This window comes from Mercenaria mercenaria, chromosome 10 (genome assembly GCF_021730395.1).
Source record: "Mercenaria mercenaria strain notata chromosome 10, MADL_Memer_1, whole genome shotgun sequence".
NCBI lineage: Eukaryota > Metazoa > Mollusca > Bivalvia > Venerida > Veneridae > Mercenaria > Mercenaria mercenaria.
In genome coordinates, this window is record NC_069370.1 from 8,148,317 (window position 1) to 8,404,509 (window position 256,193).

Consider the following 256,193-nt stretch of genomic DNA (forward strand, 5'->3'; position numbering starts at 1 on the left):
TCAATGATTTTTCAAAAATGTGTTCGAACACTAGAATATAAAACCGCCGAATAGGTTAAGATATATGGATGCGTTGATTTGAACTATTGTTCCTACTGCAAGCATATAAACTATCCATCAAAGATCAAAGTCACCTTGTTAAATGAAGATAAAACGCTGAATGTTCACTGTAATAGTATATATAGAAAGCAAGGGCACGAATCGAACAGGAAAAGCCATCCATAAAACACTCCACATGGCAAATATATACACATGCACACAGACTGTAGTACAAAATGAATCACTCATTTTTCGGTTACATGGTTATTTTGGTATATTTCTAGCGTAAGATGGTGTCAGTTCATAGCACTAACTAGCATCAGTTCGTGCTAAGATATTTAACTAGTCTTCATGATATGTTTCTGTTTTCATGAAATCCTCCATTATTAACGTCAAAACTTTCTTCATTTTCGCGAAATTTTTCAAGAAACTAATAGCTAAGTGGTGGCAGTTTTATGCCATCATATTAACGTGATAAAATTCGTGTTGCTTGTTATCTAAAAAGCGAATATGTCCAGAGAATTCCGATTGTCCAATAACTGCTAACACGAATCTGTTCATGTCAAACACTTAACACTTAATTATGCAGTGTCATGAATGTTAACTAGATAAGATTCGTATTGCTAGTTATGTAAAAAGCGATTATGTCCAGAGTATTTCGATTGTCCAGTAACTGCTTACACGAATTATAGTTATGTAAAAACGAATGTTTGAAGAAAAAAATAACCGTTAACTGTTGGAAGTTCTGGACACTCTTGCGACTATTACTTTTGATAAGATATTTATCTTACTGGAAAACAAATTGCAAACATTAACTAGATAACCAGATAATTTTCTCGATATTTATCTATAGCTGACGCAAATCTGTTCGCGAACCTTAACAGCTTATCTTACGGCAGAAATATGCCACCATACATGGTTTAAATATGGTTCATTAACATTTAACTGCTTAACAAAAGAAAACGAAAACAGATTTGCACCGCGCCTCCACACCTTTTGATTACCGAATTATAAAGATTATTTTACGAGATAAAACTGAAAATTGATCTGAAATATATACTACACATTAATATTATATCTTAAAATTAAAATTACAAAACGTTATTTTGTGATAACCAGAAATTATCATAAATATACAAGTATATTATGCGGGAAAAATGAAGATACTATACCAGTTGTAATGATTAATGTACATGTAACAGAATACATAAAAAAAACATGACACAAGACGAACAGGAATAGTCACCCATATAATCTCCACACGGAAAATATATACACGTGCGCATAGAATGTCGTGTAAAATAAATCACATATTTTTTTGTTAAGATAATATTTATGGATCTTTAACACACAACCCCTGAACAAAAGAAAACGCGAAGTAAAGTCGCAGGAGATAATAATAATACATTTGCACTGCGTCTTTACACCTTTTGATTACCGAATTATAAAGATTAAATAATGAAATAAAACTGAATATTGATCTGAAATATATACTACATATTGATATTCATATCTTAAACCGTTATTTAAGAAATATTCTAACATGGCTCAAATTGATTTCCAGTTAAACAAAGAAGAAAATCAAACGCAATATATCCTGCGATAAACAACGGTTGACGCACGGACCGGTTAGAGAGCATTATAACGTCAATTTTGACGTCATGTAGTCGCCTGACGTCCGATACATTACTCCTCGCGTAAATGAATTCAAGCATAATATCTATTGAAATATATCAACGTGCATGTCAGAATGAAAACAATCAAGGCCTTCTTGTGCGCGAAGGCCTTGATTATTTGTTAAATATATCTCATCCAGTGATTTGTCGTTGAATAAATCATTGTTTGGAGTTCAGATGCGACAGAATTATATCACGAGGGCGCAGCCCGAGTGATATAATAATACGCATCTGAACGACAAACAATGATTTAGTCAAGAGCAAATCACTGGATGAGATATAGTATTTCAATTCCAACACGTTAAGGTGGAATGCGCCTAATTTGAAGTTATCAGGTTACGTTTCGAAATTCAGCATATTCCTCATAGACAGCGGATTTTACTTTTTGATATTTCTGTAACTTTTTTCTCTGCAAACCTTCAAAAACGACCATTAACGTCCATTTTTGATGAACCGCGATTTCACGTCCGTAAGACGATTTTTGTAAATCGTTCTGTTCATTCTACAAAAATCGATTTGCTTGCTAATCATCATATTTTAATTTAAAAATGTCTTTAAAATGGTGTATAATTTGTGGAGATCATTTTAACGTAAACGTCGATATTTACGTTAAAATGACGTCAGAGTGACAAATATGACGTTGAGTTTCGAATAAAAGTTTTATTTCAATCTTGTCTCATGTAAAATCCAAACGATAGAATTTGAGGAAAAACTAACATGATGATGAAAATTTTATTTTCTATCGATTGAAGAAATAAAATTATGGGGTCACCGAATTCATTTTCGCGTAAAATTACATTACGCTACCCCTACCCCCAAATCACAAGATAGCGCAATTGAGTATTTTTTCCAGTATATCCTCTTTTCTTCCATAAATCTACTATTTTATTTTTCTAAGTACAATTAAATCATAATACCTTTTAAAATTCTGCTATCTTCGGCGAAATCATTTCAGTGTAGAACTCAGATTTTAATGTTTAGATTATATTCAATTATTCAGAAAATGCGACAAAATCAACACCGCATAACCGTTGCCCTGAATTACATTACTCTATCCCTGTCCCAGATTTTAAAAAAATAATGAGTAATTCAATGGATTTTCTTATGTCTTGGGATAAAGACAAACACATTTTGAGTTCTTTACAACTGTGCAATAATTTCATTTGACATTTCTGAGATTGAAATGATTTATTTCGCAAGTTAATGGTAATACATGAACAGTCCTGTATCGATGCACATTTACAAAAATAAATAAGAAAACGATAGAATATAATCAAAATCTTTTAATTGAATTATCTCAACCTTTTAATTTTAACAATTACCTGTACAGAATTCCATCACAAGCCGCTATTTCCGTTACATATTATCTAAGCGTAAAACTGGATACATAAAGAAATGAAATGAGACAAACAAATAGAATGCAACTTTAGAAAATTTAAGGTAATTTATATCACCATGTTTGAATAAACTTTATTAATTTATTTAACTTTACTACAAATTTTACGCTTGGGAAATATTTCGATTGTTTGGAGAGCAGTCGGACACCCCGATTTCGAATAAAGTGCATCCTCTGTGAATACCTCAGGGGAAACAGAGTATATTTGTTATACGGAGGCTGTTGCTCTGAAAAGGTTAATTTATTTAGTAACTTGGCTAGAAAAGAAACACCATCCTTTGCTAAGAGGTTTTAGCTCTCCAGATAAGTGTGTAAAGAAGGTTATCATTGTATTCAGAGACACGTAATAGAAACATATTCCATATGTAATTCTTTTTTCCTAACAGTAGAAACCTAGCAAACACCACAAATATGGGTAAACATTCTACTAAAACTGATAAATTTTCCAGGGAAAAAAATGTTTGTTTTGGGTTTAGCGCTGTTTTCTATGTTACGGCGAGAAATAACCTAGCCAGTGTTTCTGGATTCTGTATTCTCAACAAGTTACTTCCGACTTCACCACATAAATCAGAGTTGGAGGACGAATGATTTCTGACACGTGCTTCCTATCAAGTCGTCATGCCCTGCCCGGGGATCGAACTCACGATTCATAGATCTGCGCTCCTTCTATTGAACTCAGCGGGTGGGGTAAAAAAAAAGTAAGAAAGTAGCGGTTGTGACTGAGACTCTCTGTAATTCAACAGCGGTTGATTGTTAAACATGTGTAATTCTATGTTGCCATTATCTATATGTGCGACTCAAGAATCGTAACTTTGTACGGAGGACTGGAGGCTCAAACTTGCAAACCCTGCTTTCGTATTTACGAGATATTGGGATTTGTACGGGCACGTGTATGTGTAAGGCTTCGCTTTATATTTTAATAAGGTGTCTTAGATGTCCAAATTCAGAATGTAACGATTTTCAACATTCATCGGAAGTTTATAAGGATACACTAACACGTATATGTAACCTAGGGATAGTATCTCTTATATCATGATTACGGAAATTATAGAAGTTATGATTTATTTCAAATAGCGCCTGTGGTATAAAATATCAAAATAATAAAAAATAAACTATGACCTTTAAAACCGAATTCTGCCGTCGTATATATGAACATTTGCGTAGAGCAGGTTATTTACCGGGCAAGCCCGTGGCAACTAAACTTATCGTCATCTTATGGGATTTGCGTGCGTGCGTATGTGCATGCGTGCGTGCTTTCGTGCGTGCTTAGGGAGTGTTAGGGATAATAAAAAGAAAAACAAGATTCAAACAACGTTTACAACCGTGACGGGGCGGCTAAGTCAATGGTCATTGAAATAACAAACTTTAAAATATTTGAACTTGTATAATATTGAACTATGATATTTTACAATAATATTGTTTCAAGTATGAAAACTCCGAACTATATACACAATTGCATATATGCATATTTTTTTTCATTTTAGCAGTGCGTATGATGCGTATTACAACGGAAAACTTATTTATTAGTATTTTGAATAAGAAAAAGATGAGAAAAAAAATCATTATTATAAAGAAATATATTTAAGGTGGAATGCGCCTAATTTGAAGTTGTTAGGTTCCGTTTCGAAATTTTGTTTAATATAAAATTCAGCATATTCCTCATAGAATGCGTATTTTACTTTTTTGATATTTCTGCAACTTTTTTCTCTACAAACCTTCAAACACGACTATTGACGTCCAATTTTGATGAACCATAATTTCACGTCCGTCAGACTGTTTTCTTAAATCGTTCTGTTCAGTCAACAAGTATCGATTTGTTTGTTTCTCATCATATTTTCATTTAAAAATGTCTTTGAAATGGTGTATAATTTGTGGAGATCATTTTAACGTTGAAGCCGATATTTACGTTAAAGTGACGTCAGAGCGACAAATATGACGTTTAGTTTTGAATAAAAAGTTTGCATTAATCTTGTCTCATGTAAAATCCAAACAATAGACTTTGACAAAAAACTAACATGATCATAAAATCTTTATTTTCTGTCGATTGAAGGGAAAAAAATGTGGGGTAAAATTTTCGCGTAAAATTACGTTACGCTACCCCTACCCCCAAATAACAACATAGCTTAGTTTGGCTGTCTTTCCGATATATCTCTTTTCAAATCTTAGCATTTTACATTCTCATTCATCAGTTGTTCACTACAGGCGGGAAACGAATCATGGAACGTGAGAAAGAGAGTTTTCCTTTCAAAAGATGTCCTTATAACTGTAAAATTGGCGACTTCATTGAGAAATGGTTTAAATGCAGAATGTATTACATACGCCAATACGACAACTTTGCTTAAAATACTGATCATGTTAATTTTGAAAGTCGCTTTAAATATACTTTCTACATGATAAAGCTTTTTTTTTTCAAATATTTCTTATTCAAAGTACCAATAAACACGTTTTCCGTTGTAAAACACTGCTTACATGAAGAATATTTGCATATGCAGTTGTGTTTATTGTTCGGAGTTTTCACACTTGAAACACAAACAGAAAGCATCATTATTGTACAATATCATTGATCAATATCATACAACAGATTCAAATATTCTAAAGGTTGTGATTTCAGACGTATGACCCTTGACTCAACCGCCCCTCCAAGGGAGTAAATGTTGTTTTATCTTGTTTTTCTTAATATTATCCCTAACCCTCCCTAAGTACGCACACACGCACGCACGCACATTCCGAGGTCTTACATTTTTACTATTTCGTTTCTTACTTCACCACCCTAGTAACGTCTGACCATAAGATAAGTTGCCATGGGCTTGCCCGGTTAATTACCCGCTCCACGCATACGTTCGCATAATTTGATGGCGGAATTTGGTTTTTACGGGTCAGAGTTAATTTTTCATTATTTTGAAATTTTATACCACAGACGCTATTGGAAATAAATCATAACTTCTACAAGTTCAGTATTCATGATATAAGAGAGGTTTCGTTGAGTTACAGCGAGTGTTAGCCACAACCGCTGCTTTCTTTCTTTCTTTCTTTCTTTTACCCCATCCGCTTAGCTCAGTAGGAGCGCAGATCTATGGATCGCGAGTTCGGTCCCCGGGTAGGGCATGACGATTTGATAGAAGGCACGTGTCCGAAATCATTCGTCCTCCACCTCTGATTTATGTGGTGAAGACAGAAGTTATTTGTTGGGAATACAGAATCCAGGAACACTGGTTAGGTTAGCTGCCCACAGTAACGTAGAAAAACAGAGCTAAAAAAAAATCTTTCTTTTTTTATGTCATGGAATGTTTTCTTTACTCGTATTTCTTATGTTTCTAATATTAGGAAACAGTATTATGTACGGAATATGTTTCTATTATGTGTCTATGAATACAAGGATAACATTTGTACACACATCTCCGGAGAGCTGAAACCTCTTTGCAAAGGATGGTCCTTTTCAGAGCAACAGCCTCCTTACAACAAATATACTGTTTTCCCGCGGTGATTCACTTTATTCGAAATCAGTGCATGTGTCCGACTACTCTCCAAACAATCGAAATATTTCCAAAACGTAAAATTTGTAATAAAGTTAGATAAAATAATGTTTACTCGAACATGATGTTATAATTACATAAAGGCTTTTTAAATTTTAAAAAGTTGTATTAGCACTTTTTTCCGAGTTATGTGTTATGTTAAAATGAATATTTCTCATTTTCACCTACGTTTTACTTTTTTCGTACTGTGTCGAGGTTGGCCAGATTCTGTTTACCCCAGTATTATTTTCTGAAGACTGGTTGTTGTTCGAATCTGTTTCATTAAGAATACACCTATATTAACTAATAAGATATTTATGGCATATATTTATAATGTAGGCCTATATTTGTTTGCCTCAGTTCTATTAGATGCATAGAATTCTTTATGTAACAATCTTTTACGCAAAGATAATACGTCACGGAAATAGCGGCATGTGATGGAATTCTATACTGGTACTTGTTAACATTAAAAGGTTGAGATAATTCAAATAAAGGGTTTTCACTATATTCTGTTGGGTATTTTTTTTTTCAATTTATTTTTATAAATGTTAACAATTTAATGTGCATCGAAACATGAGTTTTCATGTATTATCATTAACTTGCGAGATAAATCATTTCACTTGTAACGTTGAATGAAATCATTAATAGTTGTAAAGGCCTCTTTTGATTAAATTCTGCTTAAATAGGTTAAAGATGAGTTTGTCTTGATCACGAGAATCAGAAAATCTATTTTATTACGCATTTTATATCTGGGGTAATGTAATTCAGCGCAAAGGGTAACGTGGTGTTGATTTTGTCGCATTCTCATATATCAAATATAATATAAACATTAAAACCTGAGTTCTACACAGAAATTATTTCGCTAATGTAACAGAGTTTTAAAGGCTATTTTGATTTAATTTTACTAGGAAAAATAAAATAGTAGAGTTTATCCTTAAAGGAGGAGATACATGAAAAAATACCCAATTGCGCTATCTTGTGATTTGGGGGTAGGGGTAGCGTAACGTAATATTACGCGAAAATGAATTCGGTGACCCCATAATTTTATTCCTTCAATCGACAGAAAATAAAGTTTTCATGATCATGTTAGTTTTTTGTCAAATTCTATCGTTTGGGTTTTACATGAGACAAAATTAACGCAAACTTTTTATTCAAAACTAAACGTCATATTTGTCGCTCTAACGTCACTTTAACGTAAATATCGACTTCAACGTTAAAATGATCTCCACAAATTATACACCATTTCAAAGACATTTTTAAATGAAATTATGATGAGAAACAAGTAAATCGATACTTGTTGACTGAACAGAACGATTTAAGAAAACAGTCTGACGGACATGAAATCATGGTTCATCAAAAATGGACGTCAATGGTCGTGTTTGAAGGTTTGTAGAGAAAAAAGTTACAGAAATATCAAAAAAGTAAAATACGCATTCTATGAGGAATATGCTGAATTTTATATTAAACAAAATTTCGAAACGGAACCCAAGAACTTCAAATTAGGCGCATTCCACCTTAACAAGGATTTTTAAGTACATCCTTGACGACATTCATTAAATATTTGCCCGTTTTCAATCGGTTTCTTTTCTAGCGCGCCGCTATGCCGTTTGACGCCATGACGTAATAACTGTGACGTCAGAACAGTGATTTGTTGTATTATAATTCCCTGTTTTCTGCCTTCTTTGTTTAATAAGAAAATGAATCGGATCGTGTTAGAATTTGTAATAACCAAAAATCACCTTCTCTATACAACTGAATTTATATGGAAAAATTAAGATGCTGTATTAAGTCTCCCGTACTTAAACCCATTGCTGTTACATTTCCCGATGCTTCTGGATTTTTCCGATGGGGTTGTACAGATAGACACATCTTAGTATTTGCATACTATAAATAATAAATTATCTGTTATCAGGATATTTTCTAAAACTGTTCCATAGATAAGTTCATGATGTTTTCATGGGGTCTTATCGTAGTGCTGATTACGAGATTTTTTCTTTGATAAGGACTGGGAGTGCATGATTTCAACGATGATTCACAAGAATGATTGTTTAAAAAACACTCTAAAGTATACTTTGATCTCGTAGAAATATACATGACCAATAGTTACAATATTTATCATGCAATAACGGGCAATTTTTATTGCAAATTAAGCTGTCCTCTTCAAACTTTGAAACATTAAATCTTACACAAAACAAACAAGAAATATTTACAAAAATTCTCTTAATACGTTTAGAATACATTGCACACTCGATGACACTGATCCATTGTTACGAACCATTATAGTAAAATTAGTTTTACTATGTGATGACGAAATAGTTTCATGAACGGTCAATATATGCAACAAATCCTTTAAGTGTAAAAACATGTATATGACTACATGTATTTCAATTTCAAAGTTTCGCTAATTATGTAAATACAGTTTTGAGAGATATTCAAATAGCTTACTCTTCCAGACATACTTATGTTTCATCATAAGTGAGAAAAAAAATCGTTTCCGTTTTGTTGTTGTTTTTTTTTCAGAATATGTATAAGCGCATTTAAATACATGAATTATTTTTGTAAAATTCATTGCCGTTTATCCCTAAGTATAGCATATTCCTGACTGAATTGATGAAATTAGCAAGATCGGTATCTGAACACTTTTTATTTTTAAATTACACAAATCAATTTGAGTGCAACAGAACGATTTGATCTTGTTTTTGCTTCTGCGCTGCAAACCGAATTCTAAAATTTTCATTATTCGGAGGCTAAAATAAAAAAAGAATGAAACTATACATACACAATGATAATATCACAATATCCGATACGTATTTCAACTTTTCTGGATTTGACAACTTATCAGTGTGTATTCATTTCAACAAGTATATTATTATAATTGATACAAGAATATTTTTGCGAAGAAAAAAAAATACAATTGCGGTGCATCAGTAAAGTGTCCATCTTTAAATAGCATCTTAAATGTAAAAGGTGTAATAGAATATGCGCAAGAGTCTCTGATCATGCATTATCGTCTTGAAAAGGTAATTAAATGCTAAAACAATTGCTAATTTAAAGTGCGCAATATAGGCGTTAAGGCATAACAAAATGTTACAGTTTTGACATGGCAAAAAATCATGATAGCCAGATATGACATGCGATCTATTTAATTTGCAGGAAAAAATGACTCGATGAAGTAATCAATTGATAATGCGCGGAATGATTTTCATATTAAGCATTTTTTACATTCTTACATTTTACATTTAATTTTCATTAAATTTAAATACAATTCTATACGCAATTTTCAAAATGTATAATTTGCCAAATCTTACCTCAGTCACAAAATGTCTTTTGTTTCACGAAAATTCGCAGAATAAACACAATTTCTTTAATGTCTACAAATGAAAATTTATCGCTATTTAAGCTTCGAGTTAGTAAATCACCACGCATTAAACTGACAGCTTTCGGCGTAATTTCGGACGCAAATTCGGTTACAGTGCAGTTCAACGTACTGTACCATTTCAAAACGAGCTTCGTAATGAATAGATATTTCGGTAGACACAATGGTGTTATGTAAGAAATGAAGATAACGAATGTATTTGATAATTCTTGCATCACTATAAGTACGCATACTGGCCATTTATGCTTTCTAAAATGGCAGCTGGTCCATAAAAGAATGCATATTAACAGAATGGCATAACAAACCGGTAATCACAGACCCTCCGAAATAGTCTTGCGTGTAAGGAGTTCGGGACATTTTAAAAACGAAATGATAATCATGGCGATTTTGCGGAGACCTAAATGCATAAAAACCAATATTATAATTATGTTTTCCAATAATATATTAGTAAACATCAGCATCCGGTGATTGCTTCTCATGTAATAACAGGAACACCAAAACCATGATGCGCAGCTGTACGAAAAATGCTTTTCAAAGGATATTTCCTTAATTTGGCTAACATTTTACACTTTAATGAATGAAACTGCTTCAGACGGATGAGTCATTCATTTCTAAAAACACACAAAGGTAATTCAGGTACAATTTTTACTACGAGGAAATCATCGCCGAGCAGACGACTATCTATTAAAATGAACGTCCAACGGTTATCTCATACTGAACCCCTTTATAGATTATAACAAAAAGATTTTAGAATAGAAATCGAACTTTAAATCTGTTGATGTTTTTGTTTTCAATTTGCAGGAGACCCATTATTGATGAAAATAAACTGATAAAAGATTTCATGACCTGCTATGAATGAACGATTTCAGCTGATCAAATATTTTATATTTACACAGCTCACAGCAAAAAACATTAGTTAACTTATATTTCATTTATCTGCATCACGTCATTTGATTTATATTGAAATGCCGTCAATCGGCCCTGTCTGTGATCCGGCTGACGTGCAATATGGTCCGTTTATAAAATACAACCTGAACTTAGTCGGACACCTATAAAGATTTATCAGCCAGTATTAAAAACTTTGCACGTACACAGCGACAGTTTTGTAGCTGTCAAAGTTGCAAACTCGATTCCATATAGGTGTGTGCTATTTGCTCTGTACCGACGCTTTTGATGAAACTTATTACTAAATTAGTTTTAGATCTGACCAACTTCTAACAATCAAGAAACGCATGTGTACAATGTAATATCATATGTGACGCACATTTGCGGGATGATCTCCCGAGTCTCATACATTATGACTGAGTGTATCATTCTTTTATCATCCTGGCTTAAAAGTATTACTTGTTCCTAGATAATGCATTTTGCTTTGTTCGTCACTGCTAACATAAATAAGGTCACCTTGCGATTTGATTGCCTCAGCATAATTCTGATTACAGACAAACCTTCTGGATATAAACCGACCTGATGTAAAAGGCAAACAAGATTATTACATATATAATATTGATCGATTTCATCGAATTTCTTACACTTTTTTTTTAATTTGATTGTCCTAGTTAACGTTCTTTTATCAAGAACTTTATAATGGCATGGCAAGGCTGTTTGAAACGCTTCAGTTCAAGACTTCGGTGAAACTTTAGTTGAAACTTGTTTGATTACTTTTGTTTTGTTTCTTCGTTAATGGTCTGCTTGAGCCATCAGAACTGGACCAAGAGCATGTTAAGAATCTAGGTCAATTATGTTCCTATTTTTAAAGGGTCCTAATTACTGCAGTAAGTATTCTCTTTTTTAATAAACGATGTTAATAAAGTAATAAAGGTAGTACATCAAGTATATGTTAGTTGCCTTACCTATAGCCGAAGCGAGAACGGCCTCTGCATGGTCAGCGTCAGAATCATTTCTTGGCGGTATGGAGGGTACCGGTGGGAATCGTTTCTCTAACAGTTGCTTCAGGTACGAGTGTTCTGGCAGGGCCTTCAGTTCAGCTACGTACAGAACAATGAATTATTATAAACGTTACCATAAATATTAATAAATAATCAAAACTGCATAGGACAGATCCTGTAAACAAGGCAAGTAACTGGAAGCATTACTGGAACGTCATACTTGCGTGACGTCGGATTACTCTATGTTCGTTAACGTTGATATTTTATATGATCAAAAGAGTTTTGAAACGATTGAGTACTCATTATTTTGTCTTGCTCTTATGCAAATAGAGGTTTAGTTATTATCATAACGTCATTGCCATTTAGTAAATGTGTAATAAAATGATTTCGTACTGGCGTTGTTATTTGTCTGAAGATGGGCGTATTGGACAAAGACCCAGGACAATGAACCAGTAAAATTGCCAGGGTACAAATAATAAACGCAATGTGAAATAATTTGATTAATGATCATCAAAGTATTCAACCCAGCCCTCCCCCCTCCCCCGCCACACTTTTACCAGTCAAAGGGCTTGATTCACGTATTGGTACTTTTTTTATATCTTGTATTGACCTTGATGTTTTCCATACTGACCCTGATTTTCTCATATTGGCTAAGTTCAGTTTGGCAATAGCCTGATTCTATATTGTGTTTCAAAATTAAAACTAATTCAAATAAAAGTGTAAAAATGGGATTGCTGATTACCTTGTTCTTCAAGCAGTTTCTCTTCCAGATACTTTGCTGCGAATTCTAACAAATTCGTTGGGTTTTCTCTCACAATTACTCGTCCTAGACGCTCCAACAGTAGCTGAAACTTTGCCGGCAACTTCCGTCTCCAGTACTGCCGTTCAGCCGAGGACATATTGTCAGCATCTACACCAAATCTGTAAGAAAAAGGAAATACGTAATACAAATTGAAGTGTGTTTGTTTGTATATTGATGTATTTTTACTCCATCATATCTTTAAAAATTGCCAATATACGACATAGAAAAATAAAAATTTTTAAGCAATTTCATAGGTCAAAGTTCTTTCGGCATTGCAGTTATACCCTAGCAAAATATAAAAAATGTAAACTATTTCAACATTATAAGTATGCAGCATCTATTATGTGCATGCAAAACTACTTTTATTTGTACAAATAACATAGCCGATTACTTCAAAGAAATAAAAAGTAATTAAAATAAGACTAAAATATAGTATTTATATCCTTTCCGCACCTGTAATAAAACGTATTAACGCCTAATGGCCCTTTCACGCTTCCGTAGAATCAACATTTATTTTGAAATTATTTCTGAAATGTTTAAGTCTGCAGCTCTCAAATACGGAAATATCTTACATCCGGCATATACTGACACTTTCAGACAACATCACCTTTTGAACGATTTGACGAAGTTCCAAAAATCTCCATATACTCTTGCTCCGTTACGGACCCCTGTAGGATTTGTGTTTATTCCGAGTTCAAATATTTTTCGTACATGAAAAGTTGACATGTCGTGCTAAAGCCCAGGTATTTTCAAATCGTTACAAAGTGCTGAAAATTAACTCTTCATTAGCAAAAAAAAAGAAAAAAAAAAGAAAGAAGAAGTTCACGCGTATACAAATAGACAGGGCGACCACTGCGCATGACCCCTGGCTATCGACCAATGCACAATTCAAATGCGACTTTCGTTTTCAAGTTTCTCCGTAACGGAGCAAGGGTTGACTCATTGTCACAGGGGGAAAAAATTCAAAATGACTTTTCGACTTTTCTGTGTCATTTTTTTGGTCTCAGAAAACATTATTATTGTAATAAATTTAAGTGTATACATGGCTCATGGACCCATACTGTATTCTAGATACATTACTTCCACCTGTGTCGCCGAGCAGATAAAACGCTTATGTAACTTGGATCTTTAAACATTTCTTTCGCCTGAATTACAAATATTTGTGCAAAGTGTATTCCAGATTCGGAAGTGGAAGGTGCAAAGGACATATTTTAAGTTTCCGAGTTATATAAGTTCAGTTGTGTGAACAATTTATTGTTTCGGAATATTGTGGAAGACGACCATTTTTTTTGCATAAAACCAGAAATTTTTCCGATTCTACGTCTATCCGAAAAAAAAAAACAGCAGCCTATTTCTTCACTAGGGGCATGGCTTCCTTGCAGTTGTTCTTGTGCAACCAATTTAGCCTACTCTAATATATAGAGGGCAGTTTTATTGTTTCGGTCATTTAAAGTTTAATGGTATGCCATTTTCTCGTTATTGTTATTCCAGTACCAGTCAATAATAGAATATTAGTTTCAAAAGTGTTTTTTTTTTCTACAGTTTGATGCTTCATTTAAATGTTCATCATTCTAATTCTATCTTATATTATAATAAGATAATCAGTTTTAATCTATTTTTGTGTGTAATATTATAGAAGGCCACATTGAAATTTAAGATATTTATTATGTTCTAACACTGTTACATATCTTTATGTGTAACCTTCTTTAAATAAAGTTATTATTATTGTTATTATATTCAACATTTTAGCTTAAAAATCCCCAAGAAAAAACGTTATTGCCATTAAATTTGACGTCGTCACGTAATGGCATCATTAGAACTGGCATATGTCGTGATATAAATTGCCCATGAATTTAAGTTTAAGCTAAAACAGTACAAACAGCAAAACCCGTGACAGACCCGTGACAAAAATATATTTTCCGTGATGACATCGTCACGGTCGTCACGGCCGTCACGGGTTTTAGTAGATCTGAAGCGGACGCTCTACCACTATGCTATCGAGGTGATTGAAACGAAACTTGTGACCATTTGTATTAGCTCTCACATACTATGACTTTTTTTGGAGAAAAGTTCTTTTACATAACATTAACAACACGTATAGATTTGCGCTTGCAAACAAAAAAAAATACAGTAAGATATAATTACTACTTCCATTAAGAAGAAAAATATTACCACAGTTGTTTTAAATAAGCAGATTATGTGACAAATTTCTCAGTTTTGCATATATCTTAATGTGAAATTTGCCTTTTATTCCTTTTCAGTTGCATAAAAATTAGAAACGCTTAATAGCTACAGGTGCAAATTTTCCAAAGGCTCAGATCAATAAGAAAGGCGAAATTATGAGAAAGAGGCATATTACAGTGATTTTTTTGCCCTTTTGGGAAAAGGTCCGGTACCGGAAAAATTGGGGAAAATAGCGTGTTTTTTACTTAGATTAGGAATTTTTATAGTTATTAAAATAATAACATTTAATATGCTTCTTCCTTTAATTCCATGTAAATAGCATCAAACAAACTGTTTAAATGGGTAAATCATGGTGAATGTCAATGTAAGTAAGTTTTCCTTCTGCAATCATCAAAATGCAAACTTAATTTGGTCATTTTGGGAATTTTTGGATGATAATTGGGAAAAAAGATTGCATTTTTCAATTGGGAAAAGGTCCTTTTAGGGGTACTTTATAAAGAAGGGAAAAAATCGCTGTATTATGCAAGTGTAGAACCCAATCCAGTGCTTTCATATCGATAGCGTTGTTTTTATTTTCAATACTATTTGTCATGATTTGAAATTTAAGATAGCATTGAGCCTACATGTTGGCTTACCTTTCGGCATATTGTTTATTTCAACCGGTTACATACTAACATAGATCTACATATTTATAGTCATCTGCAAAAATAAACAGGAGTTCTATGATAGAAAGCTGGAGATTGCTGTTGTAGCTAACAAATAAAATGGATGCAAGATCTATCAGCTAAAACTGATTTTACTTGTAGATTCTACTGGATACGGTCCTGTCTACTTCATAGAATTAATTTTTAAAGTGATCCTGTGAATTTCACAACTAAAAATATTACAAATGCTTACCTAAATGTGTATAGTCAAGGTTTTCTTCCTTTTTTCTCAAACAATTTGAAAACTTGTTTACCTTGTTGCGATGTAACAGACCGTGAAGTCTAGGATGTGACGTCATAGTAGAACACTTATTTTCCGATTAAAAAATAAAATGTTAAAATATTGACAACAAATAGTAAAATATTGTCAGTATTTTCAGTATATATGTTACAGATATGAAGTCTGTATGAAAGAGTAGAATTATTACATTTTCATAAAATACTTTAGCTTTATTTACTCCGTGCCTGCAAGCAGGAAGTAAAAACAAATCTAAACATGAGCGGTGTTTATTTGTGTGTTTAGCAGAGATTTTTGATGTCATTTTAAATACCCGGTAATTTTCAACCATTCTTCCGTGAACAAAATTGTTCATCTTTGGTGTTCAATTAAATTTTATGTCTTAATTTTTGGTAGAACTTGATTAACTCGATGCTGTCAAGGACTTGCATAGTGCAAAAGTGTGGGTGGGGTAAAATGATATATAAATTAGATGCTACCTGGGATGAGGAAACGCAGGGATCGAATTTAACTTTTTTTCCCACTAGCAAAAAATTCTTTTGCTAGTGCCATTTTTTTCCACTAGCAAAATGATGGGTTCCACTGGCAATTATTTAAAAGCTGTTCAAGTGTTGAATTTATTAAGTTGTTTTGTTGTTGTTTGGTTTCATATAAAAGTTTACTGTTCGACATGCGGGGGACTTTTGAAAGTACGATACGAACCAAAGTACTCAATGATTCTTTGGACTTTTGGCTGGACGTTGAAGTTTTAAGTTTTTCTAAGGTCACTGCCCCTAGTGTTGCTAGCATTTTCGGTCTCCGCGGGCCTTTTTGCACCAAGAAACGTGTTGTTTTCCTCTCCATTTCCGCAGAACTTTGCAAATTACAGACCAAAATGAAACCATAGACGCTTACTTAGATATCCGATAATTACTTTTGTATAAAGCGACAAGCGTCTACAAGTAGTCACGTGATTATCAGTAAATTAACTGCCCCAAAGGAGTTTTTAAAGAGAAAAGGACAGTTTGAGCGTATTCCCCAATTTTCGAACGTGATCGCGAAAATATTCACTGCCATGATTTTCTACTCGCATTTTTTTATTCTTACTCGAATTTCGCGAGTTAGCGACTGCTAAATTCGATCCCTGAAACCTCATACCTAATACAAGATTTAGCTTAGCAAAAGGTTTTTTCTAGCGCAAATGTAATTTTGTGTCGTTTAAGAAATATGTTAGTGTTTTAGCGTAATTTTTTGTTTAGGCAGTGGTTAGGATTACGGTACCGTAATCCTAGCCTCCGAGTCTAGGATTACCTAAGTTCCATATTTCTAGACAACCCTAATAGGATAGGCTAGGATAACAGAAGTATTTAAGAGGCATCAAATATATTTTAGGACATGTATAAATTAAGTTGTAAACATAGTTACATACTTTTTCCACTTAAAATAGCGATTTTCATGCCTGTCATACTATTTTGTGTTATCGATCCATTATTTTGGGTTAGATAATATATATAATGGTGGCGACTACAGGCCCATTTTTTTACAATTTCCATAAAAAAATATCGTTTTTGTTTTGTTATTTAAATAGTGTTGTAATTTTATTTTTTGTTAGGAGTATGTTATTATTTCATAATAATGATTTTGCATATTTTTCTTTCATTTTCATTGTTTCCCCTCTATTTTTTCTTTTCTCTTTTTTATTTATTTTTTCTTTCTTTCTTTTTTATTGATTTTTTCCTTCTTTTTTGGTGTCTCTCTTTTTTTAAACATTTGACTACAGACTTTTAACAGCTGTTACTCTGTTTCTACACCCGGTAGCGAGTACTGCCATTAATATATCGTTAACCCTAAACGGCGGATCATTAACACGACAGGCATGGAAAAGTCGCTATTTTAAGTGAAAAAAGTAAGTTTACAACATCATTTATGCATGTACTTCCGTATTTCTAGACAACCCTATGAGGATAGGCTAGGATTACGGAAGTATTTAAGAGGCATCAAATATATATTACTTTAATTATGTTCATTTACAAGAATCTTTATTTTACATTGGATAAAGTATATCAAAAAACATTAGCTCATGAGCTGTTCCTCGAAAATTTGACCGCAATATTACAAACTTCTGGATTCTGTGCAGAAGTAGCCCTTCCTGGATGTTTTCATCATAACATGCTTATCACACACATGTTGTATTTTGGTGGGAAAATCATCTACCCAGTGTAGGACTGGAACCTACGACCCCCTGCTTGCAAGTCAGGTGCTCTACCAACTGAGCTAACCGGGCTCCTGGTTAACCAGAGGCCTCGAAATACTACACTAGTCCTCACTTTAATTTTGAAGGCTTAAACCTTATCGTTGAATCATAGAGCCAGGCATCAACTGTTTAGCTTCCAACAGAGTATAGCCTCAGCAAATACGGCCTGCTCTATATAACCGGCCACGTAGCCTTCCTTTTAAGTGGCATTGCAGAGCGGGGCATCAGTTGTTCAGTTTCCAACAGAATATAGCCCCTGCAAACCGCATGCTCTACAATGTACATAAACTGGCCACTGTAGCCCGCACTTTCCAATTTTCCTCGTTGCCAATGTTGTATTTTGGTGAGAAAACCATCTGCCCAGTGTAAGACTCGAACCTACAACCCCCTGCTTGGAAGTCAGGTGCTCTACCAACTGAGTTATAAACCGGGCTCTTGGTTAACCAGAGGCCTCAAATCACTACACACATGATGAGCACCTGCATAATATAATTTACTAAGCGATCCAAATTCAAAACAAAGTTACATATTATTTCTTTTAAACCTTGCAGGATGATTTAGAAACTAATTTTACACCCCCTTGGTGAGTCCTGGTCCCCTAGTGACCTTGACCTTGAAGAAATTAGCATTTTTTAGGTTTTTTTAGCCTTTGAAAATTCAAAAAACTGACCATTTCTCAAAAACTTTTCAGTATATTGCTTTTAAACCTTGTAGGGATACTATAGGATGGTTCAGAAACTCATTTTACATACATAGTGAGTCCTGACCCCCTAGTGACCTTGACCTGGAAGAAATTAGCATTTTTTAGAATTTTTTATAAGGCGTTAGAAAATTCACAAAAATGACAATTTCTCAAGAACTGTTACATATATTGCTTTGAAACCTTGTAGGATAGTTCAGAAACTAGTTTTATGCCCCCCATGGTGAGGTTTGGTCCCCTTGTGAACTTGACCTTGAAGAAATCAGCCTTTGAATTCAAAAAATTACAATTTAAAAAAAAATTTTTTTACAGATATAGCTCTGAAACTTTAGATGATGGTTTTAAAACTCATTTTGCACCTATTTCATGAGTCAAAGCTCCTGTGGGTGAGGCACTCTCAGGCAGTGGCCTTGTTGAATATATATTCGGCTATATTCCCAATGCCAAAAAGTATGTATTTTTCACAGAATGAGTGCAAAAATTCCCAATCTACATTCTGAAAAAATTTCATCAAAATTGCACAAACACTGATTTAATATGGACAATTTTGTAATGGAAGTACATGTATGTTAAAGAGTTTGAACAATGTAGAACTAGTGTATGAGTAAAGTGCTTAAACACATCCTTACTTTATCTTATGGGACTAAATATTTCCCAATTTGGAAGATTTATGCGTCAAAATTCCCAATTTTGGGGGGTATAGGCTATGTTCCCAAATTAGTAAGAAAAAGCACTGACAGGTGACCATCGATGATGATGACATTAAAATTTGTATTAGCAAAACACAAAAGATACATTCAAAGTAGGTTAGCGGAGCAAACAATGAATACATATTGTTATATTGTTGCAGAACTTTTGTAAAATTGCGAAGCAAAGTATAACAGCTACCATTTGGGAAATTTTAAGTTCTGTTTCTTTGTTGTTTTTTTTTTTTAGCTTGACTATACGAAGTATATGGAGAGCTATCCTACTCACACCGGTGTCGGATATTCCGCCCGCTTAGCTCAGTAGGTAGAGCGTTGGTCTACGGATTGTGAGGTTGTCTCCGTGACTATTTGATAAAAGACATTGTGAAATCATTCGTCCTCCACCTCGCATAATTCATGTGAGGAAGTTAGCCGTTACTTGTGATAACAGGCTGGTACAGAATCCAGGAAAATTGGTTAGGTTAACTGCCTGCCGTTACATGACTGAAATACTGTTGAAAAACAGCGTTAAACCCAAAACAAACAAACAAACACCCCGGCGTTGGCGTCTTTCCGCGTCCCCGCCTTGGTTAAAGTTTTTTTACACTCTCTTTTTCTCCTTATCTCTGTAATTACTGGATGGATTTGCTTTAAACTTAAAATAATTATTTCTCATCATCACCCACATCATATGGCACAAGGGCCACAACTCTCACACCAATATTTCATGAATTATCCCCCTTTTTACTTAGAATTCCAGGTTAAAGTTTTGATGCACTTTCACTCTATCTCAGTTATTCTTAAATGGATTTGATTCAAACTGAAAGTAGTTGTTCCACATCATATGCCACAAGGCCCATAACTCTTGTAACAATATTTAATGAATTATCCCCCTTTTACTTAGAATTTCAGGTTAAAGTTTTGATGCTTTTTCACTATATCTCAGTTGTTACTAAATGGATTTGTTTGAAACTTAAAATAGTTGTTCAACATCATCACTCACATCATATGACACAAGGGCCATAACTCTTGCACCAGAATTTCATGAATTATCCCCCCTTTTTACTTAGAATTTCACGTAAAAAATTTAATACACTTTCACTCTATCTCAGTTATTACTAAATGGATTTGATTCAAACTTAATTAAAACAGTTGTTCCACCTTATCACCCACATCATATGACACAAGGTGCATAACTCTGGCACCAATTTTTCATGAATTATGCCCCTTTTACTTAGAATTTAAGGTAAATTTTGATGTATTTTCACTACCATATATCTCAGTTATTACATAATGGATTTGATTCAAACTTGAAGTAGTTGTTCCACATCATCACCCACATCATATGACACAAGGTGCATAACTCTTGCACCAGTTATGCCCCCTTTTTGCTTAGAATTATACTTACATAGTGTTTTGATACACTTTATCTTTACCTCTCTTATTACTTAATATTTTTGACACGGGCTCAAGCTATTGTGCAATATCTTCATCCACCATTGGAGTCATTAACACACTCCAGTGACAGCTCCAGTTTCCTCAGATGTGCCAAGTTTCACTGTCTAGCAACGAAATAGTCAAGCGTGCTGTCTCCTGTGACAGCTCTTTTTTCTTTATCTTTTAAAAGTATTTTTTTGCATTGGAAGGGCCTCCATTAACTGGAGGTAACTTTATACTAGGAAAAAAAGTCCTGGGAATATACAGTAGATCTAAACATTTTCCAATCCATGCTCATTTCCGAGATTTTTTAAATTACAGTCGTGGATTGATTTTGGCAAATTCCAATGAAAAATTGCCACAAGCAAGCAGACATTGTTGGTGAAAAATAACTCTAGTCATAGAAAATAAGTTAAAAATTGCTGTTTTATAAATAAGTAACTTTTATTTTTAGCTCACCTGTCACAAAGTGACAAGGTGAGCTTTTGTGATCGTGCGGCGTCCGTCGTCGTCCATGCGTCCGTAAACTTTTGCTTGTGACCACTCTAGAGGTCACATTTTTTGTGGGATCTTTATGAAAGTTGGTCAGAATGTTCATCTTGATGATATCGAAGTTCGAAACTGGGTCACGTGCCGTCAAAAACTAGGTCAGTAGGTCTAAAAATAGAAAAACCTTGTGACCTCTCTAGAGGCCATGTATTTCACAAGATCTTCATGAAAATTGGTCAGAGCGTTCACCTTGATGATGTCTAGGTCAAGTTCGAAACTGGGTCACGTGCCTTCAAAAACTAGGTCAGTAGATCTAAAAATAGAAAAACCTTGTGACCTCTCTACAGGCCATATATTACACAAGATCTTCATGAAAATTGGTCAGAATGTTCACCTTGATGATATCTAGGTCAAGTTCGAAAGTGGGTCAGGTGCCATCAAAAACTAGGTCAGTAGCTCAAATAATAGAAAAACCTTGTGACCTCTCTAGAGGCCATATTTTTCATGGGATCTGTATGAAAATTGGTCTGAATGTTCATCTTGATGATATCTAGGTCAGGTTCGAAAGTGGGTCATGTGCCATCAAAAACTAGGTCAGTAGGTCAAATAATAGAAAAACCTTGTGACCTCTCTAAAGGCAATATTTTTCATGGGATCTGTATGAAAGTTGGTCTGAATGTTCATCTTGATGATATCTAGTCCAAATTCGAAACAGGGTCATGTGCGGTCAAAAACTAGGTCAGTAGGTCTAAAAATAGGAAAACCTTGTGACTTCTCTAGAGGCCATACTTGTGAATGGATCTCCATAAAAATTGGTCAGAATGTTCATCTTGATGATATCTAGGTCAAGTTCAAAAGTGGGTCACGTGCCGTCAAAAAGTAGGTCAGTAGGTCAAATAATGAAAAAACGTTGTGACCTCTCTAGAGGCCATATTTTTCATGGGATCTGTATGAAAGTTGGTCTGAATGTTTATCTTGATGATATCTAGGTCAAGTTTGAAACTGGGTCAACTGCGATCAAAAACTAGGTCAGTAGGTCTTAAAATAGAAAAACCTTGTGACCTCTCTAGAGGCCATACCCTTGAATGGATCTTCATGAAAATTGGTCAGAATGTTCACCTTGATGATATCTAGGTCAAGTTTGAAACTGGGTCATGTGCCTTCAAAAACTAGGTCAGTAGGTCAAATAATAAAAAAACCTTGTGACCTCTCTAGAGGCCATACTTTTCATGGGATCTGTATGAAAGTTGGTCTGAGTGTTCATCTTGAAGATTTCTAGGTCAGTTTTGAAACTGGGTCAACTGCGGTCAAAAACTAGGTCAGTAGGTCTAAAATTAGAAAAACTTTTGACCTCTCTAGAGGCCATATTTTTCAATGGATCTTCATGAAAATTGATCTGAATGTTCACCTTGATGATATCTAGGTCAGTTTCGAAACTGGGTCACGTGCGGTCAAAAACTAGGCCAGTAGATATAAAAATAGAAAAACCTTGTGACCTCTCTAGAGGCCATATTTTTCATGAGATCTTCATGAAAATTAGTGAGAATGTTCACCTTGATGATATCTAGGTAAAGTTCAAAACAGGGTCACGTACCTTCGAAAACTAGGTCAATAGGTCAAGTAATAGAAAAACCTTGTGACCTCTAGAGACCATATTTTTCAATGGATCTTCATGAAAATTGGTCAGAATTTTTATCTTGATAATATCTAGGTCAAGTTCAAAACTGGGTCACATGAGCTCAAAAACTAGGTCACTATGTCAAATAATAGAAAAAACGACGTCATACTCAAAACTGGGTCATGTGGGAACAGGTGAGCAATTCAGGACCATCATGGTCCTCTTGTTAAAAAAAGTTGCACCTGTTGCCTTGTATATAAAATCTCCCTGGTAATGTAGAATTTTTCCATCTGATAAAGATTGATGGTTCATCATCATTATCAACTCACTCAGAAGAGTATTTAAGTGATGTGCCCATTTGCACACCCATTCCTCAACCATTGAAGTCATATGACCTAAATAATTGTGTAGAGTGACATTGACAAGTAGCCCAACAAAATAAACAAATACATTATTGATTTAAAGACACAGTATTCTTTTGTATTTCCATACATGCTTTTTGCATGAAGAAAATTAGAAATAACAAGTATCTAGTTACAAATTGACAGTGACATAATAAGGCCAAGATAATGTGTTTATTGTGAGCTCAACTTCTCGAAGAAAATGTAGAGCTATTGCACTCGCCGTCGGCATTGGTTAAAGTTTTTGATAAAGTCAAATATCTCTGTTACTATCAAAGCTATCGACTTGAAACTTAAAATACTTATTTACTATCAAAGTCTACACCAGGAGAAACAATCCCCATAACTCTGATTTGAATTTTGACAGAATTATGCCCCTTTTTATCTTAGAATTTTTGGTTAAAGTTTTTGATAAAGTCAAATATCTCTGTTACTATCAAAGCTATTGACTTGAAACTTAAAATACTTATTTACTATCAAAGTCTATACCAGGAGAAACAATCTCCATAACTCTGATTTGATTTTGACAGAATTATGCCCCTTTTTAACTTAGAAATTTTGTTAAAATTTTTGGTAAAGTCAGATATCTCTGTTACTATTAAAGCTTTTGACTTGAAACTCAAAACAGTTATTTACTATCAAAATCTACGCCAGGAGACACAATTCCTATAACTCTCGTTTGAATTTTGACAGAATTATGCCCCTTTTTAACTTAGAATTTTTAGTTAAAGTTTTTGATAAAGTCAAATATCTCTGTTACTATCAAAGCTTTTGACTTGAAACTTAAAATACTTATTTACCATCAAAGTCTACACCAGGAGAAACAATCCCAATAACTCTGATTTGAATTTTGACAGAATAATGCCCCTTTTAACTTGGATTTTTTTGTTAAATTTTTTGATAAAGTCAAATATCTCTGTTACTATTAAAGCTTTTGACTTGAAACTCAAAATGGTTATTTACTATCAAAGTCTACACACAGAGATACAGTTCTCATAACTATAATTTGAATTTTAACAGAGGTATGCCCCTTTTTAACTTGAATTTTTTTTTACTGGCAAAGCTCAAATTCAGAGTCAAGCACTGAGAAAAGTCGAGCGCGCTGTCCTATGGACAGCTCTTGTCTAAATATACTATCAAATCAATGTAGTACACTGTAGTATGCACAGTACTTGATGTATTAAGGTGAGTTTCGACCACACTTAGTTTCTACAGTGCAAGATAGTTATTATTCTATGTTTATAAAACTTTACTGAAAGTTAATATTCTATGTTTATAAAACTATACTGAAAAGAGAACAACTGGATAAGTTTGAAGTTCTGAAAACACATTAATTCAGGGATGGCCTAAACTGTCCACCTGTCATCTTGTAGAATAGCTGTATTATACCAGTATTATCAGCATGATTCGCACGAAGTTCATGTTGGAGGAAAAAGTAGGTCACTAGGTCGTGGTGGGTCTTTAAAAAGAAAAGGGAAAAATCTTGTGTTGATTGAGCATATAGTATTCCTTTAACCTAGTTTCACTTTTACATCATATTAATCTATAGTAATCTGGTAATCTGACTTTCACTTTGATCCTGTACTGATACTGTTATCATTTGTTTGACAATTAACATTATGTCAGGTTTGTTTATATTTAAGTGCAGAAATCAAACTTGTGCACTCTTTTAGAGAAGGTAAATGTTTGCAAATATCTTACTTTAGCATTTGTTTTACACAAAAAAAGGGTGACAGAGTACTAAGTACAAAATGAATCATTAGTTGACATTTCAGCTGATAGTAACATTTGTTTTCGTTAATCAAGAATGTGTGTGCAGTATATTTATAGTGTTGATACCATTTTAGCATGGTAATTTGGATTAGTTTTTGTTAAAGTCATTGATTAGTAATCCTGAATGACACAGGTCTGAATGTCGTTTTCTTCTTGAGTACTTGAACACAACTCATCACATACCAAGGGTTAATTGGAAATGAATTTTGTCAAAATGTTACAGGGAAAGTTGAAATTGATAAACCTAACTCAAGCTTTTTGGGTGGTCTTAAATTATTTTTTTCTGATTTAGTCAGTGAAATACTTTAGCTTAAATGTTATAGTTATTGTAAAATCATTTAATCTTTAGCCTGCTGGCGGCAAGTGATTAGGACAGATGCCTTTGCGACCAATGCACATCCATGCAGGCTGATATGGTCTTCACTGTTCGCTTATTCAGTCAGTAAATTTTCACTGAACACCCCTTCGAATAATAAATGGTATTGCCAAAATTGAAAGATGGACCAGTCCATTTTAGAAATTTAGCAGGGTAAGGGTTAATTTCATGGGAATACAATTTCATGGTTTTGCTAAAAATGGCTATTTCGTTTGGATAAAAATTTATTGGTTCTGATAGAAACAGATTTACTTGTATTATTAAAAATACATTAAAAGTTTAACCTTAAAATATTTCTTTTTTTATTCCAGGCAGAGATGTCGTCAACAGATTTGGTTTTGATTGACAGGTCAGACCTCACTTACCTGCTCATATCCTGTTTCACCTGGTCCACACTGTACTTCATACTCTGTATTCTCAATCCAAAACGCAGCTATGAGTGGCACATACGGACGGTCACTCTGATACATGCAACATTAGTTACAATATTAGGTGCATACGGTGCTATAGTTCTGGGACCATGGCCATTTACTCATGCAGGTAGGTTAAAGATTTCTTTGAGGGAATTATTTCATAAGAATTGTAAATCTGTTAACAAAAAATTATTATTGCTGATGACTTCTTTCAGCAGTGCACACTTCAGAATTTAATAGGTTCATCAGGCCTAAATACTATTCCCTATACATTCTGTATAAAATGGACCTGTTGTATAGCTGGCATACAAAGCTAGACCCATTTCAGAGTACAAGATGTTACTTCATTTTGATCCTAAAACACATAAAATGAAGGGAAAATTAGGAATCGTTTATCTTCTAAGGGATATTTTTCCTGTCACATTTCCTAACTTCAAAATCATATCAGTCTTTCTGCTATGACCTGATACTGCTACTCCTATTAAAAAGTGAGTTTAACTTCACCAGACAACCTTCTCACAATAATTCTACAAAAAAAAGTGTTCAGCTAGCTGACTGGCATTATATGGCTCCAGCACTAGTTCCTTTAGTATAGTTTGGCCTGTGATATTCAATTTCTTAGAATTGCAATATTTTTTTGGAGTGGATAATCATGGAAAAGGACTAAATCTTTTTGTGCTTGAGTGAATAGTCACTGAGTGGGACTAGCCCTTACTGTAATGGAGTGGCTTGAGTCATACAGCAGGACTAGTCGTACTGTACTGGAGTGGATAGTCACTGAGTGGGACTAGCCCTTACTGTAGTGGAGTGGCTTGAGTCACACAGCAGGACTAGTCGTACTGTACCTGAGTGGATAGTAAAGGAGAGGGACTATATTTTACTGTAAAATGGCTTTATCTGCTAGTAATTATCTGTTTTGATTTGACAGAGTTGTGGTACGGTAGTTCATATACGGAAAACCTTTTGTAAATAATGTCTCTTGTTTAACTGTATTTCAGGTGGCTACAGCACTCCATATCAACATTTTGTGATCACCATATCACTTGCTTACTTCTTACTTGATCTCTCATGGTGTCTGTACTTCAGGACAGAAGGTATACATAAATTTGTTATAAATCTTACTGCCTGATTTGCACCTGTTAAAATAAACTTCATGGCTGTGTTTAATTGTAAAATGTTGGCCTGCTGACTTACAGATTGCAGGGCCATGTGTTCGGTCCCCAGTCAAGGCATATGATTTTCATAATGATTTGATAAAAGTATGTCTGAAATCACTAGACCTCCACCTTCATGTTGAAAAGTTTGCAGTTACTTGCAGATGAGAGGTTAGTACTGGTACATAGTGTTGGTTAACTACCTGCCATTACATGACTGAAATACTGTTAAAAATGGCGCTTAACCCAAAACACAAACCAGCTTAGATTTCAGCTGATCTACCGTCAATAATTTTACACTGTGTGCTGGTTTATGATAAGCTTTAGGAATCAATGATACATGATTATAGTTTTTGTCATCCATGAAAAACAGTGAAGAATTTTAATACATTATTAATCCTACATCATTTTTAATCAGACTCAAACACAAAGAAAACTCTTAAAAGTTGGTTTCTTTTTGCATGTCATATAGGAAAAATGCATAATAGTCATTAATTTATTATATAAGACAATAAAAGAAATTTGAACCTATGAATAAAGCTTTTCTATCTTTAGCATTACTAATCCAATACCATTAAATGTTATAGAACGTTTGAAAGACACCAAGTATTTTTGAAAGATGTTGATTTGCCAATATTTATTGTTTCATTTGTGCACAGAATAGCAATTACAATATTATATTGTGTTTTCAGGCCCAGTAATGTTGGTCCATCACACAATGAGTATTGCAGGACTCGGTGTATGTTTCGTGTTGAAGTACTACGGAATAGAGATGATAACTACTTTATTTGGGTCAGAGATCACCAATCCATTGTTGCAGTCACGTTGGTTTCTCAGGGAAACAAGTAACTATGATACTCTACTTGGTGACGTTGTAGATATAGCTTTCATGGGCTTGTTCGGATTTTTTCGGATAATCCTCGGAACTATACTGTTGTATTCATACTTCGGACAAGAGGGTACAGATTGGCTGGGTAAACTGGCCGGTTGTCTTATTTATAGTATGGGGTGGGTATTCTGGGTAAGTATAGTGCAGTACGGAATTAAGAAGTACAAAAGGAAGTATGGTAAATCAAAATCTAGGTCAAAAGTGACTAATAATAATATAGATTTGAATGGTAAGGAAAACAGCAAGCTCAAATCAAATGTTGGTGTTGAACCTTTGAATGGACATGTTTTGAGAAAAGAGAATGGTTCAGTTTTGAATGGGGATTTACACAGAAGACATGTAAACGGAGACATTAAAGGAGCAGAGAGTGTGACACAGAATGGTTCAAGTTGAAAGTTGAACGGCTAGCTCTGACAGTGTTCACTGTGATCATGTAACTCTTGTGCACTTTGAATTTGTATGTTTTATCTCATATGTTTGATATTATATTTATAATTTGATAAATGTAGCTAGATATTTCTTAATATAACAGCATGCATTCCATTTACTTGGCTTCAGCCAGTGTCTTTGCTTAAAAAACAGTTTGGAAACCAGTCTCAGAAGGACAGCATCTAATTGGCTGTTTCAGAAAACAGTTTTGAAATTGACCAATGACAATGTTGCATTTTGAGACTGGTCCACAAATTCAGTTCTGTAACTCTGGAATGGAATGATACCTGTTCTGTTATTCATCCCACCTGCATGATAGTTTTGTATTTTAATTGGAACATGACAATGTTAATATAAGACAATCATGATAGCCATTTAGTATATCTTAAGTTATTACAATGATTGTTGGATAATTGAAAGATTTTATTTTAACCAGTTCATGAAGGCATGTAATATAATTTCCTTAAATTTTTTATTTATTTAAAGGCGATCGCTACAGTTCCTGTATATGAGATGGGCAAAAAAGTGACTTTTTCCACATGATTTAGGGAGAAATCGAGGAATTTAAGGAGAAGATTCGGCATAGTGTTTAGTTTTGCTATATATCCACTTTCTATGGGTCTAGTGATAATTTAAGGAAATTGAATATTGCATTATTATTATCATGAATTTCAAAATAAAGCAAAAAATCAGCTATGGAAAAAGTCGCCTTTAAATTTTTATCCGAAATTTACACGTCCGAAACTCGTAAATTTATCACGTGCACGATCGAAACGCCGTGAAAATTTTCATAAATGTTTCGATTCTCATGTTTAATAATACCCGATCCTTGCATCAACTTGTTCAGATTTATACATTTAATTGATTTATTAATCTTTTCGAAAATAATACCAAACTTGTAGATATTGGCGATCTTTTTACAATATTTTGTATGCCAGTTCAGATGTTCGCGGAATCATTTTTTATCCACAGCGCCTGGGCAATTCATTTACAGAAATTGGCCATATTTGAAATAAATTTTGAAGCAATTTATAATAAAATCAAGAAATAATATACAATTGATGCATAAGATCATGCACTCGTTAAGTTTATCGGCTTTTTACACGCTGATTGAAAATTTTCAAAATGTCGGCAGCTTACATATTACTGATTAACTACAGTGGGATATTAACGCTACGATTGGTTGAAGTTTGACAGGCGAGTAGGCGGGGATGACCTTGGATTTATCGGTAACTTAATCTAGTATATTACGATGTGTGTGCATCAAGTTTTACAACTTTAAGTAAACAGATTACAGCACTCAGAAAAACTGGAGGCGATAATTAGGCGAAGTGGCCGACTTCACAGCGACGATATCACCCAAATCGCCCTGTAAGTAATACCTGGAAACAAAGATATGCAATCGAAGTCATAGGTCACCAGTATTGAAAAAGAGTTATCTGCCATTGAAAACAACATTTATGGGGGAAATAGTAGCAAACGCCTTTAATACTGTGCTTATCAGTATTTTGGCCTAATACATTTATTGAGTTGCATCCAGTATTCCCTTCATTACTAATATAAAACAGAGCTCAATCAAATGAAAAATCAGTACAACTGTAACATTTTTTTGACAGTATTTCATAAAATTTAATCTAGATTGCTTCAAGTAGACATATCACAATATGCATTCTGTGAAAAGTGTATCATGTGACTTGAATACGTAGATATTGCCTGCTGGAGGGGAAGTGATTCTGCCTTTGGGACCAGTGCACTGTTCGCTGTTCAGTCAGTTAATTTTCAGTGAACACCCCTTTGAATGATAAGTGGTACTGCCCAAATTGAATGATGGACCAGTCCATTAAAGAAATTTAGGGTTAATTAAGTTTATGACAGAGATCCTTATTCAGGAAAACAAAGATTAGATACTGGTATTTATTTGAGCAAATATTTGTTTTCTGTGATAACTGTAACACTTTACTAAGACCTTCTAAAGTTAAATTGTCATTTCAATGGGACTGTGCTTTTGTATGTTTTGTTATGATTTTGAATGTTTTTTTGTCCGAAACAGTTACAAAATATGGGAGAATGATATTTTATCCATCTGCAAGGTTATTTGTAAAACAAAAGTTGTATTGGCTATTAATTTTAGTTACTTATAACAATTGCATTGTACACTTGTCTTTGTATATCTTTTATCATTGTTTATGCAGTTCCAAATAATATCTCATTTTCATTATTGAATTGATTTATGAATATTATGTGCATGCATAAAATATGCAAAATTAAGAACAAATTGAAAAAAAAAATGTTAGACTCTTAATTGTTTCATTAACATGTTATGTTTGTAAATTTTATGTCATTCGAAAACCCAGGAAAACACCAAAATTAATCCTTTTGATTCCAACGGAACATATAACTGACAACTAAGGTGAACATTTCCTTTTAAAAGTTAAGAAATTGAAAAAATTATGTCATATGACCTTTTTTGGCCAGTAAGACGCAACATAGACTAGTAATATGTCTGCTATTTTGATATTTACCTTAAATTATCTATTGGCATATATGTGATAAAACATTTGTTTTCAACTTTGTAGGTACTGTTATATATGCAGTCTGTTTGTTCAGTTTCATTTCTTTTCTTTTTATATCTAAATTGTTACTTGAACAGCATTATGGTCAAAGGGGCCCGAGTGGTACCTTGAATATATTTTCCTTACTTGATTATTTACTTGATTATTTTACACTGCAATTTTCATATTATATTACTTCCTAAAAGAAAAATTGAAATAAGAAGATGATGCAGACAAAGTTTCAATTGAAACACTACATATTTGCATATGAAATATTTTTCATTTCTCTGTAATGACGGTCATTTCCATTTATCAACAGTTCGAATGTGTACCATATGCAGAGATTTTATTTCAGCTCCGAATTACATGTAGTTACACTGACCACTAAGGCAGAGTAGTTTTAACATCACTGCAGCTTGGTCCTCCAATCCTCTTTGGAGTTATGGCCCTTGAATCGCAAAAATTGATAGTGTCTGCTCCTATCTTGTGTAGTTTTTATCCAATGTTCACCAGACTTGATCACCATTTTTATGGGCATACCGTAATATCTCCGCCAAGTTGATAACTAGTCTGTTCGTTTCGTAGGCTCTGGAGTTATGGTCTTTGAATTACTAAAAAATTGCGGAAAAAAACTTTTGCTGTAATTTTACTAACCAACATTGGTGAGTAAACATCTTTAAGTGAAAGTGAAGTAGATAAAAGAGTTAAATCACAATTCAATTAACTATTTGTTGGCTGTGAAAGAAATTGGTTTTCAAAATAATTATTTTTATTATTATTATTATTATTATTATACCAGATTTATATAGCATCCTTTTTTATTAGCTCACCTGAGCAATGCTCAGGTGAGTTTTTCTGGTCGCTCGATGTCCGGCGTCTGTCGTCCGGCGTCTGTCGTCTGTCGTCTGTCGTCTGTCGTCCGTCGTCTGTCAACATTTAGCTTGTGTATGCGATAGAGGCTGTATTTTTCAATTAATCTTCATGAATATTGGTCAGAATGATAACCTTGATGAAATCTAGGCCGAGTTCGAAAATGGGTCATCTCGGGTCAAAAACTAGGTCACTAGGTCAAATCAAAGAAAAACCTTGTGTATGCGATAGAGGCTGTATTTTTCATTTAATCTTCATGAATATTGGTCAGAATGATAACTTTGATGAAATCTAGGCCGAGTTCGAAAATGGGTCATCTCGGGTCAAAAACTAGGTCACTAGGTCAAATCAAAGAAAAACCTTGTGTATGCGACAGAGGCGGTATTTTTCAATTAATCTTCATGAATATTGGTCAGAATGATAACCTTGATGAAATCTAAGCCGAGTTCGAAAATGGGTCATCTCGGGTCAAAAACTAGGTCACTAGGTCAAATCAAAGAAAAACCTTGTGTATGCGATAGAGGCTGTATTTTTCAATTCTTCTTCATGAATGTTGGTCAGAATGATAACCTTGATGAAATCTAGGCCGAGTTCGAAAATGGGTCATCTTGGGTCAAAAACTAGGTCACTAGGTCAAATCAAAGAAAAACCTTGTGTATGCGATAGAGGCTGTATTTTTCAATTGATCTTCATGAATTTTGGTCAGAATGATTGCCTTGATAAAATCTAGACCGAGTTCGAAAATGGGTCATCTTGGATCAAAAACTAGGTCACTAGGTCAAATCAAAGAAAAACCTTGTGTATGCGATAGAGGCGGTATTTTTCAATTGATCTTCATGAATTTTGGTCAGAATGATTACCTTGATGAAATCTAGGCCGAGTTCGAAAATGGGTCATCTGGGGTCAAAAACTAGGTCACTAGGTCATATCACGTAAAAACCTTGTGTATGCGATAGAGGCTGTATTTTTCAATTGATCTTCATGAATTTTGGTCAGAATGATTACCTTGATGAAATTTAGACCAAGTTCGAAAATGGGTCATCTCGGGTCAAAAACTAGGTCACTAGGTCAAATCAAAGAAAAACCTTGTGTATGCAATAGAGGCTGTATTTTTCAACTGATCTTCATGAAATTTAGCCAGAATGATTACCTTGATGAAATCTAGGCCGAGTTCGAAAATGGGTCATCTGGGGTAAAAAACTAGGTCACTAGGTCAAATCGAAGAAAAACATTGTGTATGCAATAGAGGATGTATTTTTCAATTGATCTTCATGAAATTTGGTCAGAGTGATTGCCTTGATGAAGTCTAGGTCGATTTTGAATATGGGTTATCTGAGGTCAAAAACTAGGTCACTAGGTCAAATTAAAGAAAAATCTTGTGTATGCGATAGAGACTGTTTTTTTCAATTGATTTTTATGAAATTTGGTCAGGTTGATTGCCTTAATGAAATCTAGGTCGAATTTGAATATGGGTCATCTGAGGTCAAAAACTAGGTCACTTGGTCAAATCAAAGAAAAAACTTCTGTATGTGATAGAGGCTGTATTTTTCAGTTGATCTTCATGAATTCTGGTCAGAATGATTGCCTTGATAAAATCTAGGTCGAGTTTGAACATGGGTCATCTAGGGTCAAAAACTAGGTCATGTCTAAGAAAATGCTTGTTTTATCGCAAGAGACCAATTTTTTGGTCCAATCTTAATGAAAATTGGTCAGAATATTTGTTTCCATGAAATCACTAGGTCAAACATGTTTTACACTGTTATGGAGTGTTTCTTAGGTGAGCGACCTAGGGCCATCTTGGCCCTCTTGTTTATGATAAACACGTTCAAAGGCGTTTTACATATAGCAAACACAGCCACACAGGGCGTGAAATTCATCCTCAACTAGTACAGACACTAACAGCCTAGCTTTTTGCGAATAGACAGTCTGGTTCTTTATCGTGCCCATTGTATAGCACCGATACACATGAAGCCATCTTTCCTGGGAAGAACCAGTACAGGCCTCTTAGTTTGGTGGGAGACACTCAATAGCATCTCAGAAATTTCCAGTGCCTGGACTGGGATTTGAACCCCGGACCTCTGGATTAACAGTCAAGCATGTTACCACCGGTCCACCTATAAAATAAGAATGAAGGTAAAAACATTAAGATACAGCAATGTAATGAATACACATAGAAAAACTATAAACTTAGAGGTAGTGAACCTGTTATGACATTTGCCAATTTACATATTCTCCGTATGCAGTTTCATCATTTTCCATTTTTTATGCAAAGTTGTACGAAAGAAGCTGAATTGCATAACAGGATTACGTAATTACGCAGAAATTGCAAAGTGCGCTACCTTAAAATGTTTCTGTTTGAGGCACAAAATTTAGCATAATACATTGCAGTACACTCACAGCACATTTCAAAACATACTCTGTTCCATTGACTTTTTGGGGTGCACAGTTTTGCTTCTTGCAGGAACATGTTTTGTAAGAGCAGGGTTATGTAAAACAGGGTCTGTGGCTGTATTAAACACTATTCAGTATGTTTCATGTACAACTGGTTGTTTCGTTCAGATGTCCACATTTTGATGTCGTAGTATTGCATGTTTTATGATGCTAAAATTGTTTAGGACTGTCTCATGTACATTTTTCAATGTCAGTTGAAAAGGGTTAGTGAATATATATTTAGTCTTAAGTAAGTTTACATAAATTCTTCCCATGCTCATATAGTGTAAAAGCACATATTTTCGCTGGGTCAAAATTTCGTGAATTTGAAATTTTGAGTATGTTCGCGAGGTTTAATATTCGTGAAATTGTTAAAATGGTATCCTACTTTAATTTGAATTATACTAATGGTAAATATTTATGCAAGGATTAATTTTCGCGAGATGCAGGGCCTCGCGAATATAGGGAAAATTAAACCCATCGCGAAAATTTCTGCTTTTACAGTATATGGAATGTTAATTCAGAATCATATGTTGTGGAGTGCCATAAAACATATTTAACTTACTTAACAGAGATGCATGTAATTCTGTTTCTTTTTTAAATGAGTAAGACATACAGATATAATGTCTGTGTGATATGTTCCAAAGATTACAATTTATGCTTGGGTAGATTTCCTACAAATTTATATCAGTTCACCCAATATGGCTTTAAAAAATTTTTAAATTATAATTGAATTTGGAATTTTTGATGTAAGATGTACGTCTAAAATCTTACTGTGTAACAACCATATGACTTTGGAGCAAAGAGCACTTCTACACATTTTATGACCTGTCCTGAGTGCTGTTGAAGGTGTGCCACTTTAAAGGGACTAACCCAAACATTTTAGGCGAAAAAATAATTTCTCTCAAAAATCCATGAAAAGTCGGTACTCTGAAAGTGACTAGTGGTACAAACTTTTTGAAGATTTTTGCAAGATGTTCTTATAAATAACCAAAAATATTGTGCAGAAGGTAGTAAACTGTTTTTGAAATACTGCAGAAAATATACATTCTTCTTGCATTTTTACGTATGTTTAAATGTTATTTTTACCCACATTATCATTTTTCAATGTCATATATACATTCCATGCCAAACTTGGTGGAAATAAACATATTGAAAAATTCCACCCAAACTGTGGGCAAGTAGCTTTAAAGTTTTTAAGTATATGGAAAAGTAAAGTCCCTTATGGATGTCTGACATACACATAACATATCAAACATCGTGGCATATTATAGAAAAGGAATTATCCATACGTTTGTTACAATAAATTCTAAAAATCGATAATACTGACAGCATCTAAAATTATATATTAGTATCACTTCAGATAACAGTATTTTGTCAAGTTCAAGTAAATTTCTGCTATTTTACAACATTTTGTACTTCTGACTAACCTTGTAGATAAATTTTAGCTCAACTCTCTTAACCTTTAGCCTGCTGGCGGCAAATATTTCTGCCTTTACGACCAGTGCAGACCAAGATCAGCCTGCATTCAGTTAGTAAATATTTGGTGAACACCCCTTTGAATAATGAATGGTACTGCCCGAATTGAATCATGGACCAGTCCATTTTAGAAATTTAGCAGGGTAAAGGTTAAGAATAATGGGAGCTATGCTTCTCATCCAGGCGGCAGCATCACACCTTGATAAAAGTTTTGAGTGCTTGTTCATATTTCTGTAACCATTGCAGTTGTTGGATTGAAAGTTTAAAAAGGGATCCTGGTCATCAGATCTGTTGAAAAATGAAGTTGGATGACACCTGGTTGATTTTAATGTAAATTATGGCCCTTTTTCAACTTGGAAAAATTTGGTTAAAGATTTGCAAGCAGCTATCAACCGTATGTCAGTAACTGCTACATGTATCAGAATGAAACTTCACACTGTTTCCCAGTCATCAAACCTATTGAAATTACCAAGTTCTATAATTCTTGGTTTGATTTAATGTAACTTATGTCCCTGTTTCGACTTGAAGGGGTGTATGTTATTTACTATCAAGCTGCATCTCAGTAATATCTGCATGTATCAATCTGGAACTTCACACAAGAAATCCTTCGCATCAAAGTTACTTAGATATCCAAATTGTCAAAGTCTTAGTTGAAATGCAATCAGATTATGAACCTTATTTTACTTAAACCTTTTTTAAAAAAAATTTGCATGCTAGTTGTATTCACTGTCATAATGAAATTTCAAAATAAATTAAAACAGCTCAGCTACGTTATGTCTTGTCTGACTTTGATGAAAGTCTTTGACTAAAAAATTGTCAGATAGTCGAGCACACGCTGTTTTATGGACAGCTCTTGTTCTACATATTGTATGCACCACACAAGTGTTTTTATGTCTGCAGGGAGTGTGGGCAGGTCTTTCTTACTTTTCTATCTAGTGTTTAAAAGATCAATAGCCTGACATCTATTTTGATTTTCTGATACTCTTGGAAAGAAAATAACTAATTTTTTATAAAAAGCTATTGTAAAAATGTGTACAGGTATAAGGACTAATTTTTTTGTGCATTTACATTGTGTATAAAACACAGTGTCCTCTCACAACTCATACAAGAATCACTAGCCCTGTTCACAAATTTGCAAGAAGTCCCAATGTGAATGCAAAAAAAAATCAACTTTTAACTTTAGATATATGTTAGTGTTAGCTTTAAATATGATTTTTTCAAGTTATCTTTATGTGCAAAAGTTGATGAAAATGCTCATATTTTGCAATTTTATATTCTTGTAAATTTATAGTCATGCAATATGCAAGTATTACTTAAACAAAAATTATGCTGATTTTTATAATATATGTCTGAATTTGATATATTTTTAATGGTCAAATTGTTGTTAATCTTTCCAGATGTATGATTTTATTAATTTATATATTTTATAAATTTTAATTTATTTCACTTTTCCAAATAAATTGATTGTGTATCTTGTACTTTGTTTTGTTATATTGTCCTATAAAAGAATACTCGCCCACTTTTAGTGGAAACGAGACTACACTTTTAGTGGAAACGAGACTAAGCTATCCAAATTCTGTCGACGGCGTCAGCAATTAGGAATAACTCAAAAACCATTACATATATTTCTTTTAAGTCTCGTAGGATGTAAGAAACTATTTTTACACCCCCATGATGAGTCCTGACCCCCTAGTGACCTTGACCTTGAAGAAATTAGCAATTTTAGCTCAACTGTCACGTAGCGACAAGGTGAGCTTTTGTGATCGCCCGTCGTCCAAAATTTCTTGTGAACACGATAGAGACCACTTTATGCATTGGCATAATATCTTGGTTCCTTCCGAAAACTGGTCAGATCCCCTCATGGGTTCATAAGTTATGGTCCCTTAAAGGGCCAAAATTTGCTATTTTGGCATTTGCAGCCATATAGAGACTTCATTTATGGTTTGATTTGATACAAACTTGCAAAATATCTTTAACAACAATACATCTTGATTCCATGATGAATCCATCATATCCAATCATAGGTTCTGGAGTTAAGGTCCCTGACTGACCCCGGAAAGATCCAAAATTTGTTAATTTTTACAACTTAAGTCACAATAAGATCTGGGTTCCTTTCGAAAACCGGCTAGATTCCATCATGAGTTCTAGAGTTACTGCCCCTGAAAGGGCCAAATTTTTCTATTTTGGCACTTTCAGCCAGTAGAGATTTCATCTCTTGGCCAAGTTCAAAACTGGGTCATGTGGGGTCAAAAACAGGTCACCAGGCCAAATCAAAGGAAATGCTTGTTAACACTATTGAGGCCACATTTATGACCCTATCTTCATGAAACTTGGTCAGAATGTTTGTCTTGATGATTCCTATGCCAAATTTAAAACTGGGTCATATGGAGTCAAAAACAAGATCCCTGGTCAAATCAAAGTAAAAGCTTGTTAATACTCTTGAGGCCACATTTATTACCCTATCTCTATGACACATAATGTTTATCTTGATGATTCCGAGGCCAAGTTCGAAACTGGGTCACCACTCAAAGGAAAAGCTTGTTAACCCTTGTTAACCCTTTCCATGCTAAATTTCTATAATGAACTTTTCCATCTTCCAATTTAGACAGTACCATTAACTGTAAAATGGGTGCTTACCAAAAAGGTACTGACTGAATGGCGAACAGTGCAGATGTGCAGGCTGATCGTGATCTACACTGGTTACAAAGGTAGAGCCAGTCGTGTCTAGCATGGTAAGGGTTAACACTCTAGAGGCCACTTTTATGACCCTATCTTCATGAAACTTAGTCAGAATGTTTATCTTGATGATTACAAGGCCAAGTTTAACAAGTCAGTGATATAGGGTCATCTTGACCCTCTTGTTTAGATTTTTTGTCGCCTTTGAAAATTCACAAAAATTACAAATTCTCAAAAAGTGTTAAATATATTGCTCTGAAACCTTGTAGGATGGTTCAAAAACTCATTTTACATAGTGAGCCCTGGTCCCCTAGTGATCTTGACCTCGAAGAAATTAGCATTTTTTTTTTAGATTTTTTGCCGCCTTTAAAAATTCACAAAAATTACAATTGCTCAAAGACCGTTACATATATTGCTTTGAAACCTTGTAGGATGGTTCAAAAAGCTAATTTTACACCATGGTGAGTCCAGGCCCCCTAGTGACCTTGACTTTGACCTTGAAGAAATTAGCTTTTTTTTAAGATTTTCTTTTACGCCTTTGAAAATTCACAAAAATAACAATTTCTCAAAACCTGTTAAAATATAATGTGAGTATAAAATCCCCTAGCATGAGTTCAATTGCCCTTTGGCGAGAAACTTTCTGGTGGTGGCCTGGTTTGTTAAGTTTCAGACCTCGGGAGGTGAGGGGAGGGGGGGTGGGTATTTTATAGGCAAAATTACAGATTTCCTCTGGACTACAGACAGCCGGTAGAGCGCCTTCGAGTGCAGGAGATTGAGTGTACGCTTCCTGACCATGTCATACCAAAGACGTGAAAAATTGTACAAGTAGCTTCAAAGATTGGTGCTCAGCATTAAGTAGATTGTTCTAGGACTGGTCAACTCGTTGTTAGTATATTGTGGTTGGGTGGGGTATCACACCACATGTCTATGGCGTGATATTCCGGTGAATGAAAGAGAGGGGGAGAGGGAGAGACAGCTTTTTATTCATTTTTTCTTCTGCATTACTGTTCCTGCTGTAAGTCGGTGCTAATCTATGTAGGAGTTGAATACATAAGGTTCAGAACAAATCAATCTTTGACTTCTTTGTACCTTTGCGTCCCCTTAAAGGTTTCCCATCATGTTGATTGTGGACGCATTGGTCGTGAGGGCTAAGACGCTTACCTACGGAGGTGAAGGCCCCTGGTTCGAATCCTGGCTACTCCCATTGCGGTGTGTCCTTGGGCAAGGCACTTTATCACGATTGCCTCAGTCGACCCAGCTGTAAATGGGTACCTGCAAATTGCTGGGGGTGAGGTATAATTGGTTTTAACTGTTCTTAATATAGGGTCGCAGAAAAGCTCTATAGAGCTTGTGTTAATTGTTTCACCAAGCGACGGTAAATAAAACTTACCTTTACCTTTACCTTTATCATAACGCTCCCCCAAAATCCCTCGTGTCTTCATTCCAACTACTTCGGTAGTTGGCTGAAATTGCTCAGACTGCCACAGTAATCACCACTGATGTGTAAGTGAACAAAGAGAATGGAGTTTTTGAAGAACTGTAATTCCTTAGAAATCTATATCGGCAACAGATAGGATTTTTATGGGATATCCATGCTAAGTAGACACATCAGTTACTAATCACTGGTACCTAATTGGGTTTAATCTTTACCATTGTGAGTTTCTGGTAGGTGCATGAGCACATGTTTTACATGCCGAGGTGAACAAAGAGGTGGCTGAGTGGTTATGGTCACTTGCTCATCCATCCAGCTGGCTTACGGAAGGGCGGTGGTTTTACCCATGTGTCACAAAAAAAGGGTCAAACACTTTCTATCTGTATAAACAAATCGAGTTAAATGAATATATAAATATATAAACTTGATTTGTGAAACCATTCCAAGCCATATCAAAATTATCATCATAAACATCTTTCAATCATTGATCTCCTCACTCCAGAATAATATACTCGCGATTGAGTTTAAATGTTGTACGTGCGAAGCTGAAAGTGATTATTATTCTATGTTGAGGCAGGCTGTTCCAAACGACAACTGTGACAGAGGATATGAGAATCCAGACAACATATCTCTATTTGAATGTATACATCACGAAAAAAACTTATAATAAATCACTAGCAGCAAAACTATTTTAGAGGTACAAAAATCCATTGGCGCACGTGTTGGTTTGCTTAGGTCGACACTCAAAGTATTTCTGTGTGCGAGCTTTATCCTTGAATTATTTCACTCTAACTTCTTTCTGAACAATCCCCATGGAAGATTTTCTCATCCACCTAACTAGACAATCACGCCATTATCATCCGCTGTCTTACAGGCTAATCTCTGCAACTACAAATGCTCCTTTCCCCCCAGGACTATAGTCCTATGGAATAATCTTCCACCTGACATTCCCTTTCTTCCAGTCCTTGAGCAGTTCAATGCCGCTGTTTGCAACATTGAACACATTTCACCATAACCTTGCTTTTCACCCCTGTTTTTATCTTTTAAATCACCAACAAAATTTCCTCTCATTTCCCTTTTATTTTTGCCCGATTTCCTTTTATTTTCTGCTAACAATCTTTGTGGCTTGACGCACACGAAAGTGCCTACGTCCCTGTAAAGGGTTAGACAGTAACGGAAGATAAATAGAGAGAACAAGTATTGCATGTTTCAGTACAACTAACGTTGTTCTAGTATATTCCACATTATGTTAAGAAAAGATCTAATGCCGAATTCAGTCACTAGCCCTAATTGTCACACATCTAAGCTTTTATTCTTCAGAGGATTCGGCGTTGTTATTGTTCTCTCGTCTTATTGGTTCCTATCGCAACTAATGACAGCCTGGTTTTCCCGCCAGTATTGAGGATATCACGTGATTATTGATGTTCTGCACGTGAATAGTGTTCTATAACTATATAAATAATTAATGTTTCCCGAATTTTCACTCATGGAAAGTAATCATTATACTTGTAGAAAATCTATGTATGATTTTTTTCTACTTTTTAAAGAGAGATAAAAGTACTACAGGATCTAGATGCCCCCTTTTGCATGACGAGATAAAATAAAAAAAAGTGGACACCTGTCTGCAAAAATAGTACGGGTACAAACAGGTTTTAGATATAGAGGGAGTCGCTTGTGTAAAAGAAAAAAATAATCTTAGTTTTCCTTTCCAAACTAATTAAAAAGCGATGTCAAACTCTGTAGGGCCTCTAGTTGGAGCTGTGGACCAGGGAACTAGTAGCTCAAGATTTCTGGTAATAAAAGCACAGAACAAGCATATCTAATATATCGACCATTGTCAGAGTAAGGATATCCTTTGACATGGAGTATTTCGGATAGCATTTAGTTTGGATAAACAAACAAATTGTGATTTATGAATGTTTCATAGGGTAAATCCGGGGAGAAAATACTTTCTCTACAGAGGATTTTATTTTTATGCCCCCGGCATCTATTGTTGTGGGAGACATATAGTGATTGTCCTGTCCGTTCGTCTGTCTGTCCATACGAGGTTAACCAAAAGGGACCATTTTGCCTAGCATCAATACCCCTTACTAGAATGACTTGATACTAATGCAGATGTAACCTGTGACCATTCCTCATCTTCAGACATCACCTGACCTCAGTTTGACCTTGACCTTGAACTTGACCTCGTTTTGGACTTTGGTTGCTTTGTATCGACAAGGATGCCACCGGGGGCATCAAGCGTTTATTGAACGCAGCTCCTTGTTTTATCTGTTACCCAACACGGGATTACATTAGTCCAACTGATTTGACGCGATTCTAGGAAATATTGAGATAATATTTTGGCAGTGGCTACGATTACGGTATCGTAATAATAGGTTCCGAAGTTCCGTATTCCTCAACAATCCTATGAGGATAGGCTAGGATTACGGATGTATTTAAGAGGCATCATATGTATGTTAGGCCATGCATAAATGATGTTGTAATTTTGTTCTATCATACTTCACTTAAAAGAGCAGGGTTTTTTTTCAAATGCCTGCCCTACTATTTCGTTTTATCAATCAGCCATTTTGGGTTAGTATAATCTTAAACGATATATTAATGGCGGCGCGCAGAAATAGTATAGAAATTATCCAGCTGGCTTACGGAAGGTCTGTGGTTCTAACCAGGTGCCCGCTCGGGAAAGTCGCCATATGACCTATAATTGTGTCGGTGCAACGTAAAACCCAACAAAATAAAATAAATTGATGGTCAAAGTTTCATTTTAAAAAATATTCAGTACTTTTAATTTTGCTTGTCATTTGACTTTTCCGCGAAGAAACAGGCGAAATCAACACCTGTATTCATACATTTTTCTTTCCAAAACCGTACTAAATATATATTATTTTTTTTTGAAAATTGGCGAAATCAACATCCGTATATGTTTTTTTTTCTTTATTTCGTTTTCGATATTTAAGTGAAAAAAGTAAGTTCACAACATCATTTCATGTCTTTACATATATTTGATGCCTCTTTAAAAACTTCTATAATCCTAGCCTATCCTCAAAGGAATGTCTAGGAATACAGAACTTCCGTAATCCTAGAATCATAGGCTAGGATTACGGTACCGTAATCGTAGCCACTGCCTAATTTTTTCATATTGGCAATATCCCCACTCGCGTCAAACACTCGAAAGACCAAAATAGTTGAAGCAATTTCCAATGAAATTTTCATCGCTGCCGACGCTTTACATGCTATAGGTTTAAATGCCAATTATTTCACGAATTGGCCATAAATTCAAATAAAACTTACATGTATCGAAAGGGAATTCAATTCCTCACTGATTTATGTAAAAATTATCAAATAATATCCAAAATTACGAATTTTCTGGTGATTTAAACCTATGTATGTACTGTACACGATTAACGTTTATCGACTGTCTACACGCCAATATGCGCAAGCGATAAAACCAATAACTTTACATGACTGTGTACTGTGATTTATCTTCCATTATTTTGGTCCTTCAAAGTTTTGACGTTTAGATTGCCCGTCACAAATATAAAACAATCGAACGTCGAATTATGTTGACTAGGATTACATAAGAGAAACAATGGATTATGGACTGGATAAATGAAATGATTTGCACACACTTTAAAACAGGAAAAACAGGGGGAAGTGAATTCAGACCTGTAGGTGAAAGTAAAGAATGTCAGACGGTTTGACCCCTTGACATTTTGACCCCTTAAATTTTTTTACCAAAGATGACACCTTGACCCCTTAGTGACACTTTGACCCCTATTTTCAGTGACACCTTGACCCCTACATTTTTTTATTTGACACTTTGACCCCTTAGATTTTTTTGTGGCTAGGGGTATATTTTTCTGCAGTTTAATTTCTTAATGTGCATGCAAGTCATTGATAAAAGCTGTAAATGGACAAGTTCTAGGCTATGAGTAGGTTACAAAGTATGGTTTTAAATTATGAGTGTTGGTTTACTCGTGTTGGTATTATTAACAATGATGTTTCACAAACGTTTGCAGGTATCTAAGCAATTATTTAGATGAAATTACTAATCATGTTAGTAATTAGATATAAATAAATTCATTTATTAATTGAAATAAAAAATAACTCTCTGTTCGAAACTTCTCATTTACTGGTATTCTACTTTATTTTTATAAATAAATACAAGTAACGCTAAACTATGTACATGGAACAGAAAACATAAATATAAAACATTATACAAAAGACAGAAGACTGTAAAACATACAAATCAAACAAAAGACAACAAAGACACAAATAAGAAAAATACATCACTTAAAACATAAAATACATTGAATAAATACACTTTGTACACTATTTACATGAAATAGACAACATAAATATATAAACATTATACAAAAGACAGAAGACTGTAAAACATACAAATCAAACAAAAGACAACAAAGACACAGATAAGAAAAATACATCACTTAAAACATAAAATACATTGAATAAATACACTTTGTACACTATTTACATGAAATAGACAACACAACATAAATATATAAACATTATACAAAAGACAGAAGACTGTAAAACATACAAATCAAACAGAAGACAACAAAGACACAAATAAGAAAAATACATCACATAAAATATAATACACTTTGTACACTATTTACTTGATACTGGTCAGTCACTGGCACTGTTTTTTCAATTTAATTGAGGATTTACATACGGCCATAGATCTCACCAACCTGGGCAAGAAAGTCTTTGCACACAATGTCATGGTCATCGTATTTGTCCCAAAGATCGCCAATACGATTGTCCATTGACACATACACTTGGCGGTGGTTCCTTATCACTGCCTGTTGAGACACAAGAGCAACAGTGATTGATACCAACTTTCTTTCCTGATGAAGAAGTGGAACTAGCACGTAGAATGGCAGCGTGCTGCGTCCAGCTTTCTGGTTGAGGCGCCGGTGCCAACCCTCACAGTCGTTGTTTGTGCATACAGGCTGCTTGTAGACACTCCACTCATCGACCGTCCACACACTTGAGCACAACCACTGGTCCCAGACGTATTGGAAAAGATCCCGCACTGGCTGCGAGCTGGTCATGGCCCGGTCCCTCAGACGTTGGAACGCTCTCTCGATGTCCCGACCCGGTAGAAAAGGAAGAGCAAGTAGCTTGCTTATCAGCTGATGAACGGTTGTCCTGTCCTGGTAAGTTTTGGCGAGACCATGCTCCTTCACATGACGAATGATGGACTGAGCCCAGTGGAAAGCACACCCATGTAGAGATGTACCTGGGAAGACCTCCCGAAGAGCCTGCCACAAACCTGAAATTGATCAGATAAATTAGACATAACACACAATACATATGTTTACGTTTAAACCATTTTCATTGTAAACCAACACTTTTAATACATTAATAGATTTACTTATATAACTCTTTATTGTTCAGTATCTATATATTGTATTGGCATTAAAAAGTTGAAAGAATATTCTTAACGGATGCCTGATTCAATAAAGTCTTCAGTTATTTAACTATTCAGATATAATGTAAATTATACATAAACTGTAATAATCACTCACGGTTCTGTATGTGAAGTGATGTTTGGGGCATCTCCACGAGTGACGTCAAACGGTTCTTCATCAACCGATTCGTTGGTGGTACTGTCGGCGACTGGTTCAGCAGAAAAGTCTGCAGAAGTACCCATACTCAGACTCAGATTGAAGGCCCCCGGTGGAGTGGCATCGCTGCTTTTCTGCTTACATAGGTGACAAGTAAACGCTAGCTCCTGACCAAGTCGATTTGCTCTGCGGTACTGAACTCTGGTGATTTCTGTAACAATCAAAGAACTGAAATATGTTTGTTTGCAACTTGCTAGTTTAATTTAACCTTAGTGCTGACCAAAACTCGGATATTATTTCTAATATATTTGATATGTGAATATAAATTAATTAATTCATTTATAATTTTTAGACAAAACAGTAAAAACATTCGTATATAATTATTTCTTACTACTATTATTTTACACTACAACTAACACACAAATCAGAGTCACTGTCACTGTCCGACATTATCACAATATTATAAATCACAATAATCACACTCACAGATAATATATTCCAATAACATACAAAGTTGTAAGAATAACATATTTAGTAAAATTTTGCAATTTATCATAAAACTTAGTTACTCAGTTTTTCTATGGGACCAATTGAAACCTTTTTAACAATTGAGTTATATTCTGAGAAACAATAAAAAACCAATGAAATAACTTCTTACATAAGAAAGTTAATTTTACGATATCAAACATCAAAGTGATTTAATTAATCATAATGATATATAATATTCAATTAGCAAATTAAGGGACACCAACAATTAAGAAAGAATTGATCAATGGGATTATCTTATAATTACTTGCAAATTAGCCCACTTACATAAAGTTGAAATCAAATGATTTCTTTGATTCAAAGTCATTCTATATTTTAATACAGCATTTATACTTACCATTATATCATTATCGCTTTTTTACATATTCTTTGATGTGTCTTTTGATGTCAAAATCTTCAAATAATGTGATTAAAACTGTATTATTTTCTGATGTCTGTTCCTTTTAAAACACTAAAATAATGTTAAATATTTGAGCCAGAATATCTGTCAATATTCAACAAAAACTATAAAAGCTAACAATAAACACTGCACATTGACATATAACATGTAAATTTTTCACTTAACCAGGCAAATAAAAAAATATTATTAGGGGTCAAAGTGTCACTATGAAAAAATTGAAAATAGGGGACAAAGTGTCAAGGGGTCAAGGTGTCATCTTATTTTATTAGGGGTCAAAATGTCAAGGGGTCAAAACGTCTTGCTACCAAAGTAAAAGCTCAGAAACCTGCCCTGGTAGTAAAAACACTGACATGTTATTTTTGATATAATATTATGTACATTTAATGTATTTGTTTGGTTATCATTGGAATTTTCTTCTGAGAAAGTGGGGAAAAACATACTATTTTATGAGGGCCCTGCCAGCAAAAATCATCACATACGATATATTCAAATTCAAATGCATTCTATTCATGTCACATGTCTACAGTGTGATATTTCAGTGATGCAGCAATATAAAGATGGTCATTGTGCACACAGCCACCAGTAGACACTGTCGTTCATATGACTGAAAAATTGTTGAAAAAAAAGCTGAACCCTGTCTACATCAATACAAAACTAAGAATCTGTCAATGACTGACCATCTGAAACATTTATCATATATATACATGTCGATGGGTCAGTGCAACACGGTCGTAACTCATTTTTTGAAAACTTTACAGGAGAAGCAAAAAACATTTTTGTATTCAAATGATGTAATGAAAAACAATACAATCTATATTATTTTTATCAAATAACAATAATAACTACAATACTATGGGAAAAAATGTCAAAAAAATGTTCACTGAGGAGTTATTTGAAAGTTTTCCAGTTACGACCATGTTGCGCTGAAATGTGTGGAAATTTTGTCAAAAACTTAGTGCAACAAGGTCGTAACTAAATGAGATAACAAATAATTTATTGGAGATAATTCATAACAGAGATGTTTATTCAAAAGTCTATTAATTCAATATTTTTAAGCATATCCATTTATCTTTTTCTGTACTTTCATTGACTTGTTTTACTTGCAAAAATGTCAAAAAAAAATCATATAATATGTAGAAATAAAAATGTACTACTACAAAAACACATTTTAAATTATTAAAAGTATTTTACAGTAAAAAGACAATAAGAGCTTGACTTGGTCCAAGATATTTGCATATTTTACTGAATGTAGGCTCTGAGAGTTTTAATATTCAAAGTTATTTCAGTATTTTACAGTAAATGGACATAATATAACAGCTTGACTGATCAAAGGTACATGAATATTTTACTGAATATAGGCACTGGGAGCCTTTATGGTCAAACTTATTTCATTATTTTACAGTAAATGGACAATAGAAGCTTGACTGGTCCAAAATATTTACATATTTTACTGAATATAGGCTCTGAGAGCTTTTATGGTCAAAGTTATTTCAGTATTTTACAGTAAATGGACAAAAAGTGCTTGACTGGTCCAAGGTACTTGAATATTTTACAGTATGTAGACACTGAGTGTCTTTAAAGTACAAGATATTTGCATATTTTACAGAATATAGGCATTATGAGCCTTTAAGGTCTAAGGTATTTGAATATGTCTGTGTTTAGTTATTAGATTTTCAACAAGAAATATGCACCGGTTCTGCAGCATGAATAACGCATGCCCCAGGAGCAAAATACTATTCTGCAAATAAACATGTGCATGCTTCTTGATACAAGTCTAAATGTCTTTTTATTACATAAAAATCTACACTTAAACAATTATCAATGGTATAAATTTGTTCTTTAGCTTGAGTAAAACTGAAAATGTTATAATTAAAGAACATGATAAACACAACAACACAGTCACATGAAACTAACATAAAAAATGATGCCATACACCTGATGTAAAATTTGAAAGTCAGTATGGTCTGTTCCTGGAAAATTTTGTAGAATATGTATGAAGTGGCAGCCTCTGATGCATATTTTTTGTCTAAATTTTCAGGTATTAAGAGGGTCCCCTCTTCCTATTAGGTTGGTCAGGGGGGTCTCCCTCTGGAATATAGGTATAAAATAGAAGCCTCTAGTGCCTTTTTGGGTCACAACTTTGAGGTACATGATGGGATACCTCCCTCCTGTTAAGGGGGTCAGGTGGTTCTCTCCCTGGATTTTCTTTTTTAATATAGGTATGAAATGGTGGCCTCAGGTGCAATTGGGTTTAAATGTAAAGGTATAGAAGGGGTTCAGAGGGTTTCCCCCCTAGAAATATTTTAAACATAGTTATGAAATATTGGCTTCTTGTGCATTTTTGGGTCTGAATTTTGAGGTACAAGAGGTTAGCCCTCCCTACTGTTAGTAAGACTAAAGTGAGGAGAGAGGGGAAGGGCTCTCCCCTGGAAATTTCTGTTATTTAGGTATGAAATGGTTGCCTCTTGTGCATTTCTGGGCCTAAATTTCGAAGTACAGGAGGGGATAACGCCTTCCTGTTTGGTATAATACCTCCTTCCTATTTGGGGAGGGGGAATGTGTCTCCTCTGGAAGTTTTTGAAAATTAGGTATGAAACTAGAGCTGCTTTTGAGAAAAGCACATGTCTCCCACAGCTGCCAAGTCATCACAATAGTAGTACGAGATCGGACGAGAAATGTTCAAGCGTAAACCCTTCTCCCTATATATTCTTAATTCCCAATCAGACTTCCAGTTCTTTGATTATCAAAAACAACCCAATCAGACTTTCAGAGCTTTGATACAACCTAATCAGACTTCCAGAACTTTGATTATCAAATACAATGCAATCAGACTTTCAGTGCTTTGTTTATCAAAAACCAATGTTTCAAGGGCCATACTTCCAAAGTGCCTGGGTTGATTTGGCTAGTTATCAAACTTGGATGAGGACTTACTGGCAAACACATTTTTTCAAGTTTGGGGAAAATTGGATAACTGTTCGACTTAAAGAGTGTGGACAAGATCTGTGATAGACGGATGGATGGACAGACAGGAGTTAATCAATATGTCTCCCACCACACAGTGGTGTGGGAGACATAATAATGGCCTCTAGTGCATTTGCATCGGTCTATATGTTTAGGTATAGAGGGGATACTTCCCTCCTGTTATGGCCTGCATTTCCCCTCCTGGAAATTTTGAAATGCAGGCATGAAATGGTGGCCTCTGGTGCAGTTTTGGGTCTATATATTGAGAAAAGATTATTTTGTTTGCATGCAACTTCGATGAGTTTAAGTCAGTGTGGGGTGGGGGATATAGGGGGAGCATGGGCTCTCTTGGCCATGGCCCTTGATCAGCCAGGCCTTTATGTTGGTGTTTTGCAACATAAAAATCAAGTAAATCATTCATTAAATTTAAATGTAAAATTATTAATGCTGATCATTTATGTTTTAGTGGTTTAACAACTTATACAAATATTCGATATACCTAACAAAATCTTCTGTATATCCAAATAAAACTTATCGGAATACGAGCTTTACAAGCAGAAGTCATGCTTCACTTATAGCACAGAAAAATTTCCACCTTTAATAATACCATTTTGTATTTTGCACAATTCATGGAAATATACATACAAAAGGAAAAATGTTCATTGTTATCCTTTCACAGTTTTACATGAAACTTGCATAAAGGAAAGTTTATTTAAAAATTACAAGTATAAAAAGCATAGCTGTCAAGGCTCCACAAAGGCCACGAGTGTGATCAGGGTTCAAAGGGAAGGTTTTCCCTCATGGGGGTCTAGAGGGCGATACTCCCTAAAAGCCGGAAACGCCCTCACACGGAAAATATAGATTTTTAACACAAAATATATCTAGTTTTGAATAGTCTCCCTCCGTGTTTACTTTTTGTGACGTTTATTCATGCGGTAGAAATAACACGTTGCACTGGTGAATGTAAAAGCTGTATTATACGGTATGGAAACACCGTGTCAATGTCTCCTCGCATGTTTGATTCAGTATTATTATAAATTTTCTACGAAAAAAAAAACAATTGATTTCTTTCTTTCTTTAAAATGCGTGGGACCTTGAATAGAAGGCATGTGAGTGTGATCTAGGGCCGAAATGCATGTGTCTTGACAGGTTTGAAAAAGGTGCATTTTTTCCTCTTAAAATTAAGTCAAGACATTATGAATAGGGCTTCTGATGCTAAAAACATGTTGGTCAATAAATTCTTAACATCACTTTGCATTGATAAGATATGAAATATGGTAATAATATTAATTTTGTAGTATAAATACCATTTCTAAGTTGTTTAAAAACTAAAATCATCCTTATTTATCATTTAACTATTGTAATATGTTACTCTTTGTGAGTTACAACCATGTTGCACAGAAATTTCAAAGTGAAATAGCATACTAACTCTGTGCAACAAAGACGTATGTTGAGTTACAACCATGTTGCACTGACTGAAAGTGTCTTCCTGAGATACAACCTTTTGACAATTTTACTTTTTTCACTTTAATTTTAAGAATGTGATTTAGATATTTTAACAAGTGATGTATTTCTGTTAAATAAGGCAAATTATGTAAAAAAGTGTATTTGGTAAAAAAATCAAGTTACGACCATGTTGCACTGACCCATCGATGTATATAACCTGAACATAAATATACACACATTCTCTTAGAACTGCTGCGCTGTATTTTATTAAGGCTTGCATTTCTTGTTCTGTCATTTTCAACCAAAAATTATAATATCCACTTGCCAACGATGCCCATTGAATATGTCTTTCAATTCCCGTTTTGATCAATAAGATTTTAAACATTGGAAAATTGGACAGTTTGGCTCCTGAAATGATCATGGCTATGTAAATGTTCAGAGTAAATAGACATTCAAAAGCTTCTCCAAATAAAATACAAGCACATAATATGTAGGTACCAACAAATATCAATAGTTCATAGTTCATACCTTGCATATCTCTACTTAATTTAATTTACTTTGTTTCAATTTTTTTTCAATGGGTCAGCATTTCATTAGAGTTACTCATTTGTTTTTGGACCAAAACAACTGAACCGTCTGATTATCACAAAATAAAGCAAAATAGTAAACGGTAAGTGAATAAATTGAGTACAATGACAATTTTTAGCCCTGCATGAAATCTACAAAGTTCTGTATATGACTTTTTGCCCATGTAAATTTCTGTTAAGTATTTTATAGCTATTTTTCATTCTTTCAGATCTTTTCAAGTAAGAATGCAGAACTTGTCACCTACCATCAGACAGAGATTCAACAGAAATGTCCTAAGGAAGGGTAGGTCTATCATATATTTGTATTATGTGTATGTTGTGGTATTGTTACAAAAACAGATTTGTCAATGCATGCAACAGTCTAAAAGCTGGTCAGTCACTACAGTCAAGGAACTGTGTGTGTGTTTCTTAATTACATAATATGTATTATACCTTTTTTTTCATAATATGAAATTTGGGTCTAGTATACCTTTAATAGGTTATTTAAACAAATATAAATAGTATTGTCTTATTGTTTTTTTTAAAGATTTTTAGCTCAGCAAACTGGTAAACAGTGTCAAACATTTTTTCCAAAAATATAAAATGGCAAGATAATTACATTTTTTTTGTACTTCGTGTCTTAAATATATAGATATACAAAACAATCAAGTACCAAAATGTGAATATTGATCCCTTTCTTATGAATATGATTTTGTATATTAAATAATTATATATCTTAATAACAGATGGGTAGAGGAGGATCCTATAGAGATTCTGGAATCAGTGAAGACATGTATAGCTAAAGCTGTGGACAATCTGAAAGCCCTCAATATCAGCCACCAGGATATCAAATGTAACTATACCTAGACATATACTGTTAACATTTCTCAAATCTTCTGTCAAGGCTTAGTGTTTATATTTTACAGAAGCAAGTGCTTGTTTATTCATTTGGATGATTGACAGACATCGTGGCTGTGTCACATTTGTCATAATGTTGTCTATGCACAATATATGTTGTTCCTGTAAGCAATTTTTATGCCCCAAAGGGAGGCATATTAGTTTTCAGCTGTCCGTCCGTTCGTCACAACGTTAACTTTTTGCTTAAAGGCAACGTTAACTTTTTGCATGAAGGCACTTTACTTGCGAACCACTGCACCCAGGACCTTCAAACTTTACATGCTAATAGTACTTATCGAGTACACGACCCCTATTGACTTTGGGGTCCCCAAGTCAAAGGTCAAGGCGCTGCGGGGGCATTTGTCACCATTAGTGACAGCTCTTGTTTGCTTAATAGTACAGCTACTAAAACTACTTCACCAAATGCTTTCAGACTCCTCACAAGTCATTGGCATCATGTGATGACCTTACCTGACAAGTTACATAACTCTAGCTTTAATTTTGTCAAAATTATGCCCGTTTTAATACAGAAATTTTATGAAAGTTTTGCATGTTGTCATATATCTCACAAACTATGTGAGTTAATGCTTTCAAACTCATTTTAATATTCCAATAATATAAGATGATCTCATGCAGCAGGTTTCATAACTACATTTTGTCAAAACTGTGCTCCTTTTTAACATAAAAACTAGGTGAAAGTTCTACATGTTTCTTAAACAGTACTGGTTTCCAAGTAGTTTATGGACCCAAATCACTATTTTTTGCCAATAACATTCAAACAAAACATTTTAGAAACATGAAATGTTCACAGAAACAACCTAGTTTCTTCATTTCCACCATGCAGTCTTCATATTACGCCTACATTCATAGCATGAATGTAGATGAGGCCTCAAAAGGAGTAGTTAATTCCATTATCTCAGTTACAGTACTCCAAGTAGTTTACCAGACCTTTCATTTTAACAGTTGTAATCTTTCTGTAAAAGCAAACATTTACCATTTTGTTATATAGATTCAAAATTAAAACATAATTCTAAACCAGTACTTGAACAAACACCATCTTTGGGGCTGTAAGATGACCTCAGATGTCAGGAAATCTTTTCTATGTAAGATAGTTCTTTGTGGAAGGGTTTTAAGTAGTTGAGCTCTTGTAAAGTAAACAGGCAGAGCCTAAAGTACCAGTATTTCTGAAAGTTGTTAATGCAGATAACTTTGTGGAAAATATATTAAAGGCAAATGATTATAAACTAGTAAAACATTCTCTGTGATTGTCCTGAAAAGTCAGTGGATTAAAAAATTCTATTTGTTAGGTGCATATTCTTACAAAATATGTTCATTTAATAATAAATGCATTTTTATGAGTTTTAAAAATTCATTTGTTGTGTTTAGGTATTGGTATAACCAACCAAAGGGAGACAACTGTAGTTTGGGATAAAGTAACAGGAGAGCCATTACACAATGCTATTGGTAAGATTTTCTGCAGAGAGATAGGACATTAATTTGTACATAATATAGGATACTAACAGTGCTAGAATAGTCCTGCATTGTAACATTTTATATTAAGTATTTAATTTTTACTGACATAATTTTTTGTATACTTTAATATTTCAAATATTTAGGTCATTACCAAACTTGTTTGATTACATTGTGTAAAATTTGGATAAAACATATTTAAATTAATTATCATCACAGAATTTAGCATTTTGTGTTCGTAATTGTATGTGGCACCATAAGCAAGTGTTCTGTCTTCATACTATTTCCTATACAGAATTTGCATATTTTCAGTGTGGTTGGACCTGAGAACATCATCAACTGTGGAGAAACTTATTGCTAAAACACCACAGAAAAGTAAAGATCATCTCAGGGTAAGTTCCAAATGAAAAGAAAAAAGACCAGTAAGGTTAGAAGCAGTTAGGTTTTGTTTGGGTTGAAGTCATACCGGCAGATTAGTTCAGGGGCTACAGGTAAATTTAACAGCCTGCCCGCTTAGCTCAATAGGGAGTGTACAGATCTACTGATCTTGAGGTCATGAGTTCTAGTCCCTGGCGAGGCATATATTCTCTGTGGCGATCTGATAAAAGACATTGTGTCTGATTTCATTTGTTCTCCACCTCTGATTCATGTGGGGAAGTTGGCAGTTACTTGCTGAGATAAGTTCATACTGGTGCAGAATCCAGGAACACTGGTTAGGTTAACTCACAGCTTGCCATTTACATAAATGAAGAACTGTTGGGAAAAGGCATTAACCCCAAACAAGCAGGTAGATTTAACAACCTCCTGAAAAATTGCTGGCTGGCATGCTCATAATATATGAGAAAGTTGGATCTGGTAATGGCTTAAACATGTAACCATGTAAGGCATGTGGTTAGACAGTCCCTGGCCATTTGCCATGAAGGCCTTTATATGAAGGAAGAACATACAATTTTGTAAAATTCCATATCAAAAGAAAAAAAGCAAAGATTTAATAAACTTTTTTACATATTTTTTATGAAGAGTAAAAGTGATGCCCAGTATCAGTCATTAATTAATTACTGATGATCTGTTTCAGCCTTTATGTGGCTTACCAATAACTACGTACTTCAGTGCCGTGAAGCTGCGCTGGTTGCTAGACAATTGTCCCAAGGTTGCTAAGGCAGCAGCAGAGGGGAGGTGCTTGTTTGGAACTGTTGATTCCTGGTTACTATGGGTAAGAACATGTTCTGTTTCAGTTAGTTATCTCCACTTTGAAGACTAGTTTAAATAAGGTAGCTTACTCACTGAATATTGTTGCATGTTACTGTAAATAACATTTAATTAAAGAAGAAACAAAACCAGGTTTGCTGTTTATTGTACCCCCCGACAACAAAGTTGTAAGGGGGGTGTATACTGGTTTCAGGTTGTCTGTCTGTCCGTCTGTCTGTCTGTCTGTCCGTCTGGCCGTCTGTCTGTAGACGCAATCTTGTGCGCACCATCTCTCCTTATCCCCTTGACAGAATTTAATGAAACTTCACACAAATGATCAGTACCAACAGTAGTTGTGCATGGGGCATGTTAGGTTCTTTTAGAAAAAAAAATTTGCAGAGTTATGGGACTTTGTTTTTTTGTTACTATACTATATACATAGACACAATCTTGTGCACACCATCTCTCCTCATCCCCTTGACACAATTTAATGAAACTTCACACAAGTGATCAGTACCAACAGTAGTTGTGCATGGGGCATGTTAGGTTCTTTTAGAAAAAAAATTTGCAGAGTTATGGGACTTTGTTTTTTTGTTACTATACTATATACATAGACACAATCTTGTGCACACCATCTCTCCTCATCCCCTTGACACAATTTAATGAAACTTCACACAAGTGATCAGTAACAACAGTAGTTGTGCATGGGGCATGTAAGGTTCTTTCAGAAAAAAAATTTGCAGAGTTGTGGGACTTTGTTTTTTTTGTTACTATACTATATACATAGACACAATCTTGTGCGCACCATCTCTCCTCATCCCCTTGACACAATTTAATGAAACTTCACACAAGTGATCAGTAACAACAGTAGTTGTGCATGGGGCATGTTAGGTTCTTTCAGCTACAAAAATTGCAGAGTTATGGGACTTTGTTTCTTGTTAACATACTATTTACATACAGTTTGCATATGCAATCTTGTGCGTGCCTAATCTACCAAACCCTTACACACAATTTCATGAAACTTCACACAAGTGATCAGTACCAACCCTAGTTGTGCATGGTGCATGTTACATTCTTTTAGATAAATATTCTGCATAGTTATGGGACTTTGTTTTTTGTTACTATACTGTATACATACAGTCTATATACATACAGTCCACATAATTATGCAATCTTGTGTGCGTCAAATTGCAATGTACTGTGTTAGTGCATGCGGGGGGTACATTCATCACCTTTAGTGATAGCTTTAGTTTGATATGAAATGAAAAAAGGACCAAGTCTCTGACTCACAAATACACAGTGATATTGTATGTGGTATTGCTTATTCCAGTAATTATTGTACATTGTATTATGTGTGATTAATACATTTCAAAGTACAGAATTAAAATGGTGTCAATTCAGAGTTTGTGAACATTAAAAACCATGTTTGAATCAAATAAGGCAGAATGAAATTAACAGTTACTCACTTATTAATAGCTTCACTATTTCATGTAGAATCATGTGCCTGTAGTTCTCAGAGTAAGTGTCACCTGTACTGTCTGACTGTGTCCGTATTTCTGATTAGTAATTTGCCATTCAGATGAGACAAAATTATTTACTGCCTACAGGATTCGTACTAAAAAAAATCCATGTAGAATTGAACACTAGAATAAATTAATTTAGAAATTTTGAAATAGTGACAACATTTTAAAACTACTGTAGAACATGACTGGAGGAAAAGAGGGAGGTCAACATATCACCGATGTAACCAACGCAAGTCGTACCATGTTGATGAATATTCAAGATCTCAAATGGGACGACAAACTTTGCCAGTGAGTATCTTGTGTGATATAGGAAACTGTCATAGGTTTGTTGTTCAAAGCACAGGCACCTGAGGCTGTATCTGTTAATATATGCACTGTCAGATCCCACCCACCTGCATATATTATATTATATTGATTAAGCTTCAAACACCTGTGTTCAAACAAGGTGTAGATATAGTTAGTCAGTCTCTATTGTGGCACAATATAATCTCTTGTCCATTGGATATCCAGACTAAGTCTTGTTGTCTGAAACCCAACAAATTTTGGTTGTTTCCCTCCATTGTACTGGAGTTTAATGTGTAGCACAAACTGAAGTTAGCTTTCATTGAAGATCGTTTGTCTCTGGACTATTGAACATTGAATTTCATGGTAGTTTTACAGTCTTGCTTTAAGAATATTTAATGGGATAACGAAATCTGGTCATGGGATTTCTGAAACCATATAGCTTCCGATGTTTATCAATTTTCAATTTTGTTTCAGATTTTTTGAGATCAGCAAGGACATGTTACCTGAGATAAGAAGTTCTGCTGAAACATACGGAAACCTTGTTGATGGACCATTGAAAGGACTACCTATATCAGGGGTAAATTTACTGAGAAATTATTAATATTCTTACAGGATTAAGTTTTGAAGATTTGGTGGTTTTATTAGTCTATGAAATTAAAATTCCATTGAACAAATAAAATTTCCCATTCATTTTATTTTCAAAACTTGAAATCCTTGAATTCTTATCATTGCAAAATTGCCATTCTGGTAGACACCACGAATTTCATGCCCAAGAAATAAATAATTACACAGTATTATGTATCATATACACCCATAACATTTTTTGGGGGGCCACCAAGGCTGAGCGATTAAGGTCATCAGATCACTTGCCACTCACCAGTGTGAGTTTGATACCCTGCATTGGATCTAGAATTCTTTCATATATATGAGGAAGCTGTCCAGTTAACTTGCAGAAGGTCACTCTGTGGTTCTATAAAGGTGCCCGAAACAATTTTTAGAGGGTGAAAAATCCATTATAATGTATATTGTGTGTGACTTAAAACCCCACATAAGAAGTGTTTACACCTTAGTTGTGTTGGATAATTTCACTTTACAGCACTGTTCCCAAAAAGTTGATTCAAGTGTGATCTTGCTATACATAATTGAGCTGTGCATGCATTGCTTGAAAATCCATTGAATCATTTTAATATGTTTCATTATATGATTTCAGCAAACTGGTCTGCCTTTGTAATATGTTCTTTTTTCAATATTGTGCCAGGCTTATAGAGCTTTTGATTCTCATAATAACTTCTTCTACACACAAATCTTGGATCTGCCTAAGGGCTATGAAGACGAAGTTCACTAATATATACATTTTTATATTTGAATAAATCTGTTTATCTGTATTTGTGTATGTTTATTGTATGTTCACAGATTCTAGGGGACCAGCAAGCAGCTCTAGTTGGACAGCTGTGTTTCAAGCCAGGACAGGCCAAAAACACGTAAAATTTATTGTCAAATTTCTTTTTCGTATGATTTAGTTATTTTCCCTGCTTTACAGCAAAGTGTACAGCTACAGAACAAATTGTGCCCAAACTCTGTACCAGTGTTCTGAATTATCAGTAATCCTGTAGGACAGATTTCATTTCTCTATCTTTCAGAAGGTTCTCCGTGACGGAGTGGTTAAAGTCACTGACTTCAAATCCCTTGCCCCTCACCGATCTGGGTTAGAGCCTCGCTTGGGGTGTAGATTTCTTTATGTGAGGAAGCCATCCAGCTGACTTTTGTGAGGTTGGTGGTTCTACCCAGGTGCCTGTCCATGATGAAACAATGCCTTCAGGGGCACATAGGGTCTTCCTAAAAGCTGGAATATTGCCTTATGAGGTATAATTGTGTCAGTGTGATGTTAAACCCAACAAAAACAGAAAAAAACAACATCTTTTATACTTCTGCATCATTAAATGACCTCATGATGCCTCTTTTTTTGTACCTTTGGTACAGCTTTTGACATTTAAAGCTTTTAATTTTGAGTATCTTTTTATTCAAGCATTTGTTTAAGAGATGGGCACAGTCATACAAAAGATAAAGATTTGCATGAAGTTCTAGATAAAGTTATTTTACTGAATGAATAATATTTTCTCCACAGATATGGTACAGGCTGCTTTCTGTTGATGAACACAGGCAATGAGGTACACATCTCCATTCAGAGTATATCAGATAATAATCGCATTTTCCTCAATATTCACTAACAGGGTGACTTGCATATTAAAAAACAACAGATGTTAATATGAAGTACTGTAATGCCAAAATAGAGAACTAGCTGTGAAGTATTAATTCATAGCTGTCCAAGTATGACAGCTGAAATAAATATTCAAAGTACAGTATTCTATAATGTGATTATTTTCAGAATGAAAGAATTTACAACCAAAGAAAGAAATTTAATGTACCATGTTGACATGTCAAGTATTCTGCAGCTGTTGTGCTTATCCCAGACCACAGTGTGAAATTTTGTTAAACTACTTGGGTTTGTGCTCCTTGATGATTGACTAAAGACAAAATGTCCAAAGTCAATGATTCCTCAGTGCTGATCTTGTCAGCAAATTTACACTTGCAGAGAACAAGTCCGTACTGATACAGATTTTGGGAACACTGATTTACTGATTGTCATGGCTAAAATACTGTTAAAGGATGTTTAACCCATATTAAACTAATATTTCCATTATACTTTGGCATATAGAAATACATGTGTATTGAATATTTCTGGTTTTCAGCTTGTTCATTCTAATCATGGCTTGTTGACAACTGTTGGGTATCAGCTGGGACCAAAGAAGCCTGTTGTATATGCTCTAGAGGTATGTCATATATTTGTTCTATGTTGACAACTGTTGGGTATCAGCTGGGACCAAAGAAGCCTGTTGTATATGCTCTAGAGGTATGTCATATATGTGTTCTATGTTGACAACTGTTGGGTATCAGCTGGGACCACAGAAGCCTGTTGTATATGCTCTAGAGGTATGTCATATATTTGTTCTATGTTGACAACTGTTGGGTATCAGCTGGGACCACAGAAGCCTGTTGTATATGCTCTAGAGGTATGTCATATATTTGTTCTATGTTGACAACTGTTGGGTATCAGCTGGGACCACAGAAGCCTGTTTTATATGCTCTAGAGGTATGTCATATATTTGTTCTATGTTGACAACTGTTGGGTATCAGCTGGGACCACAGAAGCCTGTTGTATATGCTCTAGAGGTATGTCATATATTTGTTCTACGTTGACAACTGTTGGGTATCAGCTGGGACCACAGAAGCCTGTTGTATATGCTCTAGAGGTATGTCATATATTTGTTCTACGTTGACAACTGTTGGGTATCAGCTGGGACCACAGAAGCCTGTTGTATATGCTCTAGAGGTATGTCATATATTTGTTCTACGTTGACAACTGTTGGGTATCAGCTGAGACCACAGAAGCCTGTTGTATATGCTCTAGAGGTATGTCATATATTTGTTCTACGTTGACAACTGTTGGGTATCAGCTGGGACCACAGAAGCCTGTTGTATATGCTCTAGAGGTATGTCATATATTTGTTCTACGTTGACAACTGTTGGGTATCAGCTGGGACCACAGAAGCCTGTTGTATATGCTCTAGAGGTATGTCATATATTTGTTCTACGTTGACAACTGTTGGGTATCAGCTGGGACCACAGAAGCCTGTTGTATATGCTCTAGAGGTATGTCATATATTGTTCTACGTTGACAACTGTTGGGTATCAGCTGGGACCAAAGAAACCTGTTGTATATGCTCTAGAGGTATGTCATATATTTGTTCTATGTTGACAACTGTTGGGTATCAGCTGAGACCAAAGAAGCCTGTTGTATATGCTCTAGAGGTATGTCATATATTTGTTCTATGTTGACAACTGTTGGGTATCAGCTGGGACCAAAGAAACCTGTTGTATATGCTCTAGAGGTATGTCATATATTTGTTCTATGTTGACAACTGTTGGGTATCAGCTGAGACCAAAGAAGCCTGTTGTATATGCTCTAGAGGTATGTCATATATTTGTTCTATGTTGACAACTGTTGGGTATCAGCTGGGACCAAAGAAGCCTGTTGTATATGCTCTAGAGGTATGTCATATATTTGTTCTATGTTGACAACTGTTGGGTATCAGCTGGGACCAAAGAAACCTGTTGTATATGCTCTAGAGGTATGTCATATATTTGTTCTATGTTGACAACTGTTGGGTATCAGCTGGGACCACAGAAACCTGTTGTATATGCTCTAGAAGTATGTCATATATTTGTTCTATGTTGACAACTGTTGGGTATCAGCTGGGACCACAGAAGCCTGTTGTATATGCTCTAGAGGTATATCATATATTTGTTCTATGTTGACAACTGTTGGGTATCAGCTGGGACCAAAGAAACCTGTTGTATATGCTCTAGAGGTATGTCATATATTTTTTCTATGTTGACAACTGTTGGGTATCAGCTGGGACCAAAGAAACCTGTTGTATATGCTAGAGGTATGTCATATATTTGTTCTATGTTGACAACTGTTGGGTATCAGCTGGGACCACAGAAGCCTGTTGTATATGCTCTAGAGGTATGTCATATATTTGTTCTATGTTGACAACTGTTGGGTATCAGCTGGGACCAAAGAAACCTGTTGTATATGCTCTAGAGGTATGTCATATATTTTTTCTATGTTGACAACTGTTGGGTATCAGCTGGGACCAAAGAAACCTGTTGTATATGCTAGAGGTATGTCATATATTTGTTCTATGTTGACAACTGTTGGGTATCAGCTGGGACCAAAGAAGCCTGTTGTATATGCTCTAGAGGTATGTCATATATTTGTTCTATGTTGACAACTGTTGGGTATCAGCTGGGACCACAGAAGCCTGTTGTATATGCTCTAGAGGTATGTCATATATTTGTTCTATGTTGACAACTGTTGGGTATCAGCTGGGACCAAAGAAACCTGTTGTATATGCTCTAGAGGTATGTCATATATTTGTTCTATGTTGACAACTGTTGGGTATCAGCTGGGACCAAAGAAGCCTGTTGTATATGCTCTAGAGGTATGTCATATATTTGTTCTATGTTGACAACTGTTGGGTATCAGCTGGGACCAAAGAAGCCTGTTGTATATGCTCTAGAGGTATGTCATATATTTGTTCTATGTTGACAACTGTTGGGTATCAGCTGGGACCAAAGAAACCTGTTGTATATGCTCTAGAGGTATGTCATATATTTGTTCTATGTTAAGCTGGTAATAGCACTCTTCTTTCAGAATAATCTTTCACTGTTTGTAGGTGCAGATGGAAATGCCTGACTATGAAGTATCTGTTTTGGTGGTGATTTGATTCCACACCTTCAATAATTTTAGGTTAAACCAATTTATTTTAGCTTGATGGTGAGGATATGGGGACTCCGTGGCCGAGTGGTAAAATTGCCCTTTACTGATGTTGGTTTGAACTTTTCATGGGTGTATGATTCTTCATGTAAGGAAGCCATCCAGCTGGCTTATGAAAGGCTGGTGGTTCTACCCAGGCACAGATCCATGCATGAATCAATGCCCAGAGTAGCACCTGGGGTCTTCCCGCACCATCAGAAGCCAGGAAAAGTTGATTGACATATGTTCTATATTGTATCAGTGTGACTCTTAACGAAAACCAAGCAAAAAACAGCTAGTGATGACTTCGTTTTCTTGCATACCATATAACACAAATAGAAAAAGAAAATTGAGCTGCACCATGAGAAAACCAACAAAATGCATTTGCGACCAGCATGGATCCAGACCAGCCTGCACATCGGCACAGTCTGGTCAGGATCCATGCTGTTCGCTAACGGTTTCTCTAATTGCACTAAGTTTTGAAAGCGAACAGCATGGATCCTGACCAGACTGTGCGGATGCGCAGGCTGGTCTGGAACCATGCTGGTTGCAAATGCACTATGTTGGTTTTCTCATGGTGTGGCTCAAATAAAATAAAAGGAACAACTGTCTTTTAAGCGCTACACAAATTTACAAATTCATTCTTATATGTTGTCTGTTACAATGTTGTTTATAGCAAAATTGTCGTCTTACACCCTAAGTTGTAAAAACAATTTCAGCCAGCACCTCTGGAAGACACCAAAAACTCCTGGCCTATATGCAAGAAAACATAAAACAGAGAGCATATGAGTGTGATGAGGTATTGTAGGAGCAGTGTGAACAGTTTCTAGGAGCAGAACGTCAAGAGCTGACCACAAAAAAAGTGCTTTTGTGTTGAATGAACAATCTAGATTTTGAATATTTTGATAGCACTCTGAATTTAAGGTGAAATTAATTTCAGTTTGGAGATTTCTTTGCAGTAATTCTTTTCTGAGACTGGTAGTATGTTATGTGTTATCAAATAAAGAGATTTTTGTTGTGTATATTTTTAACAGGGTGCTATTGCCATTGCGGGAGCATGTGTACGCTGGTTAAGAGATAACCTCGGTATAATACAGACCTCACAAGAGATAGGTAAGCTTTCAAACAAGGCATGCAGACATGTTTTGTAATGCCAGAAAAGTGGTCTTTCATGACAGGCAGTCTTTATTCACAGGTTAAAAATGTATATAGCACATCTGTATAAAAAAAAAAAGAAAAAAATTGACACGGTATTGTCTATACTTGATCAGTAGCGTGCACCAAGATTTTGTTAGGGTCGATTTCTCTTCAATACAACATGAGCTACAGCATTTAAACTTTGTACACTTATTCATCATTATTAGCTAAATAAGTAGAATGTCCCTTGATGTGTTATGTGTTTACCTTGTCTGGACAACTGCTGCGTTACCACCAGCACGAATTACATCAAACTTCACAGAAACAGTATTTGTCAAGCCTAGTTTAACATATGGGCATATTCAGGTTTGATGCTTTTCGGCAGAACACATAAAATTTTATAGTGTTTTAGCCATTTTTCTTATATATTAGGGCAGATTTCCACTAAACCTCACAGGAGTGATCAGTGCCAACTCTGATTATGCGTATTATTGGCTAGTTCTGGTTCAGTGATTTTAAGGAGGTAGGATACCTTGTTACAAGGGTAAATTCAAATTAGTTGAACCGCAGCATGTTTTTGTATTTCGTGTAATATGAAGTTTTAACTGCTACAATCTCAATTTCGTTTGTCTCTGTCCCTTCAAGTTCAATTTTTATCCAGGTTTGAAGAACATGACCCTCCAAAGGTATTTCATATTGAAAGAAGAAGGAAAATACGGATATTTAACACTTTTCAGTGTATTTTAGTTTCATTGATATCCGTAGAAGTCTGCATAATTGATAATTTTACTGGTATGCACGTTATCTTTCTAATATAAGCCTAAAATGTATATGTCGCGGGGCTCGTGTTTCCATGGTAACGCATTTTCTCTCATTTTTAAACAACTATGTATAAAAATAGGGGTTTTCGACGGCTTCAGTGCCATTCTGTTAATGACCAACATGAAATATTTGGGTAATATTATTAGCAAAATACCAAGCACTCTACATGGTACCCTATTTTTCTTAAATTTTAAAGTAACCATGGCAACAGAGATGTTTAAAATAGCTTATATCTTGCTGTTAGTCGTAATTTCTTTAAAAAAAATATTTATTAAGATTATCTTTCTAGTTGATGTAGCTTTAAAACATATTATTTCTAACGTAGGTTACATTTTCGTGTTATTTGCATTTATTCAAACAAATTTCACAGCTTAGAATACGTACAGCAGTACCCATCGTCTGCTACTTTTCATGGAAAAATCGTTCAGCGTGCTGCTATTATTCTCATGGATATTGTTGAAATGAAAATAAAAAGCCGAATCTGTGTTTCTTAAATAGACCAGTGTCAACGCTTTTGAATTTTACATTTAGATACATAGGTCACGGGCTTCGTTTCCATGGTAACATCAATTCAATTCAAGAAACCACAATTTTCTACTGAAATTTGAACAATTTTAGATCTTAGTTTTAGTATGTAAGTAGCAAATTATAAATGGAACCTGAAAAATAGGTATTACAAATCAAACTGCTAGGCTTTTTATTTGAAAATGGCCGTAACAAGTAACCTTTCACCCAACTATATTCCAAATAACATTGGTTGCCATCATCCATTTTCTTACATTCCGCATAACATTTCAATATAACTACATAAAAGAAGCAAAATATTGATTATTATTCAGAGCAAAAGACTCATAAAAAATATTTCAGCAAATAATGGTTATTTGAAAATAGTTAAAATAAAGAAAATGTACAGAATTACGTACTTTCAAGATAAAAGCTATTAATTTTGCGCGGTAACTGACACGTAACGTCATGACGTCAATGACGTCATTTTAAGGCAACATTGTTTTGAAGCGTTTCTGCGGCAATTTATTCATTATTTCTGCATTATTAAACCATAAAGCATCAGATCGAAGACAAATTCATGATTTGTTTTCAGAAGAATTAATATACAAACACATTTAGTTTGTCGTAAACGTCGTCGTAAATCGTCACATTAGCTTCCGGTTGGACATGCGCACATACAAATATGAAGGTAACCTACCTCCTTAAGCTGCTTTATGGACCTTAATTTGTCAAATTTTGATATTTTGGCAACTTCTTTTACAACAGTGGGCAGAATTTCACCAAACCTTACATGACGTGTCAGTGCCAAGTCTAGTTATGCATATCTTTGGCATGTTCCATTTCAGTGATTTTCAGTAGAGTTATGGCCCTTGATTTGTTGTATTTTACAATGTTTTACACTACTTGCTTAATTTCATCAAACCCCACAAGTGATTAGCGTGAGGTGTAGTTGTGCATATCATTGTCGTGTTCTTATTAAATTATTTTCAGTGGAGTCTTGACCCTCGATTTGTCAAATTCTTTTATCTGTGTTACTTCTCTGATATCACTGGTTGAAATTCCACCAAACTTCTCTGGAACTCAACTTCCAAGCCTAATTGTATGTCTAGTTGTAATGTTATGGTTCAGTGATTTTCTCTGGAGTGTTTGCCCATAACTTTTCACATTTTACAATTTTTGCTTGGTAAGTGGTGAGAGACATTTGCTTTTGGTGAAAAACAGTTTCTTGTTTAATTTATCAATGCTATCTTTATTTGCTTCCAGAGAAGCTAGCAGAGAAAGTGGACAGCACACATGGTTGTTACTTTGTGCCTGCATTTTCAGGACTTTTCTGTCCGTACTGGCAAAATGATGCCAGAGGGTTAGTATGATTTGTTAGAGTCATTAACAATAAGTCACTGAATGTGCATCCATGACACGTTCCTTACTTGAGTATAAAATAAAATAAAAAAAAGTTCCACAAATCTGTCTGTAAATTTTCTAGATTTAGAAAACCTTACTTTTAGATGTCGTTCTATAAATGTGAAGGGGACATGTTGGTATATTGTCAGTTATGATTCCCTCACAACTACAAAGACCCTTATGAAGATTGCAATAAACAAAAAAGCTCTATTTCTGAATTGAAATGAATTGCTTTATAAGATTAAGACTGGAAAGTACAGCATTATTGAACAAACTAATAATGAGCCGTGCCATGGGAAAACCAACATAGTGGGTTTGTGACCAGCATGGATCCAGACCAGCCTGCACATCCGCACAGTCTGGCCAGGATCCATGCTGTTCGCTAACAGTTTCTCCAATTACAATAGGCTTTAAAAGCGAACAGCATGGATCCTGACCAAACTGCATTGATGCGCAGACTGGTCTGGATCCATGCTGGTCGCAAACCCACTATGTTGGTTTTCCCATGTTTTTGATGACGGAGCTAGCCTTTTTTCATTGGTTGGTAATTTTAACAACATGCCTTTTACAAGTAACATTTGGTTTACAAAAATTTCCATCATTCTACAACAAGCGTTTATCTCGGACGACTATATAAACAGATTCATAATGTTTCTATAACTTTGCTTTTCAGTATAATCTGTGGTTTGTCACAATTCACAACAAAGGAACATATTGCCAGAGCAGCACTTGAGGCAGTCTGCTTTCAAACTAGAGAGGTATTACGTTGTTATACAGGATGTAGGACCAAAACCCCCACTTTAAACAAAATACCCCTTGCTTAGTTTGACGTAGGTGGACAAAGTCCCTAGTTGATTTTAGAATTAAAAAAAAAACAACAACAGAAATCACAAAATAACAAAATGAAATTTTTAAAGCGACAGTCAGTTTTTAGCTCACTTGTCACAAAGTGACAGTGTGAGCTTTTGTGATCACGCAGCGTCCATCGTCCGTGCGTGCGTGCGTCCGTCCGTAAACTTTTGCTTGTGACCACTCTAGAGGTCACATTTTTCATGGGATCTTTATGAAAGTTGGTCTGAATGTTCATCTTGATGATATCTAGGTAAAGTTCGAAACTGGGTCACGTCCAAAACTAGGTCAGTAGGTCTAAAAATAGAAAAACCTTTTGATCTCTCTAGAGGCCATACTTTTCAATGGATCTTCATGAAAGTTAGTCAGAATGTTCACCTTGATGATATCTAGTTCAAGTTTGAAACTGGGTCACGTGCCATCAAAAACTAGGTCAGTAGAGGCCATACTTTTGAATGGATCTTCATGAAAATTGGTCAGAATGTTTATCTTGATGATATCTAGGTCAGGTTTGAAACTGGGTCAACTGCCATCAATAACTAGGTCAGTAGGTCAAATAATAAAAAAACCTTGTGACCTCTCTAGAGGCCATATTTTTTTCATGGGATCTGTATGAAAGTTGGTCTGAATGTTCATCCTGATGATATCTAGGTCAAGTTTGAAACTGGGTCAACTGCGATCAAAAACTAGGTCAGTAGGTCTAAAAATAGAAAAACCTTTTGACCTCTCTAGAGGCCATATTTTTCAATGGATTTTCATGAAAATTGGTCTGAATGTTCACCTTGATGATATCTAGGTAAAATTCGAAACTGGGTCACGTGCGGTCAAAAACTATGTCAGTAGGGATAAAAATAGAAAAACCTTGTGACCTCTCTAGAGGCCATACTTTTCATGAGATCTTCACGAAAATTGGTGAGAATGTACACCTTGATGATATCTAGGTCAGGTTCAAAACTGGGTCACGTGCCTTCAAAAACTAGGTCATTAGGTCAAATAATAGAAAAACCTTGTGACCTCTCTAGAGGCCATATTTTTCAATGGATCTTCATGAAAATTGGTCAGAATTTTTATCTTGATGAATCTAGATAATGTTCAAAACTGGGTCACATGAGCTCATAAATTAGGTCACTATGTCAAATAATAGAAAAAATGACGTCATACGTTTTTGCCCATAGTCTACTACATGGTTCAGTTTAGTTTAGTAAAATTATTTTTCTTACACTGATCCAGAAATAACATTTACCTCATGTGTTGATAATGCTCGGGGATAATAGCTGGCATTCTGTTATTCAGGTAGGAAGCGTGGAAATAATGGTTGTTTGATTTTCACTTTCAGAGGATTTTAACTTTTAATCCAGGTTACACTTCTGACTCTACCCTTCAGGCTTCTGAGCTCATTAGATGATTATTTCATTTGTTAAATATATTTAGAACTGATGTATGTCTTATAATATTTTAAGAACTGTGTGTGTGTTTGGGTTTAACGTCTTTTTCAACAATTTTCAGTCATATAAATGACGGTGTCTGCTTGTAGCAGTGAGCACAATGCCCAACTTCATAGTGCTGCCTCACTGGAATATCATGCCGTAGACACATGGCATGATACCCCACCCAGTCACATTATACTGCCTCTGGGCTGACCAGTCCTAGCACTATCCTCTTAATGCTGAGCGCCAAGCGAGGAAGCTACTAGTACCATTTTTTATACGCCCGAAGGGATGTATTATGTTATGACGCTGGTGTCCGTCTGTCCGTCCGTCTGTCCGTTAGCAATTTCATGTCCGCTCTGTAACTCTTGAACCCCTTGAAGGATTTCAAGGAAACTTTACACAAATGTTCACCACACCGAGACGATGTGCAGAGCGCATGTTCCGGATGACTCGCTTCAAGGTCAAGGTCACACTTAAGGGTCAACGGTCATATATGACTTTGCTTTTTGTATATTGCTCTGCATTGCAGTGCTCTTGTTTTTATTTGGCAGATCTCTTTTTTGTACTTACAATAATTTTTTTTTTAGGGAAAAACCGAGACCACTTTTCTGTGGTACAACATGGATGGTACCTCCAATTTTAAGGTGTATTTTTACATACCTGTACCTGATAAGGATTTTTTTGTAGACTTTGAATATTTTTTTTGTGGACTTAGATTTGTTTTTTGAAGTTTTCCTTTTGTTGTTCCAGTCCTTTGGGGCTACAACAGTCAAGTTCTTAAGATTTTGCTCCCATCCTATGATGTAAGTCTTCGGGCGTATATTGCCCCACTTGGCGGCGCTCTTGTTACGTCTTTGGTATGACGTGGCCGGGGATCGAACCCAAGACCTCCCGCTCTCAAAGCGGATGCTCTACCTCTAGGCTACTGAGGCAGTTACTATTTTAAGAACATTACTGACGCTACTACTGTAAAAGCACATATTTTCGCTGGGTCAGAATTTGTGAATTTGAAATTTTGAGTATGTTCGCGAGGTTTAATATTAGCGAAATTGTAAAAATGGTATCCTACTAGATTTAGAATTATACTAATGGTGAATATTTACAAGAGGATTAATATTCGTGAGATGTAGGAAGAATATAGTGAAAATAAAACCCTACCAAAAATTCCTGGTTCTACAGTATAAACAAGGACAGGTTAAGAATAGAAAAACATTACATTCTGGGTGTTTGTGTAGGTTTTTTTAGGAAAAAAAGCCCCCAATCCATTTGCAAATTTTTGATCTTTGGAAAGAAATAAACACGAGCAGTAACAGATTGAAAATGTTCAAATTAATTTTAGTTTTGATATTTAAGATTCAGTGGCTTATAGGAACTACCAACTGGGAAAAAATATACTCTGTTTGTTCGGATATTATTTTTGAAATTGGGGAAAATATCATTTTCACATTGCTGGTAATATCTGGTTACTTGACTTATATTGAAAGAATTATCTAAGAATTATCCTTATTAGTTGATGTCCAGACAACTGATATGATATTTTTGATTTCAGTGAAGCAAGTCTGCGTTAGTATATATAATAATATCAAAGAATATAATTGAGCCGTGCCATGGGAAAACCAACATAGTGGGTTTGCGACCAGCATGGATCCAGACCAGCCTGCGCATCCGCGCAGTCTGGTCAGGATCCATGCTGTTCGCTTTTAAAGCCTACTGGAACTGGAGAAACTGTTAGCGAACAGCATGGATCCTGACCAGACTGCGCGGATGCGCAGGCTGGTCTGGATCCATGCTGGTCGCAAACCCACTATGTTTGTTTTCTCATGGCATGGCTCATATGTATAAAAGGACTTGTTTTTAAAAATCGGTAGAACTGTTTTGATATAAAGTCACAGTGTCAAGTGTTACACATTTTGTATGTCACAGTGTCTAACCGGTATATTACAGTTGCTGGAAGCTATGAACCAAGACAGTGGTATACCTCTCAAGTCTATCCAGGTAGATGGTGGAATGACGGCCAACAATCTCCTCATGCAGATACAGGCAGATCTTATGGGGATAAATGTTGGTAGGTCAGATTGCATATCCCTGAGAATCTTATACTATAGATAAGAAGCTATCTCAGTTTCTGATTTGTGCCTAACCACTGATTTTACATTGTTTGCAAAATCAGTAAAAGTTGCCAGTATATTAAACAATGTTAGTGCACAAGAATTTTTGAGTAATAATTGAACTTGTTCTGCATCCCATTTTCTTATATACGTATCTGGCACTTATGATATATTAAGGAAATTGCACTTTCCAGAATGCCCATTGCAATAAAGTTCAAAATATTTTTTTCATTAAGATATTTGCAGAGTGGCCAATACAAATTTTCTTCATTTCTTCTTGACAATCTATCTAGGTCTCTTGACAATATGTCTAGAAAATAAAAAATTGATCCATTTTCTGTATGCTGCTTGAGAGTAAGTGTAAAATGAATCAAACTTTGCTGATACAGCAGCCTTAAAGACACAGCCCGTCTGCCTACATTATGAGAATTAACTAGTGTTTAATACATGTGTCTGTGGATCAGTACTGCCTGTTGAAAGTGTATTGATATCTTGAACCAAACCCAACTTTTATATTTTCAGTTCGTCCATCAATGCCGGAGACGACAGCTCTAGGAGCAGCGATGGCAGCAGGACATGCTGTTGGAGTTTGGAACCTGGAGAATGAGGACACAAAGGTCACAACTGATGCGTTTGTATCGTCTATCACCGAGGCGGACAGGGATGATAGGTTTGCAAGATGGAAGGACGCAGTGAAGCGTTCTATGCACTGGGTGCCCTCTAGTAAACAAGAAGGTAGGCTTAACACTTTTACTTCACTTAGAACTTATTTACTTTCAGTTTTTCATCAGTTGTATTGGTCAGAAAGGTAAAGTATCTAGATGAATATTAGATCTTAATATTACTTGAGTATTTTATACATAACACTGTCTACTGGTCAGCAAATTTCTAATTTACATTTACAGTTACAAGTGAAGGCTGTTTTTCAAAAATTAAAAAAAAATTGATGTTAAGTTGGAGGCATCTCCCTTTGAACCCTGGTCAAGTGTGTATGTTTGACAGGCTTCGAACCGGAGTGTTCAGGTTAAAGTTTAATCTACCAAATCCGTAACAGGATTTTTCTTAATAAATTTCGGCTTCATTTCACAAGATCCATATAATTATAGGATATACATTGTTCTAAAGGCCATAATGCTGGTAGTATGATTTTGTTAATTTTAAAAATAATAATGTCAGTTTAATGGCTAAAAATGTGAACATTATTTGTTATATTTACTTATTATATATGTTTTTATTGCAAGCATAGGCAGACGAACGACGTTGTTGGATGGACTGGCTGGAGGGTTTTATATGCTAGGCAGCCTGACATTATTGTTACTTGCCAAATCTATGCAACAAAGATGATGATATCTACATTTAGGTGCCATATTGTTCAAATTTTGCTAGTCTATTAGTGACAACAGTTTGTATTGACATGTGCACACACTGTTCACACCTAGGAGCTACAAGACAGAGCTTGGAGAACAGAGTTCCTACCAGAACAAAAAATAGTTCATGGACTATCTTTCAGTTCATATCTGAGGATACTATGAAATAATCATTATCCTCGGAGGATTAATTTTTATGGATTTCAGGGTTTTAATAATCCACAGAAACAAATCCCACCGGCGACCAAACAGAATTCCCATTTATTTAGTCTTCCAAAGTTGAAAAACCACAAATTTATGTCCACACGAAACAGCCTTCTTAGCCAGCATCATGAAATTGTATGCCCACCAAATTAAATGATTTCTCTAGAAAGCATGGAGAACAGCATACTTGTCTTATCTAAAAATAATTTACGGATGAAATTTTAGTACATATTACATAATCGGGGTTATTTATCTGAGTACAATTATTGATGTATATTTGTGGGGAATCCCATGTTTTTTTTCAGTCTTATAAATATTTTATTGTTTTGTAATTTGAATATGTTTTACTATAATGCATACTTTTTAAAGACAATGAAATAAACACATACTCGTATGAACAGATAGTTTATAGAGAATACAGAATGAAATTTTAGCCTTAAAATATGGCTACTTATTACACATATCTGTGATTATGATATATATTGTGTTAAATACCATGATATTTCCTGTGATTTTTATGTTGTCATTGCTCATTGATCAAATTTTGAAATATTTAGTTGTGCCAAGTTTTGATTGTTGATAATATTTAAGAAATAATAAGTTCCCAAACGTGGTTTGTCGTAGAATAACCCGAGTTTTGAGTTCTTATGCGTAAGAATATATCATGAAGGCTGTAGGTCTGAGTGATATATTGTTTCGCATAAGAACGAAAAACTCGGATTATTCTACGATAAATCACGCTTGGGAACTTATTATTTCGATTCTAACATGAAGTACTAGTATCAACAGTGTTAGAAAAAATGATTACTACTTTTTACGAATGTGCTACGCACCTGGATTGGATGACGTCATTGCATGCAAGTGGTTTATTGCAGAATAACCAAAGATAGATTTTGCTCTACATGTATATAGGTTATTCGCAGGTCGTGTTAGAATTTGTTTGAATTCTGTTTTCTGTCTCAAGATAAACAGTTGAACTCCTCTCAACCAGATTACAGAATAAAAAAGAAAAACTTACATCGAGAAGCTTTCCTGTTTTCTGTTAACATGCAAGGTATAAAAACGCCCACCTGGGATGATTTGAAGCCTACGGTTTGATAGTCCAGCACCTGACCACTGTACTTCAGAATCACTGCTATCCCTTGAAATGTGTCAGCATAAATGGGTCTAAATCATGTACCTGAAATATGCATTTGGGTTGTATATTCTTGCTTCTGCTTCACATTTCTTACATGTTTATGCTTCCATGCTTTAATTAATGATGAAACCCGGGGATGCATATTATTTTGCTCATGTCAGTTTGTCCATAGACCATTTGGTTTCTTATCAGTTGGGTCTACAGTAAGCAATTGTTATATGGCCAACATTTGACCTTTGCTAATATCAGGGTCGAAGGTCAAGGTCACAGTGGCTGGGACAACTGAAGAAAACTTTGTCATATGGCCATCAAACTCCCTAGGATGATTCCCTATGGTCAGTAGATGACTTCTTGTATTTTAGGGGTCAGAAAGTCAAAGGTCAAGGTCACAGTGACAAGAGAAACAAAAAAGCCACACCTAGTTACCTTTGACAGGCTATCATAGGTGCATATAAACAGCTGTTTTTAGTATAGTATGTAACATTTAAAAGGGTCTTTTTTAATATGTGATTGTGTTTAAACTTGTTCAGAAGATTCTTTATCTCTTAGATATTTATTTATTTATTTATTTGGGTTTTACAGCGCACCAACACAGTATAGATTATATGGCGCCAAACAGGACTACAAATTTTGGTTCCATATCTCATTTACATCGAAATTAAAACATGAGGTATGGAATCAAAATTTGCATACCTGCTGGAATCACAGAGTTACTGCAAAACCAAGTGTTAAGACCCTTTTAGTCACCTCTTACGATCATGCAAGGGTAAGGCAGTGGTTCCAATTCTTTTCATACACAGATCGTCCCAGAACCATATGGGGTTATCTCTTAAATATAAAAAGTTAACAGTGTTTATAGTGCAGACAATATGGTCAGTTTTTAGTAAGTTTTGTGTTCCATCTAGTTATTTTACTTTGAAAGGCATTTACAATGTACCAGTATATTACCATGTGTATAAATTTTGCTTTTCTGACTCTTAAATTCTTGCCAATCTTCAGGTTTTATAAAATATGTCAAAATGATAATACAGTCAAACTTGATTTGCTCGAAATCAGATAATTGGAACTACGCTAACTATGCTCTTTGCTTGAACTCAACGTCAGGTCCCAAAAATCCCAATGTTGTATATTGATCAATGGCTTAAACTACTGACAATTTGAACAAATTTTGCTGGTCCCATCGTGGTAATGTGAACAAAGTTTGACTGTATAATAGAAAAACTAGAAAGATTAATTAGTATCAAGTCACTATCATTTAGGATTTTGTAATAAGTCTTTTAGTTGCTTATTAGCTCACCTGAGCACAAAGTGCTCAAAGGTGAGCATTTGTGTTCGCCCTGTGTCCTTCGTCGTCCGTCAGTCGTCCGTCCGTCGTCGTCAACAATTTGACTGTTAACACTCTAGAGGTCACAATTTTGGTCCAATCTTAATGAAACTTGGTCAGAATGTTACCCTCAATAAAATCTTGGATGAGTTCGATATTGGGTCAACTAGGTTTAAAAACTAGGTCACCAGGTCAAATCAAAGGAAAAGCTTGTTAACACTCTAAAGGTCACAATTTTGGCCCAATCTTAACGAAACTTGGTCAGAATGTTACCCTCAATAAAATCTTGGATGAGTTAGATATTGGGTCATCTGGGTTTAAAAACTAGGTCACCAGATCAAATCAAAGGAAAAGCTTGTTAACACTCTAGAGGTCACAATTTTGGCCCAATCTTAATGAAACTTAGTCAGAATGTTACCTTAAGTAAAATCTTGGATGAGTTCGATATTGGGTCATCTGGGTCAAAAACTAGGTCACCAGGCCAAATCAAAGGAAAAGCTTGTTAACACTGTAGAGGCCACATTTATGACTGTATCTTCATGAAACTTGGTTAGAATGTTAATCTTGATGATCTATAGGTCTGTTTTGAATCTGGGTCATGTAAGATCAAAACCTAGGTCACCAGGTCAAATCAAAGGAAAAGCTAGTTAACACAGTAGAGGCCACATTTATGACCATATCTTAATGAAACTTGGTCAGAATGTTAATCTTGATGATCTTTAGGTTAATAGGTCAGGTGAGCGATACAGGGCCTTCATGGCCCTCTTATTTTTTATTTTTTATGCAAATTTAGTTTTTGTACCCCCCGACAACAAAGTTGTAAGGGGGGGTATACTGGTTTCAGGTTGTCTGTCTGTCCGTCTGTCTGTCTGTCCGTCTGTCCGTAGACGCAATCTTGTGCGCACCATCTCTCCTTATCCCCTTGACAGAATTTAATGAAACTTCACACAAGTGATCAGTACCAACAGTAGTTGTGCATGGGGCATGTTAGGTTCTTTTAGAAAAAAAAATTGCAGAGTTATGGGACTTTGTTTTTTTGATACTATACTATATACATAGACACAATCTTGTGCGCACCATCTCTCCTCATCCCCTTGACACAATTTAATGAAACTTCACACAAGTGATCAGTACCAACAGTAGTTGTGCATGGGGCATGTCAGGTTCTTTTAGAAAAAAAAATTGCAGAGTTATGGGACTTTGTTTTTTTGTTACTATACTATATACATAGACACAATCTTGTGCGCACCATCTCTCCTCATCCCCTTGACACAATTTAATGAAACTTCACACAAGTGATCAGTAACAACAGTAGTTGTGCATGGGGCATGTTAGGTTCTTTCAGAAATTTTTTTTACAGAGTTATGGGACTTTGTTTTTTTGTTACTATACTATATACATAGACACAATCTTGTGCGCACCATCTCTCCTCATCCTCTTGACACAATTTAATGAAACTTCACACAAGTGATCAGTAACAACAGTAGTTGTGCATGGGGCATGTTAGGTTCTTTCAGCGACAAAAATTGCAGAGTTATGGGACTTTGTTTCTTGTTAACATACTACATGTACATACAGTCTGCATATGCAATCTTGTGCGTGCCTAATCTACCAAACCCTTGCACACAATTTAATGAAACTTCACACAAGTGATCAGTACCAACCCTAGTTGTGCATGGTGCATGTTACATTCTTTTAGATAAATATTCTGCATAGTTATGGGACTTTGTTTTTTGTTACTATACTGTATACATACAGTCTATATACATACAGTCCACATAATTATGCAATCTTGTGTGCATCAAATTGCAATGTACTGTGTCAGTGCATGCGGGGGGTACATTCATCACCTTTAGTGATAGCTCTAGTTAAGTTTGTATTTGATGAAAGCTAGTCTGTTTCCTGTAACTGTTTAGTCAATTATTTATGTAAAAACAACTTGGTTGTGATTACATTTCTGAAACTACAGTTCAGTTAAACTCCTTAGAAAGTTTTATTGATGCTTAGGACCAAAGACTTGGTTTTGAGGAAGGTTATGGGACAGCATTGATTCTTAGACTAACCCTAATGTTTGATTTTGATGAAAAAAAACTTGTTTCTTTTGAAAAGTTATTTTTGTCTTGTGTAAAAATCTTATTCCATTAACTTTTTATGGGGATCATCTGGTTGAGTTTATAGGAAGTGGGTGCCAGTGTAATATCAGTTTGAAAAAAGTAAACCGATTTTGTATTGACAATATAAAAAAGAATTTTACCCTGTCTACAATTTGTGTAACTTTCATTTAGGTAGCTGACAAAGTATTCCGTCCTTTATACCAGTCTGTCCATCAGTTTGTTGGCCTGTCCAGAGAATTGGAATCCTGTGATAATGTGAATACTTGACAAGAATTTTTAATAGCTTACAGTGATTTTCTTGTTTTATCAAGTTGACATTGTCTTTGATAATTACTGTTATTTTATTTTTAAGACTGTGTACAATGATTGAGTAGGTAAATCTCAGAATGACTATATAAGCATAATATGTTTACTTTTAATTGAATGAATTTACATATATTGTTATATAAAGATGGCACAAATTGGATAAACTAAGTCTGAGAACTGCATCTTGTTCTGTCCAGTAATATGTCATATTTACAGTGTACCTTTGCTCTTGACCGCTATACAATATACTGTGGTCTTCTCAAGTTCAATAAGATGTGCTATGGTATTCTCAAATACAGTTTGATGTGGTCCTACAATACACGGTTTTCTACTTGACCTTCATACAATGTACTGTGGTGTTTTCAAATTCTGTACAATGAACTGTGGTCTTCTCAAATTCAATAAAATGTTCTGTAGTGATCTTGAATTCTGTACAAAGTACTGTGGTATTCTCAATTTCAGTACAATGTACTGTGGTCTTCTCAAATTCTATACAATATACTGTGGTCTTCTCAAATTCCATACAGTGTACTATGGTCTCCACACAATGTACTGTGGTCTTAAATTCCACACAATGTACTATGGTCTTCTCACATTCCACACAATGTACTATGGTCTTCTCAAATTCTATACAATATACTGTGGTCTTCTCAAATTCCATACAGTGTACTATGGTCTCCACACAATGTACTATGGTCTTAAATTCCACACAATGTACTATGGTCTTCTCACATTCCACACAATATACTATGATCTTCTCAATTTCTGTACAATGTACTATGATCTTCTCAATTTCTGTACAATGTACTATGGTCTTCTCAAATTCTGTACAATGTACTATGGTCTTCTCAAATTCTGTACAATGTACTATGATCTTCTCAATTTCTGTACAATGTACTATGGTCTTCTCAAATTCGGTACAATGTACTATGGTCTTCTCAAATTCCACACAATGTACTATGGTCTTCTCAAATTCTGTACAATATACTATGTTCTTCTCAAAATTCGGTACAATGTACTGTGGTCTTCTCAAATTTGGTACAGTGTACTGTGGTCTTCTCAAATTCAGTACAATGTACTATGGTCTTCTCAATTTCTGTACAATGTACTATGATCTTCTCAATTTCTGTACAATGTACTATGATCTCCTCAATTTCTGTACAATGTACTATGGTCTTCTCAATTTCTGTACAGTGTACTATGGTCTTCTCAATTCTGGTACAATGTACTATGGTCTTCTCAATTTCTGTACAATGTACTATGGTCTTCTCAAATTCGGTACAATATACTGTGGTCTTCTTAAAATACAATGTACTGAGTTCTTCTCACCAGTGTTGTCTTCAGAACATGTGTATGTCAGAAGCATGATATCTTAAACTGTTGTTGACTATTGTATATTGTTGATTAGTCTATAATGCTGTGAACTATACTAGTAAACAGATATAAAAGTTTGTAAAGATATATAATAGTTGTATTGCTATCTATTTTTGTAATTTTTAAAGATTTTAAACCTGTTTATTTGTAATTATTTTATAGACAGCATTGGATAATAAATAATTTTAAACACTTTTTTCTTTTCTGTTTTTTTTTAACCATTAGCCTGCTGGCGGCAAATGATTCTGCCTTTGCGACCAGTGCAGACCAAGATCAGCCTGCACATAATAAGTGGTATGGCCCAAGTTGAATGATGGACCAGTCCATTTTAGAAATTTAGCAGGGTAAAGGTTTAAAGCCATTTGTTACATGAACCTGAAAAACATCATTGAAAATAAACGGGTTTTTCTGGCAGTTATTAAGCTTAGAACAATGGTTACCAGCTATGAAATCATTTAATTTCATGGGCACGAAATTTAGTGGTTTTGATTAAAATGTCTATCTCATGGGGATATGAATTCTTGGATTTCAACTTTTGCACGTAAATTAAAAGCATTCTTTATTCATTGGAAATTAGTTTCATGGATTGAATAAACCAGGAAATCCACGAAATTTAGTCCCCCAAGAATATTGTTGATTTTACAGTACACTCTGTCTAGCTTAAGTTGTTATGGACCATTATCAGCAGAAGATTGCCAAAGAGATATCCGTCTGAAAAAACATTATAGCTTCTTTTTTAAGTGTGTAATTAGGTGTTGATATACATGTGGAATCATTAATATTTGTGACCGACTAATTTGTGGATGTTTTAGTTCAGTCAATCCACGAAATTTAATCCCAACGAATAAATATAGGAAGCTTTTGTATCGAGAAATATGCACGAGTTCGTCCGCTAAAAAACGAGTGCATATTTCCTGAAGCAAAGATAATAACCTTTTTATCACATACGTACTAATAATCTTTGATAATGTGGCAGTTGAGTCCAATAAGTCCAGGGGTGTTCAAAGATAATCCGTCACAGATCTATTGTAAAGCAATTATTGGATTTACCTGTATTGGAAAATAAACAATGTCGATTGTATTGAGGTCAACTGCCACATTCTCAAAGTTTATTAGTATCTACGCGTATAAATGTAATGTAAATATTATGAGCTTGTTCAATAGCCTGAATAAGATTGAGAATACTGAATTAAATAAAAGAATTAATGCAACATTACAACATATATTAAATTACGTCACGCACCCGATATGAAATTCAGGCATTCCGTGTATGGAAAATATTGACGTTTCCGGTACCAGTGTAACTTGACGGGGAATAGAAACGACTATGTAATAAGCTAATTTTTTGTGATCAAAGTCTGAAATCTATGAATTCATATCACCATGAAAGAGCCGCTTAGAGCAAAACCACAGAATTTATTGTCCACGAAATAAAATGAGTTTACAGTATGTAAATAGGAGATGAAGAATGTCTCTTCTTTTGAACTTCCTCTTGCTATCTTTGCTTATTTTCGTTTGTATGTACCTTTCTTTTATCACTTATCTTTAACTTGCTGTCGCATTTGACCTAATATCTTTTGTGTTGAAAATATGGGAAGGTTTGGCGGGAAACTGTTGACCGAATACATTGTTAACCTTTAGCCTGCTCTGTCTTTGCGACCAGTGCAGACCAAGATCAGCCTGCACATCCGTGCAGTCTGATCATGGTCTGCACTGTTCGCTGTTCAGTCTGTTAATTTTCAGTGAACACCCCTTCGAATAATTAATGGTATTGTCCAAATTGAATGATGGACCAGTTCATTATAGAAATTTAGCAGGGAAGGGTTAAGAGCAAAAACGTAGAGTACTCTTTCTGTAGTTATTCTGTTAAGGTAAACAAAGCGTAATGAGCGGGAATTTCAAAATCAAGTTGCATCCTTAATCACATGTTTAAATAATATTCTAACATGATTCGATTTGATTTCCAATTAAGGACGTATGCTAGAATTTGGTGCGAAAATATTCCCAATAACAGAATTTCTTCAAACTTTGGATATTGAAAGACAATCATCTAAGAAACAAAAAATGCAATAAAAATCATAGGTTAAAGAAATTCTGTTATTGGGAAAATTTTCGCCCATCTCATATACAGGGAATTCTAGCGTACGCCTTTAAACAAAAAAGGAATTCAAGCTCTGTATATTCTGCGATAAACAACGATTGACGCGCGGACCGGTAAGAGAGCATTATGACGTCAATTATGACGTCAAATTGCCGCATGCCGCCTGATACATTACTCATCGGGAATATGAAGTCCAGGGCCATAATATTTATTAAAATATGTCAATGAGCATGTCAGAATGAAAACAATCAAGGCCTTCTTGTGATTTATCGTCTAATTTACCACGGTTCATCGTTCAGATGCTTCAGTATTTAACCACTCGGGTTAACGCCCTCGTGGTTCAATCCCTACGCATCTGAAACTCTGAACCGTGGTAAATTAGCCGCTGAACCACTCGAAGGCCTTTTGATTATTTTGTTATTTTTTTTTTTTTTTTTTTTTTATTTTTTTTTTTTTTTTCGCTAAAGCGGATCTTCACCCGCTGTACACTTATTCAAATGGTCCATGCACACTTTTTTACGCAAATAGGTCCCGACAAACCAAGGCCACAGTGACATGAAGACTAACGTGCATTTTGAGCAATAACTCGAAAACGAGCGTGCCTTCGGACTGCCAAACTTCTTAGTATTATTTGTCTGTGTTCAGTAGATAATCCCTCTGTTGTGGGGGTCATGGGGTAACGCTCACCTTTAAGTACTTTCTTTTGAAAATACAGAGATATGTTTTATAAAAAATTCGAACATATATGTGACGCAGCTCTGTAGTTGCATATCGTACTACCCAAACTAATAATACCAAGATATTTATTATGACTTATTTCTGACCAAATGATGGTGTTTCTTGTAAATTAGTTGATTTAAACTTTATTCATTACTTTATTTATTAAATTTAAATTTAAAAGTGTCATATTGGTCAGTAGATCCTGTTTCTAGGATCTAATGTATTCATCGTGGCCGGGCCAAGCGTATTGTATTGACAGATCTTAGATTATAAATTTTATGGTCATGTGCCTTAATCAGAGTACGCAGAAATTAAATTATGGTAATTTATCTAAAGGGTCGTACTGTTGCCAACCGAATCACGCATGTATGAATGGACAGTATCACCATCACGGACACGTGCGATGTAAGACATAAGTATTTGAATTTACATGGTGCTTTAATCAATGTAGCGGGATTGTAATCAGTGCATTAGAAATTAAAAGAAAATTGACAAGATTTATTTGGACTATGATGTTGTAGGTTTTTTTTATACGCACTTGTAAAATGTTTCAATAATGAAATGGAATAACATTGTGAAAAAATCTCGCCAAAGCAAGCGTTGAAATGTTTCCTACATTTTTCGAAATCTAATGGCTATAATTTTTGGCCAATGTAGTACTAAACGTAACTGCCTTTCAAAGACTTACTATGCGATTACCAATTCGATAGCAGTATTTCTAGTGCGTGCCGTTTTACGCCACCAACGATGTTTTTATCTCTTAATTAGATGTAATTAACAGTGGGACAGATGCACCTGAGTTTCATACATGGACTGGGAGAATCGCCAACTCATAATTACACCTGTGTACTTATGGGCCAACTTTTAGGTTTTAATATTTTTTTTCATGTTTTACCTTTATTAAAAATAATAAAGTAACAAAGGAAAGAATACTATACAAACTATTTTAATCTAATTCGTATTGCCCGTCAGTCATGACCTGGCATCATGAATATTCCGTATAGTTTTCGTAAATAACTTTTCGGTGATCCGAACCTACAACACCGATATCAAACTATTGAAAATGCCAATTATTACCATCATGGTATCCTGCCGCCCCCCCCCGCGTTTAGCCACTAAACCGCGGGTAGTGTGTTCGAGTCATCTGTCTGACATTTTTTTTTTCTATCTTATATATTTCAGTCCAACGCCGGAAAAAGTGTCCCACTTCTCATGGTTTATCAACGAAAAACTCTTCTATGTGTGACTTCTTTATGTACTTAAAAACGGTTCTACACAAACTGTCGTTTGATTCTTCAGGCCGGACAAACATTCAAAAAATATATAACTCTAGCTACAAATCACGCACAACTGACAAGGAATTTATTTTATATTTCATCGTAAAAAGCATTTAAACCGCAAATTCTCATGTGTGTCCATAACATAACGTTGTCAGTAATTAAGTTTTAACCGCAATTTGACAAAGAAAATGCACCACACCGCCCGTGCAATGACTCCGGCCGACCTTAAAACAGACTGTACTCCCTAGGAATCACTACCACACACAGTTCCTCGCAAAGCTTACTGATGTTATTGATCCGTGTGTGTTACGTTGATGCCAAAGATAAGGACTGTGCACAAAAAGGGGAATGGTGTTGGGCTGATACACAGCTGTGCAGATATTGTCTATAATGTACCTAATCAATATTTTTCAAATTTCATAAGAACTCTATGTTTTATCATAGCTGCTGGTCATTTTCAACCACAGCGTATTGCCATTCCTACATACATTCATACACATGTCTACTTTGATTTGTTTGCATACCTCCTGTTTATTAAAAGCTGTGCAATGACACATTCTCTGAATCGATTTGGTAAACTTGATAGATCTATCCGCTTGTCATTCAGTTGAAGAAATACATCAATTCAATGCAGAAAAAAAAAAAAATATTGCTTTCTGATCTGCTAATAACCTACTATCAAAAACCCTATCACTCTTCTTGTAATGGAAATGTTTTCCCTCTCCTCCGTTTACAATACTTTTGTTGGGACTTTAAAACATTTCAGATCAGAACTCTATCCTCTATAAAACGACTACATTTCTAAAGAAACACTTGCATAGATCTACATATGTTGTTTTACACCGACAAACATCCGTCCCCACACATTCACATTCCAACTAATGACTGCTATTAATTTATATTACTTGACTGTATATATCAAGACAACCACGCATGTAAGAGAAGCTGTCTTTGTTATTGATCCACTGTTAGCAGATAGCGATATCAACGCGCTAGGGGAGGAAACCGCTACAGCGCAACTGACTTATCGTAGTATTTGCACACTTCCTTCCCCTGATAAGTGAGGAAAATTTCTCAGTATGCATGTATATTTCTGACTGAGAATTACACATCCAGGTGCATCAGGCAGATAGATCACTTTGCAGGCAGGGATGCGCCCTATATGTCTACCACAAGCAGCTTTTTTTAAAACCCCAAAACACTTGCCTATCCACTTTTTGCAGGGTTCACAACGTCATCACCCACCTCCCCCCCCCCCCCCCCCCTCCCCCACCCCCCCGCATCCCCGCACACCACACACCCCACACACAACAAAACCGAATTATTTTTCGTTTCCACTTGAGCCTTCTTTTGCTTTTGCCATTATGAGTCCACCAGGCTACCCAATACCCTCTAACAAGCTAAGGACAAAATAAAATATGTATATATTCTGGATCGTGCTAAGAACAAAAAAGTATGTATATATTCTGGGACCAAAAACGGTCTTTAATTGTAGATCTATACCGCGAGTCTATATACTCCACTTGAGATATACAGTATAGTCACCTAACGCATTTCGTAAAGAATTTGGTATGTGGGGATCAAGCACTTACCAAATTCTTTACGAAATGCCAAAGTTTCGCCAAAGCATGTTCCCAGACTCTCAAATGTCCTGATGTCAGCATTTTTTTTCCTAAAAGAGTGACTCCTTGCATAGTTTCCGCCCCATCATTACATTTTTCCACATGTGTTATATGGTATGGCACATGTCAATATTTTGCCCGCCGGGGGTCGGCGGAGCATAACGGGACTTTTGCAGACGGACCATTCCCTGACGGCGGGAGTCCCTTTGACCAAACATTTGATTGTACAACCAGGCTCTAGGGTGGATATAAGACAAAAACGGGTTGTCTCTGGGGTTGGGATTTAGACAACAAAATCATTTTTGAAATGTCCCCTTCCCCTGGGTCCCCCGCCGCCCCACGGACGGGCAAAATATTGACAGATGCATTAGTATACAGTACGGCAAGGAAAGCTTTGGTCCCGCCCAATAATTACATTATTCGCACATGTGTTACGAGGAAAGCGGAAAATGTCCAAAATCACGCTTGTATAGGCCTAAATATATATATGCGACAGGGAGCACACCTGAGTTCGCCCCAGCCTGGCTTCGCCCCAATTTGGCTTCGCCCCAATTTGGCTCCGCCGATGAACGGAACGACGCCCACTGAATATATTTTAATGATGGCATCACCTCTAGGTCCACTTGTTGGAGCTGTGGATCAAGGAACAAGTAGTACACGATTTTTAGTAAACTGCATTTCTTTATTTGCATTTTCTTCCGTTTCTTAAGATGAGCCCATCAATTATAACGGACCAATCTACAAATCCATGTGTTCGGCTACGTTTCGTTTAGACATCTTAACTTTAACAAACATAATATATCACCTTGAAAAAACTTTGATTATATTTTATCAGAGTTTACGATACATGTTGTCACAAACTGTGCGCGCCTTTTAACTTCTTGGCTTATTCCCGGGTACAAACCGGGCTTGATCCTTCGGTCAATAGGGCCTATTTATCCGGTGTTTACCTGAACAGGGTCACGTGCGTCACGGGGACGTACAATTGTATATGGACGTGTACTTTAGACAGTTTGTTTGAGAACAAAACAAGAGACAAAACATTACCAGGTCAGCCTAAATTTTCTTTCAGGACACAAAAAAACAAAAAAAGCAGATTCTAGTTTTGTGTTAAACTTTACCTATCGAGACGTTTGGTTTCGATTGGCGAAAAATACGCGAACTCAACGTGAACTCCGCCAATGAATACTTGTACCACTATCCGGAAAATCAGTTTGATATTCTCCATTTGTCCATAATGAATGTTGATAAAAAGCCAATTGTCCATACAAATTAAATTATCAATTCGTATTTTGCTACCTTTTTTCCAAATGTAAATAGGTTTCACATTATAATAATAAAAATCAGGGATTGCCTATTAAATTTTGCTTTAATTTTGACCATGTTCTTTACACTTTAAATTGACCTTCCGACGACAAAACTTGCAGCAACTACGTTTGCTCAGGCATTGCATGCAGTAAAATGACACACCCCTCTAAAATACGAATAGAACATGCGGTACCTGCGGCCATTGTTAAAGAAATATATCAAACTTGTAGAGGGAATGCAAGGTTTTCATTGTTGTAAGATTCGGCTAATTTTTTAATGCCGCTGTTACCTACTGTTACGGTTTACCAAAAAGAAATGATTGCATACTTCTATCAGTGCCTTACCAAAATTCAAACAAAAAAAAAAAAAATTAGATGGTACCGAACGTCCTTACGTGTAATTGTGTATAGTTAAGTTACTGCCCACGAAGTTTGTTGACCAGCAGTAGTGCAATAAAGCCACACCTGGGCGGGATATCTATAAAGGAGTTCGCCATGTAATATACGCAATAGAAGAGCCTGGACCGATTCAGCGGATAAACCGTTATCATCTATAATATAAAAACAAGGAACAACTTTCATAGTAGCAATATGTTAAATAGAAGACCAAGATATGTATTTATTTTATTCTAGATTTTTGGTAGCAAGAATGCCGAGGTTGTTACTATCACCACGCTGAAAATAGCGCGCAAAAGCCCGCACGACGGGTAAGTCATCGGTACCCAGGAATTACATCCCAAAAATACGGAAAAAGTGGGTGTCAGTTATGTAGACCGACAAGTGGTGCAAGTACTGTAGTTGCTCGTATTGTAGCGCAACGTGGTGCCCGGTTTCTGTAGCCGGAAAAGTGGTGCAGTCTGTGTGCTAGTCATTGCTAGCCGCAAAATGGTGCAGTTTGTCAAGCCGCACGTGGTGCAACAGTATGTAGCCGAAAGTGTGCACAGTATTCTCGCCCCAAAAACAGTGGTACCTGTTTCGTTTAAAATTTCAAAATTATTGTCAGAAATCGCTGAAAATCCTAAATTGTTTTCAAATGACTATGAGTTCCCGTTTTGTCTTGTGATGACAGTCCGAGGCCTAATTCACAGATTGACCCTCTCTTCCCAAGACAAATGAAACAGCATTTTTGACACCGGACCATCAATCCCTGTTGTGACCAGTGGGGCGGGCCCTGGGTGGCCTCTATTGTTTGTCTGTCGTTTTTTACCACTCTTTAACATTAAACTTGGCATCCCTCATCACCCCAGACGAGTCCATATTTGCAAATTATCGGGACTTTCTTGTCCGGAATTTTGTGTTAATTGTCCACTATTTTGGCTTGGGCCAACTCCTCAAGCATTTTCCGGTGTGGCCTGGTCAGTATAGTTGATCTCACTTCTCGTTTTTAAGTGTAGATGTCTTCTAGTTAAAGAATGTCATTTGTTTACCATCCGACAGTGCCGGTACAGTAAAAGGGCGTACACCGAGACATACTTTTTGTATAACAGTTCACTGGTTACATTTATTTCAGTACTCAGAGCACTAATTTTTGTGACTACAGGTGGGTGGCGCAAGATCCTATGGATATTATGTCAATCAGTGAAGCCAAGTCTAGCAAACGCTGTGGACACATTTGACGGCCCTCAATATAACCATCGGATATCAAATGGTAAATCATTATCGCAATCTTCTTTGCCATTGCAACTCGGTTTCAACATGTAACTAAGTGGCTTATATCTGTAATCTACAGTGACTATAACACTTTTCTCTCGAATTCCAAGGGATCGGTGTTTTAGTTTGTCTACCTCTCACCGCACAATACGACTTAATTATGCTATGAGTTTTTTTATGGGGCCGGACCGTTTAAAAACTCGTCGACATAGCCGGATTTTATTATATACGGAGGTTCCGCTGTAAATACTTGGAAACGAAACTTTCGCTGCCAACTTCATAATCATCTTAAGTTAACGATGAAGAGTTTTCAACAAGTTCAGGAATAAGAAATTACCAAACATATTTCAAATGAAATTTAAAAGGCTAAAAGCTTGCTGTCAGGTTTTAACCCCTTTATTGTCTGTGATAGAATTTCCTTTAAATGGATTTCATAGTTCCCATTGTTAAGTCAGCTTGGTATAACACTTTCCTAAAATTTTTACCGAGAAATTCGTGATGCGTAATTCTAGAGTTTTAAAGCTAGCAAATCTCGACCGCTTCTTTATTCTTTCAAGGCTTCGGCTCCAACTCCAAGGGCGACAAACCTATTATTGGGACAGTTTTACGGGACAGCCATTTTACAAATGCTAATTGGTAGGTTATGTAATTTACAGTTGTGCTTGCACTGTAAATGCCACAAATTTATAATCCGTTTTGCCGGCTGCAATGCATAAATTGATCGTTTTGTAGCTGCAACTTCATCGACTACGTCCTAGGTCTGCTCCTCACTAGCAAATGCAAGGAATTTTGTCATAGTTTTGCTTGGTGCAAATGCACGAATTTTGTCATAGTTTTGATTGCTGCAAATGCCTACAATTCTTGTGTAGTTTTTGCTAGCTCAAATGCATCAAATTATGTGATAGTTTTGCTAGCTGCAAATGCATAAATTACGTGATAGTTTTGCTTGCTGCAAATGCATAAATTACGTGATAGTTTAGCTAGCTGCAAATGCATAAATTACGTAATTGTTTTGCTAGCTGCAAATGCTACAATACGTACCTAGTTTTGCTTGCTGCAAATGATAAAACTATTCATAGTATGTCCTAGCTCTAAATGCAACAATTATGTAATCATTTGCCTCTGCCAATGCTTAAATTATTCCCATGTTATGTAGCTGCAAAAGCATCACTTATTTGTTCATATTTGCTTTGCTTCAATGCATAATTATGTTATGTTTTGCTTGCTTCAAATGGATGACTTATGCAAATAGCTGTGCTTGCTCCACATGCTTAAGTTATCGGATAGTTTTGCTACTGAAATGATATTATGAGTAGTTTTCGTAGTGCATCTGCATACCTTAGTAATAGTTTTGCTTGCTGCCCCTGCATACCATTCCTTCACCGTTTTCTGGCTGCCCCCCTGCATAATCGTCTCATCGTTTGTTGTTGCCCATGCACAATTGTAAACCGTTTTGCTGGCAAACCAATGCTTAGTTATGTGATAGTTATGCTTTCTGCAAATGCATACATTATGTCATAGTTTTGCTTGCCATAACAGGCATTAAGTCTTTCATAGTTTTGCTCGCTGCACACTACCTGCCATTCAAGTCTACCTTGCTTGCTGCACATGCATGAATCATTTAGTCGTTTTGCTTGCTGCAAAAGCTGAATTATGTAGTAGTTTTGCTTGTGCCAGATGCCTACCATATGTAATAGTTGTGCTGTTGCAACTGCATAAAAATTATGTAAATGTTTTGCTAGCTGCAGATGTATAAATTTTTCCTAGTTTTGCTTATCTGCAACTGCATCGCAATTATTGCTCGGTTTGTTTGTTGCAAATGCATAACTTATTTACTCGTTTTGCTTGCTGCCAATGCATAGATTCTTTGATAGTTTTGCTGCTGCAAAAGCCTAATTCATGTAGTAATTTTGCTTTCTGCAAATGCAATTCTTTGTGTAATAGTTTTGCTTTGCCTGCAAAATGTAGATTCTTTGATAGTATGGTTGCCTGCAAATGCAAAATTCATGTACTTAACTTTTGCTTTCTGCAAATGCATTCTTTGTGTACTCGTTTTGCTTGCTGTCTTCAATGTCATTACTTATGTTCATTGTTTTGACTTGCTGCACAATGCCTACATTATGTAATAGTTTTGGTATTGCTGCAAATGCCTAACTTGTGTAATTGTTTTGCATGCAGCACATGAATACGTTCTGTAATAGATTTGGTTGTGCCAATGCATAACAATTATGTACTTGTTTTGCTTGCAGCCACAAGCTAAATTATGTAACGTTTTCATAACTGCCACTACTGTCATATTTCCATTTAAAATGTCACCCTTCCCCCCCCCCCCCACCATGCCCCCCACATAGCTTCTGCCATAAGATGTCTCCCTTATAAGTAAACTGTTTGCCGATTCGGCGGGTGACTCTTGGACTCCTTAACCTTTCTTACTCATTGAATTTTGGGCCGACTAAGATCTAGCGGCACGCTCAGAGAAGGTAGACTGACAAAAAACACAAAACCCAAAGCCATGCTGCTCTAGGGTAAGCTGTGATTTTATTTTTTATTCTTCACCTCTAACTGCCATGACACTATCTTAGATCGCGCCATCGTTCTTATTCTCCAGAACTACTGTATCGACCACTGAATCCGTCATTTCTAGGAGTTAGATGGGCAGGGAATTATTTCACCGCGGAAGAACCCGAGTGTCTGGATACTACCCATCTAAAAACAATTGTCTTTTATATAAGAGGAGATATTTTGTTAGTATTTTTAACTTCAATAAAATTTACGTTCCTAAGTACTCGTGTGAATGTACGTGCGAGGCTTACGAGCTCCTGTGATTTTAGGTACAAGCTGTTGTGTTTTTAGGTACGAGCTCCTGTGATTGTACGTATGAGTATCCTATGAATGCACATAAGATAGGAATTGTCACGGCACTATCATACGCATTTCCGCTATTTTAAACGCTTAAATCTTTTGACCTGGTTGGATTCCAGCCATTTTGTGGCGCCCCGCTATCTACTGACTTCAGTGCTGTACATTTAAGCTGGTTGCAAGACAACTGTCCCGACTATGTCAAGGCTGTTGCTGATGGGAGATGTCTGTTTGGTAATGTCGACTCATGGTTACTTTGGGTAAGATATGTGTACAAGTTATGCAGGAGCAGTATTGTTTTATGTTGACATGAAAACTTAAGCTATTTTGGTTCAAAACTACAACGTGGAACAAATATTCGTGGGTCATACACCTGGTCCACTGACAGCTCTTGTTTCTATACAAGTCAACTGGGGCCTTCGTAAACAATAACAGGGTGTCATTTTCTCTTAATTTGATCGCAGGTATTTCACTTGATGGTCAGAAACTCGTTCACTGGTACAACCCTCGGATGCCTTTGCCTTTCTGTACCCAAGTTCCCTAGTAATGTTCACAATATGTTTCCACGACTGCAATCGACTCTTTAGTCTGACAAAAGTTGATAGATTGTCACTAGTTCCTGGTAAGAGCCCTTTACTTCGAAACCAGTTAATTGTGAATGACAGGGGGTTGAGCGTAGGGAATTATGTTTACTAAATTAGGGTATTTGGCAGAAATTTCTTTTGATATCGCGTCAACAATACTTGAAATTTACGTGCCAACATCATCTTTATATCCTTAAAAAACCCTTTATTATGTACAGACGTGTATATTAATGGAAAGTCCTCGTTCTTTAGCATTTAGATAAATTTAGTTTGCACTGCCTTGTACAATGATATTTATCTGATAAGACTTTTCAAGTATTGTGACAACTTTGTACATTTTACAGAATTACCACAGGAGGAAAGGAAGGTGGTAAACAATATCACAGATGATCAAATGCCCGCAAGACATTGATTGATGAATATCCATGCCGGGAAATGGGACGATACAACTTTGTCAGTAACGTTCAATTAATATTTTGCCTTTTACGTTTTTGCTCCCGAGGTTGCATTGATATTTTACTTTTGTTTGTTAACGAGACTTTAGTTCGACCCGTACCGTTGCAGGTAATCTAATACTTGCAAGCAAAGTGTCAGGCATGCTTTCAATGCCAACCACTTAATACCGTGCCTTTTCCTCAGAGTACAAATCATGGTAGTTTGTTCACAGCTAAAAGGACTACCTCAAGTGCGTGTATTGCGGTTGGCTTGTTGCCCTTTTAGACCAGTCAATGAACCATGTAGAACTAACTTAGCCAGAAGGCCCCTCTAGTTCTACATGACAAAGCCTGTTTATTTAAATTGTCTTGCCTGTACAACGATTGCTGAAAATGAAATAATATGAAGATGATATCTTACCTTTACAAGTATTAGCCCCCACCCGGGCTAACTTATACGTAACCAGTTATCTAAAAACATATTCACTTTTCTGTTCTAAGAATTTTGGCGTTGACTAAAACATGTTACGCACTTCGCAGCTCCTTCGGACGTGTCTGGCCCCCATGTTGATTGTCTCTGACAAGGAGTACCTCATATCAAGGGGTGAGTTTTTATTTTTGTGTGCTATGACATAGGTACCTCACGTACTGGTTAAATAAAGAGGTGGTATTCCTTTCACAAGCCACCATTACAGGGGCCTGCTGCTCTAACTTTCGGAACATAGTTGGTACTTCCCAAGCCTAGGAGCGTTCCCGATTAAAAACAACATTGCATGGGAGCAGGCGGCATCACTTCTTTAAGTGGTTACTTAAGTAAACAGTTTTGTACTGTACATTTACTTTTAGAAATAGAATCCATAAGAAAATAGTGTAGTAAATTCAGAAAAAGATATTGTAATAGTTATTAAAATATGGCAAAACTCATCTAGATTGTCATTTAGGCGTAAAAAAATTGTTTGTTTCGGTATCCCGACCTACCAAAACTTTGGCCGACCTAAATGTTTGTATGGCCTTAGGAGGATATTTATTCACTTTTTAACCCACACTGCACTATTTATGCTTTAAACGTGGTCCATGGATTGTTAGAAACTCACTTACTGATGGCACTAAAGCATAACCCCCGTCTTCTAATCAACCCACAAATAATTTCCGAACAGTCTCTACCTACATGTTTTGAGCATGTTACCGGAAGCAAAGAACGTTTTTTAGGCCTTACAGATATCTCAGTGCTTATTATTGCAGGAATTAGATTGCTAAACAATACTGAAACAATTATCAGTTATATAATTATATAATACAATACAGATACTAGGGGATCAGCAGGCTGCAATGATAGGGCATTCACATTTCAAACCCGGGCAGACAAAGATAACGTAAGTTTTCAGGCAGGTTGTCAATCCCAAAAGCTCCCACATTTGAAGTGATGTTGCTCAAATGATACAACTTGGGTTGTACAAGTCATGTATAAATTGATTTGGAAATACCTCTTTTTGTAAGGGCATACAGTTTGTAGAGCCTTTTAAAACTTCACTTTTAAGAAATATCTTACTCTGACATAAAATTAAACATAGAATACTACTTTAAAACCTTCACACACACGTCTTTTAGTGGCCATTGGCTGCGCCCATGATACACGGCGCTCGAAATGGATCAGTGCCGTCATTATTTGTATCCTATCCTATCCTATCCTATCTCATATTATATTATCTTAGTCTTTTCGTCCCTGTATATCCCGTGTTATGCTTAGGGTTCCACCTAAAACCACACGCGTTAGTATTGTTATATATTCTATTCCTATTCCTAACACGGTTGTAGCCCTATTTGGACTAGGTTTTCTTTTTCGATTATGGTACGCTTTGTGTCTCTCTATGACACATCGGCCAACAGGATCGTCTTATAAGCTTAAAATGATTATTTAAAAATATCTCTTTAAATGGTCTTGACAACATTGTTTTGCTCCATGATTGTCTTCTCTTGGTAGATTTTCTCTGAATATTTTACCCGTCAAATACCTTGCACAATTCGGTACTTTTCTGTATGGAGCTGTTCTAATCTAAACCGGACACCGCTATTTTATTATTACTTTTTTTTTGTTTTGTTGTGTTTAACGTCACGCCAGCACAACTCCTAGGGTCATATGAAACCTTTCCAGCTTATCCCTGTGAGAAGACTCTGGTGTTATTACATATATCCCACCGGACTTCCATAAGCCAGCTCCGATGCTTCCTTCATGAAGCATTCAATGCCCAGAGCGAGGCTCGAACCCCCATTGATAAGGGGCAAGTGATTCAAAGTCAGCGGCCTATACCACTCGGCACGGAGGTCCCGATATTTTACTATTGTATGCCGTATCTGTTACAACCCACATACTCATCGTGCCCGTTGAGCAGATCGATAATCTATAAACATGTTGGTCAATTAATATTGAAATGGACGAACAATGTTATATAGGACTGATTACTTTGCCATGCTTCCCTGCTGATATGTACCCTACCTGCGTTGGACATATGTTTCCCGTAGTCTCACTGAGATATGCCCACTTAGTAGACTTCCTTTTATAATAAAATCTATTTTTGAAGAAATTGGTATTTATTCAGGTGGTCATTTCTAAATCCGGCTTGCTGAATGTTGGCATATCATTAGGACCTGGCAAACACCGTTGTCTATTGTCTAGCGGTTAAGCACATTGATACCTATCCCTTTTCAAGACCAACCAGTACATGTCGTATTTGTTCTAGGTCAATACGTTTCAGAATAATAGAACCGAATACTCGTTAATACCTGCTGTCGAGGCCAATCAATTTAAGGATTCCGCCAGGAGCCTTTAGCAATAAATGTTCACGCATGGATAACCCAGTAGGAAATGGATTTTTGTTTTTAGTTGGGGGGTGGGGTGTAGGCCACTTATGTGGGGGGGGAACCACTTGTCGGGGGCTAGACGGACGGTATCAAGCAACCTAAGAAAAATACTTTGTGGGTGGACCGAGGGTGGGGAGCTTATTGATACTAATTAAACCACCCGACATCCCACCATCTTTATATTTAGAGGGTATGTAATCGTCAGAGCATACCCCCCTTCTATTCAAGGCCAACCACACACTGTTTTTTTCTTGTGTTTGTTGACTTTTGCCCCCCCCCCCCCCCCCCCCCCCCCCCACCCCCCCCTTCTAAAAAAATAGGTTTTAACATATTTCATTCATTCCTTATTTCAACATTGTCTTGTATCTTGCCATTCCATTAAGTTATTTCAACAGTATCTGGTACCTTTTCTTATCCACTCTTACAGGGAGCCAGTTTGACAGCCGGATCATGTATACGTTGGTTGAGGGATAACCTTGGTATTATACAGACTTTCACAGGGCAAATAGGTCATGAGCTCTCCCAAAAGTAGTTTTACGCTGTGATTTATGTTCTCAATAGGTGCGTTTTTATGGCCTCCTCCGTGACTCTGCGTTATAGCTGTGAAGACATTCACCTAAATCTTTTGTCTCAATTCATGTTTACGATTCAAACGGTGATTCAACTGCAGCCACCATATCCCAAGTCGATACAGTTGTTTTTAAATATTTTTATAATCGTTATTTTTTAATTGGGGCTGTATCTCTTTGTTGTGCTAGATAAAATCTTTGATATATATCAGAGAGTGGCGAGGAGGTCGATGGTACTCCTGGCAGCTTCCTTTGTGCCCGCGTTTTCTGGTCTGTACTGTCCGTACTTTCAAAATGATGCCCGAGGGTAAGTATACACGTTCTTCTTCTTTGTATGATATGGTAATTACATCATTATCTCATGTGAACAAACTCAATATAGTGTGACTATTCCGCTTAAGCCGTTAGTAAAGGCTTGAGGAATGTTGCTCGCTTCATTACTTGACATGTACAGGAATGATCAAAACCAAATCTGCCATTATTTTGCATGGTTGCGTTTAGGTTATTCACTGCATTCTTAAAGTGAGGGGTTTGCATATGTCAATATTTCTCCTAAACGGACTCGATCAAACTGACGCTGCTATTATTTTGCTTTGTGGAACTTCTTTCTTATAAAACTCATTTCTTTCCCTATCTCACTTAATTTGCACTTAGATATATGCTGAAATGTTTCTAAAATCTGTTCACAGTATTGTGCAGCCATTTGTAAAAACATCTGGCCGTTATGATATGTATTACTTACATGCGAACATAAATTGGTAACGCTTTTGTATGTTATTTCAGCATTATATGCGGTCTCTCTCAGCATACAAGAAAGGAACATATTGCCAGGGCTGCCCTGGAAGCAATCTGCTTTCAGACCAGAGAGGTTAATAAATAAATATCACTTCCTATGTACATTCGATTAATTTTTTGTTGTTTGCAGTCCCATAGAGGGCTTTAAAGTTTTGACATGAAATTACCAAATATTCTAATATGAAATGCAAATGTTTATTTTTATTCGTCAATACTCTTCAAATGTAAATATGAGTAGAATGCAATTTTCGTATGCATATTACCGGGTATTCTCTCATAAAAGAAATTCTAAGATGTTATGTCATTGTAGGTTGTAGATGCTGCAAATGAAGACAGTGGCATGACTCTGAAGTCTGTACAGGTGGATGGAGGAATGACAGCTGACAAACTTCTTTAATGCAGACTACGAGCTGGCCTCAATAGGACACAACTGTTGGTAGGTTTTTTTTTGCTGTTTTCCCGAAAATGGTCCGCACCTGAGGGAATGCCAGTTTTCAAACTTAAAAAGTAAAATTAAATATTAGTCTGGCAAGGACTATTTCATATTGAATTATTTTTTCCTTATAACAACGCAATTGGTCAAAACTTTAAATCCTTCCCTTTACCAAGACTGTACTAACGACACAGCCAATTTTTGCATGGGTTTATAACTGTTAGGTCTTTGATCCCTTGTATTTAGCAGGTATATAATCTGTCAATTTATGGAGCTCCCATTGAAACAACATAACAGTGTTCTGTTTTAGACAGGACACCAAAGCAAGGAAAGCTACAGGCGCTCAGGTGCGGCAATGGCTGGCCGGTTATGCATCGGTGTTTGGGCTATCGACACAAGACAACAGGCCAGAATGACACAGACGTGGTCACACCTTCCATTCTGAGAAGGAACGGGAAAGGAAGATTGCGCCGCGTGGAACGCAAGCTTGAAGCAACGATGCATGGGATGCACCTCCGGTGCACAAGATGGTAGATCCATTTAAGAAAATGACAGAAGATGTGTTCCTAGTCACAGAATGAGAAAGGGTCAACATCGCGGAACTATTACACCTTTTTTTTTCTCTTTCTACAGTCTCCATTCGTTCTTCTATGACCTCCCCCCCGGTCCTCCCTCACGAACGTTGGTGCTCTTCCACCTACCTTCTGCGTTCTAGCCCTAGTACACCTGTATACTGACCGCTCTTGGGTCACTTTCTTGTAATTCGATCTTATAAATTACAACCATGTTACAGTGTCCAAGGTACTGATCACTGACATACAGACGGCAAAGCAAGGCCTGAAATATTTACCCATATCATAATGAATCATTTTCAATTTCTTCTAAGTGGCCGGCACGCTTAAGTTTAGAACCATGAAATTGTTCATTCACTTAAGATCAGTATGTCTGCTCCTTTATCATGGTATTATCTAGGGCTGTTCTTCCAAAATTTTTTTCTTGTTTCCTCAATACCTCGCAATGTCGCTTCTTGATAGTGCAGGCCATTTAGAGCGGCCGTTGTAGAGCACCCTACTATCACTTCAGTCATTTACCTGACCATATATCTCATTCTCTTTCCTATCCAGATTTCTTTTATACCCACTTCCTTTAGTAAGTTAGTCGCATAAGCAGGACGCGGGATTCCACCCTTGTATACACCAAATGGTCCAGGCATTCCCTATATTGGCTCAACCCCGATACATGCCCGCTCACCACAGTCATACCGGATGAACACCATCTCCTAACACCTAACGATGAACCACACCTTAGCGGTCATGTACACCATCTAAGCTACTGCGTGAAATCGTCAACACATTTATTATTCCCCCCCCCACCCCCCCCCCCCCCTGTTGTCCCCCCCCCCCGCCCCCGCCCCCCCCCCCCCCCCCCCCCCCCCCCACCCCTGGCCCCCCCCCACCCCCCAACACAAAGCTCGGATTGCGAAAACACCGTACGAACAATGGCCTGCCATGTCACCCCCCCCCGCCCACCGTAAGTTAGGATTTTGGCCATGCTGAAAGTTTTCTGGTTCAGTCGTACGAAATTTGCTTACCACGTTAACCATTGACCTTTTATGGGTGCCACTCTGTGATCTTTTAGAGTGTTACAGGTCATGATATACACCTCTTGTTAGATCAGTATCTCCGCATATCAATGAACCCGGATAGTTATCCGAACGCATCTTGCCTTGGCAGATATTATTACACCTTTCTTTGGAAAATCCTTTGCCAACTCTCTTGCCTTGCCAGTAGATGCATCGGACCCTATCTTTTGGACCCTGTCTTTGACATATCTCTTGCCTTGACTGTTATGGATCTCCACCTTTTTTTGGGCTAAGGCCGTTGCCCTATATCTTTGCATTGCACGTGATGACTTTCACTTTCTAGTGGAAACACAGGGACTTGACCAATCGCTTGCCTTAAAAAGTGATGATTTCACCTTTCTGTGGAAAAGACTTTGACAATTTAAATCTTATGCCTTTTACCCGAGATGCTCAACACCATACATAATGGCCTCTAGTTTAATATGACTCTTCACATGCTTTGGAAAGCTCGTGCCACATCTAACCTTTGAGCACCTTTATCGTGCCCTCTTTTAGCATTTGCACGAATTGTTATACTTTCTGTCGACCATCGCGACCTATCCTGCAGCTGACAGCGGTGATTGCCACCCTTTCTTTGCGCCATGTGTGATATCTTGCACTGCCCGTGAAGGTGCTACAACTGTAGGCAGACATGCGTATACAGGTGTTTGGTAATACTCTTGTGTAGTTGAGGTTGTAAAACGTTTTTTCGGTTTTGGACGTAACCATGGTATTCATCGGTCATTATCAACGATCTACATATTCATGCTTGGTTCGGGCCTGAAAACCTTTTTTTTGAAAGGTTAATACTTTTACCGCTTAAATATTTACTGCTTTAGCTTAGATATTAATTTGTTTTGTTATGTTGCGCCTTACATGTTTCCATTTGACCAAACCCTGTTATGAATACCTCGCCCATTCTTGGTAACCCGTCCCTTTTGTGTTTCATGTCGGCTCTTTATATGTTTATCCTCTTTCAAGATATCAAAATACCTTGGCGGACATGTTCTGCCAGTAACAAAATACAATATCCATACTGTGTTCACATGTATGTGTACCAACTGTACTCACAAGATGAATCCGCATAATAAATCTGTCAGCCACGTCAGTCCAGAACTAAGGCGGCGCTGATCTCATATGTTAGAAAGACATCTATTCGCTACCACCAATATCAACGTCGGCTACATTGCCAGCATTCTTATACACGTGGCCAGTCTATGTCTTGCCAGTTTCTTTCATAGAACGCTGCAAAATAATATTTTTAATTCATCCCTAAAATAGTTGTCATAGAAACAAGGACACATGGCAAACAGGAATACTCAAACTGCATTCCGCATTGAAAAAAAAAAAAGAACAACTGCAATAATTAAAGCAGTGATAATACAATTTACGCTGATAATATGAATTCACCTGCGTCGAGAATGAAACGCACAACAAGATTTTAATTTTTTATATCTGATTTGTTTTAATTCTTTCTATGGTTGTTAAACCTACTCAGTACCTTGTTTTCTCTTTTAACCTCTGTGCGTCAGCGACCTTTTTTATTCTAATGCTGTTCCTATCCATGTTGGAAACATTTAAACATTTCATCTTTAAATTAGTCCATTTTTTATATATATATTTTATAGTCACAAGGTTTTTATTTACTCGGCAATATTTCTATTTTAACCCATGGCCAGATAATTCCTCCACGGGCCTTTCTTTTTCTCTAATATTATAATAAATCCGAAGGTTTATTGATATAACACATTGTCTTTTAAATGCTAAACTATTTTTGTTATGATTTTGTTTCTATTCCTACCCTCATGACCATATGCTTGCTCTACTACCTTGTCTTTTGTCCAACCAGGGTTACCGGCATCTCCAATGGAATAAATTTATGGCTTTCATGTTTTTGTTTCTTTTAACTTTCAGTATCTTAAACAGCAACTCATTTGTAGTTTATAGAATCAAAATGTCAATGTACTGCGCAGCTTCCCCTTACGACGTTTGGTAAGTGTGTCACTGTCCGGCGCATTCGGCTCATTAGCTATCAAGCGGGACCCGACGACCAGCCCACCTTGGAGCATTCGTCAGCTGGAGGCCAAGCATGCACCCCGTGTACCGTCCCACCCATTGCCCGAACCCACCTAGGCCATCGCGCACCCGGTGACTTATCTTCCCCTCGTGGAAAATTCTTTCCTATTTCTCAATAGCTTTTTATACTATTTTCAGTCTGCTGAAAATGGTAAAAAATCGACTGGGTTCTTATTCTTTATCTGAATTGAATCACTTACCACTTCCAATGCACTGTATAAGCTGGTGGGTTGCAAATGATTTGAAAAAATCCACTTGAAAGTTTAAGGGCTACCTTTACCGAGTGACTAAGTTCACTGAATTTGAATCGCATAACCTTCACCGAAGTAGGCTGTTGTTATAGAATTCTTCTTCAGAAGAACCTACATAGCTCGCTTACGAAGGGTCGGTGGTTCTTCCTGGTGTCCGCACGTATTTGAAAAAACATTCATCGAATTTAAACCAGCGAATGTTTGTTGTTTTGTTTTGACTGTTTAAGGACCACAGTCCATTCCTGTTGCGAACTCGTTCATTTCGTTACTTGAAGTGGTAGTAACGACACCGTTAGTAAAAATTCTTACCGAATCCGCTGTAATGTCATTTTGCTTGTATAAAACATTAGTATTGAAGTGTACTATTATATAACAGTTCAGCGTAATTAAAGTCTTACAAACGCCAGGCAAAGTGAAAAGTATGTGCTGTATATAAGGTTTTTATTCACATCTTCTTAACAGTACCAGAACTGTTTTTCGCTAAATTCCGAAGAGCACCTAAGAATTAAATGTAATGGGCCTGGAATATACTAGATTCGGTTTGTATGAATCCGTTCAGCAGTGCTAAATGAAAGGTGCAATATTTCTCGCTATCCCGCCCCTGCACCTCCTACACCGGTTTAAGTGTAATTCCATTCTTCCAAACATCAGAAATAACGAGAGCTATCACTAAAGGCGAAAATACCCTCAGGCGCCTCTTTGATACAGGTAAAGTAAACTGTGTTGTTGTAATGACCATTGACCTTCACGTGGCCATGACCTTGGATATGGTCTGCGCATATTTAGTCAATGAGGTCTACAACTGATGCTAATTATATGATACGGTATGGTAACGAAAATACGGAGCGAACACAAATTAAAGGTATTTTATCTTTTACCTTTAAGTGTGATTTTGACCTTGTGTCTAATGACCTACGCTGTGCGTTCTGCATTGAGATTTACAATTGATGCTAATGTTAAGAAATTTTAGACGATAAGGAGCTAACACGAATTTATACTGTCTGTTATTTGCCCTAAGTTTGGCTCGTCTAGTCCTAATGGTCCAATTGTGCCCCCCCCCCCCCCCCCCCCCATTATCACCCTATCGTATGGGCGGGCATAATATTGCTGCTATTTATAACAAATTCATTCTGTCGTGATAATTCCGTCGTCTTAAGGAGGTAAAAGATGCTACCTTTTGACAATCTTTCAAGTTTAGAAATGAAGTTAATCTACTTGACCTTCGACCTTCGGGTGTTACCTTGATGATAGGCCTATAATAAGAAGGATGAGGCAGGCTATAAATAGAATTTTATATGCACTTTGACCTTTACTATTTGCAAAATTTCTTTAGGCGTATTAAGCTGGAATGAGCCTTAGGATGAGTCACTCATTCGAACTCAATTCAACTCCAAACTTTAAGAAAGATATCAAATAACACAATTAAAATCACAACATTTGCATTTATGCATGCACAGAAGTGACAGACAATTTACGAGTGAAACACAAATAGCCGGTACACCTTATTTTTGTCATAATAACAATCCCTTTAAATTTATATGATCAATTGCAATGTACAAAAAGAATTGTTATAACTTCAGAGCACTTTGTAACACCATACGATGTCGTCTTCATCCATGTAAAATCTTGGCCAAATCTCTCCATTTGCCTTCAGTTTCTAGCTGATCCATTAAAGGTTCTAGAAACTTGTATACCTCCGAATTTTGTACAAGAACATGCCGAGTGCACAGAGCAATACGGTCACCTGAAAAAGCCATGCGAACAAGTTGGAAAAAGAAAAAGCCGCTACAAAAAGTATGTTAATACAGAGTCACAATCTTTTACGTTATCACGCAAAACAGCACCTAGGTTAGATCATGCTTATTTATGGCTACTGAGAGAAAAAGATCTACAATAATTAATTAAAATGTGGACTTTTTGATCACTGATAATTCATCAAATTTTGTAAAGATATAACAGTTGTATTAGGTCTATTTTTGTATTGTTTAAGAATTTTAACCAGTTTATTTGTAATTATTTTATAGACAGCATTGGATAATAAATTATTTAAAACACTTGTTGTTTTCTTTTTCTTTTTTTTAAAAAGGCAATTTTGTTTCCTTTGTTACATGAACCACCAGAACAATTCATTGAAAATAAATTGGTTCTTCGAATAATTATTAATCCCAACAAATGAATACAGTTCCATTTTATTTTGTGTTCAAAGTTTGAAATCCATACTATGAAATTTCGTGTCCACAAAATAAAATGAGTTTACAGTACTAAGTTTGAAGAGATGATAAATGTTTCTTCATGCTATCTTTGCTTAATTTGGTTTACATTAACTCTCGCTTTGTATTGCTTACCATTGAACTGCAATGACATTTGACCAATATACCTTTTGTTGAAAATATGTTATGTTTTGGTGGGAGGTTACGTTGACAGTATATTGTTATGAGCAGAAACATAAAGTACTCGTTTTTAGTTATTCTGTTAATTATGCCCACTTTCGAAGAAGAGAGAGCATCTGTTTTGCTCATATCAGTCAGCAGGTTAAAATTAGTCTGTCTGTTGGTCAGTAGACCATATTGTTTTTGATCAATAAATACAGAATAACTGGGCTTACAATGGTCAGGATTATTGTCAGTGGCCGGTAGATGGACCATATCTTGTTCCAAATATGTATGTCAAATGTCAATGTTACAAAGACCTTAAACTTAAAGAGAAAATGTTTACCTATCATGAAGTGGATTACTCTGTCTGCCTGTGGTCTGTAGTATAATCATGGAGGTCAGTAGATTAGTGTTACAGTGACCTTTAGACGGAAAATAATTACTGAACAATTGAGTGCTTGAGCCAAGGGCTGTCCTATTGCAAAGGATGACCGTTGACGGCTAATGCTTTTGGAACAAACGATCGGATCAGGCCAAGTACTTCCTTTACTCACCCACGTTTCAGAGTTTAATAATGGTATTACAACTCGAGAAACGTTTAGACCCACAGCCATCAAATGACATAAGATGCCTTATTGTTTTTGGGGTCGGTATGTTAAATTAATATCATTAAATTAATGTCAAAGACAGTTAACATTTAGCACTGTGAATGTGGTGACCCAAAATCAGTAGAGCTTTACATGCTGGAATGCCCAATTATCGAGAATCACAGACAGATAATGAGAAAACATTTGCATCTCAGAACTGGTATACGTGGCCTGGATCTGAAAATTTGAGGCTAGATCTACTTAAATACCTCGGAGTGACCTTTGATAAACGGCTAACTGGACGCCCCACATTAGTCAAGCCGCTGGGGACAGGCCCGTAGGAAGCTTGCCATGATGCGGCAATAGGCTGGTAACAAACGTGGGGAGCAAATGAGTAATACTCCAAGGACAGTATCCTCGAGGAACAGTGCGACCCCATTTGCTTATAGCTCAACTGCCTGGTCCACTACTGCCCAAACTACCGCAGGCTTTAGACAGGTCCAGAACCAAGCATTGCGGATCTGACAGGTGCTACAAAGTCTACACCAATTCCTTCATGGGAAGTAACAGGCACACAAACCGTTACAAGACAGAAACGAGACCTGCAAAGGTTCTGCTTCAAGCAGAGAAGTTAGGTCTTTTCAAGACCATCCCATGAAAGCCAACAGATGGCTACACATGAATGCTCGAAACGTAGTAGCTTCGTAATGAGGCAAAGAACTCAACAGAGAGTTCAAAACTGAGCTGAGATACCAACGACCCTCTAGGTAGTGAAGACATTATAAACCCACTAGCGATGATCTGTCTCGTGACCTTGCGCCTATATGTTCCTCGTCGTGAAACGCGGGTAACAAGAGGATGAAGACCTTCGGAAGAGCCTCACACTTGCTATGATCACTGACGACTCTCCTCCGGATCATGGCCTCGGGTCTATACAGACGGATCAAGCCTCATGCGCCGTCAAAAGATGGAGGAGCAGGGGTTTTTCATTCCATACCGTTGGAAGAGCGAAACCCTACATGCAGCACAGGACAAACATGCAAGCAATTACAAGGCCGAGACTGGAAAGCCACTCATGAAGGCCGTCTCAAGGTTGAAGAGTCTTGGCAGAAGGAAAGCTCTCAGTCGTCTTTTCACAGATGGCTCTGTCTGTCATAGGAAGTTTGATCAACCCAAAAGCTCCGCAGTAGCCAGGAGGAATGCGGGCCGAGTATAACCTGCAACGTAGCACTTCGTGGATTCCATCCCATTGTGGCTTGCAGGCAATGATGAGGCAGACACACTGGCTAAGCTAGGAGCTAAGTCAGAACAAACCAACAGAACCTGTGAGTTACAAGGAGAAAGTCACCATCATCAAGAGCACTAACGAGGACCAACGGATGGAGGGAAGATGCTTTCATCTCCTTGATCGGTCTGAAAAGTGATGACGGTCAGGCTTCCACTAAGAGCACAACATGCTTCCATGCTACATGTACAAGAATTACAGATGACCTCTCGCACCTTGTCCGTGTGGTGAGAAGATCAGATGCGGAGCATATACTTCACAGATGGTAAAAGATGCCCCGGGAGCGAGTGCGCCTTGGCCGATGATACTCAATCCACCAAAAATGTATGGAGGCATTGAAGGATCTGCGGCAAACCACAAGTTTCATCGAGGCTACTGGTCTGACAGTGTAGTCGTGCAAACGATAAGAGAAGATGATCTACTTACACTGGCTCATGGAATCATGAAAGACATAAGACCCGTTACACCAGACGAATTACCCAGTTATTGAAGGTCAAAGAGCTTCGTTACGATCCGTTCTGGCGCTAAACCCCCCCCAGACTCCACATTAATACTTACTGTACAACGTCTTCAAACATGCCTGAGAATCGAAGATCACTAAAGCTTAACGACAAACTGCACCGAATTTCACAGGTTTGACTTACCTGCCGAGACGAAGCGCGAATCACACTCAGCTCTCCTACACACGCATACGCTCACTCTAACCCAATCATTCGTGCGCCGCCGGCTCTGCGTCTCCGCCCTCCGCTCTCTGACACAGATCTCAGCCAGGCCAAACGCCCCACTTAAAACAAATGGGCACAACCTTTAGGTCCACTTGATGGAGCTGTGGATCAAGGAAACAGTAGGTCCTCGCGGATTTTGGTAAAATTGCACTTTCTTAATTGCATTTTCTTACGATTAAACATGAGCAGATTTTAAAAACAAGAGATTGTTCTCTAAATTCAGGTTTTGGATACGTTTCGTTTGACATATTTATGACATTAAATAACTCAAAAACACTATTATAGCCTTGAATATTTGTTTCATTTTCGATCAAGAGTTACGTGCATGAAGTCAACAACTGATATGATAGCTTTAAACTAAATAGGTCACATAACTTTTTCTCTTTAAAAATAGATTGAATGGCATGGACGTAGCGGGGTTGTAAAATGCACTGTATAGAAAGTGTGTGCAAAACCTGTGTCAAACCTAACCGTTTGTCTGTGAAAATTGAGTATATAACTTAGCTGCACTTTTATGTTCGTTTAATAGCGTTAACATTTCACCTATAGACACATTCGTTTACTATTGTGAAATTTTCACAATAGTTTGATGTAGATAGGAAAATACGAAGAAATTGAGAGGTAGCAGTGAATAGGCCTGCTTGTAAAATATACGGAAATACAGTTTGATATCTTCATTTGTCCGTATGAATTACCCATTTGTAAATCAATATATATATATATATATATATATATATATATATATATATCATTTCGTATTTAGCTACATTTTCAAAATTTGGTAAATGTTTTATAATAAAAAATTACGCGATTGCGCTATTAATTGTTGCTTTTGTTTGACCATAAGTCCTCGGTCAAGTTTGATAACTAGCCAAATCGGCCCAGGCACTTTCGAATTATGGCCCTTGAATTACTGATCGGAACTACTCGTCTAAACCATCCCTACTGATCGGAATTACCCATCTAAACCATCCAGACAAACATTACTGATAGGAACCACTCATCCAAACCATCCAGAACTCCAAGACATTACTGATCAGAACCATTCACCCAAACCACCCAAACCACATAAATCACAGTTGTGAGAGACATGCGCTTTTCTCAAAAGCAGCTCTAGTTTTGAAATGTTATTGGCATGGAAAGCGTTTGTAGAATATTTCGCGTCCAGACATCAAACTTGAGAAAAATACATCAATCTTGTGGAAGAAAAATGCAAGTTTTTTCATTGTGGTAGATTAGGCAATTTTCTTTATATTATGTCCGATGTATAAACGTACTGTTACTGTTGCTGTAACAAAAAAAAAATGATTGAAACTTCTCTCAGTGACCTCCACTTTCCAAAACAAACAAATAAATATTAAAAACATAAGTGGGTAACGAAGTAGGCACTACCTAAGTATGACTTTAAGTTACTTTAGTTTATCCGACTGCAATTAGTTTTGACCGTTAATCAGCAATTTAATCGGTAAGTGTTTAACGTGTCACAAGGAACGATTTTTTTTCACATTTTTTCTAAACCTTTAGCCCAATTGTGCTAGAAATATGTTTTTAGGTTAATATGTGCCAGATCAAATAAATAAAATCTAAAATATACCGAACATGTAAGCTAACGTGCTCATATTGAGCTGTCGTATATGATGTATAAGAACAAGCTGGGGAGTATTATAAAGAAATGTGATATACTTTCAGGAAATTGGTGTAATATGAAGCTCGTATATTCGCTGTGGCAGAGTATATGATCGATGGGACAGTAAAATATTATAATATTAGATTGAAAATTTCCGAGTGTTCGCTTTTAATATGTAATTATTGTGAAATACTTATTACAATATTCTGTCATGGCGTTCGTGTCAATTTATCCTCAGTTTATATACTAGGAAGTATGGCTAACCTTTAGACGGATTGTTATATTATATCATCATAAAAATAGCGATCAGGTGACCGACGGCATATAATAGAACACGAGAAACGTGATAATTCTTGTTTCGTTTTCTGTCTACATTGTATCAAAGATGAAGAAACTGAGCAGCAGACGAAAACTACTGACCACAGTGTGTAGAATGTGTTATACATCAACATTTGGACTTTTTGTATTCACAATTTTGAATGACTATAGCAGTGGTAAGATAAAAATTTGTATTCATAGATTCTAAATATATACATGTTCTCTTTTATACGTTATAAGACGTATAGTGTATAACAAACAAGAACACATACTGAATGGTTGAATATAAAAAAATATGTCTCATTTTTTTCGATTTGAGTCTTTATATTAAACTTCTGAAAGCATGACTTTTCTTACTAAATAGGCAATGACTAAGTATCAATCTTTGGTGTAGAGGTTCGAATCTATTTTGTAGCTACATGTGACAGCTTAATGAGTAAGTTCAAAGTAATGGCAAAATGTGGAAAACACACCTGCTGGTTACTATATAACACTCGAATAACTTCTCTGAAAAGTCAGGTACACGATCATAAAGAAAGTTTCAATGCAAACTCCAGACACCTGCACGCGATATCTGAGGAATTATCGTGCGTATATATATTGGTGTTGCATTTTGAACAGATAATGTTCACTAAAGCATAGTAAAATTTCTTTTTGTACGCGCGAGATTAGCAATATCTAACTACGACCTACAATTTTTCTAGGAAGACTATCCTATAATGCTTTGTAGACAAACAATATGAAATACTTATCAAAGAATTCTCTCAAAGTTGAGAGTGTAGATGAAAAACATTGCGATCAGGAAGCGAGAATAGTAAATTTTTATAACATGAACAGGTAATACATAATAAAATATTTACATTGTATTGAACATACATAAGCATTCCAGCCTTTACTGCCTTTTTTTATACATATATATTTTATTGATATGCCTCGTTCAAGGAACTCGTAAAAAAACTCTCTGAACAGCTGTAGAAGTTAATGTTTATTTAACGCTCGTGTTTGAAATGTTTCCAACTCAGTTTGTGCAGAAGCGATTTTATATCGGCTCCCACTACATGTAATCCAAGAGGTAATTTGCAGAAACTAGCATGTTAATTCACGTTTACATGAGAAAATTGTAAATATGGCTGTGTAATAAATACAACAAGAAAACAACGTATGCAGTATCGCATGACTTACGGTCAATAATTCATAGCCTATGTAAAAAAAAATTCCTTCTGGTAAAACTGCACATTGATACTAAAATGTGAAGAATGCGAATTCATATCACATCTTAAATCTACATCGGTCACAAAATGCATAAGAAATGTGATATGAGTGATTCTGTGCTATGAAAAATAAGATCCCACTCTTTATATATGTGACGGAAAGGATCCTATTCTATACATCTGTGACGGCAAAGATACTATACTTCACATCTGTGACGGAAAAGATCCTATTTTTCACATTAATGACAGGAAAATATCCTATTTTTCACATCTGTGATGGAAAGGATCCTTTTCTTCACATCTGTGACGTAAAGGATCCTATTGTTCATATCTGTGACGTAAAGGATTCTGTGACGAAAAGGATCCTATTGTTCATATCTGTGACGTAAAGGATCCTTTTGTTCACATCTATGACGTAAAGGATCCTATTGTTCATATCTGTGACGTAAGGACCTCATTCCTCACATCTGTAACGGAAAGGGTCCTAATCGTCACATGTGTGATGCAAAGGAGTCCATTATTCATATCTGTGAGATAAAGGATCCTGTACTTCACTTTTGTGAAATAAAAGATCCTGTTCTTTACATCTGTGACATAAAGGGCCCTATTTGTCTCATGCGTGACGAATGTGATTTGGAAAAAATATAGTCCTACACAGCTGTTTTCAAACAATTTTGGTAGAGGGCCACGCATGGAACACTTCTATTACCGATTTCTTCTACACAGTGATTCTCTTTCTGGCAATAAACCGGTGTTGCCTACACTTAAATCCGCTACTGAAAATGTGCCTGGTTCACGACTGTATACTCTCGGAATTAATCTTCCATAACAGGTCTCACAGTCTGTCTATGACCAAGATTATGTGTGGCCTGGTGGCCTGGTGGCCTAGTGGTAACGCGTTTGATTGTCAATCAAGAGGTCAGTGGTTCAAATCTTGGTCTAGGGACTGGAAATTTCTGAGATACTCTTGAGTGTCCCAAACCTCAACCAGAGGCCTGTGCTTGGTCTTCTCAGGAAAGATGGCTTCGTGTGTATCAGTCCTACTCAACCACCGGGCATTTTAAAGAACCAAACTGTCTATGAACAAAGAGCTGGGCTAAGTATTCTGCACATTTTGTATCTAAAACTTGTTCTATCTCTTTTATGGGGGCATTCCCTCGCTCTGACTGCTCTCTGTCTGTTATGGATGAAAATGAATTCAACTCCCTTTGCATGTAGAGCGCCTTTTGGATGTTTCTTGAACGTGTTTGTCATGAAAAGGGTGTTGTATAAATCTATTGTCTTCAAATAGATAACTTTAAAAAATCAAGACTTTTTATTAAAACAATTATAAATGCACTTTACAGCAACTAACGGAACTGCAACAGTCAATCAAGGAAATATAACGCATATTGAATACCTCAATAGGAGCACGTGGTTGTCTGGATTCAACGACTGCAAGAACGTGTACAATTTAACAATGGCTTCAGTGGACGACATTAATGATATAGAGAAAAGAGGTTACAATGTCACATTTGATCAGCCAGTGTGGACATATGCGTTTGAAGTAACAATTAAGAGTACAGGTACATTTTTATTTGTTTATGCTATAAACGGTGTTGTATTTAGTTAGAATTAAGACAAGGTTTGTAATAATACATAAAAGAGTAAAGAAAGTAGGTCTTTTTAAAAAATCTATATTTTGTCGCGAGAGCATTTAAACATTTTTATGACAATTGTTGTAGCGTACACAAACACAACACGAACACGACACGAGTCTATACATTTTTGATGTTTATTTGCACAATGGAATATTTCGTACATACTTTCATAATTTATTTCGTAACTTCTTAAGCCTTAACAAATGTCATATCTAAAGCCTAACTTAATATCCGCGAGACCCATTCCTAGGTCTAAGTCCTTCCGGACTCGTAAGCCCTTCTGACCACTTCTGCTATCTAAATATCTGTAGCTCTATTATATAGCTACATCATAACATCAGTTATATTTATTGTCTGACAATTTGACGTACAAAACGTGAGGATATGATATAATAAATAATTACATAAATGCACCAACAATATATCAACTTGACAGGTGTGTAGCTGGTTTACAAACAATAAAATAATCTTTCATTATTTTACATTGTCTTGCTATCTGTATACAGAAATATGCCAACCTAAGTTACTGTTCCAGCAATCAGATGAAGTGATTCATATCCGTCCCTGGACATTTGTTATAGATTGTTAATAAAACTAGTATGTTTGCAATCGGTGTCTGTCAAAAAATATTCTATTCTGTCCGTTTCGGTTTTGTTCCGTAAGTCCTGAAAAGACTTGTTATAGGACTCCCAACAGTTTTTCTAAAGTATTTACTACCGTTTTAGATACTAACGTTTGTGTATTTTTTGTTCTTTCAGGACAAACATTCCGTATAAAAAGTAATAATGTTTCCAAATATGCTCATCCTTACACATGTAGCAGAGCAGGCGGCGAATCTGGTAAGTTATAGTAACAAACATAAAGTAGAAAACATAAAGATAGCTTCGATTTCCAAAACATATTACAGTTTCTATTGAGAAAAGGAACAAAATTTCAACGTATTAAAAATAAATTGGTTCTGAAGTTTTTTTACTATGCTATAAAAACATCGGGTATATTCATATTTTATTAACAAAAATATATACATCTGTATATACGGATACGACTAAAGGAATGAAATACTACACAGTTAAATTTAAATCATATGTATACATGAAATGCAAGATCAAACAAAATCCGTTCTAGCTTTGTATGAAATAGATCTTACAGGTCGCAAAAGTTGCTCTGCCAATGGAATTGCTCCATTTCTTTCAAATCTTGCCATTCTGTTTCACATACAGTTGTCACATCAGCTGTATGTATTAAGTTTAATTGTTAAATGTTACGATTTAATATTTAATAGACTCCACCCAATAACATTGTACCAGTACCTGGGACTAACTGTAAGTAAAGGTCATAAGTTGAATAAAGCAGTTTTAAGATATTAATTTCGAGCGAGCGTCAGCAAAGTGAGAAATCAATATCTTAAATCAATATCTTAAAACTGCTGTATTCTTACAGTTAGCCCCGCCCAGTGTATTAAATTTAATACATACGGTTGATGTAACAACTGTATGTGAAGCAGCATAGCACGATTTGAACGAAATGGAGTAATTCCTTGGCAGAGCAACTTGTGCGACCTGTAAGATGGTTATAAGTTGAATACAGCAGTTGTAAGATATTATTTTCTCGCTTCGCTAACGCTCGCTCTAAATCAATACCTTAAAACTGCCGTATTCAATTTATAAGAAATTCATAGTTTAGGTCAAACAAAATAAGTTCTTGGTTGAAGTCTTATTGTTCATCTTTTAAGCATTACTATCAATAAAACATATTTTATGTCCTTTAGCAACAGACTGTTGCTCATCTTTCATAGACGGACAACGTATTTGCAAACAGAAATACAACATGTCCTTGGCTCTACCCGAGATACATCCACAGACACTCAGTATTTCTGCACAGCGTATATATACCAATACTACAAGGTGGGCCAACCTTACAAATGAAAGTGAATTCGTACATGGTAAATATATTTATATATATATATATATATATATATATATATATATATTATATATATATTATATATATATATATATATATATATATATATATATATATATTTTATATATATATATATATATATATACTTATTTAACACGGTAAAAAGATAAAAAGTAAGCTGCTGTATACCATATTCATGTGACTACCAAATGCCATTTCATTTGACTACCGTAACATTTAAATTGTAAACTAGGATCAGTTGTTTATTGCTTCATTATAATGTGCAAAGCACATTGTCCAACTCAATAAGTCCAAGATCAAGGTCACATTTAGAGATCAAAAGTCAAATAACTTAACTTTGTGTCTGCTCCATATCTTTGTATCCACTGGAAGGATTTATCAGTTGTTAACCTCATCAAGACAACATGCAGAGTGCACAACACAGCTCACTAGGTCTAAGGTCAATGTCACACTTAGAGGTCAAAGGTCAAGATCACATCTTTTTGCATTTCCAGTATCAAAGTGGTGCCTGTGGGTGTTAATATCATTAGTGATAGCTCTAGTCATCCTTTTTCTTGCCTGGATTAATTGTACAAAGAGCTGCTTCTTTTCTGCAGTTGAAAAGACTGTCTTGTCATTTAATGACTCTTCATTTAGCCATTCTTAATGCTGTTAAATGTTACCTTTTTATTGTGTATTATAGTGGTACAAAGTTGGCAACATCAAGTGGGGATACTACTGTGAAGATATGGGACTTCTCAAAGGCAGAATGTGTACATACGTTCACAGATCATACCCATGCTGGTAATATATGTTCATACATAAATTAACATGATTTTCAATTAATAACCAATAAATATCAAATACCTTGATAGTTGCTTTAGATAGATTTTTCCTTTTAGTGTAGACTACATTCCAAAAAAAGTTACTTTCTGGGGAAAATGATAAAACCAGATCTTTGCTGTCATGCATTTTTAAGACATCATGATGTCATTTCTGTTTACGGATGTTTGTTTCCCACGCTATGTTTAAATATGCTTCTATAAGAAAGAGTGATAAAAAGAAAGTTTTGCTTTATTTATTCTATAATTTGTAAAATATGGGGATATCCAACTGAGCCATGTTTCCACCAAAACAGTTACCCTCAAATCTGATATTCCCGTCAGATTATGATAATATTATTATACCTTTAGTTTACTATTACTATTACTACTTCAGTATGGTGTGTGAATTGGCACTCAGGTGGCGACTTCCTGGCCAGTTGTTCTATGGACAATACAGCTAAGATTTGGGATCTGAACAGTGTGAGATGTCGGTACACGTTACGTGGTCACACAGACTCAGTGAACAGTATAGAGTTCTTACCTTTCTCAAACACACTTCTTACATGCTCTGCTGATAAAACTCTCTCACTGTGGGATGCTAGAACAGTAAGTTTGTTGGGGTTTTTTTTTAGCTTTTACTTAAACCTTAGTTTTTGAGATCTTGTTATTACGGTATTGTGTGTTTGAAATATATGTTTATTACATGTTTTTCAGCCAATTATTGAAATATTAAAGTGAAATATATCTGGTAAAATTTGTCAAAACATGAAATAGAAAGAAAATTTGTTTGTTTTTACATGTAGGATCAAAATACCTTTCACTAGTGAACACCATATCTTACATTTTCAGTCGTGGCTATGCCACTTGTGAAAATATTGAATCTGGTGTTCACTTGTGAAAGGTATTTTGAGCTTACACTGAAACAAACAAATATCTGGTATATATTTTTAAAGCATAAATGCATATAAATATGCAAAATACATGTATGTATGATTAAAAATTACAAGAGCTTTGCATGATATCAAAATAAAGACAGAGATATTTATTTTGTATTGTCCTTTATGAATTATAATCACTGTAATTTCTGTTCTTATTTTTTCAGGGGCTGTGTGCGCAATCTTTCTATGGTCATCTGCATTCTGTCAATTTTGCTACATTTAACTTGAAGGTTTGTATTCATGAAAGTTTTATACTGGACTGAATTCTGAGAAAAAAGGATATTTAATGTAAAAAATTTACAAATATTTAAAGGTTTTCTCCTGCATGTAAACCTATAGACATCAGATACGTAAACTGAATTTGGAAAATAAGTTTAAAACATGTAAAGTTGCTTTAATCTTCACATTTTACAGGATGGATCGGAAAATGCAAGTAGCAAAAAGTCACATTTATATTGTCACAGAGCTTGTCTTTGCTTTCTTTCACTGAAAAGACAATTTTTATTTCGACAGCCTTTTGTTTTTTTAAGGAAATTAAGTTGTTTTCAAGAGGAAGACTTTATGATACAATATGTAGTTGATATTTGAGCCGTGCCATGACAAAACCAACGTAGTGGGTTTGCGACCAGCATGGATCCAGACCAGCCTGCGCATCCGCGCAGTCTGGTCAGGCTCCATGCTGTTCGCTTTTAAAGCCTATTGGAATTTGAGAAACTGTTAGCGAACAGCATGGATCCTGACCAGACTGCGCGGATGCGCAGGCTGGTCTGGATCCATGCTGGTCGCATACCCACTATGTTGGTTTTCCCATGGCACGGCTCATTTAAGTTGTCAGAACTCATCAGCAATGCTTTAAGAAAGCTGAACAAAACTCCTCCCAATCAAAACCCCTGCTGCTGATATTTCACATTAAAGCGTAACTGGTACACATTTCACATAAAAAACACAATTTAGCAAAGAATTTATGATAATACACATACATTTCTGTAACAACTGTTTATAAACTTTAATGTACAGTTACGATTTTTGAAAATATCACAGTGTAAAAAAAAAAATAAGGAAAATTTATTGGAGGTGTTTGGTCCACTTATTCAAAATTCAGCAGGACGGATTTTGTCTGTGATGGGTTTTGTTCTACACTCGTGCTTTAATGTATGTATTTAAAAGACACTTGTCACTTTTCAATACATTTTGTTTAGAAGAAAGTCCGTATTTAGTTCTATACACTGAAGAAGAGATGGATATATTGTACTTTCCAGGATTGCATTTCATGTGATTGGTCAACATTTTTTGGAAATATTTAACTCTTTTGAATACTTTGTTAATTAATCCCACGCCACGAGTAGGAATGGTCTCCGTCCATCCGTAACACTTCGTGTCCACTCCATATTTCTTAAACCCCTTGAAGGATTTTCATGAAACTTTGGTCAAATGATCACCTCATCAAGACGATGTGCAGAACCCATGAGTCAGCCATGCTAGCTCAAGGTCAAGGTCACAACTTAGGGTTAAAGTTTTGAGCCTTCCATTTTGTGTTCGCTCTGTATCTCCTAAACCCCTTTAAGGATTTACTTCAAACTTGGGTCAAATGATCACCTCATCAGGACGATGTGCAGAATTGATGAGTCAGCCATGTTGGCTCAAGGTCAGTGTCACAACTCTGAGGTCAAAGGTTTGAGCCTTCCATTTTGTGTCTGCTCTGTATCTCCTAATCCCCTTGAAGGATTCATATGAAACTTAGGTCAAATGATCACCTCATCAAGGCAATATGCAGAACGCATGAGTCAGCCATGTTGGCTCAAGGTCAAGGTCACAACTCGGAGGTCAAAGGTTTGAGCCTTCCATTTTGTGTCCGCTCTGTACCTCCTAATCCCCTTGAAGGATTCATATGAAACTTGGGTCAAATGATCACCTCATCAAGGCAATATGCTGATTGTATGAGTCAGCCATGTTGGCTCAAGGTCAAGGTCACAACCTCAAGGTCAAAGGTTTTAGCCTTCCATTTCGTGTCCGCTCTATATCTCCTAAATCCCTTGAAGGAATTTGATAAAACTTAGGTCAAATAATCACCTCATCAAGACAATGTACAGAACTTATGAGTCAGCCATGCCGGCTCAAGGTCAAGGTCACAGCTTAGGGTCAAAGGTTTGAGCCTTCCATTTTATGTCCACTCTGTATCTCCTAAACCCTTTGAAGGATTTTCATCAAACTTGGGTCAAATGGTCACCTCATCAAGAACTCATGAGTCAGCCATGTCAACTCAAGGTCACGGTCACAACTCAAGGTCAAAGGTTTGAGCTATGTATCTCCTAAACCCCTTGAAGGGTTTTTAATGAAACTTGGGTCAAATGATCACCTCATCAAGATGATTTGCAGAATTCATGAGTCAGCCATGTCAGTTCAAGGTCAAGGTCACAGCTGAAGGTCTAAGGTTTACCCTTCCACTATCCATAACAATGGCGGGGGACTTAGCTGTCTTTCAGACTGCCTTGTTTATGATAAAAATGGAGAAAAAACGAGGAAAACACAGCCGAACACTGGAATGATGATAACATTTTTTAATAAAAAATTGTCGAAACATTGTATTTAGATGTAGAAATCATTCTCCAGACATTGGCTTCTGAAATTAATAGACCTTATAATCAGTGAGGATTTCAAAATTGTCTGATTGCATGTTTACAGACTTAAAAGATTCTCAGAAATAGTGTTAACTTTGTTAAACAGGTCTGTGCCCAAATAATGGATGTCAAAGTTCTAGCTTTCAGCCTTTGCGTGGAATACTCACTTTGGCATATTTTTAGACTTAATTTTTTTTTTAATTGTAGCAAGATCAGATTTTATTCTATTGATAACAACAGACTGGTAGTTTTTGTCCCTGTTTAAAGTTTCGTGCTTGTGTTTACATGTGTTCGCTTTTAAGATTGTGTTTTATGTCATGATGTCTACAGAAATGTTTATTTTATATGGTAATTTGAATATTAATAAATTCTGTGTATTTCAGGGAGATACAGTTGCGTCATGTGACTCATATGGTACAGTGAAACTCTGGGATGTTAGACAAGGTGCTCCAATGGTCAGTGTAGACTGTGGACCTCATCCTGCCAATAGAGTGGCTTTTGATCCAGCAGGTACGTTGTTCTTATAATACCCCTTGATACAAAGTATATGGGGCTGTATTTGAGCCGGACATGCCAGACTGTCTGCCAGTCCATAACCAGATTATGGAGGCAAGACAGTTTGATCGATTTTCAAATAACTACACGTTTCATGTTCACCATCATGATGATATCATGTAAATCGGGTATGACCCAGTTCACTACACCCAAGGTCAAGGTCACATTTGGTCAAATAGTTTTACTTCGCGTCCACTTCTAAACCACTAGAAGGTTTTTAACAACTAGTGTCAATTATAAACCAGTGCAGAGCATATAACCCAGACCTATAGGTCCAAGGTGAAGGTCACAATGGGTGGTCAAATTTCAAATAGCTTTATTTCAGGCTGGCTAATTGATTTTCAAATAACTACACAAAAATGTTCACAATAATAATGTATCAAGAATCATGCATGACCCAGGTCACAAGGTCCAATGTCAAGGTAACAGTAAGAGGTCAAAGGTCAGATAGCTTTATCTTGTGTCTGCTTCACATCTTATAATAGTATAGCACTGGAAGTATTTTCATAAAACTAGTTTTAGTTGTTGACCTCAATAAGACAACATGATGAGTGCACAGACCAGGTCACAAGGTTCAAAGTCAAGGTCATACTTGAAAGTCAAAGGTTATAATCACAATATTTTATCTTATTGTATCAAACAGGCATCTGGAGGTATTAAGATATCGGACCAGTTATGACAAGTCGGTAATATCGGTACAATTACATATTCTTTGTTATGCAGTTTGGCATTGATTAAACGTAAATGTAGTATTATAAACACATAACCTTCTGTGAAAGCCAGAGAATGCCTAAATAAGGAGATGTCACAAAAGGATAATGTTTGACTTGCCAGTTGTTACTATAGGCCCATTATTTTAACCACTTTCAGTGATAGCTCAAGTTTAAATGATAAGTCAGTCACAAGATACAGGCTTACATATAGTCATGGATAGCCATATCCAACAAGAGCAAAGTGATTCAGTACTTTAATAAATATATTTTCTTGTTTTTATTTGAATTTCTTTATTTGTATTTTTTCTTGAATGATCGCCTGTATATACATCATCATTGATTGGCATATACAAACGTGCTTCTGTGTACACAACCTTTTTGAAAGCAAATTCAGTCATTTAAGGCAATGCCATCTTATTTATACATTTACTTTTTTCACCAACAGGTCAGGTGCTGGCTGTTGCAAGCAATGATAGTACCATCAAAATGTATGAAGTTGCAAATGGAAGGGTAAGATTATAACATGTTTCCATTATATTATTTCACATCAGTTTGTATTTTCATGGAGCTTTTACATCAGTAATTATAACACATTTGAATACCTAACAATTCTACTACTCAAAAACTATATTATTACATTAAGTATCAAAGCATAAACTTTTTATGGATCAGATATTGAGAAATTTATTAGAAATTATACTATGTGGTTTTTCAAAAAATTGCATGTCCAGATTTTTTGTCATGCTAGTTGTTTAAAAGGAAATGCAGCTTACTGTTCTAAAATTCTAGGGTTTTAAATCTAAAAGTTAAGAGACTAAATTTGTTTCATTCCATTATTTAGAAACTTTTTGTGAAAGTAACTTCATAGCTAATGAACAGCCCAGTAAATTCTCAACAGTATAAATTGACTATAAAGAAACATGTGGCGAGTTGAATAATTTGAGTTTCTAAGTCTCAATCTAGATTTCAGACTTAAAACTGAGAAATGCATGCCCTTATCTTGTATTATAGCTGTCATAGATATTATAATGAAATGTAATGTAAGACATGAGTAACTGTGTGTTTTCAGATATCTTCATTGGTTGGACACGAGGATGCTGTACAGTGTTTGATATTTGATAGGACTGGAGAATACATGGTGTCCGGGGGTAGTGACTGCACTATCAGAATATGGTCTTAAATTGGTCGTCATGGACACTGAACTGTTAAATTGTTTACTCAGACAAGATTCATCAGTGTGTTTTACCAGCAGTGTTTAATATTCGTATGGTACCAAGATTGGTGATTTTAAAGTGTAAATGTTATGGAAAAACGGATTCAAGTTGACTGATACAGACTTAAATACATTTCTGTTAACAATGTTACTGGTATACATGTTTCATTTTTACACAAATTTTCTCTTTATTTATATGATAACTGTGATAAATTCTGTATTATGTTTCTGAAATATACTGCCATCATCTAGTGTTCCTTTTTGCATTCATTTTGAAGTTGGTCTTTATATATTGGCAAGTCATATTCCAGGCGATAAGGTACAAAATTTATTCTGCATACTTGTAAAGAAATCTAAACGGTCAAAGTATCAATACCTTTCTGTGAAGATTTCTCACCAACTCAAGCAGAGCATTTACTTTACAGATCAAGAACAAAATATGTATGTATGTAAATATTTTGAGCTTATATGCTCTGGTGAGGTATTGTGATTGTCCTATGTCTGCTAGGCATTGTCCTTTGCTTTGAAACAATTTTTTAACTGATTTAAATCAAACTTTACAGGAATATTCCTAAAATTTCGTCCAGAGCTGTAGTTGACATGGCATGGCGTCATAAAAGAAAAACAATTAAGTCTGTGTCTAAAACCATTTGCTAAATTTCTGAATAATTTCAAGGTAATCTCTCTTCAGTGATTCTCTGCCAAGTTTATTCAAGCTGTTGTGAATGGGTTAAAAAACATGTAAACTAGGAGCCGGACTGGTTTTCCTTTCAAGTTAAACAAAAATCGTAAGGGAAGGAAGTGCTGGCCAGATTTCAAAATTTATTGCAGGATCGTTCCTTAGGTGACCCTCTGTCAAGATTGATGAGCAAAGAAGACAGCTAAACACACTAATGGAAGCTGAGCAGACGAGTAAAACTAGGCAGGAGGAAGCTTTTATGACCAACCCTTTTATGTTCATAAATTCTCCAAGTCAGTCTCGAAGAGAAAGGTTGGAAACTACAGGCAGAGCATTATGTAGCAGATCCACACTTGCGTTTTGACAAGAGAAGCTTTTGATGATCACCCAAGATTAGAACCTGAAGCGCCTGCAGCTACACTAGATCTGTTGGAGGTTAAGGAGCAAGAACTGTCTCCACCCAAGAACTTAATGGAGTACCTTACAATGGTAACAAGATGTGCCCTAACTTGCTGCACAGATTTTGGCTGCTACTGGAGGATATCTAGAGGAAGTGCCAGATTGTTGGCAAGAAGCAGAGAGAATAATTGCTTCCAAAGAGGACACCACATACATGTATCTAGTTCAGGACGACGTCTTGCTGATCGTGGACTCAAAAATCTTCTTTGCAGTCCTTGCAAAACAACTGATTATCTACCTTACTGCAAACCATTACGTAGATTTGTTTTCGACAAGGCCAAGAGAAAAATTCGTGGACCACAACAGCACCTGAGAGGCTGACCTAACAGTAATAGCCAAGCAAAACGGATACTTTCAGCACTAGAAGAGGCACTAACTTAGCTAAATCGGCGATACATGACCATTTTGTGTCGATTCACCGTAAAACCCAACTCACTAACTTAGCTAAAACGAAGTTCAAACAGGAGGGAAGTCATAGAATCCTTGTCATCAAGAAAGGATGGGCTACGAAGAAATCCAGCGTTCAGGTACAAGGAGAAGACATGCCCTCTGTTATAGATGGTCCAATCAAGTGTCTTGGCAAGTGGACTGATGATAGATCTCAAAAATCTCGTGCAATTTCAGTGCATTCTTCAGTTATTTTTTCTAGTCTCAGTGAGAACCAAATGCATTATATACAGCCTATGGGAATGGTTGCGAACGCTTTAATCAAGCTTAAAGTTATTAAGAACACTCTGGTCCATAACCGACAAAGCAATGAAATTTTTCTGCAAAAACGACTACTACATGTATGTCCAAAATCTCGCACGAAATTTCATTGCTTTCATTCAGTGTTTTCAATGCTCATTATTTCAGTTGGAAACCGAATGCATTGTAGTCGGCATACAAGAGTGTTTGCAGACGCTTTAGTTAAGCCTGGATATATTCAAGTATAGCTTTAAGCGGAATACATCGAAATTTCTCTGAAAAACGACTATGTCCATAATCTTACAATTAGGAAAGTCAGCACTTCAAACACCAACTACAAGTGAGGCAGCTGACCAAGCTAAACTAGTAGGAAAGTTCTAGGAATATCTCTCCAGAATTAGTACTAGGTGTTGTTATATTTTCTGATCCTTTTGGATAACAGAAAACATTCATTTTACTGTGACAGAATTTTGCTAAAGCCGGAGAGGTGTTACACATTTTATTACCTCTTGTGGACAGACTCGATCAAACCGAGTCTGCTGTTGTTAGGTTGCGTTCTATACTTACAAAGGATCTTTTTCACATCTTTTTCACAATGGGATCCTACCAAAACTGACGTAGCCTGTTATGCTTCGCGAGTAGGTGACATCAACAACGGAAAGCATTGAGTGAACCATCATTATATATGCTGCGCCGCTGGCTCGGGACTCCACTTACTTTAAGCAGCTCTGGACTCTGGCAGGACTATCCAGCTGCAGCTCCGTTTCTCATCAGTTGTTGAGGAGTTCAATGTAGCAATGGCAAGGTTGTAATTTATACTCGAGGAATCTCCAAAGATCACTGAATCGGACATTCTTGCATAAAAACTACTTTTTTACTGGATCCGCCCATGTATTAACGGGAGAAAAATCGTGTGCAAACAAGGCAATTCACGTGCTGTTAATACCCGATTTTTATTTTTGAAATGCTTTCCCAGGGACGTATATGTAATTCTGCGCAGATTGACATCTGGTATCTGCGTCTTTTTTCTTTCATAAAAACCTCTTCTTGAAGGATTAAAGATGCAATCTAAACCATAGAATGTTTTACTGTATCAGTAACTAACGCCAAATGCGCTGCCCCCAACATTATTCGTACTCGTTTCTTCCCTTGTTTACACCCCTTTTAGAATTCTGCGTCAATTCAGATTTTGTAAACAACCGTGAATGTTAAAGAATCGCGTGTTTACCTGTGCGATTCTTTGTTTTTAGGTATCATATTTATGATTTTGGTAAGTATCTGTCAGTATGTTTTTATGTAATTTCTCGAAGAATTTATATAAACAGCTTGGAAACTTGACACTACGTTCGCACTCATCCGTACTCCAACTGCGTGTCCGTACTCAATATAACTCGAATGTAAAGTTATTATTCTTGAAATTGTGATCGAGTCCACCAAATTGTGAAATGATATGAACAATTATTGGTACTTTTATGTTTGTAATAATGAGAGATAAAAAAATCGCTTAAAAACCTTCAGGATGTGCTTTTGATAGTGTTGTTTATTTCCGGGCCCTGGATACGGATATTTAAAACATGTTTACCGTTTCCAAGAACAACTGGAATGGTAAATAAAAAATGTACCGGAATCGTCAAGTCATCACATATGAAAACAATACATAAATCGCCGTGAAATATATTTTTATGCAAGAATAGCGACAATACACGTTTGTTTTGTGTATTAACGTCTGCAGAAGCCCTTGGGATATGTTTGTGACCTCGACCTTCGGTCTCGGTCACAAACAATCCCGCGGGCTTCTGCAGACGTTAATACACAAAAAACGTCTATTATCCCAACAGTAAGCACTGACACGTAAATCAGAAGGAAATGGTCAACGAGCAAGGCAGTTTCTCAAAACTAAGACGACTTCTGCCCGAATATTTTGTTGTTACCGCATTTGGACGCCAAGGGCTGAAAAACACCAGAAAGCAGCTGTGGAGCTCAGCTGATTGCAGAGAGCGAGAGAGTGAGAGAGAGAGATTGCACAAGGAGATATGCTTGTTAGTAGAAGAGAGAGAGAGAGAGATTGCACAAGAGGAGATATGCTTGTTAGTAGAAGATGACTGGAGAAAGAAAGCAGTGGCCACTGTGCCTAGGATGATTAGACAAGACAGGAAGCTGACATAGTCAGATGTCTGTCATTGTTATATACCTTACTATAAATTCAGTGGATTCGTAATACTTCGACATCCGTTTTAATACGAACCACTTTACCTCTGATTTCTATGACCAGTTGCCATCGTCAGAAAATCTTCACAGATGATGGTGCCTACAAGATGATCTCCAACTCTGTGACAAGATAGGAACGTATACTGTCCGCATAATAGGCGTCCTATAAAGTCTGCTACAGAATGGAGACACGACGGTGTTCTGCGTGGTTTTGCTGACGCTTTGGGACGCGAGCGAAACGTGCGAGAGTAGACAGAAACAGAAACCATATTTACAAACGAGCATTAGTTGGGACATCAGTACTTTATGATTCGAGCCAGTGGGAGATGTCCGTGAATTTCTGAAAGAAACTAGTCTTCTAGTCAGATAATACTGAGACTAGACATCATCATTACGGTACAAAAAAAGGCGAACACTTGGCAATGATCCAAGTTAACATTTTCCTTTGAATCTCGTTGGGATATGGTATATAAGAGGAAGATAGCCGAGTATTCCGAGCTTCAAGAGAAGTTCAGAGAGCATTGGCGGCTCGAAATAAATTGATACAAATTTTCATTTATTAAGGTTGTTCAAATTATTTTGATAGTTATTCTGATTCGTTCAAAACGTAGCTGCCAGAGGATGTGTGGTAACCTTTCCGTATAATACTCGTACTAGTATATAGCGGAATTTAAAAAAAAAAGTTGTCTCGTCAGAAACGACTAGCTCTGTTTAAAGAGAATCACAGAATTTTTATGTTCCCCGACATATAGTTGCTACCTTATATTGTTATGATAAAGCTTTATTTAAGAAATGAATGTTTTTTTTTTCGGTGTTCATGCGAAATGAACGACAGAATAGGATCGACAAATCCATTAATCACGCGATCTGTCGTTCGTTTCGCATGAACACCGAAATAAATAGCTTCATTTGTTATATTTACATTATATTTCCTTTCCATTTGTAAACAAGATGATATTATAAATTGCACATATTTTGTGGCATTTAACATTAAAATCAGCTTCCGGGCCATTCTGTTCACCAGACGGAACAACTGCGACGTCATCCAAGGAACGTTATCGCTGACTGTACGCAGACGTCGTCAAACAGCGGCCTGTTATCACTAAGCAGCGTTGACGTAACTTTCGCGCCTTTCCTTTTTGCTGTTCCTACGAAACGAACTTCATAATTTTCAATGGAAGGCGAATCTAAATTTTTAGATTTAAGAAAAGAAATGAAATGATTTTTTTCGGTGTTCATGCGAAATGAACGTCAGAATAGGATCGGCAAATCCATGAATCGCGATTCATGTTTAATTTGCCGATCCTATTCTGTCGTTCGTTTCGCATGAACACCGAAAAAAATAGCTTCATTTGTTATATTTACATTATATTTCCTTTCCATTTGTAAACAAGATGATATTATAAATTACACATATTTTGTGGCATTTAACATTAAAATCAGCTTCCGGGCCATTCTGTTCACCAGACGGAACAACTGCGACGTCATCCAAGGAACGTTATCGCTGACTGTACGCAGACGTCGTCAAACAGCGGCCTGTTATCACTAAGCAGCGTTGACGTAACTTTCGCGCCTTTCCTTTTTGCTGTTCATACGGAACGAACTTCATAATTTTCAATGGAAGGCGAATCTAAATATTTAGATTTAAGAAAAGAAATGAAATGATTTTTTTCGGTGTTCATGCGAAATGAACGACAGAATAGAATCGACAAATCCATGAATCGCGATTCATGTTTAATTTGCCGATCCTATTCTGTCGTTCGTTTCGCATGAACACCGAAAAAAATAGCTTCATTTGTTATATTTACATTATATTTCCTTTCCATTTGTAAACAAGATGATATTATAAATTACACATATTTTGTGGCATTTAACATTAAAATCAACTTCCCGGTCATTCTGTTCAACACACGGAATAACTGCGACGTCATCTAAGGGACGTTCTCCCTTACTATACGCGGACGTCGTCAAAACAGCGGTCGGTTATCACTTAGCAGCGATGACGGAAATTTCGCGCCTTCCCTTTTGCTGTTCATACGAAATGAACGTCATAATTTTCAATGGAAAAGAATATGGCGAATGTAAATATTTTAGCAATGAGCTCTTCATCCATACAACATTTACATACTAGTATTACATCAAGTTCATCAAACATGAAAACATTTATGTCCACATGTCCGTCAGTTATTTATCAATTAACGTTTACAGTTTTTAAAAGTTTTGGCCCAATCTTAAAAGAATTTTCAGTATAAAGTGAATTTGAACACACACTGGCAGAACGCGAATGTACCAAGCCCAGTTTAGGAGTTTTTGGCGCGTTGAATTTTACAGAAGGCTGCATATTGTCCGGATAACTCCTAAAATTTCCAGACTTGCAGAAATACATTTTATGTCCCTTTGAAGTGAAACTTGTTCATATTACCAGCAAAGGGGTCCGACACGTGTGGGTCACCTTATTATGGCATAATAAATAGTCCTAAGGCACTGGGGGCAAAAACATTGGTCAATAGATATATAACTGTGACCAGGGAAATTGCTCTCTATGGGCCCTTCAACTACCTCACTCAACAAAAAACCCCAAATTTTTAAGTTAAGACTTCAGTTCAGTTTTCCGTAGAAAGTGTCGGCTGCGCAGAAAGATGCGCATAAAAAACTATAGGAATTCCCTTTAAGTGATTGGCATATACACAACGTATTCATTTGTTTAAAGCGTGGATCATCGTAAGTAATAAGGCCAAAAAATATTTGTTTCGGGTAACCCGATCCTACCTAGCTAAACCCGCCGATCCTAGCGTTTTATTTCACGATTCTGTCAGTATAACCATGAATATATTTAACTAATTCAGTGTTTTAGCTTCAAAATGATACAAAAAATCAAAACGATTATAATTTAGACCGTCGCAATTTTATCTAAAAATAGCAGGTCGTCCCATTTAAACACGTGACGCGCTGTTGTATTACCGCCGCCATTTTGAAAATTTTCAATCGGCGTGTAAAAAGCAAGTAAGGCAGACATAAACCTCCTTCAGCATGAACGTATGCATCAATCATATGTTATTTCTTGATCTTCTTATAAAGTACTTCAAAATTTAATTCGAATACGGTCGATTGCGAATGAAAACCGATTCTGCGGATGGTTTGAAACGTCGTACAAAATATTGTGAAAAGATCGGCAATATCTACAAGTTTGGTATTGTTTTCGAAAAAAAAATATACAATTACATAAAACAGGCGCCAATAAAAATGAACAAAAGATAAAAAGATATCGCATTTACACCTAATACAAACTGTTAATCCTTAGCGATGACCCCAGGTAATTATGCATTGCAGTTTTCTTGTTAATTGGACATCTTTTGACATTCATCTGACACATTGACGCCTGTTGCAAACTGTTAATCCGTAACGATTGCCCCTGCCAATTATGCATTGCTATTTTCTTGTTAATTGGACACCTTTTGATACTCGATAAACAAACATGACATGGTTTTATTCTGTAGAATTAGCATGCTCATATTGCCCAAAATCAATGATACTTATTTTGAAAAAAAAAATACAAAAATTTACGAATATTCGAATTTGATTTTCATATTCGAATATTCGACCGATTTCCGAATATTCGAATATTCGAATATTCGTTCGCATCCCTATTTTTAACACGTTTCGTTGCATCCATTGTTTCTCTCTGTGAATTTCAGGGCTATGCATTGCCACTCATGAAAACACACAACTTTAATCCATGCCTTAAACGATGTTCCTTTTGTCAAGCTTTGTATGTCACAATAACGAATAAATTTCGATCCATTTACACGCGTTCGTACACACGGAATGCATCAGTAAAATGACTCTTGAACGCAAATTGTCAGTAAAAAATTGCTACAGTCCGATAAACAAACATATTTACTAACACTCACCACTAATGTTATATTTATATTTCACTTAACACAGACGAAAATCAGTTCCAAGTAAATTTTAAAAATATTTCCCCCACCATCCTCCATCTTTACTGGCGCGTGCTATTTGACAGAACGGGTGATGTAACAAGTGATTTTAAAGCGTTTAGCCAATCAAATCATTTGTTACATCATCGGTTCTGTCAGTTGCACGGGACATGGAAAATGGAGTAAGTTGGCGAAAATGTTTTAAAATTTACTTGGAACTGATTTTTGTCTATGTTAAGTGAAACAGAAACATTTCAACAGTGGTGAGTGTTAGTAAAATATGTTTGTTTATCGATCTGTAGCAATTACTCGCCGATAATTTGAATTAAAGATTCATTTTACTGATGCATTCTGTGTGTCCGTGCATTCCTTTTGATTGATCTTGATTTTGATTTTTTTTTACCTTCTTGTCCTAAAGTGCAGCGATAACAGGTGAGCAATAAAGGGCCATTTTGGCACTCTTGTTTCACGTTGACGTCATTTTCTTTTGAACTATCCGTTTTTGGACCGTAATGCGTTACGCTTAGCCACAGAACGCGCATATATAAAAAGGTGTTTTAACAGCACGTGAGCGCGAATCTCTGTTAACGCACGTTTTCTCTCCTGTTAAAACACCCCTGAAAAGTGACAGGAACAGCAGTTTTATGTTAGAATGTGTATTCTAGCATAAAACTGCTGTTATTGTCACTTTTCGGGGGTGTTTTAACAGGAGAGAAAACGTGTGTTAACAGAGAGATTCTCGCGCTCACGTGCTGTTATAACACCTTTTTACATATGCGCGTTCCGTGGCAAAGCGTAAACGTCATTCGACCTCAAAACGGATAATTCAAAACAAAATGACGTCAACGTAAAAAACAACTCAGACATTCCCGCGCATTTCATGGAAATTTAATGACGTTGAGGTAGGATGTATTCATTTATTAGTATTTTTTCCGCGTTTTATGCTAGAATAGCGTTAGCGCATGTTCATTTCGTGTTATAACGTCTGCAGAATCCCTCGGGATACGTTGGTACCCTCGCCCTACGGGCTCGGGCACCAACCAATCCCTCGGGATTCTGCAGACGTTATAACACGAAAAAACATGCGTTATCCCTACATTTGAGTGGGAATAACAGGATATTGACAAACGTTCTCGTGCTCACGTGCTGTTACATCTTTTTACATATTCTCTTCCTTGGCAACGGGTAAACGAATTACGGCCATATAAAGGATAATTCAAAAAGAAATGACGCCAGCGTCATCGGATAACGTCAATGTTCCCGTGTATTTAACATTACGTAATATTTATCTTTTTACACGCTGGTATAGCGTTAACACATATTTGTTTCATGTAAAAGCATCTACAGGGTCACTCGTGATACGTTGGCACCCACGCCCTAACAATCTCGTATTATATCAGTCAATCCCTTGGCTTTCTTCAGATGTTGCTGTGTTTACCCTTTATCATAGACCAAGTAAATCCAGCCAACATAATCTTGTCATACAGTCGAACTGTAATTACACTGGTGTTATACTAAAATTATTTTATGTAATGGCGTTAGTTCGCTCTAACAACGTCAAACATGTGCAATACTAAATGATTCTTTCACTGGCTGTAGGTGCAGATGGGAATTTCCGGCCTCGAGGGTAACTGTTTAGGCAGTAACGAGGCTCTAGCCGAGTTACCGCGTAAACAGTTACCCGAGAGCCGGATATTCCCATCTGCAGCTAAAACCAGTGATATAATCTTTTTCTTGCATACCATATTCAAGAAATAATAATAATGATAAAATCAATCGAACGGCTTTCTTTTTAGAACTATTTCTTATAGCAGCGTATTTAAACAAAGCGCCGTAAACATGAAAGACGTCATGACGTTACAACACAAATAACGGTGTTAAGTTCCGGGTTTGTTTTATCAGTTGCAGCGTAACTTTATGGATTTTTGATAAATAACGTCTTTTTAATCGAGAGATATACTACCAGGAACAAGAAGGAACTGCCAAGGTGTTGGATTTTTATTCCATTTTATTTAAAAAATAAAGTATAAATTACTACATAAATCTTCTACATATATGTAGTTCGTAATACGTCATTTATAGCACGTGAGTAATCTTACACCCCGGGGTGCAAGATGGATTTTTCCAGCACCAGTAAAAGTACCGGAAATCCCCGTCTGGTCGCAAGAAAATATCTATCCGTCACTGCAAAGGATGACAACAAACATTTTTACGTGGTAAGACGACGGAACAGTTTTGGAGGAGAAATGCAAAAGTAAAGTATTGTGTATTTTGCGACAAAACATCTGTTAACGAGCAGACCGGTGAGGGGATATTATGACATCAGTTACTAGTATTAAGTCAGTTAGTCGCATGGCGTTCCGTTCATTTCTACTAGGGTGAGTAAATTCAGATATTTTTTAAAATCCTGTTTTAATGAGCATGAAAGAATGAATGGCCTTCTTGTGGTTTACCGTCCGATTCACCACAGTTCGTGTTCTTTATCTTAAATGTTAAACCACGAGGGATTTGCTACGCATATGAGCTCCGATTCGTGGTAAATTACATGATAAACAACTCAAAAGCATTGATTATTCGTTGACATTATACTGCATTCAAAAGAACTTCGAGGGAGGCAATATTTCCAGAAAAAAAATGAAAATATATAAAATTTCTAAAACAAGAGATCACAGAGTGATCTTGGCGCCCACCAATGTGCCATTTTTGTGTGTTCCAAATTTCAAGACTTATTGACTAGCTCAAGGTCAAATTTCATTTCCGTACACAACACTGTGCATATGGTCTAAATTCGAAAGCTGTAGCTTGAGAAATGTGAAAGTAGGTCACTAGGTCAATTTCAAAGACAAAGTTCTTTGTACACAAAACTATGCATGTGCATCAAGTTTGAAGACTGTAGTTTGAGAAATTTAAAAGTAGGTCACTAGGTCAATCTTAAGGTCAAAGTTTATTTCGGTATACGAAACTATGCATGTAGTCCAAATTTGAAGGCTGTAGCTTGAGAAATGTGAAAGTAGGTCACTAGGTCAAAATCAAGGTCAAATTTCACTTCAGAACACAAATCTATGCATGTGGTCTAAATTTGAAGCTTGTACCTTCTAAAATGTGAAAGTAGGTCAAAGTTTGTTTCGGTACACAATCCTATTCATGTGGTCTAAATTTGAAGCCTATAGCTACAGAAATGAGAAGGTAGGTCAGTAGGTCAATCTTAAGGTCAAAGTTCATTTCGGTACACAAAACTACGCAAGTGGTCCAAATTTGAAGGCTGTAGCTTGAGAAATATGAAGGTAGGTCACTAGGTCAAAATCAAGGTCAAATTTTATTTCGGAATACAAAACTATGCATGTGGTCCAAATTTGAAGACTGTACCTTCAAAAATGTGAAAGTAGGTCACTAGGTCAATGTAAAGGTCAAAGTTTGTTTCGGTACACAAAACCATACATGTAGTCCAAATTTGAAGGCTGTAGCTTGAGAAATGTGAAAGTAGGTCACTAGGTCAAAATCAAGGTCAAATTTTATTTCGGAACACAGAACTATGCATGTGGTCCAAATTTGAAGCCTGTACCTTCAAAAATGTGAAAGTAGGTCACTAGGTCAATGTAAAGGTCAAAGTTTGTTTCGGTACATAAAACCATGCATGTGGTCCAAATTTGAAGGCTGTAGCTTGAGAAATGTGAAAGTAGGTCACTGGGTCAAAGTCAAGGTCAAATTTTATTTCGGAACACAAAATTATGCATGTGGTCTAAATTTGAAGCCTGTACCTTCAAAAATGTGAAAGTAGGTCACTAGGTCAAAGTCAAGGTCAAAATTTATTTCAGTGCACGAAACTATGCATGTGGTCCAAATTTGAAGGTTGTAGGTACAGAAATGTGAAAGTAGGTCACTAGGTCAAAATCAAGGTTCATCTTGCCACTCAAAACCATACATGTAGTCCAAATTTGAATGTTGTAGGTTATTGACAAGTTTTTAAAAGCTTTTCCCTATATAAGTCTATATGAACCATGTGACCCCCAGGGCGGGGCCATATTTGACCCTAGGGGGATAATTTTAACAAACTTGGTAGGGAACTACTAGACGATGCTACGTTACAAATATCAAAGGTTTTGGACAAGAAGGTTTTCAAAGTTTTTCCCTATATAAGTCTATGTAAACCATGTGACCCCCGGGGCGATGCCATATTTGACCCTAGGGGGATAATTTGAACAATCTTAGTAGAAGACCACTAGATGATTTCACATACAAAATATCAAAGCCCTAGGCCCTGTGGTTTTGGACAAGAGGTTTTTCAAAGTTTTTCCCTATACAAGTCTATATAAACCCTGTGACCCCCGGGGCGGGGCCATATTAGACCCCAGGGAAATAATTTGAATCATCTTGGTAGAGGACCACTAGATGATGCTTCATACCGAATATCAAAGCCCTAGGCTCTGTGGTTTTGGGCAAGAAGATTTTCAAAGTTTTTCCCTATATAAATCTATGTAAATTATAGAAATAAACAAAGGGCCATAACTTACTTGAAAATTGTTGAACCAGTCTGATTTTCAGAGGGACACAACTAGGGTACCAATACATCATTCTGACAAAGTTTGGTCAAAATCCCCCTGGTAGTTTCTGAGAAGATGCGATAACGAGAAATTGTTAACGGAAGGACGGACGGACGGAATGACGGAAGGACGACGGACCACGGACGCAGAGTGATTTGAATAGCCCACCATCTGATGATGGTGGGCTAATAATGTTTTCGTTTTTACATGGGAAATACATTCTTTTTTGGCCATGAAATTGGCATTATCGAAGCCATTTTCAAAGTTCAAAAAAAGACAACATTGTTGTATAACGGACGGGGATTTCCGGGTTATAAGATGACAGTCATGCTGTTCATGACGTATAGCGAACTACATCAGTTGCGTGCAGTTTTTTATTATATTTTACGTAAAGCCTGATTCTGGTAGTAGGTGCAGATGGGAATATCTGGCTCTCGGATAACTGTTTACGTGGTTACTCGACAGAGCCTTGTTACCGCCTAAACAGTTACCCTTGAGCCGGATATGCCGATCTGCACCTACAACCAGTGTAAGAATCTTATATTCTGTCACCCTCGGAGACCTTTAGAATGATGTACTTTTTATGTCTGGATCCTGCACAGTAAAGCCGCAATTCTGGAAGAAATACTCAGAAACACAATGAGGGTCTTTCTTTTAGCCGGTTCGGTTAGCTCAGGTAGAGCACGATTCTTGATGTTAGGTTGGAATCATAAGCGGGACGTATCTATTCTTTAAGGTCATCGGGTCCAAGTTTATTCATCTCCCATCCGTGGTTCTTCTCAGGAAGTTGTTAGTTACTTGAGAAGAAATAGGCTCATGATGGTAATCCTGGAGCACTTGTTAGGGAAACTGACCATAGCACTTCACGGGCGCTAAACCGATCATGTAACATATTCAAGTATGAAAGTAAATTTTATCACAGTTTATTGAATGTTACAGTTTTAAAGAATATAAATACATTATATGTCTTATTCATTTACATATGATTCATATTCTATTTAGGAATAGTAAGAATACTTCACATATCAAAACGAAATTTGGAAAACTGGTATGTTTTAAGCATTGCTTATACAAATAACGAACAAAACATGTGCAAGTATACAAGTGCATAGAAAAATTATGCTTATTAACGATATAAAAACGGCCTATAAAACTAATACTTAAACGGTTGCCATGAATTCAAATGGAGTTCAAAAAAGAAAATCTCCTCCAATTCCATTTATAATTCTAAACAAATCCCCTAGCGTCCATCATTAAATGTCCTACATTAAAATAAGTTTTACAGTATCATAAAAATTTAAATATATTCATATAGAATTTACTCCGCGGCAGCGCCTTTTTGTTCTGTCTCTGCATTTAGTTCCTGTTGCTGTGCATCTGCCTCTACTGATTCTTTCTGTTGTTGATCGGCTATCTGTTGGTTATCACTTGGCTCACTATTTTCAGCTGTCTCTGCATTAGGTTCTGTAGTCTGCTGAGAGGAATCTGGACCAGTCTCCGTTCCTGTAACAGACGCTGGTTCGGTCTCTGCCTCCTGTTTCTCTGTTTCTGCTTGGGCCGCATCGGTTTCAGTCGGGGCCTCTTCAGTTTCTTGAGAGCCCTCGGTGTCTGCCTTTGTTGTTTCTGATTGTTGCTCTACATTTGATGATTCTTCAGCCGTCTGATCTGCAGTTTCTGACGGTTGTTCTGCTTCTGCTGGCTGTTCAGTAGATACGGATTGTTGCTCTCCTTGTGCTGTTTCTTCTACTGACTGTTCACCACTCTCTGGTTTCGATGCTGATTCTTCTGTTGGCTCTTCTGTCTTTTCTGGTTGCTGTGTTGATTCTTCTGCTGGCTGTTCAGCAATTTCAGGGTGTTGCGCTGATTTGTTTGCAGTTAATGGCCTGTATGTAGATTCTTCTGCTGGCTTTTCTATACTTTCTGTCACTTGTGCCGGTTCTTCTGTGGGCTGTTCTACAGTTTCTGGCTGAGATGATTCTTCTGCGGGTTGCTCTGCAGTTTCTGGTTGTGCTGATTCTTCTGTGGGCGGCTCTGCAGTTTCTGATTGTGCTGATTCTTCTGCGGGTTGTTCTTCAGTTTCTTGTTGTGCTGATTCCTCTGCGTGTTGTTCTACAGCTTCTTCTTTTTCTGCAGAGTCTTCTGTCTGCTGTTCAGCGATTTCCGGTTGTGCTAATTCTTCTGTCGGCTGTTCAGAAACATCAGGTTGTGCGTCTTCTGCATGTGGTTCTGTAGTTGCCTGTTGTTCTGATTCTTCTGCTGGTTGTTCTGCAGCTTCTTCTGGTTGCTTTCCTGATTCGTCTGGCTGTTCCGCTGCATCTGGTTGAGGTGCTGATTCTTCTGCTGGTTGTTCTGCAGCTTCTGGTTGTTGTGCTGGTTGTTCTGCAGCTTCTGGTTGCTGTGCTGGTTCTTCTGCTGGTTGCTCTGCAGCTTCTGGTTGCTGTGCTGGTTCCTCTGCTTGCTGTTCTGCAGCTTCTGGTTGCTGCACTGGTTCTTCTGCTGGCTGCTCTGCAGCTTCTGACTGCTGTGCTGATGCTTCTGCTGGCTGTTCAGCAGCTTCTGGTTGCTGTGCTGGTTCTTCTGCTGGCTTTTCAGCAGCTTCTGGTTGCTGTGCTGGTTCTTCTGCTGGCTGTTCAGCAACTTCTGCTGGCTGTTCCGCAGCTTCATGTTGCTGTGCTTGTTCTTCTGTCGGCTGTTCCGCAGCTTCTGGCTGCTGTGCTAGTTCTTCTGCTGGCTGTTCTGCAGCTTCCGGCTGCTGTGCTGGTTCTTCAGCTGGTTGTTCTGTAGTTTCTGCTTGTTGTACTGATTCTTCTGTTTGGTCTGTGGTTTCTAATGGTTGTGCTTGTTCTTCCGTTGGCTGCTCTGTGCTCTCTGGTTGTGTTGCTTCTACTGCTGGCCGTTCTTCCGTTTCTGGTGGTTGCTCTGATTCGTCAGCTGGCTGTTCTGTTTCTTCTGGTTCTTTAACTGATTGTTCTACAGGCTGTACTATGACTTCCGGTACTTGTTCCGCATGCCGAGATTCTTCAGATTCTGCACTTTCTTGATTCTCTTGTTCCTGTTGTGGTGATTCGTCTGGTGCAGCAGACTCTACTTGTTTGCTTTCTTCGGCAGACTCAGTTGTTGCATGTAACTGTGTCGATGGAATTTCAGATACGCACTGTTCTTCTGATATGTTTTGAGCAGTTTGGGTGTCACTTTCATCAACAATTTGTGTTTGATCAGCAGTTTCTTTCTCGGCAGCTTCAACAGTTTCTTGTGTCAACTGTTGGTCATCTGCTGCAGTTTCGGCAGTTGGTTCCTCTTTCTGTTCAGTCTCACTGACTTGTGCTTCCGTTACCTTTTCTGTGTGCGTTTCCGTTTCGTCATTAGCAGTTTGTATAACTTCTGATAAGACAACTTTAGGCTCATTTTCACTCGTTGCCGAGTCAAGGGCAATTTCTACCGCCTCTACAGCAATGGGTGTGTCTGATCTATTAGCATCTCCTTCTACCTTTGGCTGTTCAGCTTCTTGCTGTTCCATGACTTGAGTATGTGTTTGTAGATCAGGAACTGCACTATCTGACTGACCCTGGCGTTGAGGCTCTTCGTCCTTCTCTTTGACTGATAAACTCGGAGCGCTAAGTGTGGGCTCGTCTGTTGTCTTTCCAGCTGGTTCAGCTATGTCAGTGGCGCTCTTTGATTCCTCGGGAGGTGGAGCTGAAAATAGAAGAAAGGTAACAGTTGGTTAAACACTTAAAATGTGAAAATCTCTAGTTTTCAGCAGATACTGCACCATAAATCTTTTATGTTTCATGAAATAAAATCTTTTTTTTTCCCAAATATTTGCAGGTCGTGAAACATCGCGATTTCTAGGTGAATCATTTTGAGTGTCTGAAATTATCTTAAACAAACAAATACATACTTTTAAAATCAATTTATTTACATTTTGTCAAAATATTTTAAACATTTGATTATTTTTCACAACAAGACAGAATTTTCAGATTTATGTAAGTGTAAATAAAATAGACATTTTCTGACTAAATATTTTTAGAAAAACGTTTTTTTTACGAATTTTGCGGATAGAGTCAGTTAGGTTAGAAGTAGAAGTTTATTTTTATTACGTTGCGCAAATAAAAAAAAACTAGTTTCTAAAACTTGATAACTGTCCTAACATATTGTTGCTGTAACCTAATCGTAGTTAAACGGAATAGTAAAACAGGAACCTTTGTTGAAACCAAACTAATTAGACATCGTTTACAAGCAATCCTCTTAACCCTTACCCTGTTAAATTTCTATAATGAACTTTTCCATCTCCCAATTTGGATCATACCATTAACTATAAAAAGGGGGGCTTACCAAAAAAGAAGATACTGGCTGAATAGCGAACAGTGCAGATCATGATCAGACTGCATTGATGTGCAGGCTGATCATGATCTACATTGGTCGCAAAGGCAGAATCAATCGTGTCCAGCATGGTATACCGTTAGGGGATAAAGGACGGTAAAACATTTTTTTATTATATAGTTCCGACAGGAATTTCACCCGGTGTAACGAGCCATGCAGTTTTGTTGAATTAACCTCAAATATGGTTAAAAACTATAAAACGTGTAAAAATGCCGTACAAATGCGTGCAGTTTAGATACACAAAATTTAACATTTCATATATTTTCTAGAACAGTAGAAATGGATAAATAATTAAATTTTCATCATTAAATGATGGAACTGTTTCAATGGGGTTATGAATGAAAACAGAATGTGTAATGCCTAACATTTCTTTGTGCAGAATTACAAGATGAGTGGTAATTACATTCGCTATAACACTCGAGCATAATTATATACTAGTCGTACGTCGCACGCTATTTTGCACAAATGCGTAACGTCATTTTGACGTCAGTTTGACGTACAAATTACTAAATGAGAAAAAAATAGCAAAAATGCGTTGTGATAAATCTGCATATTCTTTAATGGTATCGTAATTTACAGTTATTGCTTTGAACACATTGTTATTGTTATTTATCTTTTTTTGTTATTTATGTTTTTATCATTAATTATTACCGCCCGTTTCTTCAAATTAAATATATATGCATTTTAAACTACAATTAATTTTATCATGTTGTACCGTGTTGATCGCAAACATAAATATCAACTTCCGGACGTTAACAAACCTAGCATCAACAGTGATCAGGATGATTATAACCGACAAAGAGGCAGTGCTGTCGCACGAAAATATTTGGAAAAAAATATATATATTCATTAAACCGTAAAGCAGTTGATATTAGAATTTTTTTTATAAATTTAAGAATATAACAGGTCCTGTGGATTTAAAACTTTTTTCATGCTAAATTCAGTTTTGTACTCTGACTTTTGTTTAAAACAACATCAAAAATTTAATTTTTAACACGACCAACAAATAACCCTACAAATAGAAGAAAATCAGACAACGGTTATTTTGCGATAATCCTGTGCGTGCAGTGGCGTCATCCGATCCAGGTGTGTAGCACAGTGTAACACTGTTAATACTAGCATGTCTTGTTAGAATCGAAATAACAAATTCGCAAGTGTGATTTGTCATAGGATAACCCGATTTTTTCTTTCTTATGCGAAACAATATATCACTCAGTATGAGCTGTGCCATGAGAAAACCAGCATAGTGCGTTTGCAACCAGCATGGATCCAGACCAGCCTGCACCTCCGCTTAGTCTGGTCGAGATCCATACTCTTCGCTTTCAAAGCCTATTGGAATTAGAGAAACTGTTAGCGAACAGAATGGATCCTGATGCGCAGGCTGGTCTGGATTCATGCTGGTTGCACCGCACTATGTTTGTTTTTCTCGTGGCGCGGCTCATATATTCTTATGCATAAGAAATCAAAAGACGTGTTAGCCTACGTTAAACAACGATTGGGAAGCTATTATTTCATAAAGAAATTATTTAGGCCCTATAACTAGTTCTCAGCCAGCTTAAGTACCGTTTAAATAACACCTTTTTTATTCACATCACGTGCGACACTACAAATGAAAAATGTTTCGTGCTCAAAATGCAATAAAATGTTAAAAAAAAGTTTAATAATCTCAGTGCTTTGGACAAACTTACATAGATCTATAGACATTGTGTGCACTATCATAATAAATTAATAAATAACGGCGTTATCGATTAAATTTTGTTTATTGTCTTTATTAAGGTAGCAAGGTACACTTAGATGCGAAAAGTTTGGGCACGGACGGTCTTACATGTAGCGCGTCGCAATACTGCACTTCCCCTCTGAGCAAAATTTGGGTGGCTATTTTATAAATTGCGTGCATGTTTTGTGCTTATAATTAATGGCAAGATCGGGATTCTCATACAAGAATAAAAAAGTTATCAAAGCGAAAGGTTTACATCATCCATGAAAAATAGCGTGCCAAAATCATCAATTTTGCACCTTTTGAACAGTCTACAATGATCCCGCTGCAAGAACACTGTCCAATTTTATTGCATTTCTTAATTTAATAGTCCTTACTGAACGTCAGGACATAAACGGAATGGGGACCCATCCAGCTCGTTTTTTCGGAAAATAACGAAAATGTTCCTGAGTATCAATCAACAAGCACAGAACCCTTCCGTGAATTGAATTTTTCCGCGAAATGGTGTCTCATTGATCATACAAAGCTACCAGCAGTTAGTTTTCCAACTGACATCAGAATTTTACATGTATCGGCTGTATAAATTTTCTAAAGAATTAATAATCATTATCTCTCACCTTAATTTACAGACATCCAAAATCACGATGTTCTCTTTATAACAAATATTGACGGGGGCCAAAATTCGAAAGTGTAACCTGCTACCTTAAAGACCGTGTACTATAAGCAGGAAAAAAACATAGTTCGGTATCTAAGTTTGATGATTTCTTTATATCTATTCAAAATACATGTAAAGCATCAAAATGTCAGATGAGCTTTTTATATTTTATATTTGTGCGGAAAACCTTGAAACTTTACATCCGATGCTAGTCACAGTTCTGCATCTAGCGTTCACGTTTCTGTTCAAGTGGCCGTTTTTTTTTCTTTTGGCGGTACCACTCTCGCCTCTCCGCAATGCTCAGACAAGGGTGGGGTGGGGGATGAGGGGAGGGGGTATCACACTTCATTTGTGTAAATATCAATAAGATAGAGTAATCATTGACAAAATTCATAACATTTGTATATCAACTACGTATAGATACTGACCGACATAATCTCTAGTAAGACAGACAGATAAACGGACATACTGAAGAAACAAATCTTTCAGGCTGACTAAATGAGTGATCGAGTAAATAATTACCAACTGGTCATGAATTCGTGCATACTCATCGGCTATTCGACTGCCAAAAGACACGCGGATGGATTGAATGGTCGACTGAATTTTGCGTTTCATTATTTGTTATGTATATTCATTCATACCTATTATTATTACTGCAGTAAATAATACACAATTTGCACATTTATTCGGGAAAAATAGAGCGAAAAAAACGAAACACTAAAAATTGTACGGCTATAGTTAAAATTCGGACACTAAGCTGAACTTTTTCGAATTTTATATTAGCAAACGAAATATACAACAATGGAATGATATATAAAGATAAGTATGTCAAAACATACATTAATCTAGGTTATATGCTTATGAAAGAAATTTAATATACAATTTAGTTGCTTCAGGTCCTTTTTGATACAGGTTCTAGTTTTTCACTCCGTTATAGACCTGTTTCCAAAAAGACATTTATGAATATGCTTTAAGAAAACGAAAAAGAAAAAATGGTGTTGATAAGTTTGCAGTGGAATACAAGTCAACTGAAGATAAGAACCCTCATATTGCCGCATTTCAGAAAGCGATCCGCAGAATAAACACCGTACTTTCGTTTTTGGGGTAATAAAAAATTAAAAAGAAAAAAAACAATAATGAAAGGTATCCTTTTTTCCGGGATTACGCGCAAATGCGCTAAAATGAAAAAAAAAACTCCATTTATTAGAGATCTTTACGACTACGCTACACTGCGGAAGCATATTTTTGACCGAATTACTGCTGTATAACATCAAAAAACCAGCAAAATGACCTACGCGAGGGAGCAGTTATTGTGTGACTATGTGAGTGAGGGACTGCGGACGAAGCAGATTTCTTTTCATTTGAAATTTATCAATTAAGACTCCATGACTGTGCCTAATGATTTTTATTCTTTTTGTGTGCTCATTAGAACATAAAAGTATATTTTCCCCTCTTTGATTTATCATATTAGAAAAGTATCCAAGAGTGACTGTTCTACTTTTGAAAGCTGTATAATTATGATACATATATGCATATTCGTATATGATATGATAAAATCATGTAAAATCGACTCCGAGCAAACATGCAAAATGAAATTGTCCTAACTTAAATGTAGATAAAAAGTATTACTTTTATTTATTTAAACTTCGTAGGCTAACTGATCGCCTTAATTTTATCACGGTATTACAATTCCTCGAATGTAATCCATTCATATAGACCTGTAAATTACCACTTACAACACTGTTTTTATGAAAAACTAAACGGGAAACGGAACATTTGATTCAGTTCATAGTTCATAGATGGTAGGTCTGTAGGAATATGTAATATAAATTCGTTGAGAAAGTAATTTAAGAATACTTCCATTTTCGTGGCACATCAAATAAAATGACGCTTGCCATGCAATTTTCTCTTTCTTTATAGATCCAGTACAATTTTCTTACAGAACATTATTTTTTTTTTTGGACTGGACCTTAGATTTAAATGTAAAAGTGATTTGTTCAAATTATCATAGATGAGACGTTCATACTTTAAGTTTACTTCTAGGCACAATGTTCAGAATAAATTATTTCGAAGATACTGAAAATATAGGAGAAAGATAATAAAGATCTATAATATGCGTCACAAATTTGTAAAATGAACCAAATACTTTAAAGTTATTTAATGGAAATCGAGCTAATAAAATTATCAAAAACGTTGCGTTTTTATGTACAGCAAAGTGAAATTATACGACGTAACGTTATGCAATCTAATATTTGCAGCTTTACTGTAAACGATGTAATTTTTTCACATAATGATGGTTCATGAAAGTTTTATACTAACAAGATAAGTCAGATATCTTTAGAAAGTTCATACAATGCACTTTTAGCCATCTATAAAGATCAATGCCAACTTCCAATAATAACTCGCATAAAATGGGGAAACTCACTTTTGAAATGGACTTTTTGACGTAACATTTTCAGTATGTGAGTTTTTAAAATATACCGTAGTCGTTTAATACTTGTTATTGATTATTGATTTAAACATGTACATAATTATTAATGTATGCATTTTATGATAGTATAAGTTTTGGTATTTTTTCCGATAAATTATTACGGTATAATTGAATAAATACGCACCAGGATGACGAGCGTAACGCTTGTAGGAAAAGCCGTCAAGGTTTTGTTAAAGCGAATAAATACGGAAATGACGTGAAATAAAGGCATTGAATGATGCGCGGCAAAATTCATTGTCGTCTGCTGGTTATTTTGTCCAGATATCTTTAAAATTGACAGATTTATCGTCGAAAAACCGACTGACGTACTAACATCTTGTTACGCGTAACGTTACATTTTTCGTCATTTTTGTTGATGATAATTCGATTTTTTTATTTATTTTACGATTTTAATTCTCTAAAAATTTAAACGGGAAAAATTGTAATTTAAATCTTTGAATCACTGTAGTAAAAACATACACTGACGTCAGTTACTCATAATTTAAATAGCTGCATACACATCAACATGTATCTCGAAATCGCCTATGTGTAAAATAGCGTGCGACGTACGTAGTACTTTACTCCAATAGATAAACTCTTGGAAAGACAAACTCCATGGAACCCGACAAGAAATATTTCATGTTGAAAGCTAGGCAGTTGGCAAGAAATGCGTTATGTCTTTCTATTGTAGGGTGTCGCTATTTCTTAACAATGTAATCAAGTTTGTGATTATAATATCATTAAGCAATATAGATGCCATTTAGAAGTTCGATTAAAACTGAAATTGTGATTGATAATGTTGTTACGCGTCTTGCATGCACTGGCGGATAACCTCTCCCAGTTATTAGAACTTAAGAGACTAGATTGAACAAAAATGATAAGACGTTGTGATTATGTTCTATGGTCAGTATAAAACTTCAAGTAAATCTAAGAAGAAATGATTTCAACAAAAGACATGTTTGTAAAAACAAGTATGCAAACACCCATTCTATGATGGCCTGACCCATTTTCAGTCCCGAAATCACCTTGACCTTTGACCTACTGACCCCAATTCAAAAGGTGTCATCTGCTGCCCGCATGCAATCATCTTATGAAGTCTGAGAACTGAAGACCAGACCTTTCTTATGGAGCGGAAATCGTTTAAAGTCTCAAGGTCACTGTGGTCTTGACCTTTGACCAACTGACCTTCAATGTAGAGGTCATCTACTGACCAGAGGCAGTCATCCTATGAAACTTGAAAGACGTGGGCCTGTTGGTTCTTTATTTACTGGGCGGTAACCATTTTCAGTCTCGATGTCACTCTGACCTTTACATTTGACCTACTGAGACCCAAAACAATAAGGGTCATCGACAATCGTCCCATGAAGTTTCATCATTTTAGGCCAAATCTGTCCTTAGCTAATAAGCTAAAAATGTTTTCAGTATCGAGATCACTGTAACCGTCACATTTGGCTTACTGACCCCGAAAACTATATAATTATAGGGATCATCTAATGACCACAAGCAATTACCCTGTGAAGATTGCCGACTGTAAGCCAAGGCATTTGTAAAACACGTGTGTACTCATGATGGCTTGTCGGAGGTAAGTGGGTATGTAATTTTGTATGGTGTTACCTTGACCTTTGTCCAAATAAAATTAAAAAAAAAAACCCATCAGAGGCCATTTACTGACTACAGGAAACCACCCTTAGAAAGTTGACAGCCAACGTATCCTTTGATCATAGAGCTGAAACCATCTTCAGTGTTAAGGTCACTGTGGCATTGACCTTTGACCTACTGACCCCAAAAACAGTATAGGTCACTATTGACCACAGGCATTCATCTATGAAGTTTTACAACTGTACGCCAAAGCGTTCTTTAGTTACTCAGTTGAAACATTTTTTCAGTCTCGGTGTCGCTGTGACCTTCAACTTTAATTACTGATCTCCAAAACAATGGGGGACATCTACTGACCGCAGACAATCGTTGACATTCTCTAGTTATTGATCGGAAACCAAATGGTCTACCGACAGACAGACAGATAGATGTACACGGAACAAAACAACGCATAACACTATGCCCCCTCTTCTTGTAAGGGAGATGTTTTAATTATAAAACGTAGCAAGTAGCATAATGAATAAAACAGTGTGATGGCAGAAAGGAAGCATTGTCTAACTCGTTTATCATTTCAAGGAAAATATTATTGTCCTAGTAGTTAAAATGTCACACACAAAAAAAAACACATATAATTTTGACATCTATTTTTCTCCATACTTTATGACCAGATCATTGTGCGTAATTACCGATTTTCCGGTGTGCAACATCTAAAGATGTCTTTGCAAAAGGTGTATATAGACAGGTTTTCAGCTGCCAATATCTGGGAGAATGTTTTATCGATGTGTAACTATATTTTAAAAAAAGGATTTCTTCATTTTTCAAGTTTTATACGTAATATGTAATTCTATCGCATATTTAATGTACTTCTCATGTTTTCTGCTTCCAAAGATACCCGTTTCCTGGAGATTCTACTGCTGTGCGTTTTTGGTGAAGTTATGAATTAGCACAATGTTTCTGAATTATGTTACTTCTTACTTATTTCAAATAAGAAATAACCAAAAGAATAAATAATTTCCAGAACAATGTATTGAAAATCTATAGAAATTAAACCGAAAATTTACGTCAACTCATCGAACATAATTCCACATTATTGTGATGTCACTGAAGGTGAAATAACTGTTTTATTTCACAGCTCATAACTGGAAATCTAACATGCAATAGTGATCGCAACAAATAAAAGTTGTATATATCCCTCAAAAGAACACTATAAAATAATTAGTTTTATCAATAATAGCAATGGTAGATGTAATTTAACGTAACCGTGATTTGAATATGACGTTAAGCTAGAGACAGAAGTAAGTTTAATACCTTTTCTAAACCACTGTCCCATTCTAACAAATCCAAGATTATATAAAGCGGAAATCAAACTAAAAAAAACGTCCACATGATCGCGAACATGTACTTTCTTTGTGACGTTCCAAAAGTATATTTGCTTAAACATTTCAAGGTTGTCGGCAAACTGTGAACGGTGAAAACTTATCTAAATTTGGCAAGTCGCCCAGCTCTTGACATCTTTTTCAATAAAATTCTAAAATTAAGCAGACAAAAACTCACAATTGTTAAGGTTCGGCAAAATCTTTTTAAAATTTAGATTTACAAAGTCTATATAGATTTTAAGAAACAATATTAACATATAACCGGTTACCCTATACGCCTGCGGGCGTATAATCAATTCGTATTGTTTAGATATATCAAAACTTGGTTCTGTCAAATATTATTTCGATTTTAATATGTCTTTTATGTAAACAAGTAGATGCAACTGGGAAGCACTATTTCATGGTGCATGTATAGCGCCAAATACAGTTGGTCGACGTCACGTCAACACGTAACGTTAAACATGTTAAAATGCCCGTGTTAAAATACGGGAAGTAACACGTCCCGTGGAATAAATTTATAGTGCGCAGACTTTTTTTAGCCTAATAACCTATACAGTGTGTGAATAAATGAAAGTATAACACCATCTCGATTCTGAACGTCTTTTATATTAAGGATAACATGGTGTAATAGCCATATTTCATATCTTGTAACTGGATGGTAATATCTGAATGAAATTTGGTCACGTTAAAGACATTCAAAATCAAAAACGTTTCACCGAGAGATTTTTCGAATTTTATCATTTTTTGGGGGAGGTATTCGGTATTGAAGTTAACATGAGATAACTCTTGAAAAACCAAAATTATCAGTGGAGGTAATCTAAAGAAATTTTTTGAGAACTTCTGTCACTATATAACTTGTCAATATGCACCTTATTTCTATCGTTTGACATTTTCAAAGCTTACATTATCAAGTTGTAGTACGCTTTTGGTGAAATTGAGGCCTATTACGGACGGGTAGTCATCCTTAAATAATAGATCAAATATAGTGTCGCCAAATGATTTGCCGGCGTGTCGTCAGATTTCCGTGTTTAATTAGAATAAGGAATCTTTAATCAAGTTTGGTTCGTCTTATTGACTTTTGCATTGTCTCTAAAAGTCCCTTCTCTTTCTACAAAAGCTCATCTCAACATGTTAAGCCAGAGATAAGCCAAAACGCTAAAGCTTTCAAAACTTGATGCTAGTCAGATACAGTGACATGATACTAATTTATCTGGATAAAGAATTATGCACCTTGAGTTTATTTACGGCGTCGAGGCTGGAATATTCGTCTGATCAAGTGATCAAATTTTCATAACAGACAAATTGTTGGCAGTGAGTGTTGCCAACGATAAGATTTACATACATGTATAAGGAAGTAAACAAAGAAAATCTTCAAATATTTTTGTACTTTATTCTGCTTGTCATGTGCACCACACCAAGAGCTTTGAATGAGCATTTTGCAAATTTTAATATGCGTGCATTGCGCTGGTACTTGAATTATTTCCACGCTAATACGTAAAGCAAATAATTAGCATTCTTGTAAAAGTAGAAAAAAAGTTTGTTTTACGCGTATTACCCTACAGCTGTGCAGTTGCATGTACACATGCATTTTGAGAAAGTTTTAAAGAGATGCACATGTGCTGCATAATGTTATCATCTGCACAAATGTCTCTAATTCTGATATATTTCCAATCCACCGCTAAAATATTACGTGTAAGGTATCACGAAAACAGACAAGTTGAAAAGAAAATCTAACTAACCGGTATATTTTATGTGATCAATCAATGTCGGTGATCTTCTACGCTTGTGCCCGATTAAATTGTCCAGAACAATTCAGTGACACTTTACACTGTCTAATTTACATTTTAGATTGAAAGAAAACAAAAAGTTTTATGTCTACAACACAGTTTAATCCGACGAATTACATCATTCTCAGTGTTTGTTAACATGTCACTGTCCGTCTCAAATGAAGTTTTGGACAGTTTTAAAGCTTTTAGCTGAAAAAATGAAATTATCTCACATCTTAAATTCTGCAGACTAGCAGTGATAAATTATGGCGCTGAAGAATCATTAATTTATACATGACATATTCGTCGACGTATGTCTTCTCCATCCTTAAAGAATTTGGTCTGAAAGAAAATGCCTCTGCACACGTTATACCCTACCCCTAGGGGTAGGGTATAACATGCACAGAGGCATTTTCTTTCTGGTCTGGTGCCAGTGGTCCTGGTAATCTTAGAATATCGTTATTACTTTGATGCACGTAAGATATCAAATGAGTCACCGATGTTATGTTTAAAATTACGGAATGAATATTTATATCAGTCTATTCTTTTGTATTTTCCTTTTGAAAAGAGGTTATAAGTTCCTCATCATTTTCGAATTAGTAGCTTTACAACCGACCATATACCTGATGTACGTTTTTATATTTACAAAAGGCCGACATAACCCCTCCCTTTAAAATACCACAGGAATTTATTCATGCCGAGAGTAAGATGGAGTAGCTAGTCTCCGATGTTTGGGTTTCGAGTTCCGTCTAGATAAAGGCAATGCCTCCTCGTCGATGTTAAGTATTGCATTCCCTACACCCCCTCCCCTCTTCCCCCACTTCTCACCTCCACCCCTGGAACAGACTTGAGAAAGACTCAGTAACGTTAATCTTTGATACTACGTATAGACAATACTTGCAAATCATGAAAGTGCAAAAATATCAAGAGTGCCATGATGGCCCTATATCGCTCACCTGAGTACCATTGCTCTTAATGATTAGATCAAGTTTTGAAAAAGATCACATATGCATACACATTAAATATCATCAGGATAAATATTTTCTTGTAACAGTCCCTTTTGACCTATGGGTCACATACTAGTCAGGGCCAATCTCCATACCAAGTTTGAGGATCCTAGGCTCAAATGCTGCATTTTTGTACTAGCATGACTATTCCTTACCCTGAATTTAATAACATTTAAAACCAATCTCATTAGAAGCTGCTAACGTATATTCATTTACATAAAAAATAAAGGGAGGTAATTTGTCATAAATTCAGTCAATATGTATCTAAACTGATTGTCCAAGTCCATGTGATGGCATAAAATAAAATTTCAGACCAGTTTCTTCATTAGTTACGGAGATATACCCATTTTAATTTGAAGTAAAGGGAGGTAATTTGACATAAAAACAGTCCATAGTTATCTACCCTGATTGTCTCAGGCCAACTAATGACAATAATGAAATTTCAAATGAGTCCTATTAGTACTTACTGATATAAATCCATTCTGATTAAAATTGCAAACTGTGGTCTCTATCTTGTTCACAAGAAATTGTGAACGGACGACGGACAACGGGCGGACGACGGACGGACGGACGATGGACGGACGACGGGCGATCACAACAGCTCACCTTGTCACTACGTGACAGGTGAGCTAAAAACGGCAGGTACGGAGCTGCTTCAGTTGTACCACTATTGTGTCATTACACTGGAGGTATTCAAGATTCCTCCATCTAATTATGTATGATTTATACACACATCTGCTATCGGTGTGAGAAGAGCAATATTTTATGGTTAATGCTGCCCTAATAATGCATTTCTTTGAATCAGACCTTTGTTCCAGTTAATTGTTTATCACTGATATAAACAAGTATATAAATATAAAAGAATCATCATTAAGATGAATGAGAAGTGTTTCTCTGTGATGCTGGCATCACTCCAGGTAAGGTGTAACAACTAACGCTATGACTTCACATTCTGGTATGCCCTACACGTGCAATTCATTTACTCAATTCCTGCATCTGTCGCGGAATGTCAGTTAACCTACACCACAATCTGTCACAGACATTCTCGTAGTCTGGCTGACAATATGAGCCATTTAAACCGAGTTTTTCATGTTTCTGGGGTCTTCCGTTTGTACAACTCATGGGATAGGCATGTTTCCTTCAACAATATAGGGTTATGAGTCATAGCAAAAACATTTAAAAAGAAAGGTAATAAACATGAGTAGAAGCTGAAGACAATAGAAGAACAATGGAACAGCACCTGAGTCATGGAGAAACAAGTTCAAAATATTCCTTCATATACGACGGCATATCTTAATAACCAGCTAGGATTTTTAAAGCTACCAGAGAATAATATATCAAACTTGGTCATTCACAAAAATCGCCTTTAATTGACTGAAAAAAACTCCGAACAAACATTATACTTGGTCTGAAAAAAAAAATACTGAAAGTACAAGAGGACCTAGACCAGTCCAGTACAAGAGGACCTAGACCAGTCATTAGCGAGAGGAAAAACGTATCATTATAATTATGTCTGCTTCATATTTTAGTTTTTACCTCATTTTCATATCAATGTTAATGTACATGACAATCTCCTAATTTCAAAAGATCCAGTTTTTTGTTGTTTTTTGTAATTAATTCCAAAAACCGCAGTCCCATTTTCGTCACAATATTATACAAATGTACTTTACAGTTTTCTACGTCTGGAAATTTTTTCTTACGTCCTCTTAATAATTATATCAGTAAGGAACGCGTTTCTAAATAAGCTTAGCTTTCTACTCAATCCTTGATTTCTGTAAATATATGCTGCTTGCTGTATATCTGCTGAAAATAAATATTGTTTAAACCAACTATATCAGTAATGTATAATGGGGAGGATGTTCCATTGCTGAGTTGTTTTAAAGCTTGCCTATCTCTTGCCACAGTGTGCTCAACCCTTTTGTCGAATTCTATTGGAGAAGATATCCACTTTTTGGCTTGCAAAACTTCTGTGGTTCTACCTATATATATACATACGCGTGCTTAAACAAACAGTAACAGTCGGACCTTTGGTCTTCCTCTGGACTAGCTCCTAGACTATGATGTATCTTTTTTACATTTTATGATTTATGATTAAATATAGTGAACTGAGCCAGTATATCTCATGTCCAATATCATATTTTAACGTCATTCATCTAAGAAAATCCATAGAATAGACTGGCTTTTGTCTCTACGGAATTGAATTAAACGAAACAAGAAAGAAAAAAGTGTAGAAGTATCTTTTTATCAGTCTAGTGATTAGTCTAGTCTTCCTCGTGTCATTGGAACTGTGATAATAAACATACATGACGTCTGTCGTCTTGCCTAAAAATATACGCTATAAAAAGTCAATTCTTTATGGTGAAGATAAATAAAATTACATAGAGAACTCAACATTTCTATATCATATCAATAGGGCGAAGGTTTGACAAAAATAAGCCAAAAAAGAAAGATGTGAGTTTCACAGCTTAAACTGGTATTAACATATACGGGAACTAGCTCCCACTTCCCTGATAGCAGCTAGATAGAAAAATGTGCAGGCAGACCGGTGCTAAAACCTGGGACCTTGGAATACCGTTCCGATCTTCTACCGACTGAGCTACTCGGTCGCCTACCCACTATCTCCCCGTTTTAATATTCAAGTTCTATACCGTGACATAACCAAGCTTATTTTATAGAGATGAAATTAAATATAATTAACAAGAAAGGTATATATATGGGCATATAGCATATCCATAAAATATTATTTATTAGTTCAATTTCAAGTGAAAGAGAAAGACGGATGAGATACCGTTTTCTAGTATTGAAATGCCTGTCGTTACGTGAACAATTTTGGCAAAAGACCATCCGAGGAACAAATATGGTATGAGGTCACCCAAAACAGTTTGAGTAAAAGGCACTCAATGAAGGCCAATCAAGCAACAACTATTGTAAAAGGCTGCACAAGGAACAAATTTATTAATGATTCTTACACTTTCTGGCAATGTACTTTACACCCAGTTGTCTTATTTACATGCCATGAATTCCCAGTCCAATATTACCACTTTATATTTTCGCAGTAGCGAACTGTGGCAAGTCTATATCTGCATGTAGTTCTCGTGTGGCTATCGGTGTGTAACATTATCGTGTTCGCATTAACCGTTAATTATAGGCTATAGCATTTATTTTTATCCATCGGTATTCAAGAAATTAGAAGTGTTAAAGACTCACCAATACCTAGTGGTCTACTTACCTTTGTGCAAATAATCGTGCATACTACTACATTAACTGAATAATATATTTAGACATTAAATACATTGTCTTAGCCCTATATCTGTTACTGTCAAATTGTAAATAGATACTTGTTATTTCTCATTTCTCCAAATAAAAATGTGTTATTACCATCACTGAAATACAAAAGATTACAGTTATTTTGTGGTGTGTCTTTAAGGTAACTTAACAATAGCCACTACTGACCTTGACATTTTATAGGGAAAAATACAAGTATACTTAAGGACAATGAAAACGCACGCCCGCATTATATGCATTTTATTACATGAAAACAAAACACTAACGACTCCATCAGATACATATCATAACTTTATTACAAAACGCAAACTGAACAACTGGAAATAATTCAAAATGTTTAAAATCAAATGTACACCAGTCCATCGAAGTACCTAAGGTGAAAATCCCAAAATCCCAAAATCACACTTTTTCATCACAGTAATGCAAACTTAACAAGGGCAAAAACCCAAATTAAAAATCCAAAACAAAGTCACTCATAAATGTCTATTCGTAATGTCACCGTCGGGATCTTTAGAAACGATGTCCTCCATCAGCGTCTCTTACAGATGTACATCGTCGCCTCATGCACCTTACTAGGGTACGGATAGTCGCCTGTGGAATCTGACGCCATTCGGCCAGTAGTGCAACCCGAAGTCCTTGTACGTCACGAATGTTCTGTCTCTTCCGAATCCGCTGCTTTAAGTGGTCCCAAAGGTGTTCAATTGGGTTTAAGTCTGCAGACATGGATGGCCAGTTAGCAAGAAGCTGTACCCCGTTTTGTTGCAGAAAATTCAAGGATACTCTCGCCACGTGCGGTCTTGCAGGTGTCCTGCATAAATAACGTCCCAGGATGCTGCTGAACGAATGGAACTAGGACAGGCTGCAGAACGGTATCAATGTACCGTTGAGCATTCAATCCTAAGCGGCGTCTTCTTCCTCCACGTCCCACACCTTGATCCAAGAACACAAGATCTGTCCTGTCGTTTGCAGTTATACCTGCCCATATCAGAGTCGACGCTCGTCCGCTGCGCTCCTCCTCCACGACACAGCTATCCCTGAACCTTTCACCACGGTGGGGATACACACGATGTCTTCGGTCACTTGAGTCGACCATTACTTTGGTCTCGTCAGAAAAAATAACGCTGTCCCATCTGTTTAAGCGCCAACTGGCATGGGCGGCTGCCCAGCGTTTTCTTGCAAGTATATGGCGTGGTAATAAGCGTGGGCCACGGTATGGCCTGTGACATCGAAGACCAGCATCCCTCAAACGTCGGCGAATGGTGCGAGCAGAGACCGTCGGATTTCGGCGCCCTGGAATAGTTCTAGCAGTTTCTGCTGGTGTCCTAAACCGATTGGCAATGTGTACCAGGCGAATGTTGATATCTTAGCGTGCTGTCGTCACCCTCCGTTGACCTGGTCTCGGTCGGTCGTTGACAGTACCAGTAGTACGAAATTGTAGACCGATGGACACCAAAACGGTTGGCGATTTGTTGGTAAGATACACCAGCCTGAATCTGTCCTAAAGCTACCCGGCGGTTATTTCTTTGTAGAACCATTGCGTACAATTTGCTGGCAAGTCTGAGTAAGTTTTTTTTTTCAAATTTAGTACCTTTTATAGAGGAAAATTGTGTGTGCATGCAATTTCCATGAGAGCTTTTGACAAAACATTACGATTTCTAAAACTGACCATTGACATAGTTTAATATTAATTTTCATAAAGATTTTAATTGCTCATTTGTGTCTAACATTTCTAGAAAGGTGTGAAAAACAAGTTAATAATTAACAGTTTAAAAAATTAAATAATTTCATTTCATAAAGTAACAATGAATTGGTTCATCCTGTTTTCTGTTGTGATCTTATCACAATTAGCCAAAAGTGTTACTTTTGATTTTTGGGATACTGTCTTTATTACGCAATAACTTCTTTACTATACAATCAATTTTCATAATTTTGATATCTAAATGACCACAATGCATTCGGTTTTATGAAACTGTGAAAACATATTTATAAGAAAATATTTTCCTTGTTAAAATGTAAATTATCCCGACCGTGCGTCTTCATTGTCCTTAAGTATATATATAACTCTCAAAATATACAAAGTATTTACAATTGAAGCTCACATAAGAGCTGGCACTATTGGTGACAGACGCCCCCGAAGTGTGCCCAAAAATGCTACAGTTGTCTGCGCAAAATATGCCAGAATAGTTTAGGTATGACTTATTTTGCGACCAGATTAAACAAGTTCTCCGAAGGTAACCTTGACCTTGGAGCTAGGGTCTAGGTTTTGAGCATGACACACCAGCTCATCATAGGGAAGAATTGTGACAAGTAATTTCTGATGAATAGTGGAGTTATTCACCGCACAAGAAAGTTACAATGTTAATTAAGTCTAAGTGCGACTTTGACCTTGAAGCTAGGGGTCTTGGGCTTGTGTCCGACACGTCATTTCAATATAGGGAACGTTTATGCCATGTAATTTTAAAATCTCTTAATCGATGGAAGAGTTATGGAACGGACAAGAAACACACCATGTAAACAGTCAACCTCTAAATGTGACCTTGACCTTAGAGCTGGGAGTCTTTTTGTTATGTATGACACGTTTTCTCGTTATGGGGAATATTTATGCAAAGTAATTTCGAAATTCCTTGATGAATGACACTGTTACGAACCGGACATGAAAGAAAACCTATTAAACTTTGACTTGACTTCTAAGTGTAAACTTGATCTTGGAGCTAGTGGTCTGGGTCTTGAGCGTAACACATTGCCTCATTATGGTAAACATTTACGCCAAGTTGTTTCAAAATCCTTTCATGGATAACAGAGTTATATACCGGACACGAAAAATGTTCTATTAACCTATGACTTCTAAGTATGACCTTGACCTTGGAGCAAGGGATCTGGGACTTGCGCATGATACATTGTCTGATTATGGTTACCATTTATGATAAGGTATTCCAAAATCCCTTCATCGATGGCAGAAATATGGACACAAAACAGATCCTGTTAACATTTGAACTCTAAGTCTGACCTTGACCTTGGTGCTAGGGGTCTGGGTCTTGCCCCTGATACGTCGTCTCATTAAGATAAACATTTATGCTAAGTAATTTCAAAACCTCTTGATGAATGGCAAAGTTACGAACCGGACACGCAACAGACCCTATTAACGTTTGACTTTTAAGTGTAAAATTGACCTTGTAGCTAGGGGTCTGAGTATTACATACGAAACGTCGTCTCAGTAAGGTTAATGTTTATGCCAAACTATTTCAAAACTCCTTCATGGATGGCAGAGTTACAGCCCGGACAAGAATTTACAAAATTACTGTCGAACGGACGGACAAGGCGATTTTAATATGCCCGCCTTCGAGGCATAAGAATCAAAGAACATACTATAGTGTAAATTAGAAGTTATTTGCTGAAACATCGTTAAAAGATGTAAGAATGTTATTAAAAAATAAAAACCTAAAATTATCAACTGCTTTTGTAAAATTCTTGAAATAGATATATACTTAATAACTTAATAATAACATAATATATTAACAAAATCTGGAAAGTAGATCCCTCGGAAGCGCTGATAACAAGGCTAATAGTTAATATTGCAGACTCGATTTGATAGAGACCGCATTAGCTGTAGTGTGTTTATTTTGTACACAAGTCAGTAGTGTACATGTATCTAATTAATTTGCAACCATGTTTTGCACGGAATGTCACGGATCAGAGGGATAGACTGGCTATATTCATCACTACAACCCGTCAAACTGTATGAAATCTAAAGTGGTAGTATATTCATGGCATGACCTTCCTCCCTTCCCCCTCTGATCCCAAACTTAACCATCCGTGAATCATCCATAACAAATTCATGTAACATGTATTTTTCTTATCCCTATTATTTTCAAAAAAGATAAATACTTTTTGCGTGAAGAAGTTTTGAAAGAACTATTTAATCCTTTTACAGCAAACAACGAAACTGTAATAGCCAATCCAGGAAACTCAACGAATCTTGGATATCACGTTCTCCCTCTGAATACTTGGTTTTCCGGATTTAACGAATGTAAAAACGTGCACAATCTAACAATGGCTTCAGCTGACGATATAGATGAAGGAGAATACAATGTTACCTCTGATTTGCCAGTGTGGACATATGCGTTTGAAGTAACACTAAAGAACTCAGGTATCTGCTTGTGTTATAAATTTCGTTAAAATTAAGACAATGTTTAACTTAGTGATAATGCATCATAGGATTTGATTTGATTTGGATGATTTGAAATGTGTGATCATACATATATTGGTTCAGGAAAGACTATGTTTGTAAGCGTGTAAATGATATACGTGTATTATGTACCGGTTTCTGTCAACAAAATATCTGTTCGGTTCATTTAGGGTTTGTTAAGTTTAATCCATAAGAGACTTATTATAGTACTCCCATCAAAACTTCTAGAGTATTTACTATAAGAGAGTGTATGGTATTTTTTATTCTCAGGAAAAACATTCCGTATAAGAAGTAATGGTATCTACAATCGTTCTAATGCTTATACATGCGCTGCGCCAAACGGCACTATCAGTAAGTGTATTTTACTCGCATGTTTTCATTATTTTTTCAATTGCAATTTTAGAATTTTACAATTATTAAGTAAATGGAACGCTCTCAAACGTATCGAAAGTAAGTAGTTGTGAAATTTTCAAATGTTCTGTTCAAATATTCTTTGTAAAAAAGCAAGCATGTGGTTGATAAAAATGTCAAATTTTTGTTTTAATTGACAAAAACATACTCATTTTAGCTCTGTATGCAATACAGAAAAGTATGGATACGTGAATGGTGTAAAGATATTAGCCTATAATATTGATACTTGTGACATACATAATCAAACAGAAAACTATCCAATCTATTTCTTTCCTTTGAATTAATGGTAGCTATACTTATATACGAGGGGAATTCAGAAGAATTTTAGACTAACGTGCTTCCGTAGATACTTTTTGTGGTACAAGTACGACTTTTTTCACGGACTTCTAGGAGGTTTCATGAGCCATGTACACTGAAAATTTTAACACAATTGGTTTTGTTATAGCTTAGTTACAAGCGTTTTAACCCACCACACAAGTATACAATGGTGTTACTTTATCCTAAGCGTGGAGGCTCAGGGTATAGGAAGGAAATTAGGTCATTATCATTATCATCATCATCATCATCATCATCATCATCAGTAATCGCCTCACTCTAGAAGAGAGTATACTCAAGATTCGGTCATACATAAAGATGTGTTGTTCTGTGAATATACTAGACAAGCAGAATCTGCAAGAATTTTAAACTGTTGAAAGACACAATTTATAGATGGGTAAGGGTATTTAATAAACGAGACTCGTGTAGGGCGCCCTAAAACGTGAGCATCCTCTAATAACATTGTTCCTGTTAGCAGCCATTTTTGCAGAAGACACGAGATACACAATTCCCCAAATATCTATATCAGTGGGCATTTCATCAGGAAGTGTTCATGAAGTTATAACTAAATGCTTGAAATTATCAAAGATATGTGCAAGCTGGGTACCCAATATTTTGGCCAAAGAGCCCAAAGGGTGCAATGTTGCAAGAAACTTTTTAAAATCTATGAAAATGCAGATGAAAGGACGGTAAATGAACTTCTCATAGGTGATGAGACATGGATATATTATTTCGAACCTCACAGGCGGATAAATAGCAAACAGCGGCATAGGAAAGGGCAAGAACGACCAGTTATCACAAAAAGAACCCAAAGTTGCAAACGGGTTCAATTGTAAATAACTTCCCAGTTGAAGTTGAAGCACGAGAATTCCACGCCCAATCAGTGCGGCTGATGTTCAGTGCCTTTGGAGGCTGCAATCCAGAGAGTAGCTCAGGCTTTTGAAAGAGCATAGCGTTGGGTTTGGACAAGACTAGACACAAGTAGCTGAAAACCCTACACATACAGTGACTTGATCACCACTATGGACCCCAATTCCCGAGTTAGGGATCGAAACACTCGTTGACGGCTGGACTCCATCTTAGGTTGGACTTGGCCTAAGATGGAGGTGGTGACGCAGCTTTCAGATGCTGTATATGTATTCACTTGATGTGCAAATACTCAGTGCATCCGGTAGATCTGTTACTGGAAAGTTTTACAGAGACAAGATTCTAACATTAGTTAGAACATACTTAAAACGTTGCCCATACACTGGTTACGAGGCGTCAGTCTTATTTGTTACAATGCAGCAATATTGTACAGCAGTATTTACAGGTCCACATTTGTCGGAGGTACGTCTCTGTGACTTTTTAGCTCACCTGAGCCAAAGGCTCATGGTGAGCTTTTGTGACCGTTCAATGTCCGTCGTCCGTCGTCAGTCGTCCATCGTGCGACGTGCGTCGTCCGTCCGTCAACATTTTCTAAAAAAATATTCTTCTTGAAAACCACTGGGCAGAATTAAACAAAACTTCACAGAAAAGATCCTTGGGTGGCCCCCTTTCAAAATTGTTCAAAGAATTGAATTCCATGCAGAACTCTGGTTGCCATGGCAACCGAAAGGAAAAACTTTAAAAATCTTCTTGTCCAAAACCGCAAGGCGTAGAGCATTGATATTTGGCATGTAACATCATCTAATGGTCCTCTAGTAAGATTGTTCAAATTGTGCCCCCCGGGTGTAAAGAGGCCCCGCCCCGGTGGTCACAAGTTTTACATAGACTTATATAGGAAAAAACTTTAAAAATCTTCTTGTCTAAAACCGCAAGACCTATGCCTTTGATCTTTGGTATGTATAGCATTGCCTTATGGTCCTCTACCAAAATTATTCAAATTATAACCCTAGGGTGAAAAGAGGCCCTGCCCTGGGAGGTCTCAAGTTTTAGATATATAGGAAAAAACTTTAAAAATCTTCTTGTCTGAAACTGCAGGTCCTAGGCTTTTGATATTTGGTATGTTGCATTGCCTTATGGTCCTCTACAAAAAATTGTTCAAATTATGCCCCTGGGGTGAAAAGAGGCCCTGCCCCGGGGGGTCCCAAGTTTTACATAGACTTATATAGGAAAAAACTTTAATAATCTTCTTGTCTGAAACTGCATGGCAGAGGATTTTGATATTTTGTATGTTGCATTGCCTAGTGTTCCTCTACCCAAATTGTTCAAATTATGCCCCTAGGGTGAAAAGAGGTCCAGCCCTTGGATTCCCAAATTTAACATAGACATATTTATAGGGGAAAAAATCTTCTTGTCTGAAAGTTCAAAGCCTAGGCCTTTGATATTGGGTATGTAGCATTGCTTAGTGGATCTCATACAAGATTGTTCAAATTATGCCCCTGGGGTGAAAAGAGGCCCCGCCCTAGGGGTCACTTGTTATATGAGTTATATAAGAATAAATACTTCAAAAATTATCAAATCATATTTCCTAGAGTGCTTAATCATAATTACCTGATGACCTGAAGTGATTAGGGGTCACTTGACTGTGACCTTGACCTACTGACCTACTTTCTTGGTTTTTAAGATACAGCCTTGAAATTTGGATGACATGTACAGTTTTTCACACCAGTCTTAAAACTGACTCTCAGTAACCGTGAATGTGACCTACTGACCTACTTTCTAATATTTTAGCATCAGTTTGCCATTTTAAACATGTGGCTCATATTACTCAGGTGAGCTATTCAGGGTCATCATGACCCTCTTGTTTCTCTTTCCTTTGCTGAAAAAAAAATACTGTCTTGGCGTCGCTATCATTTCAGAGACGCCCTTGATAGTGCAGTATTTCAGTGTCTGCATAGTATACCATGTGACTTTTAGGTCACTCAACTCAAGTCAAGTCAATTCAAGTCAAAATATGTTTTGGCATAAACATATATACATGTTTATCGCCCAAAACACATCTTTTGGTGGTTTGCTTAACAGAGGTGAATTGAAAAGCATAACATTATAATAAACGTGGCAATACTATCGATAAAGAAAGATACAAATGCATGTACCGTATTAAGTCATATCAACTTAAATTTATATTTACCCGCCCGCTTAGCTCAGTATGGAGAGCGTTGGTCTACGGATCGCGGAGTCGCGAGTTCGATCCCCGGGCGGGGCGTATGTTCTCCGTGACGATTTGATAATTATGTCTGAAATCATTTGTCCTCCACCTCTACTAATTCATGTGGGGAAGTTGGCAGTTACTTGCGGAGAACAGGTTTGTATTGGTACAGAATCCAGGAAGACTGGTTAGGTTAACTGCCCGCCGTTACATGACTGAAATACTGTTGAAAAACGGCGTTAAACCCAAAACAAACAAACAAACAAGTAAATTTATATTTACACAATACATCATATATAAAGTTGGTGATAATACGTTGTTGCTTTCAATGAATATTTCAGGTAAAAGTAGATCATAACCTCCACTTTTGTTTCTATTTAAAGAAGATATAGATTTAGACGATTTCTGAGTCAAGCATTTCAACGTGATTAAAAATTATGTCATCTCTGTTTATATAAGCTTCTTAACATCATCATTAACAAAAGCATCTTCATAAGTTCATAAAATGAGTTAGAGACTTTACCTTTAGAATTCTTATTCTTAAATTTTCTTATTTCATTTTCCAAAATAATTTAGGAGAATGTTTTGAATGTTATGCATTTTTTTGAGCCTGATGAAATTTTGTTTAGTTCGCCTTTTGGCTAATCTATAGTCAGCGTTTATTGGCTTTCCAATGTTCTGATTGTGTTACTAGTTCATAACAGGTGACCCAGGATCCATCATATAATGGAGGTACTTGAAAAAGTGGTCATAATAAAGTCACCATTACCTGGTGTTTGAAGCATCTGCTGACTATAGCCTTGACTGTTTTGACCACTTCCACTTTGTGTATTCATTTTTTTTGTATTTGAATTATTAGTCGTATCTGAGCGATTTTTACTTCTAGTGTTCTTTGTTTGAATTTCCGCCGATTTTTCCGAGGGGTTATTGTCTAAAAAACGTTTTTTACCCATTTATTTGCACTAACACCATATTCCGTTTTTAAGGATATTTCACTGATGATCTCTATCCGAAATTAGTCCAAATTAAATCACTCATATGATCATATAATCATACATTATGGCATATCAAACGTTGCTGAATTATATATGTATGATCATTATTAGTGTATCTCAATGTCATGTCATTCATATTCTAAGTCTTACCATTGTTATTGTATATGTCGTTATTCTTATTGTATGTTCGATATTCTTATGATAAAAGTCATTATTGTTATTCTATATTTTGATATTGTTATTGCATCTGTCATTCCGTCCGTCCGCAATTTCGTGTCCGGTCCATAACTCTGTCATTCATCAACGGATTTTGATATTACTTGGCACAAATGTTCCCCATAATCAGACGACATGTCTTGCGCAAACCCAGACCCCAATCTCATAGGTCAAGGTCACACTGGTAAAAGGTAAACTGGGCTTTTTCTCGCAATTTCGTGTCCGGTCAATAACTCTTGTCATTCATCAAGGGATTTTAATATTACTTGACACTGATGTTCCCCATAATCAGACGACGTGTCATGCGCACAACTCGGACCTCTAGCTTAAAGGTCAAGGTCACACTTTGAGGTCAAATGGAAAAAGGAGTTTTTATGCAATTTCATGTCCGGCCCATAACTCTGTCATTCATCAAGGGTTCTTTAATATAACGTGTCATGCGCAAAACCCAGACCCCTACCTGAAAGGTCAAGGTCACACTAAGAGGTCATAGGTAAAATGTTGTTGTTTTTTCAATGCAATTCTGTGTCCGGTCCACGACTCTGTCATTTATCAAGTGATTTTAGTATTACTTGGCACAGATGTTCCCCATAATCAGACGACGTGTCATGCGCAAAACCTAGACCCCTACCTCAAAGGTAAAGGTTATTATTTCTTAAAGTAGAAGTAATCTACAATTCTTATCTTTTTAATTAACTTTTGAACCGTAAGGGGTATTGGGTTCACCAAACCACTTGGGGAATTCTTTTGGCTGGGGTCAGGTCAAGGTCACCTAGGTGATTGTTACTTAAAATAGAATTAATAGAAAAAGTGGCTTCTCTTAGGAACCGACATGCATTAAAATGGCAAGAAAACAAAATCAGCAATGATAAACATTATTAACAATCTGGTACTGACCAAACCGTAAAAGTAAGAATATGTTCTCTCCATTTCTCGACGGAAACGTGGTCTACTTTCGTTTATGACTAGCCAATGAAAAGCCTTTTACAAAATATGGGAAATAATTACATCATTCTGAGGGATATAAATAGCACAGCTACGATATACAAATGCAATCACATAATATAGAATATGAATGTCACGTTTTGTAAATAGAATCATCAGATATTGAACAACAGTAATGACTTTTACCATAAGAATATCGAACATACAATTACAACATATACAATAACAATGGTAAGACTTAGACTATGAATGACATGACATTGAATAACAATATAAAATAACAATGTTAAAGATACAATAACAATAACGAAATATAGAATTTACAATAATGACTTATACCTTATGTATGTCGAACATACAATAAGAATAACGACATATACAATAACAATGGTAAGACTTAGAAAATGAATGGCACGACATTGAATAACAATATCAAAGATACAATAACAATGACGAAATATAGAATAACAATAAGAATATCGAACATGCACTAAGAATAACGACATATATAAATAACAATAGCAAAATTTAGAATATGAATGACACGACATTGCATAACAATACCAGACATACAATAATAATAAAATAGATTATATAATTAAGCAACGTTTGACATGCCATAATAAATTCCATTTTTTATTATTTTTCATCTCAAAAACAGACCGACATATCAAGGGATATAACTCTCACAATCCATTGAAAGGCCGGATTCTGTTAAGCGTGAATATTTTGAGGGAGCAGTGTAAGCAGTATTTTCTATATTTCATATCGACAGACCCAAGATTTTCTGAATTCCTCTCGTAATAAGTAATTGGCTGTTTTCATTATTTACTTAAAAGCATGTTTAGTAGGCCAAACACAATAAAATCTTGTAAACTTGTTTCATATCATTCCAACATGAATATCATTAAAGCATGTTGCTGTTCTTCAGCGATACAGTGCTGCACACCTTATATAATGGCAAAAAAAAAATGCAAAGACGGGTACCAAATGGACTTTCGTGCACCGGAAATATATCCAGATGAACTCGGTGCATTGGCTCAAAGTCTATATATGAATCTTTCACGTTGGGCTAAAGTTCGAAATGAAAGTGAATTTCTTCATGGTAAATATTACTACTTTTACTTCATTAAAGCAGCAGCTAGTGCTTAATTAAAGAGCATTGTCTGCACTGTAAACTTGCAGTTATCTATTTTCTTCAGGGTGATGCCGTGTAACGCTGCTCATATCTTTTTGGACAGACCCTTTAAACATCTAAATAGATAAATTAAAGTGAACATAGTTTTTGTGACTACAAACAGATATCAGTCACTGAAGGTAATGAAGTATCTTACCCACTAATAATTTTTGGACAAGGCCTACAGTTAGGAATGACCCCCTGTACCCAATTTTTTACTACATTTTATATAGTATTTCCTGCTGGAGGAACTGGGTCACAAATTTTTGATATCTGTCTTCAAATTCATTTTATACCCTTATATATGCAGTGACTATACAACAAGGTAATGAAATTGAAAGTCCACCCACCTAGCTCTGTTGGAGAGCGCAGATCTACGGATCGCGGGGTCGTGAGTTCGAGCCCCGGAAGAGGCGTATGTTCTCCGTGACGATTTGATAGAAGACATTGTGTCTGAAATCATTCGTCCTCCCCTTCTGATTCATGAGGGGAAGTTGGCAGTTAATTGCGGAGAACAGATTGCTACTGGTACAGAATACAGGAACACTGGTCAGGTCAAATGCCCGCATAACTGTTACATAACTGGAATACTGTTGAAAAACAGCGTTAAACCCAAAACAAAAAAAAAAACAAAAAAAAACAAAAAAACATAAGATTGAAATAAATCATACTTATTTTTATAAAGTGGTGACATGGTTCCCTCAAGCAGGGACTAGAGTGTACAATTCCGTAAGAATGTTGGGTATAAGTGTGCATCCCTTGTAAGTAAAAACTTTATAATGGGCAAGTTGTTTTATTTCCTTTGTTGATCTTTATCTTTTTGTAGCCTATATATTACGTTAGTTTTGTTTCATAAGTTTCACAGACTTAAAACACCTTTCCAAAATTGTTTTCTATATATCATAATCAAAATACAAATAAGATATTAGCGAATAAAATTTCATAAAGTATTATATGCCAACTAAACATATGGAACAGAATTAGGGCAAAAACTGCATTGTGCTTTCGTATATCCAATGTTGCGTTTTACATATATGCATTCGTTATTCTCATGTTCACATGCTTCCTTCGGACATGCCATTTTGCATTGTTACATGACCATTTGTGCATCCTATGTTTACGTGTTCCTTTCTGACATTCATACATGCTTAATTGTTTCTTTTTAATATCATGGTTACATCATCATAAGTCTATGATATTATTGATTTCGGTCATGCTGCAATGTGACATGCATCACTCGGTGTATTAGCTTGTTGTTAACCTAGACACACCCTCCCCATGTGTTTATGTTGTCTATATGCTGATGATATGGACAGAAGTGGCTCCTGGACAGGTTGAATCTGCTTACTTGTACGCATTAACAGCTAACAAAGTTTTAAACAAACACAGTCTCACTTGTCACAATGCAGAATGCAGCATAGCACTAAGCATAATGAGGTTACCATAATGTACATTTCTCATTATGATACCAGAGGGCGCTTTTATATTCGTGCTCGGAAGCATCCGCTAAGTCACGGAAAAAATACGACACTGCGCATTTTGGTTATGTGTCCGGTGACCGGACCTAACCTGTTTGATTTGTCTAGGCGTCCGGTAATCAAGTTCGAAAAGGCCTGTGTATCATGAAACATGTACGCATCTTATTTATTGCATTAGGTCAATTGAGATACCACTCGTTTTTAGCTCACCTGTCACAAAGTGACAAGGTGAGCTTTTGTGATCGCGCGGGGTCCGTCGTTCGTGCGTGCGTCCGTGCGTAAACTTTTGCTTGTGACCATTCTAGAGGTCACATTTTTCATGGAATCTTTATGAAAGTTGGTCAGAATGTTCATCTTGATGATATCTAGGTCAAGTCCAAAACTAGGTCAGTAGGTCTAAAAATAGAAAATCCTTGTGACCTCCCTAGAGGCCATATTTTTCAATGGATCTTCATGAAAATTGGTCAGAATGTTCACCTTGATGATATCTAGGTCAAGTTCGAAACTGGGTCACGTGCGGTCAAAAACAAGGTCAGTAGGTCTAAAAATAGAGAAACCTTGTGACCTCTCTAGAGGCCATACTTTTCATGGATCTTCATGAAAATTGGTCAGAATATTCACCTTGATGATATTTAGTTCAAGTTCGAAACTGGGTCACGTGCCATAAAAAACTAGGTCATTAGGTCAAATAATAGAAAAACCTTGTGACCTCTCTAGAGGCGATATTTTTCATGGGATCTGTATGAAAGTTAGTCTGAATATTCATCTTGATGATATCTAGGTCAGCTTCGAAACAGGGTCAACTGCGGTCAAAAACTTGGTCAGTAGGTCTAAAAATAGAAAAACCTTTTGACCTCCCTAGAGGCCATATTTTTCAATGGATCTTCATGAAAATTGGTCGTAATGTTCACCTTGATGCTATCTATGTCAAGTTCGAAACTGGGTCACGTGCGGTCAAAAAAAACTAGGTCAGTAGGTCTACGTCGTCCGTGTGTCCGTGCGTAAACTTTCGCTTGTGACCACTCTAGTTTAAGATCCAGCCTTGAAATTTGGATGACATGTACAGTTTTGCACACCAATCTTTAAACTGTCTTTCAGTGACTATAAATGTGACCTACTGATCTGCTTTCTAATATTTTAGCATCAGTTTGTCATTTGAAACATGTGGTTCAATATACTCAGGTGAGCGATTCAGGGTCATCATGACCCTCTTGTTAGCTATTCTACTCACCCTGGCGTTGGCGTCGGCGTCGGCGTCACGCATTGGTTAAAGTTTTGCATGCAAGTACATAAGGCTATCATTTAAAGGCATATATCTTTGAAACTTTTTTTCCTTTTTCTAGGTCAATTACCAACCTCACTAGGTCAAGTCCTATAACTCTGACATGTATTTTGGCCAAATCAAGCCCCCTTTTGGACTTAGAAAATTCTGGTTAAAGTCTTACATGCAAGTTACTATCTCCAAAACTAATGCAGATATTGAATTGAAACTTTGCATGTGTCTTCTAGGTTATAAAACTAGGTGACAGCATTAAGTCCCATAAATCTGACATGCATTTTGGCCAAATAATGCCCCCTTTTGGACTTAGAAAATCCTTGTTAAAGTCTGGCGGGCAAGTCACTATCTCCAAAACTAGTGCAGATATTTAATTGAAACTTCACGTGTCTTCGGGGTTATAAAACTAGGTGATAGCATCAAGTCCCATAAATCTGACATGTATTTTGGCCAAATTATTCCCCATTTTAGACTTAGAAAATCCTGGTTAAAGGTTTGCTTGCAAGTACATATAGCTATTACTTTAAGGCATATAGCTTTTAAACTTTTTTTTCTTTTTGTGGGTCAATTACCAACCTCACTAGGTCAAGTCCCATAACTCTGACATGTATTTTGGCTAAATTATGCCCCCTTTTAGACGTAGAAAATCCTGGTTAGAGTTTTGCGTGCAAGTTACTATCTCCAAAACTAATGCAGATATTGAATTGTAACTTCACATGTGTCTTCGGGGTTATAAAACTAGGTGATAGCATCAAGTCCCATAACTCTGACCTGTATTTTGGCCAAATTATGCCCGTTTTTGGAGTAAGAAAATCCTGGTTAAAGTTTTGCGTGCAAGTTACTATCTCCAAAACTAATGCAGATATTTAATTGAAACTTCGCATATGTCTTTGAAGTTATAAAACTAGGTGATAGCATCAAGTCCCATAACTCTGACATGTATTTTGGTCAAATTATGCCCCTTTTTAGACTTAGAAAATCCTGATTAAAGTTTTGCTTACAAGTTACTACCTCCAAACCTTAAATGGAGATACTGGATTGAAACTCTATAGATATTTTAACATTTAAAATAATATTCCTGCTTCTGGGACAACAATCTGAATAGTCGAGCATTGGCTGTTTTACGGACAGCTCTTGTTAAAAGCGGCATTTAAAAGCAACTTTTTTGACAGGCAGCTACGTTTACTATCCATTGAAAATCTCCATTTTAATTGTTAATAATGTAATATGTGTTGAACTTAAAAAGTTTTGGTTATGCGTTGGCCGAGTAAAATTTTAGTCGTAAGTTATAAAGTAAAAAAACTGATACAGATATAGCGCTACATTACATCTCAATTTAAGGCTATCAAATATACGCTCGTCTGCATATGTGGGGAGGCAATTAATTCAGTTGACATAATTTTGTTGTGTAGGCTATTTAATGCGCGCTATAAATATCTGCTAACTACACAATAGTAAAGGTAGTGTTTCGAAAACAATGCTTATTGATCGCGGCCGATGAGGCAGCGATCATATTGAATAGGTCAAGTATTTGCACGCTGGGGAAAATATTTCATGATGGACCTGTCAATTCTTTACTTTATGGGTGAAACAGGTCTCATAAGCGTAAATACGACTAGCTTCTACTGATTATAAAAACATACCGTACGATTTGTTGTGAATTAACTGTTGTTGTACTTTTAGTAGTTCAACCGCCACCCTTGTTTAAGAGCAACATTTAAAAAACACGTTTTTTTTCATCCTCAAGTAATAAGTAAGTAGACTCGCCCAGTTTAATCAATCTAGACGCATAATCTAACTATACGAGCGTCTATTTCACCCGATTTACATTCGGAACATTTTCACGCGTTTCGGGCTTTATCGTATGTTTAACATGGGATTTTTGAACCGTCCAAGATGTTGGAAATGTTTGTCTCATTGTTTATTTTTTTTAATAAAACTGTTACTGCTTTCATTGTTTACCACATTTTTTCCACCCTTGCCCGAAAAAACAGTAATGAGTTTGTACACTGTTCAGACAATTGTGCTCTGTTGAAATTTAACCAAACACAAGTTTACCTGCATAAACAGAAAGCATGATATGTCACCATGCGCGGATCCAGAGTGGGGGTACCGGGGGTCCGGACACCCTCTGGAAAATCTTTAAACAAGAGGGCCAAGATGGCCCTAGGTCGCTCACCTAAGAAACACACCATAACAGTGTAAAACATGTTTGACCTAGTGATTTCATGGAAACAAATATTCTGACCAATTTTCATTAAGATTGGACCAAAAAATTGGTCTCTTGCAATAAAACAAGCATTTTCTTAGATATGACCTAGTTTTTGACCCTAGATGACCCATGTTCAAACTCGACCTAGATTTTATCAAGGCAATCATTCTGACCAAAATTCATGAAGATCAATTGAAAAATACAGCCTCTATCACATACACAAGTTTTTTCTTTGATTTGACCAAGTGACCTAATTTTTGACCTCAGATGACCCATATTCAAATTCGACCTAGATTTCATTAAGGCAATCATCCTGACCAAATTTCATAAAAATCAATTGAAAAATACAGCCTCTATCACATACACAAGTTTTTTCTTTGATTTGACCAAGTGACCTAGTTTTTGACCTCAGATGACCCATGTTCAAACTCGACCTAGATTTCATCAAGGCAGTCATCCTGACCAAATTTCATGAAGATCAATTGAAAACTACATCCTCTATTGCATACACAATGTTTTTCTTCGATTTGACCTAGTGACCTAGTTTTTGATCCCAGATGACCCATTTTCGAACTCGGCCTAGATTTTATCAAGGTAATCAATCTGGCTAAATTTCATGAAGATCAGTTGAAAAATACAGCCTCTATCGCATACACAAGGTTTTTCCTTGATTTGATCTAGTGACCTAGTTTTTGACCCCAGATGACCCATTTTCGAACTCGGCCTAGATTTCATCAAGGTAATCATTCTGACCAAAATTCATGAAGATCAATTGAAAAATACCGCCTCTATCGCATACATAAGGTTTTTCTTTGGTTTGACCTAGTGACCTAGTTTTTGATCCCAGATGACCCATTTTCGAACTCGGCCTAGATTTCATCAAGGCAATCATTCTGACCAATATTCATGAAGATCAATTGAAAAATACAGCCTCTATCGCATACACAAGGTTTTTCTTTGATTTGACCTAGTGACCTAGTTTTTGACCCGAGATGACCCATTTTCAAACTCGGCCTAGATTTCATCAAGGTTATCACTCTGACCAATACTCATGAAGAATAATTGAAAAATACAGCCTCTATCGCATACACAAGGTTTTTCTTTGATTTGACCTAGTGACCTAGTTTTTGACCACAGATGACCCATTTTCGAACTCGGCCTAGATTTCATCAAGGCAATCATTCTGACCAATATTCATGAAGATCAATTGAAAAATACAGCCTCTATCACATACACAAGGTTTTTCTTTGATTTGACCTAGTGACCTAGTTTTTGACCCGAGATGACCCATTTTCGAACTCGGCCTAGATTTCATCAAGGTTATCATTCTGACCAATACTCATGAAGATTAATTGAAAAATACAGCCTCTATCGCATACACAAGGTTTTTCTTTGATTTGACCTAGTGACCTAGTTTCTGACCCGAGATGACCCATTTTCGAACTCGGCCTAGATTTCATCAAGGTTATCATTCTGACCAATATTCATGAAGATTAATTGAAAAATACAGCCTCTATCGCATACACAAGCTAAATGTTGACAGACGACAGACGACAGACACCAGACGACAGACAGACAGACAGACGACGGACGCCGGACATCGAGCGATCAGAAAAACTCACCTGAGCATTGCTCAGGTGAGCTAAAAAGGAAAGAAGGAAAGAAAATGTTTTTCGAAAAAGGCAACATTAGGACTGCATGTAAAGTATATGCGGCTGCTGCTACATACGACCCCGACATAATTCATATTATTTATCTAAAAGAAACTAAGAATTTTACCTTCAAGAAAGCTTGATTTTATCATTTTCCCAAATTTAACAGGTTAGTCCATAAAACTGTCCCAGAATGCAAAAAATGAACTGCTAAATTTCAAAATGTCCAGGGGCGAGGGGGGGGGGGCAAGGGGATCGGCCCCCCTCTGAGAAAATTGGCTGTGTCCGTGCATGGTCACTATACCTGTCCAGTACTGGACATTACGGTAAACGCTTCTTTCCTGCACAAATGACAATTTCGCAACTTCTGTCCGGTTTGTACAAATTTCTGGCCGCGATAAACCATTTGACTTGTTTCACTTGGATTCAGATAAGAATTTATCCTGTCACTTGCAGTATTTTCGACCAGATATCAGGGTGCCGTATATTTTTCTTGATATACCGTCAGTTGATCATGTGACCAGTGATATACGGTCAGTTGATCATGTGACCTTATGTGTGTGTGTTGTTCGTTTTGTCCTGATGTGTAAGCTTTGAGTGTGTGTGTGTGTGTGTGTGGTGCACGCGTTTGCGTGCTGGGGGGTTCGTTTTGAGGAGGCTGCGCTTTTGGTGCGTGGCATTCCCTCTTTGATATTTCTCTTTGTTTTTATGATCGATATTGTTGTCATAAGAAATTTTGCAACGAAACCATCATCATTGTGTTGGAAATGTCCGAACTAAGAAAATGAGTGGTCAAATACTGAGTTTTTATTCAAAAACGAAGAAGTTATTGCGATTTTGCCGGTAATCACGTCATTATATAAGTGACGTCATTACGAATATGACGTCATTAAAGCGGTTGTCGCAGACTTATTTTTGTAAAATAAATTGCCAAATATCGGAAAATGAAGTAATGACAAGATAAATAGAATAATAGGTTAGTGCCTAAGATGGAGAAAGTTACAGTCACTCGATAACCTCCTCCTAATTTTGTTGTTTGTCCGGTTACCGGACGTGTAGTCTTAACACTCTCGGTACAGTTCGTGTGTTTCCGTACTTTAGTACAAGGGGGTTATCTCCACTTGAACAAGAATTTGAGAATGTAAAAATGTATGTTGTCACAATGCATCATAACCCACAGCTAAATTTATATGTAAGCGTCAAAACTCCTTGCATTTAAACATTTAAGCAACCACTTATGTTCTTTTCATCAATTAGCATACACCATTGACGCTCCAAAGAAGACCTAATGCAAGTAACCACTAGTAAATAAGATGAATGATGGATGTAGTTTGTCAGATTATAGCATGTCCGAAAGCAACACGAATATTTTAGAAAAATGAAGCAAGCACAGATAATTTCCCAGAATTAAGCATGCATGAATCTCAGAGAGAAACACGCAAACATAGGATGCACAAATGGTCATGTAACAAAGCAAAATGGAATGTAAGAAGGAAGCATGTGAACATGAGAATCACAAATGCATACATGTAAATCGCAAGATTGAATGTACGAAAGCACAATGCAGTTTTTGCCCTAATTCTGTTCCATGTTAACAGGTTGATACAGCTGTCCCCTTAGGACGTAATTTATGATAATTACATTTTTTTAAATATACATGTACAAGTACATAATTAATCGTTAAATGCATACTTATCCCGAGGTTAATTAGGATAAAAATGATGAATATTTGCTTATTATTCATCCTTCATATATTTATGCATCTTTCAGTATAGATAAGACCAATCATTAGATTGTATAACGAACTACAGGATAAGAAAACTTAGAACATCTCGCTTACAACAAATACATTAGTTTTTCCTAAGAAATGTAATCACTTATTATTACTGTTTAAGAAAACAATATTCTGAGTGTTCGATGTTTATTGCTGGATGAAAATGGAAAACTTCGGACGGACGACTGTAACAAACAACACAGTACATTTTGTATACCAGGTGAGCTTTAAAGCTTTATTTCCCGAAAACTATTTAAAACAGAACAAAAATTTTATTAATGAAAAGTTGTAATGGTGCACGAGAAATGAAACATAATATTTGTATATAGTATACGTGCATTTTGTACCACGTACTGGCGAACTGTTGCGCCTGAAACACATCGGAAGGCAGTATTGTGCAATGTGGTACAGTGAAATAATTGCTAATAATGGAAGACTAATTTTCTGGATTTTGAGGTTGAGTCAGTCCTCAAAATTGGAGTTCTTATAGCCATTTCGGTGCAACGAAATTAAGTTTTATTTTACTGATCATGCTGATATGCTACAACTGTCTCGATAAGAAATGGCGATTAAATGTTTTACTTTTATGTTTCCTATTAATGTAACCGTAAGGCAGGTCGTGAAAGGAAAACTAAATCACACAATACATGAAATGTAGTAAGTTTAATCATTACCATATCATATGAAAATTAATTTTAAAAAAGTTACTGTTATGTATAGAGAATTTAAACGACATTATTAGAATTATACAGCTTCTTTTGATGCAATTACTGGCAAAACACCCAATTCGGTAACCTTTTCGGACCTTTTTTTCAGTTCTCCCAAATCAAACTCTTCCATCTTAACCACTGCCTAAATATTATTATTAAAACAGAACAAAGGTTTTCTTTTGACTTAAACATGCAGCTTATCATTTCTAACATTTTTCGACACACTTAAGTGAAAGTTTTACTGAAAGTTTTCAAATTTGTCGTAATGCAGTGTTTACATAACAATTTGTTTCAGTCTCAGGTGGCATTAAGCTTTTTGTTCAGTATCATGTGCCATCATTTTTTGTTAAGTCTAGAAAATTGTTCAGTGTGGATGCGACCGGCAAGTATTTCAGGGTTTTCTTAACCAGCTGATCCGTATTTGGATGCTGTAAAATAGCACATTCCATGCCGCAGTCTTATTTGCATAAACCATTTGTTCAGTATTCTAATAACATGAATACACCATATTGCATATCTTTATTTTTTAATCGGGTGATACCAAACAATGGTAAAGAGTAGACAACACAATACACACAAATGTCTTATTATAAAAAGCAAAGATATATTTCCAACGATCAAACACTGCAGCCTCCCAAAATCGTAACTCACAGAGGTGCATGGAACGACTTACACGCACCCACGCACACATGCACACACAAAGTAAAAAATACAGACAACGAGGACGAGTGTATCGCCTTGGAACAGTAAGTTACAATAAAAACACCGGGTAATTTAAGCTAGTCAATGTTGTGCACTTAACCTCAGTCTTAACCTCCAGACTTTTCCATAGTCGCAGGCATGTAAAACGTTTGCCTGTGTATCAGGGACAAAGTATAAACATAAAATATATTCCATTAAATCTAAAACAAATCTGTAACAAGTGGTGCACAAATTGTTCCCTACTTGCCGGAAAATGCATTCCAAAATCTTATGTAAATATTGAGTAATATTGAAGAGGGTTTGACAAAACACGTTCTTTCAGTATGTTAAGTTTGTACGTTGGTAACATATGACTACTAGTATATTAAATGGCATGCCTTTTCATTGAAGTTCAGTTGTTAACTATGTAGGCACATTGTAGACACAGTGCAGACACACCATTACACACGACTGAAATATGTGTGATACCTTACAAGTTGTTAACTTTGTAAGGAAAATGGAGATACTTTATGTACCAATTTATAATTTACATTCCAGCTGATATCTAACCAATTACCGGTATTCAGTAAGTAAGAAAATGGCAGTTCATTAGTGTCTTTATTGTGTTTCAGGAGAAACTCAACCAGTATTGCAGTATGTAGATAAAGCCAAAATACCACCCTACAAACCACCAAGAACTACAACACCATCCCCAGGTAGATCGAGTAAGTCTCCAGTCACATCAAGTAATAACGATTCAAACATCACAAGTGTCAGTATAAGCACAAATCCACAACCTGGCAAGCAAGGTATGAACTAAATGACTGCGCACAAAAAAGTAGTCCGATACAACCCATATGACTTAGTCACACAAGCAAATTTGAAAATACTTTAGTTCAGTGGAATTAAAGCAAAAGTATATATTTAAGAGGGTAAAACTCTGGTCTGTTGTGTCTTGCATTGAGCTACCCACACAAGCGAGAAATATGAAGAAAATCAAAACATATTTCTTCAACTGCACTCACAGTTTCAAACCACAGCAAGGGATACATATATCGTTAGTTAGTCTGTGCACACACCATCAAGCATTAGATATAGCCAAATTTTGTAAGCGATATTCGAAACTTAAAACAATTTTAGATGTATATAATGTGAAAATAATTAGCTGTTCCGTTCTTTCAATTCAGCATGTCTATACAATATTTGAAAATGTGACTCGAAATTTACACACATAGCAGTATGGTTTCTGTTGGCGTTAGGTTCAAGCAACTACGTTCAGCAATATTCAGACACAGAAGACATCGTATTGGCAAAACACTTTTTACCAGGAAATAAAATGACATCTTTCAACGAAAACCTGTTGCAGATTAACCTATTTATGGTGATACATTTCCAAAACAATGCAGAATTTAATTAAGAAATAATAAGTTCCCAAGTGTGGTTTATCGTAGAATAACCCGTGTTTTGAGTTCTTATGCGTAAGAATATATCACGAAGGCCGTAGGCCTGAGTGATATATTGTTTCGCATAAGAACGAAAAAACTAGGGTTATTCTATGATACATCACACTTGGGAACTTGTTATTTCGATTCTAACACGACATACTAGTATTAACAGTGTTAGAAAATATGGTAACTACTTTTTACGACCGTGCTACGCACCTGGATCGGATGACGTCATTGCACGCGAGTGGTTTATTGCAGAATAACCCCGAGATAGATTTGATCTACATGTATGTACAGGCACGGGTGCAGTGTATATTTTTTTGTTTAATATAAAAAATCCTTTTTTTAACACAATTAACCTTTTATACATTAGTCAAATAAAAAAAATCGATGACAAAAAATCCGGTCACAGTATCATATACATTGAATGTATGTGATACTGTGACCGGATTTTTTGTCATCGATTTTTTTTCATTTGACTAACATATATAAAGTATATTTGTGTGGGAAAAAACCCCAGATTTTTTTTATATTAAACAAAAAATATACACTGGACCCGTGCCTGTGCATGTATGTAGGTTATTCACTGGTGGTGTTAGAATTGAGGAATAAGAATCCTAATCTACAGGATACTTGTAGGTTTTAATTCGTTGACCTATAACGTGCATATCTAAGGTTTACCTTTTTAACCAATGTCTTGAGTTATAGTGTGCTTCGTCATGATGTATGCTTGTAATGGAAGTACTTCTCTTGTACTCACTTTTACATTCTCGCATACCAGATGCCTACCATGGTTCCCTGGTTCGTCTTGGGATTATAACGCACTGCTGTTAAGACAAGAATGACATTTTTTTGTCTTTACTTATAATGTACCTCTATACGTTACTTAAGTAATACCCTGTTTCTTTGTGACCTTTATTCTACTTGTATTTATATGATGTTTCGGTTGAAAGCATCGAAGTTAAAACATGTAAACCTTTTGTAGATACTTTATTAATCACTGTTTCATATGTCTAAAAGTGTAATCATGTCACATAAGGAGAATTCCTCTCTTTGTTATATTTCTTCGTCTCTTAAAACATATAGTCAAAACACAGAAAGGCAACGTCAGTTCGAAATCATATATAAGCAGATAATAGGTTTTTTCTTATATTCAAAAAGGGAGAGAGAAAATTGTGCTATACCAGATTTATTTAAAGAAACAATACTTTTGTTTGTCAATAAATTTATGTAGTTTCACATTAAATGCATGCTGTTTGTCAATAAAAGTATGTGCTTTTCCTTAAATATTTAACTTGTCATTTAATTTACTGTATGTAATTAGTTTATACCTATAAGTAATCTGTCACTAAATATGTGTAATTCGTCAACAAATGTATGTCAAATGTCATTTTAAAGGGAATATGCTTTAAGTAAATACGTGACAACTTCGTCATGTATTTTTTTACTTTTTGTTTACTTTAAGTGAAATAAATCATGAGTTTTCAATATTAATTACAGATTTCTGGATGGATCCTCAGATACGATATTCTATAATTGGCGTAGGTTGTTTTATAATTCTGGCAATACTAACGGCGGTTTGCTGTTGCTGTTGTAGAAAAAGGTAGGTGTCATAATTAACAGCTCTCATCTACATACAGGTTAAAGCTGAACGTTTTTTTTTTCGTTAGTTTTTAGTCACGCACAGGCAAGTTAGTTCTTAAAGACGGCTTTACAGCTGTACATGGTGAAGGAATTTCCGATGTTACGATTAGAACCAGCAACCTTCCGCAGATAGCTTTTTTCCGATTTTAAGTTAAGATAAGCAAGCCAGTACTACCTTCATCATCGAAGGCATCATCAGTTATGGGTGCATCTCATGGGATGATATTCAGCATTTTCGTATATATTTTGTAATTTCAAGAAACATGTTTTCATCATGCCTATGTAACAAATCTGGCCTGAGGAAACTTACTACAGTACTTGCAAAGTTTTTTGAGAATACCGTTACTAGATTTGCCAAGACCAAATTCTTAGGTTCCGATCTGTTGACCATGTGCACTTAAGATTTTTTCATAATCGTTTTCACGTCTTTACCGGGACTTTTACATTTTGTTTTCTTATAAAATAGTTAGCAACGAGAATGAATGGGCCCTATAAGCCCAATTATTTGCGCTTCCTAGATGGTTATACCTTCGTTATAGTCAGGTCTGTCCTTAATTCACGACTCGCTCGATCTGGTCACGAAAAATATCAAAATTACAGCTATCGCGAATAACACCCGACCCATAGTACATAAATTAAATAAAGGTACTCGGATGCGAACAGTAACTTTAACAAGTCTCAAATACATAAACTTAACATATCTAAAATTTTTATTTTTTATTTTTTTGCAGACGAAAAGGAGAAAACAACAAACGCAAATCGGCATATCTAGCAGACGCTTACTCAGAAACCGCTGATTCTATTGTGATGAAGGAAACAAGCGTCTACGAGACAGCCGATACATCCCAATATGCTATTCCGGAAGACGCTTTAAAGAAAGCGCGTCATAGAAAGTCGATAGGCGAAAACGAATATGACGTTCTGCAAAAAACTAAAAAAACGCAACAAAAATTCACTGGAAATACATATAATCACGTGACTTTAGTTTCATCTAAAGACAGACGCGGGAGCTCCAATCAAGATGAGAACACATATGATGTGACTAATTATGGAAAACAAAATCCTGTTATAATTTCTCCAAATGATTTAACTGGAAATATGTATGGAGAGGTTGCAGTGAAAGTGGAAAGTGAAGTGAAAACGAAAAGATAGCGAAAAGTGCCATATAGATATAAATAAGTCCTAACAAAGGAAAATTGAAATAACAGTTAAACAATTTTAGCAATTCAAGTGGCATTGCCTTTTTGATTGATCTCCGGGTTCAAACAAAGCAGGTGACAAATATCTCGACATTTCGTACAAATGTGTGTGAGAACGAGGCATGTAACAACTGCAGTCGACACTGTCACAGCAGTTGATACGAATATGTGCGAGAACAAGTCAAAAGACAAGCGACAAGTGCCACTGCCATGTTGTAACAGCATCTCGACAACAAAGCAAGCGACTAATGTTATCGTCATGTTGTTTTGACTTCGGGTTAAGATGTGTATGAGAACAAGGCAAGACAAAAGTTGCCATCGCCACGTTGTCTGCAATCGGGTACAGATATGTGTGATAACAAGGCAGGTGACAAGTTGTCATCGCCATGTTGTCATAACATCAGCTAATCAGATCGAAAGACCAGATATATTACACTCTAATATTTTAGTAATCCACTGAGTAACGTGAAATCAAAAGTGATATGAGCAGCGCCATGAGAAAACCAACATAGTGCGTTTGCGACCAGCATGGATCCAGACCAGCCTGCGCATCCGCGCAGTCTGGTCAGGATCCATGCTGTTCGCTTTCAAAGCCTTTTATAATTAAGGAAACCGTTAGCGAACAGCATGGATCCTGACCAGACTGTGCGGATGCGGATGTTGGTTTTCTCATGGCGCGGCTCATATTGCTTTTCAATATGAATCTGTCTTATTTTTTGTAGTAGGAAGGAGGATAATAAAATAGTGTATGGAATAAATGGGTCCATATTACCAATATATTTAGTAGTTTTCACATACATAATTCTATCATGAAAATGTTGTAAATAGAAGTAATACCATGTTTTTTTCCTTCAAATACAAACAAGTTTGGCTTTTGCCATGATAATTTTTTGACATGTTAGGGACCATCTTTTTAAATTGCCATGTTGACTCCATTTCTTCATAGATTCTACAAAACACTTTGGGTATTTAAAAAAAGTGTATGGCGGTTAATAAAAGAAAACAGCAAAAGCTGAAAGGTTCCATTTATTTGTTTATTGAAATAAAAGATTTTAAGGAACCCTGTTTTACACTTGCATGTGACTCAGACGGATCAATCAAACTGCATGTGATATCTTATAATTCAATTGTCATAATCATTTCTCAAATGGGCGTACAAAATATACTGTCAAAACTCTGATCTAGAGATATTTCAAAATTTTGACCTCGAGTTTTCAAAACCTTGACCTTGAGATATATCAAAACCTTACCTTCGAAAAATTTTAAAACCATGACCTCGAGAGATTGCAAAACCTTAACTTCGAAATAATTCAACATCTTAACCTTGAGAGATTTTAAAACATTGACCTTGAGATATTTTGATTATTGCACAGTTTTGGTATTTACATTCAATGGCCTACTCCTATTACAGTTTTGGACTAGGTCGGTATATGGCATTAATTACATTAATCATTCAGGTGTGTTTTGTTTTATTATGGTAAAGTACTGATTCCTGTTAATAAAAGCACAGTGCGCATTCTGCATATAATACACTGTCATAACCAGGGATACGGAATGAATCACCGTGGACAAAAAAAGTGTATGGGCGGTTAATAAAAGAAAACAGCAAAAGCTGAAAGGTTCCATTTATTTGTTTATTGAAATAAAAGATTTTTAAGGAACCCTGTTTTACACTTGCATGTGACTCAGACGGATCAATCAAACTGCATGTGATATCTTATAATTCAATTGTCATAATCATTTCTCAAATGGGCGTACAAAATATACTGTCAAAACTCTGATCTAGAGATATTTCAAAATTTTGACCTCGAGTTTTCAAAACCTTGACCTTGAGATATATCAAAACCTTACCTCCGAAAAATTTTAAAACCATGACCTCGAGAGACTGCAAAACCTTAACTTCGAAATAATTCAACATCTTAACCTTGAGAGATTTTAAAACACTGACCTTGAGATATTTTGATTATTGCACAGTTTTGGTATTTACATTCAATGGCCTACTCCTATGACAGTTTTGGACTAGGTCGGTATATGGCATTAATTACATTAATCATACAGGTGTGTTTTGTTTTATTATGGTAAAGTACTGATTCCTGTTAATAAAAGCACAGTGCGCATTCTGCATATAATACACTGTCATAACCAGGGATACGGAATGAATCACCGTGGACAAAATTCTCACTGCTAAATTTGACCAAGGTGGACAAAATCCCCCACTGACATTTCTTACAATGATATCCAAATTTTCACTTCTACCTTTTAGAATTGTTAATTATCATCTTTAAAATGTATTTTCTTCATTTTTGTTCATCTTTATTTCATTAAAAAGATTTTATTCAACAAAATCAAAGGGGGATTTTTCCAGCTTGGTCAAATTGAGCAGAGGGGATATTGTCCAAGGTGATTATGTCATACATTCTCACAACCATAGTTCTCTTAAGACGCTTTTCAAGTCTTCAATGTAAATTATTATTCATTTAAAATATGTTCATATTGATATAAATTATACTGACAATAAAATATTTTGTATTTTTAATACACAGACTTTATCTTTTAAAAGAAGTGTTCTATTTGACCATTGACCGTCATTACCACTGTTCCAATGTGTGATGAACAGCTTTACAGACTTCGGATTAATTACAAGTAACAATTTAGAGCTTTTTCGAATAAACTTAAAAGAATGTGGCAGATACGTAAGAATTTGTTTCATCTAACAGTGTAACATATTGCAATACCATCCATTCCTGAGCGATTTGCAATTACAACAAGAATGCCTTGATGGTCCTACATCGCTCACAATACATATACATGTACAATTCGATTAATTAACGTATTTATATATTTACTATATAACAAAGTGAAAATATAGAAATGTTTACTAAATCTACAGTCATTTGCTAATTCAAGGGTTACTATTCTGGTGCCTTTGAAGCAACTGTACCTATAATTACAACCGTCAGAGACCTTGTGAGAATATACATTTTGTAACTTTTTCATGAAAATTCTTCAGGATGTGGTCTGTTATATGAAAATATAAAATATGAAATATACCGCATTAACTAAGTGAAGGAGCTTAACCCTTACCCTGCTAAATTTCTATAATGAACTTGTCTATCTTTCAATTTGGACAGTACCATTAACTGTTACCAAAAATACTGACTGAATGGCCAACAGTGCAGATCATGATCAGACTGCACGGATGTGCAGGCTGATCATGATCTACACTGGTCGCAAAGACAGAATCAGTCATGTCCAGCATGATAAGGGTTAACACCGTGCCTATTATCTTCCATATAATTATTCTGTCTTGATTTTCATAAAAAAAGGCTACAGCGATGGACTGACAATGCGAGGCATGGCATGGTTCACAAGTTAAGATCCAGAACACTTAGTATGGTTTTCTTTTAGATAGCTTGTCATATATAGGCAATGTTCAAAGTTTGACGAAGACTGGTCAAGAAAAGTGGCCTCTAATGTTTTAACAGTGTTAAATGATAGTAATTTTGGATAAATTCTAGGCAAACACTATAACCGTTATTTGAGTAGTCTATACCATGATCTAACTGTCTAAGGTCCTTAATATCATGCTACTTTATCCCGTGTAAGTTTTATGAATATTATTCAAAATTTGGCCTCCGTTGTGGTAGTAATGTGACTAAATATAGCAGTTTAGGCTAGGTCAAAGACAATAACCTTGATGTCACCAAAGCTGTCTCGTCTAGAACCGAACTTGTCCAAACTCTTGCGGCCATAGGCATTCTGTGATTGCTGATGAAATGAGGTATGTAATGTGTTACAACTAGCGAATTGAAATAAAATCCCCGAAGATTGCCCAAGGAAGTGTGACTTCATATATTTTAACACTGTGACAGTTCTGACTTATTCAAGGTAATATATATATGTCTGGTGATACTGAATAGCAGTTTCCCCATTTTACGATCCTGTAAAAGTATACATTTTCTATTAGTTGAAAGAAGATCGCTTTTAAATGTGACCTCTCTAATGTGTCAAACAATACGCAATATGGCATTTGTCAGTGATCTTGTAATCGGACAAATTCTGTGTAAATTTCATAAAAATGCTAAAGCAATCAGATTTCCCATTTATAAACAATAAAATTGTTGACAGAAAATGGACTGACGAACATTTCGGACGAAGAGGGATCAAAATGGCTCACCATCGCATACTTCGTTTTAACTATTTGAAAATGTTACCTGCATGCGTAGTTTCTAGATATGTCCATCCATTATACAGAGTCCTGTCTCCAGTCATACACTACAATATTAATTTTCAAAGCACATTCACGAAACGACATCTGTATAATATCAAAAATCATAAAATGGTACTTTGTTCAAAAATCTATGGACTTGTCAAATTAATAGCTTGTTAACTTGTATATTACTAATGTGATGATAATCCAAAGACCAGTCGTATTCATCTGCGATGATATGTTCCCAACAAGAACGTTAGAAACAGTGGTATTAGTATCCGCAGTTTCCAGCAGATCCGTGAAATTATCGGCCGAATTCTCAAACATGGCTGAAGTCATATTATTCATGACGTCATTTCCGTTCATATTACACAATTCCGTAGCGCAGCAATATTTTGTGTTGATCTGTCCGACGGTGTTTCGAAACACCCCTGTAAGGCACAATGAGCTACACCCAAACCTGTACATCACTGCATTGGTTCTTGTTATTTCTTGTTTTTCCTGGAAAATGTTAAGATTTACATGATATATCTATTGTGTGTGTGAAACGTGTTAAATCGGATTCAAAATGCGCTTCGTGACAAAGACTGTATGCATATTCACTGAAGATGGAATATACTGGAAAAATTGTGCAGTCTTCAAATAATTAAAAATGATAAATGACTATTGTTACAAGTAAAGACACCTCAGATCACTTATTCAGACATCCTGTAGTAGATTTAAGAAATGAATTGTCTGGAGTTCAGATGCGAAGGAAATATACGAGGGCGCAGTGACATGATAATCTACACATCTATACGACAAACAATGAGTTTATTCAAGTTTGAGATAGAATCTATATTATTTCGATTCTAACACGTTATCTAGGATTATGTACACTCTTGACAACATCATATTTGCCTGTTTTACGCGGGATTCTTTTGCAGCGCGCCGCTAAGACGATTGACGCTTTGACGTAATAATTGTGAGGCACAAACAATTTTGAGCCTTCTTTGTTTAACAAATCTAGGAAAACAAATCGAGTCGTGTTAAAATTGAAAATATAATGAAATGATGAGCAACCTTTTCTTAAACATAATTTTAGAACTGCATAAAACCAGTGCCAAGCTATAACATGCATTTAAATTTAGATCAGTTATCTCCAATAGTGATTTTAACATATTTTTACCTGAAAATTACATTTTTCAATAATCATTGTTTGCATACTTACAACGTAACAAAATGCTTTCTCGGAAGTTGTGCATCTAGAGCTACCTCGAGTACCTGTTAATAAATCACTGCAGTCATTCGTGGCACACTGACCCTCAAAACAGCTGATACTCTGCAAGTATAAAATGCTGAATATCGGTACTGGTTAAAGTGTTTCCCGCCCCCTTCCCTACGGAATACTCCCTCTCCATTCCAAAATTAGTTCTCGATTCGTGGAGTTTGAAACAATGTAGTCCGCTCATACATGACCTTGAGATATTTACGTTGGACGCCAACGTAACTGACAGAAAATAATTCAGCCCTGATAGGGAATCGGACCCGGTACCCCCACTTAAGGTGGACATTCTACCATACCGCTATAAAAGCTAGATCATATAGCAAGGCAGTATGAGTGCCAACTTATACTCTAATAACCTGATCAGATACAAATGGATAACTACGCTAACTGTGTATGTTTAACTGTCTGATTGTATAATATTCAATGCATAAATGCATTTTATATCAATACCTTTAATATCGATGTACATGAATTAAAATCAGAAAATAAGCTAGTATACTATTTTTAACTTTGACTTGATTGAGTGACCATGACTTCTGACAAAGGAACATGGATTTTACTAATGAATATCAATCGTTGCTTTTGTGATCGTTAAGTTTTCATATGATTTGTTCTTGAATTTCTAAAACAGGCGCATGATGGTGAGGTATTTAGGCGCTCACCAATAAAATATTTACTGTTAAAAGGAGGCACTAAAAACTAAAAAAAGGAAATGTACAGATTTTAGCTCAATTTTGGTACAATTTAAGTTTTGGTATCACCAAACCTGACCAAGATATCATGGATTTTCACCTATATGGTTGTCATTTCCAAAAAATAAACGGAAAACATATGCTTTGGACACAGCGAAATCATATATTATTTACCTTGTTTACGTAAACCACATATTATAACTCAGAACTTTATTTCAATATATCTCTGCAATGCGAATCGGTTAAACACCGAATGTATAATCCACTCGGGCCACGCCCTCATGAAATTATCCCGTAGGCATATAACCTCTTCGTATCGTGAGCCGCGCCATAGGAAAACCAACATAGTGGCTTTGCGACCAGCATGGATCCAGACCAGCCTGCGTATCCGCTCAGTCTGGTCAGGATCCATGCTGTTCGCTAACAGTTTCTCTATTTGCAATAGACTTTGAAAGCGAACAACATGGATCCTGACCAGACTGCGCGGATGCGCAGGCTGGTCTGGATCCATGCTGGTCGCAAAGCCACTATGTTTGTTTCCTCATGGTGCGGCTCATATATAAAAACATGGGTCTGTCATACATTATTTTTTAACTAATGTTTACTTTTGAATATGCAGTTTCACTGTTGGTTAACTCGGCAGCTCCACTGGTGGTTAACTCGGCGGCAGTTTCACTGTTGGTTAACAATGCAGGATATTCTGTAGTAGATGTAAGTGTAGTTAGACTGGTAGATTCATATTTGTCTACATATTCATCTTCCACAACTATTCCCTTCCACATTCCCCTCCACATTCCCTTTCATATCCATCACATTTTCTCCCGCATTCCCTTCAACATCTACCTCATTTCTAGTAAATAAATCTCCAGTTTCCCCAGCTTCTCCAGCATGAAGTGAATCTGTTACATGTATCAGATCTATATAATTATGTATTTATTTATTTCAAATTTATTTATTACATTTATATGTACGTTTACAGACATGACCAGTTTTATGACTGGCAGGAGAGTGTAGCAAATCAGATTACATTGCCGATTGGTGACTTTATATAAGGTGTACTCATTTCTGGAATACGAAATTTGGAGAAAAAAATACGGAAGACTTATTAACGTGCTATAAATCAAATGATTGTTTGTTTTATACAGTGTACATGTTATTAATATTTTTCAAATATCTTTACTTTTAAATTAAAAAAAAGTCAGTCACCGTTTCAGTGCATAATTAATTTTGCAAGACTGTGTCGACAAAACAACAAAAAGAAAATATAACAAAAGCTGATACTATCTTTTAAATCGACTAGGCATAGTTTCCACGTATTGTTATGTCAGATGTTTTTTTATTCATGTAGCCTTTAGTTAAAATACACCAAAATACCATTTTTTCAAGTTTCGATAATCTACAACCATTCCTTCAATATAGATCAACCTTTCCTCAACAGCAAAAACTTTTACTATGAACACAAACTGTAAAGTATGGCATAGAAAGTATCAACATTTAGCCTGCTGGTGGCAAGTGATTCTACCTTTGCAGCCAGTGCAGGCCAAGATCAGCCTGTACGGTCTTCACTGGTCGCTGTATATTTAGTCATTAAAACAGTGAACACCTATTCGAAGAATAAATGGTACTGCCCAAACTGTATGATAGACCAGCAGCGTTAAGGTTAAATGGTCGGCTCAGAGACAATATCAAATATTCTAAAGCTGAACATGTACTTAAAACATTGCAGCTAAATACCAATCAATCTATACATTTCTTTTCGATCCTTGAAATGAATAAGTTGTAGCTTGAATAAGGGCACTTCTTCATTGAACACTCAAAATGATTAAATGAATCAGTTATGAAGTACATGTGTGTTACACAAAATATGAGCGTCAATTTTTTAAAAATTCATCAACACTCATTGAGCCAGATTTAGCAATCTAAAAATGCCCTCTATCAAAATCAGAAAGAAATTTAATTATCTTACCATCTTCGCAGATGATACCAAGGTCATCTTCGTGCGAGCAGTCACTGTCCTCACCAACATAACTGAAGTTGCATTTGAGAATACTATCTTCGTTTCCATGGCAGCTGACATTTTCAAAAAGAATATTTCCGTCGCCACGTGGAAAACGTGCACGATGACTTCCCGATGTTGTGTTCAGACTGCAACCTCTATTTAAATAACGAAAGAGTACAAGTATGCGTAAAATGATATAAGATTTTTTTTTTCTTACTTCTTTGTGTTTTACGCCGTTTCTCAACAGTATTTCAGTACTTGTGTTGACTTCTTGCAGGTATTAATAAGCTTAAGCAGCATATCAAAAAACCAAAGAAACAGTTGGTATACGAACAACATCTTTACAATAGGCCTACATGTTTTACTTTACTGTCTTATACAACTTTATATTCAAAATTGCCATTTGTTAAGAAATAAAAGTATACAACTGCTGAAATACCAGATAAGGCCACACCAAATTGATAAGTTGTTCATCGGATTGTTTTTCTGAAAAAATTGAGGCGGCGAGCGAAAAAATAATTTAAATATTTTTTTAGGTTTTTGAGAAAATCAGGAGCGAGCGAAGAGCGAAGAAATATATTGGTCTTCATTTGGCTCTTGACTGACTAATAAAAACCTTTAAATAAAATGTATAGCCCTTTTAAATTAAAAAGTAAGTCCCTAGGGGTTGAGAAAATCTGACCTGCAGACGCACAACAAAGCGAACTCGTGAAAAAAAAGGTAATAACATTGTCATACAGTACACTGTAATCAAATAATGCATGCTTTTGAAAATGCTGTTAGAAAATATGTAATAAACAACAATGCATAACCTTACACCATACTTATCACATACATATGTGACTTGAATATTTACTGCTATGAAAATGTAGCATTCTTAGCTGACTTTACAAAGTTTTTGATACATCAAATATCTATGTGAGTGTTACTATACTGACGAGATAAAGAAACGCCTCATTCAAACTCGGTATACAATTTTTCGTTAACCGTGATTCAAAATTAGAAAAGAACAATTCCATTCGCAAATTAGATGCTTTACAAGAATTTATGGTCAATAAGAAATCATTTCATTGTCGCATTAAGCTTAAATCTTGAATTTTAATAGCCCGGTCGGAGAAATTGCATTAGAAAAATCAGTAGCGCGTGTGGCCACCTCTGCTAGCAACCACAGCAGCAAGGCGACGCCTCATAGAGCCGCACCAGTTGCGTAACAGATACCGTGGGATTCTGGCCCACTCCTGGTGCAGCGCTGCTACCAGTTCCCGGACGTTTGCTGGCTGGGGTTGACGTTGGCGTAACCGCCGTCCGAGATAATCCCACGCGTGTTCAATCGGATTGCAGTCCGGTGAACACGCCGGCCAAGGTAAAACATTCATGTTTCTAGCCTGTAGAAAGTCCCTGGTGACGCGTGCAACGTGAGGTCGCGCGTTGTCGTGCTGATAGACTAATCCTTGACGTTGACGGAATAAAGGGACAACTACATGACGTAATATCTGGTCGATGTAACGCCTGGCTGTGAGATTACCTTGGCAAACGACGAGTTGGGACTTAAACCTATGGTTGATTGCTGCCCACACCATTACTCCACCTCCACCGTAACGATTGTGCTCCAAAACGCAATTGTTTGCTTAGCGTTCATGGCGTCGTCTATAGACACGGATACGTCCGTCGGCGTTCCACAAGTTGAAACGCGACTCGTCACTGAACACTACGTTCTGCCAACGCTGGCCGCGATGGTTGCGGGCCCAAATAAGACGTTGGTGACGGTGGCGTAACGTTAGAATTAGACCGCGGTAGGGCCTACGACAGGTAATTCCGCGTTCTCTGAGTCGATTTCTCACTGTATGTCGACTAATTGGACGTCCACGGTTACCTACAACTATACGTGACGTAGATTGCGCCGTCACAAATCTGTCACGTAAATGACGTTGACGTATATAATTATCCTGTCGTATTGACGTTACACGCGGTCTACCTGAACGTGGTCTATCGATAGACGTTCCCGTGTCTCTAACACGTCGAATAAGACGCACAATTGTCGAACGAGAGACGTTAAAACGTCTAGCAACTTGTTCCTGCGTTCGCCCACATTCAAGCATAGCCAAAACCTGAGCCCTCTCTTCAGAATTCAGCCTCGGCATTACGAAAACTAATGTTTTTTTCAGAGAATAGCTGAAAATATGGTTGTGTGTCGTATTACACATGTACATGTGCAAAAATCGTTCAATCAAACCACATGGTTTACATGCACGGACTGCACGAGGAAATCATGACTAGGTACATGAAGTGAACAAATGGCTGAATGAAATCGCGCGAGTTTTTGTTCACTGTGTTTGTCGGTCAGAGTACATGTAGATTTACTACATTTCACAACAATTAAAAGCGTTAGGAAAAAAATAACGCCAAATTTCAATGAGGCGTTTCTTTATCTCGTCAGTATAGATTAATATTAATACTAATTTGAAACTTAGAACAGTTATTTACTGGAGAAACAATACTCTTAAGTCTGAATCTAGACAGAGTTATGCCCCTTTTTAACACAGAATATTTTTAATTAAGTTTTATATAATGACCAATAGCTCTGTACTTTCAAAGCTTCTGACTATTATGCCCCTTTTACTGGCAAAGCTCTGATTCAGAAAAGTCGAGCATGATGTCTTATGTACAGCTCTTTTTCTAACTTTAAACTTTCATAACATATTAAATTTGTTTAAACAAAGTCTCAATTAAAGTCTGAAATGGAGGTTAACGTGCATTAACATTAGTCTACTAAATGATTGGAAAATCTGAAAATCGAAACTGTTCTGAAAACAACTCATAATGTAAATTCCTTACCCCACCAACTTTCGTATGCAAATGCTGATCATTTGGGCAAATGCTGATCATTTGGACAGGAAAAACAGAAAACAGATAAGTGACATGTATCAATAAGTATTTACCCTTACCAAAATAATGTAGATTGATGTTATCAAATAAATTAGTATGTTTTTCTTCATCCAGTTTTCAATGAAATAAATCGATTTTGTAGCATGTAATTTGGTAAACATTTGAAGAAAATGGCGTAACTGCATAAAGGGGAAACAACTTTAATGCAACTTATAGACGATGTGTGCGTAGTATGTATTTATTTTGATTGAAATCCATTTGAGAACAATCTAGGACTGGAATTATAAGCATTTATACACTTTTACGTCCGTAAAAAGTAGCGCACCAAAAAATTTTGGATTGATTTTTTTCAATGGGGCGAGCGCAAGCCAAAAACAAAAAAAAATATTTTTTTTTGTGTTTCTGAAAATATACGAGCGGCAAATCCGATGAACAACTTTCTAATTTGGTGAGGCCTAAAGAAAACATGTAAAAATATTATGAGCCGCGCCATGAGAAAACCAACATACTGCGTTTGCGACCAGCATGTTGTTCGCTTTCAAAGACTATTGCATTTAGAGAAACTGTTAACGAACAGCATGGACCCTGACCAGACTGCGCGGATGCACAGGCTGGTCTGGATCCATGCTGGTCGCAAAGGCACTATGTTGGTTTTCTCATGGTGCGGCTCTTATACGTTTGCTGCGTACACGGACAGCTGTGAAAAAAAACACCTTTAGATCAGCTCTACCTAAGACTAATGCAGATGTCAATACACTATAAACGTACATTATCTCGATAATATTTTTTTTAAAGAATCTTACAAAAGGATCGCGACATGACTGAGATATTGCTCACCCAGAGAAACCAAGTGACCTGCACAGAACATCTGATACTCCCTTGCCTATACCTCTTGTGCAAATTGTACCCCATCTGTCCGGATAGAATATTTCGACTCTTCCTTTGCTTGTCCCACCGCCGTCTACCAGACGAGTTTTCGGGGCTCGCGCTGTAAAAGAATGACGAATGTAAACTATACAATGGCAACCGATATCGTACTCTTACTTTAACGTTATTGCATTTTAGACATGTAAATGAATGTAACCATATTACTGATATATATATCACTTCGTCTGCAATGTCATTCTGTAACGACTGAAGGTGAAAAATCTCGATAAAATTGTTACATGTACGCATTTGCGATTATTAACATGGATATGTTTTTAGATAACAACTTCAAGTCCTACATAACTTTACCACTTTGTAAATACTGACAAACAACAAACATGTGCGGTTATAAACACCTACCATTACAGTTTATGCGGAGTCGGGTATTCTCTGTACAAGGTCTTTCAGTTAAGAAGCAACCGGAAGTTAAATCTTTGGTGTTACAACCCCGGAAGTATGATGGATGCGACCCGGGTAGGAAACACGTGCTGTCGTATGGTCCTTCTTTACCTTCGCTGGGACTTTTTGAAACGCTAGTTCTGGGTTTAAAATGCATATGTTATGAAAGAATGAATGACAGGATTTTCCTATTAACACGTGATTTAATTTAGATTTTCTTGTAAACTTTGTTAATCATCAAACCCTGCAAATACAATATTTCGTAAAGCTGACCTAAAATACTTTTGGGACTTTAGGATGACTAAACAAATAACCTTTGCACGGCTTTCTCAAGTATTTGTATTGCATGCAGGAGGTTTTCACAACGTTCTCCCAGACAACTGAGGATATACACCCACTTGACCTGTCCATTTTTTTAATGTTGATAATTTTCACTTCAAATGCAAAGAACACAAAACATATTGTAACTGAACATCTTTTACTGAACATGAGTATTTTCACAAAAAAATATATTGGATGGATATTAACAGAATAGACTCGAAAAACTTCAAAGGTATTGTTCTTGGTCCGATAGATAACAGACACATCAGGGCACTGTTTTACCTCCAGTTTACCTCTAAGTATCTAAGTATACAAAAGAAAACAATCATTTAGTAATATCATTTGACTGAGTTTTCAAACTATTACATGTACCTCTAAATGACCTGCTCTTTCATCATTATAATGGAAAACTTACAATTTAAAAATTACACTTTGAGATAAGTTCAATAGATTTAGCAGTAACTTTATGAAAGGTTTGTTCTTGCCGTTCATGAAATAGAAATTTCATTATTTTGACGCCTAACGTATTCTTGAGTCCTTCTGCTGAACAGGATTTAGTCACTTATCACAACACTCACGTTCCTAATTTTTAAGTTCACCTAGACTATCAGCAAGATAGAGCCCCCACTATGTTTTGGACTCACAGACTACACACACAACAATATAGAACTGGATCCACAGCTAATGCAAGCTTTTTCACCAGTACTAATATACCAAAGACGTGAAAAATGGTACTAGTAGCTTCCTCGCTTGGTGCTCAGCATTAAGAGGATAGTACTAGGACTGGTCAGTCCGATGTCAGTATAATGTGACTGGGTGGGGTATCATGCCACGTGTCTACGGCGTGATATTCCAGTGAGGAAGCACTATAAAGTTGGGCATTGTGCTCACTGCTACAAGTAGACACCGTCGTTTATATGACTGAAAAATTGTTGAAAAAGACGTTAAACCCGAACACACACACACACACACACACAGAGTACTAATATACCGTTACTGTTATAAATGCCAAAAAGAAAAGATCTTGCGATTAGATATATGAAATACTTGTTTCGATCAGTAAATATTTCTGGCAATATCCTGGATGAATTTAAAATGAACAATTACACGGTTTCTTCTATCAGTAATTATGATTTTTCTGTTTTATATTAACCATATACTCTAATAAATGTCAAACTAACTTCTTTAATTAAAAATGCTACATTTCTCACATGTTATTTCAATAAACACAAGGATAAATAACCTATTCAAAGAAAACATCTGACTACATAACCATTTTGTACTTGAAGCATTGCTAAACTTTATACCATGTTGACCTTTGACGCAGTTTGTAAAAAAAAAAGCAGACTCCCCGAAAAGCAGCTCAAAGCCCATGAATCTTAAAACGTTTTATGGTGCGAATCTAACTTTACACTTAACCCCCGCCATGTTCAAAAGTCACAAGATAGTGTCATAAAAGTTATCATCGCCAGTCAAATCGCCAACATCCGCAATGATAACAGAAAATGTGGTAAGTAAAACACCAAAATGCTTTGGAAAATTAATATAATAAAAAGCAAACCTTAAAAACCAAATACATATGTACACAATGCCTTTGCAGAAAACAGAGCATTAAGAGAAACACCCTTAAGGACCCGGAGAAACAGGCCAGAAGACATATATGTATTATCAAAACAACTCAGTTCCGTTGGGATTTAAGTAATACCTATCAAAGAGTCCTCAAACTGTTCCGTCAGACACAATCGAAATGGAAAGCGTGGCGTCAAATGTAAAAGGGCTAAACACTAAACATGCGGTATGGCTCAAAACAGTTGGGTCATACGAACTGCAATTTTCCCATGAGTAACTTTTTAAGAAAATGACTAAAACACGTAGTATTGTCTACTTATTTTTGTGTATATACTGAAAAGGGTATCGTTGTGGGGTCTACGTTTACAGAACGACACCTTTTTCTTATTGAATATTTATTCTTGGTTTTATGCTATACAACCGAAATTTCGATTTGACATCATTTAATCTGCTCGACATTTTGAAGGTACCCGTACGGTAGTATTTAATTAGAATATCTTCCTAATATTTGTCCAGACTAATGGTTTTGTGCTGTCCATCAGGAGGTTAAGCAAAGCTCGAGAAGATTAATGACGCCGCCGCTCGCAATGGCTTATAGTAAAAGACCGTAGTTTATGCTGCAAGTGTCAAACTGAAAAACTTACGCGAAATATCCACATCCTGCACAAATTGTCTCGAGGATTTTATCTGTTACACTACTGTGGTCAAATATGTAGATCCAGTTATTGTCAGACTTCGAATAAAACTGCACATAACCTTCCCAAGGTGAAACACCACCGACCAACCGGAACGAACGTTTATCCCTTACAACTGAAAATAACGGAACTAAAATACATCTTTTGTTGTTATATACTTATTTGACAGTATGTTTTACACTTGGCACCGACTTTACACAGAACATGCAGTTACACTTGGCACGTAACATAAACAGTACGTTTTACACTTGGCATCGAACTAAAACAGTACATGATGCAGTTGACACCGAATTCAAACAGTACAATATACATTTGCCACCGAACTAAAACAATATATGTTACTCTTGGTACCTATATAAAACAGTAAGTGATACACTTGGCACCAAACTCAAACAATATGTGTTCTAACTGGCACCAAACTCAAAGAGTACGTGTTACATTTGGCACTAATCTCAATCAATATGTGTTACATTTGGCACCGAACTCAAACAGCAGGTTACATTTGGCACCAAACTCTTACAGTACGTGTAACATTTCCCATCCAGACCTGGGGTAATTAAAAATGTAATTGTAATTAATTACAATTAAATTACATTTTCCAAAGTAATTGAATGTAATTTGTAATTGGGTCATTTATCAATTACATGTAATTGTAATTTAATTAATTACAGAGCAGTTTTTGGGTGTAATTGACAATTACATTTCAATTACTTTCCAATTACATGGCACATGCTAATCCAGTTTGTTGAACAGTTAGTATATATATGTTTATTACCAGTGACACTTCACTTTAACATGCTAATTTGCATTCCATAGCTGTGAAAAATAACAACAGAATATTATGGCAGGTGTTAATCCCTTGGATATAGCTCCTTTGTTCTGATATAATTGTCATATTAGAACCAACTGGTAATTTTTGATGATGTTTGTTATTTTGTTTTTGGAGAAAATGATCAAATTATGATTTGAAATTGTTATTTGCATCATAATTACAAAATGTATTTAGATTTTTATCGGAGCAAAAATTGAAATGCTTAAGCATTTAGTTTAATCATTTTTTATCTGTGATAAAATTCGTTGTATTAAATGATACAAACAACATAGCATTTGACACCCCTGTTCTAACAAGATAAAAAAATAAAATCATTATTGTAGACATTATGAGTATTCTACAGTTTTAGTGACATAGTTATTCTAGGATGGCTCATGAATGTTTTACAACTTATTTTCAATGTGGTCCTTTGGATAACATATAGTGTCAAGAATAAAAACTTTAAATATATGTTTAAAATGTAAATGATTAAATACTGAACTATAATAGTTAAATTTGAAACATATTGCAGAACTATGATCCTATAAACTTCAGAGAAATTCAGACCTCAGAGAAATGCCTGACTTTACATGCATCTTCTCTAACCGAATTCTGCTAGACGATGTATTAACTATTAATTAGGGCTGACTTTTAGCTCCTTTTGCAATAATATTAAAGACTGTGTGATGTTCTCCCGAAAACACAGATTTGACTTTGAGCTTAAATTCAATTTTGAAATAACTGAAATCAGTTTACAGGTGAATTATCATGTATATACATGTAGTACAAAGTAAAGAATTTTGCAACAGTGTTCATGTAAGAAGCACCACATTTGGTATTGTAATTGAATGTAATTAATTACAATTTGCAATGTAATTGTAATTTAATTAATTACATTGCTAAATTTAATGTAATGGTAATTGTAATTTAATTGGACAGTTCTCAATGTAATTGTAATTTAATTAATTACATTTTAAAGTAATTGACCCCAGGTCTGTGAATCCCATCGGACTGAAATAGTTTGATGCCTGCCAGCTTAGCTCAGTAGGGAGAACGTTGGTCTACAGATCGCGTGGTCGCGAGTTCGGGGCGTATGGTCTTCGTGACGATTTGATAAATGACATTGTGTCTGAAATCATTCGTCCTCCACCTCTGATAATTCATGTGGGGAAGTTGGTAGTTACTTGTGAAGAACAGGTTTTTACTGGTACAGAATCCAGGAACATTGGTTAGGTTAACTACCCGCCGTTACATGAATGAAATACTGTTGAAAAAAACGACGTAAAACCAAAAACAAAAACAAAACTGAAACAGTTTCTGTTACACATGGCACCAAACTCAAACAATACATGTTACATTTGGTACTGAACTCAAGCAGTATACCGAACTAAAAAAGTACTTGTTACAACTGGCAACGAACTAAAACAGTTACAACCAATACTAAACTAAAACTTTTCGTATTACACTTAGAATTCAGCTATTACAGCAGTGTTACAATTCATACCGAACCAAAAGTGTTACACTTGACACCGAACTAAACAGTATGGGTTTAACTTGGCACAAAACTAAATCAATGCGTGTTATACCTAGCACAGAATTAAAACAGTATGTAATGCGCTTGGCATCGAGCTTAATCTGTATATGTGACACTTAATGGGAGAAAATACTAATTATGTTATAATAAACTACATTTGGTCCTCGAGAAAATTACAGCTAGCCAATAAACATGCCACGTTAAGATGATATTCAGTCCATGTTTCGATTTACTTGCAACTAAAAACGGTCAATTACTGCTTTTTGATTATGTACTTTATAGTTTATAATATATATCACTCCGTGACGATTTGATAAAAGACATTATGTCTGAAATCGTTCGGCCTCCACCTCTGATTCATGTCGAGGAATTGACAGTTACTTGCAGAGAACTGATCTGTATTGGTACAAAACCCAGGAACACTGGTAAGGTTAACTACCCGCCATTACATAACTAAAATACTTAGTACTGTTGAAAGACGTCGTTAAACCCAAAACAAACAAACGAACATTACACATGTAGCAACTATACAATGAATTATTTTTATCGGTAAGAGATACCTGTACTGTTTGCATTGCACATGTCTTTATAACAACATTCGTCTGATCTGTAATGATACATATTCTTGCTGAAAACTGCGTCACAGTTAGGCTGGCATATACCATATAATGACACCAGGTCAGTATTGAAAGGTCCACGTGTATATGTCTTCGAGATCTGACAAAGAAAACTATATGAATCATAAAATGGAAATAAGCACTTAAATACAAGTTTACAGGGCCCACGCTGTCGTATCCCCTACACCCCCTCCCCTTGAGCCAATTTGCCAATTTGCGATCAAAGTGGCGAATAAAATCGCAAGTGGTTAAAAAACTTTATAATAACACTGCTTTAGTCATTTGTTCAAACTAGGATGTATGTAGTTGCAGGCAATGTGACATGTGGTACACAAACTGTCGGGTACCATGTTGGAATTTTAAGGGTTTTCATCATTTGCCGATGAAATCATCTGAATAAAACGACAAAGTTTATTTGAAGGTGTCCAAAAGGATTTTTTGTTGGGTTTAACGTCGCATCCACATAATTTAGGTCATACAGCGACTTTCCAGCTTCGATGGTGGGGGAAGACCCCAGGTGCCCCTCCGTGCATTATTTCATCACTGGTGGCCACCTAGGTAGAACCATCGACCTTCCGTAAGTCAGCTGGATGGCTTCCTTACATGAAGAATTGAACGCCCCGGGTGAGATTCGAACCCACATCGATGCGGGGCAAGTGATTGGAAGTTAGCGACCTTAACCACTTGGCCACGGATTCCAAAAGGATTTAAAGGGAATTCCTATAGTTTTTTATGCGCATCGTTCTGCGCAGCCTACACTTTCTATGGAAAACTGAACTGAAGTCAACATTTGTTGAAACATGTTACAGACAACCTTAAATATGAGGAATTTTGAATGAAATAACATTTTTGATAAGTTTTATCAGTAATCAAATGTTGATACTGGTTTATGTTGTATTGACAAGTATCATGCCTGACAGGTATCTTGCTATTTTTGTGGTTGTGTTTTCACATCGCATTTTAGTACAAATACAGTGTTGTTCATATAATGTAAGATAACTGACTTAGTACTGATAAGACAATATCACCTTTCAGATTATTTAGTATTCAATTATAGAAAGAATTAAGAATTTTAAAAACTTTTTTTTAACTTTTAGCAGACATACATGTAATCAATTTGGCCAGGTTCGCGCCATTTCCGTCCGAACAGGTGTTGTATTCTAGATAGCGGTCTTAACATAAAATTTGGCCTGGTGACCCATACATTTTTAGCCATTTTTATGCTCACAATACAATTATCTATACACAAGAAGAAAAAGAAAACAATCTATGAAAGAGTTTTTTTAAAATTTAAAAATAATATTCTTCACTATGGGTATTTTTCATTGAAAAAAGTTCACAAAAGTAAATATGAAACAATATTTTTTTTTCATTTGTACCCATTATTGTAAGGATAGAGTATTACAAATATGACTATAATATCAAATAAGTATATAATAAAATCTGTAAAAAGAAAAAACCGTATTGTGCTGCCTGGATGTATATTTTGGTTGGTATTTATAAAAAAAAGCAGAAAATTATGAAAATGTTGAAAAATCGCTGTCAGTTTCAGCAACAGTGGGTGTGTTCAAAACAATTTTTCACAAAAACAAGCCTGGTGACCTATTGTTTTTATTTGTTCATTGTTTTCAGCACAAATTTTCCTATCATATATGTGAATTTAAAAAAATTCTATGAAAGGAAAAAAACTATAGGAATTCTCTTTAAGCCAGTCGCTTCAGAGAATTTTCAGTTTAGATATTTAAACTCGTAGATTGGTTTCCCAGTGCTGAAACTATTAAGAAACCGTAAAAAAGATAAAATAATATTTGTTTTTTTTTCCATTTCCCTTTAGTTATAAACAAAAGATCTTTAATCTGACTAAATGAGCTTGGTATTTTGCATATAACAGAACCAGACCGTTTTGGATACCAAGCCTCTCTTTAAGATGTTTGTGTTGCCATGAAAACCAAACTTTCACACGTTTTAAAAAAGAATATGTATAGACATTTTACAAACGAAGGTAATATCGTTTTACCAGATACTTTGAGCACTATAGATGCATTTTTCTTTGTGTTAAATGGCAATATTTAAATCACATTGAATTAAAGGAACCGTTAACAACGGTTGCCGTGTCTTTAATTTAAATAACACTATTTTTAAAAATATTAGCACAGTCAAAATGATATTTACTTTATAAAATGGATTATTTGAGTGTTTAAGTGGCACGTATTTATCGAATGATTAACGGATAGTGGATTGATCCATAATCCAGAAGTGCCGAAACGTTCGATTTTTATTCCCAGTGCGCGTTACGTCATTGCTAGACTTCCCGTAAATCATATCAAAATGGAATTGCTTGTATAACTTTCTCCATTATTGTATTCGCTTAAGATGTTCCATTTTACTATAAAACGGAGTGCAAATAACATTGATGAAACGTGTGGGAAAACCTTTCGTTTATCATAGAACAGTATGTTGTCAGATACAAACAGAAAATAATTGTTTTCAGTCTCGATTTTACAATATTTCAATACTTTTAACATGAATGCTTAATGCGTATAACTCTATTATTGTAAAACAATCGTCTATTTTCTATTGTTTCCGTCGTACTTTCTTATAAGGCAAGCCTTAAAACCGATATTAAACCATTTTCGTACTGTCTGCTTGACAAAACAATGTTTTCAGAAAGAACATAGAAATAAAGGGAAAGATGCGTAGTCAGATCACTTATCCCTTTTTTTGAAATTCGCTCTGTGTTATCTATGATACAAAAATGATATCAAAATAAGTTAAAGTCTCGTAACATACCCGACATGCTTGGCCATCTTCTAATGAACAGGGCACTCTGGGATTCTCCTTGAAACCGATATTACAATTCTGATCATCGCAAAAGAAGTTGTGGCAATTTATTTTCTGGAAGACAAATGGCATGTCCATAAATAAGCAACTGATATGAACTCACAGACATGAAACGTCATGGCTGAATACTCATGACGTTTTGTATTGTGCGTTCAAATACATGAAGTTTCATTCCTAAAGAGAATAACTGATTCACTTTCGAAAATAAGGAATAATTGATTCACTTTCGAGAATAAGGAATAATTGATTTACTTTCGAAAATAAGGAATAATTAATTTAAGATATAGAATAATTTGCTTACTCTCAAGATTAGACGAAAATGTATTTACTTTCGAGAAAGAAAGGTTGTTTGAAAAACGCGCCATTCAGTGGCAAAAATGTCCATATTTGCAGCTTTTCGTATCATTAATTTATATGAACAACATAAATTTTGAGATTGTGCAACGCCATTTTTCAACAGTTTTTCAGTTATAAAACCTAATCAGTGAGTCGAAGTCCGGAAGAAGAGTGAAGGGAATATGCTAAGAAATAATTATAATGGTAACAGCCCGTATGGTTATGGTGGAGTTTTTATAAAAGTTATTTAATGACCCTCAAAAAAATATTAGAACAATTAGCTTATTCTCGTGCAAAACTTAGAAACTCGTGCGAATATGGGCGATTTATTTGTACTAATATGTAAACAACACTCACCTTGCTTGGCATTTTGATATCTGTATCCGTGCATTTACTTATATCTGAAAAAAAAAACGATAAAGAATAAATATTTCAAATTGTTTTTGTTAATTTTTCAGCTGTCTATTTGCCTTGTTTGTACGGGTTTTTATCGATGGATTTAAGCACAGTTGTCGCACTGTAAAGCACTGTAAACGAGCCCTTCCTTCATCCTGCAGTGAAATTATTTCGCCCTTAAAACTGTTTTCCGCCTAGTGTTACCGTGGGTTCGTTTCGAGACTACGTCGAACCTCTAGTGAATGAGAATATACCATACTGAGACTTGGAAAAAGGGTATAAGAAAAAAACTCTCAATTATGATGCTATCTTGAAAATATATACTTGCTGACTGAATAGAAAGATTTATGAAAGCAGCCTGACAGACCTGAAATCACGGTTCATCAAAAAAATGGACGTCAACAGGCATGTTTGAAGGCCTAACGGAGAATAATAAGTCACAGAAATATCAAAAACATAAAATACGCATTAAATCGGATATATAATGAATTACTTATTCAAAAATGTTAAAGACGGACCATATTACTTTATTGTAGGTGAATTCCGGCTTAACGTCGACATGTTTTACAAACAGCATATTTTTGCATTCCGCTGTGATAAAAAAATGCTAAAACTCATTTGTTCGTAATGAAGTAACAACAGGGTCATGCCATTTCTTAATGTATTTTTTTCAGCAACCTTAGTGTGAAAACCTAATTAAGTATAATCGTGTTCGCTTTACACCGTATTTTTAATATTTCTTGTGACCTTGGGGAAAACTTACAGCATACTTCAGTTATAAAAAATACTTTTTCGGTAATCAAGCGTATTTTACTTAATTTTATTTCCCGTCCATATGTAATGAAAACAATCACATTTACCATTGCATCTGACGTTTACATCAAACTGGCAATTGTGTCGGCTGAATTCACCATATTTAGGGCACTGACTGATAGATTCCTCCGATCCGACACAAGCATACCTGGCCAGGTCATCTATGACATCAGAGTTTCCCAGCGGCGAAACCAGGGTGAATTTTGCTCCAATCCTTGCAAACAATAAAGGGCAGATAATTTCGTCCATTTGGACAATTACTGTGAAATCATTAATATTCGTGGAGGACTAATTTTCGTGGATTTCGTGGTTGAGTCAATCCACGAAATTTAATCCCAACGAACAAGTAAAATTCCCATTCATTTCATGTTCAAAAGCTGAAATCCACGAATTCATATCCCCAAGAAATTGCTGTTTTGTCCAAAACCACGAAATTTCATGCCCACGAAATTTAATGATTTTACAGTAGTTAAAATTTGATTTTTTGTACAATTAAGTACACCAGTTACAAGAGCTAACAGAAAAACAAAAATATGATCGGCAGCAAAGATTATATTTCTAAGAACTTATTCAACATAACAAAACAAAACAAACATGTTAAAAAGGTGAAAATCTACCGTTGCAGAAAGATCTGAAAGGATACCTGGAATATCCTAGCTGGTGACATATCACCCCAGCTGTATTTGCATCGAAAGTAGTTCCATCGAAAGTAGTTCCGTTGTGACAAAAGCGTGACATTGGAGCAACATCTCGTCCGCCTTGTCGGCGACCAGAAAGGCGTTTTTCGGATTTGCTGCCATTCGTTGTGATTCCATATACTTCCATAACAGCTATGTCCGTGGCTTGAACAAAGGCAGTATTGTGAAAGAAACACGGAGCAAAAAGGCAAAAATGTTTTTCTTAACCAGTAATCACTGGACATATTTAAAGTATATATGTACTAAATGTGATGAAATTTGCATAAAACTGTGGCTTTCTATCAATAAATAGTTGCGATAAACCTTTGTCTCTTTAAAAATTGAAAGAATTTAGTCACAGTGGATCATGAACTTCCAACCAAATTCTTTCAACCTAATGATTATACAGATTAAACCATTGTGCCCATTTAGAACATGCACCCTTTTGGAGTCCGTTACTGATCTCTTCGTCATCGCTGTTAAAAATACGTATAATGTTCCTAACTTTGTGCTTGAAAACGGTAAAATAGAGACTAGTGTACAGAATGTATTCTTAACAAGTAACTACCAAAAGTAAGAGGTGCGAGGAAAATTATCATATAAGTTACAGTCAAACCTGTCTATAAAGACCACCCTTGAGAGAGACAAAATGTGGTCTTTATTGGAAGGTGGTCTTTATTCACAGGTTAAAATACACTGTAAATGTTAAAATGGGAAACAAATCATGCGGTCCATAGAGACAGGTGGTCTCTGTTCAGAGGTGGTCTTTAACACAGGTTTAACTGTATATAATTATAATTGCCAAAAATACAAAGTAGTATCATCTTAAGTTAGCATATATCAAACAAAATCACCAACGATCTATAGGTAATGTTACCATGGAAACAAAGACAAACAATGTCCTTGCATTTACCTTTACAGTTCAGAGCAACAACATTATCTGACCGCTTATTACGATTGTGTTTTGTCTGACAGTCTCTCAACAACAGCTCTTCTCCGGAACATAGGTACTCTACATGTATTGGACTTGCATCCTCGTCAACAATCTCTTTTAAATATATCTCTACAAGGGAACTGAAACACAGAACGAAACGTGAATAAAAATAAATATTTTATACTTCATTGTTTTAATTTACTTTCATAATTCTTACTTATGGTGTAAGCTGTCAGCTTGACATTCAATTCCTCAAGATTGTAACAACATATGTATTATCGAGATTTTACAAATATTTTTTCCAGTCATTCGAAGAAGTAAAGTAGACTCGCCGCAAAACTGCCGACTCACTCACCGTGAGCAAACCGCGCGGCAAGTATATTACATATTTCGATTTAACCTTCGACCTGCTGGTGGTAAGTGATTTTGTCTTTGCGACCAGTGCAAAGCAAGGTCAGCCTGTACATCCTTGCTGGTTGATCAATGTCAGCACTGCTTGCTATTCAGTCAGTAAATTTTTGGTGAAATTCCTTTATAATAATAAGTCGTACTGCCCAAATTTATTGATGGACCAGTCCATTTAAAAATCTCAGCAGAGTAAAGGTTACCATAAACTGAAATTCCCCACCTGCTGTAGCCTAGTTCTCTACATGCAACCAGTGCCATTGGATAATCAGGACGAATATCTGCAAAAGTTTGCAGTGTGCCATCCATACCACTCCTCTGCATTAAGATCCCACTATGAGGAGTTTCTCCATCCAGAAGTTTTAAACCATCTGTAAAATAAGCTTAGAAATACTTATCAGAGACGGGTCTTATCGAAATCAGAGCTAAGCGTCCGAAACGTGAAAAAATATAGGAACAACACACGTTTATGTGTATTAACGTCAGGTAATATTGTAGGGATAACGCATGTTTTTTCGTGTTATAACGTCTGCAGAATCCCGAGGGATTGGTTGGTGCCCGAGCCCGTAGGGCGAGGGTACCAACGTATCCCGAGGGATTCTGCAGATGTTATAACACGAAATGAACATGCGCTAACGCTATTCTAGCATAAAACGCGGAAAAAATACTAATAAATGAATACATCCTACCTCAACGTCATTAAATTTCCATGAAATGCGCGGGAATGTCTGAGCTGTCTTTTACTTTGATGTCATTTCGTTTTGAATTATCCGTTTTGGGGCCGAATGACGTTTACGCTTTGCCACGGAACTCGCATATATAAAAAGGTGTTATAACAGCACGTGAGCGCGAGAATCTCTCTGTTAACACACGTTTTCTGTCCTGTTAAAACACCCCCGAAATGTGACAATAACAGCAGTTTTATGCTAGAATGTCCAACGAACGAGGCAACAGACATATCCCGAGGGCTTCTGCGAAGTTAGTTCTGAATCGTAGAAGAAGAGACAGTTCTAAGCAGGCACTCTACGATTTGCACTGGCTGCCGATCAAAGCCAGAATAAACTTTAAGATCTTGACGTACATGTTCAATTGCCATGTTGGAAATGCGCCTGCATATTTGATTGAACTCTTAACACCGAAAATCCCCCAGCGCTCCCTCAGATCCTCGGAGTCATCAGTTGACTGTTACACCGTCCCTTTCAACAAGCGAAAAACTTTTAGTGATAGAAGCTTTAGTACTATAGGGCCAAAGTTGTGGAACAATTTGCCGCTGAACATCAGACAAAGTTCTTCAATTGACTGCTTTAAGAAAAAGTTGAAAACGCATTTCTTCAGAGACTACTTTGCATTATTCTAAGTTTTGACTGAGTTTTAAAACAGTGATGCTAGTGACAGTGATAGAAATTTAATGTTTGTCTGTGATAATTATATGTTAGTAATATTTTAAAATATAGTATTATCATTAACTTTAAATTAATAATTGCTATTTTAATTCGTTTTAATTAATCTTATTTAAAATATTTTATATCTAATATTTTATTTCAACTTGTATTGTAAAACGCCATTGAATATGTTTTAAATGTAGAAATAGGCGTTTAAGCAAATAAACCAGTTTCAGTTTCAGTTTCAGTTTCAGAGGCTGTTTAAAGGTTAATTCTTGATTGCCCTGTGAGATAGAGCGGACGCAGTGGTCCAGCAGTGGTAACAGTGGCTGACTACGACACCTGAGGTCGTGAGTTCGAGCCCCCGCTCCTCCAACTAAAAAATACTAACATTGTGATAAGTGTCCTATGTATTGGGTGCTTTACATCTGGCACGCTATAGAACCAGGGGAGCTTCTGGAATTGGAGCGTCTTCTGTATCTTGCACTACCCTCCTACTAACATTGGAGGTATCGCCTAGCTTTTTACAGATTTTATTACGGGTGGCGACTATAAATAAGCTTATATACAAACAAACAAACCCTGTGAGGTTATGGTATAACAGATCGAAGAAGTGCATACTGACTTGAGGGTAGATCCGGAGATTAATAAATGATATTTAGTGAATGTGGTTTTAGTATATATTGGTACAGATAGGTAGGACAGGGAGATATAATTCTACTGACAAGGTAAACCATATAAAAGAACTAGGTTCATATCTACAGAGTCGCCTTGGTGGGATGCTGTGCGATGCGGCACAGGTAAACATAAACTTTAATTCTAGAAGTAAGGAGAGGTCTTGCAACAGTAACACCAACACAAGACGTATTTTTCCTATGTTTAATTGCTTGTAAGCATTTGTACAGGCTTTGAAATATTTCGTTGGTATGGCGGTATCATTTTATAATGTGTGAAGCTATAAGCAAAATATTCACAAACCTTTACAGCTGATTGCAATTTCTGTCAAACTGCCTGTCGAGTCCTGAACACCGTCCGGATCTCCCCCGACAGAACACTCCGATAGCCTTTCTTCTAACCCGGAACATGCGAAAACTTCTGAGAGTTGAATGGGATACGCTAACCTTTCCAGGAAAGGACCCTCTGATAAATCAGGATCATACCTGAAACGAACCCAGATGTAACAAATAACCCCATACATACGCAGAAAATAGTGGATTTTTCCAGAAACGCCAAAAACAGTGGACTTTTTTCAAGAAACGCCAAAAAATAAATGGTGATTTTTTTCCAGAAACGTCAAAAAATGGTGGATTGTTTTTCTCCAAAAAACGCCAAAACGCCAAAAATAGTGGACTTTTTCAAGAAACGCAAAAATGGTGGACTTTTTCAAGAAACACCAAAAATGTTGGATTTTTTCCAGAAACGCCAAAAATAGTGGATGTTTTCAAGACACGCAAATCAATGTTGGATTTGTTCCATAAAATCGTTTCTGTATTCTGGTTTAACTAAATTTCCTAACAATTAAATATGGTTATACAATGACCGGAAAGACTCATATATTAAACAAAATTCTAGCATAAAACTGCTGTTATTGTCACGTTTCGGGGGTGTTTTAACAGGAGAGAAAACGTGTGTTAACAGAGAGATTCTCGCGCTCACGTGCTGTTATAACACCTTTTTATATATGCGAGTTCCGTGGCAAAGCGTAAACGTCATTCGGCCCCCAAACGGATCATTCAAAACGAAATGACGTCAACGTAAAAACAGCTCAGACATTCCCGCGCATTTCATGAAAATTTAATGACGTTGAGGTAGGATGTATTCATTTATTAGTATTTTTTCCGCGTTTTGTGCTAGAATAGTGTTAGCGCATGTTCATTTCGTGTTATAACATCTGCAGAATCCCTCGGGATACGTTGGTACCCTCGCCCTACGGGCTCGGGCACCAACCAATCCCTCGGGATTCTGCAGACGTTATATCACGAAATAACATGCGTTATCCCTACAATAAAATATATATTCCATGTCAGTAATATTAATTTATTACCTGGAAAACCCTAGTTCATAGCATATTACTGACGCAATGTTCCTCATCTTCAGCAGAGCGTCATTGTCGGCAGCCGTCAGATTTTCAGTCCAGTATCCGCTTACTCCATACGTGTTGATATCTATAGACAAGCTTCCTGCCGCTATTCGCACCACTTCTATTTCGTACTGTGTCGCTGAGGAATTGAAATTGTATCACCTTCTACACTATACAGTTAAGTACTTTTAGATCGTCGTTGCTTTGTATGAAAGAGTCTTAATGGTGTTAAAGTCTAACAACAGTGTTGCTGTTGGTGGGAAATGTTATATAACAAAGTGGAAAAACTGCAAAGAGGCCAAGTGTGACACATTCATAGTTCATAAACGAGGGCAATGAAACGTAATTAGATGTCAGATCCATCTAGACTAACATTAATTTTCGATAATTTCATTTTAAATATTTTATGAATCTATAGGATGGTAACAGGAAACGTTCATTTTTTTTTTCTTAGCTTTGAATTGTTCTTAAATAAACTAATTTTATTGTAATTTTAGCAATTTTGGACAGCAATGCTGACTCGATTTGTTCAGGGAGTCTAATGAAACTTTCAGAATTTCTTAGTCAGCATGCCAAGTTTTACACAAGCATTATTCTGTACAAATACATTTCAGGCCTTAAATTTCAAACAAATGAAGATATATGTTGCGGTGTTAAAAAGGACTATTTTTAGCTCAGTCTGTAGAGCACTCGCCGTGTGAGGGTACCATGTTTGAACTCTGGCCTAATTGCACCTTTTTCTCGCCCAAGGAAATTTGTATTCCCAACATATGACCTAGGCTTACTTGCTTGGCCAGTAAGGTATTAGACCCCTAATAGAGTACCTCCTTTTGAAGAGTATTCAATTTATACCATAAACCTGCTTTGAAGGGGCGTAGGTTCAAGCCCTATTGGGACCAAATTTTTTCTCCTTATTTTCCTTTTTTCTAGTAAGGTTTTTACTTTTTTCAAGAAAAAGTTTAATGAATACGATCGTCAGATGATAAAGAAAATGGTAGCCGAACTTCTGGCAGATATACATTTTATATAAAACAGTTCGTAGATGAAAACATTCAGATGCTTCAATTCACCTGTGAATGATTTTGTTTAAGTGCTCGAAAATATAATGAATATTTCTGGCGAACCTGAAAAAAAAACACTTAAAAATGACATACCATTACATTCCACACCAAGGACATGGTTTGATGCACAGGAACTATTTTCCGGAAGTCTATGAAATTGACACCGTTCAATAGACAGTTCACTTCCGGTACATGTAACTCGATGAGTTCCCGTATGTCCTGGTCCGAAATATGAGTTGATGGTAAGAGCTGAATTTTCTCTAAAATGTGAATGAGAGACTTAATTCAGTTTCCCTCGTTATTAACGCAGTTATTTCATGAAGATACTAGTTTTTCTATATGAAAAGTTCTTAACAAAACAAAGTCTTGAAAAATAAATTGACGGGTTACTCCTACTAATTTATGAGTCAGTCGAACTGGTATGCATTCTTTTATATGTATACACAATAGTGGACAAAGCTCTTCCCGGTTTGTCACCCATTTGCATCCATCTGAATGGATAACATAATATCACTATCAGCGACTTCCTAATAAATATACATATACTTCTTACATGATGAAATTGTAAGTAGTAGCCAAAAAGACTAAACTTACGCATCAAATCCCATTTGTCGGCAAACAACTCTAGCGACCTTGAAATCTGGGTCAAGGTCACATATACTGGTGAAAGCTCCATTGCGAAACAATTCTATGTTTCCATTTTGGCTATTGGTACCGTCAGTTAATCTTATATTTCCTACAAACAGAAAGCACTTTCAAAGGTGTGATATCACCAAAAACTAGAAAAGCATTATATATAGTTTAAGAGTGAAGCGACATTTTGATTTCCTGTTGTAATATAATGCCGTACTAACTAAAACAAGGCTAAATGTATAAGTATTACTCCAACTATCATGCCGTCACTTCTTGTTGTCTTTAACTTTTGAGCCTTCTGTATAATAAATTGTTTCATTAAAGGCAAAACAATTCGTAATATTATGATGATTTTATGTAGGCTTACTTATTGTTGAGCGTTCTTTTGCCACACGTAAAGAGCGCATGCGCATTAATATCGAAACATCCGGTTAAACATCCTGGCAACCAATAGCATCGTAAAAAGGTCTATATGACAGAGTGTGCGGACGGGAAGAAGAGTATGTTCTCTTTATTTTAGCTAAAATACCTGTTGTCATCAAACAATACAGGACATTGCAAACATCTATATACTGTTTAATTTAGTATATTTTCTCGTGTTTCCATCGCGTACCTAATCTTTGATATGAATATCATTTTTGTGACGTTTTGTGCAGATGAAATTCTAAATCTATTTACTTTCTCTTGTTCTTTTTATGATAGGTACAGGTCGAATACCTGCACAAGTTATCTATTGTTTGTTAATGCGATTTTGCACTCACCATTACATGAAATTCTACTTTCCTCCCCAGCGGGACAGTCGGTTTTAGGCCATACTGGCCAGTTACAATCTGCGACAATGTCCGTGTCATGGGCATCACATCGTATCCAGGTGTCCCATTTTCCAACGTATTCATTGCTTTCCTGCGTCACATTGTTACTGTATAAAAACAGTTCAGGGGTAAAGAAATAGTATAATACGCTGATTTTATGCCAGTCTCCTTATAATTAAGTTAAGATGGAAATTGTGTTGCCGGAGTCGTTAGAGTGCGCAAACAATTTGACGCATTATCTCGGAGATACACTGGGGAGGAGGTGTTACATACGTATCCACATGTCTGCCAAGCAAGTCCTCTCTAATGAAATATTCTGGATCCGCTCATGCCTGTTCCCTTCCTTCAACTACCGCCCCCACTCGAGTCAAAACTTTGTTTGTATCTATGTTTTTTTTATCAGAAGAAAGCAGGATTGCTTCGATTGAGAGATAACAATATTACGACCATATCATTCGTCATTCGTTGCAACACTTCGGATTACATTTAACAAACAATGATACTTATTTACATATCAGTGTTTAGGATATCATGACGTCGGCAGTCCTTATATTTCACAAAAGATTGTGAAAATATTAATTATTGGGTTTGTTAGTGACCCTCCACGAAAAATACGCCTCGCACCCCCCCCCCCCCCCCCCCCCCCCCCTCCCGCACTTATCATACTGACCCCACATATTTCCACGGAGGGGCACTAACAAACCCTTTTTTTATCGACCACGTATTTTAGCCTAGAACGACATGAAAATCTACTGACCCTCCACAGAAATATATGGGGACACCACGTGACCTCCTTTTATCCAATGAAAATCTCAGAATCTTGTGGAATGTAAAACAGTGGACCTTAAAATGACAGTAAGGAATATATATATGTAAAACTTTTGTCGGAGGAATGCTACAAGTGGCTTTGAAAGAACCACACATGACTTACGTCGGCAGTCCTAACATTCGACACAGAACGATTGCCACATTCGGATGGGGAAAATGTCGATAGGGTTCCCCTGGTCTTCTTACTTGGGGTGCCCCTTTAAAAGGGTATCTCCCCCTCCGCTAAGCTTAAAAAAATTTAAAACCCCGGCAATAAAACATATATATGTAGCTATTAATTCGCCTTTGGCTTAAATACCCTTTGCGGTGGCCCTTGAAATTATTTAACTTTTTTCATCAAAATCTGCTAAAAAGTTACAGAGATTTCGAGGGGTTGATTCAATTTTCTTTTAAAATGACCCGCGCCTAAAAAACCAAACATAGTCCCTTTTGCGCCGCATGGTCCAGCCCCACCTGCGCATCCGGGGCCTATTGAAATTTTAAAAAGGGAAACCGTTACGAACGCATATCCTCCCAAAATGCGGGGGTGCGCAGGTTTGGGTCGGATCCTTGTGTCGCAAATGCACTATTTGGTTTTCAGGGTGCGGCTCTATATTTAAACATACAGAGGACGAATCACTTCTCGAACTTCTTTCGCTCGAATTTTGGGACCACAAAAATTTTTTCCCGTTTTAAAAACAAAATATATTTGTTTTTTATAGGGTTTTTTCGGGGCCTGACGATGGTTTGGTAAAGGGGGGTTTTGAATTACCCCATTCAAACGAAGCTTTAAAAAAAGTCCCTTATTTATTATAATGAATAATAGCAATGCAAATATTTTCTTCCCCATTTTGAACTCTTTTTCATGCAGAAACCTTTAAAAAAAAAAATAAGAGTAAAAAAAGAATTTTGTTTTTAGCAAAAATCCACATTTTTTACTTATGTGTTAGTCGGAATGTCAAAAAATCAGATTTTTTATTATTTTATAGTTTTGTTGGCCTAAACCCGGGTAAAGGATATGGAACGAAATGACTGTCTTCTATGTTGATATGCCCCTTAAAATTGATTTTTTTTGTTTTTTATAGCTATGTTGACCCAAATCGCGATAAGGGGAAAATTTAAAAGCCTGACTGTTTTTGGTTGATTCACAATTTTTATTTATAATTTTCCCTCAACTTACTGTGAATGCATGAATGTTGATGGGTTAGTATTTTAGATGGGGTGTTTTTATTAGATGGGCCCCTAATGTCGCGCAATTTTTCGTCAGAACTCGTGCATATTTCTCTATACAAGCAATTTTTATTTTTTTGTTTTTTTTACATACGTATCTACGATATTAAAATTTTTAAACCCTGAGAGCTGAACTTAACTCCCTTTTTTTAAAGGTTTACTTTTAAAACCTTTGTTCTTAAATTTTTATAACCACAAAAAAAAAACCAAAGAAGTAGGGACCATGTTTTTCTAAGGAGTTTTTTTGTCTGGCGGTAAACGCAAAAATTTTTCCAATGACAGTTTAAAATGGGTTAAACAGTGAAATGCGATTTTTCGGAACCCTTTTCGTCCCCATTTAAAATTGTCGCCCGCCAACCGCGACAACGGAAAATTATCGCGTTGTGCCTTTTTCCGAAAAATATTACATGCGAGAAAACAACCTCGCGGGTTTTTAAGGGGCGACTTTTATCGTCTTTTTGTCGTTGGTCTTTTTAAAAACCTCGCTGTGAAATTGAAAATCCTAGACTGTTGCGAGAATTAGAAAAACCCGCATTGTTGCTTGTGCCTGTCGCTTGGATTAAATTTCTGGAAAATTTGACGATAAAATTCTTCGGGGTATTATTTTAATACACCGAAACAAATTTTAACGACAGTCTTGCGGGTGAACCCCTAAACCCGGGACTGTTTTTAATTTCACAAAAAATAAGTTTTCAACTTTTTCTGTATAGTTTTTCAGGATTACGCTTTAAATTTTCGAACGTTTGTGACAAAAAAAAATTATTCGTCGTTGTACGTTTTTTTAGGGTAAAACGTATTCGTATTTCCATACGAAAAAGTTCGGTTTTTCCTTAACTTAAAATAATTGGATTTTCCCCAAGCCAGATTTTTAATGAATTCTTTTTTAAAAAAATTTAAAAACATGGCAAAAGGGGAGTAATTTATATTTTTTTTTCCCGCCAAAGGTTTGTCGGGGGCCCGTCTAAAAGGACTTTTTGGTGAAAATATGCATATTTTCTTCATATACAAAATAGAGGGAGGGTCTTGTCAAGAAGCTATATCTTCAAAATTGAGTTTGTTTTAAAAATAAATGAAAAGAGAAAGCCTACTGAGGAAAAGGTCAAGTCAGTTCAACCAGGCGGTAGGGGTCAAAGTTACCCAAAGTTGGGAAAATTTTCTATTTAAATTTTTCACAGCGTAAAGGCAGTCCTTAAAAAGAATACAATTTCACAAAGCCAACACCCATTGGAACAATTCTCTGGGGCCCCCCGGGGGCCCCAGCTTAGTCTTGGTTGCCCCCTCTGCAAAAAAAGGTTTGGAAATTTTCGATACCGTTTGGTTGGGCTATATTGCTTGTAAGTGTTTAACATCTACCAATTCCATATTGGACGGTGGTCCCCGGATGTAAGATCAAAACTCCCCGCCCCAACGGCAATCGAGGTATTTTCATGGATCTTCGGCCGGACTTTATCGAAAACCCTTCCGCTTTTGTAAAAATAAGAATTTTAAAATTCCCACATGCTGGTGCCTTCTAAACCCCCTGATTTTGGGCTAATGGGTACCATTTTAAATTTTGCTGGCCCTATCCCTACACGGCATGTTAAATTACTTGTCATGGTAAAGGGGGTTTTAACCCCGGGTCAAAACCCGTACAGCATGATAAAAATTTGATATTCCAAATTTTACCCCCCGGGTGACTTATGGATCCCATGATTTAGGGTAGTCAATATCAAACTTATATTATTCGTAACAAGGACCTATCCTTCTTATGATTAACTGTAGTTTACGGGTCACAGGGATCCACCGGGGTTTTAAAAAACCGCCCATATTGATAAAAAAATCTGTTTTACCCCAACTTCCTCCATAATTTTATTATATGCCCTATTTTGATGGTTAAAACCTTTGGTTTTTGAACATAGCTATGTATACAAGTCAGTCATAGTATAAGGGTTTTTGAGCCCAAAAGGGGGCTCAAACGGGTCTAATTGTTGGTGGTTTAAAAATGATGTTTCCTTTTTTTGCGTGTTGATTTCCATTTTTCACCCCTTGACCCTAGGGGTTACCTTGCCCCTAAAACCCTCCCTTAAATGTGATTGCATTTGGGTACAATTTAAAGTAATTTATTGTAAAGGGGGCTGTTTGCCTTTATCGAGAATATAAATCAAAAGGGCCCCCTTTTTAGAATTTTTCCTTTTCCCGGAACCCATTTTTTCTTTTCCTGTCACCCATGTGCGCGTGAAGTAACACCCAGCAGTTAGGGGCCTGACCCTAACTTTTTTTTTCCCCTTATTAAGTACTGGGCTTAAGATTATAAAAAAACCCTTTGGATTTAATGGGCGCACGACTGTTTCTTTTTTCAAAAATAATTATTTGAAATGTATAGGTTACTTTGTAAAACCCAATTGATAAGGGGACCTTTACTTCTTGGGGGTTTTTTTATTTTTTTTTTTTACTTTTGTTTTTTTCACTTAAAATATAAAATATTCACACTATATTTCGTAATTAAAGGAAAAATATTAATTAAAGATTTTAAGTTATGTTTTTCTTATTTCATTTTATTTTCTTGCCCCTTTGTTTTCTAAATTGTTTTCCCTTATTTTTAGGTTTTGTTGAAAATTTTTCTGCGGGAGGGGGGTTGGGGGTTGGGTGGGCGGGGGGGGTGGGTCGGGGGCTGTTTGTAATTTGATGTTTCAAAATGATAATTGGTTGCGGTTACTCTTTTTTCTTTTTTGCAAGTTTTTAAGTCGCACGGGGAACCCCTCCAAAAACTGTTCAAAATTTTGTGGGGGATATGCAAGACATTCATTCAAAATTGTTAGGAAAATTGCGTGTATTAATTTTTAAAGCTCAATAATTTTCTATTTGGGTGCACAATGGGATTCTAAAAAATCATTTTTGGGGAATCCCTTAATAAAAATATGCTTAAAAAGTGGGGCCCCCTTAAAATTGTCGACCACGAAATCTTTAAATTTTAAAAAAAGCTTCTGTTTGGAAAAATTTTTGCTTTTTAAATGGTGAAACCTATACAAGTTATGACAATATTTAAAGGGTTGCCTGACGCGGATGCGGGGACAAACTTGATTATTTAAGGCCCTTATACGGAGTTTGTTATTTTGCCGACAAACTTAAATTTTTTAAAGGTCCTTTACTAGGAGTTCTTTTAGTAATAGGACTTCGGGTTTGCCCCCTGATGTAGATGAAGAGGGTTTAAAAAACAAAACCCTTGATAGTTAAAAAATATTTTTCTGTTTTTTATTGGTGGTATTTTTAGGACCCTTTTTAGAAAAAGTTATTGAGCATCAAAATTATAGTCGTGCGCACAGAAAGATTTCGAGCGCTCGAAACATGTCGGCTCTCGAATCTGTCTGCGTCAAAATAAATTCCCCTCGAGATACGTTTTTGGGCGGAATAAGTTCCTTGGCGGGAGATATTTTTTAAAAACAAAGGTCTATGGTCTTAGATCGCCCCTGTTTTTCCCGCTCGCAGATATTCTACCACCATGTTTTGAAAGTCTGGCCCCAGGGGCCCTCACTTTTTAAATTAGTGTCAACGTTTCCCTAAAATTCGTTTTCTTTAAATGTTTTGAAAAGGTTTAGAGAAAAAAGTTAGGGGGCCCATGTTTTTCCTTTTAAAATGTCCCTAAAAGTCGTATAACAATTTTTGGCGGTCGAATGGTTTCTTTTACTGTAGAGAAAAATTTTTCCCGTAAATGCCCTTTGCAAATTTCCCGGGCGAATTTCTCAATTCTTGGTAAAACATTCACACGAAAAGTTGGTTCTAGCAGGTCATGGGCTAACTCTTTAGTTCGTGAAAAACCCTGGCTCCGCTTTGATGTAATTTGGTTAAATTAGATGAAACAATGTCAATTTCCCCTGGGAACGTATAAAATGTTATTGCTTTACATCGTCACAAAAGAAAGGGGGAAATACCACCATAATATACCATTTTATTTGTTTTTTTTTTTTTGTTTTTAAATACTGCCCGCAAGCGGGGAATATGTTAGTTTAAAAGGAGAAGAAAAGAAAAATTTTAAAGAAAATTTTTGGGATGGTTTAAAGGGGGTGTGGAGGGGGTGGGGATGTGTTAGGTTCGGTTGGTTGGGGTTGGGGGTTTTGTCGGCGGAGGTGAGGAAGATAGGCCAAGAAATGAAATTGGTCGGTGGGGAGGTTATTTGTATTTTGGGGGTTTTGTGATTTTTGCACCTTAAATCTTCGATAATCCAACCCCCATGCCGGTTAAATTAAAGAATTTTTAAATGGGTTAATAAAAGGTATTTTTGCGTTTCCTGTTTTTTACCCCTAAATGAGAATCCCCGGATGAATTTTGGGGAAAGCTTTTTTTTAAGAAATTCAAATGGCCCCCCGCAATTAAATACTTTTACCTTGAAAAAAATATGAAATTTTGTGTGGGGTTTATTCAAGTTCTTTTTGTTTTTGGGTTCTTAGAGGGCATTACGATACAGTATCGCATGATTTGTCGGGACCCTTGGGATTTCCTTTTAAAAAAACACAAACCATACAAACATGCAGGATTTTTTTATTGTATTTCAGTTGATTGCTTAGTAATGAAAAAGGTGCTGTTGTTTTGCAATTCTTTTCTTGATAATAAAAGATTTGAAAAAAAATTATTAGAGAAAAAAAACAAAATTTAATATGTAAAAAGATAGGTCGCAAATCACCCAACAAAAAACATTCTAATAAAAAAAAAAATATGATACAGACAAGGAAATGGAATATGTTTTTAAACAAAAACTTTTTTAAACTGTAATCTTTTTTTGACCTTTTTGTTACACCCTAACAGAACATAAAAAATTCTTAAAAAATTCAAATTCCTGAACTTGCATTCACAAATTAAATAATTACCGTGGTTTTGTGATTTTTCGATTAATAACACTACTATAAAACAATGATATCCAATTTTGGGAAAATCAAAAAAGGGGGAAAAAAATTACATTCATTTGTCCCCCCTCCCAGAAAAATTTAAAATGGTTACCGGTTGTCTGCAACATGAATTAGTGTTTCCCAAAGTAAATGCTGTTTAAATATCCCCTTCATATTTTAAAATCAAAGACCCTTCCTTATCCCAATTTAATTGGATTTTAAAATTTTTTGCATTAACTTTAAATTTTCTTAAAGAAAAATTAAAACCGGAAAAACCCCCTCAAGTACAGTTCAGCTCGAGTCGTCTGCAAAGGCTGGCCTGTACCTTTTTTTAAATCTTTATTCCCTTTTTACGTTTCCCGTGTAAACTTTAAAAAAATATAACTGGAGATATGCCCAAAAGAGTATTATAATGCTGCCATTATTTTGGGGTCATAATGTTTTCGTTCGGTTTCTTTCAATACCCCAAAGTGAAGATTTTTGAAAGTTTTGTAAAAAATGTTTTTAAAAATATTATGAAAAAATAACATGAATTTTGAAAAGCGGTTACTTTCTTATTTACAAAATTTTTTTTTGTGACTCATAGGTAACAGCAGAACGACCCCTGTACCTTTAATTACTTCCTAATCCCAAAGCAGTTTTTGGAAATTTTTCATAGTTTTTCAAAGATATTGGACAATGACACAAATAAAGCATTTTTAATGTTGATATGTTTTTTTCAGTTTTAACATCAGTCCCCTTTTTAAATTTTAAATCTCAGTTGTAAAAAAGGAATGTTAGTTGGGAAGGCTGAAGAGTGGGAAAAAAAAAAAATAAACAGAATAACAATGCTGTGACCCTTTAATTTAAAATAAATTTGTTTTTGGTTTAAAAACATTTAAAAACCATTTCTTATGCTTTTTTGAAATTTCAAAATTTTTTAAAGCTCCAAAACTGCATATCTTTGTTTAAATTTAATTTGCAAATTTTGAACATGTTTTTATAACATTTGCAATTTCAGTAAAAGAAAAAAAGTTAATTTTTATAATAAAATTACAGTCAATAATTTTTAAAAAATCACTTTTTAAAATGAGAGATTTGATTTGGAAAGGAGTAAACCCTCAAAAATTTTAGATTACATGTTGTTGAAATTGAAATAGTTTTAAAAAAATTTTCAAAAATTTTTAAAAATGCCCCAAAATTAAAAATTTAGTCGATAGAAAAAAAAACTTTGTTCAATTTTTGACCCTAATTTAAATTCAGATAAATGGAGTTCCCGCATTTTAAGTATAAAAGGGGATATCTCGGCAAATACGGGGGGAAACTATTTTATTTAAATTATCTTTTTTGGGTTTCTCTTTAAATAAAACAATTTTTACATGTAAAAAACATTTGTATCGTTTAATATAATCACCAGAAAGATAATATCGTATGGTTATAATCGGGTAAAAATATCCGTCCCCGGGGGGCCCCGCATGGCAGTAAGAGGCGTACGAGTTACCCCCCAAAGGGCAGATTTTTTATTGAGTCGGGTTTTATTGATCTTGTTTATCTTGAATTGATTAAACGCTTTTAAAATGCACGAAGTTTAAAAAAAGTAAGGAAAATGGTGTATTTCTTAGAATCTTTATTTTAGTCGAAAATTTGTGGTAAAAATAAAGTTTTTCGTAAAAAACAAATACCCTTGATTTTTTCGTTGTTCCCTTTTAAAATATTTCTCCCTTTAAAAATGTCCTTTTACGGAAAAAAAAAACGTCTTACTGCGTGAAAACTAAAACGGAACTATTTCGTTGTTTTCGTTTTGTAAAGTCATGACTACTTCCGTTTTTTTGACGTAAAATTCCAGGCTTTGTTAAACCTCTATAGAAAAAAAATGCTTAAAAATTGTTTGAATTTTTTTTTTACTTTTTTTGTTGAGTGTAGCATGCAAAAAAAGATTAAACACTGGGGTAGGTAAGATGGAAAAATTTCCCGGCTTTTTACAAAGATTAAGCGGTAAATCCCGGGGGCCTGTATCGCCAGAAACATTTACCCTAGGCCGGGGTATTCCCCTCGACCCACTCCCGTGAAAGAATCTTATAATAGAAACAAAAGGCAATCGAATATGATTAAATAATAAAAAAAGAAATTAAGTTGCATTAATGTTAAACGTGAAAGTTCATTTTTTCATACCCCCCCCGTTTATTTACTAAATTTTTTTCCCTTTTTTTTTAGTGCTATTTTAAAATGCTTTTTAAAAAAAGACTCTGAGCGGTCATTTTGGAGACCGGATTCAATTTTTGCGTAAAAATTTTGGAAAAGGCACCGATCTTCATATCTTATACCTCAGTTATTCATATCTCTGGGTTTGTTTTTAACTAAAATGAAAAAGACAGAATTTGATCTAATCCCTATAATTTCACGTTATTCGAAATTTTTAAAAAAAGTACCTACTGATAAAAAAGGGGAAATTTTACCATGTCAAAATAGGTAAAGCTGGTGGCGCTTGACCCTTACGGTTTAACAATTGCAGCGATGAATTTTTACGTAACGTTAAATAAAACAATTTAAAACCTTTTAAAATCCGCTTGGCAGTAACTCGTTAAAATTTACATGTTGTTTATTATTTTTTGGTTTTTTTTGTTATTCAATTTTGTCATTCTTTCTAAAAGTCTTTTTTTTTTTTTCGTTATTTTATTGTATCTTTGATTTGTTATTAAATTTGGTTTTATTTAATTCGAAGTTTACCCTTGTTTTTTTTATGTCGTTTTTTTATTTTTGTTCGTGTTCTTATGGTAAAAAGCCTTTTGTTATTCTATTTTCGTTTTTCTTATTGTATCTTTTAAAATTTTTATTAATTGTTCTTATTTCAAAAAATTTTATGTTTTTTGTTTGTTTTTTCTTATTGTATGTTCGATATTATTTTGCAAAGACATTGTTGTTTAATATCTGATTTTATTTACAAAAGGGCATTCTTTTTTTTATGTTATGTGATTGTATTTTTTACTCGCTGTGCTATTTATATCGCGGGAAAAACGACATACATAAAAATATAAGCTTTAAAAAAAATAATGAATTAAAAAACAATAAGTTTTTTTCAAAAAAGTTTTTTTTTTGTTTTAGTCCGTTTTCTAAGTAGGTTTTTCTTTTTTTATCATTACCTTACCTTTGACCCAAATTTATTATTTGTTTTATCCCCCTTTTATAATAAAGGGTTTTGGGTAAAAAAGGGGGTTATTCGGGGGGTCTGGGGGAACGCCAAGTTTCGCAGCAAAGTCGCGACATTACGTTCTTAAAAACGTTGGAAGGCGTGCAGGAGGGCGATACCGGACTTTTGTTTTTTTTTTTCGGCTGGATAAACGGGTGGTTTAACATATAGCTTGTATGTGCAATCTTTTCTTATGACTGGGGCATTTAGAATTTTTTAAAGGCATTTAAAAATTATATTATTTTGAAGCAGCTGATGTGTAAAATTTTATTTATCTTCAATATTTTTTAAAATTGCGTATTATACAACCATAGAAGTTTCAAGCGATTTTATAACAAAAAGAAAAATTATGAAAAAATTTGATGTTTGGTTTTTTTTTGTTGTATAATTTTCTGACAATTTTAATGTTTTTGTTTCCCAGTTCGGAACTCCCCCCGGTATTAAAATTGCTCAACTTTTTTATGACACATTAACAAGTAAAAAAAGGGGTACTTCCCTTTTCCGATTTCAAAACAAAAATTTAGTCTGATGGTTGAAACTTTTTTAAATCTGTTTAGTTTTTTTTAATGCGTAGTTTCAAAAGTAAAAATAGCAAAAAAAAAGTATTATTTTGGCGGTAGCTCAACCCCCAAATGTTCAAATTTTACTCAGAATATTTTTTTAAGATATATGCAAAAAAAATCTTTAAGCCTATGAATAATGTGCCAAATTTGTATATTTTTGCACGTCAAGGCCCTAACCCTGGTTGACGGTGTGAGTCAAATTAAAAATTTTTTTATACCCCTTTTGTTACATTATAAAATCCCTTCCCGGGGAAAAAACAAATTTTTACTATCAAAAACTTTTTAACCTTTCCTCTCTTTTTTTCAATGAAAATCCCCTTACCCCAAAAAATATTTTTCTATCAAAAACATTTTAACTTTTTTTTAGTGACCCGCGAAAAGGGGTCAGGTCATGTGACCGCGTGATATTAACCCCCAGGCAAATTTTCGAGGCGAAATTATATTACAAATGAAGTGTGATAAAATTGGGGGGGTTTTTTGGGCTTTTGGTCTACTTTTTGAGATATGCCCACAAAAATTCAACGACGGACGACGGGCGGGGGGGGAGGTAAAACCCAATTCCCCACCCCAAAAACAACGGATGGAGGGGGTGGGGGGGGGGGGGGGAAAAAAAAAATCATTTCAGATTGTAAAATTTCTATCAAAAAAAATCGTTACCCCCAGTTGCACCCTTAAAAAAAATTAAAACCATTTAAAAATTTTTGTCCCCAACTTTTTGCGAGAGAATAAAAATTTCGGCTTTTATTACCCCGGGGAAAAGCCCACATTTCTAAGAAGTAACTTTAAAATTTACATTTTCACGGATAAAGAAAAATCTGAAAAGTAATGTTGTAAAAACAAAAATGAATAGTTTTTTCGAAGATAAAAATTTTTTTGCGGTATGGAAATATTATTTGCAAACATTCGCCGTTTTTTTAAAGCTTTGCTACGCAAAAAAAGCGGGAAAAAGGCAACGCCCAAAAACCGCCCATATGCCTTTGAGACTTTATCTTTTTTTTTTTGACTTTGGAGCTCGCAAATAAAGTCGGAGTCAAGGGCTTTTTGTTTTTTTGCTGAAAAATGCCTTTTAAGTAAATTTGGGTTTTTTTTTTCTTAAAGGCCCCAAACGCATGCCCCAATTTTACAAAGAAGTATTCGTAGAGTTAGATTTTGGGAAAAACCAAAACAAAAATTTAGGCTAAACTTTTTTTAAAAACAAAAAGGGGGCAACTAAAATTTCATTAACAAAATCGTGGCACCAAAGCCCCTAGGCTTGTGGCAAAGTTAAATGTCGCAAAAGCCCCTAAATGTCGCAACCCCCGTTTTATGTCCAGGTTTTGGGTTAAAAGTCGCAACACGCTAATGTCGCAAATCCCCCCGCCCAATGTGAACCTTTTAAAAATTAAAAGTCGCAAAAAATTTTTCCATGTTATATGCGCAATCCAACCTAAATTGACGCAAATAAAAGTTAACGTCTTTACAAATTTGGGTAAAAATAGAGTAATGATTTGATGTCAGTATGCAATGTGTTGATTTGGAAAGGGCGAAATCCTTTTACTCAATCCACGTTTTCTTTTTTGGTCCGCACCCAAAATAGTTATTATTTAATCTAAAAGGGTTTTAGGGACTAACGTTACTCGCCCCGTACCAAATTTATTTCGGGCTAATATAATTTTTTGGAGTCTGTTTAGCCATGAATTTAAATCTTTCCGTATTGCGCGCGTTTATCGCAGTCTTTAGTGACTTAATTTTGTTACAAACAGCCGGGGGCCCAAAAATTTTTGTGGAGGAGGGGGTGGGGGGGGGGGTGGGGGGCCCTTTTTTAAAAAAAAAGCGTCCATCGGCGACGTGCGGTGGTCGGGGGTTTTCCCCTTTTCGTATTTGGGAAAATTTTTTTATGTAAGGGATAAATGTGGCCCGTGGGGCATTTTTTGCTATTTTTTTTTGGTACGTACAAGGGGCCTCCCCCTTTTTTAGGTGGAGGGTCTTTTCCCCTTTCCCTTTTGAATAAGTATGGAATGCTGGCTTTTACTGCTTTTTTATTCAAAATTTCAGTTATGGGGGGGTTATCCTGCCATTTTTTAGGGCCCGCGGCTCTCCCGGGGCGTTTGAAAAGCATATAAAATGGTTGCTTTGGGGCATTTTTTTGTCTTAATTTTAAGGTATCTGGAGGGGTAAATCCCTCATTTAAGGGGTCAAGGGTTCTTACCCCTGGGGAATTTTTGATATTAAGGTATAAAATGTTCGCCTTTGGGCGGTTTGGGTCTTCATTTGAGAAAATATTATTTCCAAGTAGTAGGGTGCAACTTAGATGTGTATTAAGTCACTACTAAGCCTTCAAGGTGGGGTTGGGGGTGGGGGATCGGCTCGGGCCGCGATCCGGGCCTGTTACACAACCTGGATGTTTCAATCTAAGCGGACACGAAGACAGTAACTGTGTTTTGTACCACCTGTTGAAAACGAATATTTTCTATTAATCAGCATGGATTCTTGTTATTTGTTTGGAGGTTTACATTTCAAATCATAAGGTAGCTATTTCAAGCTTCATGGCGGAGAATGATCTATGTGGCCTTTGTACTTTTTGTAGTGTAAAGCGGGTAATTTTGATTTTATTTTTCTTATCTGTCTCTTAAAATTGTTTTGGTTTAGTCTCTTTCCCCTAATTATCCTTATTTCCGCCTACCCACACATAACCCCCTCTCTCTCTACCACCTTACCCTTCAGAAATGGTAAATATTTATATTTTCTTTTATTTGTCTTGTGCTGTGTGTTTGTGATCTTAGATTTATGTGTAGTTATTCAACCCCGTTCCCCACCCATTACCAATCCCCCCAATCAAACTGTATCATTACTAAATGTATGTAGTTAGATGAAACCTCAGAATATTTCTGTACTTAAAACACTGGTCTAGTAGTAGTATTAGAATTGTTTGTGCGAGCTCAATTCTGAACCCCCTGACCTATAACCCTCGGTCCGAAATGACCATATGACGGACAAATTTAAAATCCACAGGTTTTTAACCCAGTAGTTAACCCAACCATTAACTTATAATACTACTCGCGAAGCTGTAACCTTGATGTCTTTGACCCCAGTCAGACACTACAGTCTTCGGTTGCACTCCGTACACTTGTACCCTCAAAATCTATACGACACCGGTGTCATTTTCTTTTACAAGTTTATCATTCAATATCGTTGGTGAAGCAGACGGGTTTAAACAAACATTGATCAATGTAAAGCGACCACCAGGTGCTGCTTTATTGGATTTTATTTCATTCATAAATCCGTTTTGTTTACATTTGTAGTCAATTCGTTTAAACTTCCTGTGTTCGATTTTCGTTTTACAGATGAGTTTATATATATGTCATAGGTAAATCAAGTGCATTTTTTTAAAATGATTTATGTGGGAAACCAACAAATTCACCAATCAAAAACCTAGCCTTTTTTCTGCCAAGTTGGCAGCATAAAACTGTCATTTGCATTTTTAATCTGGCCGAATCTTTGGCCGAATCTTTGGAAGAAATTTGGTCTGATTATTTTTTATTAATAAAAATTGTTAGGTGGGTCTATGGTCTTTGATCGTTTTTTCTATAGTAAGTATTTTATCAGGGTAACTTAGTAATTAAAACTTTAATTTAAATTTGATATTAAGCTTTTAATTTAACCTTTATTTAAGCTTTTAATCCAAAAGTCTGCTTCTATCAGTGGATAATGGTTCGTTCAGATGTAGAATTGGATGTAACTATCCATCAAAAGCGAAAATGTTATTTCTGTAGATGCCGGAAATCGTTATAAGGAGTGAATATCAAACACTGTCTTTTGTTTTTGTTTAGATGAACCTTTAATTTTTTTCTTTTACATAGATATTAACTGATCAGTGTAAATGTCCTTGGCTACTTATTTAACAATTTTAATGATTTAAATGGACCAAAGAGCTGGATTATATTCAAGAGTCCACAACCTATATAAAAATGTGATATTGGGCTTTGAATCGGTTGATCCGAGTTCACCTATGGGCTGGCCCCGTAATAAATATATTAATATTATTATATATGTTCCAGTTTTTTAAACTATAAACACACCCTTCAAAGTCATCACCATGTCTAAATAATTTATATTCTTGGTTTGTTTCTTATAAAATCTTTATAATCTAATAAATTTCAAGGTCTTACTTGAAATGCATTTTAATAGTATCATACCAGCCATATCTTCATTTGTTGAATATATCCAGTCACCGTTACGGTCAAAATACTTTTTCATTTTTACATAATCATAAAGAGTGTATTATAGTATTCAAAAGAATACAACTTCACGTCCAACTTCTCTACCTTTTTCTATTTTTTTTGTCTTTCTTTTTAAGTTAAGAAATTATTTCAGATATTTCAACAACTCGTTTTGTTGTAGCAAAACATCAGAAGCGATAATTTCGTCAACAACGCCTTTTTGTTAGCTAATTGTGTTTCTTGTTTTAAGAAAAACATTTTTTACTTTGTTAATTTCTATCAGCATTTTGTGGTAATTTCTTCGACATTATTGGTTTATTGCTTTAGTATTAGAGTAATTCCTTGGGTATTTGCTGTGATTGATTCTCCTTGTTTAGCTGATATTTCAACTACAGCAGTCCAAATCATTTATTATTTTTTTAATTTGATCATTAATTATTTAATTGCCTTTTTTGTTTAGCTATTATTTCAACTACACGGTCCAGTTCATTTTTATGTTTTTCAACTTTATTCATTAAAGTCATTAAATTCTTCTTGTAATTTTTTTTGTAATATTACTTAATTCTGCATATGTTAAATTGTGGACTGTTGTCAATTATACTATTCCAATTTCGAATTTGTTTTTAAAGTCATTATTTTAGAATTTATTTCTTTTTTAAGGTTATCTAATGCTGTATCTTGTTCTCACTCTTTGTGAAGCTGCCTTTTCCAGTTCAGATTATATTCTGCAATTTATTTGAAATGGTATCGAGTAAAACTTGATTCCCTTTTGCCATTTCAGTATTTTGTTTATTTATTTCTGTTCTGATTTCTAACTGATACATATTTTGTACTTTTTATCAGACTTCCAATAATCTTATCTTTTTTGATCTTCATGGTTTAATCTACTATCTTGTATTTCTTGAATTTTGGGTGAATAAAAGTTTAAATTAACTCGAAAATTTTCTTTTTTGTGGTCATCTGTCAATAGATTCTCTTCAAGTTCTTTAATAGATTCAACATAGCTTTTCATTTCTTCTTCAATTTTACCTTGTAAATTGTTTAATTAATAATGAATTCTTTTTAAAATCTATTGTTAATTATTCTATATTCTTTACTTCTACTTCTAGTGTTTGTTTATACTTTTGATATCTCAAGATTTATAGTCATCTATTACAATTTGAACTTTTTTTAAACATAAATCGTCTTGAAACTGCTTCCGTGGGTTTATCTGGATCCCATATTCTCTAGGTTGTTTTTTTTCATACCTCCCATATAAACTAATGCTCGTTCATTGTGTTATCAAGTTCCTTATTTCTATGATGGATACGATTCCGTTTCCTTTTTAAGGCTTTTTGAATTGTTTTTTAGTAGCTAATCACTTAAATCAATTTCAAATTTAACTTTTACTTATACTTTCAGGTTCACTTATTTGTTTTACATCATTAAAAAACTCCCATTATATAATTATTATTATTACTCAGTAAAGTTTTTTCTTAAAAAATTCCTTGGTTTGTCAATATATAAGATTAATATTTTCGATTTGTTACATAGCAAAGTATCTCGATCTATAATTTTGTTCATCACAAATCCTATTATTTTCATTTTACTGGACTTTCAATTTAAAAATTTAATGTGAAAGTTAATTAGCAATCTTTTGGTGGTTTTATAGTAAGACTGACTTAAATAAAATATAACACAACAGTTTTGTGACGTCCTTGAATAAAGTATTTTGTTATTTCATTTTGAACTTTTTTATCTTCACATACAAAATCATCAAATATTACTACTTTTTGTTTTTCTGATTCAAGATTCGCACTAGGTTCATTTGGTCGGGATCAGCTGAACATTCAAAAGTATTTCATTTGGATTATTTAATCTTTTTTTGCAATTTGTCTAAAGTTGTTAATTAATTCTTGATATTTAGATTGTTCTAGGTTTTAGCATATAGTATAATTTATCATAATTATATAAGAGGGTTTTCGAAGTATATGCATTATAGTATTTGTTTTTCCAGTTCCTGACGGATCAGAATATTAACATTCGAAACATGAATCTGCATTATAAGGAGAAAATTGTTTAAAGTTATTGGTGATTTATCACTTTGTTTCTTAATTTGGAATTTCCTTTTATATTATATTACATTATTTTACAATATCTTACATTATCTTACATTATTTTACATTATGGACTTTATATTACATTAGTATATATTAATGCATTCAAACTTAATGAAATAAGTATAAGAAAAAAAATTAGTTGGACAAAAAGATGAGAAATCTTAGAGAAGAAATATGAGAGAAAAAATAAGAAAGCTCAAATCGGGATATGTATACTGAAATTTATAAACCAATTACTGAAAAAATAGAAAGTCAATAAAGAACAATTTTCAGTCAGTTAAAAGCATTACCTGGAATAAAACAACAATTTAGCGTTACTTCCAGGAAGTTTTGCGAATAAGATATATGAAATAGAAAATCTAAAAAGGTTGGCAGAGATATTGGAAGATCATACCACCTCGGAACTACAACAACCATTACAACCATTAAAAGAAGGTGAGTATGATACAACTGGAGAACCGGAAGAATTTCATGAAATTTGTTATGTAAAGACCGAAAGCAAAGTAAATACATACAATATTTTTGGATGCTGATTTGGTTAATAATGTTTTAGAAGAATATGTTTATTCCAAAACCGAATGAAATATTTGGCCTTTGATATGACAATTTTACATTCAATCCGGTTAAAATAAATAAAGACGATCTTAAAGACACAATAAATGATGTTACTGAAGTATTAAAAAATTAATGGTCTATAGCTTGCAAATCAATATCAAAAGATCCAAATAAACGAGAAAAAGCAAAAGATTTAAAAACTGATCAAGACGTACTGATATTAAAGTACAAAGACCGGTTAAAATTTATATTCTTGGTATGGGTCCTTCTTTATGAACATGATGAAAAGAATTAAAATGTAATAAACCATATAAAAGTTTTACCAAATGGGACAATATGGTATTTAATTATTACTTAAAGTTAAACGTTATGGTCAACACAAATTTTTTGCTAAGGATAGTATAACTGGAAAAGAAGTAAATTAACACTTAATGTAGAGGATGATTTATATTGATTTGTTTTAATAAAAGATATATCATAATAAAAAACATTCAATTCATTAACGAAATTATTCATAAGAATTAACAGAAAAGTCAGGTTTTCCTTTCAATAAAAGATCTATGAAATTTAAAAAAGAATTAGGGGTGATTCATCAATGCTCGGCAATCATGGTTATGACGTTTGTCCATGTAATCCAAAAGAATTGGTTAATGAGTTGGATTAATTTGTGGTTCAATTGATGCTGGAATTAAATATGAAGAACTAAAAAAATGAAGGTATTTAGCATTATTGATAAACTATCATAAAATTGAATTCACTCTTTCAATAAGAACATGAAAAGGTTTTTAAAAAGTATTTTTTTCTTGATTTAGTTTAAAACTTTAGTTTTTAATTATATAGTAAATGGAACAAAAAAATTTGGTATTTAAGTTCTGAACAGTTAATGATAATAAAATTCTCCGAGTGATTTGATATCAGATTTTAGTAGTTCTTTATTTGTAGATAAAAAAAAAATTACGTTGTGGGTTGGGATAGTATTTAACCACTATGACCTATTCTTGGCATAATATTAGTGATGAATATGACAATAAAAGAATTCGTTATCATATGGTAAGGATTGGAAAGTTTTTATATTTACAAATGGTTTCTTACAGGTACAAGATATTAATAATTAATATTAGGGAAACATTACTAAGTAATGATGGATATGAATTTGGAGAAATCTGTAATTTGCTCCAATAGTTTGGAATTTGATTTTTGTAGTTTTAAGATTTTGATTTCATTTTACAGATAATTTTAAGTTGGATTTGGAAATAACTACAATTTTCAGACATTTGCTTGGATTTGAGGAAAAAAAAATTAGACAAAACTGAATGGTGGAACATAAAATAATCACCAAAAGAACTAACTCTGTGGTTACATTTTACATTCATTGCGATCTTATTGATAATTTCACTTGTTGATGGTAATTTCAGGATATTATCTATGCTTTAAGTACTGCAGATTTAACTAAGAGCTTATCGCTTCTACAAAAGAGCCCACAAAGATTGGATATCTGTAATTAATAAAAATATTATAAATTCAATAAGAATATATTATTTACAGATATATTTGGTAGATTAATTAATTTTAATGAGGTTGAGTCTTGTTTTACATTAATATTAAAAGAAATTAATTTAAATTTTGTTTTATTTAATGTTCAAGAAAAGTTTATGTGAAAAATAAAGGAATATGTATTTATGTTGATGTCACACAGGAGAAGAAAATTTACATGTTCGGGTTTCTTTGAAACTTTAACGAAATTGTTTTCAAGTGGATTTTGCATCTTAATTAGCCACAGCTGGAAAAAAAAGCTCTGGATAAACAGCAGGGAAAAGCCGCGTTAGTAAGTGGAAACAAAAAGGTTGGAACAGAAGTTGGGAAATTTGGCTGCAGCTAAAATGTTGAAAAAATTTAAAAATTAACCTGCCCTCCGGCAGTGGTAATTTAATTGTCTAAGATTTACAAGAAATGAAATTATAAAAATAATAAAAATATTGATAATGAGGAGGATATTCATATGAGATTAAATAGGAATATTGTCAGGATCTGGACTTTGCTCAACAAAAACGTATTATCTGATTAATTTATAAATAATAAAAAATAAAAATAAAAAAAAAATAATATATAATTTAATATTGTTTAGAACAAAAGAATATTGCGAAAGATCGAACTAACTCTAGCAATTTAGATACAGCCTTAATATCTGTCTGGGAAATAATGTGAATCAACTAAATAAACGGAATCACTGTACATTTAACGGATTGAAGGTTCATATTGTGATTGGTTTAATGCTTATTTTGAAGTAAGTTTTAAGTAAATAAACTGCTAATTGGTATATAATTATGGTGCTGATGGAGATGATAATCAAATTGCTTTTAATAATAAATGCAGCTTCATTTTAATCTATGTGATCAGTTAGTGGTTTATAACAAAATGAAAAATTGTTTTTGATTGTATAATTTATACAATGTAAGAAATGTAAAGAGTTTGGTTGCAACTATATGAGGATTATGCAATAATCAACTGGAACATATGAGTTTAGTTATTTAGTTACTATGCTGTTGCTGAGATGCAGGAAGATCAAGCTGGATTTTATTCCGAGGGTTTGCTTCTAGGTAGTATTAATCCGGGTATAAAGAAGGTAAATGCTAATATTCATTAAAATAATTATTCATTTTTTTCGGGTTTAGAACTAATATTTTACCTCCAAATCAAATTCAAAGAACACTTCAGTGACAGATGATGTTGAATTAATTTTTAGGAGCTATTGATGTGATGCCTGGTAGAGTAATTGTAACAAATTAATTCTATGGGTTTCCCGTTTAAATTTTAATGAATTTGGGTGTGATTAATTACTACTGAAAGATTTTCTATAGCAGATGGTCTTAACCTTAGGCAAAATGATGGACGCAATCAACTGTTACATATACAAATATTATAACCTTTAGAATAACGGCTGGTGTATTAAAACCTCAACATGATAAATTGTTTATTTACATCGGCTGATAAAAGTATTCATAAGAAAATAAATTCCACATTTATTAGATACATTTTAAATTAATGCAGCAATTGAAAATTGCACTTTGAGCGCTTGTCGTCTTGAAGTTGGTAATGGTGTTTTTTATCCAGAAACAGAATTCAAAAGTATATCAAGAATATATGATGATGTAATTAATTTTTATTTAAACAATAATATCAAAACTACTGGAAGTCTTTTAAATAGATCAAATTTTTATGAATATTTTGGATTTATTCATTTTTAACTTGGAATATAAAAGGAAGTAAACTACAGACGATCCTAAGGAAATATTACATTAACAGCTAAAGTAAATATTCCCACCAGCTGCTAATATTCGTGTTTACGCAATGTTATTATTGAGGAAATCAGTTGAAATAAATACTATTGGGAAATGAACTTGTTTTTGTTTTAAATAAAATAATTATAAATGATATATAATGTCATCATATTAATATTGAATTTAAAAAATTAACTTACAGATGGACAAAAGCAAAATTTAGCCCGAGCCTACACAACAAAATTCCACATACTTTTAGATTAACACATGAACACTTTAGTGGGAAACTTCCTTTACTTTTAACAAAAAAAACACAATTATCAAATTTAAAAAGGCTGTTGCAAATAATAAGGGATTAGAAATTACAATTTCAAAAAAACTAATGTACAGTCAAGGTCAAAATGGTGGATTTTTTTTTTTTAGGCAAGCTTTGGCTGGTTTGGTAGGAAAAACAATTCTTCATTGGCAGCAAATATAGCTCCAAAAATATTAGCCCTTAGGCATTGGTGCTTTTGTCCGGGATAGCCAGTACTGGGTATGTTAAATTCTTGGAAATGGTATGATTTCAGTTGCTAATGATAAGAGGACATTATGATATTCACATTTTTTCAACCTAATCATAGAAAGCAATTTGTTGGGATCTGGAGTGATTAAATTAACACAAAAAAACATAACATGACGGTGGGTTTGTGGGTATGCTGGGCTGCTAGTCTAGGAAGTACTTTGATTACACAATCTTTGTTAATGTGTGGTTAGGGATTAACAGAGTGATTCACAACGAAGTACTTACAGACGAAATTCCTATAGTAAAAAAAAATAATAAATTTATAAACTAACCATATCTAACTTTGAAAATTGTAAAATGGTAAAACATTAAAAATTAAAAACTTTAGGGGGTGTGTTTAGTAGAAAATAATTTTACTAAAATAAAAGAAAAGGACGAGTGTGGATTATTAATTTGGAGGACTCTGTTGGTCCTGGAAACACATTGGGTTTGTTATTAAATAATATGTAATTTTGATAAATCCAGGGTTTTCTTGAGAAATGCTTTTTATTTCGATCCATTTGGACTTCCTCCGCGAAGAAGTAATTAAGTATATACCCAAATGTAAAATACAACAATTTTCATATCAAGACAAAACAAGGATGCTTTGGCGGATATTATTGTTTATTTTTCATTAAAATGTTAACCAAGATAAGTACCGTTGTATGTTTTATTGTATAAAATACTAAAATTAATAATCTAAGAGTAAATGAACTAACTTTTATAACGTATGTTCACACTTAATAGGCATTTATTTAACTGAAATTTAACTGGAATTTATTAATTTATAATAAGGGAATATTTAATAATATATCGAAAAAGTAAATAAAATAGAAAGGCAATTAATAAAAAAACCTCCATTGTTTTTAACAAGTTATACCCAAGATAATGATAGTGGATTATTTCAATGAGAAAACTGTAAATGCTAGTCCTGGTTTAGTTCAATAAGGTAATAATGTAACAAGTAATTTTAATTGCATCTGATTATTTCTTGTTGTGCAATTAAATTAGATAAAGGAGAAGCTAAATTACAATTAAAAAATAAGAAAATGTTATTCTTCAAAGTTATAATGTAAAAAATAAACAGAAAAAATGAAATCTTTTTCTATTAAATTATGCAAATGAATTTAAAATAATGATGTTATTTATATTAATTCTGTAAACGTTATGAATATTCAGTTAACAATTTATGGTTCTATAATTTAATTAAAACTAAAGTTTTAAAACTTTAATAAAAACTTTAATAAAAACGTTAATAAAACTTTAATTAATTTAAGATTAAGCTAATGTATCAATTCCATTGTCAAGGAATATATCTTTTATCATCATAACATGATAAAGATGTTTTATTTATAACATAATGGAAAGAATTGTGTTATCAGAACGAATAACTTTTAAAGGTGTGATTACTTATGGGTTGAATTAAACAAAGATATTTATAATTTTTATGAACTATTGTTTTACTTACAAACAAGTTTTTTAATTCCTTTACATTTTTTAATGTTACGTCGTTTTTCTAATAAATAAGTATACATTTTACTTCTTAATCGACAAAATTCAACAATTACTACACCAGAGCTTCATCTTTAAATTTTCCCCCCCCCCCCCCTTACTTTTTTATTATTGTCGAAATAAAATTTTGAGTTGTTTTCGTAATCACTATTATCAAATTAATCTTTGTCCTTATAAAAGTCTTGATACGCATCTTTGGTTTTTATTTCATAACATATGAATCAGTGTCAAGTAAACCAATAATTTACAATTAACTTTTGTTACTTTTCCATAATATAATTATATCCGAAAATAATTACATTATAATACTTTTGAAAATCTAGAATGGCAATTCAACATAACAAGGTCTGTTTTAATATAAAACTTTCTATTATTTATGAATACCAAACAGGTTAGAGTTAAACATCGTTGGACTATCAAATGAAGGTTTGGGCTATGTATTTTAATAAAAATATTTTCATCATGTGTTAATTTAATATTAACCCTATTATCGTAATTCTCAAATCGTCTTACCGAATTCAGAATTGTTCATTAACTTAAAAAATGTCCTTTTCAAATGAATTTTTTGTTTAGATCTTTTTTGGAGTATTAAAAATCAATATACTTTTTAACCAAGGACTTTCGTCAAAAGTTAATATTTTATGTATATTTTGTTTCTTTTAACCTAATTGTGTATTTAGTTCAAGATTTTTTATGAAATACATAATTTAGTTTTTTCATTAAAGTTGGAACCAACTTCTTTACATTACTTTTCTATTTCAAATTCTGTTTTATTATTTTTTACATAATCAGAAATAAGCCATTGATCTGGTCCATTTTTAATTTTTTCAGGAGCTAAAGGATAATCATTGTGGGTTTTATGTAATTCTTTTGGATATTCAAGATCACATTTCAACTATAAAGTTAGTTTTACCTTTTGCAATTAATTTCTTAAAATGCTTTTTCGGATATAAATTTAAAGTTTCCTAGAGGGTAAAGGTTGGGACACATAGCCAAACCGTAAAGGTTTTTGGCGTCAAGGTACATAATGTATTTGCTTTTCTTCTTTTGGATTTTTGTAATATTTCATATATTTATTGTTGCTTTACTGTATCTGTTGAAATATAACTTATTCCTCCTCTCAGTCCCTTTTCAATAATAAGATACATATCATTATAAGTTATTAAATCTAACTTAATTCCAGTCTTTTTTAACATTGCATTCCCAAGCTAACCAGGACTACTAAAATAATGACAAGGAATCTAATTTTGTAGTACTCTAAACTAGTTTTTCTAAAATTTTCAAATAATCAGCTTATAAGTAATACGTCAGTTTTTACAATATAGATCATGATATTCTCCCATTGTTGTAATTTTAAATTTTTTCAGATTTTTTAGCAATGTTTCATATTCGTTGTCAGATATATGTGTTTCATTTAAATTGAATAAAACTCTTCTTTAGAAGGTTAATTTTGTTTCTTGAATTTTTTAAATGAATCCATAATCATATGGATAAACACCTTTTGTTTTTTAATAATTCTATATTTTATCAAATTATTGAGATAAATATTTAAAATTCTGGAATTTTTTTTACTATGTTATCCAATGATTGAGGACATAAATTGGGAATGAATCAATAAAGGACAAGACAGAATCATAAAAGCCATATATCTTGTCCATATTGTTAGGAATAACATTAATTTCTTTTTTAAATTTTTCCTATTTGTTGCATAATAAAAATTGACCGTCATAACTCTTAAATTATGAAAATAACAGGAATTTTATGTGATAGTTTAAAATTAATATACATTCTGAGTGCGTCACTTCCTCTTGAATTTCCTGTTATATGACAATGGTCACGTAATGGCACTTCACCTTCTATATATTCTTTTTCACGGATATGACAAAACTTTTGTTTTTTAAATTCGGTTGAGCATTTTTAGACATTCTTAGTTCGTTGTTAAAAAGTTCTTTAAATATTTCTTTACAATATTCCTCTTCCTACAAGCATTTTTTCAATAAACTTATAAACTGCATTAGGACCTCTTTAAATGGGGTTGGTTTTGTATAACTGTTATTCATAAAAATACAATTCAACTTTATAAGCCGGGGTCCGCATCCACAATCTATTGATTTTGATTTGGTCAGTAAATGAAGGATTCAGTTGTTGGTTAAAAGAGTTAAAATTTTTTAGTTATTGATTCAAAATAAGCATATATTACTATCAAGGGTACTGCTAAACCTTTATGATAATTTTTTAATTGTACTTTACTCACACCCATAACCACCCCTTCCCTCTTTTGGCATTTTTACACCTTGGGGTACCATTAATAGCTAAACAATTTGGAATATGTTCTTTTTAATATTCTTTCTTGAGTAAAATGTGGTAAGCAACTTTTACAAAAATGTTCTTGTTTGTATTTTTGTTTTGTTATTCATTTAATACTATTAAAGTCTTTTATCCAACATAATGATGAACTGGGGTCTCTGGTGATGTACAAGTCGCCATTTATTTATAATTAGTAATGTGAACATGCACAGTGTTCTTCGTATTGACCATTTTGATATGTTCCAAAGGGATAATTACTATTGTCGTCATAACCAAATATATTAAATGATATTTAATTTTAAACTTCTATTTTAGGTTATTTGATTTGAATGTACAGGAAAATTTAATTCCGTATAATCAAGATCGTTTATATGTTTTTTATATTTTGAAAACTCTTTCAGAATTTTTTGTTACAGGAATTTTGTAAGCTAAATGTAACCATCTAAAACATTCGTTATCATCATTCTTTTTATTTATTAATCCTTTCATTGAATTTTGTAATGGTTTTTGGTAATTCTAAATAACTTGAAGCAGGCCAATGGACTATATTATTTCTATTATATAATGAGCATTCAACTGATTCTATTCTCCAGCCACTTCCTTCTGAAATCCAATTACCCAATTATATTTATTATTTTCATCAAAATCTTGATGTAAAGTTTTTTTTTATTTATTTGTGTTAATAAATTGTTCTAAAAGGCCTTTGATTGAAAATAAGCTGATTTATATATTGTATCAAGTTATATCCATTTTTGCAAATGTTATTTTTAAAACAACGTTTATTTTTATACCTTTTAAAGTTTTAAGTTTCAGATTTAAGTATTTCATAAGAGTCGTTTATAGGTTAAATTATAATTGTTCTTTGGATCTTGTCTATATGTAATTTTAATTTCAAATTTTTATAATAATGTTTTGAAGATCCTCTCGATTTCCATTCTATTTATTATATTTAGAAAAATAAAATAACTAGGAAAAAAGGAATATAAATTAAATTATAAATATATAAAAATAATAAAGTTTTAAATTTATCTTTAAGATGAATGAAAATATTTAAATTTATATCTTTTTTCCGCTGGTTTTTGATATTCCACTTTTTAAATTGGTTTTTTCCTTTGACAGCACATTGTTATTATACCCTGAATTAATATTAAAGGGTCTTTGGGGTGCTGCATTAAGTGTTTTATATGTTTTTCCTTCATTAGTGTCACAATCGGTTGCAATTACTTTTTTAGGATTGTTTCGAATATTTTTTGGTCTGGGACAATCCACATAATCTTCATCATTTTCTTCTTCAGTTAATCGACAACCAATGTCCAATCAAATAAAGTTCTTTTTACGAAGATAAGGATCATCATCATTTTGTAATTTATCATTGACATGATTTTTATATCATCGCTAAACTATTGATTTATCCGTATTTAATAGGACATTTTCTTCTTTTAGAACTTTTTTATATGAATTTTTTCTGGATTCATTATTTCTCCTAAAGTGCTAGATAATTTTGGCATAATCATTCTATTACCTTTCTATTTAACCATCATATATATATACTTATAGAAAAAAAATCTTTAAAAAAACACACGTAAAAATTTAATACAGCTCTTCTTCTTTTTTACTTTTATATCCGTTAGTTTTTAAATTCCTTCAGATGCATTTTCAAGAGGTGTTGAATAATTTTTTTCTTTCTGCATTTCTAATAGTATTGTAAAAATATCCTGGAATAACTTTATTTGGATTCCTTCTTTATTTACTTTTCCAATCCGTGCTTTGTTATAAAGGTGTTTTAATTTTATGATGATGTGATTTTAAAAATAAATTTTTGTCGTAAAGTTTTAGTCTGTTGAGTAAATATGGTAATTACTGATGGAACAGCGCCAGCAACTGCTTACAAATATAGGAATAGCTGGAACAAGTACTAATGCAAGCTGAACACCAAACAAATACCATGCTGTAATATATACATCCAGTATTTTACTCTCCCACAAAATTTATAACTTGTCTGTAGCAAGCAGCTAGTTTGTTAAGTGAATAATTAATTGAGCTATTGTTTCTATTCCATTTTATTAGATATTAGATTTTTATTGCGCATTTATATAATTAAACTTTTTAGTTCTAAATTAAATTGTTCAAGATCGCTTAATGGTACCCTACTATTAAATTTTTCGTTATAAACCCTTCCATTTTACTAAGCTTGTTTTCTTTTCTTATAGTTGTCTAATAACTTTTTCTATTCTAAAAACTTCTTGTGTAGAGGTAAAAGTTCTTGTTCATAAAATGACCTTGAAATTATTTTCATCCATTTAAATCCTTTATAGTGTATGTTCTGGGATTTGTATTATTAATTTTATAAATTTTATAATATTTTCCTCTGTCCAATTTTGGATGTATATCCTTTTTGCAAAATCTGTCTTTTAAGTTTACTTAAGCGAACCGATCACCAATTTTAAATTTTGCTTTACTCTTGGTATCTTTAAATCACATATAAATTTAAAGTAAACAGTACTTTATTTAAGTTTATACTAGCTTCGGTTTTGGTGTCATTTTTTTACTAGAATTTTTGTGTTGTTATATTTATAACCATATCCTGCAAATTATCTAATAAGTTATAAGTATTATTTGCTGTAAAAATATTTTTCCACATTATTCTTTTAAAAACTTCTATTAATCTTTCTTTTACCTACAAGCATTTCCTTTCATTAAATGTATGGTAATGTTAATCTTATTTTTATTCAAAATGATTCAAAACTTTTTTATTATAAAATTCTTTTCCTCTTCTACACATAATTTACTGGTAATCGTCCTTCAGAAACTATTTTTTAAAATGCTTCAGTAACAGATTCTCCAGTTTTATTCTTCAATTGGAATAACCAAGCATATTTACTAAATTATCAATAACGGTTAACAAGTACTTTACTCTTTATTATATTTTGATAAAAGCTTGCATGTCAACTAAATCAGCTGACCAAGTATCATCTCAATCTCATACTATCACTTCTTCGTTTCTAAATTTTCTTTAATTGGTTTGTGTAAATTCTTCTGCTAATCATCGCTCAGCAGGTAGCTTGTGCAGTGATTCGGGGGTATACTCTTACCACCTTTTCCGTTTTGTTTTTGTCCCAGCCAAGTTTGTATTTTGTTTTGTTTATAGGTTTTACAACTAATGTTTTGCAATCTTTTCTTCCAAATGTTTTGATTTAGTTTTATTTATTTTGGAAAGCATTTTGCTGATAACATTAACCTTTTTTACATATTGTCATAGCAATAAATCATGGTCCATAACACTGCATCCAGTTCATTGACAGGGGGCCCATTATTAGGGGATTTCCTGGCCCACAATATTATTATCCTGGAAGTGTTATACCTTTCTTAGTGTAATAAAGGTAACAATGCTATGTGAATATCTAAATTAACCCCCGTACTTTAACAAACTTTGATTTCATTTTTTCACAAGATGCGCAGGTGCAATTAACATATCTTTTCCCATTTTTTGCTGTAACATTAGTGTGGATTTATATTATCAGTAAATTTTCTTTCTTTCAAACAATATATTTTATTCTGTAAAATCATCTATATCATATGGTATTTAAATTTAAACTTTTAAAACTTTTAGTCTGTTTAAAACCTGGAATTTTAAATTGTCCGGCATTGGTCAGTTCGGACCGAGGGGTTATAGGTCAGGGGGGTCAGATTGAGCTCGCACAAACAATTCTTATACTACTACTATTACCAAAATAATAAATATTTTTCTTGCGTGACTGTTCAAACAAGGTGGAACTCAGTTGAGCGATTCTGGGCCACAAGGCCGCTTGTTGACTATACGTAACAACACTTATCATTAAGATAATTTATTGGTTTTACATAATCCCTGTTAATTTTTCTTCCTTCAAAAAAAGTTTATATTACACAAGGAATTGATAGTCATAGTGTCATAGTGCGACAGTAGCAGTTGGTGTTGCGACATATAACGGTGGGCATATTTTTGCGAAATTTACACGTTAAAGGTGCGACATTTTAGCGGAAGACGAGTTTGCGACATTTAGCGGTGGTTGCGAATTTTAAACGTCATACCTTGCGACATTATAACGGTGGTGCGACATTTAGCGGCGTTGCGACATTTTACGTGGCCAACGGTGCCTAAAAAATTTCTGGTAAAAGTGGTTTTATGATTTGTCACATGATTTTCTTATGATTTTTTATGTCAGAAAAATGCAAGAATAAAAGGGGGATAGGGGAAAATTTATGACAATCTCAAAAACGAAGTCGGTAGCCCCCTATTTTTGTTTGCTAATTTTACGTAAAATAAATTTGTAAGATATTTCAGTTTCGACGTCATTTGCGTAAAAAAGTGTTGCATTTGACCTTTTCAATAATATATATGCATGTCACTTTTTCCGGCCAATGTTATGATCCGTACAAGATCACACTTGCATCCTGTGCCTCTCGTCCCTCACATATACTATGCTCCACTAGCCCTCATCGAGGACAGATCACATACGACCCCTAGCCCACATCCCTTTCGCCTCTTGTTTCGCACCCCCACATCATCCCCGATCATTTCACACCCTGATTCCATATTAATTGAGTTCTTTTTGGCAGTATCCAGAATTGATTTTCAAAATCTTAGTACATGCTGTCAAGTATCCAAATTTTATTTCTTTTATATGTCGAGCAAAACAATGTTATCTCCCGATTTTAAATGGCACGGTATCTGTTCTGCTATGCTCCAGTTTTTGTGCGTGTACACAGAGTATTTCTTGAGAGGCATTTACGCGTCATGTGTTCTGCGACCGTCTTTTTACGACATTTTGTATTTTGTTGTTTCTGACGTTTATCAGAGTATTTTTAAGAAATGAAATGATTTTTTTTTCGGTGTTCATGCGAAATGAACGACAGATTGGATCGGCAAATCCATGGTTTAATTTGCCGATCTTATTCTGTTCGTTCATTTCGTATGAAACCACCCCCCGGCGAAATAAAATAGTTTCATTTATTATATTTACATTATATTTCATTTCCATTTGTAGACATAAATAATATATCAATTGCACATTTTTTGTGGCATGGAACTTTAAAATCAGCTACCCGGCCATTCTGTTCACCAGACGGATACAAACCGCGACGTATATAAGGAACGTTCTCCCTGTCTGTACGCGGACTACGATAACGAAAACCGCGACAACACGATGATGGATAACGCGATATCTACGAGATAACGGAAATGGTGAAACGCGACGGTACGATGGTAAATCGCGAATATTGGTCCACCATCGTAGTATTGTATTATCGCGTTATCATCATCGTGTTGTCGCGTTTTCGTTTATAGTAGTTTGGTGATTTCGCGTTTTCATCATCGTACTACCAAAGTATCGCATTTCAGATCAAACACAGTCAAGGGAATGGCCCCTAACGGAATTCCATATTTATTATGTTAAGCGATTCGCGTGGCTTATTGTATGATTTACTAAGGTTCAGTATTCAAATTGCTTGAGCGCTAGGCTTTAAAAGTTTTATTCATTTATACCGATTAGACATTAATATGCATTAAACATCGGTTATGGCAGATTCATTCGATGACAGGTGAGCAACGCTGTGCGTATAAACAGCGTGCAGGTCATGATTTATGTCTATGGTTGCCTTTATATATCTCTGAAGTGCCAATGAACTTCTCAATAAGTGTACAAATTAATGTATAGGCTGCTAGGCCGACAACTTCACGTGCTATGCCGCCGGGCTTGCTAAGCTTGCTAATTATTTCCTGTGACCTCATTTTGTGTTATGTTCTTAATTTTGTAGTACGACAGTTATCTACATTGTATTGTAATTATAATGATATGTCAGCAGCACTGGACTAAAAAATATATAACCGACCAGAATTTGATTTTTCCCATTGATTTTTGCCTAGCACCACTAATAATATTTTTTATTACCACCAAACTTTATTTTTTCGCATTTTTTCAAAGGTTTATTTAAATACCCACCCCAAAAAAACATTACCATACCCCCCACCTCCCCTGTATATTAGTTTAGGGTAATTATTTTATTTTTTTGAAGGCAGTTCGTCGAGAAATAGATTAATACTCGTTTTTCTTGCAAGAAAAAAAGAAACAACAACAAAAATCGGAGACCCAAAATATATTTTTTTTAAAACAATATTACAACAAGGTAACACTTAATATAAAAAAAATTGTCTCGATTTTTTTGTTCAGGGAATTCAAGTTTAATCCTTTGTTTGAAGACCATGTGGAAAGTACTTGGGTGTGCCATTTGTGTAAGGGGAATGGTAGTACATGGTGGTACGTTATTGTTATAATGGACACTAGGTTAGATTTTGACCGCTGATTCGAGATCTTAATACCGCGGTATCAACCTATTCCTTTTATGAATATGTTGGTTAGGTAACTTAGCTTTACATTTAAGCTACTTACAAGTCCATATAATGCCATCAGAGCATCAGGACAGGTATCAGTAAATGACCAAACTTGTTTTATGGGTTTAGGGGTGCTGGCAAAAGACCTGAGCTGGTCCATCCGGGAAGCCGTGGGAATTGATCAAATGGTTGTCGTTTGGATCAGGTGAAGATAGTGCTGCCTTGACTGCTCTAAAAAGTTCATATTTTGAGATATTACCGAAAATTTAACCTATGGACCTTGACCCTAGGCCGACGGATTTGAACAAAAATTGGCCTGTTTCTATAGTTACGGCTTGCCCTTTGCATTAAGGTATCATTTATTTAGCAAATTAGGACATCACGGTTTATGAAGAATATGAGCTCCCCTGGACAAGGACCTATCCCTATATTTAATTAGGATGAAGTGTGCTTTTTTCACGAAAAATGGTACATGTTTAGGACTGTCCCCACGACGTAGCCCGTTGTTTGTGTCAAAATATACAAATTACATGTCTGTTTAGACAATATTTCATTTAATTATAGAAGTTATTTCATAAAAACATCTCGTGTTTGGACATTTTAGACATTTATTTGAAGTTAACACTTAACCTGCTTCTAAATTCTATAATGAACTTGTCCATCATTTCAATTGGGGACTGTACCATTAAAATATAAACTGTTACAAACCGGGTGCTATCCAAAAAGAATACTTACTGAAGGCGAACAGTGCAGATTCATGATCAAACTTGTCACGGATATGATGGTTGATCATGATCTAACACTGATCGTAAAGGCAGAATCAATCTTGTCCAGCAAGGTTAAAGGTTATTGAAAAAACACGGATTTTTCCGCACGGAAAAATGTACGGATTATACGACGAAGGAACAGAAATATTGTCTTTTTGACTACAGGACTTTCAGATAGTGCTTTTTCTATATAAAAAAGTTTATTTGCTGTTATTTACCCAAATAAATAGTTATAATAGCACTTTTCCTTATTTGTAATTCAGGCTAATATTTAAAGCAAAAATTGAAAAAGTTCAGCAAATTTTTCGATGGCGTGTAGATAAATTGTTTTCATACTCGTTTTTTAGTCAATATGTCGTCGGCATTGAATGGGACACTAACGGATTCCGTAGTTTTTAGTTAGTTTCCCTTTGTCAAACGGTGTTTGTAGCAGAAAATTTCACCAACGGTGCTGTTTGCTGTAGTATGAAATAATCCAATCACCGGGCGACAAATGCGACATGCGACAATGCGTGTTTTTACTTAATTCTCGTAAAACTTATTAGTATATTGGATTTCAAATTCACGAATGCGAGGTTTAAAAAAAAACAAGCGACTATTAAGACGATAATTGTCGCCCTCTTACCTCGCGAGGATTGTTAAATCTCGCTGTAAGTATGTTTTCGGACCAAGGCGACAACGCGTTATTATAGAGTTGTCGCGGTGTTGGCCGATGGAGACAATTTTAAGTGGCACGAAACAGGATTCGTTAATATTTCTATAAATTTATGGCGGAGGTTACCGCCAAAAACACAAAAATTAGCTAAATATTAAAATCCATTCATAAATCAAGGCAGGTCAGTTGCAGTGCATTCAACGCCGTCTAGTCTAAACTATTTCCCGTTCAATATTTTTGCATTCAACGCATTGTATTTTGAAAACCATTTAATACAAACTTCATCCATCCATTTAAACATGGAACGATGCATTGAAAAAACTTATTGCGATGAAACCGTAATTTGATTTCATCCATCAAAATATAATCCATGCAGCTCAATGTGAAGCCGTTTATTTAACATAAACATGAGTACGTGCAGTGTAAAATGAAATGATTTATTACACTTGACGCCGTCTAATGCATATTGAAAAACCGCTTTATTTAATAAGAGCGGTGTATAAAACTGGATTGCCATGCACGTCCAATACGAAGACGTTTAAACGCAACATGAGTTCGCCCCCCCCCCCCTCCCCCCCCCGCCCCCCCCCCCCCCCCCACCCCCCCCCCCACAAACCACCCGCCCCTCCCCTCCCTCTATCCTTCCCAACCCCCCCCTCCCCCCCCCCCCCAAAAACGATTAATTAAAGCTTGGGGGGCGCCGTCTAATGCTTACTGGATGTTTCATATTACGGTGCATTCAAGACACGTTTTTCGCAATGCAGCGTTCCTGTTTATATGTGGAATGAAGTTTTGTATTTATTGGTTCAATACAATGCCGTTTGATTGCAATTATATTGGTCGGGATGGTGTTTCTAGACTAGACGACGTTGAAATGCACTGCATGGATGACTTTTTTATGCAATGGATTGTTTATTTACTAATTTTGGCGGTTACCGCCGCCATATTAAATGCAAACAGTCTCCTTGATATACTACTAAAATGTCAAGAATAGTTCCTCACTGCTTAATTAAAAACATTGAAAATGCTCTTAACTTGGAAAAAAATGAGAATTGTTTCTTTTCCGCCATTATCCGATATTTACCTATTTAGTACTATTGTACCTTGACCTTCTCTTTTTTCCCCCACCATCTTAAACCAAATTGCATGCGTATGAAGAATAGTCTCTAAATGATCGCAATCGGGCAAAACTGATCCTATCAAAAAGTCTTTTTATGATATTCTGCCACTCTCATTCTGTCAAATTGTACATGTACCTGCTATTTCATATCTCATCTATCGAATTATGCCATTTATTGCATGTCTTTCACTCAAAACATCATGAATATTCACCATCAATCAGAGGAACTATTTTCTGCGTACTAGTAACCACTTTATTGTCGTCGGTCAACCAATGGCAAATAAATGTGCTCTTGTGCCATTTTGGGAAAAAAAAGATTTAGGACACTTTTCTTGAACAAATAAACTTACAAAAAATAACCATAGAAGCTTTATTTATTCATCTGGTTTAACTTACGCTGCTGTATGGGGTATAAATTTAAATCAGAGATGTTGAATATTGGGAAGGACTGTCAGATTTGTTCGCGTGCCAGACAGTCGAAGTGTTTAGATCAAAACTAATGAATATTTATTAACAAGAATAAAACAGGTCCTATTTTTTTCCTACAAGTTTGCTTGTCAGTTTCATTTAACAGCTGTAATTTATGACTTTTAAGACCAGTGGTGAAGAAAAGAATGTGAAGCTAGGGATATAATTATACTCATAAGCACACAAAATGGCGTCCCCAAGGAAAACAAGTCACAGAACGTATAAACAAAGAGAAGTCCTATTGAAAAGTGCCCTTAAAGAATACGTTGCTGATTTTGAGGCAAAGCATCGGTGAAAGGAATGCAAATTGTCTTGACAGCTGAACCACAAGTTTATGATATAACATATAAATTAATATCAAACTTATATCTAGGAAAAATGACTGAAAGTTCTTACATTCAGCTAGCGCGATCTATGGATTTGCAAGAAGTCGCAATGCGGTTATACCTGTATAAACGCTCAAAAAATAGCATTTAATTCTTAAATAAACGCACTTGATGTGCTGATATAAGTACGCATAACGTGCTATATCAACATCTAAAGACAGCTATGGCTTTCCATATGGAACCATTAAAAACTTGATATGTATATTTTTGACAAAGTCAAAGGTCATAACTCTGGTCTAACTGAGTGAAATCTCAAACAGAAACCCAGGTGCACAACTTTCACATGCTAAATAATATTACTATAATGTTTTATAATCCTAGGTCAGATACTTTTTAGGTACATGCGACACATTTTTGTGCATATTTTTAACTAAGTAAAGGGTCATAACTCTGTTCTGACTGAATGAAACCAATGAAAACATAAGATGCACAACTTCACATGCTGAATGACAATCTTGTGAGCTTTGCTGACTCTGGGTTGAAATACTTTTTGAGATTTGGCATGACACAAATTCGGTACGGACGGACGGACATTTTTGACGAAGTATAGAGCCATAACTTTGGTTGGTTGTGAAATTCTAATTTAAACACCAGTATGCACGACCAAAAATAGTGACGGACGGACAAGGGTAACTCTAATCGCCATACTCGCTCCCCCACCCCCCCTCCCCACCCCCCCCCCCACCGCCCCCCCCAAAAAAAATTGTGGGGGGGGGGGGGAGGGGGAGCACAAAAATGTGAAAAGTCGATAGAGGTGATTCGTTTTTATGCATTAAACTAACGTACAGCAAAAATCGCTAACCCATTTGACCACTCTTCCTGTAGACTGTTAGTAACTGTGCACAAGACATAAAAACCGCTCCAGTTTCAGAAGCCTCTCTTGTTTGAGCGGTAAAGTGCTACCTTTGGACCGCTGCGTCCGAAAAGTATTTTTCAAACCTATTTTAGCTTGGCAATCCCTAAATGCAGTAAAGCGGGGTAAGTTGAACTAAGTTGTATGATGTCTTGTCAATTTGGGGAAACAAACATCCAAAACGGTCGTCCGTCTGTCAACAGCTTTAAAGTGTTATACACATATGAAACAGGTAACATTCATTAACTCACACTCAGTAATAATGCATATGTTCACCGGAACACATACAAGCTTAATTAGGGGAGGACAGTTCAGTTGTTCCATTCATATTATATTGGTTTTGATGAAGGTAACCCTTTTGTCACTTTTTTTAAATCTCTGTCGAGATGCACTAAATCAAAATTCTTTGAACAAATTTGTGAATGGAAATCAATAATTCAATAACAACGATATCAATCAAAGAGGTCGTTGACAGCAGACATGTTGCCGACGGATTACTGGCCGTCCGGAACCAGCCTTCTATACTTGTCTGTTGGCCCTGTCTGATTCTTGTTCGGTGAGCTTTTCTTAAAAACCAAATTACTCATTCCTATATAGAGCTATAATAAAACTTACAAGCAATGTTTTTTTCCGTATGCATGTTGGCATAGCTAAACCATATGCTTTTTCTGTGATTTACATGTTACCAACGAGCGTGCGAGGCCTCACGCAATAGTGTGAGGCCTCTCGCAATAGTGTGAAGCCTCTCGCGAGAGTGTGGGGTCTCTCGAAAGAAATTCCTAACAAAGTCATTTTTGTCGATATTACTCATTTCTTTCAGCCTGAATATTATTAAATTGCGAATAAAGATATAAAAACGCATTCATGAGGCGGCTGATTTACACAAGACATAAAGCAGTTAATTTATAAAAAAAAAAATATGGTTCAGCTGAGTTTAAAAACATAAAGCAATAAAATATATTTAAAAAAATAGCTACTCACCTAGAAACAGAAAGAAGAAAATCTTAGAAAAGAAGTCCATCCACATTTTCAAAAGCAGACGACAAAACTGAAGCTCTCAACGCCCGTGTTTCATTTATTTAAAGCTAAAGCACATTCTCAAAAGCAGACGACAATCTGTAGCTCAAAACGCCCGTGTTTCATTTATTTAAGCTATAATACTAGTCAACAGACTGTTACCACGTTCACGTTGGCTCAAGATAGTTTACCCGTTTCGCGATCTGCGAAACTGTTAGTACTAAAATCATCGAAACTGGAAAAAAGCAGATAGACTAATATGTGCAAGATCATGTGACTGGCGCCTGCTATGTCAGAGATGTTAGAACTTTAAGCGGAATGATAAAGTTACATAATATTATAGTGGCAATGATCAAAACTGAAGGAAAAAGTTGCATTCATTTTATTATTATTATTATTGAAAATATAATGGCTCTTTCTAGGTTCATTTTATGAATAACGCACCTGGCTACTTAACATATGAATTAATATGAATTAATTCAAATCCAATTAATGCATCACATCCCAGGTCAGTTGCTTCTTGGAAAGGGAAATACATACAAAAAAAGGTCTCTGTGGCAAAAACATCAATTATTTCCTTGTGCAAATACATGTATTTGCTAATTTAGGGCAGTGTTAATTCCTGGTAACTTTTGTTCGTGCAATCTTTCTCGCAGGGTAGGTGGGGTTGGGGGAGTAGTAATGATTATTTTACAAGGAAGAGTGAATCAAGTTTTTAAGTAGTTTCTTTATTAAGCTTTGTTTTTGCAAAACGTAGATAAAGATTCATTGTGTAGTCTACTAAAGCAGTGTGAACTAAAGCAAAATGAAAAATAAAAAGAGTTCAATTAAACGCCTGGACTCTGAAAGTTTGTAATAAATCACTGGAATTTAAGGTATCCGATCCACAAATAAGCAAGTTCTATACAACGATGTTAGATTTCAGTATCCAAATATATCAAATAAGAATATTGATGCCTGGTAAGCTAATATAATTTTGGAAGTGTATTGTCTACTGAAAAAGAACATGACAATGAAAGAACATGAAAAGAACATGAAAATTACATGACAAAATATGTTATATGTATAGATTATCTAGCCTATATTTTTTATTGTTTTACTTTATAGTCTTCAATGATATTTCAATAGAAATCCACTTATATCTAGATCTATTAGGCCTACAGTGTAAGATTTATCATTTCGCAGTCAAAAGCACGACTGTAAAGATTTTTGCGTATTATCTATGATCAACTTATTTACTAATTCTTACTCTTTCTAATGATAGAAAAAAATGGGGTCAACATGCCATTTGTGGCCAATATGATCGTATACCTTAATTAAGTAGCTTCTGTAGATCTAGTAAAATTTGCTTTTGTGGCAGTTTTACGATGACGGAGATCCATTGTGTACCAAAGTCTAAATAGAATTCCCAAAAGGTCTTGGAATTGTTCCAAGACAATAATTATTATTCTAATTTAGAGATCTAAGGAAAGATCTACCTAGATCTATCATTTATCCCCACGCTGCGCTATTTCCAGGTATTTTTCAGTCATCTTTTTTCGATAAATTTCACACACACACACACACGCACACTTCTACCCTTAATCGTCAATTTTTATTGTCATTTTGCATTTTAAGATTTTTTAAATGTTTGAGAAATACGTGCAGGCACGTGCTCTACACTGCTACGCTACTGACAGAACTTAAATATTTGAAACAGGCTATAGAGGAATTATTACACATTCACCTGCACTTCCGGTATAAATTTTTGTTGAATTTGATCATATTCGGGTGTGTCGTTAAAAAGGGAAATCATGGTAAGAACTTTTATGTAATGTAAAATATTTCTGTGTATTTCTGTCGCATTTGTATTATTGTAATCTAAATGTGTGTAAGGGATGGAAAAGGCATGCTGCAGCAGTTTTTTCGCTCTGGTAAAAATTATTTCCTGGATTTTTTTATCTGTTCACGTTTTGACTCAGTGCACCGCTTTAAGCAGGATGATTAAGTTAGTAATCAACATTTAAGTGCAAACTTGGATTGCATGTAATTATCTGTTTATATGTCTCCGTTGAAGACGCAAGGTTATCCTCATATTGATTTTGATTCGCACCCGAATTAGGTCGTATACATTTGACCGAAAATTTCAACTTAACGCCTCTGTCAGCCTGTGTTTAACGAGAAATGGACTAAAAATCGCACATTGCTTGTATATGATAGAAAAAAGCAACATATGTGGTGCACTGACATGTTTTTTGGTCCGGTATATAATTTGTTTTTCGGTCTGGCAGATTTATTTGCCTAATTTGCTGGACAGAATGTCTGGCCATCTTTTCCAACTTTCCTGAAGTCTGCATGTTTCTTGTTTACATTTGTAACAGTCGCAAGAAAAATGTGCATCCTCGACCAGGACTCGAACCTCAACCTCAGCCAACGCTCTACCAATTGAGGTACCGAGGCCTATCGATAAGAGAACCACTACACACCTTCCTTCTTATTGCGAGACATTGGCACTCCTGGCCGATGTCTGCCGCAGACTATTAACCGAATTCAGATGCACAGCCAAGCCAAACTGCTTCGCCCTGCATGGGCTCCAATGGTGAATGTCTCGGTGGAACCTCCAAATGTAACAGTCTCAGGAAAAATGTGCAGCCTCGACCGGGACTCAAACCTCGGACCTACGGCTTACCGTGCCAGTGCTCTACCAATTGAGCTACCGAGGCCATCCGATACGAGAACAGCTACACATTAAAAGTTTAGTCCAGAATTACTTCCCCTCATGAGCATTAATTTTTGTGGCCATTAATCTAACACTACTAAAAATATTTAAGTTTTATTTATAGTCACCCCCAGTACCCATCATTGGCAACCTTTCAGAACACTTTTTATACGCCAGTCTCTGAAAGAGCGGGTGTATTATATGAACACCCGTAGCGGGTGGGCGGTCGGCGTCCAAAGCTTGTCTGCTCTCAAAGTCAAACATATTTCATCCGATCTTCAACAAACTTGCTGACAATGTTTGTGGGCATAATATCTCAGCCAAGTTCGATAACCAGCCAAATCGCCCCAGGCACTTTGGGATTATGGCCTTTGAATTACTCGAAAATCTGCGAATTTAGCCTTGTCCGCTCTCTTAAGTTAAGTCCAACAGTTTTCATCCGATCTTCACCAAACTTGCTGACAATGTTTGTGGGCATAATATCTCGGCCAAGTTCAATAACCGCCCAAATCGCCCCAGGTACTTTTGGATTATGGCCCTTGAATTACTCTAAAAACTGCGAATTAAGCCTTATCCGCTTTCTAAGTCGAACAGTTTTCATCTGACGGGCATATTTTGTGACAGTCTGACACTCTTATTAGTAATTGTATTTAAGAGATAGTGCAAGATACAGAAGATGCTTCAACACAGAAAGTTTCCCTAGTTCTTTTAGCATGCTAGGTGACAGAAAGAATCTTGCCCAAATTTTAGTAATTTATTTGGAGGAGAAGCGGAGACTTCCTGTTTTTCAGTCAGTCTTATCAATGTACCATTATAACTGCTATTTAAGACAGACTTCATTCATTGGTTATTTTTAGTAATTTTGTAAAATAGTGACTTCTTGTTTGTTGTATTTCAGTCTCAGTTGACAGAAGAGCAAATGTGTGGTAAGTACTAAAACATCTTGTAATCATGGTAATACTCCTACAAGACTCAACAGCCATCATGCGGAAGAGAGACAACTTCAACTTATTTCTGTGCACTTTCATTCCACTTGCCAGCTTAAATCAGTGATATATATTGAGAGCCTTGTTGAGTTGGTTTGAGTTATTAGGCTGGAATTGCCAAATTATAAAATGCATGTAGAATGTTTACTACATTTATTTCTTACAGACTAAAGTAACTGACATCATTGTCATCATAGCACATAATCAGGTATAGTGCTACTAAATCATACACAAAACCCTGATGAATAGCCGCCCAGATCTATGGGTCATGGGGTTGCGAGTTTGATCCCTGGGCGCGGTGTATGTTCTCTGTGCTGATTTGATAAAAGACTGTTTTCTAAAATAATTCCTCCTCCACCTCTGATTCATGTGGAGAGGTTGGCAGTTACTTGTGGAGAACAGATTAGTACTGGTACTGAATCCAGGTCTGAGGAGCTCAGGTTAGCTTAACTGCCTGCCGTAATATCACTGAAATACGGACGAAAAAAATGGTGTTAAACCCAAAAAAAACAACCATTTAAACTGCCTGATAAATATTAATTATTCATAAATAATTGTTCACATGGTCTCGTATTGTATTTCCTTTTTGTTTTTCAGATATTAATGAAACCTTTAACCTGTTTGATCAGAAAGGTGATGGTAAAATCTCTGCTAGTCAGCTTGGCGATACCCTGAGATCTCTAGGGCAGAACCCCACTGAGTCTGAGATTAGAAAATGTGGTTATGCCAATAACCCAGGTAATTTATAATAATAGCCTAGGAGTTGCCTTTTAACTTGTAATTTAAAATGTTACGGATTTCTGGCACTTTTGTAACATTTCTTTTGATACTCTCTGTTAGAAATTGTTATATCATTGATTCAATGATACACATGAAGAACTGGCATGAGGAGTGTGAATGCCATTTGTGCTAATATGTAATGTACTTTTTTATAACTTGGATTTTTCACAGAAAGTAATCCAGTTTTCCAGGTTTTGGTTTGAGCTCAGTAACATTAAAAATTGAAAATATCCTTAATTATCTTGTTTAAGCCAGTTCTAAAATATCTTTGTTTCCTATCCTGAGACCCATACCATTAAAGGCTTTGTAGGTACTAGGAAAACATTTTTGTGCCGCCCCCATAAGAATGTCTGACTATTCATAATTTCATTTAACTGGGCACAAACATTTACCATTACTGAATGTGTCCTGTGAAAAACCTACGGTAGAATTCTAGCTAAAAGTTCAAGGTCACACTCTGAGGTAAAACTTTTTTACTTGTCTGGTCTTTGACATGTATTTATAATATGTAAACATCGATGGATATTCAAAATAACCTGGCATAAACATTTACCATAATAAGACAATGTGTCAAGTACAAGACTTAGACCCCTAGCTCAAAGGTCAAGGTCACACTTACTAACTTAGAAGGTCAAAGATGTTATGTCATTTGTCTTATCTATAACATTTATATACATTTAACTTACACAGTTACAGAGAAGGATATTCAAATAACTTTGTACAACTTTCCCCTTAATAAGGGAATGTAACATAAATTTTGATGATTGAAAGGTTAAATAAATATTGACAGTAATTTTCTTGTTTGGTCCATCAGTTCAGTATACATGTTCTGTTGTCAAAGTGCCATCACAGTTACTTCACATAGTGGGTTCATTTGCGTCCTACAGACATATTTAGTGAGGCATTTGTTGTTACGAAATGTTAGTGTTGAGTGATGAAACTGTTATGTTATGTTTACTTCTGTAAAAAGACCATGTTTTTCTGTGATTTACAGATGCCAGAATCTCATTTGAAGTGTTCTTGCCAATTTTCCAAACCATTAACCGGAGCCGAGAGCAGCACTGTGCCGATGACTTTACTGAAGGCTTTAAAATGTTTGATAAGGAACAAAATGGTTTCATCAGCTCAGCAGAGTTAAGACATGTTCTCTGTTGCCTAGGTTTGTTTAACCCTTTCTCCCTCGTGCTTTTGTTTTGTGTTTGATTGTGTTTAGTTCTTACCGGTAACTTGCAGATGTAAATATCTTGAAGTGTAATCATATGCAAAAGTTTAAAAATGCATACTAGTATCTACCTTTTTTCATACTTGTACATTTGAATAATTGCTGCAAAAAACATTATGTTTCCTGTTTGTATCATGGAAAATATTGTCTCAGTAAATACTTCTGTCATTGAGATATTTTCCAAATGAGCTCAAAGGTGTGGCCTAAAACATTTTGAGCTCGTTTGATTTTTTGAAAAAAGTCTACGAGGTATTGTCGTCACTTGATTGTCGGCGTTGGTTAAAATTTTTGTTTAGGTCAACCTTTTCTCAAAAACTGTAAGAGCTACAGCTTTGAAACTTTGCACACTTGTTAATCATCATCAGGGGACTGTGTAGGCCAAGAACCATAACTCTGATATGCATTTTGTCAAAAGTATGGCCCTTTTTGTACTTGGAAAATTTAAGTTTCTTGGTTGAATTTTTAGCTCGACTATTCATTATGACATAGAATAGTGAGCTATTGCACTCGCCCATGCGTCGGCGTCCGCGTCCCGATTTTGGTTAAGATTTTGTATGTAAGCTGGTATCTCAGTAACCACTTGTGGGAATGGATTGAAACTTCACACACTTATTCACTGTGACAAACTGACTTACATTGCACAGGTTCCATAACTCTATTTTGCTTTTTTACAAAATTATGCCCCTTTTTCGACTTAGAAATTTTTGGTTAAGGTTTTGTATGTAAGCTGGTAACTCAGTAACCACTAGTGGGAATGGATTGAAACTTCACACACTTATTCACTGTGATGAACTGATCTACATTGCACAGGTTCCATAACTCTATTTTGCTTTTTTACAAAATTATGCCCCTTTTTCGACTTAGAAATTTTTGGTTAAGGTTTTGTATGTAAGCTGGTATCTCAGTACTTACTAATGGGAATGGATTGAAACTTCACATACTTGTTCACTATCATGATCTGACATGCACTAAGCAAGTCCCATAACTCTACTCTCTTTTTTTTCAAAATTATGCCCCTTTTTCGACTTAGCAGTTTTTGGTTAAATTTTTGTATGTAATCTGATATCTCAGTATCCACTAATTGGAATGGATTGAAACTTCACACACTTGTTCACTGTCATGATCTAACATGCACTGTGAAGGTCCCGTAACTCTACTTGGCATTTTTACAAAATTATGCCCCTTTGACTTAGCAGTTTTTTGTTAAGTTTTTGTATGTAAGCTGGTATCTCAGTATCCACAAATTGGAAAGGATTGAAACTTCACACACTTGTTCACTGTCATGATATGACATGCAGTACAGAGGTTCAATACCTCTACTTTGCATTTTACAAAATTATGCCCCTTTTTCAACTTTTGTATTCATTCAATTGACAAGGATGTTGAATAGTCGAGCGTTGCTGTCCTCCGACAGCTCTTGTTTGTTTAGGTCCACCTTTTCTCAAAAACTGTAAGAGCTACAGCTTTGAAACTTTGCACACTTGTTTACTTTAAAGGCCAAGGACCATAACTCTAACTTGCATTTTGTCAGAATTATGGCCCTTTTTGTACATAGGAATTTTGAACTGTAACTCTTTCCTTACATACTGTCCAGCACATGCAGACAAGCGATGGCACCCATAGGCGGTGCTCTTGTATAACAATGTTCAGGCTCATTTGAAAAATGCTTTAAACAAGTCTTTGAACAGTGCCTGCATTACTGGTACTTTGTGAAAATGTGCACACTTTTACTTTGACATTTTATGGAGCAGTTTTGAACTTAAGATTTTGCTATTTGTTTTGCAAGACACTGGTGTATACCTGAGAAGTGAAGGTGACAGTGAGAGGGTGTGGGTCTAGGAGTCTAGAAATGGGACATTCATGTAGGCGATTTATTAGTAACTTGGCATAAAGAAACTTACCATGAATAAATGTGCAAGATTCTGTGTCTGGAATATTATGTGCTGATAGCATTTTGAATTGAATTTTAACATATTTTATTCTAAATATTTAGGAGACAAATTGACAGATGATGAAGTTGACCAGTTGTTTCAGGGCCAGGAAGATGCCCAGGGAAATATCAACTATGAAGGTAACGTTTGAAGTCCTGCTCTTAGTGTTACTGGTTTGTGACATGTTGATCTTAAAAGCAAACATTTACCATTCAAATCACAGGTGTTTACAGGCATTTTCAGAAAATTTTGACGCTGTCATACGTAAGAAACGTTCAGTCAGTTAAATGAGACAGCTCGATAAATAAGAATCAGTTTAAAATTTGATTTTATGAGAAATTAAAATGCTTGATTACTGTCATTTAAAATTAGTTTGAAATCTCACTTTTAAAAAGGAACTGAATATTTAGAAAAAGAATTAGTTTTAATGGAAGGATACCTTTTGTATTTTCAGAATTTGTGAAGACCGTTATGTCTGGATGAGCAGTCAATCAAAGTTAGCTTTGTCAGTTTCGTTATGGGGGAAAGCAGCATATTTGAAGTTGACTTTTGAAGAAATAAATGCATTTTTTTTAAAAAGACTTTAGCAAAAATGATAGATTGCTATAGTGTTGTAAAAGTACATGGCTCAAGCTTTGTTAAAGATTCAACTTGTAGCAAATGTTTAAAACGGTTAAGACATATTAAGTTTTGTAAGGACAGGTTAATACGAGAGAAAGTACTAGCTCATGTCCTGATGAAGTAAACTGCTTAGTAATTCTATTATAATAAGCAGATATGATTTCTTTTATTAAATTATATCATTTTAACTAGCATAATAAAGTCAGCAAGCATTCCATTGTTCTAACATTTTAGAGGACCAGTTCAGTTTGTGCTGTATGAAATCAGCTGCAATTTTCCCTTTATATTTTCTTTTCATCTGGTATTTAGGTTTTTTTAATTAGATGTATATAATTTTAAATATATGCATGTTATTTTGTTTCTTGTAGCAATATAAATATATTCGTATACTTGTTTTATCTTCTAAGAAGTGGGTTGAAGTTTCTGTCTAGAAACAAGATACTTTATTGGGGTACATAGTAGACTATTTTCTCTGAAAAGGATTAGAAATTTGAAAAATATTATTTCTTCAAAATTCATTTTCATGATTTTTGTTTTTAACATTTATGTAACACAAAAGACATTTTTGTTTTAGGAGGGTAAATTTACTTTGGGAAAAAAACTTATGTAATATTCAGGTTGCATTTTTGTCTTTTGTTCAGTGGAATTAGATAATCAATATTTACAGCAGTTTCAACCTGAAAATGTGCCTGCTCGTGATGAAATAATGCACGGAGGTGCACCTGGGGTCTTCCTCCACCATCAAAGCTGGAAAGTCGCCATATGACCTATAATTGTGTCGGTGCGACGTTAAACCCAACAAAATAAAAAAATAAATCAACTTGAAAATGCATGTTAACATTGACAGTTTCATCTTTAGGTGATAAAATAAAAAAGAAAGTCATTTTCCAATTATTTAGTTGGAGAAATGAAAGGAAGATGACATATAGTGTAATTAAAAACCAATTAATTTTCTTGTCTATGCAAAAAATTGTTGTTTTTTTTCATATTCTGTGATAAATACTTGTTAAAATTCCTTTCTTGAAGTGTGAAGTCTTTGTTAAAGAGATCCTTGACCCTCGGATTCTGCATATCCTAGTATAATAATTTACATGACATTAATATCTAAATGTGGAGCAGCATTTACATCTTGTTCATTTCTTTTTCTTATATACCCATATTAAAAACATACTGTCTTATTGTTTTGAGTAAATACAGTATTTAGTTTTTCTTCTTTCTTTAGTTATTGTACTAGAATTTCTTTTTCTGTCTATATTTACTATGAATTGTCATGTATTTATAATACATGTAATATAATAAGATATTTTGTATGAGTTTGATGTTGTTTATTTTTGTTACTCCTTGCTTTTGTGCTAGATTGGATATCAGAACTAAGGTACCAATAGCTGTTTTGAGACGGATTTCTTCACATGTGCTTATTTGTTAAAAAAAAATGAAGACTGCCATATTTCAAGGTGTTTGTGCCAGAAGGTACCTTCTTTATTTATATATACTTGGGACCTTCTGGCTCTAACCCCTCGATTTATTAGTTCACTAGAGCACAAGTGCTCAGGTGAGTTTTTGTGATCGCCCCGTATCCTTCATCATCAACTAAATATTTTGCCTCCTCAAAAACTGTTGGTCAGAATTACACCAAACTTGGTCTGTAGCATCTTGGCGTGGTTCAGCTTGACTTTATTTAGGGACTGCTGGAGGTAAAAATAGGAACACCTTTAAACAGATTCCAATGAACCACTGGATTGATCTTCACCGAACTTGGTCAGAAGCAAGCTTCGATGGACCTTTCACATATTTGTTCAAATGGCTCTGCTTGATTGTACTTAATGGCCACAATAACTCTAATAATAGCAAAACCTTTAAACGACTTCTCATCTTGAATTGTTCGATGGATGCTCGTGAAACAAAATAATTCAGTTTGGAGGTAAAAAAAATAGTAAAACCTTTACATGGGCAGAAGTATTCAATGTTGCTTGAAATTGCTGTCCAGATTTCAATGTATTGCTTAGTTTGAAGAAATTTCTTGGGTGAACTTTTATCTGGATGGCTGTTAAAATTACTAAATCCATGGCAGCAATATGCTTGGCTTGCATGTATATAGATGGTGCACTTCTACAATTCTCTTGTCGGTTCTATTTCAGAATAATTTCATACAATAGTGCTGCTGAAATAGTTAAATCATGTGAATTTTTTAAAAACCATAGCTCCAATGAAACATATTTGTGCTGCAAAACTTTGGTGAGCAATCTAGTTTCATCTAATTGTTTTCTGTGCAAATAATTGGACATGGCTTGCAACCATTGTTGGGTTTTTGCATGATTTTCTGAATGTCCTCCACAATTTTGGGGATAGATCTAGTTTTTGGTCAGGTTGTCTGTCTGCCCATTCCAAATTTGTTTCTACTCTGTACCTTTGTCTCTTGAAGGATAACATGGCAAATGGGACAACATGAAAACGAAATTTTCAGTCATTTTGGTTCAAGGTCATGGCTGTTTAATAAGATCGAAGATGAGTATTTCTTTTAAAGGTGGTCAGTCACATTTAAACAACATTTTTTACTTTTTGTATATTCTGGTAGAGAATTATTTAAGGAACAAAAAGACCGATTACATAGAGTTAGATTCCTATTTGAAATGTATATTTTATTATTTTTATAAAATTTTGTAATTACTCCCCTTTAATATGAAAGTATATAAAAAGCTGGGTATTTCTTTTTATTTCAATACAATGTCTAGTTTTACATTTGCATTTGATAGACATATCAACTATTAAACAATCTGAACCAAAATGCAAGTTTTAAAGCTGTGTGTAGCTTCTGAATTCATTTATTTCCAATCTATCTTGGTTGCGCAACCAAGATAGGCAAAGGGAGGTAATAATAATTTTTCAAACTTGTGTTTCTAATGAATTCCATCTAAATACATAATTTTTAATGCAAATATTTTACAAATATATTACAATATGTCTAATATTTATACATTTCCTTAGGCAGAGTATGTTTATCAAATTTATACTTATGATAAAATAACTCTATCTTGGTTGGGCAACCAGGATAGGAAAATGAAATTTTAAAAATACCTCCAGTGAAAATCTAATTTGTATTAAGTGTTAAGTGAACATAAATGAGTGTAAATGACCAGATGTTAAAGTTTCGAACAAATCCGTTACATGGCCAAAATCTGATTATCCACCTTTAAGAATGAATTTAAGGTAGTTTATTTCACAAGTTTTTCATATGAAACATTCTAAATGGCTGGGCTGTTGCAGTAAAGCTTCAAGCATCTTTAACTGTGAGGCCCTGGAAGAAGAGGAGTACATTATAACTACAGCTGACACTTAATAATTGAGCCGTGCCATGAGAAAACCAACATAGTGGGTTTGCGACCAGCATGGATCCAGACCAGCCTGCGCATCCACGCAGTCAGGTCAGGATCCATGCTGTTCGCTTTCAAAGTCTATAGCAATTAGAGAAACTGTTAGCGAACAGCATGGATCCTGACCAGACTGCACCGATGCGCAGGCTGGTCTGGATCCATGCTGGTCGTAAACCCACTATGTTGGTTTTCTCATGGCACGGCTCATATTTTGAATTCCAAGGGATCAAGCATTTTTCTTGGAGATAACTGAAATTGGACTTAAAATGATATCTTGTGCACGTGTTTACAGAACGGGACTTGAAAATGGTTTCGAGATAACTGGAATTTGAGATAAGCAATTTCGAGCTCTTGAGTTTCAGTTGTATATACATGAAGATCAATTACTACAAGAGGTTTCTTGGTTTATATAAATTGTTAGGATTTATTTTCCTAACATGTCGGATGTTCTGTTTAAAGGTCAAAATGATAAAAAAAAGAAAACTAACAGCAGAACATGATTTTCAGCTGTGTTGGCTCAAGGTCATGGTCGTTTGATTGGGTCTGTTGTCCCCTCTATATCTTTAGCCCACAGAGGGATTTTCAAGTAACTTCTGCCATAATGAGATGTCGTGCAAAATGGTTAATGTTTTATTTTGACTGTTCTTCTTGTCTGCTCAGTACAGTATCTTTTTTAACCACTTTAAGGATTTTTAAGAAAACATTGGTGAAAATGCTTGCCATAATGATAACTTGCATGCAAAAACAAATACTCAGCCAGGTTGGATTGATACCAAGGTTGAAAGGTGGTCCAAAAATGTGATGAGCAGTATAACTTCTAAAGTAGTTATTTTCAACCCTTACCATGCTGGACATGATTGGTTTTGCCTTTGCGACCAGTGTAGATCATGATCAGCCTGCACATCCATACAGTCTGATCATGATCTGCACTGTTCGCTATTCAGCCAGTATCTTTTTGGTAAGCACCCCCTTTTAACAGTTAATGGTACTGTCCAAATTGGAAGATCGACAAGTTCATTATAGAAGTTTAGCAAGGTAAGGGTTAAGAAAATGAAGAGAATGGGCTCCATGACTGAAAGCCCAGTTTTTGTCATGATGTGAGGAAGCTGTCTATTTGGCTTGTGGAAGTTCAGTGGTTCTACCACCAAATAATGCCCATTTAAACTTGGAAAGATTATATGACTTGACCTGCATTGTGTCGGTGAACCTGACAAGACAAGTGTGGCTACATACATCTTAACCTTTAGCCTGCTAAATTCTTAAAATGGACTCGCCTATCATTCAGTTTGAATTAATTGAAGGTGAACAAGTCTTCAGTGTTGTATTTTCACGGCCACCCTTGTTTCACCCACTGTTATTTTTTCAACCAAAAAAGATACGGCCAAATGTCTGCATGCCAACACCACCGATTGAATATAGTTCTATCTTTCAGTTCTCGGGTAGTTCATTACATGCCATTGTTTATTTCTGAGCTGAGAAATAAGTTTGTAAAAATTGACACTTTCAAATAATATAATTATATAGTAAATGGGTGCTGGATTTATTTTTGGGTCCTGGACTGTCGACTATTGATATTGACCAAACACATGTGCCAAATGCCTACAGTATGTTTAAAACGTACAAACATTTTTTCATCTAGACCTATGGCTAGTTTGATTTAAAATGCAAAAAAGATATTGGTTTGGGTGGAGGTTCAAGCACGCCTGCATACCAAACGATTTTCAACCCAATTTATTACCTTTTCGTAAACTTTGAGATACAGGGAGGTATTTTTCTTACAGGCTTTTCTGTAGAGAGAAAGAACTGAATGTGCATCAATAAAACGGTGTCTTTTAAAAAAAAAAAAAAAAAGTACGACCTTGATGGGACTCGAACCCACAATCTTCGGCTCCGGAGGCCGACGCCTTATCCATTAGGCCACAAGGTCTTCAATTCAAAACTAGGTCAAATATTTGCTTATAAAGGTAATAGCCTTATTATTTATGTAAGAAGTGAGTATACACATCAAATTACAGGTTGTATTAAAGAATTTATGATAATTATTATTTCAGTTGATAAAAAATCGTATAATAAAGGCTTATAATTATATTTTGGGTAACATACTTTGCAACAACACGCAGTCTGGCGCTGAATTTTTATATAGTTTGTTTCAAAATACTTGTTCTTCCGTTTCAGTGGGAGTACAACTGTACTGTCGCGGCATGTGTTTTGAGGAGAAAGGAATCTGACTGTTATAAAAAATCTATTTATTTACTTTTTCAAAATCTGGTTGTAAAGATAAATATTTAAGTTATGCTAAGTTAGACCCAATTTTAATTAACTTTCCATTAATTTCTTAATAGAATGTATTTTAATTTAAACATGTACTGTAGGCCTATAGAAGCCGTTGATAATATTTGTGCTTTGTCAGAAGAAATCATACCTAATATTTATGCATAAAGATCCCACTTAAGTTTTCATTTAGTGGGCCCCATTATCCAATGGCGCCAGACGAGAAAGAAAATGCCACTGTACAAGTTTTTATCATGGTGTTTTAAGGTTTTCTTTGAATTGACGTAGACTAGTGACCTGGACGCGTCTGTGGACATCGACTGGAGACGGTTATTTAAAACTGCACATGGCAGAGTGAGAAACGCATCTTCAACGTGTGTGTTGTTAAAATGACTTATGCCAAACGTATATATACACTGTACAGTATATTCTTCACCTAAGCAGAGAGTCCGGGGAGCGACTGGACGTAAGACTTGAACGCGTCCATGGCAGGCGCTTCCAAACTGGTATGGTGCGTGGGAAAAAGGAATGTTGGTATACATTCGGCAGTGAGGCTGCAAGAACTTGTGGTCATTACTTTGTCTAGTGGTTCGAATAATTGCTTTAGTAGGTAAGGCCTAAATATGAAGCAGGCACGGACCACACTGTATAGAAGGATGACGTCAAAGCGCTGGCGGCGTTGTTGTAAGGATGGCCAATGAAGGTTTGTGATGATTGAAGAAGGGAATAAAGGCGACACGTTGTACTTGTTCAATTTGTTAAGGGTTGTCTCAGGCCTAACACAGATGACCAAGTTTCGAGCTAGATCTAGAGATTTACTTTTCTCAGATTTAATAAGATATAGCCTACTTTCTGACCACTGCTATGTAGCAAATTTGGCTTTAAGACATTCTATTATTTACAACGTAGCCTAGCGGCCTCATTTTTGACGCCAAATGATCCAGCATCGATTTAAAAAAAAAAATTTTAAAGATTTTATTGAAGAAAATATTCTAATCAAGTATCATTAAAATTGGCAAAAATATTGACCTCTAGAATGTTATCAAGCCTACAGAGGGTGACGCCCAAGGGTGGGCGATCAGACGGACACAGGGCGACCGTATTTGTGTTTCAAACAATGTTTTGAGAATGTCCCTCCTTTTTTGTCCGGGCTTAAGTCACTTGGAACTATAATAAACCATTTTCATATTTGTTTCAAGACTCTACCAAGATTC

General features: G+C 35.5%; 8 protein-coding genes, 2 long non-coding RNA genes and 1 other non-coding gene across 13 annotated transcripts; 5 read left to right on the forward strand and 6 right to left on the reverse strand.

Moving 5' to 3' along the window:
* Positions 1–11,320: 11,320 nt before the first annotated feature.
* LOC123560007 (uncharacterized) lies at positions 11,321–17,114 on the reverse strand. Its single transcript, XM_053516685.1, has 4 exons — positions 17,104–17,114; positions 12,628–12,806; positions 11,850–11,984; positions 11,321–11,463 (listed from the first exon to the last, which is right to left on the reverse strand). Exons 1-4 carry the CDS (start codon positions 17,112–17,114, stop codon positions 11,321–11,323), a joined length of 468 nt encoding a protein of 155 aa, XP_053372660.1.
* On the forward strand, positions 16,013–28,941 carry LOC123560008 (TLC domain-containing protein 5-like). Its single transcript, XM_045352218.2, has 4 exons — positions 16,013–16,129; positions 25,838–26,066; positions 26,938–27,033; positions 27,786–28,941. The coding sequence occupies exons 2-4, from the start codon at positions 25,844–25,846 to the stop codon at positions 28,373–28,375; spliced, it is 909 nt and encodes a 302-aa protein (XP_045208153.2). The 5' UTR covers positions 16,013–16,129; positions 25,838–25,843; the 3' UTR covers positions 28,376–28,941.
* A 12,580-nt stretch (positions 28,942–41,521) lies between these two features.
* LOC123561012 (glycerol kinase-like) lies at positions 41,522–72,022 on the forward strand. Of its 2 annotated transcripts, none has more exons than XM_053552231.1 (17): positions 41,522–41,643; positions 51,594–51,667; positions 52,110–52,216; positions 53,647–53,724; positions 54,043–54,122; positions 54,806–54,943; positions 56,620–56,729; positions 57,201–57,303; positions 58,140–58,207; positions 58,852–58,894; positions 59,477–59,557; positions 63,141–63,219; positions 65,836–65,932; positions 66,647–66,731; positions 70,197–70,317; positions 70,883–71,095; positions 71,602–72,022. In XM_053552231.1, exons 1-17 carry the CDS (start codon positions 41,578–41,580, stop codon positions 71,604–71,606), a joined length of 1,548 nt encoding a protein of 515 aa, XP_053408206.1. In that variant the 5' UTR covers positions 41,522–41,577; the 3' UTR covers positions 71,607–72,022. The 2 variants fall into 2 exon arrangements, with proteins under 2 accessions (XP_053408206.1, XP_053408205.1); XM_053552230.1 differs by having other exon boundaries at positions 71,607–72,020.
* Positions 72,023–77,279: 5,257 nt separating this feature from the next.
* LOC128546290 (uncharacterized) lies at positions 77,280–90,722 on the forward strand. Its single transcript, XM_053516686.1, has 3 exons — positions 77,280–77,828; positions 89,721–89,748; positions 90,655–90,722. Exons 1-3 carry the CDS (start codon positions 77,280–77,282, stop codon positions 90,720–90,722), a joined length of 645 nt encoding a protein of 214 aa, XP_053372661.1.
* A 15,126-nt stretch (positions 90,723–105,848) lies between these two features.
* Positions 105,849–176,588, forward strand: LOC123559999 (uncharacterized). 2 transcript variants are annotated; one of them, XM_053552232.1, is made up of 8 exons: positions 105,849–106,438; positions 152,593–152,808; positions 153,118–153,198; positions 159,734–159,907; positions 168,493–168,591; positions 170,395–170,571; positions 172,708–172,810; positions 173,583–176,588. In XM_053552232.1, the coding sequence occupies exons 1-8, from the start codon at positions 106,330–106,332 to the stop codon at positions 174,001–174,003; spliced, it is 1,380 nt and encodes a 459-aa protein (XP_053408207.1). In that variant the 5' UTR covers positions 105,849–106,329; the 3' UTR covers positions 174,004–176,588. The 2 variants fall into 2 exon arrangements, with proteins under 2 accessions (XP_053408207.1, XP_053408208.1); XM_053552233.1 differs by having other exon boundaries at positions 170,395–170,487.
* On the reverse strand, positions 131,317–142,666 carry LOC128545873 (fibrous sheath CABYR-binding protein-like). Its single transcript, XM_045352215.2, has 2 exons — positions 142,536–142,666; positions 131,317–134,102 (listed from the first exon to the last, which is right to left on the reverse strand). The coding sequence occupies exons 1-2, from the start codon at positions 142,555–142,557 to the stop codon at positions 131,728–131,730; spliced, it is 2,397 nt and encodes a 798-aa protein (XP_045208150.2). The 5' UTR covers positions 142,558–142,666; the 3' UTR covers positions 131,317–131,727.
* A 1,363-nt stretch (positions 176,589–177,951) lies between the features above and the next one.
* On the reverse strand, positions 177,952–180,974 carry LOC128546305 (uncharacterized). The gene is made up of 3 exons (XR_008365923.1): positions 180,825–180,974; positions 179,471–179,581; positions 177,952–178,761 (listed from the first exon to the last, which is right to left on the reverse strand). It is a non-coding gene; the product is annotated as an uncharacterized LOC128546305 (long non-coding RNA).
* Positions 180,975–180,999: 25 nt separating this feature from the next.
* LOC128546306 (uncharacterized) lies at positions 181,000–186,078 on the reverse strand. Its single transcript, XR_008365924.1, has 3 exons — positions 185,942–186,078; positions 182,186–182,373; positions 181,000–181,118 (listed from the first exon to the last, which is right to left on the reverse strand). It is a non-coding gene; the product is annotated as an uncharacterized LOC128546306 (long non-coding RNA).
* A 9,467-nt stretch (positions 186,079–195,545) lies between these two features.
* On the reverse strand, positions 195,546–205,931 carry LOC123561010 (neurotrypsin-like). The gene is made up of 11 exons (XM_053516687.1): positions 205,927–205,931; positions 204,297–204,454; positions 203,497–203,638; positions 202,996–203,162; positions 201,806–201,980; positions 200,740–200,921; positions 198,603–198,750; positions 197,954–198,114; positions 197,007–197,205; positions 196,512–196,577; positions 195,546–195,555 (listed from the first exon to the last, which is right to left on the reverse strand). The coding sequence occupies exons 1-11, from the start codon at positions 205,929–205,931 to the stop codon at positions 195,546–195,548; spliced, it is 1,413 nt and encodes a 470-aa protein (XP_053372662.1).
* Positions 205,932–242,769: 36,838 nt separating this feature from the next.
* Positions 242,770–250,651, forward strand: LOC123560000 (myosin-2 essential light chain-like). The gene is made up of 6 exons (XM_045352198.2): positions 242,770–242,895; positions 244,696–244,723; positions 245,381–245,521; positions 246,558–246,722; positions 248,779–248,856; positions 249,171–250,651. Exons 1-6 carry the CDS (start codon positions 242,893–242,895, stop codon positions 249,197–249,199), a joined length of 444 nt encoding a protein of 147 aa, XP_045208133.1. The 5' UTR covers positions 242,770–242,892; the 3' UTR covers positions 249,200–250,651.
* Positions 250,652–254,562: 3,911 nt separating this feature from the next.
* Positions 254,563–254,635, reverse strand: Trnar-ccg (transfer RNA arginine (anticodon CCG)). Its single transcript has one exon. It is a non-coding gene; the product is annotated as a tRNA-Arg (tRNA).
* Between the last annotated feature and the right edge of the window lie 1,558 nt (positions 254,636–256,193).

Excerpts from the sequence above, each read along its gene's own strand:
- LOC123561012 (XM_053552230.1), top strand. The coding sequence starts at position 41,578 with ATGTCAAACTCTGTAGGGCCTCTAGTTGGAGCTGTGGACCAGGGAACT. Across the intron at positions 54,944-56,619 it reads TTGATTCCTGGTTACTATGG|AACATGACTGGAGGAAAAGA; the intron begins GTAAGAACATGT and ends AAACTACTGTAG. Across the intron at positions 59,558-63,140 it reads CTGTTGTATATGCTCTAGAG|GGTGCTATTGCCATTGCGGG; the intron begins GTATGTCATATA and ends TATTTTTAACAG.
- LOC128546290 (XM_053516686.1), top strand. The coding sequence starts at position 77,280 with ATGTACTGTGGTCTTCTCAAATTCTATACAATATACTGTGGTCTTCTC. Across the intron at positions 77,829-89,720 it reads TTCTCAAAATTCGGTACAAT|GTACGAGCTCCTGTGATTGT; the intron begins GTACTGTGGTCT and ends TTGTGTTTTTAG. Across the intron at positions 89,749-90,654 it reads TCCTGTGATTGTACGTATGA|AATTACCACAGGAGGAAAGG; the intron begins GTATCCTATGAA and ends TACATTTTACAG.
- LOC123559999 (XM_053552232.1), top strand. The coding sequence starts at position 106,330 with ATGAAGAAACTGAGCAGCAGACGAAAACTACTGACCACAGTGTGTAGA. Across the intron at positions 106,439-152,592 it reads TTTGAATGACTATAGCAGTG|CAAACAACGAAACTGTAATA; the intron begins GTAAGATAAAAA and ends ATCCTTTTACAG. Across the intron at positions 172,811-173,582 it reads TGTTGCTGTTGTAGAAAAAG|ACGAAAAGGAGAAAACAACA; the intron begins GTAGGTGTCATA and ends ATTTTTTTGCAG.
- LOC123560008 (XM_045352218.2), top strand. The coding sequence starts at position 25,844 with ATGTCGTCAACAGATTTGGTTTTGATTGACAGGTCAGACCTCACTTAC. Across the intron at positions 26,067-26,937 it reads ATGGCCATTTACTCATGCAG|GTGGCTACAGCACTCCATAT; the intron begins GTAGGTTAAAGA and ends ACTGTATTTCAG. Across the intron at positions 27,034-27,785 it reads TCTGTACTTCAGGACAGAAG|GCCCAGTAATGTTGGTCCAT; the intron begins GTATACATAAAT and ends TTGTGTTTTCAG.
- LOC123560007 (XM_053516685.1), bottom strand. Across the intron at positions 11,985-12,627 it reads GAAACTGCTTGAAGAACAAG|CTGAACTGAAGGCCCTGCCA; the intron begins GTAATCAGCAAT and ends TTCTGTACGTAG. Across the intron at positions 11,464-11,849 it reads CGTTCTCGCTTCGGCTATAG|GTCGGTTTATATCCAGAAGG; the intron begins GTAAGGCAACTA and ends CTTTTACATCAG.
- LOC123561010 (XM_053516687.1), bottom strand. Across the intron at positions 200,922-201,805 it reads TATGAACTAGGGTTTTCCAG|GTATGATCCTGATTTATCAG; the intron begins GTAATAAATTAA and ends GGTTCGTTTCAG. Across the intron at positions 198,115-198,602 it reads AGAGAACTAGGCTACAGCAG|TTCCCTTGTAGAGATATATT; the intron begins GTGGGGAATTTC and ends TCTGTGTTTCAG.
- LOC128545873 (XM_045352215.2), bottom strand. The coding sequence starts at position 142,557 with ATGGGACAGTGGTTTAGAAAAG. Across the intron at positions 134,103-142,535 it reads GGGACAGTGGTTTAGAAAAG|CTCCACCTCCCGAGGAATCA; the intron begins GTATTAAACTTA and ends TTCTATTTTCAG.
- LOC123560000 (XM_045352198.2), top strand. Across the intron at positions 245,522-246,557 it reads TGGTTATGCCAATAACCCAG|ATGCCAGAATCTCATTTGAA; the intron begins GTAATTTATAAT and ends TGTGATTTACAG. Across the intron at positions 248,857-249,170 it reads GGGAAATATCAACTATGAAG|AATTTGTGAAGACCGTTATG; the intron begins GTAACGTTTGAA and ends TTGTATTTTCAG.